Source organism: Hemitrygon akajei, chromosome 27, assembly GCF_048418815.1.
Source record: "Hemitrygon akajei chromosome 27, sHemAka1.3, whole genome shotgun sequence".
Taxonomy (NCBI): Eukaryota; Metazoa; Chordata; class Chondrichthyes; order Myliobatiformes; family Dasyatidae; genus Hemitrygon; species Hemitrygon akajei.
In genome coordinates this window covers 40,012,360-40,259,361 of record NC_133150.1, presented here as the reverse complement: position 1 = coordinate 40,259,361, position 247,002 = coordinate 40,012,360, and the positions used below count along the sequence as shown (strand labels likewise).

Below are 247,002 nucleotides of genomic sequence, written 5' to 3'. Positions count from 1 at the left end.
GGACTAGAACCCCAAGAACTCTCCTGAAATCAATTCAAAAGGGATCCAGATATTAAATTCCAGGTGATGTAAAACTCCCCAATGCACGAGGAGCATTTGATGCCTCTGGGCCTCTACTGGCAGGAGCTTAGAAGAATGAGCACGGAAAATCTACTGGTTGTGGAGAGGATGTTTCCTATACTGTGGACCACTAGGACCAGAGGGCACAGACTCAGAAACAAAGAGAGATGAGGAGGAATTTATTTTGCCAGAGACTGGTGAATCTGTGGAATTCATTGCCACAGGCATTGGTGGAGGCCAAATTGTTGGGAATATTTAAAGCAGAACTCGACAGTTTTCTAGGATAACCACCAATGCTGTCTTTGCGAGTCAGGCTGTTGGGTGCCATTTAAACTGCCACCTTGCTGCTGAGAGAGATTGTAACTCTGATTTTCACGCAGATACATACTCAGTGTCATTACTGCTGTCCTGATCTGGAGACCTGCTGTGTTCAGGGATAATGGCAGACAAGGCAATTCAGTCAGATACAAGGATGCAGAGACACAGAGAGGTAGATGAGCTGCTGAGATTCCAGATGTGTGGGTCCTGGTTCAGATACAGAACTGCTGAAATTTTTAGTGTGTTTGATGTTCGTCTGTTTTTTGGTTGTTTTCCACAGAACCCGTGTCTGTTCCGTTACTTCGATTTTCACCACTGACAAGAGACTCAAGTTGTGGGAACTATGTGTCAGTGTTCTGTGAGCCTGTCCATGGATCCCTTCCCATTCAGTACTTATGGTACGAAAAGACTCCATCTGGGGCTTCAAAGATCTCTGATAACAAAAAAATGGATCTACATTGTCAATCCTTAAAATACAATAACTATCTGTATTATTGCAATGTCTCAAATGGTAATGGAACAAAGTCCAGTGAAATGATCAGAGTGTCCACCTCCAACAATGTCAGGAACTGCAGATATGTGATTGAAGTCAACAGAATGGGTAAGTAGTGCAGAGGTTGATTCGTTATGATGGTCAAATGAGTACAACTGAATGACTGATGTGTACTGGATATTGTATTGTTGGAACACAATATCCAATAAACATGGCTTAGATGGTAAGGTGTTCTTGCTGATTTGATACACTCCTGTGCCTGGGACTCGCTGCCTTGATTTGGCCCATACCTGTCCTTTCCATTCTGGCCAGAAGCTTCAATCAGTCAGACAAGCTCTTCTTCCTCCCTCTCATGCTACCAACAGTTTTGGTCTGATGAAAGATGTTCTTGTTATGGAAGGAAGCTAGCAAAGGATCAGCAGACTGATTTCTGGGATGCCATGAGTGACACAGAACAGAGAACCGGTTGATTAGGTTTTTATTTGCTGGTGTTCAGCAGGCTGAAAGGTGATCTCAGAAAAACCTGCAATATTTTACCAGGCTGATACAAATGCAGTTAGGACACTTCCAGTACCAGGGAATTCTGGATAGTCAAGAGAATCTCAGCTCCAAGAGGATCACAAGCTTCTTCTTAGATTTGGAGTCTTGCATGCCTCAATAACCTGTAAATGTATGTTGGCTGGAGTGAAGGCTTTATGCATTGGCTCTTTGTAGGGTCACCCATGCCTAAATAGGTCAAAGTGTAGAGGCCAGACTCAGAGTGATCCACCACTCCTCCAGGTTCGGGGGTTTCGCTCGGGACTAATAAACCTGAGTGGTAAAACAAAACGGTTATGGAAACAGGAATGAAGAATCCTTCTACTTGAGTGATTTATGGTATTGCTCCGTCTCGAATCGGGACTTGCATGACTGTCAGCAGTGAAGACCAAGAGGAATCTACTGACATGATGAAGGAAGCCCTGAACACCGCCAGAGATGGAAAACCTGCATTGCTGCCCTAATGGCTAGTGGTGTAATGGGCAGTAAGTAAGTAAGCATGGACGATTAGAAATTATCTGAATGGTGAGACACTTAAGACAGGGATTAGGAAACATTTCTTCTCCCAGAATGTATTGAACTGGTATTCAAGAAAGATAGAGTTATTTTTCTCAGAGGTAGACGGATCAAGAGATATGGGAAACAAAAGACTTGCCTTTTCATTGAAAATGTCTCCTGCATTATCCTGTTGGACAAAAAGTGTACTTGAACCATTATCTCCCTGAATACTCAAGTACAGCTATGACCACCTCTGCAGAGAGTGTTGGGGACCTAGAAGGAGATTTCCCGATGCTGGCTGAGGCCATCTCCCTGACTGGACCTTTCCCTAATTAGACAGAATTACAGTCTCCTCATTCCAAGACCTTTAACTTCTCCAGATGCATCTCCACACCATCAGTTTCTGAGTATGGGAAAGAATCTAAGGCGTCAGTAAATGTAATTGGGTGCACAGTAGACTAGCAATTAGTGATCAGTGATCAGGGCCCAATTCCAGCCACTGTCTGCAAGATGTTTGTAAGTTCTCCCAGTGACTGCAGGTGTTTTCTCCGGGTGCCGTGCTTTCCTCCAGCATTACAGAGACGCACAGGTTAGCTTTGGTAAGTCATAGGCAAGCTGTTATTGCACTGGAAGCATGGAACACTTGCAGGCTGCCCCCCAGCACTTATTCTGTGATGGTCATTGTAAATGATGAATTTCACTGAGTGATCTGATGTACATATAACGAAAAAAGTTTATCTTTAATATTTTAGTGTGCAGTAAGTATTGATCACCTTTGGTCCACCATGCTCAGGTACCTATCGGTCTAACAATTGTGCTCTTTTGTTCCTCTAAATACAAAGAAGACAAAATTGAATTTTATTTTCTTTTAACAGGGAAAATTCATTTCTGTGAAAACACTGTGACAGAATCGATGACAACTGCTCAAAGGGAAAAAACTACTTCACCTCAAATGTAAAGTATAAGATTCTCTCTACAGGTGGTTTCAATGTTACTGCTTGAAAATAGAGCCAGCTGGGAGAGAAATATATTTCTCTTTAACTGGTGTTAAACATATTTGACAGGATTAACGTTGATGAAATGATGTATTGGAAACTGAGTATTCCTGATGTTCTTGCATATGCATCAAGCCTGAGATCAAAGATAAATTTCTTTTTCCAAATATTTAAAAATTTAAACATCGCAGTTGAAGCTCATGTTCTGAGTCATAAAGTGCTTGTTATAGGTTAGAACAACTGGCCCATCAGCCTGACACATCCAAGTCAACCAAGATGTTCATCTAGTTCAGCACATTTAATTTTATTTATTACATACTCTCCTCTGCCAGGGATTCCCAACCTAGGATCAAGTTGAGTCGAGTGAAGTCAAGTTTATTGTCATATAACTATAGATTGCATACCATCAAATGAGACAATGTTTCTCCAAACAAAGGTGTAACACACATAGCACATAGTAACATATGAAAGTAAGGATGAAATCTACAATTGGATTACACATAAATAAACTAACAAAGGTGCATAAATTAAGTATTAAAAGGAACAGGACAGATTAACCAGTGACACTGACTTTATGGACTCCTTAGTTGCACATGGCATAAAAAGTTTGTAGACCCCTGTTCTAAGCCTTTCCTGCTCATGTATCTGTCAAAATGTCTTTTGAATGTTGTAAATGTATCCCCTTCTATGGATTGCTATGGCAGATTGTTGTATACACCTGAGATCCTTTGTGTATAACATTGCTCCTTAGGTACTTTCCCCACTAAACGGAAGCCTGCACCTGCTTGCTTTACCGTACCCTCCCCGTGTAAAAAGACAGTGATCATTCACCTTATCGATGCCCCTCATGATTTTATATACCTCTGTTAAATGTCCTGTCAACATTCTAAGCTCCAGGGCAAAAATCACTGTCAATCCAGCCCTCCATTATGACTCTAGCCCTCCATCTCAGGAATGTCTTCATGATTTTTCGGCTCCACACATTCCAGTCTCATGATATCTTTCCAGTAATCAGAAGACCACAACTGCACATGCTATTTGAAGTTTGGTCTCACTAACAGCTTGTACAGCCATAACATAGCATAACAATCTTGTACAGAGTGCGCAAACATAATAAATGTACCAAATGGCTTCTTCATCATCCTGTCTACCTGTTTCATCACTTTCCGGTAACAATGTACCTGGAGGACTAGATCACTTTTTTGCAACATTCTCCATAGCTTCCTCTTACTATTCACTGTACATGTCTTGCACTGTTTTAACTTGCCAAAATGCAAAACCTCCAATTTGAAAAACCCCACGGCAATCCACTAACTCATCCCACCAAGTCAATGTTACATTCAATTTCTTTGCTCAGCCTGAACATCTGTGTCATTATCAAAGGCCTTGCTAAGGTTCAGATAGACAACATCCACTGCCCTTTCCTCATGAATCTGCTCTGTCTGTAATGAGCTCATGTGATTGTCAAACTGCTTGCCCTGGGGCGTTCACTGCAGGACTTATTCTGGGTCTGTTGAAGATGTTCCACAGTCCAGATGAGAAAAAAATTTGACATGACATTAGCAACAGTGCAACAATCAATGTGGAAACCGGTGTGGGATTTGGAGGGAGTTGACTTTTGTAGGAGAGCTGGTTTTAAGCAGATGTAGTGTTTCCTTTATTAGATCCTTCAATGGTGAGTGCAGTGAGATCTGTAGATATTTCCTCAGCTTCTCCCCATATCCTGATTGGTACACACAAGTGTTCATACATACATAATTATACTTTTTGGATCTTTTTAATTATTTATATTTTTTATTGATTTTAATGCCTTTCAGTGACTTGGTAAAGCACCCAATCTAACTGAAGACCCAACTTTCACTGACATGCTTTCTTTCTCTGCCCTCCTATTGGGCAGAAATTACAAAAGTCTGAAAGCATGTACTACAAACTTCAAGGACAGCTTCTTTCTCACTGTTATAAAACTATCTGATTGTCTCCCAGTTTAATAAAATGGGCTCTTGATCTTCTAATCAACCTGAGCATGCACCTTACAAGAACATCCTTTCTTTTTATTTATTTAAAGATTTGGCCCAGAATAGGCCATCCTGGACCTTCAAGCCACACTGCTCCTTTAAAATCATGTTGACTATCCAAAATCAGATCTTGCCTTTGCAAATTCAGGTAGACCCTGTCTCAGAGAATTGCTTCTGGTCATTTACCCACCACAGATCTTTTGCTCACCAGCCTGGAATGGGACTGGATCTGTACTCTGTTGACTCAGAATTGTGGAAACACACTGAGACATCACTGGGCAGGGATAATGATGACTCCAGTCAAATAAAAATCATTATTTGTGAAGAGCTCTGAGGACATGATGAGGGACGATGCTGTTCTCTTTCCAGTCAATGTGGAATTCAATTACATCAATTGACATTGTGGTAGATTCCTTAGAACACATTATTATTGCCTTCTTTATCATGTGTTTTTATCTGTTCTGCTTCAGATCTTCAGGAACAATGATTTTGTTCTCCTTTACAATTGTATACAGGAAATGACATTAAGTAATCTTGAATCTGCTTGTGTAAATTTGATTTTACCTGTCCATTTTCAGATCAATTTCTTCCTCAGTTTCGGGTGATTTATGGGCAGAAGATAAAGTAAGAGGAGTTGTGGGAAGAGCGGTCACAATCGATTGTCACTATGCACCAATGTACCGTTCACACACAAAGTATTTCTGCCACATGCGGGGTCACCAGTGCACATCGTTAGTGAATACAAATGGGCAAACTGAGCAGTCTGGAAGAATGACAATCAGAGATAAGACATCCCAAGGAATATTTACTGTTACAATGGAGAATCTTGTCTTTCAAGATACAGGAGTTTACAGATGTGGAATTGCAACATCTGGCAAGTCTCTGGTGTTTGATGTGCAGCTACAAGTATCTGACGGTAGGTTTCTCATTGATTACCTTTATGTCTCCAGTGAAAAGTCTGATGCATATTTGTTCCAGGAAGTGTCAGGGAAGCATGGATATCCTGAGGCTCCTCAGCAGTGCAGACGCTGTGGGAAGTGGGCAGGGGTTGGGAAACCCCACATGTTGTCCGTGCACTGACTGGCCAACAATTTCCACTGGAAGGCTCAGCACACTTTCCTGCCATCTTATAGCACGTGGTCCACATCCCTCAAATCCCTCATTTTCATATCCCCGTCCAAAAGCTTCTTAAATATAGTTATGATATCCCGTTCTACCAGCTCGTCTGACTGTGTGTTCCATGCAGTCAGCACCATCAGTGTAAATAAAACTCATCTTGCAAACATTCTTTAAACATTCCCCCTATTGCCTTCAAACTATGCTCACTATTATGTGATATTTCAACCCCGGGAATAGATTCTGACCATCTTCCCTACTGTGACTTCTGTAACTTTATAAACCTCCATCAGGCCTCTCCTCAGCCAACTATACTGCAGCAAAAACAATCCAAGTTTGTCAAACTTCTCCCCGTAGCTACAATCCGGGTAACATTTATTCATTTATACATTTATTTATTTATTTCATTTATTCCTTGATTAAGATACAGCGTGGAATAGAGATATCAAGCCCTTAGAGCTGTGCCACCTAGTAATCCCCCAGATTTAACCCCAGCCTAAACCTCAGACAATCTGCAATGTCCAATTAACCTACCAACTTCTCGGTCTTTGGACTGTGGAAGGAAACTGGAGCACCTGAAAGAAACCCACTCAAACATAGGGAGAACATAGAAACTCCTTACAGACAGAAGCAGGAATTAGCATGGTAAAGCCTTCTGCTAACCATTATACTACAATGCCACCCTTGTGACATTCTGATGACATCTTTACCATCACTCTTTACCCTCACCTCCACATCTTTCCTATAGTGTTGCAATCAGAATTACAAATTACTGTGTTTCGCAAAAGTGCCCTAACCAGGGTCTTTTGAGTCTACAAAATGCTTTTTCAGCTTTAGTTTCCAGTATGTAAGATGAAGAAGGAGAATGTGCTGAATGCTTTCATTACCATTATATCCACGAGGTGGCACTTTCAGTGAGCAATGGACTAGAACCCCAAGAACTCTCCTGAAATCAATTCAGAAGGGATCCAGATATTAAATTCCAGGTGATGTAAAACTCCCCAATGCACGAGGAGCATTTGATGCCTCTGGGCCTCTACTGGCAGGAGCTTAGAAGAATGAGCACGGAAAAGCTACTGGTTGTGGAGAGGATGTTTCCTATACTGTGGACCACTAGGACCAGAGGGCACAGACTCAGAAACAAAGAGAGATGAGGAGGAATTTATTTTGCCAGAGACTGGTGAATCTGTGGAATTCATTGCCACAGGCATCTGTGGAGGCCAAATTGTTGGGAATATTTAAAGCAGAACTCGACAGTTTTCTAGGATAACCACCAATGCTGTCTTTGCGAGTCAGGCTGTTGGGTGCCATTTAAACTGCCTCCATGCTGCTGAGAGAGATTGGAACTCTGATTTTCACGCAGATACATACTCAGAGTCATTACTGCTGTCCTGATCTGGAGACCTGCTGTGTTCAGGGATAATGGCAGACAAGGCAATTCAGTCAGATACAAGGAGGCAGAGACACAGAGAGGTAGATGAGCTGCTGAGATTCCAGATGTGTGGGTCCTGGTTCAGATACAGAACTGCTGAAATTTTTAGTGTGTTTGATTTTCGTATGTTTTTTGGTTGTTTTCCACAGAACCCGTGTCTGTTCCGTTACTTCGATTTTCACCACTGACAAGAGGCTCAAGTTGTGGGAACTATGTGTCAGTGTTCTGTGAGCCTGTCCATGGATCCCTTCCCATTCAGTACTCATGGTACGAAAAGACCCCATCTGGGGATTCAAAGATCTCTGATAACAAAAAAATGGATCTACATTGTCAATCCTTAAAATACAATAACTATCTGTATTATTGCAATGTCTCAAATGGTAATGGAACAAAGTCCAGTGAAATGATCAGAGTGTCCACCTCCAACAATGTCAGGAACTGCAGATATGTGATTGAAGTCAACAGAATGGGTAAGTAGTGCAGAGGTTGATTCGTTATGATGGTCAAATGAGTACAACTGAATGACTGATGTGTATTGGATATTGTATTGTTGGAACACAATATCCAATAAACATGGCTTAGATGGTAAGGTGTTCTTGCTGATTCGATACACTCCTGTGCCTGGGACTCGCTGCCTTGATTTGGCCCATACCTGTCCTTTCCATTCTGCCCAGAAGCTTCAATCAGTCAGACAAGCTCTTCTTCCTCTCTCTCATGCTACCAACAGTTTTGGTCTGATGAAAGATGTTCTTGTTATGGAAGGAAGCTTGCAAAGGATCAGCAGACTGATTTCTGGGATGCCATGAGTGACACAGAACAGAGAACCGGTTGATTAGGTTTTTATTTGCTGGTGTTCAGCAGGCTTAAAGGTGATCTCAGAGAAACCTGCAATATTTTACCAGGCTGATACAAATGCAGTTAGGACACTTCCAGTACCAGGGAATTCTGGATAGTCAAGAGAATCTCAGCTCCAAGAGGATCACAAGCTTCTTCTTAGATTTGGAGTCTTGCATGCCTCAATAACCTGTAAATGTATGTTGGCTGGAGTGAGGGCTTTATGCATTGGCTCTTTGTAGGGTCACCCATGCCTAAATAGGTCAAAGTATAGAGGCCAGATTCAGAGTGATCCACCACTCCTCCAGGTTCGGGGGTTTCGCTCGGGACTAATAAACCTGAGTGGTAAAACAAACGGTTATGGAAACAGGAATGAAGAATCCTTCTACTTGAGTGATTTATGGTATTGCTCCGTCTCGAATCGGGACGTGCATGACTGTCAGCAGTGAAGACCAAGAGGAATCTACTGACATGATGAAGGAAGCCCTGAACACCGCCAGAGATAGAAAACCTGCACTGCTGCCCTAAAGGCCAGTGGTGTAATGGGCAGTAAGTAAGTAAGCATGGAGGATTAGAAATTATCTGAATGGTGAGCCACTTAAGACAGGGATTAGGAAACATTTCTTCTCCCAGAATGTGTTGAACCTGTATTCAAGAAAGATAGAGTAATTTTTCTCAGAGGTAGACGGATCAAGAGATATGGGAAACAAAAGACTTGCCTTTTCATTGAAAATGTCTCCTGCAATATCCTGTTGGACAAAAAGTGTACTTGAACCATTATCTCCCTGAATACTCAAGTACAGCTCTGACCACCTCTGCAGAGAGTGTTGGGGACCTAGAAGGAGATTTCCCGATGCTGGCTGAGGCCATCTCCCTGACTGGACCTTTCCCTAATTAGACAGAATTACAGTCTCCTCATTCCAAGACCTTTAACTTCTCCAGATGCATCTCCACACCATCAGTTTCTGAGTATGGGGAAGAATCTAAGGCGTCAGTAAATGTAATTGGGTGCACAGTAGACTAGCAATTAGTGATCAGTGATCAGGGCACAATTCCAGCCACTGTCTGCAAGATGTTTGTAAGTTCTCCCAGTGACTGCAGGTGTTTTCTCCAGGTGCCGTGCTTTCCTCCAGCATTACAGAGACGCACAGGTTAGCTTTGGTAAGTCATAGGCAAGCTGTTATTGCACTGGAAGCATGGAACACTTGCAGGCTGCCCCCCAGCACTTATTCTGTGATGGTCATTGTAAATGATGAATTTCACTGAGTGATCTGATGTACATATAACAAAAAAAGGTTATCTTTAATATTTTTAATGTGCAGTAAGTATTGATCACCTTTGGTCCACCATGCTCAGGTACCTATCGGTCTAACAATTGTGCTCTTTTGTTCCTCTAAATACAAAGAAGACAAAATTGAATTTTATTTTCTTTTAACAGGGAAAATTCATTTCTGTGAAAACACTGTGACAGAATCGATGACAACTGCTCAAAGGGAAAAAACTACTTCACCTCAAATGTAAAGTATAAGATTCTCTCTACAGGTGGTTTCAATGTTACTGCTTGAAAATAGAGCCAGCTGGGAGAGAAATATATTTCTCTTTAACTGGTGTTAAACATATTTGACAGGATTAACGTTGATGAAATGATGTATTGGAAACTGATTATTCCTGATGTTCTTGCATATGCATTAAGCCTGAGATCAAAGATAAATTTCTTTTTCCAAATATTTAAAAATTTAAATATCGTAGTTGAAGCTCATGTTCTGAGTCATAAAGTGTTTGTTGTGTGTTAGAACAACTGGCCCATCAGCCTGACACATCCAAGTCAACCAAGATGTTCATCTAGTTCAGCACATTTAATTTTATTTATTCCATACCCTCCTCTGCCAGGGATTCCCAACCTAGGATCAAGTTGAGTCGAGTGAAGTCAAGTTTATTGTCATATAACTATAGATTGCATACCATCAAATCAGACAATGTTTCTCCAAACAAAGGTGTAACACACATAGCACATAGTAACATATGAAAGTAAGGATGAAATCTACATTTGGATTACACATAAATAAACAAACAAAGGTGCATAAATTAAGTATTAAAAGGAACAGGACAGATTAACCAGTGACACTGACTTTATGGACTCCTTAGTTGCACATGGCATAAAAAGTTTGTAGACCCCTGTTCTAAGCCTTTCCTGCTCATGTATCTGTCAAAATGTCTTTTGAATGTTGTAAATGTATCCCCTTCTATGGATTGCTATGGCAGATTTTTGCATACACCTGAGACCCTATGTGTATAACATTGCTCCTTAGGTACTTTCCCCACTAAACGGAAGCCTGCACCTGCTTGCTTTACCGTACCCTCCCCGTGTAAAAAGACAGTGATCATTCACCTTATCGATGCCCCTCATGATTTTATATACCTCTGTTAAATGTCCTGTCAACATTCTAAGCTCCAGGGCAAAAATCACTGTCAATCCAACCCTCCATTATGACTCTAGCCCTCCATCTCAGGAATGTCCTCATGATTTTTCGGCTCCACACTTTCAGGTCTCATGGTATCTTTCCAGTAACCAGAAGACCACAACTGCACATGGTATTTGAAGAGTGGTCTCACTAACAGCTTGTACAGCCATAACATAGCATAACAATCTTGTACAGAGTGCCCAAACAAAATAAATGTACCAAATGGCTTCTTCATCATCCTGTCTACCTGTTTCATCACTTTCCGGTAACAATGTACCTGGAGGACTAGATCACTTTTTTGCAACACTCTCCATAGCTTCCTCCTACTATTTACTGTACATGTACATGTACTGTACTGTACTGGTTTAACTTGCCAAAATGCAAAACCTCCAATTTGAAAAACCCCACAGCAATCCACTAACTCATCCCACCAAGCCAATGATATATTCAATTTGTTTGCTCAGCCTGAACATTTGGGTCATTATCAAAGGCCTTGCTAAGTTTCAGATAGACAACATGCATTACCCTTTCCTCATGAATCTGCTCTGTCTGTAATGAGCTCATGTGATTGTCAAACTGCTTGCCCTGGGACGTTCACTGCAGGACTTCTTCTGGGTCTGTTGAAGATGTTCCACAGTCCAGATGAGAAAAAATGTTGACATGACATTAGCAACAGTGCAACAATCAATGTGGAAACTGGTGTGGGATTTGGAGGAAGTTGACTTTTGTAGGAGAGCTGGTTTTAAGCAGATGTAGTGTTTCCTTTATTAGATCCTTCAATGGTGAGTGCAGTGAGATCTGTAGATATTACCTCAGCTTCTCCCCATATCTTGATTGGTACACACAAGTGTTCATACATACATAATTATACTTTTTGGACCTTTTTAATAATTTATATTTTTTATTGATTTTAATGTCTTTCAGTGACTTGGTAAAGCACCCAATCTAACTGAAGACCCAACTTCCACTGACATGCTTTCTTCCTCTTCCCTCCTATTGGGCAGAAATTACAAAAGTCTGAAAGCATGTACTACAATCTTCAAGGACAGCTTCTTTCTCACTTTTATAAAACTATTGGATGGTCTCCTAGTATAATAAAATGGGCTTTTGATCTTCTAATCTACCTGGGCTTGCACATTACAAGAACATCCTTTCTTTTTATTTATTTTAACATTTGGCCCAGAATAGGCCATCCTGGCCCTTCAAGCCACACTGCCCCTTTAAAATCATGTTGACTATCCAAAATCAGATCTTGCCTTTGCAAATTCAGGTAGACCCTGTCTCAGAGAATTGCTTCTGGTCATTTATCCACCACAGATCTTTTGCTCACCAGCCTGGAATGGGACTGGATCAGTACTCTGTTGATTCAGAATTGTGGAAACACACTGAGATATCACTGGGCAGTGATAATGATGACTCCAATCAAATAAAAATCATTACTTGTGAAGAGCTCTGAGGACATGATGAGGGACGATGCTGTTCTCTTTCCAGTCAATGTCGAATTCAATTACATCAATTGACATTGTGGTAGATTCCTTAGAACACATTATTATTGCTTTCTTTATCATGTGTTTTTATCTGTTCTGCTTCAGATCTTGAAGAACAATGATTTTGTTCTGCTTTACAATTGTATACAGGAAATGACATTAAGTAATCTTGAATCTGCTTGTGTAAATTTGATTTTACCTGTCCATTTTCAGATCAATTTCTCCCTCAGTTTCGGGTGATTTATGGGCAGAAGATAAAGTAAGAGGAGTTGTGGGAAGAGCGGTCACAATCGATTGTCACTATGCACCGATGTACCGTTCACACACAAAGTATTTCTGCCACATGCGGGGTCACCAATGCACATCGTTAGTGAATACAAATGAGCAAACTGAACAGTCTGGAAGAATGACAATCAGAGATAAGACATCCCAAGGAATATTTACTGTTACAATGGAGAATCTTGTCTTTCAAGATACAGGAGTTTACAGATGTGGAATTGCAACATCTGGCAAGACTCTGGTGTTTGATGTGTATCTACAAGTATCGGACGGTAGGTTTCTCATTGATTACCTTTATGTCTCCAGTGAAATGTCTGATGCATATTTGTTCCAGGAAGTGTCAGGGAAGCATGGATATCCTGAGGCTCCTCAGCAGTGCAGATGCTGTGGGAAGTGGGCAGGGGTTGGGAAACCCCACATGTTGTCCGTGCACTGAGTGGCCAACAATTTCCACTGGAAGGCTCAGCACACTTTCCTGCCATCTTATAGCACATGGTCCATATCCCTCAAATCCCTCATTTTCATATCCCCATCCAAAAGCTTCTTAAATATAGTTATGATATCCCGTTCTACCAGCTCGTCTGATTGTGTGTTCCATGCAGTCAGCACCATCAGTGTAAATAAAACTCATCTTGCAAACATTCTTTAAGCATTCCCCCTATTGCCTTCAAACTATGCTCACTATTATTTGATATTTCAACCCTGGGAATAGATTCTGACCATCTTTCCTACTGTGACTTCTGTAACTTTATAAACCTCCATCAGGCCTCTCCTCAGCCTACTATACTGCACCAAAAACATTCCAAGTTTGTCAAACTTCTCCCTGTAGCTACAACCCGGGTAACATTTATTTATTTATTTATTTATTTATCTATCTATCTATCTATTTATTTATTTCATTTATTCTTTGATTAAGATACAGCGTGGAATAGAGATATCAAGCCCTTAGAGCTGAGCCACCCAGTAATCCCCCAGATTTAACCCCAGCCTAAACCTCAGGCAATCTGCAATGTCCAATTAACCTACCAACTTCTCGGTCTTTGGACTGTGGAAGGAAACTGGAGCACCTGAAAGAAACCCACACAAACATAGGGAGAACATAGAAACTCCTTACAGACAGAAGCAGGAATTAGCATGGTAAAGCCTTGTGCTAACCATTATATTACAATGCCACCCTTGTGACATTCTGATGACATCTTTACCATCACTCTTTACCCTCACCTCCACATCTTTCCTATAGTGTTGCAATCAGAATTACAAATTACTGTGTTTCGCAAAAGTGCCCTAACCAGGGTCTTTTGAGTCTACAAAATGCCTTTTCAGCTTTAGTTTCCAGTATGTAAGATGAAGAAGGAGAATGTGCTGAATGCTTTCATTACCATTGTATCCACGAGGTAGCACTTTCAGTGAGCAATGGACTAGAACCCCAAGAACTCTCCTGAAATCAATTCAGAAGGGATCCAGATATTAAATTCCAGGTGATGTAAAACTCCCCAATGCACGAGGAGCATTTGATGCCTCTGGGCCTCTACTGGCAGGAGCTTAGAAGAATGAGCACGGAAAATCTACTGGTTGTGGAGAGGATGTTTCCTATACTGTGGACCACTAGGACCAGAGGGCACAGACTCAGAAACAAAGAGAGATGAGGAGGAATTTATTTTGCCAGAGACTGGTGAATCTGTGGAATTCATTGCCACAGGCATTGGTGGAGGCCAAATTGTTGGGAATATTTAAAGCAGAACTCGACAGTTTTCTAGGATAACCACCAATGCTGTCTTTGCGAGTCAGGCTGTTGGGTGCCATTTAACTGCCACCTTGCTGCTGAGAGAGATTGTAACTCTGATTTTCACGCAGATACATACTCAGTGTCATTACTGCTGTCCTGATCTGGAGACCTGCTGTGTTCAGGGATAATGGCAGACAAGGCAATTCAGTCAGATACAAGGATGCAGAGACACAGAGAGGTAGATGAGCTGCTGAGATTCCAGATGTGTGGGTCCTGGTTCAGATACAGAACTGCTGAAATTCTAAGTGTGTTTGATTTTCGTATGTTTTTTGGTTGTTTTCCACAGAACCCGTGTCTGTTCCGTTACTTCGATTTTCACCACTGACAAGAGGCTCAAGTTGTGGGAACTATGTGTCAGTGTTCTGTGAGCCTGTCCATGGATCCCTTCCCATTCAGTACTTATGGTACGAAAAGACCCCATCTGGGGATTCAAAGATCTCTGATAACAAAAAAATGGATCTACATTGTCAATCCTTAAAATACAATAACTATCTGTATTATTGCAATGTCTCAAATGGTAATGGAACAAAGTCCAGTGAAATGATCAGAGTGTCCACCTCCAACAATGTCAGGAACTGCAGATATGTGATTGAAGTCAACAGAATGGGTAAGTAGTGCAGAGGTTGATTCGTTATGATGGTCAAATGAGTACAACTGAATGACTGATGTGTACTGGATATTGTATTGTTGGAACACAATATCCAATAAACCTTAGATGGTAAGGTGTTCTTGCTGATTCGATACACTCCTGTGCCTGGGACACGCTGCCTTGATTTGGCCCATACCTGTCCTTTCCATCCTGGCCCGAAGCTTAAATTAGTCAGACTATCTCTTCTTCCTCCCTCTCATGCTACCAACAGTTTTGGTCTGATGAAAGATGTTCTTGTTATGGAAGGAAGCTAGCAAAGGATCAGCAGACTGATTTCTGGGATGCCATGAGTGACACAGAACAGAGAACCGGTTGATTAGGTTTTTATTTGCTGCTGTTCAGCAGGCTTAAAGGTGATCTCAGAAAAACCTGCAATATTTTACCAGGCTGATACAAATGCAGTTAGGACACTTCCAGTACCAGGGAATTCTAGATAGTCAAGAGAATCTCAGCTCCAAGAGGATCACAAACTTCTTCTTAGATTTGGAGTCTTGCATGCCTCAATAACCTGTAAATGTATGTTGGCTGGAGTGAGGGCTTTATGCATTGGCTCTTTGTAGGGTCACCCATGCCTAAATAGGTCAAAGTGTAGAGGTCAGACTCAGAGTGATCCACCACTCCTCCAGGTTCGGGGGTTTCGCTTGGGACTAATAAACCTGAGTGGTAAAACAAAATGGTTATGGAAACAGGAATGAAGAATCCTTCTACTTCAGTGATTTATGGTATTGCTCCGTCTCGATTGTGACGTGCATGACTGTCAGCAGTGAAGACCAAGAGGAATCTACTGACATGATGAAGGAAGCCCTGAACACCGCCAGAGATAGAAAACCTGCATTGCTGCCCTAAAGGCCAGTGGTGTAATGGGCAGTAAGTAAGTAAGCATGGAGGATTAGAAATTATCTGAATGGTGAGACACTTAAGACAGGGATTAGGAAACATTTCTTCTCCCAGAATGTGTTGAACTAGTATTCAAGAAAGATAGAGTTATTTTTCTCAGAGGTAGATGGATCAAGAGATATGGGAAACAAAAGACTTGCCTTTTCATTGAAAATGTCTCCTGCATTATCCTGTTGGACAAAAAGTGTACTTGAACCATTATCTCCCTGAATACTCAAGTACAGCTATGACCACCTCTGCAGAGAGTGTTGGGGACCTAGAAGGAGATTTCCCGATGCTGGCTGAGGCCATCTCCCTGACTGGATCTTTCCCTAATTAGACAGAATTACAGTCTCCTCATTCCAAGACCTTTAACTTCTCCAGATGCATCTCCACACCATCAGTTTCTGAGTATGGGAAGAATCTAAGGTGCCAGTAAATGTAATTGGGTGCACAGTAGACTAGCAATTAGTGATCAGTGATCAGGGCCCAATTCCAGCCACTGTCTGCAAGATGTTTGTAAGTTCTCCCAGTGACTGCAGGTGTTTTCTCCAGGTGCCGTGCTTTCCTCCAGCATTACAGAGACGCACAGGTTAGCTTTGGTAAGTCATAGGCAAGCTGTTATTGCACTGGAAGCATGGAACACTTGCAGGCTGCCCCCCAGCACTTATTCTGTGATGGTCATTGTAAATGATGAATTTCACTGAGTGATCTGATGTACATATAACGAAAAAAGATTATCTTTAAAATTTTTAATGTGCAGTAAGTATTGATCACCTTTGGTCCACCATGCTCAGGTACCTATTGGTCTAACAATTGTGCTCTTTTGTTCCTCTAAATACAAAGCAGACAAAATTGAATTTTATTTTCTTTTAACAGGGAAAATTCATTTCTGTGAAAACACTGTGACAGAATCGATGACAACTGCTCAAAGGGAAAAAACTACTTCACCTCAAATGTAAAGTATAAGATTCTCTCTACAGGTGGTTTCAATGTAACTGCTTGAAAATAGAGCCAACTGGGAGAGAAATATATTTCTCTTTAACTGGTGTTAAACATATTTGACAGGATTAACGTTGATGAAATGATGTATTGGAAACTGAGTATTCCTGATGTTCTTCCATATGCATCAAGCCTGAGATCAAAGATAAATTTCTTTTTCCAAAAATTTAAAAATTTAAACATTGCAGTTGAAGCTCATGTTCTGAGTCATAAAGTGTTTGTTGTGTGTTAGAACAACTGGCCCATCAGCCTGACACATCCAAGTCAACCAAGATATTCATCTAGTTCAGCACGTTTAATTTTATTTATTCCATACCCTCCTCTGCCAGGGATTCCCAACCTAGGATCAAGTTGAGTCGAGTGAAGTCAAGTTTATTGTCATATAACTATAGAATGCATACCATCAAATCAGACAATGTTTCTCCAAACAAAGGTGTAACACACATAGCACATAGTAACATATGAAAGTAAGGATGAAATCTACAATTGGATTACACATAAATAAACTAACAAAGGTGCATAAATTAAGTATTAAAAGGAACAGGACAGATTAACAAGTGACACTGACTTTATGGACTCCTTAGTTGCACATGGCATAAAAAGTTTGTAGACCCCTGTTCTAAGCCTTTCCTGCTCATGTATCTGTCAAAATGTCTTTTGAATGTTGTAAATGTATCCCCTTCTATGGATTGCTATGGCAGATTTTTGCATACACCTGAGACCCTATGTGTATAACATTGCTCCTTAGGTACTTTCCCCACTAAACGGAAGCCTGCACCTGCTTGCTTTACCGTACCCTCCCCGTGTAAAAAGACAGTGATCATTCACCTTATCGATGCCCCTCATGATTTTATATACCTCTGTTAAATGTCCTGTCAACATTCTAAGCTCCAGGGCAAAAATCACTGTCAATCCAACCCTCCATTATGACTCTAGCCCTCCATCTCAGGAATGTCCTCATGATTTTTCGGCTCCACACTTTCAGGTCTCATGATATCTTTCCAGTAACCAGAAGACCACAACTGCACATGGTATTTGAAGAGTGGTCTCACTAACAGCTTGTACAGCCATAACATAGCATAACAATCTTGTACAGAGTGCCCAAACAAAATAAATGTACCAAATGGCTTCTTCATCATCCTGTCTACCTGTTTCATCACTTTCCGGTAACAATGTACCTGGAGGACTAGATCACTTTTTTGCAACATTCTCCATAGCTTCCTCTTACTATTTACTGTACATGTCTTGCACTGGTTTAACCTGCCAAAATGCAAAACCTCCAATTTGAAAAACCCATGGCAATCCACTAACTCATCCCACCAAGCCAATGATATATTCAATTTGTTTGCTCAGCCTGAACATCTGTGTCATTATCAAAGGCCTTGCTAAGTTTCAGATAGACAACATCCATTGCCCTTTCCTCATGAATCTGCTCTGTCTGTAATGAGCTCATGTGATTGTCAAACTGCTTGCCCTGGGGCGTTCACAGCAGGACTGATTCTGGGTCTGTTGAAGATGTTCCACACTCCAGATGAGAAAAAATGTTGACATGACATTAGCAACAGTGCAACAGTCAATGTGGAAACCGGTGTGGGATTTGGAGGGAGTTGACTTTTTTAGGAGAGCTGGTTTTAAGCAGATGTAGTGTTTCCTTTATTAGATCCTTCAATGGTGAGTGCAGTGAGATCTGTAGATATTACCTCAGCTTCTCCCCATATCTTGATTGGTACACACAAGTGTTCATACATACATAATTATACTTTTTGGACCTTTTTAATAATTTATATTTTTTATTGATTTTAATGCCTTTCAGTGATTTGGTAAAGCACCCAATCTAACTGAAGACCCAACTTCCACTGACATGCTTTCTTCCTCTTCCCTCCTATTGGGCAGAAATTACAAAAGTCTGAAAGCATGTACTACAATCTTCAAGGACAGCTTCTTTCTCACTTTTATAAAACTATTGGATGGTCTCCTAGTATAATAAAATGGGCTTTTGATCTTCTAATCTACCTGGGCTTGCACCTTACAAGAACATCCTTTCTTTTTATTTATTTTAACATTTGGCCCAGAATAGGACATCCTGGCCCTTCAAGCCACACTGCCCCTTTAAAATCATGTTGACTATCCAAAATCAGATCTTGCCTTTGCAAATTCACGTAGACCCTGTCTCAGAGAAATGCTTCTGGTAATTTACCCACCACAGATCTTTTGCTCACCAGCCTGGAATGGGACTGGATCAGTACTCTGTTGATTCAGAATTGTGGAAACACACTGAGACATCACTGGGCAGTGATAATGATGACTCCAATCAAATAAAAATTATTATTTGTGAAGAGCTCTGAGGACATGATGAGGGACGATGCTGTTCTCTTTCCAGTCAATGTGGAATTCAATTGCATCAATTGACATTGTGGTAGATTCCTTAGAACACATTATTATTGCTTTCTTTATCATGTGTTTTTATCTGTTCTGCTTCAGATCTTGAGGAACAATGATTTTGTTCTGCTTTACAATTGTATACAGGAAATGACATTAAGTAATCTTGAATCTGCTTGTGTAAATTTGATTTTACTTGTCCATTTTCAGATCAATTTCTCCCTCAGTTTCGGGTGATTTATGGTCAGAAGATAAAGTAAGAGGAGTTGTGGGAAGAGCGGTCACAATCGATTGTCACTATGCACCAGTGTACCGTTCACACACAAAGTATTTCTGCCGCATGCGGGGTCACCAGTGCACATCGTTAGTGAATACAAATGGGCAAACTGAACAGTCTGGAAGAATGACAATCAGAGATAAGACATCCCAAGGAATATTTACTGTTACAATGGAGAATCTTGTCTTTCAAGATACAGGAGTTTACAGATGTGGAATTGCAACATCTGGCAAGTCTCTGGTGTTTGATGTGCAGCTACAAGTATCTGACGGTAGGTTTCTCATTGATTACCTTTATCTCTCCAGTGAAATGTCTGATGCATATTTGTTCCAGGAAGTGTCAGGGAAGCATGGATATCCTGAGGCTCCTCAGCAGTGCAGACGCTGTGGGAAGTGGGCAGGGGTTGGGAAACCCCACATGTTGTCCGTGCACTGAGTGGCCAACAATTTCCACTGGAAGGCTCAGCACACTTTCCTGCCATCTTAGAGCATGTGGTCCACATCCCTCAAATCCCTCATTTTCATATCCTCGTCCAAAAGCTTCTTAAATATAGTTATGATATCCCGTTCTACCAGCTTGTCTGACTGTGTATTCCATGCAGTCAGCACCATCAGTGTAAATAAAACTCATCTTGCGAACATTCTTTAAGCATTCCTCCTATTGCCTTCAAACTATGCTCACTATTATTTGATATTTCAACCCTGGGAATAGATTCTGACCATCTTCCCTACTGTGACTTCTGTAACATTATAAACCTCCATCAGGCCTCTCCTCAGCCAACTATACTGCAGCAAAAACAATTCAAGTTTGTCAAACTTCTCCCCGTAGCTACAATCCGGGTAACATTTATTCATGTATTTATTTATTTATTTATTTATTTATTTATTTCATTTATTCCTTGATTAAGATACAGCGTGGAATAGAGATATCAAGCCCTTAGAGCTGTGCCACCCAGTAAACCCCCAGATTTAACCTCAGCCTAAACCTCAGACAATCTGCAATGTCCAATTAACCTACCAACTTCTCGGTCTTTTGACTGTGAAAGGAAACTGGAGCACCTGAAAGAAACCCACACAAACATAGGGAGAACATAGAAACTCCTTACACACAGAAGCAGGAATTAGCATGGTAAAGCCTTGTGCTAACCATTACACTACAATGCCACCCTTGTGACATTCTGATGACATCTTTACCATCACTCTTTACCCTCACCTCCACATCTTTCCTATAGTGTTGCAATCAGAATTACAAATTACTGTGTTTCGCAAAAGTGCCCTAACCAGGGTCTTTTGAGTCTACAAAATGCCTTTTCAGCTTTAGTTTCCAGTATGTAAGATGAAGAAGGAGAATGTACTGAATGCTTTCATTACCATTATATCCACGAGGTGGCAGTTCCAGTGAGCAATGGACTAGAACCCCAAGAACTCTCCTGAAATCAATTCAGAAGTGATCCAGATATTAAATTCCAGGTGATGTAAAACTCCCCAATGCACGAGGAGCATTTGATGCCTCTGGGCCTCTACTGGCAGGAGCTTAGAAGAATGAGCACGGAAAATCTACTGGTTGTGGAGAGGATGTTTCCTATACTGTGGACCACTAGGACCAGAGGGCACAGACTCAGAAACAAAGAGAGATGAGGAGGAATTTATTTTGCCAGAGACTGGTGAATCTGTGGAATTCATTGCCACAGGCATCTGTGGAGGCCAAATTGTTGGGAATATTTAAAGCAGAACTCGACAGTTTTCTAGGATAACCACCAATGCTGTCTTTGCGAGTCAGGCTGTTGGGTGCCATTTAAACTGCCTCCTTGCTGCTGAGAGAGATTGTAACTCTGATTTTCACGCAGATACATACTCAGAGTCATTACTGCTGTCCTGATCTGAAGACCTGCTGTGTTCAGGGATAATGGCAGACAAGGCAATTCAGTCAGATACAAGGAGGCAGAGACACAGAGAGGTAGATGAGCTGCTGAGATTCCAGATGTGTGGGTCCTGGTTCAGATACAGAACTGCTGAAATTTTTAGTGTGTTTGATATTCGTCTGTTTTTTGGTTGTTTTCCACAGAACCCGTGTCTGTTCCGTTACTTCGATTTTCACCACTGACAAGAGACTCAAGTTGTGGGAACTATGTGTCAGTGTTCTGTGAGCCTGTCCATGGATCCCTTCCCATTCAGTACTCATGGTACGAAAAGACTCCATCTGGGGCTTCAAAGATCTCTGATAACAAAAAAATGGATCTACATTGTCAATCCTTAAAATACAATAACTATCTGTATTATTGCAATGTCTCAAATGGTAATGGAACAAAGTCCAGTGAAATGATCAGAGTGTCCACCTCCAACAATGTCAGGAACTGCAGATATGTGATTGAAGTCAACAGAATGGGTAAGTAGTGCAGAGGTTGATTCGTTATGATGGTCAAATGAGTACAACTGAATGACTGATGTGTACTGGATATTGTATTGTTGGAACACAATATCCAATAAACATGGCTTAGATGGTAAGGTGTTCTTGCTGATTTGATACACTCCTGTGCCTGGGACTCGCTGCCTTGATTTGGCCCATACCTGTCCTTTCCATTCTGGCCAGAAGCTTCAATCAGTCAGACAAGCTCTTCTTCCTCCCTCTCATGCTACCAACAGTTTTGGTCTGATGAAAGATGTTCTTGTTATGGAAGGAAGCTAGCAAAGGATCAGCAGACTGATTTCTGGGATGCCATGAGTGACACAGAACAGAGAACCGGTTGATTAGGTTTTTATTTGCTGGTGTTCAGCAGGCTGAAAGGTGATCTCAGAAAAACCTGCAATATTTTACCAGGCTGATACAAATGCAGTTAGGACACTTCCAGTACCAGGGAATTCTGGATAGTCAAGAGAATCTCAGCTCCAAGAGGATCACAAGCTTCTTCTTAGATTTGGAGTCTTGCATGCCTCAATAACCTGTAAATGTATGTTGGCTGGAGTGAAGGCTTTATGCATTGGCTCTTTGTAGGGTCACCCATGCCTAAATAGGTCAAAGTGTAGAGGCCAGACTCAGAGTGATCCACCACTCCTCCAGGTTCGGGGGTTTCGCTCGGGACTAATAAACCTGAGTGGTAAAACAAAACGGTTATGGAAACAGGAATGAAGAATCCTTCTACTTGAGTGATTTATGGTATTGCTCCGTCTCGAATCGGGACTTGCATGACTGTCAGCAGTGAAGACCAAGAGGAATCTACTGACATGATGAAGGAAGCCCTGAACACCGCCAGAGATGGAAAACCTGCATTGCTGCCCTAATGGCTAGTGGTGTAATGGGCAGTAAGTAAGTAAGCATGGACGATTAGAAATTATCTGAATGGTGAGACACTTAAGACAGGGATTAGGAAACATTTCTTCTCCCAGAATGTATTGAACTGGTATTCAAGAAAGATAGAGTTATTTTTCTCAGAGGTAGACGGATCAAGAGATATGGGAAACAAAAGACTTGCCTTTTCATTGAAAATGTCTCCTGCATTATCCTGTTGGACAAAAAGTGTACTTGAACCATTATCTCCCTGAATACTCAAGTACAGCTATGACCACCTCTGCAGAGAGTGTTGGGGACCTAGAAGGAGATTTCCCGATGCTGGCTGAAGCCATCTCCCTGACTGGACCTTTCCCTAATTAGACAGAATTACAGTCTCCTCATTCCAAGACCTTTAACTTCTCCAGATGCATCTCCACACCATCAGTTTCTGAGTATGGGAAAGAATCTAAGGCGTCAGTAAATGTAATTGGGTGCACAGTAGACTAGCAATTAGTGATCAGTGATCAGGGCCCAATTCCAGCCACTGTCTGCAAGATGTTTGTAAGTTCTCCCAGTGACTGCAGGTGTTTTCTCCGGGTGCCGTGCTTTCCTCCAGCATTACAGAGACGCACAGGTTAGCTTTGGTAAGTCATAGGCAAGCTGTTATTGCACTGGAAGCATGGAACACTTGCAGGCTGCCCCCCAGCACTTATTCTGTTATGGTCATTGTAAATGATGAATTTCACTGAGTGATCTGATGTACATATAACGAAAAAAGATTATCTTTAAAATTTTTAATGTGCAGTAAGTATTGATCACCTTTGGTCCACCATGCTCAGGTACCTATTGGTCTAACAATTGTGCTCTTTTGTTCCTCTAAATACAAAGCAGACAAAATTGAATTTTATTTTCTTTTAACAGGGAAAATTCATTTCTGTGAAAACACTGTGACAGAATCGATGACAACTGCTCAAAGGGAAAAAACTACTTCACCTCAAATGTAAAGTATAAGATTCTCTCTACAGGTGGTTTCAATGTAACTGCTTGAAAATAGAGCCAACTGGGAGAGAAATATATTTCTCTTTAACTGGTGTTAAACATATTTGACAGGATTAACGTTGATGAAATGATGTATTGGAAACTGAGTATTCCTGATGTTCTTCCATATGCATCAAGCCTGAGATCAAAGATAAATTTCTTTTTCCAAAAATTTAAAAATTTAAACATTGCAGTTGAAGCTCATGTTCTGAGTCATAAAGTGTTTGTTGTGTGTTAGAACAACTGGCCCATCAGCCTGACACATCCAAGTCAACCAAGATATTCATCTAGTTCAGCACGTTTAATTTTATTTATTCCATACCCTCCTCTGCCAGGGATTCCCAACCTAGGATCAAGTTGAGTCGAGTGAAGTCAAGTTTATTGTCATATAACTATAGAATGCATACCATCAAATCAGACAATGTTTCTCCAAACAAAGGTGTAACACACATAGCACATAGTAACATATGAAAGTAAGGATGAAATCTACAATTGGATTACACATAAATAAACTAACAAAGGTGCATAAATTAAGTATTAAAAGGAACAGGACAGATTAACCAGTGACACTGACTTTATGGACTCCTTAGTTGCACATGGCATAAAAAGTTTGTAGACCCCTGTTCTAAGCCTTTCCTGCTCATGTATCTGTCAAAATGTCTTTTGAATGTTGTAAATGTATCCCCTTCTATGGATTGCTATGGCAGATTTTTGCATACACCTGAGACCCTATGTGTATAACATTGCTCCTTAGGTACTTTCCCCACTAAACGGAAGCCTGCACCTGCTTGCTTTACCGTACCCTCCCCGTGTAAAAAGACAGTGATCATTCACCTTATCGATGCCCCTCATGATTTTATATACCTCTGTTAAATGTCCTGTCAACATTCTAAGCTCCAGGGCAAAAATCACTGTCAATCCAACCCTCCATTATGACTCTAGCCCTCCATCTCAGGAATGTCCTCATGATTTTTCGGCTCCACACTTTCAGGTCTCATGATATCTTTCCAGTAACCAGAAGACCACAACTGCACATGGTATTTGAAGAGTGGTCTCACTAACAGCTTGTACAGCCATAACATAGCATAACAATCTTGTACAGAGTGCCCAAACAAAATAAATGTACCAAATGGCTTCTTCATCATCCTGTCTACCTGTTTCATCACTTTCCGGTAACAATGTACCTGGAGGACTAGATCACTTTTTTACAACATTCTCCATAGCTTCCTCTTACTATTTACTGTACATGTCTTGCACTGGTTTAACCTGCCAAAATGCAAAACCTCCAATTTGAAAAACCCCATGGCAATCCACTAACTCATCCCACCAAGCCAATGATATATTCAATTTGTTTGCTCAGCCTGAACATCTGTGTCATTATCAAAGGCCTTGCTAAGTTTCAGATAGACAACATCCATTGCCCTTTCCTCATGAATCTGCTCTGTCTGTAATGAGCTCATGTGATTGTCAAACTGCTTGCCCTGGGGCGTTCACAGCAGGACTGATTCTGGGTCTGTTGAAGATGTTCCACACTCCAGATGAGAAAAAATGTTGACATGACATTAGCAACAGTGCAACAGTCAATGTGGAAACCGGTGTGGGATTTGGAGGGAGTTGACTTTTTTAGGAGAGCTGGTTTTAAGCAGATGTAGTGTTTCCTTTATTAGATCCTTCAATGGTGAGTGCAGTGAGATCTGTAGATATTACCTCAGCTTCTCCCCATATCTTGATTGGTACACACAAGTGTTCATACATACATAATTATACTTTTTGGACCTTTTTAATAATTTATATTTTTTATTGATTTTAATGCCTTTCAGTGATTTGGTAAAGCACCCAATCTAACTGAAGACCCAACTTCCACTGACATGCTTTCTTCCTCTTCCCTCCTATTGGGCAGAAATTACAAAAGTCTGAAAGCATGTACTACAATCTTCAAGGACAGCTTCTTTCTCACTTTTATAAAACTATTGGATGGTCTCCTAGTATAATAAAATGGGCTTTTGATCTTCTAATCTACCTGGGCTTGCACCTTACAAGAACATCCTTTCTTTTTATTTATTTTAACATTTGGCCCAGAATAGGACATCCTGGCCCTTCAAGCCACACTGCCCCTTTAAAATCATGTTGACTATCCAAAATCAGATCTTGCCTTTGCAAATTCACGTAGACCCTGTCTCAGAGAAATGCTTCTGGTAATTTACCCACCACAGATCTTTTGCTCACCAGCCTGGAATGGGACTGGATCAGTACTCTGTTGATTCAGAATTGTGGAAACACACTGAGACATCACTGGGCAGTGATAATGATGACTCCAATCAAATAAAAATTATTATTTGTGAAGAGCTCTGAGGACATGATGAGGGACGATGCTGTTCTCTTTCCAGTCAATGTGGAATTCAATTGCATCAATTGACATTGTGGTAGATTCCTTAGAACACATTATTATTGCTTTCTTTATCATGTGTTTTTATCTGTTCTGCTTCAGATCTTGAGGAACAATGATTTTGTTCTGCTTTACAATTGTATACAGGAAATGACATTAAGTAATCTTGAATCTGCTTGTGTAAATTTGATTTTACTTGTCCATTTTCAGATCAATTTCTCCCTCAGTTTCGGGTGATTTATGGTCAGAAGATAAAGTAAGAGGAGTTGTGGGAAGAGCGGTCACAATCGATTGTCACTATGCACCAGTGTACCGTTCACACACAAAGTATTTCTGCCGCATGCGGGGTCACCAGTGCACATCGTTAGTGAATACAAATGGGCAAACTGAACAGTCTGGAAGAATGACAATCAGAGATAAGACATCCCAAGGAATATTTACTGTTACAATGGAGAATCTTGTCTTTCAAGATACAGGAGTTTACAGACGTGGAATTGCAACATCTGGCAAGTCTCTGGTGTTTGATGTGCAGCTACAAGTATCTGACGGTAGGTTTCTCATTGATTACCTTTATCTCTCCAGTGAAATGTCTGATGCATATTTGTTCCAGGAAGTGTCAGGGAAGCATGGATATCCTGAGGCTCCTCAGCAGTGCAGACGCTGTGGGAAGTGGGCAGGGGTTGGGAAACCCCACATGTTGTCCGTGCACTGAGTGGCCAACAATTTCCACTGGAAGGCTCAGCACACTTTCCTGCCATCTTAGAGCATGTGGTCCACATCCCTCAAATCCCTCATTTTCATATCCTCGTCCAAAAGCTTCTTAAATATAGTTATGATATCCCGTTCTACCAGCTTGTCTGACTGTGTATTCCATGCAGTCAGCACCATCAGTGTAAATAAAACTCATCTTGCGAACATTCTTTAAGCATTCCTCCTATTGCCTTCAAACTATGCTCACTATTATTTGATATTTCAACCCTGGGAATAGATTCTGACCATCTTCCCTACTGTGACTTCTGTAACATTATAAACCTCCATCAGGCCTCTCCTCAGCCAACTATACTGCAGCAAAAACAATTCAAGTTTGTCAAACTTCTCCCCGTAGCTACAATCCGTGTAACATTTATTCATGTATTCATTTATTTATTTATTTATTTATTTCATTTATTCCTTGATTAAGATACAGCGTGGAATAGAGATATCAAGCCCTTAGAGCTGTGCCACCCAGTAAACCCCCAGATTTAACCTCAGCCTAAACCTCAGACAATCTGCAATGTCCAATTAACCTACCAACTTCTCGGTCTTTTGACTGTGAAAGGAAACTGGAGCACCTGAAAGAAACCCACACAAACATAGGGAGAACATAGAAACTCCTTACACACAGAAGCAGGAATTAGCATGGTAAAGCCTTGTGCTAACCATTACACTACAATGCCACCCTTGTGACATTCTGATGACATCTTTACCATCACTCTTTACCCTCACCTCCACATCTTTCCTATAGTGTTGCAATCAGAATTACAAATTACTGTGTTTCGCAAAAGTGCCCTAACCAGGGTCTTTTGAGTCTACAAAATGCCTTTTCAGCTTTAGTTTCCAGTATGTAAGATGAAGAAGGAGAATGTACTGAATGCTTTCATTACCATTATATCCACGAGGTGGCAGTTCCAGTGAACAATGGACTAGAACCCCAAGAACTCTCCTGAAATCAATTCAGAAGTGATCCAGATATTAAATTCCAGGTGATGTAAAACTCCCCAATGCACGAGGAGCATTTGATGCCTCTGGGCCTCTACTGGCAGGAGCTTAGAAGAATGAGCACGGAAAATCTACTGGTTGTGGAGAGGATGTTTCCTATACTGTGGACCACTAGGACCAGAGGGCACAGACTCAGAAACAAAGAGAGATGAGGAGGAATTTATTTTGCCAGAGACTGGTGAATCTGTGGAATTCATTGCCACAGGCATCTGTGGAGGCCAAATTGTTGGGAATATTTAAAGCAGAACTCGACAGTTTTCTAGGATAACCACCAATGCTGTCTTTGCGAGTCAGGCTGTTGGGTGCCATTTAAACTGCCTCCTTGCTGCTGAGAGAGATTGTAACTCTGATTTTCACGCAGATACATACTCAGAGTCATTACTGCTGTCCTGATCTGAAGACCTGCTGTGTTCAGGGATAATGGCAGACAAGGCAATTCAGTCAGATACAAGGAGGCAGAGACACAGAGAGGTAGATGAGCTGCTGAGATTCCAGATGTGTGGGTCCTGGTTCAGATACAGAACTGCTGAAATTTTTAGTGTGTTTGATATTCGTCTGTTTTTTGGTTGTTTTCCACAGAACCCGTGTCTGTTCCGTTACTTCGATTTTCACCACTGACAAGAGACTCAAGTTGTGGGAACTATGTGTCAGTGTTCTGTGAGCCTGTCCATGGATCCCTTCCCATTCAGTACTCATGGTACGAAAAGACTCCATCTGGGGCTTCAAAGATCTCTGATAACAAAAAAATGGATCTACATTGTCAATCCTTAAAATACAATAACTATCTGTATTATTGCAATGTCTCAAATGGTAATGGAACAAAGTCCAGTGAAATGATCAGAGTGTCCACCTCCAACAATGTCAGGAACTGCAGATATGTGATTGAAGTCAACAGAATGGGTAAGTAGTGCAGAGGTTGATTCGTTATGATGGTCAAATGAGTACAACTGAATGACTGATGTGTACTGGATATTGTATTGTTGGAACACAATATCCAATAAACATGGCTTAGATGGTAAGGTGTTCTTGCTGATTTGATACACTCCTGTGCCTGGGACTCGCTGCCTTGATTTGGCCCATACCTGTCCTTTCCATTCTGGCCAGAAGCTTCAATCAGTCAGAAAAGCTCTTCTTCCTCCCTCTCATGCTACCAACAGTTTTGGTCTGATGAAAGATGTTCTTGTTATGGAAGGAAGCTAGCAAAGGATCAGCAGACTGATTTCTGGGATGCCATGAGTGACACAGAACAGAGAACCGGTTGATTAGGTTTTTATTTGCTGGTGTTCAGCAGGCTGAAAGGTGATCTCAGAAAAACCTGCAATATTTTACCAGGCTGATACAAATGCAGTTAGGACACTTCCAGTACCAGGGAATTCTGGATAGTCAAGAGAATCTCAGCTCCAAGAGGATCACAAGCTTCTTCTTAGATTTGGAGTCTTGCATGCCTCAATAACCTGTAAATGTATGTTGGCTGGAGTGAAGGCTTTATGCATTGGCTCTTTGTAGGGTCACCCATGCCTAAATAGGTCAAAGTGTAGAGGCCAGACTCAGAGTGATCCACCACTCCTCCAGGTTCGGGGGTTTCGCTCGGGACTAATAAACCTGAGTGGTAAAACAAAACGGTTATGGAAACAGGAATGAAGAATCCTTCTACTTGAGTGATTTATGGTATTGCTCCGTCTCGAATCGGGACTTGCATGACTGTCAGCAGTGAAGACCAAGAGGAATCTACTGACATGATGAAGGAAGCCCTGAACACCGCCAGAGATGGAAAACCTGCATTGCTGCCCTAATGGCTAGTGGTGTAATGGGCAGTAAGTAAGTAAGCATGGACGATTAGAAATTATCTGAATGGTGAGACACTTAAGACAGGGATTAGGAAACATTTCTTCTCCCAGAATGTATTGAACTGGTATTCAAGAAAGATAGAGTTATTTTTCTCAGAGGTAGATGGATCAAGAGATATGGGAAACAAAAGACTTGCCTTTTCATTGAAAATGTCTCCTGCATTATCCTGTTGGACAAAAAGTGTACTTGAACCATTATCTCCCTGAATACTCAAGTACAGCTATGACCACCTCTGCAGAGAGTGTTGGGGACCTAGAAGGAGATTTCCCGATGCTGGCTGAGGCCATCTCCCTGACTGGACCTTTCCCTAATTAGACAGAATTACAGTCTCCTCATTCCAAGACCTTTAACTTCTCCAGATGCATCTCCACACCATCAGTTTCTGAGTATGGGAAAGAATCTAAGGCGTCAGTAAATGTAATTGGGTGCACAGTAGACTAGGAATTAGTGATCAGTGATCAGGGCACAATTCCAACCACTGTCTGCAAGATGTTTGTAAGTTCTCCCAGTGACTGCAGGTGTTTTCTCCAGGTGCCGTGCTTTCCTCCAGCATTACAGAGACGCACAGGTTAGCTTTGGTAAGTCATAGGCAAGCTGTTATTGCACTGGAAGCATGGAACACTTGCAGGCTGCCCCCCAGCACTTATTCTGTGATGGTCATTGTAAATGATGAATTTCACTGAGTGATCTGATGTACATATAACGAAAAAAGGTTATCTTTAATATTTTAGTGTGCAGTAAGTATGGATCACCTTTGGTCCACCATGCTCAGGTACCTATTGGTCTAACAATTGTGCTCTTTTGTTCCTCTAAATACAAAGCAGACAAAATTGAATTTTATTTTCTTTTAACAGGGAAAATTCATTTCTGTGAAAACACTGTGACAGGATCGATGACAACTGCTCAAAGGGAAAAAACTACTTCACCTCAAATGTAAAGTATAAGATTCTCTCTACAGGTGGTTTCAATGTTACTGCTTGAAAATAGAGCCAGCTGGGAGAGAAATATATTTCTCTTTAACTGGTGTTAAACATATTTGACAGGATTAACGTTGATGAAATGATGTATTGGAAACTGAGTATTCCTGATGTTCTTGCATATGCATTAAGCCTGAGATCAAAGATAAATTTCTTTTTCCAAATATTTAAAAATCTAAATATCGTAGTTGAAGCTCATGTTCTGAGTCATAAAGTGTTTGTTGTGTGTTAGAACAACTGGCCCATCAGCCTGACACATCCAAGTCAACCAAGATGTTCATCTAGTTCAGCACATTTAATTTTATTTATTCCATACCCTCCTCTGCCAGGGATTCCCAACCTAGGATCAAGTTGAGTCGAGTGAAGTCAAGTTTATTGTCATATAACTATAGATTGCATACCATCAAATCAGACAATGTTTCTCCAAACAAAGGTGTAACACACATAGCACATAGTAACATATGAAAGTAAGGATGAAATCTACATTTGGATTACACATAAATAAACAAACAAAGGTGCATAAATTAAGTATTAAAAGGAACAGGACAGATTAACCAGTGACACTGACTTTATGGACTCCTTAGTTGCACATGGCATAAAAAGTTTGTAGACCCCTGTTCTAAGCCTTTCCTGCTCATGTATCTGTCAAAATGTCTTTTGAATGTTGTAAATGTATCCCCTTCTATGGATTGCTATGGCAGATTTTTGCATACACCTGAGACCCTATGTGTATAACATTGCTCCTTAGGTACTTTCCCCACTAAACGGAAGCCTGCACCTGCTTGCTTTACCGTACCCTCCCCGTGTAAAAAGACAGTGATCATTCACCTTATCGATGCCCCTCATGATTTTATATACCTCTGTTAAATGTCCTGTCAACATTCTAAGCTCCAGGGCAAAAATCACTGTCAATCCAACCCTCCATTATGACTCTAGCCCTCCATCTCAGGAATGTCCTCATGATTTTTCGGCTCCACACTTTCAGGTCTCATGGTATCTTTCCAGTAACCAGAAGACCACAACTGCACATGGTATTTGAAGAGTGGTCTCACTAACAGCTTGTACAGCCATAACATAGCATAACAATCTTGTACAGAGTGCCCAAACAAAATAAATGTACCAAATGGCTTCTTCATCATCCTGTCTACCTGTTTCATCACTTTCCGGTAACAATGTACCTGGAGGACTAGATCACTTTTTTGCAACACTCTCCATAGCTTCCTCCTACTATTTACTGTACATGTACATGTACTGTACTGTACTGGTTTAACTTGCCAAAATGCAAAACCTCCAATTTGAAAAACCCCACAGCAATCCACTAACTCATCCCACCAAGCCAATGATATATTCAATTTGTTTGCTCAGCCTGAACATTTGGGTCGTTATCAAAGGCCTTGCTAAGTTTCAGATAGACAACATCCATTACCCTTTCCTCATGAATCTGCTCTGTCTGTAATGAGCTCATGTGATTGTCAAACTGCTTGCCCTGGGACGTTCACTGCAGGACTTCTTCTGGGTCTGTTGAAGATGTTCCACAGTCCAGATGAGAAAAAATGTTGACATGACATTAGCATCAGTGCAACAATCAATGTGGAAACTGGTGTGGGATTTGGAGGAAGTTGACTTTTGTAGGAGAGCTGGTTTTAAGCAGATGTAGTGTTTCCTTTATTAGATCCTTCAATGGTGAGTGCAGTGAGATCTGTAGATATTACCTCAGCTTCTCCCCATATCTTGATTGGTACACACAAGTGTTCATACATACATAATTATACTTTTTGGACCTTTTTAATAATTTATATTTTTTATTGATTTTAATGCCTTTCAGTGATTTGGTAAAGCACCCAGTCTAACTGAAGACCCAACTTCCACTGACATGCTTTCTTCCTCTTCCCTCCTATTGGGCAGAAATTACAAAAGTCTGAAAGCATGTACTACAATCTTCAAGGACAGCTTCTTTCTCACTTTTATAAAACTATTGGATGGTCTCCTAGTATAATAAAATGGGCTTTTGATCTTCTAATCTACCTGGGCTTGCACATTACAAGAACATCCTTTCTTTTTATTTATTTTAACATTTGGCCCAGAATAGGACATCCTGGCCCTTCAAGCCACACTGCCCCTTTAAAATCATGTTGACTATCCAAAATCAGATCTTGCCTTTGCAAATTCAGGTAGACCCTGTCTCAGAGAATTGCTTCTGGTCATTTATCCACCACAGATCTTTTGCTCACCAGCCTGGAATGGGACTGGATCAGTACTCTGTTGATTCAGAATTGTGGAAACACACTGAGATATCACTGGGTAGTGATAATGATGACTCCAATCAAATAAAAATCATTACTTGTGAAGAGCTCTGAGGACATGATGAGGGACGATGCTGTTCTCTTTCCAGTCAATGTCGAATTCAATTACATCAATTGACATTGTGGTAGATTCCTTAGAACACATTATTATTGCTTTCTTTATCATGTGTTTTTATCTGTTCTGCTTCAGATCTTGAAGAACAATGATTTTGTTCTGCTTTACAATTGTATACAGGAAATGACATTAAGTAATCTTGAATCTGCTTGTGTAAATTTGATTTTACCTGTCCATTTTCAGATCAATTTCTCCCTCAGTTTCGGGTGATTTATGGGCAGAAGATAAAGTAAGAGGAGTTGTGGGAAGAGCGGTCACAATCGATTGTCACTATGCACCGATGTACCGTTCACACACAAAGTATTTCTGCCACATGCGGGGTCACCAATGCACATCGTTAGTGAATACAAATGAGCAAACTGAACAGTCTGGAAGAATGACAATCAGAGATAAGACATCCCAAGGAATATTTACTGTTACAATGGAGAATCTTGTCTTTCAAGATACAGGAGTTTACAGATGTGGAATTGCAACATCTGGCAAGACTCTGGTGTTTGATGTGTATCTACAAGTATCGGACGGTAGGTTTCTCATTGATTACCTTTATGTCTCCAGTGAAATGTCTGATGCATATTTGTTCCAGGAAGTGTCAGGGAAGCATGGATATCCTGAGGCTCCTCAGCAGTGCAGATGCTGTGGGAAGTGTGCAGGGGTTGGGAAACCCCACATGTTGTCCGTGCACAGAGTGGCCAACAATTTCCACTGGAAGGCTCAGCACACTTTCCTGCCATCTTATAGCACATGGTCCATATCCCTCAAATCCCTCATTTTCATTTCCCCATCCAAAAGCTTCTTAAATATAGTTATGATATCCCGTTCTACCAGCTCGTCTGATTGTGTGTTCCATGCAGTCAGCACCATCAGTGTAAATAAAACTCATCTTGCAAACATTCTTTAAGCATTCCCCCTATTGCCTTCAAACTATGCTCACTATTATTTGATATTTCAACCCTGGGAATAGATTCTGACCATCTTTCCTACTGTGACTTCTGTAACTTTATAAACCTCCATCAGGCCTCTCCTCAGCCTACTATACTGCACCAAAAACATTCCAAGTTTGTCAAACTTCTCCCTGTAGCTACAACCCGGGTAACATTTATTCATTTATTTATTTATTTATCTATCTATCTATCTATTTATTTATTTCATTTATTCTTTGATTAAGATACAGCGTGGAATAGAGATATCAAGCCCTTAGAGCTGAGCCACCCAGTAATCCCCCAGATTTAACCCCAGCCTAAACCTCAGGCAATCTGCAATGTCCAATTAACCTACCAACTTCTCGGTCTTTGGACTGTGGAAGGAAACTGGAGCACCTGAAAGAAACCCACACAAACATAGGGAGAACATAGAAACTCCTTACAGACAGAAGCAGGAATTAGCATGGTAAAGCCTTGTGCTAACCATTATATTACAATGCCACCCTTGTGACATTCTGATGACATCTTTACCATCACTCTTTACCCTCACCTCCACATCTTTCCTATAGTGTTGCAATCAGAATTACAAATTACTGTGTTTCGCAAAAGTGCCCTAACCAGGGTCTTTTGAGTCTACAAAATGCCTTTTCAGCTTTAGTTTCCAGTATGTAAGATGAAGAAGGAGAATGTGCTGAATGCTTTCATTACCATTGTATCCACAAGGTAGCACTTTCAGTGAGCAATGGACTAGAACCCCAAGAACTCTCCTGAAATCAATTCAAAAGGGATCCAGATATTAAATTCCAGGTGATGTAAAACTCCCCAATGCACGAGGAGCATTTGATGCCTCTGGGCCTCTACTGGCAGGAGCTTAGAAGAATGAGCACGGAAAATCTACTGGTTGTGGAGAGGATGTTTCCTATACTGTGGACCACTAGGACCAGAGGGCACAGACTCAGAAACAAAGAGAGATGAGGAGGAATTTATTTTGCCAGAGACTGGTGAATCTGTGGAATTCATTGCCACAGGCATTGGTGGAGGCCAAATTGTTGGGAATATTTAAAGCAGAACTCGACAGTTTTCTAGGATAACCACCAATGCTGTCTTTGCGAGTCAGGCTGTTGGGTGCCATTTAAACTGCCACCTTGCTGCTGAGAGAGATTGTAACTCTGATTTTCACGCAGATACATACTCAGTGTCATTACTGCTGTCCTGATCTGGAGACCTGCTGTGTTCAGGGATAATGGCAGACAAGGCAATTCAGTCAGATACAAGGATGCAGAGACACAGAGAGGTAGATGAGCTGCTGAGATTCCAGATGTGTGGGTCCTGGTTCAGATACAGAACTGCTGAAATTCTAAGTGTGTTTGATTTTCGTATGTTTTTTGGTTGTTTTCCACAGAACCCGTGTCTGTTCCGTTACTTCGATTTTCACCACTGACAAGAGGCTCAAGTTGTGGGAACTATGTGTCAGTGTTCTGTGAGCCTGTCCATGGATCCCTTCCCATTCAGTACTCATGGTACGAAAAGACTCCATCTGGGGCTTCAAAGATCTCTGATAACAAAAAAATGGATCTACATTGTCAATCCTTAAAATACAATAACTATCTGTATTATTGCAATGTCTCAAATGGTAATGGAACAAAGTCCAGTGAAATGATCAGAGTGTCCACCTCCAACAATGTCAGGAACTGCAGATATGTGATTGAAGTCAACAGAATGGGTAAGTAGTGCAGAGGTTGATTCGTTATGATGGTCAAATGAGTACAACTGAATGACTGATGTGTACTGGATATTGTATTGTTGGAACACAATATCCAATAAACCTTAGATGGTAAGGTGTTCTTGCTGATTCGATACACTCCTGTGCCTGGGACACGCTGCCTTGATTTGGCCCATACCTGTCCTTTCCATCCTGGCCCGAAGCTTAAATTAGTCAGACTATCTCTTCTTCCTCCCTCTCATGCTACCAACAGTTTTGGTCTGATGAAAGATGTTCTTGTTATGGAAGGAAGCTAGCAAAGGATCAGCAGACTGATTTCTGGGATGCCATGAGTGACACAGAACAGAGAACCGGTTGATTAGGTTTTTATTTGCTGCTGTTCAGCAGGCTTAAAGGTGATCTCAGAAAAACCTGCAATATTTTACCAGGCTGATACAAATGCAGTTAGGACACTTCCAGTACCAGGGAATTCTAGATAGTCAAGAGAATCTCAGCTCCAAGAGGATCACAAACTTCTTCTTAGATTTGGAGTCTTGCATGCCTCAATAACCTGTAAATGTATGTTGGCTGGAGTGAGGGCTTTATGCATTGGCTCTTTGTAGGGTCACCCATGCCTAAATAGGTCAAAGTGTAGAGGTCAGACTCAGAGTGATCCACCACTCCTCCAGGTTCGGGGGTTTCGCTTGGGACTAATAAACCTGAGTGGTAAAACAAAATGGTTATGGAAACAGGAATGAAGAATCCTTCTACTTCAGTGATTTATGGTATTGCTCCGTCTCGATCGTGACGTGCATGACTGTCAGCAGTGAAGACCAAGAGGAATCTACTGACATGATGAAGGAAGCCCTGAACACCGCCAGAGATAGAAAACCTGCATTGCTGCCCTAAAGGCCAGTGGTGTAATGGGCAGTAAGTAAGTAAGCATGGAGGATTAGAAATTATCTGAATGGTGAGACACTTAAGACAGGGATTAGGAAACATTTCTTCTCCCAGAATGTGTTGAACTAGTATTCAAGAAAGATAGAGTTATTTTTCTCAGAGGTAGATGGATCAAGAGATATGGGAAACAAAAGACTTGCCTTTTCATTGAAAATGTCTCCTGCATTATCCTGTTGGACAAAAAGTGTACTTGAACCATTATCTCCCTGAATACTCAAGTACAGCTATGACCACCTCTGCAGAGAGTGTTGGGGACCTAGAAGGAGATTTCCCGATGCTGGCTGAGGCCATCTCCCTGACTGGATCTTTCCCTAATTAGACAGAATTACAGTCTCCTCATTCCAAGACCTTTAACTTCTCCAGATGCATCTCCACACCATCAGTTAGTGAGTATGGGAAGAATCTAAGGCGCCAGTAAATGTAATTGGGTGCACAGTAGACTAGCAATTAGTGATCAGTGATCAGGGCCCAATTCCAGCCACTGTCTGCAAGATGTTTGTAAGTTCTCCCAGTGACTGCAGGTGTTTTCTCCAGGTGCCGTGCTTTCCTCCAGCATTACAGAGACGCACAGGTTAGCTTTGGTAAGTCATAGGCAAGCTGTTATTGCACTGGAAGCATGGAACACTTGCAGGCTGCCCCCCAGCACTTATTCTGTTATGGTCATTGTAAATGATGAATTTCACTGAGTGATCTGATGTACATATAACGAAAAAAGATTATCTTTAAAATTTTTAATGTGCAGTAAGTATTGATCACCTTTGGTCCACCATGCTCAGGTACCTATTGGTCTAACAATTGTGCTCTTTTGTTCCTCTAAATACAAAGCAGACAAAATTGAATTTTATTTTCTTTTAACAGGGAAAATTCATTTCTGTGAAAACACTGTGACAGAATCGATGACAACTGCTCAAAGGGAAAAAACTACTTCACCTCAAATGTAAAGTATAAGATTCTCTCTACAGGTGGTTTCAATGTAACTGCTTGAAAATAGAGCCAACTGGGAGAGAAATATATTTCTCTTTAACTGGTGTTAAACATATTTGACAGGATTAACGTTGATGAAATGATGTATTGGAAACTGAGTATTCCTGATGTTCTTCCATATGCATCAAGCCTGAGATCAAAGATAAATTTCTTTTTCCAAAAATTTAAAAATTTAAACATTGCAGTTGAAGCTCATGTTCTGAGTCATAAAGTGTTTGTTGTGTGTTAGAACAACTGGCCCATCAGCCTGACACATCCAAGTCAACCAAGATATTCATCTAGTTCAGCACGTTTAATTTTATTTATTCCATACCCTCCTCTGCCAGGGATTCCCAACCTAGGATCAAGTTGAGTCGAGTGAAGTCAAGTTTATTGTCATATAACTATAGAATGCATACCATCAAATCAGACAATGTCTCTCCAAACAAAGGTGTAACACACATAGCACATAGTAACATATGAAAGTAAGGATGAAATCTACAATTGGATTACACATAAATAAACTAACAAAGGTGCATAAATTAAGTATTAAAAGGAACAGGACAGATTAACCAGTGACACTGACTTTATGGACTCCTTAGTTGCACATGGCATAAAAAGTTTGTAGACCCCTGTTCTAAGCCTTTCCTGCTCATGTATCTGTCAAAATGTCTTTTGAATGTTGTAAATGTATCCCCTTCTATGGATTGCTATGGCAGATTTTTGCATACACCTGAGACCCTATGTGTATAACATTGCTCCTTAGGTACTTTCCCCACTAAACGGAAGCCTGCACCTGCTTGCTTTACCGTACCCTCCCCGTGTAAAAAGACAGTGATCATTCACCTTATCGATGCCCCTCATGATTTTATATACCTCTGTTAAATGTCCTGTCAACATTCTAAGCTCCAGGGCAAAAATCACTGTCAATCCAACCCTCCATTATGACTCTAGCCCTCCATCTCAGGAATGTCCTCATGATTTTTCGGCTCCACACTTTCAGGTCTCATGATATCTTTCCAGTAACCAGAAGACCACAACTGCACATGGTATTTGAAGAGTGGTCTCACTAACAGCTTGTACAGCCATAACATAGCATAACAATCTTGTACAGAGTGCCCAAACAAAATAAATGTACCAAATGGCTTCTTCATCATCCTGTCTACCTGTTTCATCACTTTCCGGTAACAATGTACCTGGAGGACTAGATCACTTTTTTGCAACATTCTCCATAGCTTCCTCTTACTATTTACTGTACATGTCTTGCACTGGTTTAACCTGCCAAAATGCAAAACCTCCAATTTGAAAAACCCCATGGCAATCCACTAACTCATCCCACCAAGCCAATGATATATTCAATTTGTTTGCTCAGCCTGAACATCTGTGTCATTATCAAAGGCCTTGCTAAGTTTCAGATAGACAACATCCATTGCCCTTTCCTCATGAATCTGCTCTGTCTGTAATGAGCTCATGTGATTGTCAAACTGCTTGCCCTGGGGCGTTCACAGCAGGACTGATTCTGGGTCTGTTGAAGATGTTCCACACTCCAGATGAGAAAAAATGTTGACATGACATTAGCAACAGTGCAACAGTCAATGTGGAAACCGGTGTGGGATTTGGAGGGAGTTGACTTTTTTAGGAGAGCTGGTTTTAAGCAGATGTAGTGTTTCCTTTATTAGATCCTTCAATGGTGAGTGCAGTGAGATCTGTAGATATTACCTCAGCTTCTCCCCATATCTTGATTGGTACACACAAGTGTTCATACATACATAATTATACTTTTTGGACCTTTTTAATAATTTATATTTTTTATTGATTTTAATGCCTTTCAGTGATTTGGTAAAGCACCCAATCTAACTGAAGACCCAACTTCCACTGACATGCTTTCTTCCTCTTCCCTCCTATTGGGCAGAAATTACAAAAGTCTGAAAGCATGTACTACAATCTTCAAGGACAGCTTCTTTCTCACTTTTATAAAACTATTGGATGGTCTCCTAGTATAATAAAATGGGCTTTTGATCTTCTAATCTACCTGGGCTTGCACCTTACAAGAACATCCTTTCTTTTTATTTATTTTAACATTTGGCCCAGAATAGGACATCCTGGCCCTTCAAGCCACACTGCCCCTTTAAAATCATGTTGACTATCCAAAATCAGATCTTGCCTTTGCAAATTCACGTAGACCCTGTCTCAGAGAAATGCTTCTGGTAATTTACCCACCACAGATCTTTTGCTCACCAGCCTGGAATGGGACTGGATCAGTACTCTGTTGATTCAGAATTGTGGAAACACACTGAGACATCACTGGGCAGTGATAATGATGACTCCAATCAAATAAAAATTATTATTTGTGAAGAGCTCTGAGGACATGATGAGGGACGATGCTGTTCTCTTTCCAGTCAATGTGGAATTCAATTGCATCAATTGACATTGTGGTAGATTCCTTAGAACACATTATTATTGCTTTCTTTATCATGTGTTTTTATCTGTTCTGCTTCAGATCTTGAGGAACAATGATTTTGTTCTGCTTTACAATTGTATACAGGAAATGACATTAAGTAATCTTGAATCTGCTTGTGTAAATTTGATTTTACTTGTCCATTTTCAGATCAATTTCTCCCTCAGTTTCGGGTGATTTATGGTCAGAAGATAAAGTAAGAGGAGTTGTGGGAAGAGCGGTCACAATCGATTGTCACTATGCACCAGTGTACCGTTCACACACAAAGTATTTCTGCCGCATGCGGGGTCACCAGTGCACATCGTTAGTGAATACAAATGGGCAAACTGAACAGTCTGGAAGAATGACAATCAGAGATAAGACATCCCAAGGAATATTTACTGTTACAATGGAGAATCTTGTCTTTCAAGATACAGGAGTTTACAGATGTGGAATTGCAACATCTGGCAAGTCTCTGGTGTTTGATGTGCAGCTACAAGTATCTGACGGTAGGTTTCTCATTGATTACCTTTATCTCTCCAGTGAAATGTCTGATGCATATTTGTTCCAGGAAGTGTCAGGGAAGCATGGATATCCTGAGGCTCCTCAGCAGTGCAGACGCTGTGGGAAGTGGGCAGGGGTTGGGAAACCCCACATGTTGTCCGTGCACTGAGTGGCCAACAATTTCCACTGGAAGGCTCAGCACACTTTCCTGCCATCTTAGAGCATGTGGTCCACATCCCTCAAATCCCTCATTTTCATATCCTCGTCCAAAAGCTTCTTAAATATAGTTATGATATCCCGTTCTACCAGCTTGTCTGACTGTGTATTCCATGCAGTCAGCACCATCAGTGTAAATAAAACTCATCTTGCGAACATTCTTTAAGCATTCCTCCTATTGCCTTCAAACTATGCTCACTATTATTTGATATTTCAACCCTGGGAATAGATTCTGACCATCTTCCCTACTGTGACTTCTGTAACATTATAAACCTCCATCAGGCCTCTCCTCAGCCAACTATACTGCAGCAAAAACAATTCAAGTTTGTCAAACTTCTCCCCGTAGCTACAATCCGTGTAACATTTATTCATGTATTCATTTATTTATTTATTTATTTATTTCATTTATTCCTTGATTAAGATACAGCGTGGAATAGAGATATCAAGCCCTTAGAGCTGTGCCACCCAGTAAACCCCCAGATTTAACCTCAGCCTAAACCTCAGACAATCTGCAATGTCCAATTAACCTACCAACTTCTCGGTCTTTTGACTGTGAAAGGAAACTGGAGCACCTGAAAGAAACCCACACAAACATAGGGAGAACATAGAAACTCCTTACACACAGAAGCAGGAATTAGCATGGTAAAGCCTTGTGCTAACCATTACACTACAATGCCACCCTTGTGACATTCTGATGACATCTTTACCATCACTCTTTACCCTCACCTCCACATCTTTCCTATAGTGTTGCAATCAGAATTACAAATTACTGTGTTTCGCAAAAGTGCCCTAACCAGGGTCTTTTGAGTCTACAAAATGCCTTTTCAGCTTTAGTTTCCAGTATGTAAGATGAAGAAGGAGAATGTACTGAATGCTTTCATTACCATTATATCCACGAGGTGGCAGTTCCAGTGAGCAATGGACTAGAACCCCAAGAACTCTCCTGAAATCAATTCAGAAGTGATCCAGATATTAAATTCCAGGTGATGTAAAACTCCCCAATGCACGAGGAGCATTTGATGCCTCTGGGCCTCTACTGGCAGGAGCTTAGAAGAATGAGCACGGAAAATCTACTGGTTGTGGAGAGGATGTTTCCTATACTGTGGACCACTAGGACCAGAGGGCACAGACTCAGAAACAAAGAGAGATGAGGAGGAATTTATTTTGCCAGAGACTGGTGAATCTGTGGAATTCATTGCCACAGGCATCTGTGGAGGCCAAATTGTTGGGAATATTTAAAGCAGAACTCGACAGTTTTCTAGGATAACCACCAATGCTGTCTTTGCGAGTCAGGCTGTTGGGTGCCATTTAAACTGCCTCCTTGCTGCTGAGAGAGATTGTAACTCTGATTTTCACGCAGATACATACTCAGAGTCATTACTGCTGTCCTGATCTGAAGACCTGCTGTGTTCAGGGATAATGGCAGACAAGGCAATTCAGTCAGATACAAGGAGGCAGAGACACAGAGAGGTAGATGAGCTGCTGAGATTCCAGATGTGTGGGTCCTGGTTCAGATACAGAACTGCTGAAATTTTTAGTGTGTTTGATGTTCGTCTGTTTTTTGGTTGTTTTCCACAGAACCCGTGTCTGTTCCGTTACTTCGATTTTCACCACTGACAAGAGACTCAAGTTGTGGGAACTATGTGTCAGTGTTCTGTGAGCCTGTCCATGGATCCCTTCCCATTCAGTACTCATGGTACGAAAAGACTCCATCTGGGGCTTCAAAGATCTCTGATAACAAAAAAATGGATCTACATTGTCAATCCTTAACATACAATAACTATCTGTATTATTGCAATGTCTCAAATGGTAATGGAACAAAGTCCAGTGAAATGATCAGAGTGTCCACCTCCAACAATGTCAGGAACTGCAGATATGTGATTGAAGTCAACAGAATGGGTAAGTAGTGCAGAGGTTGATTCGTTATGATGGTCAAATGAGTACAACTGAATGACTGATGTGTACTGGATATTGTATTGTTGGAACACAATATCCAATAAACATGGCTTAGATGGTAAGGTGTTCTTGCTGATTTGATACACTCCTGTGCCTGGGACTCGCTGCCTTGATTTGGCCCATACCTGTCCTTTCCATTCTGGCCAGAAGCTTCAATCAGTCAGACAAGCTCTTCTTCCTCCCTCTCATGCTACCAACAGTTTTGGTCTGATGAAAGATGTTCTTGTTATGGAAGGAAGCTAGCAAAGGATCAGCAGACTGATTTCTGGGATGCCATGAGTGACACAGAACAGAGAACCGGTTGATTAGGTTTTTATTTGCTGGTGTTCAGCAGGCTGAAAGGTGATCTCAGAAAAACCTGCAATATTTTACCAGGCTGATACAAATGCAGTTAGGACACTTCCAGTACCAGGGAATTCTGGATAGTCAAGAGAATCTCAGCTCCAAGAGGATCACAAGCTTCTTCTTAGATTTGGAGTCTTGCATGCCTCAATAACCTGTAAATGTATGTTGGCTGGAGTGAAGGCTTTATGCATTGGCTCTTTGTAGGGTCACCCATGCCTAAATAGGTCAAAGTGTAGAGGCCAGACTCAGAGTGATCCACCACTCCTCCAGGTTCGGGGGTTTCGCTCGGGACTAATAAACCTGAGTGGTAAAACAAAACGGTTATGGAAACAGGAATGAAGAATCCTTCTACTTGAGTGATTTATGGTATTGCTCCGTCTCGAATCGGGACTTGCATGACTGTCAGCAGTGAAGACCAAGAGGAATCTACTGACATGATGAAGGAAGCCCTGAACACCGCCAGAGATGGAAAACCTGCATTGCTGCCCTAATGGCTAGTGGTGTAATGGGCAGTAAGTAAGTAAGCATGGAGGATTAGAAATTATCTGAATGGTGAGACACTTAAGACAGGGATTAGGAAACATTTCTTCTCCCAGAATGTATTGAACTGGTATTCAAGAAAGATAGAGTTATTTTTCTCAGAGGTAGACGGATCAAGAGATATGGGAAACAAAAGACTTGCCTTTTCATTGAAAATGTCTCCTGCATTATCCTGTTGGACAAAAAGTGTACTTGAACCATTATCTCCCTGAATACTCAAGTACAGCTATGACCACCTCTGCAGAGAGTGTTGGGGACCTAGAAGGAGTTTTCCCGATGCTGGCTGAGGCCATCTCCCTGACTGGACCTTTCCCTAATTAGACAGAATTACAGTCTCCTCATTCCAAGACCTTTAACTTCTCCAGATGCATCTCCACACCATCAGTTTCTGAGTATGGGAAAGAATCTAAGGCATCAGTAAATGTAATTGGGTGCACAGTAGACTAGGAATTAGTGATCAGTGATCAGGGCACAATTCCAACCACTGTCTGCAAGATGTTTGTAAGTTCTCCCAGTGACTGCAGGTGTTTTCTCCGGGTGCCGTGCTTTCCTCCAGCATTACAGAGACGCACAGTTTAGCTTTGGTAAGTCATAGGCAAGCTGTTATTGCACTGGAAGCATGGAACACTTGCAGGCTGCCCCCAGCACTTATTCTGTGATGGTCATTGTAAATGATGAATTTCACTGAGTGATCTGATGTACATATAACGAAAAAAGGTTATCTTTAATATTTTAGTGTGCAGTAAGTATGGATCACCTTTGGTCCACCATGCTCAGGTACCTATTGGTCTAACAATTGTGCTCTTTTGTTCCTCTAAATACAAAGCAGACAAAATTGAATTTTATTTTCTTTTAACAGGGAAAATTCATTTCTGTGAAAACACTGTGACAGAATCGATGACAACTGCTCAAAGGGAAAAAACTACTTCACCTCAAATGTAAAGTATAAGATTCTCTCTACAGGTGGTTTCAATGTTACTGCTTGAAAATAGAGCCAGCTGGGAGAGAAATATGTTTCTCTTTAACTGGTGTTAGACATATTTGACAGGATTAACGTTGATGAAATGATGTATTGGAAACTGAGTATTCCTGATGTTCTTGCATATGCATCAAGCCTGAGATCAAAGATAAATTTCTTTTTCCAAATATTTAAAAATGTAAACATCGCAGTTGAAGCTCATGTTCTGAGTCATAAAGTGCTTGTTATAGGTTAGAACAACTGGCCCATCAGCCTGACACATCCAAGTCAACCAAGATGTTCATCTAGTTCAGCACATTTAATTTTATTTATTCCATACTCTCCTCTGCCAGGGATTCCCAACCTAGGATCAAGTTGAGTCGAGTGAAGTCAAGTTTATTGTCATATAACTATAGATTGCATACCATCAAATGAGACAATGTTTCTCCAAACAAAGGTGTAACACACATAGCACATAGTAACATATGAAAGTAAGGATGAAATCTACAATTGGATTACACATAAATAAACTAACAAAGGTGCATAAATTAAGTATTAAAAGGAACAGGACAGATTAACCAGTGACACTGACTTTATGGACTCCTTAGTTGCACATGGCATAAAAAGTTTGTAGACCCCTGTTCTAAGCCTTTCCTGCTCATGTATCTGTCAAAATGTCTTTTGAATGTTGTAAATGTATCCCCTTCTATGGATTGCTATGGCAGATTGTTGTATACACCTGAGATCCTTTGTGTATAACATTGCTCCTTAGGTACTTTCCCCACTAAACGGAAGCCTGCACCTGCTTGCTTTACCGTACCCTCCCCGTGTAAAAAGACAGTGATCATTCACCTTATCGATGCCCCTCATGATTTTATATACCTCTGTTAAATGTCCTGTCAACATTCTAAGCTCCAAGGCAAAAATCACTGTCAATCCAGCCCTCCATTATGACTCTAGCCCTCCATCTCAGGAATGTGCTCATGATTTTTCGGCTCCACACATTCCAGTCTCATGATATCTTTCCAGTAATCTGAAGACCACAACTGCACATGCTATTTGAAGTTTGGTCTCACTAACAGCTTGTACAGCCATAACATAGCATAACAATCTTGTACAGAGTGCCCAAACAAAATAAATGTACCAAATGGCTTCTTCATCATCCTGTCTACCTGTTTCATCACTTTCCGGTAACAATGTACCTGGAGGACTAGATCACTTTTTTGCAACATTCTCCATAGCTTCCTCTTACTATTCACTGTACATGTCTTGCACTGTTTTAACTTGCCAAAATGCAAAACCTCCAATTTGAAAAACCCCACGGCAATCCACTAACTCATCCCACCAAGCCAATGTTACATTCAATTTCTTTGCTCAGCCTGAACATCTGTGTCATTATCAAAGGCCTTGCTAAGGTTCAGATAGACAACATCCACTGCCCTTTCCTCATGAATCTGCTCTGTCTGTAATGAGCTCATGTGATTGTCAAACTGCTTGCCCTGAGGCGTTCACTGCAGGACTTATTCTGGGTCTGTTGAAGATGTTCCACAGTCCAGATGAGAAAAAATTTTGACATGACATTAGCAACAGTGCAACAATCAATGTGGAAACCGGTGTGGGATTTGGAGGGAGTTGACTTTTGTAGGAGAGCTGGTTTTAAGCAGATGTAGTGTTTCCTTTATTAGATCCTTCAATGGTGAGTGCAGTGAGATTTGTAGATATTTCCTCAGCTTCTCCCCATATCCTGATTGGTACACACAAGTGTTCATACATACATAATTATACTTTTTGGATCTTTTTAATTATTTATATTTTTTATTGATTTTAATGCCTTTCAGTGACTTGGTAAAGCACCCAATCTAACTGAAGACCCAACTTTCACTGACATGCTTTCTTTCTCTGCCCTCCTATTGGGCAGAAATTACAAAAGTCTGAAAGCATGTACTACAAACTTCAAGGACAGCTTCTTTCTCACTGTTATAAAACTATCTGATGGTCTCCCAGTTTAATAAAATGGGCTCTTGATCTTCTAATCAACCTGAGCATGCACCTTACAAGAACATCCTTTCTTTTTATTTATTTAAAGATTTGGCCCAGAATAGGCCATCCTGGCCCTTCAAGCCACACTGCCCCTTTAAAATCATGTTGACTATCCAAAATCAGATCTTGCCTTTGCAAATTCAGGTAGACCCTGTCTCAGAGAATTGCTTCTGGTCATTTACCCACCACAGATCTTTTGCTCACCAGCCTGGAATGGGACTGGATCTGTACTCTGTTGACTCAGAATTGTGGAAACACACTGAGACATCACTGGGCAGGGATAATGATGACTCCAGTCAAATAAAAATCATTATTTGTGAAGAGCTCTGAGGACATGATGAGGGACGATGCTGTTCTCTTTCCAGTCAATGTGGAATTCAATTACATCAATTGACATTGTAGTAGATTCCTTAGAACACATTATTATTGCTTTCTTTATCATGTGTTTTTATCTGTTCTGCTTCAGATCTTGAGAAACAATGATTTTGTTCTCCTTTACAATTGTATACAGGAAATGACATTAAGTAATCTTGAATCTGCTTGTGTAAATTTGATTTTATCTGTCCATTTTCAGATCAATTTCTCCCTCAGTTTCGGGTGATTTATGGGCAGAAGATAAAGTAAGAGGAGTTGTGGGAAGAGCGGTCACAATCGATTGTCACTATGCACCAATGTACCGTTCACACACAAAGTATTTCTGCCGCATGCGGGGTCACCAGTGCACATCGTTAGTGAATACAAATGGGCAAACTGAGCAGTCTGGAAGAATGACAATCAGAGATAAGACATCCGAAGGAATATTTACTGTTACAATGGAGAATCTTGTCTTTCAAGATACAGGAGTTTACAGATGTGGAATTGCAACATCTGGCAAGTCTCTGGTGTTTGATGTGCAGCTACAAGTATCTGACGGTAGGTTTCTCATTGATTACCTTTATGTCTCCAGTGAAAAGTCTGATGCATATTTGTTCCAGGAAGTGTCAGGGAAGCATAGATATCCTGAGGCTCCTCAGCAGTGCAGACGCTGTGGGAAGTGGGCAGGGGTTGGGAAACCCCACATGTTGTCCGTGCACTGACTGGCCAACAATTTCCACTGGAAGGCTCAGCACACTTTCCTGCCATCTTATAGCACGTGGACCACATCCCTCAAATCCCTCATTTTCATATCCCCGTCCAAAAGCTTCTTAAATATAGTTATGATATCCCGTTCTACCAGCTCGTCTGATTGTGTGTTCCATGCAGTCAGCACCATCAGTGTAAATAAAACTCATCTTGCAAACATTCTTTAAACATTCCCCCTATTGCCTTCAAACTATGCTCACTATTATGTGATATTTCAACCCCGGGAATAGATTCTGACCATCTTCCCTACTGTGACTTCTGTAACATTATAAACCTCCATCAGGCCTCTCCTCAGCCAACTATACTGCAGCAAAAACAATTCAAGTTTGTCAAACTTCTCCCCGTAGCTACAATCCGGGTAACATTTATTCATTTATTCATTTATTTATTTATTTCATTTATTCCTTGATTAAGATACAGCGTGGAATAGAGATATCAAGCCCTTAGAGCTGTGCCACCTAGTAATCCCCCAGATTTAACCCCAGCCTAAACCTCAGGCAATCTGCAATGTCCAATTAACCTACCAACTTCTCGGTCTTTGGACTGTGGAAGGAAACTGGAGCACTGAAAGAAACCCACTCAAACATAGGGAGAACATAGAAACTCCTTACAGACAGAAGCAGGAATTTTCATGGTAAAGCCTTGTGCTAACCATTATACTACAATGCCACCCTTGTGACATTCTGATGACATCTTTACCATCACTCTTTACCCTCACCTCCACATCTTTCCTATAGTGTTGCAATCAGAATTACAAATTACAGTCTTTCGCAAAAGTGCCCTAACCAGGGTCTTTTGAGTCTACAAAATGCCTTTTCAGCTTTAGTTTCCAGTATGTAAGATGAAGAAGGAGAATGTGCTGAATGCTTTCATTACCATTATATCCACGAGGTGGCACTTTCAGTGAGCAATGGACTAGAAACCCAAGAACTCTCCTGAAATCAATTCAGAAGGGATCCAGATATTAAATTCCAGGTGATGTAAAACTCCCCAATGCACGAGGAGCATTTGATGCCTCTGGGCCTCTACTGGCAGGAGCTTAGAAGAATGAGCACGGAAAAGCTACTGGTTGTGGAGAGGATGTTTCCTATACTGTGGACCACTAGGACCAGAGGGCACAGACTCAGAAACAAAGAGAGATGAGGAGGAATTTATTTTGCCAGAGACTGGTGAATCTGTGGAATTCATTGCCACAGGCATTTGTGGAGGCCAAATTGTTGGGAATATTTAAAGCAGAACTCGACAGTTTTCTAGGATAACCACCAATGCTGTCTTTGCGAGTCAGGCTGTTGGGTGCCATTTAAACTGCCACCTTGCTGCTGAGAGAGATTGTAACTCTGATTTTCACGCAGATACATACTCAGTGTCATTACTGCTGTCCTGATCTGGAGACCTGCTGTGTTCAGGGATAATGGCAGACAAGGCAATTCAGTCAGATACAAGGATGCAGAGACACAGAGAGGTAGATGAGCTGCTGAGATTCCAGATGTGTGGGTCCTGGTTCAGATACAGAACTGCTGAAATTTTTAGTGTGTTTGATGTTCGTCTGTTTTTTGGTTGTTTTCCACAGAACCCGTGTCTGTTCCGTTACTTCGATTTTCACCACTGACAAGAGACTCAAGTTGTGGGAACTATGTGTCAGTGTTCTGTGAGCCTGTCCATGGATCCCTTCCCATTCAGTACTCATGGTACGAAAAGACTCCATCTGGGGCTTCAAAGATCTCTGATAACAAAAAAATGGATCTACATTGTCAATCCTTAAAATACAATAACTATCTGTATTATTGCAATGTCTCAAATGGTAATGGAACAAAGTTCAGTGAAATGATCAGAGTGTCCACCTCCAACAATGTCAGGAACTGCAGATATGTGATTGAAGTCAACAGAATGGGTAAGTAGTGCAGAGGTTGATTCGTTATGATGGTCAAATGAGTACAACTGAATGACTGATGTGTACTGGATATTGTATTGTTGGAACACAATATCCAATAAACATGGCTTAGATGGTAAGGTGTTCTTGATGATTCGATACACTCCTGTGCCTGGGACTCGCTGCCTTGATTTGGCCAATACCTGTCCTTTCCATTCTGGCCCGAAGCTTAAATTAGTCAGACTATCTCTTCTTCCACCCTCTCATGCTACCAACAGTTTTGGTCTGATGAAAGATGTTCTTGTTATGGAAGGAAGCTAGCAAAGGATCAGCAGACTGATTTCTGTGATGCCATGAGTGACACAGAACAGAGAACCGGTTGATTAGGTTTTTATTTGCTGCTGTTCAGCAGGCTGAAAGCTGATCTCAGAGAAACCTGCAATATTTTACCAGGCTGATACAAATGCAGTTAAGACACTTCCAGTACCAGGGAATTCTGGATAGTCAAGAGAATCTCAGCTCCAAGAGGATCACAAACTTGTTCTTAGATTTGGAGTCTTGCATGCCTCAATAACCTGTAAGTGTATGTTGGCTGGAGTGAGGGCTTTATGCATTGGCTCTTTGTAGGGTCACCCATGCCTAAATAGGTCAAAGTGTAGAGGCCAGACTCAGAGTGATCCACCACTCCTCCAGGTTCGGGGGTTTCGCTCGGGACTAATAAACCTGAGTGGTAAAACAAAACGGTTATGGAAACAGGAATGAAGAATCCTTCTACTTGAGTGATTTATGGTATTGCTCCGTCTCGAATCGGGACTTGCATGACTGTCAGCAGTGAAGACCAAGAGGAATCTACTGACATGATGAAGGAAGCCCTGAACACCGCCAGAGATGGAAAACCTGCACTGCTGCCCTAATGGCTAGTGGTGTAATGGGCAGTAAGTAAGTAAGCATGGAGGATTAGAAATTATCTGAATGGTGAGACACTTAAGACAGGGATTAGGAAACATTTCTTCTCCCAGAATGTATTGAACTGGTATTCAAGAAAGATAGAGTTATTTTTCTCAGAGGTAGACGGATCAAGAGATATGGGAAACAAAAGACTTGCCTTTTCATTGAAAATGTCTCCTGCATTATCCTGTTGGACAAAAAGTGTACTTGAACCATTATCTCCCTGAATACTCAAGTACAGCTATGACCACCTCTGCAGAGAGTGTTGGGGATCTAGAAGGAGATTTCCCGATGCTGGCTGAGGCCATCTCCCTGACTGGACCTTTCCCTAATTAGACAGAATTACAGTCTCCTCATTCCAAGACCTTTAACTTCTCCAGATGCATCTCCACACCATCAGTTTCTGAGTATGGGGAAGAATCTAATGCGCCAGTAAATGTAATTGGGTGCACAGTAGACTAGCAATTAGTGATCAGTGATCAGGGCACAATTCCAACCACTGTCTGCAAGATGTTTGTAAGTTCTCCCAGTGACTGCAGGTGTTTTCTCCGGGTGCCGTGCTTTCCTCCAGCATTACAGAGACGCACAGGTTAGCTTTGGTAAGTCATAGGCAAGCTGTTATTGCACTGGAAGCATGGAACACTTGCAGGCTGCCCCCAGCACTTATTCTGTGATGGTCATTGTAAATGATGAATTTCACTGAGTGATCTGATGTACATATAACGAAAAAAGGTTATCTTTAATATTTTAATGTGCAGTAAGTATTGATCACCTTTGGTCCACCATGCTCAGGTACCTATCGGTCTAACAATTGTGCTCTTTTGTTCCTCTAAATACAAAGCAGACAAAATTGAATTTTATTTTCTTTTAACAGGGAAAATTCATTTCTGTGAAAACATTGTGACAGAATCGATGACAACTGCTCAAAGGGAAAAAACTACTTCACCTCAAATGTAAAGTATAAGTTTCTCTCTACAGGTGGTTTCAATGTTACTGCTTGAAAATAGAGCCAACTGGGAGAGAAATATGTTTCTCTGTAACTGGTGTTAAACATATTTGACAGGATTAACGTTGATGAAATGATGTATTGGAAACTGAGTATTCCTGATGTTCTTCCATATGCATCAAGCCTGAGATCAAAGATAAATTTCTTTTTCCAAATATTTAAAAATTTAAACATTGCAGTTGAAGCTCATGTTCTGAGTCATAAAGTGTTTGTTGTGTGTTAGAACAACTGGCCCATCAGCCTGACACATCCAAGTCAACCAGGATGTTCATCTAGTTCAGCACATTTAATTTTATTTATTCCATACCCTCCTCTGCCAGGGATTCCCAACCTAGGATCAAGTTGAGTTGAGTGAAGTCAAGTTTATTGTCATATAACTATAGAATGCATACCATCAAATGAGACAATGTTTCTCCAAACAAAGGTGTAACACACATAGCACATAGTAACATATGAAAGTAAGGATGAAATCTACAATTGGATTACACATAAATAAACAAACAAAGGTGCATAAATTAAGTATTAAAAGGAACAGGACAGATTAACAAGTGACACTGACTTTATGGACTCCTTAGTTGCACATGGCATAAAAAGTTTGTAAACCCCTGTTCTAAGCCTTTCCTGCTCATGTATCTGTCAAAATGTCTTTTGAATGTTGTAAATGTATACCCTTCTATGGATTGCTATGGCAGATTGTTGCATACACCTGAGACCCTATGTGTATAACATTGCTCCTTAGGTACTTTCCCCACTAAACGGAAGCCTGCACCTGCTTGCTTTACCGTACCATCCCCTTGTAAAAAGACAGTGATCATTCACCTTATCGATGCCCCTCATGATTTTATATACCTCTGTTAAATGTCCCGTCAACATTCTAAGCTCCAGGGCAAAAATCACTGTCAATCCAACCCTCCATTATGACTCTAGCCCTCCATCTCAGGAATGTCTTCATGATTTTTCGGCTCCACACTTTCCAGTCTCATGATATCTTTCCAGTAACCAGAAGACCACAACTGCACATGCTATTTGAAGAGTGCTCTCACTAACAGCTTGTACAGCCATCACATAGCATAACAATCTTGTACAGAGTGCCCAAACAAAATAAATGTACCAAATGGCTTCTTCATCATCCTGTCTACCTGTTTCATCACTTTCCGGTAACAATGTACATGGAGGACTAGATCACTTTTTTGCAACATTCTCCATAGCTTCCTCTTACTATTTACTGTACATGTCTTGCACTGGTTTAACTTGCCAAAATGCAAAACCTTGAATTTGAAAAACCCCACGGCAGCCCACTAACTCATCCCACCAAGCCAATGTTATATTCAATTTGCTTGCTCAGCCTGAACATTTGGGTCGTTATCAAAGGCCTTGCTAAGTTTCAGATAGACAACATCCACTGCCCTGTCCTCATGAATCTGCTCTGTCTGTAATGAGCTCATGTGATTGTCAAACTGTTTGCCCTGGGACGTTCAGTGCAGGACTTCTTCTAGGTCTGTTGAAGATGTTCCACAGTTCAGATGAGAAAAAATTTTGACATGACATTAGCAAGAGCGCAACAGTCAATGTGGAAACCAGTGTGGGATTTGGAGGGAGTTGACTTTTGTAGGAGAGCTGGTTTTAAGCAGATGCAGTGTTTCCTTTATTAGATCCTTCAACTGCGAGTGCAGTGAGATCTGTAGATATTACCTCAGCTTCTCCCCATATCCTGATTGGTACACACAAGTGTTCATACATACATAATTATACTTTTTGGATCTTTTTAATAATTTATATTTTTTATTGATTTTAATGCCTTTCAGTGATTTGGTAAAGCACCCAATCTAACTGAAGACCCAACCTCCACTGACATGCTTTCTTCCTCTCCCCTCCTATTGGGCAGAAATTACAAAAGTCTGAAAGCATGTACTACAATCTTCAAGGACAGCTTCTTTCTCACTGTTATAAAACTATTGGATGGTCTCCTAGTATAATAAAATGGGCTTTTGATCTTCTACTCTACCTGGGCTTGCACCTTACAAGAACATCCTTTCTTTTTATTTATTTAAACATTTGGCCCAGAATAGGCCATCCTGGCCCTTCAAGCCACACTGCCCCTTTAAAATCATGTTGACTATCCAAAATCAGATCTTGCCTTTGCAAATTCTGGTAGACCCTGTCTCAGAGAATTGCTTCTGATAATTTACCCACCACAGATCTTTTGCTCACCAGCCTGGAATGGGACTGGATCAGTAATCTGTTGATTCAGAATTTTGGAAACACACTGAGACATCACTGGGCAGTGATAATGATGACTCCAATCAAATAAAAATCATTACTTGTGAAGAGCTCTGAGGACGTGATGAGGGACGATGCTGTTCTCTTTCCAGTCAATGTGGAATTCAATTGCATCAATTGACATTGTGGTAGATTCCTTAGAACACATTATTATTGCTTTCTTTATCATTTGTTTTTTTCTGTTCTGCTTCAGATCTAGAGGAACAATGATTTTGTTCTCCTTTACAATTGTATACAAGAAATGACATTAAGTAATCTTGAATCTGCTTGTGTAAATTTGATTTTACCTGTCCATTTTCAGAACAATTTCTCCCTCAGTTTCGGGTGATTTATGGGCAGAAGATAAAGTAAGAGGAGTTGTGGGAAGAGCGGTCACAATCGATTGTCACTATGCACCAATGTACCGTTCACACACAAAGTATTTCTGCCGCATGCGGGGTCACCAGTGCACATCGTTAGTGAATACAAATGGGCAAACTGAGCAGTCTGGAAGAATGACAATCAGCGATAAGACATCTGAAGGAATATTTACTGTTACAATGGAGAATCTTGTCTCTCAAGATACAGGAGTTTACAGATGTGGAATTGCAACATCTGGCAATACTCCAGTGCTTGATGTGTATCTACAAGTATCTGATGGTAGGTTTCTCATTGATTACCTTTATGTCTCCAGTGAAATGTCTGATGCATATTTGATCCAGTAAGTGTCAGGGAAGCATGGATATCCTGAGGCTCCTCAGCAGTGCAAACCCTGTGGGGAGTGGGCAAAATTCGGGAAACCCCACATGTTGTTCATCCACTGACTGGCCAACAATTTCCACTGGAAGGCTCAGCACATTTTCCTGCCATCTTATAGCACGTGGTCCACATCCCTCAAATCCCTCATTTTCATATCCTCGTCCAAAAGCTTCTTAAATATAGTTATGATATCCCGTTCTACCAGCTCGTCTGACTGTGTATTCCATGCAGTCAGCACCATCAGTGTAAATAAAACTCTTCTTGCAAACATTCTTTAAACATTCCCCCTATTGTCTTCAATCTATGCTCACTATTAGTTGATATTTCAACCCTGGGAAAATTATTCTGACCATCTTCCCTACTGTGATTTCTGTAACTTTATAAACCTCCATCAGGCCTCTCCTCAACCTCCTATACTGCAGCGAAAACAATCCAAGTTTGTCAAACTTCTCCCCATAGTTGCAATCCGGGTAACATTTATTCATTTATTCATATATTTCATTTATACTTTTATTTGATTTATTCATTGATTAAGATACTGTGTGGAATAGCTATTTCAAGCCCTGTGAGTCATGGCACCCAATAAACTCCCAGATTTAACCCCAGCCTATACCTCAGACAATCTACAATGACCAATTTCTAGGTCTTTGGACCTTGGGAGGAATCTGGAGCACCTGAAAGAAACCCACATGGACATAGGAAGAGCATACAAACTCCTTACACACAGAAGAAGGAATTAGCATGGTAAAGCCTTGTGCTAACCATTATGCTACAATGCCACCTTGGTGAAATCCTGATGACATCTTTACCCTCTCTCTTTACCCTCTCTAAAAACTCCACATCTTTTCTTTAGTGTTGCAATCAGAATTAGAAATTACTGTATGTTGCTGATGTGCCCTAACCAAAGTCTTATGAAGCTACAAAATGCCTCGTCAGCTTTAGTTTCCAGTATGGAAAATGAAGAAGGAAAATGTGCTGAATGATTTCATTACCATTATATCCACTTGTGTTGCCACTTTCAGAGAGCAATGGACTTAAACTCCAAGAACTCTCTGTACTTCAATTCTAAAGGGATCCAGATATTAAATTCCAGGTGATGTAAAACTCCCCAATGCACGAGCAACATTTGATGCCTCTGGGCCTCTACTGGCAGGAGCTTAGAAGAATGAGCACGGAAAAGCTACTGGTTGTGGAGAGGATATTTCCTATACTGTGGACCACTAGGATCAGAGGGCACAGACTCAGAAACAAAGAGAGATGAGGAGGAATTTATTTTGCCAGAGACTGGTGAATCTGTGGAATTCATTGCCACAGGCAGCTGTGGAGGCCAAATTGTTGGGTATATTTAAAGCAAACTCGACAGTTTTCTAGGATAACCACCAATGCTGTCTTTGCGAGTCAGGCTGTTGGGTGCCATTTAAACTGTCTCCTTGCTGCTGAGAGAGATTGTAACTCCGATTATCACGCAGATACATACTCAGTGTCATTACTGATGTCCTGATCTGGAGACCTGCTGTGTTCGGGGATAATAGCAGACAAGGCAGTTCAGTCAGATACAAGGATGCAGAGACACAGAGAGATAGAGGAGCTGCTGAGATTCCAGATGTGTGGGTCCTGGTTCAGATACAGAACTGCTGAAATCTTTAGTGTGTTTGATTTTTGGATGTTTTTTCGTTGTTTTCCACAGAACCCGTGTCTGTTCCGTTACTTCGATTTTCACCACTAACAAGAGGCTCAAGTTGTGGGAACTATGTGTCAGTGTTCTGTGAGCCTGTCCATGGATCCCTTCCCATTCAGTACTCATGGTACGAAAAGACCCCATCTGGGGATTCAAAGATCTCTGATAACAAAAAAATGGATCTACATTGTCAATCCTTAAAATACAATAACTATCTGTATTATTGCAATGTCTCAAATGTTAATGGAACAAAGTCCAGTGAAATGATCAGAGTGTCCACCTCCAACAATGTCAGGAACTGCAGATATGTGATTGAAGTCAACAGAATGGGTAAGTAGTTCAGAGTTTGATTCGTTATGATGGTCAAATGAGTACAACTGAATGACTGATGTGTACTGGATATTGTATTGTTGGAACACAATATCCAATACACATGGCTTAGATGGTAAGGGGTTCTTGCTGCTTCAATACGCTCCTGTGCCTGGGACTCGCTGCCTTGATTTGGCCCATACCTGTCCTTTCCATTCTGGCCCAAAGCTTAAATCAGTCAGACTATCTCTCCTTCCTCACTCTCATGTCACCAACAGTTTTGGTCTGATGAAAGATGTTCTTGTTATGGAAGGAAGCTAGCAAAGGATCAGCAGACTGATTTCTGGGATGCCATGAGTGACACAGAACAGAGAACTGGTTGATCAGGTTTTTATTTGCTGGTGTTCAGCAAGCTGACAGGTGATCTCAGAGAAACCTGCAATATTTTACCAGGTTGATACAAATGCAGTTAGGACACTTCCAGTACCAGGGAATTCTGGGTAGTCAATGGAATCTTACCTCTAAGAGGATCATAATCTTGTCGTCATATTTGGAGTCTTGCATGCTTCAATAACCTGGAAATGTATGTTGGCTGGAGTGAGGGCTTTATGCTTTGGCTCTTTGTAGGGTCAACCAACCCCAAGTAGGTCAAAGTGTAGAGGCCAGAGTTCGAGCGATCCACCAGTCCTCTAGGTTTGGGGGTTTAGCTCAGGACTAACAAACCTGAGTGGTAAATCAAAATTGTTATGGAAAAAGGATGAAGAATCCTTCTACTTCAGTGATTGATGGTATTGCTCAGTCTCCATCTGGGACTTGCATGACTGTCAGCAGTGAAAACCAAGAGGAATCTACTGACATGATGAAGGAAGCCCTGAACACCACCAGAGGTAGAAAACCCTCATTGCTGCCCAAAATGCCAGTTTTGTAATGGGCATTATGTAAGTATGCATGACTGCTTAGAAATTAGCTGAAGGGTGAGACATTTAATACTGGGTTTCGGAAACATTTCTTCTCCCAGAATGTGTTAAACTTGCATTCAAGAAAGACTGACCTACTTTTTTCAGAATTAGAGAGATCAAGAGATATGGGAAATAAAAAACCTTGCCTTTTCATTTGAAAAGCCACCTTTATTATCCTATTGGACAAAAAGTGTACTTGAACCATTATCTCCCTGTATACTCAAGTACAGCTATGACCATCTCTGCAGAGGGTGATTCGACCTGGAAAGAGATCTCCCCGTGCTGGCTGAGTCCATCTCCCTGGCTGGATCTTTCCCTAATTGGATAAAATTCCAAGTCATTTAACTTCTCCAGCTGCATCTCCACACCATCAGTTTCTGAGTATGGGAAAGAATCCAAGGTATCAGTAAATGTAATTGGGTGCACAGTAGAACAACAATTAGCGATCTGTGATTGGGGTCCAGTTCCCACCATTGTTTGCAAATTGTTTGTACGTTCTCCCAGTGACTGCATATCTTTACTCCGGTCGCCTTGCTTTCCTCCTGCATTCCAAAGACGCACAGGTTAGTATTCGTTATTCACAGGCAACCTTTTTTTGTCACTGGAAGCATGGAACACTTACAGACTGCCCCCAGCACTTATTCTGTGCTGGTCATTGTAAATAATGCATTTCACTGTTTGATCTGATGTACATGTGATGAAAAAAGTTATCTTTAATATTTCAATGTGCATTAAGTATTGATCACCTTTGGCCCACCATGCTCAGGTACCTATTGGTCTAACAATTGTGCTCTTTTATTCTTCTAAATGCAAAGCAGATGAAATTGAATTTTATTTTCTTTTAACAGGGCAAATTCATTTCTGTGAAAATACTGTGACAGAATCGACGACAACTGCACAAGGGAAAAAAGCTACTTCATCTCAAATGTAAAGTATAAGGTTCTCTCCACCAGTGGTTTCACTGTAATTACTTTCAAATAGAGCCAGCTGGGAAAGAAATGTTTCTCTTTAACTGGTGTTAAACATATTCGACATGATTAACGTTGATGAAATGATGTCTTGGAAACTGAGTATTCCTGATTTTCTTGTATATGCGTCAAGCCTGAGATCAAAGATAGATTTCTTTTTCCAAATACTTAATAATTTTTTTTATTTTAAAATCTTTTTTATTAATTATTATTGAAGATCAACAAAAAAGAGATGCATTAAGTCAATATGTCATTATGTGAAATGATGAATTAAATTAGCAAATAACTGATTAACAAAGCTAAGCAATATATCAATAATAAGAAGAAAAAATAAAGTGTTGAGAATATTTTTTGCAAGAGTAAGGAAGGGAAAAAAAGAACCCCTTCTATCTAAAAAAAACCCTACTAACTGAAAAAAATCCAAAAAAATACCATTGGGAGTACAACCTCATAGCTATACATCATACACGCTTCCATAAAAAAACCATCAATCCACCAACTCAAATCCTTTTAAATAAAAATCGGAAGGAAGCCATATTAATTAACTCAAATCAGAGGATAGTAGCGGGTGAATGAACCCCACCTTTTCCCAAAGTCAAATCAAGGATCAAAAGTTCAACTTCTGATTTTCTCCAAACCAAGACATAACATCACCTGAGAAAACCATTGTATCAAATTAGGAGCAGAAGCATTTTTCCATTTCAGCGAAATAGCCCTTCTGGCCAATAATGTAACAAATGCAATTACACATTGGTCTGATGGAGAAATACCATGAATATATTGAGGGATTATACCAAATAAAACTGTCAATTTATTAGGTTGTAAATTAAGTTTTAAAACATTAGAAATTGTAGAGAAAATAGACTTCCAAAAATGTTTCAATACAGAACAAAACATATGTGTCATTGTGGCTGTCTCGGTTTTACAGCTATCACACTGACTATCAACATTAGGAAACATTTTAGACATTCTCTCCTTTGTCAAATAGTAATGATGTACAATTTTAAATTGAATTAAAGAGTGACTGGCACAAATTGAAGAAGAGTTAACCAACTTCAAAATCCGCAACCAATCTTCTGTTATCAAGGACATGTTAAGCTCCCTCTCCCAATCTTGCTTAATCTTAAGTGAAGGGTAATTGTGCTGTTGTAACAATAAATTATAATTTTTCCCAATAAAACCCTTCACTGAAGGATTAATTTTTAAAATAATATCCAACAGGTCAGAATCCTGTATATATGGGAAATTACTCAACTATTCTTGTAAGAAGTGTCTGACCTGAAGATATTGCAGGAAATGTGAATACGAGAGACAGTATTTAGTTACTAATTTCTAAAAGTTATCAATTGGCCATCTTGGAACAGATCCGTGAAGGAATAAACTCCTTTATTCCTTCAAAGAAGAAAGGTAGGATCACTTAATGAAGGTTTAAATAAATAATTTTGATAAATCGAACTGAAAAGTTTAAATTTTTTGAGATTAAAAAAATTACGAAGCTGGAACCAAATTCATAATGACTGCTTAATCACAGGGTATAAATTTAAATTAGTAGTTTAAAGAACTACTTATTAAGCTCCTAATAATGAGGTTAAGTGAAACTGTTTCAGAGCATTCAATTCCAAATCAGCCCAAGGTGGTCATTCATTTTTATCAGCCCAATATAACCAAAAACACATATAACATATATTAACATTCTTAAATTAGGCACAGCAAGACCTCCTTTTTTTTGAATTTTTGTAAATGATATTTACCAATTCTTGGTCTTTTATTATTCCAAACAAAAGATGAAATAATAGAGTCAACCTGATTGAAAAACTTCTTAGTTAAAAAATGGGGTATTTTGAAATACAAATAAAAATTTTGGTAAAATCATCATTTTAACTGCATGAATTCAGCCGACTAACAAAAGTATAAGTGGATTCCATCTACAAAATAATTGCTTCATAAAATCCACTAAAGGAACCAAATTAGGTTTATAAATTTATTTATGATTTTTAGTAATAATAATACCTAAATATTTAAATGAGTCGGTAACTCTAAAAGGAATATCATCGGAAAGAAACAGAATCATTTAGGGGAAATAATTCACTTTTATGAAGGTTTAGTTTATATACCAAAAACTTTCCAAAGTCGTCTAATAGTTTCAATAAACTAAGAATGGATTCTTCGATAAAAACTAAGAGATCGTCAGCATAAAGGGTGATTTTATGAACAGTCCCATTTATGAGAATTCCATGAATATCTTTAGCTTCACGAAGTGCAATAGCCAAGGGTTCCAGCACTAATTTAAATAACAAAGGACCTAACGGACATCCTTGTCTCGTACCCCGTGAAAGCCAAGAAAAAGTAGATCTGCAATTATTAGCAATAACAGTAGCAACAGGGCTTTTATATATCATACTGATCCACTTATTAAAATTAATACCAAAGCAGAATTTCTCTAAAATATTAAATAAATATTTCCATTCAATTCTGTCAAATGCCTTTTCAGCATCGAGAGAGACAACACATTGGGGAGACTTAGAAAAAGATGAATATAGAACACTTAACAGTGTCCAAACATTAGAGAAGGAATTAAGGCCTTTTATAAAACCTGTTTTGTCTTGAGAGAGAATTGTAGTTAGAAAATTCTCCAGCTGATTAGCCATTATTTTTGAAAGAATTTTAGCATCCACGTTTAATAATGAAATAGGTCTATATGAAGCACAATCAGAAGGGTCTTTGTCTTTCTTAAGAATTAAAAAAATAGAAGCTACATAAAATGTGGGAGGTCACTCTCCTATCAAAAAAAGAAACTTTAAGCATTTCCAACATATATGAAGAGAGCAATTTTTCAATTTTTTAAAATAAAATCCTACAGAATAGCCATCCAGTCCAGGAGCTTTACCAGATTGCATTGAAAAAATAGCTTTCTGAATTTCATTTTCAGTAATAGGAGCATCAAGAGTTTGTTGATCTTCAACAGAACTTCAAGGAAAATCGACCTTTTGTGAAAAGGCATTCATTTTAGAAGAATCAACTGGAAACTGAGATTTATAAAGTTCAATATAAAATTCTTGAAGATTTTTATTAATATCTTCATAATTACATGTTAAACTACCATCCCCCTTATGAATTTTTAAAACTTGTCTTTTAACTCTAGTTGCTTTTAATTGAGATGCTAATAGCTTATTATTTTTATCTCCAAACACATAAAATTGACTTTTCAATTTAAGCAAATTTCTTTCAATAGGATGTTAATAATAAATGATATTGTGATTGGAGTTCAACTCTTTAAATAAATCAATGTTAGGAGAGATTGCATAAATATTATCCAAGTCTTTAATTTGTTTGGAAATCTTATCTAAGTCAGTTTTTGTCTGTTTCTTAAGCTTAGCTGAATAGGAGATCATCTGACATGCAAATATGCTTTAAATGTATCCCATATAATCAATTTTGACACATCTCCAGTATTATTAAAAAGAAAATAATCTTTTATCTGTGTCTCTATAAATGTGACAAAGTCCAAACTTCACAATAAATTTTCTGGGAAACGTCAAGGCAAATTTGTAATATCGACTTCATTGAATTCAAAAGCTAAAGCACATGATCTGAGAGAGCTACAGCATCGTATTCACATTTCTGAATTTTGGACAAAAATCGGGAATCAACTATAAAGTAATCGATTCAGGAATATTTTTTGTGAACATGTGAAAAAAAAGAATAATCTCTATCATTAGGGTGTCAATGTCTCCAAATTTCAACCAGGCCAAAATCAATTAAAAAAGAGTTAATAAGTGATGCAGCACGACTCGGAAACCGCTGATTGGTTGAACTCTTGTCAATGGAAGGATTTAAACAACAGTTGAAATCACCACCCATTAACAACATATATTAATTTAAATCTGGCAATAAAGCAAATACATTTTTGAAAAAAGGATCATCTACAATAGGTCCATATAGGTTAACCAGAACAAGTTTTCTATTACAAATTTTTCCTTTAACAATTAAAAATCTACCAGTAATATCTGACACAATGTCTTCTTGGATGAATTAAGTATTAGATTTAATAAAAATAGATACTCCCTTTGTTTTATTTTGACAAGTAGCATTAAATTGAAGGCCCTTCCACATTTTAAAAAAACTATTTTGATCGCCCATTTTGATATGCGTTTCTTGAGCAAAAATTATATCGGGTTGGAATCGATTAATGATTTTAAAAGTCTTCTTTCGCTGAGTAGGATGATTCCAACCACATATGTTCAAACTTATAACGTTTATCTGTTTAGTTACCATAAAACAATTATTTTTTTAACACATAATTACACGCATACCAGCGCTAGCTAATTAAAACTGGTGGTGGTAAGTATAACCATATACAAAACATGCATGCTCCGGAACTCTTTAATGGGAAAAAAAATACAAAAAAGAAAACTAAAATTTATTTTCCAGTTAATCCCATAACTCAAAACTAACTCCAATCCTCCCACCACCCCAAAAAGCCCGAAATTTGGCAAAAAAAGCCGAAATGCGTTCCCATAGTGTAAAAAAGAGAGAGACTCCACCAGCTGCCCATTTTATAATAATGATTTTAAAAGCTTTCCTTAATTCCTCCCCAAGTTACAAAAAAAAATACGGCCCTAATATAGAAAAGCCCTGCAAAGGTAAAAAGTATTTTGCTAAATATAAAAAGCCAAACACTACAGAGCAACACACCACTATATCAAGTCATGTTAACTGTTTCTTCTGCCCACTTACAGGCCTTGCTTCTAACTGATATATATGCAATTTAAATATCAATTTACTTTGATGCCTTCCATTGCTTTATAGAGTACTATTGTGCTGGTACACTGGACACTGGTGAGGCTGAGTAATCATTAAAACATGGAACGGATTCCCAGCACAAATGGCTAATACAAGAGGGCACAATTTTACGGTGATTAGAGAAAAGTATAGGGATCTCAGAGATGTGTTCTTTTTAATAGACCAGTGTATACGTGGAAAGATCTGCCATGGGTAGTCATCGAGGCAGACACAGTAAGGACATTTAAGAGACTCCTAGATAGGCTCATAATGAAAGACAAATGCAATACTCTACAGGACGGAAGCATTAGATTAACCATGAAGTAGATTGAAAGGTCAGCAGAACCTCATGGGTCAAAGGGCCTGTACTGTGCAGTATTGCTCTACAATATCTAGCTCCTCACATTCAGCATAAAAATTCAGAGAAAAAAATGTTTATACTTAATCCTTAAAAACAAGCTGTGGAATGCAAAACAATCTCCAAAAACACCAAAACAATAAAATTAAACAAAGAGAAAAATGCCTATGTAATCCCTAATGAAGAAAAATCAGCACCATTTTCCATTTAACTTACACGCCCAATGAAAAACTGTTTTTAGAAAAAACTAAATATCTATCTACTAAGCACTCCCAACTATGTATATATAAGAAAAAGTCCTTATGAACTATGAAAACTATCACTTAATTAATGAAAAAAAGAGGATAAAAACAAATAATCAAACAATCTGTCCATTGTGTTAATTCGCTCAGTAGACCAAACAGATTTTGGAAAAGTCATTCATCATTCACATCAAAAAGTTCACATCTTCTTTAAATGGTCGAGAGATCAAAGGACATCTTAAGCAAATCAGAAATCTTCAAAGCTTAACTTCTTTCTGAAATATCAATTATTCAGCAGACCTAAAACCACTCAAACCTCAGCTACAACCGAAAGATAGTTAACATAGCCCAGTACCTCTTTGGGATCCAGAAAAACACATGGAGTCAAATCTTTTGGAAATAATTTTAATCGGGCTGGATATTGAAGTGATAGGAATAATCCCTTATCATTGGCTATCTACATGGTTGGAATGAATTTAGACCACAGGTCCATAACTTTCCATGGATAATCTTCATAAAAATGAATCTCAGAACCTTTAAATTTAAAAAATCTGTGTTTCCTTGCATATTTTATGATTTGATCTTCAACTCTGAAATGAAGGAAGCAGACCAAAACTGACCTTGGTTTATTCAGAGCCCGCGATTTCGAAGTGATAATTCTATGCGCTCTTTCGATATCGGGACATTGAGGTAAAATATCCGGAAACAGAGATTGAAACAAGTTAGCAAAATAGTTCAATAAATCTCCACTCTCAGATCCTTCATTCAGTCCAACAATTCAGATATTTTTCTGATGAGATCTTGCTTCCAAATCGATAATCTTATGTTGAGATTTTTCCAAGTGAGCTGAAATATCCACTATTTGACGCTTCGCCTCTTTAAGTTCAAAGTTCAGGGAAATAGTATTTTCCAGCACAAGTTGAAAACTCTCTCATAACGACTTCATCACAGAAGAGGTAGCATCAAGTTTTACTGTGTTGTTGTCTATTTTCTTGTCGAGAACTATCTGCCCAAGCCGGCATACCCTCTGATTTTTTCCCTTTCCATGCTGGATTCAGGAATCTGCTTTCCACTTCTTAAATATTGTGACATAGTAACATCTATTCCGCTCTAAGATCTGACAAATAAAAGTATAAAATTCAAAGTTTAAACTGGGGAAAAGGAAGAATTAATTGCAGCCACACAAAACTGTGTGTCACTCCATTAGACAGTAGGCAGAGTCTCCCTATATCAAATGAGACAATGTTTCTCAAAACCAGGATGAATATGCTTGTGTAAATTTTGTTTTACTTGTCCATTTTCAGAGGAGTTTTTCCTGCAGTTTCGCGTGCTTTATGGGCAGAAGATAAAGTAAGAGGAGTTGTGGGAAGAATGGTCACTATTGATTGTCACTATGCACCAATGTACCGTTCACACATCAAGTATTTGTGCCGCATGCGGGGTCACCAATGCGCATCATCAGTGAATACAAATGGGACAAATGAGCTTTATGGAAGAATGACAATCAGAGATAACACATCCCAAGGAATATTTACTATTACTATGGGGAATCTTGTCCCTCAAGATGCAGGAGTTTACAGATGTGGAATTGCAACATCTGGCAAGACTCTGGTGTTTGATGTGCAGCTACAAGTATCTGACGGTAGGTTTCTCATTGATTACCTTTATGTCTCCAGTGAAATGTCTGATCCATATTTGCTCTAGGAAGTGTCAGGGAAGCATGGATATCCTAAGGCTCCTCAGCAGTGCAAACCCTGTGGGGAGTGGGCAAGGGTCAGGAAACCCCACATGTTGTCCATCCACTGACTGGCCAACAATTTCCAGTGGGAGGATCAGCACATTTTCCTGCCTCTGAACTGTATGAATTGCCACCATGATTTCATGTTCTCTGGCCCCGAGCATCTTATTTTCACTATGCATGCATGTTCCCTATTTACCTCTATCCTCCACCAGAAAGGCTTCAAAGATCTCTGCTTCTGTCTGGACACCAGAGCCACCCAGTTCCCCTCCACCACCACTCTCCTCCATCTTGCAGAACTTGTCGTCACTCTCAATAATTGCTCCTTTGGCTCCTCCCATTTCCTTCAAACAAAAGCTATGGGTACTTGCATGGGTCCCAGCTATGCCTTCCCTTTTGTTGGCAGCATAGAACAATTTGCGTTCCGAGTCACATTTCCGACACTACATCAATGACTGAATTGGTGCTGCTTCCTGCACCCATGCTGAGCTAATTGACTACAACTTTAACTCCAGATTTCCAGGTCCATTTCCAACACCTCCCTCCCCTTTCTTGAACAGTCTGTCTCTATCTCTGGAGATAGTTTATCTCTGATGATTGCTACAAACCCTATGACTTATGCAGCTACCTGGACTATACCTCTTCCCACCCTGTTACTTGTAAAAATGCCAAACCCCTTCTCTTCAATTTCTCTGTCTCTACTGCATCTGCTCTCAGGATGAGGCTTTTCACTCCAGAAGTATAGAGATGTCCTCCTTCTTGAAAGAAAGCGACTTCCCTTCCTTCACTATTAAATCTGACGCAACTGCATCTCTTCCATTTCGCACACATCTGCCCTCACCCTATGCTCCCACCACCCCACCAGGGATAGGGTTCCTCTTGTCATCTCCTACTACCCCATTAAGCTCCGCGTCCAGCATATATTTCTCTGAAACTTCCACCATCTCCAATGGGATCCCATCACCAAGTACTTCTTTCCCTCCCCCTCACTTTCTGCTTTCTACAGGGATCGCTTCCTACACAACTCCCATGTTCATTCACACCTCCCCAATGACTCCCTCCTGACATTTATCCTTGCAACCGGACAATTGCTACACTTGCCTCTACACCTCCTCCCTCGTTACCATTTAGGATCCAAAACAGTCCTTCCAAGTGAAGCAACACTTCATCTGTGAGTCTGTTGGGGTCATCTATTGTATCCAGTACTCCTGGTGTTGCCTCTTGTATATCAGTGAGGCCCAGCGTAGAACGGAAGACCACTTTGCTGAGCACATACACTCCATCCCCCAGAAAAAGCAGGACCTCCCAGTGGCCACCCATTTTAGTTCCACTTTCCAAACCTATTCCAACCTGTGAGTCCCTGGCTTCTTCTATTGCTGTGATGAGGCCACACTCAGGTTGGAGGAGCTACATCCTATGTTCCATTTGTGTAGCCTTCAACCTGATGGCATGAACATTGATTTCTCAAATTTCCAGTGATGTTCTCCCCCTTCTCTATTGCCCATTCCCATTTCCCCCTCTCACACTATCTTCTTGCCTGCCCATCACTCCCCTCTGGCACTCCTCCCCCTCTTTCTTCCTCCATGGCCTTCTGTCCTCCCCTATTAGATTCTGCTTTCTCTAGCCCTGTATCTCTTTCACCAATCAACTTCCCAGCTCTTTACTTTACCTCTCCCCTCCCTCCTGGTTTCACCTCTCTCTTTATGTTTCCCCCTACTGGTTTTACCTATCACCTTGTGCTTCTCCCTCCACTCGCCCGACCTTCAAACTCTGACCACTCATCTTTGTTTCTCCTGTCCTGCTGAAGGGTCTGAGCCTGAAATGTCAACTGTATTCTTTTCCATAGGTGCTCCCTGGTCTGCAGAGTTCCTCCAGCAATTTGTCTGGGTTCCTTAGATCAATGCAGGGAGTCACCACAATCATTGTAGCAAAAGAGCTTGTCTCACAAATTTCCATTAAACTGTCCTCATCTCACCTTCGAATAATGCTTGCATTAATTTTTTTGAACACCACTGGTGACTGTGTCCTTGTAGCTGTGAGAGATTGTACCCTGATTTTCACACTGACACATCATATCCTCTTTGTCATTGCTGCTGTTCTGATCTGGACTCCTTGCTGTGGTTTGGAATAATGGCAGACGTGGCCATTCAGGCATCTGGGATTGATGTGGATTTCAGACGCCCACCTATTGATTTCAGTATGTTCACTGATTCTTTCCCACAGAACCGGTGTCTGTTCCTGTGCTTCAATATCTCCCTACTGCAAATATCGTGTGTGTTGGGGGCTCTGTGACAGTGTCCTGTGAGTCTGTCCAGGGATCCCTTCCCATTCAATACACATGGTATGAAAACATCTCATCCGTGGATTCAAAGATCACTGAAAACAGTAAACTGGATCTACGTTGTCAATCCTTCAAACACCAGCACCATCAATATTACTGTACAGCCTCAAATACTTGTGGAGCAAAGTCTAGTGAAATAGTGAATGTGTCCATCTACAACAGAGGAGACAATTGCAGTCTTGTGATTCGATTCAGTGGCACTGGTAAGTGGTGGAGGCTGTGAATCATCAGGGAGATTGATTGAGTATCATGTACTGCTTTCAAGATTCAAGATTGCTTAATGTCGTTTCCAATATGCAAGTGTAAGGAGAACAAAATAATAGTTACTTTGGATCTAATACATCCCAACAAAAATAACAATAAGATATGGAACACAATCATTAATAAACACGATACATATAAATACATAAAATTGTTTATATACATTGGTTGTATGTAAGTAAAGAGCTGCTAGGCACAATAGTGTTTCTACTTAAGGTGCCTGACATGAAATGATAAAGTAGTGGTGGTGGGGGTTGTGGAGGGGTGGATTACTGAGTGGGAGTGTTCACCTGTTATGTTCTGTAAGCTGCATTGTGACAAGTCTTGCAGGGAATAGCATGTGATGTCTGGTAGCTGAGAAGTGAGTCCCTCACCAGAGAGCTTTCTCTCTGTAGCCTGCTCTTGCTGTGCATGGTGGCTGGTGTAAATTGCTGAAGCTTCGAGTTGCTGACTGAAATTTTCACATCCTTGAGAACCAGCAAATACACAAACTCACTCCTTCTGGATTTATAATCAGTTTCCAGTAGTTTGTTTCATGGAAAATAGAGAGAATTATACAGGCTAAAGAAGCAATGGAAGTCACACACAATTGCTGTAAGAAGCGAACTCAAGAAAACAAGCAGGCTGTTTGGTGTCTCAAGACTACTGCACTATTCAATATAATCTTGGCTGATCTACACCAGGCTGTCTTTGCTCTTCTGTGTCATTTTCCTACAGTACTCCATTCCCTGATCTATATCAAAAAATATCTACTGTACTTTCTGTTTAAGTATCCCCACTGATCCAACCTCCACACCCATCCAGGTGTAGGACTGCTAGGATTGTGAATTTAAATCTAATTTTAAATTACCTGATCCTTACCTTGTTACAGTGCCTCTTCATCTGAGATACTCTAACAATTGAAATTGGTTTTCCCACAGAAGGCAGAGGGTCGCAGTAGATAGTGTATTCTGCCAGGAGACGGTGACCAGTCATATTACACAATTACCTCGCAAATGTTGATCTCAATCCTCTGATTAATGTAGGCCTGTCCTTTTCAGAGACGTCCTTATTGTGAGCATTTCTGTGCCTATTATCTAAGATAAGATGTGTTGGCATTGGAGATAGTTAAAAAGAGGTTCACAAGAACAATTCGGGAATGAAAAGATTATCATATGAGCAGCAATTGAAGGCTCAGGACTTGTACTCACTGGAATTTAGAAGAATGAGGGGAGATCTGATTGAAACTGATTGAATGTTGAAAGGCCTGGACACAGTGGATGTGAAGAGGATATTTCCATTGGTGGGGGAGTCAAAGACCAGAGGGCACAGCCTCAAAGGAGAGTGATGTCCATTTGGAACAGTGATGAGGAGGAATTTCTTTAGCCAGAGGGGTATGAGACTGGAATTTGTTGCCACAGTTGGTGGTGGAGGTCAGATCACAAGATACCTTTATGGCAGTGGTTGATAAGTTCTTGATTAGTCAGGACATGAAAGGTTATGGGGAGAAGGCAAGAAAACTAGGTTGAAAGGGAAATGGATCAGCTGTGCTAAAATGGTGGAGTAGACATGATGGGACTAGCTCAAGCTGGCTAGTGTGGATGAGTTGAGATGAAGGGCCATTTCCCATACTGTGTAACTCTATGGTGTTCAATGACATTTGTAATCCCACGATTATAACAGGAACAGAAGAGATTCTGTAGATGCTGGAGAACAAGAACAACATATACAAAATGCTGGAGGAACTCATCAGCTCAGGCAGCATCTATGCAAAGAACTAAATAGTCAACTTTTCGTGCCAAGATCCTTCAACAGAACGTTCTTGGTCTGAAACGGTGACAGTTTATTCTTTCCATAGATGCAGCCTGAACTACTGAGTTCCTCCAGCATTTTACATTATACACAGAGCTGTTTTTTCATTGAGAACAGAAGCATTATCCTGTTGTATCAACAACTGTACTTGGTCCAATATCTCCACTTTCATTCAGTGCAGAGCTGTGTATGTCTTTCTGGTGTGTGTTGTGACCCCAACAACAGATCTCCCAGAGCTGGAAGATGTCAATTGCCTGGCTGGAAATTTTATTTCTGCTTGCTTAGGATTATGGTTTGCAAACCATCCAAATCAAGCCTCATAACTTCCATAGCAACACTGGTGTTAAAGTATGCACAGGAAACAGAAATTACTCATCTCCATGTAACCAATCAGCCTTTTACTCAAACCATGAGTTTCCACCTGCCAATCGTATACTCTTGCTTGACTGCACTCGGAAAACACGCAAGACTGAATTTTTCTTTCCTTGCCTCAACAGGACGTGAATATTCATGTGAAACATTTACAACAGTATCAACGGCAAGGTAAATCACTTGATCCAGTTCTGCTGAAAGTTACTGTACAATGTTCTCATTGCTGGTGCCAGGATTGGCCCCGCTCCCATGTGAGAGATAATTCAGAGGAAAATTACAATTTTTATTTACTTGTACAAAATGCCTGTGAGAATATTGTTTTCAATTACACAACCAATGCTCGAAGACATGTTTTAATCCCAGGAGTCCAAGATAAATTAACCTCTCTAAATATTTTGCAATAAGTTCGACATGAAAGTTGATATATGTTTTTACTTTGGAAGTAGATTATTGGAATGGATAATGGAAAACCAAAGGAGATAACTTCATTCAACTTCACTTGCCCCATCATTGATTGGCGTATGCAACAAATTGACTCATTTTAAAGGACATTTCATCTTATGTACTCAATACTTTTAGCTTATTTATTTATTTATTATTATTATTATCTCTACTTTTTCTCTTTGCACAGTTTGTTGTTTTTTGCGCACTGGTTGAACACTTTAGTTGAGTGGTTTTCCTTTGATTCTGTTGTCGTTATTAATCTATAGATTTATTGAGTATGCCTACAAGAAAATGAATCTCAGGGTTGTATATGGTGACAAATATGTATTTTGATAATAAATCCACTTTGAATTTTAAGCTCAGGATTCACAACCTGCTGTTGTGTAACAGATTCATATGGTCCCAGAGTCATACAGCACAGACAAAGATCATGAGGATTTCCATTGCACATCCATCTACAGTATATTGCAAATGCCTTGGGCACCTTCAGTTCTTATATGGATTCAGATGGCATGATCTCCACAGAGTCCTGGTCACAACATCGAGGCTGTCTGGGATTGCTTGGAGAGACAGAAGACAAAGTCTGCAAAAGAAAGGTGGCAAGTTCTCCAAGACCCCTGGAAAAACCTAACAGCTGATCTTCAAATAAAATTACATGACAGGGTACCTGAAAGAATTGAAGTAGTTTTAAAGGCGAAGTGTGGTGCCACCCAATTTTGATCTGGTTTAGTTTATTACTGCTTGATGCACATTACAGTATTTTTTAATATTTAAAAATTCTTCATTTCATTACTTTTGAAAGCATCGTCACTGTACAGAATTCTTTTACATGCACCTAAGTCTTTTGCACAGTAATTTATCTAAACTCTATCTTCCAGCACAAGGTCAAAAGCCTCCTATGGAGATGTGGCTTGAGATCTCATTCAGGCACTTCACAAACACTGACTGTCTCTCTGTTTCCACCGCTCTCAGGGTGAAAACAATCCCTTCAAATCCCTTCTAAATCTATGTCATCTTGTATTATTCATCTCTGAGAATGGGCAAGTTTGCTGTCGCCTATCCAACCTGTACATCTCATGATTTTACATCCCTGGTGAAAAGGATTTTGAAGAATTACAGAGGATCATGATCAGCTGGGTATTTGGGCTGAGGAATAGCAAATGGAGTTTATTTCAGAATTGTCTGAAGTCTTGCATTTTCAAAAGTCAAATCAAGTAAGACTTTCAAAGTGATTGGTTGGGCCCTGGGAAGTATTAAAGAACAATGGGATCTTGGAATTCAGGTACTTGGCTCCTTGAAAGTGGATTCACTGTACTGAAGAAGGTTTCTGGTATTAGTCAGAGTAGAGAAGTTGGTACTCTGCTAAAAAAAGAATTGTTATTCAACTGGATGAAGTGCAGAAAAAATTTCAAAGATTGAAGTAAATTTATTATCAAGGTAAAATTATTATACAACCCTGAGATTCATTTTCCAGTGGACATACTCAGTAATTCCTACAACCATAATAGTATCAGTGAATGAATGCTTTGTAAGATGTTGCCATTGCCTCGAGAAAATTAGGTTTTATTTCAACTGATACTGTTTTTCTCCCTTCTCCAATCTGCCATTCAGTCAACATTATTTACTCCTCTGGCTCTGTTTATTGACCTCGCTCCACTCCAGTAAGCTTACAAAGGAAACAGGAGGTAAATATCTCAAACACAAAGCCATCTAATTTCTATATCTAATCAGTTCTGTTACTCTTCCCCTTTGCTCAGTTCCATGATATGGAAGGTTGGTCGTTGGCTGGTCTTTGCCCTCCTGATGATCTGCACTATTTCAGTCACATAGTTCACAAGGAAAACTAAGGTAGGCTTATGGAAAACAATAGAATTTGCATTCAAATATACTGATTATTTGAGGAAAGACATTTAAACACACTGATGTTTTCTTATCCAATGGTCAATGCAAAGCTACTTGCAGATGATATTGACACAATGTATGTGTACAGAATGCTTGATGTGAATATAATAGAATTCAAGCTCCAGCGGAGTTCCCAGTGTCGATGATTCTGATGATTTGACCGTTTCCTTTTGCAGAGACTGGATAAATCAGATCCTCCTAGACTGGTCTATAAGGTAAAGTGAAGGCTTCTGGATCACACAGATTGTGCTGGAATTTTGGATCAAGATCAAATATTCATACTACTTCAGAATTAGTGCAAATTTAACATTTGTGGAGAATTAACCTCTCTTGTCATTCATTGTCAACTTCATGAAGCTGAAGAAATAATGTTACCATTGACTTTCTTTAACCATTTCCAAAATGTCACCCCCATTGATCTAAATCATATGGCACATTTTCACAATTTTTTTTTCATTGCACAAGCAACAATTTTTAACCCTATCATGGCTGTGAGCTGCTTAAGATCATTTTACTCTATTAAATGCTGTTCTATGGACTCAAATGCCTGAGGTGGTTGTTGTATGTTTTAATAACTAATAAATAATCAGTTAATATTCTTATGAACAAATTGTTGATGTTAGATAGATAGATAGATAGATAGATAGATACTTTATTCATCCCCATGGGGAAATTCAACATTTTTTCCAATGTCCCATACACTTGTTGTAGCAAAAACTCATTACATACAATACTTAACTCAGTAATAATATGATATGCATCTAAATCACTAACTCAAAAAGCATTAATAATAGCTTTAAAAAAAGTTCTTAAGTCCTGGCAGTTGAATTGTAAAGCCTAATGGCATTGGGGAGTATTGACTTCTTCATCCTGTCTGAGGAGCATTGCATCGACAGTAACCTGTCGCTGAAACTGCTTCTCTGTCTCTGGATGGTGCTATGTAGAGGATGTTCAGGGTTTTCCATAATTGACCGTAGCCTACTCAGCGCCCTTCGCTCAGCTACCGATGATAAACTCTCCAGTACTTTGCCCACGACAGAGCCCGCCTTCCTTATCAGCTTATTAAGACGTGAGGCGTCCTTCTTCTTAATGCTTCCTCCCCAACACGCCACCACAAAGAAGAGGGCGCTCTCAACAACTGACCTATAGAACATCATCAGCATCTCACTGCAGACATTGAATGACGCCAACCTTCTAAGGAAGTACAGTCGACTCTAGTTAATTTACCCTTTGGTTTAGTTGAGAATGATATTCAAACATAATGAACAGATCACATTTAGGCTCCTGGATTTTCTTGATGGAATCAAGACCATGGGGCCATAAACACAGGACCAGGATAAAGCCATTCGGCCTGTAAAGTTTGCTTCGGCATTCTATCATAGCTGATTTATTATCCCAGTGAATCCTATTCTGCCTTCTCCCTGTAAGCTTTAATGCCCTCACTAATGAAGAACCTATCCGCCTTTGCTTTAAATATACCCAATAACTTGGTCTCCTCAGCCATCTGTGGTAATGAATTCCACAGATTCACCACCCTCTGGCGAAGGATATTCCTCCTCATTTCTGTTCTAAAGGGATGTCCCTTCGTTCTGATACTGTCCTTTTGCCCTTGGCTCCCCTACTAGTGTTTCAGTAGTGTTAATATTTCAGTTCTATTTGAGTAAATGTGTGTGTGTGTGTGTGTGTGTGTACAAATTATAAAAATAATATATAATGGGTTACTGGTATAAATATGAGGTAGAATGAAGATGTATTTAATTCACACGATACATGCATGCCTCACTTGAAGTGAAGAATGAGGTGAAAACTTACCCCGACTCCCGTATTTTCTTTAGATTTAGTTTGATGTTTTGAAGTTACAAAACATAGCACAGGCAATGGTGTAGCTTTAAAATGAATGTTAGATAGCTGTGAACCTACTGAAACGCAGCAAAAGGTTTGACTAAAAAAAGCACTCCAAGTTTAAAAAATCATAGCCGAGTACATGAAGAGATAGACCATAGGCAACAGGTTCAGAAGTAGACCATTCGGCCTTTCGAGTCTGCACCGCCATTCTGAGATCATGCCTGATCATCTACTATCAATACCTGGCTCCTGCCTTGTCCCCATATCCCTTGATTCCCCTATCCATAAGATACCTATCTAGCTCCTTCTTGAAAGCATCCAGAGAGCTGGCCTCCACTGCCTTCTGAGGCAGTGCATTACACACCCCCACAACTCTCTGGGAGAAGAAGTTTTTCCTTAACTCTGTCCTAAATTACCTACCCCTTATTCTTAAACCATGCCCTCCGGTATTGGACTCTCCCAGCATCTGGAACATATTTCCTGCCTCTATCTTGTCCAATCCCTTAATAGTCTTATATGTTGCAATCAGATCCCCTCTCAATCTCCTTAATTCCAGCGTGTACAAGCCCAGTCTCTCTAGCCTCTCTGCGTAAGACAGTACAGACATCGCAGGAATTAACCTCGTGAATCTACGCTGCACTTCCTCTACAGCCAGGATGTCCTTCCTTAACCCTGGAGACCAAAACTGTACACAATACTCCAGGTGTGGTCTCACCAGGGCCCTGTACAAATGCAAAAGGATTTCCTTGCTCATGTACTCAATTCCCTTTGTAATAAAGGCCAACATTCCATTAGCCTTCTTCACTGCCTGCTGCACTTGCTCATTCACCTTCAGTGACTGATGAACAAGGTGTCAGGGTCTGGTCCGGTCCGGAATCCACGTTCCGGGTCTCGATCCGGTCTGAGGGCTCCGGACTCCGGGTCCTGCAGTTGTTTCTCCCATCACCCGTGATCTAGTTAGGGCCCTCCTAGCTCAAGGAAGCACACCTGTGACTCACTGAGCTGCAAGTGTTTATAAGGGGCCTTGGGACTGGGATGAGGTGGGTGGTTGTTTTGTTCTGTTTCCTGTTCTCTGCTGGCTCTGGACTCTTCTCTGTATTCTGTTATCCTGCCTGGGCTCAGATCTACTCCTCATTGTGCTTCTGTGCCCTGTACCAGTACTGCCAGGTTGGTCCTCTCCCCCACCTTTCTTCCCATGCGCTGGTCCCACTTCTCTGCTTGTTTGTGTTGTTTGCATGGTTGTGCTGTCTGCCGGCCTTTCCCGATTTTCCTGTTATCATGGCTGTTGTGTTGGTCACCCTAGACCTATGCCCGTTCCTATCCCTTGCCTCCGTCGGGCAGGTCCGGCCGACCTGCTGCTGCCCGGCGGTGGTTCTGCCCATTCCTATCCCTTGCCTCTGTTGGGCAGGCCTGGCTGGTCTGCTGCTGCCCTGCAGGAGTTCTGCATGTCCTCCTCTTCTGCCTGAACCCTGGGATTGTGCCCCGCACCCGCCTAGTGGTCCACGTCGTGCCCAGGCTTCCGGTGTTTCCGCCTGGGAGGCGACCCTACCAAGGACATATGCGGCCCGCCCAGGGAGGGCTCTCCTCTGCCCCGTCCTCCTTTTCCGCCCGAACCCTGAGATTGTGCCCCACACCTGCCTAGGGGTCCGCGTCGTGCCCAGGCTTCTGGTGTTTCTGCCTGGGAGGTGGCCCTACCTGGGATATATGACACCCATCCAAAGTATGTACATATGTTTACACATGACACAAAGGTTGTCGGTGTGTTGGATTGTAGAGAAGGTTATTGTCAGTCACAAGAGGACATAGAAAGGTTGAAGCTCTGAGGGGTGAAATGGTAGATGGAGTTTAACTCTTAAAAAATGTGAAGAGATCCACTTTGGGTGATCAAGCTTGGACGCAGATTACAAGTTTAATGCAGAAATCTTAACAATGTTGAGGTCCAGAGTGATATTCAATTCCAAGTCCGTAAATTCCCCAAAGTTGCTGTACAATTTGACGGGGTGTTAAAAAGGTATAGAATGTGCTTGACCTCAGCAGATTAGGGGAATGAGTTCAAGAACCACGAGCTAATGTTACAGCTTGGTAAAACACTGGTTTGGTCATTGTATTCTGGAGTATAGGGCATAGATTCAGTGAACAGCCAGCACCTCTTTCTCATGGTGACAATGACCAGTACCAGAGGACATCCATTTTAGGTGAGCGGAAGGAAGTTTCAGGGAGATGTAAGAGGTAAGGTTTTTTTTACAGTGTTTGATGGGTCCCTGGAACACACTGCAGAAATTGTGGTAGAGGCGGATACAACAGGGACATTTAGAGACTTTTAGAAACTTACAGTACCTGTACAGAGCCTATGAAAAGTGTTCTCCCCCCTTGGAAGTTTTCATGTTTTAACATTTTACAAAATTGAATAACAGTGGATTTAATTTGGCTTTTTGACACTGATCAATAGAAAAAGAACTTTTCATGTCAAAGTGAAAACAGATCCCTACTAAGTGTTTTAAATTAATTAAAGATAGAAAACACAAAATAATTGATTGGAGCAGCTTGTCCATAAGCCCACTGGGGATCAGCTGTTTTGGATTGCTTGCTGTGTAATGAGCCTGAGGTGATTCGGGAGCTAGAGGTAATGGAACCCCTTGGAAGTAGTGATCATAATATGATCGAGTTCAGTTTCAAATTTGAAAAGGAGAAGCTGGTATCAGGTGTATTAATATTTCAGTGGAACAAAGGAAATTGCAGTGGTATGAGAGAGGAACTGGCCCAAGTTGATTGGAGAAGTAAGCTAAATGGAGGGACAGTGGAGAAGAATTGGATGAAATTCCTACAAGAAATAAGGAAAGTGCAGGAGAAATTTTCTTTTTTCCAAGAAAAAAGAAAGTCATAAAAGGAAAAATGACACAAATTTGTCTAATGAGAGAAGTTCAGGCTAAAATAAAAGCAAAAGAGGCAGCGTACAAGGAAGCAAAAATTAGTGGGAAAACTGAGGACTGGATGAATTTTAAAAATTTACAGAAGGAAACTAAGAAAGTCATTAGGAAAGAAAAGATGAATTATGAAAGGAAATTGGCAATGAACATGAAAAGGACACTAAGAGCTTAATAAAAAATATATGAATAAAAAAATAGTGACACGGGTAGATATAGGACCTACTGAAAAGGATGCTGGAGAAATTATAATAGGTAACAAAGAGATGGCAGAGGAACTAAATGAGTATTTTGCATCAGTCTTTACAGTGGAAAACATTAGCAACTTACCTGATAGCCAGAGGTCTCAGGGAATAGAATTAGGTACAGTCAAGATCACTAGAGAAAAAGTGCTCGAGAAGCTAAATGGTTGCCAGTTAATAGTGGTGTTCCGCAGGGATCGGTGTTGGGCCTCTTTTTACACTGTATATCAATGATTTAGATTATGGATTAAATGGTTTTGTGGCTAAGTTTGTGGATGACACCAAGATAGGTGGAGGAGCAGGAAGTGTTGAGGAAATGGAAAGGTTGCAGAGAGAATTGGTCAGTTTAGGAGAGTGGACAAGAAATGGCAGATGAGATACAAGGTTGAGAAATGTATGGTTGTACATTTTGGAAGAAGAAACAATCAGGTAGATTATTATTTAGATGGGGAGAAAATTCAAAAATCGGAAGTGCAAAGGGACTTGGGGGTCCTAGTGCAGGATACCCTAAAGGTTAACCACCAGGTTGGATCGGCAGTAGGGAAAGCGAATGCTATGTTGGTATTCATTTCAAGAGGAATAGTGTATAAGAGTAAGGAGGTGTTGATGAGGCTCTAATGGGCACTGGTGAGACCCCATTTGGAATACTGTGTGCAGTTTTGGGCCCCCTATCTTAGAAAGGATGTGCTGATGTTGGAGAGAGTTCAGAGAAGATTCATGAGGATGATTCCTGGAATGCAGGGACTAACATATGGGGAACGTTTGTTGGCTCTTGGATTGTATTCATTAGAGTATAGAAAAATGAGAGGAGATCCTATAGAAACAGTTCGAATGTTGAAAAGGTTGGATAGAGTAGATGTGGAAAGGCTGTTTCCCTTGGTGGGTGAATCCAGGACAAGAGGTCACAGTCTTAGAATTAGAGGGTACCCATTTAAAATAGAGATTAGGAGAAATATTTTTAGCCAGAGGTTCATGGATTTATGGAATTTGTTGCCACATCTGTGGAGGCCCAATCATTGAGGGTTTTTAAGGAGGAGATTGACGGGTATCTAGTTAGTCAGGGTATCAAGGGATATAGGAAAAAAGCCGGAAATTGGAATTAGACAGGAGAATAGTTTAGCTCATGGTGGAGTGGCAGAGCAGACTCGATGGGCCAAATGGCCTGCTTCTGCTCCTTTGTCTTGTGATCTTGTGATGGCCTTTGGTCCTATTTATTCTCTTTCTCATCTACTGTGTGGAAATAACTTATGCTATACCACATCATTATCTGATTACAAAGAATCTTCTAATATTTTGCACTTTGTTATCATGCAGTGATGATTTTGACATTTGCAAACAGCTCCCTTCATGAGGCACATCCATTGGTTCCAGTTACATGTCATTCTGAGAAAAGTAGCACCTTCCATTTGCAGATTCACATCCCACTGACCTTTACAAGCTGCATCAAGCTGCAAACACTCATTTTGTTCATCGTCCAGCTTTTAATTCCATTGTTCATTCTTAATCTTTAAGTCCTTTGAATATTCACTGGAAATGTACCCAATCTCAATCATGTTTAATGTTATGTTGATGAAATGATCGGTGAAATTATCCACTCTGGTTCAGAAGCCCGATGGTTAGGGGGTAATATCTGTTCCTGATCCTGGTGGTGTGGGACATGAGGCTCCTGTCCTTGCTTCCTGACAGCAACAGGAATAAGAGAGCATGGCCTGGTTGATGATGGATGCTGTTTTTAGTGTGACAATGTGCTCCACAGTGAGGAGGGATTAATCTGTGATCAACTGGACTTTATCCACTACCTTTTATAGGTTTATCCATTCAAGGACATTAGTGTTTCCATACCATGCCATGATGCAACCAATAAGAATACTCTCCACTGTGCATCTATAGAACTTTGTCGGTTTTATGTGACAGTCTGATATTTGCAAACTTTTAAGTAAATAACGAGGTGCTGTCCTTGCTTTGTATTGACAATTGCAAGGTGGACCCAGGACAGATCCTCTAAAATGATAACGCCAAGGAATTTAAAGTTACTGACCCTTTCCACCTCTGAATCCCTGCTGAGTGCTGGCTCATGGACCTCTGGATTCCTCCTAATGCAGTCTTTGATTTTGCTGATGTTGAGTGAGAGGTACAGGTGTCCCCCCTTTTACGAAGGTAGAGAGTTCCTATAAACCTTTTTTAAGCTGAAATGGCATAAAGTGAAGAACCATTAATTTATATGGGAAAAATTTTCGTAAAAGCAAAAATCCTCTTTGTAATGCGAAACCAGGTTACTAATGTAGGTCTTTCGTAAAAGTGGCGTAAAGTGAACCTTTGTAAAGCGGGGTGCGCCTGTAGTTCTGACACCATTCGGCCAGATTTTCAACCTCATTCCTAAATGCTGATTGAACAGACACAAGTGCAGAAGGAACTCAGCAGATCAGGCAGCATCTACAGAAAGGAATAAGCAATTCATGTTTTGGGCCAAGTCCCTTCATTGAACCCAGTTTCAAATCAGGGACCCCCTCCTCAGATCTGGACTAAAAATGGACGACTGTCAGTTTAGGAAGCAGATCTGGTCAGAGGAAAGATGTGTAAGATAAAAGACGAAACAGTTCAGTCCCAGGTTATGAACTCCTGATTTATGGACACTTCTACATCTGAAGAAGCCTCTATAATGTTACTTATTTCAGAAGTCCAAAGTATGTACATATGTTTACACATGACACAAAGGTTGTCGGTGTGTTGGATTGTAGAGAAGGTTATTGTCAGTTACAAGAGGACATAGAAAGGTTGAAGCTCTGTGGGGTGAAATGGTAGATGGAGTTTAACTCTAAAAAATGAAAAGTGATAAACTTTGGGTGATCAAGCTTGGACGCAGATTACAAGTTTAATGCAGAATTCTTAATAATGTTGAAGTCCAGAGTGATATTCAATTCCAAGTCCGTAAATTCCCCAAAGTTGCTGTACAATTTGACAGGGTGTTAAAAAGGTATAGAATGTGCTTGACCTCAGCAGATTAGAGGAATTAGTTCAAGAACCACGAGCTAATGTTACAGCTTGGTAAAACACTGGTTTGGTCATTGTATTGTGGAGTATAGGGCATAGATTCAGTGAACAGCCAGCACCTCTTTCTCATGGTGACAATGACCAATACCAGAGGACATCCATTTTAGGTGAGCGGAAGAAAGTTTCAGGCAGATGTAAGAGGTAAGTTGTTTTTTTTTTAACAGTGTTTGATGGGTCCCTGGAACACACTGCAGACATTGTGGTAGAGGTGGATACAACAGGGACATTTAGAGACTTTTAGAAACTTACAGTACCTGTACAGAGCCTATGAAAAGTGTTCTCCCCCTTTGGAAGTTTTCATGTTTTAACATTTTACAACATTAATAACAGTGGATTTAATTTGGCTTTTTGACACTGATCAATAGAAAAAGAACTTTTCATGTCAAAGTGAAAACTGATCCCTACTAAGTGTTTTAAATTAATGAAAGATAGAAAACACAAACTAATTGATTGGAGCAGCTTGTCCATAAGCCCACTGGGGATCAGCTGTTTTGGATTGCTTGCTGTGTAATGAGCCTGAGGTGATTCGGGAGCTAGAGGTAATGGAACCCCTTGGAAGTAGTGATCATAATATGATCGAGTTCAGTTTCAAATTTGAAAAGGAGAAGCTGGTATCAGGTGTATCAATAGTTCAGTGGAACAAAGGAAATTACAGTGGTATGAGAGAGGAACTGGCCCAAGTTGATTGGAAAAGTAAGCTAAATGGAGGGACAGTGGAGAAGAATTGGATGAAATTCCAACAAGAAATAAGGAAAGTGCAGGAAGAATATATTCCAAGAAAAAAGAAAGTCATAAAAGGAAAAATGACACAAATGTGGCTAACGAGAGAAGTTAAGGCTAAAATAAAAGCAAAAGAGGCAGCGTAAAGGAAGCAAAAATTAGTGGGAAAACTGAGGACTGGACGAATTTTAAAAATTTACAGAAGGATACTAAGAAAGTCATTAGGAAAGAAAAAATGAATTATGAAAGGAAATTGGCAATGAACATAAAAAGGACACTAAGAGCTTTTTAAAAAATATATGAATAATAAAAGAGTGACACGGGTAGATATAGGACCTATTGAAAAGGATGCTGGAGAAATTATAATGGGTAACAAAGAGATGGCAGAGGAACTAAATGAGTATTTTGCATCAGTCTTTACAGTGGAAGACATTAACAACATACCTGATAGCCAGAGGTCTCGGGAATAGAATTAGGTACAGTCAAGATCACTACAGAGAAAGTGCTCGAGAAGCTAAATGGACTAAGAATAGATAAGTCTCCCAGACCAGATGAAGTGCGTCCATGGGTTCTGAAGGAGGTGGCTTTGGAGATTGTGGAGGCATTGGAAATAATCTTCCAGGAATCAGTAGACTCTGGCACGGTTCCGGAGAACTGGAAGGTTGCAAATGTAGTTCAGTTGTTTAAGAAAGGGGGGAGGCTGCAAAAAAGAAAATTACAGACCTATTAGTCTGACATCGGTAGTTGGAAAATTACTGGATTCGATCCTCAAGGATGAGGTTATGAATTACCTTAAGGTGCATGACAAAATAGGCCCAAGCCAGCATGGTTTCATGAAGGGAAGATCCTGCCTCACCAACCTATTGGAATTTTTTGATGTAATCTCGAATAAGATTGACAAGGGGGAAGCTGTGAATGTTGTGTATTTGGATTTTCAAAAGGCCTTTGATAAGGCTGCTTAATAAGATGAGGGCCCATGGAATTACAGGAAGGATATTGGAATGGGTGGGTGGAGCATTGGCTGACAGGCAGAAAGCAAAGAGTGGGAATACAGGGATCCTATTCTGGTTGGTTGCCAGTTACTAGTGGTGTTCCGCAGGGGTCGGTGTTGGGCCTCTTCTTTTTACACTGTATATCGATGATTTAGATTATGGATAAAATGGTTTTGTGGCTAAGTTTGCGGATGACACCAAGATAGGTGGAGGAGCAGGAAGTGTTGAGGAAACGGAAAGGTTGCAGAGAGAATTGGTCAGTTTAGGAGAGTGGACAAAGAAATGGTAGATGAGATACAAGGTTGAGAAATGTATGGTTGTACATTTTGGAAGAAGAAATAATCAGGCAGATTATTATTTAGATGGGGAGAAAATTCAAAAATCGGAAGTGCAAAGGGACTTGGGGGTCCTAGTGCAGGATACCCTAAAGGTTAACCACCAGGTTGGATCGGCAGTAGGGAAAGCGAATGCTATGTTGGTATTCATTTCAAGAGGAATAGTGTATAAGAGTAAGGAGGTGTTGATGAGGCTCTAATGGGCACTGGTGAGACCCCATTTGGAATACTGTGTGCAGCTTTGGGCCCCCTATCTTAGAAAGGATGTGCTGATGTTGGAGAGAGTTCAGAGAAGATTCATGAGGATGATTCCTGGAATGCAGGGACTAACATATGGGGAACGTTTGTTGGCTCTTGGATTGTATTCATTAGAGTATAGAAAAATGAGAGGGGATCCTATAGAAACAGTTCGAATGTTGAAAGGGTTGGACAGAGTAGATGTGGAAAGGCTGTTTCCCTTGGTGGGTGAATCCAGGACAAGAGGTCACAGTCTTAGAATTAGAGGGTACCCATTTAAAATAGAGATTAGGATAAATATTTTTAGCCAGAGGTTCATGGATTTATGGAATTTGTTGCCACATCTGTGGAGGCCCAATCATTGAGGGTTTTTAAGGAGGAGATTGACGGGTATCTAGTTAGTCAGGGTATCAAGGGATATAGGAAAAAAGCCGGAAATTGGAATTAGACAGGAGAATAGTTTGGCTCATGGTGGAGTGGCAGAGCAGAGTCGATGGGCCAAATGGCCTGCTTCTGCTCCTTTGTCTTGTGATCTTGTGATGGCCTTTGGTCCTATTTATTCTCTTTCTCATCTACTGTGTGGAAATAACTTATGCTATACCACATCGTTATCTGATTACAAAGAATCTTCTAATATTTTGCACTTTGTTATCATGCAGTGCTGATTTTGACATTTGCAAACATCTCCCTTCATGAGGCACATCCATTGGTTACAGTTACATGTCATTCTGAGAAAAGTAGCAAGTGCAGAAAGAACTCAGCAGATCAGGCAGCATCTCCAGAAAGGAATAAGCAATTCATGTTTTGGGCCAAGTCCCTTCATTGAACCCAGTTTCAGATCAGGGACCTCTCCTCAGATCTGGATTAAAAATGGACGACTGTCAGTTTAGGAAGCAGATCTGGTCAGGGGAAAGATATGTAAGATAAAAGACGAAACAGTTCAGTCCCAGGTTATGAACTCCTGAATTATGGACACTTCTACATCTGAAGAAGCCTCTATAATGTTACTTAATTCAAAAGTCCAAAGTATGTACATATAACACAAAGGTTGTCGGTGTGTTGGATTGTAGAGAAGGTTATTGTCAGTTACAAGAGGACATAGAAAGGTTGAAGCACTGTGGAGTGAAATGGTAGATGGAGTTTAACTCTTTAAAAATGTGAAGTGATAAACTTTGGGTTATCAAGCTTGGACGCAGATTACAAGTTTAATGCAGAATTCTTAACAATGTTGAAGTCCAGAGTGATATTCAATTCCAAGTCCGTAAATTCCCCAAAGTTGCTGTACAATTTGACAGGGTGTTAAAAAGGTATAGAATGTGCTTGACCTCAGCAGATTAGGGGAATGAGTTCAAGAACCACGAGCTAATGTTACAGCTTGGTAAAACACTGGTTTGGTCATTGTATTCTGGAGTATAGGGCATAGATTCAGTGAACAGCCAGCACCTCTTTCTCATGGTGACAATACCGGAGGACATCCATTTTAGGTGAGCGGAAGAAAGTTTCAGGCAGATGTAAGAGGCAAGTTTTTTTTTACACAGTGTTTGATGGGTCCCTGAAATACACTGCAGACATTGTGGTAGAGGCGGATACAACAGGGACATTTAGAGAGTTTTAGACACTTACAGTACCCCTACCAAACCTATGAAAAGTGTTCTCCCCCCCTTGGAGGTTTTCATTTTTTAACGTCTTACAACCTTGAATAACAGTGGATTTAATTTGGCTTTTTGGCACTGATCAATAGAAAAAGTGAAAACAGATCTCTACTAAGTGTTTTAAATTAATTAAAGATAGCAAACACAAAGTAATTGATTGCATAAGTATTCACTCCCCCCTCCACCTTCAAGTCAGTATTTAATAGATGCACTTTTGGCAACAATTACAGCCAGGAGTCTGTGTGGCTAGGTCTCTGTCAGATTTGCTCATCTGGACACTGCTATTTTTCCCCATTTTTCTTTACAAAACTGCTCATGAATGCCTCACATAAACAAACTGCCCCATCCTCTTCCTGCATTGCCTAAGGACTTCAGACCGTAAGACAATGACACATAGGAGCAGAAGACCATTCAGCCCATTGAATCTGTTCCACCATTCTATTATGGCTAAATTATTCCCCCTCAATCCCAATTTCAGTAATTTTTGACATCCTATCTAATCAAAAACCTATCAACCTCTGCTCTAAATATATCCAAGGACTTGGTCTCCACAGTTGTCTATGATAATGAATTACTGGCCAGGGAAACGTCCTCTTCACAACACTCTATCCCACTTCTAGGCCCTTCATTATTCAAGAGGTTTCAATGAGAAACCCCACACCCCATCCCCAGTTTTCTTAACTCCAGCAATTACAGACCCAGAGTCATCAAACACTTCTCATACATTAACCCTTTCATTCCTGTGATCGCTCTCGGGAACTTCCTCTGGACCCTCTCCAATTACAGCATATCCTTTCGAAGATAAGGGGCACAAAACTGTTCACTATATTCCATCTGCAGTCTGACCAATAACTTAAAAAGCTGCAATTTTTATATTGCTTCTCAACAACAGAATGGAAAATGTTTTACAATCCCACGGTTGTATTTACAGGTTGTATGTTGTATGCACTGGCATTAGTTTTAAACACAATGGTTAAATAGCTTTTCTCTTATCTTAAAAGAATTATTATTTTTGTTCAGTGATTTAGTTGTTGAAAGAAAAATGCTTTGCTGAAGATGTGCTGAAAACAAATGTAACAACCACAAAATTACAAAAGCTCTCCATGTATCCTGATTTATTTTATCATTTATCTCTTCATATACAATGTGAAATTAATTGTTTATAAACAATTGCAAAGTCAGCAACAAAAATTCAGGAAAATATATATCAGCCACATTCATGCATCACCTGAACCTTCACACTACAATGAAATCAAAAGCAACACACAAAATACTGGAGGAACTCAGCAGATCAGGCAGAATCTATGGAAATGAATAGATAGTCGATATTTCGGATCGAGGCCATTCCTCTCCTCTTCCCACTTGTCTTTTACTTCCCCCGGGTCCCCTTTTCCTTCCATTTCTCCTTTGATTCACTTTATCCTCTTATCATATTACTTCTTTACAGCCTGTACCACCATTCCTGTCCACCTGGCTTCACCGATCATCTTCCAGATAGCCTTCCTCCTCTCCCCCATTTTTTATTCAGACAGCTTCCAACTTCCTTCTCAGACCTGAATAAGAGACCAGGCCTGAAAAGTTGACCATCTATTCATTTCCACAGAGGCTGCCTGAGCTCCTGAGTTTCCTCCAGCTTTTTCTGTGTGTTGGTTTGGATTTCCAGCATCTGCAGATTTTCTTGTGCTCACAATGAAATTAAAGTTAAACGGTTAACATTGTTCAGTTAAAATTCAGGATGACATCGGTAAGTGGTGACTCTGTGCAGAACCCCAATGGTAATCATCGAATACTCCCATTTAGGACTGCTACATTTAATTTCATGACATACAGTATGTCGGTGTTATTAAAACTGATTCTGATTCTGAATCTGTATTACTTCTCCAACATGTGTGACACGTGAGGATTGTTATCCCTTGTACTGATACTCTCCTCAGACTTCATCTGCCCCAGGGAATCGCACAGCATGAATCTGGATAGATCACTCTTCGACTGACATAGTGATGCACCATCAATAACTCTCGGAGACGTGAGACGAGATATAGGTTTTTATTGGCTGGAAGAAAGAACAAGCAGCAATTGACCACCACTTTACATCCTGGAGACTGAGACCGGGGCTCAGGCCTCAATCGCCTTTATACCAGGGTCCGTGGGAGGAGCCACAGGAGCAGTCAGCGGGGGGGGGGGGGGGGGGGCGTGTCCAGACAGGTATATGTAGTTCACCACATTCACCCCCCCCCCTTTGTTTTAAAAGAGAGTCCCTATGGGGTGAAGTTTCTTACAAGTATATTTACAGGTTAAGTCTATCAGGTGGTCGAATCTGTCGCTGCGATCTACGTAGCACCGGCTGTGATTACACAGGTGCCAGTGGTGATTGCACCAGAGACGGTGGTTGTGCTGGTTCTGGCCTGACTTGAGGTGTCAGCCCACTAGGCGTCAGTGATCCCTCATGCGTGTGCGAGATGCCCGGTATAGGAGTGTCGTGAGGAGTCTGTGTAGGGCTTGGTGTGCGCAATGTCACCTCGGGTACAGGGTTCATAGTTACCGTGGAGTGTTCGGGGTAGTGGTCTGCTGCTCCGGCGGGCGCCAGGTCGCGGATGGAGACCGTGTCCTCCCGCCCATCAGGTAAGGCCACGTAGGCATACTGGGGGTTGGCATGTAGAAGGTGAACCCTCTCGACCAGCGGGGAGTATTTATTGCTCCTCGCATGTTTCCAGAGCAGCACTGGCCCTGGGGATGTCAGCCAAGCCGGTAGGGTGGTCCCAGTGGCAGACTTCCTGGGAAAAGAAAATAGGCGCTCATGAGGGGTGGCATTGGTGGACGTACATAACAGGAAGCGGATAGAGTGGAGTGCCTTGGGGAGGACCTCCTGCCATCGAGAGACCGGCAATTTCCACACTGTGGCATTCTCCCTCTCCACCTGTCGATTTCCCTGGGGATTATAGCTCGTGGTCCTACTAGTAGTAATACCCCTAGCCAGCAGGTACTGGCACAGCTCGTCACTCATAAAGGAGGACCCTCTAACACTGTGGATATAGCAGGGATATCAGAACAGAGTGAAGAGCTGGCGCAGGGCTTTTATGACGGATGTGGCAGTGGTGTCGGGGCAGGGGATGGCAAAGGGGAACCGCGAGTACTCGTCGATAATGTTGAGGAAGTGGACATGCCTGGTCATCATCCTGATGGGGGGAAGGGGGCCCTTAAAGTCAACACTCAGTCGCTCAAAGGGGCGGGTGGCCTTGATAAGTTGCACCTTTTCAGGACGGTAGGAGTGCGGTTTGCACTCACTGCAGACTTGGCAGTCCCTGGTCATCATCCTGATGTCCTCAAGGGAGTAAGCCAGGTTCCGGGCTTTCACAAAATGGTAAAATCGGGTGACCCCCGGGTGGCAAAGATCTGCATAGAGGGCGTATAGCTGGTTGAGCTGTGCGCTGGCGCACGCTCCTCGGGATAGGGCATCAGGGGGCTCATTGAGCCTTCCAGGCCGGTACAGGATATCATAGTTGTAGGTGGAGAGTTCTATTCTCCACCACAAAATTTTATCATTTTTGATTTTGTCCCGTTGTTGGTTGCTGAACATGAACGCAATTGAGCGCTGGTCGGTCAGCAAGGTAAACCTTATGCCGGCGAGATAGTGCCTCCAGTGCCTAATAGCTTCCACTATGGCCTGGGCTTCTTTCTCCACCGCGGAGTGCCGAATTTCAGGGCCTTGAAGGGTACAAGAAAAGAATGCTACTGGCCTGCCTTCCTGATTGAGGGTAGCAGCCAGTGCGAAATCGGAGGCGTCACTCTCTACTTGGAAGGGAATGGTCTTGTCCACCGCATGCATCATTGCCTTGGCAATGTTCCCTTTAATGCAGCTGAAGGCCACGCAGGCCTCAGCAGAGAGGGGAAATGTGGTGGACTTGACCAGGGGGCGGGCCTTGTCTGCGTAATGGGGGACCCATTGGGCGTAATAGGAAAAGAAGCCCAGGTACCGTCTGAGGGCTCTGAGGATGGTGGGAAGAGGGAGTTCTAACAGGGGGCGCATACAGTCGGGATCAGGGCCAATGACCTCCATGACATACCAAAGGATAGTGAGTTGGGTGGTTCCAATCACACACTTGTCCCTGTTATAAGTAAGGTTTAGGGCTTTGGCCACTTGGAAAAATCGTTGGAGGTTGGCGTTGTGATCCGGCCAGTTGTGACCACAGATGGTGATATTATCCAGATAGGGAAATGTGGCCTTCAGTTGGCACTGGTCCACCATCCGGTCCATTTCCCTCTGGAAGACAGACACCATTTGTGACACCGAAGGGGACGCGCAGGAAGTGATAGAGCCTGCCGCCCGCCTTGAAGGCAGTGTAGGGGTGGTCCTCCGGGCGTATGGGGAGCTGGTGATAAGCGGATTTCAGATCTATTGTCGAGTACACCTTGTACTGAGCTATCTGGTTGACCATATCCGCGATGTGGGGTAGGGGGTACACGTCAAGCTGCGTGAACCTATTGATGGTCCGGCTATAGTCCACGACCATCCTATTTTTCTGCCTGGTCCTAACAACAACCACCTGGGCCCTCCAAGGACTTGTGCTTGGCTCAATGATCCCCTCCCTGAGCAGCCGCTGCACCTCTGACTGAATGAAGGCCCTGTCCCCCGCACTGTACCTCCTGCTTTTAGTTGCCGCAAGTTTACAGTCGGGGGTCAGGTTGGCGAACAGCAGTGGGGGAGGGATCTTGAGGGTGGAGAGGCTGCAAGTGGTGTCAGTAGCGCAGCTGTCGGCATGGTGCTGGGTGGGATGTGTGGGTCGGTGTGTGTGTGTGGTCAGTAGCGGGGTATATGACGAAGCCCCACAAAACTGAGGATTCCTGACAGTGAGTGGTGGGAGGGGCCCGTCATATGCCATAGTCACACTTTCGAGGTGGCTCTGGAAGTCCAGCCCCAATAGCACAGGCGCGCACAGTTGAGGCATGGCCAGAAGCGCAAAGTTCCAATATTCTGAGCCCTGCACCACCAATGTCGCTACACAACCCACCCGGATGTCTGTGGAATGCGACCCAGAAGCCATGGTGACCCTCTGGCTTACCGGCCATGTCACGAGTCCATAGCGTTGCACCGTGTCCGGGTGAATAAAACTCTCAGTGCTGCCCGTGTCAAACAGGCAGCTAGTCCTGTGCCCCTCCACCAGGATGTCCATCATTGACCTTGCAAGCTGGTGTGGGGCACTTTGGTTGAGGGTTATGGAGGCCAGAGTTGAACCGCCGTCTTGGTGCCCGGTAAGCACCGGTGGGTTGGGGGTGGGGCGAGGTGGCGTCGACAAAGATGGCCACCCCCATGCCTCACACGAGGCGGGCAGGCAAGATGGCGGCTACCAAGATGGCAGCCCCCATGCCTCACACGCAATGCTGCCTGACCTCGCTCGTGGTTCCGACTTACAGACCTTGGCCAAATGGCCCTTCTTCCCGCAGCTGGAGCAGGTAGCTTCTCGGGCCAGACAGCATTTTCGGGGGTGCTTTTCAAGTCCGCAGAAGTAACACTGCATGGACTTGCGACTGGCAGCAGCTGTGGTCGGTTTCGGGGATTTTGTGGACTCGCGACTGGCAGCGGCGGTGGTGAATTCGCTCACGGGAACCAGCAGCGGCGGGGTCTGCATTGTCCATGGAACCGGCGGGGGATCACGTGGCTGGACAGCGTCAGCGTTGTGCAGAGCAGCCTCCAGCGTGTCGGCCGTCTCGATCACCAAGCATAAGGTAAGATCGGCATTTTCCAGCAGCCGCTGGCGCACGTATACTGACCTGATCCCCGTAACAAAGGTGTCTCGTACTAGCAGCTCCACATGTTGTTCCGCTGTCAGTCCTTTGCAGTTGCAAACTCGCACGAGTTTCTGTAGGGCTCAGAGAAACTCAGCGCTCGACTCGTCAGTTCACTGTCGCTGCGTCGCTAAGCAATGTCTTGTGCAGACGGTGTTCACCGGCTGCAGGTACTGTCTTTTGAGGGCGGTCCAGTGCCCCTTGGTAGGTCGGCAGGTCCCTGATAAGGAAGTAAACTTTGGGGCTGACCCTCAAAAGGAGGATTCTGTGCATAATAGCGGGCTCAGTCACACAAACCTCCTGCAAGTATGATTGGAAACATGCAAGCCAGAGTTCAAAGGCAAGAGCTGCTTCTGGGGCTTGGGGGTCCAAATCTAATTTTTCCGGGCGTAAAATACTTTCCATGTTTTAAAACTTCCAGCCAATAAAATTGATGCACCATGAATAACTCTCGGAGACGTGAGGCGAGATATAGGCTTTTATTGGCTGGAAGAAAGAAAAAGCAGCAATTGACCACCACACTACATCCTGGAGACTGAGACCGGGGCGGTGTCTCCAATCGCCTTTATACCGGAGTCTGTGGGAGGAGCCACAGGAGCAGTCAGCGGGGGGGGCGTGTCCAGACAGGTATATGTAGTTCACCACACATAGAAAGATCTAACCTGGTGAACAGGGATACTGTGATGCTAGAGACTGAGAATCTGAGCAAAGGTATGTAGGGTTAGGGGAAAGGGAGACCGTGGAGCTGAGCTAGGTAAGATAGAAATGTCTTCTCCTTGGACAAGTGTGACCTGCCCATTTACTGTGCCCTATGATTCTATGAGAAATAGAAACTGCAGGGGGTCGTCTACCTAACACAGATAATTTCCTGTCAAAATGGAGTTGATTTGGTTTAAGAACAGATCTGACATGGATTTTATTCCATTGTGACTGTGTAATTCCATTCACTTGGTTTCCCCTCACATCAAAGTGCAATTCCATCAGAGCTCTTGAAATTGCACCAACAGATGGAACAGAATTCAGAAGAGGTGAGTTTTAAAGTTTTCTTCAAAGAGCAGACACAGCTTTCAGAGAGGAGAGGGAATGAAGTGAAGTACTGTATGCTGAGTTTGCATAAAAAGCCCCATCAACATCACACCTATTTCCTACTTTGCTCCCTCCTCAGCATCAAGTTCCCCAAAACATATTTGATTGAATTATCAAAATCAGAATGAAAATCACGGTTATTATCACCGGCAGGTGTCGTAAAATTTGTTAACTTAGCAGTTGCAGTTCAACTGAATATATAATACAGAAGAGAAATAATAATTATAAATAAATAAAACATTTACAGAAAAGATGCCATCGCAACATCTTGGGCATCTCATACTTGGACCACATCACAAACGAGCAGGTCCGCAAGTCCATCCAGCACCGCACTGGCCCCCATGAAGACCTTCTCACAACGGTGAAGAAAAGAAAGCTGAGACGGTAACAAGATCCAGTGGCCTTGCAAAGACCGTTCTACAAGGAACTGCGGAGGGGAAAAGAAGAGTCAGACTGAGGAAAAGATGGACAGACAACATTACAGAATGGACAGGGAAAACATTTGCGGTGACCCAGGCTCTGGCACACAACCGTGACAGATGGAACAGACCGATGCAAAGCTTGTCATGATGGCATCCCGACAACTCCACCAGGAGTTACGGGTGCAAGAAGAAGAAGATTCAGTATACTTTATACAGTATATGTATATTGAATAGATTAAGAATCATGTAGAAACAGAAATAATATATATTTAACAAGTGACGTAGTGTTCACGGGTTCAATGTCCATTTATGAATCAGGTAGCAGAGGGGAAGCTGCTGTTCCTGAATCACTGAGTGTGTACCTTCAGGCTTCTGTTTCTCCTAACTGATAGAAACAATGAGAAAAAGGTATGTCCCGAGTGCTGGGGGTACCAGGGCAAGATCCAGAATGATGTACAAATCTTGGAGTGTATGTCCATAACTCCCTGAAATGTGGAACAGAAAGAGATTGTAAAGTAGCTGATAAAGAGAGCTTACAGCAATGGACTAGCATTGTGCATATGAGAATTCATGTTGCAAATTTTAAAAATAAGGTTAATACGCACTTTAGGTTGGTGTGTTGTTGTGTCTGCAGCACAGCAAGAAGGATGTGGAAACATTGGAAGGACTGCAGAAGAGATTCAATAGATTTTGCCTGTAATAGCAGACCATAAGACCAAAAGACATGCGAGAAGAATTAGGCCATTTTTCCCATTGAGTCTATTCTACCGTTCCATCATGCCTGATTTATTTTCTCTTTCAACCTTATTCCCCTGCCTTCTTTCCTTAATCTTTGATGCCCTTAATATTCAAGAACTTTTCAATTTCCACTTTAAACATATCCAGTAAATAGGCCTCCACAGCAATCTGTGGCAGTGAATTTGACAGATTCACCACCCTCCAGCTAAAACAATTTTCCCTCATCTCTGTTCTAAAGGAACGTGTATGTACTCAGAAGCACTGCCCTCCAATCCTAGAACTCCCCATCACAGGGAACATCCTCTCCACAGCCACTCCCCCTTGTCCTTTCAATATTCAATAGGTTTGAATACGATTCCTCCTCTCCGCCTCGTTCTTCTAATCTCCAGTGAGTACAGGCGCAGAGCCATCAAACTTTCTACTCACTCCCATAACACTCAATATCGGCTCTTTCACTTTCCATCATTAACTTTTCACCATGAACATTTTCCCTAATGACACACCACGGCTAACATTATCAGTCAAACAGAAAATAAATTGAGCTTCAGGAGTCAAGTGGTCAACGTTTCAGATTAATTCCCTGCTTCAGGACACATCCAGTTGTTTATTTTGACTTCAGATTAGAACATTTACTGTTTTTTGTGTATAATATTTTAACCCGTCTCAGCATTTTATTCAGTCTTTGAGAATTGTTCAAATGTTCCTGTCCTGTTAAATATAACTAAGAGCTTTTCAGTTTGTCACGTACCACACACCAATTGTGTTACTATAGATTTTGATCGAACTTCCTGCTGCCTTGTGCAAGAAGGCACAGAGTCGACTGTACTTCCTTAGAAGGTTGGCGTCATTCAATGTCTGCAGTGAGATGCTGATGATGTTCTATAGGTCAGTTGTTGAGAGCGCCCTCTTCTTTGTGGTGGCGTGTTGGGGAGGAAGCATTAAGAAGAAGGACGCCTCACGTCTTAATAAGCTGATAAGGAAGGCGGGCTCTGTCGTGGGCAAAGTACTGGAGAGTTTAACATCGGTAGCTGAGCGAAGGGCGCTGAGTAGGCTACGGTCAATTATGGAAAACCCTGAACATCCTCTACATAGCACCATCCAGAGACAGAGAAGCAGTTTCAGCGACAGGTTACTGTCGATGCAATGCTCCTCAGACAGGATGAAGAGGTCAATACTCCCCAATGCCATTAGGCTTTACAATTCAACTGCCAGGACTTAAGAACTTTTTTTTTAAAGCTATTATTAATGCTTTTTGAGTTAGTGATTTAGATGCATATCATATTATTACTGAGTTAAGTATTGTATGTAAGGAGTTTTTGCTACAACAAGTGTATGGGACATTGGAAAAAATGTTGAATTTCCCCATGGGGATGAATAAAGTATCTATCTATCTATCTATCTATCTATCTATCTATCTTCTTCCTTATTTTTATTTCAGTCACTTCTCTCTGAGGACAGACAGGTCCTGGCTGTGTCTCTGTGAATAAAATGCTGTGGACATTGATTCTTCTGATTGGTTTCCTACCTGGTGAGTGACAGACTGCACTGGACATCTGCATAATCAGTGTTGGTTCGGGGTCGTACAACGTTTCCACATCAGTGCTTGAATAATTGTAGACACTAAAGATGTCGGAAACTGGAGTTCAGAGTACATTCCTGGAGGAACGCAGTGGGTCAAGCAGCATCTGTCAGGGGGAGGGGAAATGTCAAACGTTTGTGTCGAGACCTTGTGTCATGTGTGAGTGGAGAGGGAGTAGGTGTAAATAGAAGAAGGGGAGGTGTGGAACTGGGTCCTCAAGTTAGTCGGGGCTGAGGAATGGTGAAGCACAACACGTAAATGGAATGGGGTGGGAAAGGGATGGTGTTTGGAGGTGGGTGAGCGGGGGAAGCAGATAAGAATAAAAGAGGAATAGCGTAGAGCTAGGTGTGGGGAGAATACGTCCTGCTGGAGAAATCTCCTGGAACCTGTTAAGCAAGAACATCAGGTCTACCATTGCTGGAATCTGATCTCACTCTGCAGGGATCACGATGACACTCGACATTATTGTCTTGAAATCAGAGTTCTTCCTGGGCCACTTCAGTGGTGCAGTTAGCAGAGAACGTTACCAGATCTGGAGTCAAAGGTAAATCAGGATTTTAGGGATGAGAGATTTCTCTCCCTAAAAGCCTTTCCAATCCAGATAGGATTTTGACAATCTGGCAGTTCATCATTGTCATTATTGATATGTGTTTTTTTCAATTCCAAAAATAAGAAGTTACTGAAGTCACACCTGAATTTCTAGACACTAAGGTAATAATGAACTAATGAGGACTGTTGCACCACCTTCTAACCACCCACAGAAATACTTGATAGGTACAATAATTGCAATTTGCTTCAGAACCAGATGGCACAATTTCAGGCATCATGAGGGGTCCCTTTCTGTAGTTTATAAACTTGTCTGAACACACACGCACGCTCACTCACTCACTCCCATTTGGGAGCATCTTAGATGAAATAGCTGGGACCTGTGTGGACATTCTGAAGCAACTGAAATTTCAACACTTTCAACATTTTCAGGGCCTCAGAAGGCATGTATGGTATTGAATTCCATGGATTCAGCACCCTCTGGCTACACTGCCACTCTCCCTCAGTACTGCACTGGAATATCAATCCTCGGTTTCTGCTCAGGACTCTGGAGCGGGAAGTGTACTGAGACAGTGGAGAGATCACTGACAAGGCTGTCAGAGTAACAGCACTGAAAGCACCTCAAGCCAAAATCATTGGCTGTGGTGTCATTGTCCACATGCTGTGCATGACCTGCACCTGTTTTCACCGTCATGTTCAAAAATATTTGTTGCATTAAGTTGTTACTTTCTCCACAAATCGGAAAATGCCTCCCTCAGTTTCAGGTGCATTGTGGGCAGAGAAATACATAAGAGGAGTTGTGGGAAGAGCGATCACAATCGATTGTCACTATGATGCAACGTACCGCTCAGACACAAAGTATTGGTGCCATGGATGGACTATCCAATGTTCAGTTTTAGTGGAAACAAAAGGGCAACATGGACGGAGTGGACGAGTGTCAATCACAGATAACCTGGAACGGGGAATATTTACTGTTACTATGGAGGATCTTCGCTCTGGAGATACAGGATGGTACAGCTGCGGAATTAAAACAGCAGGTCTCGATACGAGATTTAATTTAGAACTAAAAGTAAATGATGGTAGGTTTCTCAGTGATTGATTTCTGCCTTTCATAAAATAAATGTCTCATGATCTTTGTCCAGACCCTGTCCATCCCTCACTATCTCTGCATTAATATCAGTGCCAAATATTTCCCTTTAAACAGCAGGTCACTGACCCCAGTCACAATTTCATTCTCTCCTGAAAGCCACTAATCATGTGAGAGATATCTGAAAAGTTGCTGCCTTTAAACAATTAGTGGCTGCTTTATTAGGCATCTCCTGTACATAATAGAGTGGCCACTGAATGTATGTTCATGGTCTTTTGATTCTGTGTCCCATCCACTTCGAGATTTGACGCGCTGCACTTTCAGATGCTCTTCAGCACACCGCTGTCGTAATGCCTGGTTATTGAATTACTGTCATATTTCTGTCAGCTTGAACCAGTCCGGACATTCTCCTCTCACATCTCTCAGTAACAAGGCACTTTTGTTCACAGAATTACTGCTCTCTGGATGTTATTTCATGTTGTTACCTCCGTTCTCTGTAAACTCTAGAGACAGTTGTGTGTGAAAATCCCAGGAGATGAATAGAACCTGAGATATTTAAATTACCCTGACTGGTCCCATCAATGATTTCATGGTCAAAGTTACTTAGATTACATTTCTTTCTCATTCTGATATTTGGACTGAACATTGACTAAATCTCTTGAATACTTCTGCATGCTTTTATGGGCTGAGGTGCTACCACATGATTGATTAATTGGATATTTGTATTAATGATCAGGTGAATATTTATACCTAATAAAGTGGCAGAAGAGTGTCTGATTTTCAGAAGTTCATTCAGTGTCTGAATGTTTAATTCTTTCCCACAGAACCTGTGTCTGCTCCTGTGGTTCGATATCTGTCACCAGCAAATGTCTCACGTCTCGCGGGCTCAGTGTCAGTTTCCTGTGAGTCCTTCCAGGGATCCCTTCCCATTCAGTACAGATGGTATGAACAAACCTCATCTGGGCATCGACAGGTATCAGGGAACAAAGAACTGACTCTACATTGTCAATCCTTCAACCACCAGCACAATCAATATTACTGCAGTGCCTCGAATTGGTTTGGAGCAAGATCCAGTGCAATGGTTAATGTGACCGTCTTCAACAACGGAGATGCCTGCAGTTATGTGACAGAAATCAATAACACCAGTAAGTCCTCCTTTCAAGGGAGGATACTCTTAAATGTTTCTTTATGTTACTCTGTTACTGCAGCTCTTATTCTGTTGGTGAGGGTAAGGAATATCTGCATTTTGTAGAAGCTAAACATTGCAGCCTCCATGGGGTAGAAATAAAGTGCAGTGAACTATTAAGTCTGTCACTTCCTCCAGGAAGATGTGGAACATCTCAAACATAGTTGGACTTGTGCATCCAGACTGATTGAGAACATTCCATTAATACTTTGAAAAGCCTAGAGTAGGTGTTGAGATGTGAGACAGTGTCATTCTCATGAAAGCAAAAGGAAGGATTTATCATATTGCAAATATTAGTGGGAATGACAGAAATTTGTCAATGTCAGAGGGCAGAAATGAGTGTGGTTGCTATTACTAGGCAGAAAGTGTGTAGTAAGCTGTGAGATCTGAAGGTAGATGAGTCATTTGGACCAGACGGACTACACCCCACTTCCTGAAAGAGTTATATAAAGAAATTGTGGAGGCATTAGTGGTGATCTTTCAAGATTCACTAGACTGGAATGTTCAAAGGACTGGAAAATTGGAAATATCAACACCACGCTTTAAGAAACGACCGAGGTAAAAAGAAGGAATTTGTTGACCAGTTAATGTGACTTCAGTGGCTGGGAAGATGTTGGAGTCCATTATTAAGAACAGGATTTTGGGATAGTTGGAGGTATATGTTCAAATATGGTTTCCTTATGGGGAAATCTTACCTGAAAAATCAACCTCGGAATGCATGGACATCCCTTTATTTTACTTGTCTTCTGACCGAGTGCAGAATAAGTCCTTCTGGCACTTTGGGCCACAACGCCGAAGGAACTCTCGACAAACCCAATTTACTGTAACCTAATCACAGGGCAATCTCAAAGACCAATTAAGTTAATCTGTATATTTTTGGACTGTAGGAAGAAACAACACCTTCCACATGGAGAATGTATGGATTCCATACATTAGAACAGAGATGAGGAGGGTTTTCTGTGGCCAGCAGGTATTGAATCTGTGGAATTCAATACGATACATGGCTCTTGAGGCCAAGTCATTGGGTTTATTTAAAACGTAACTTAATAGTTTCTTGTTTAGGAAAGGCATCAACGATTAAGAGGAGAAATCAGGAGAATGGAATTGAATGGGATAATAAATCAGCCTTGATGGAATAGTGGAGCAGACTGTATGGGTCAAATGGTCTAATTCTCCTCCTATGTCTTATGGTCTTTCTGTCTATGGTCGTCTCTAGTTTGTGACTACCTGAGCAGGTAAATTACTAGCTGCTGAAACTGAGTTTCTGGTTGTTGAATAAAAAACCTCACTCACTTTGAGACATGAGCAGGGAATCCATTACTTCAATTTAAGTTTACGTACGATATGAACAAGGCTGCTGTATTTCATGATTACAACAAGGTAACTAATCCTTGGGTTCGATTGCTATTTTTGTTTTATGGTTGCCTGGAAGGAAGTAAATCTCAAAGTTGTGTATGGTATAGGTTTTTTGATAATAAATATACTTTGAACTTTGAATTTTGAAATTGAAGTGCAATCTGATTGGCTGTGATTCCATAAGCTGTCACATCTATGCAATGAAATAGAATTCTGAATTTAACCTTTCAAAAGTGTGTTCCAGCTTGGAGAGGATGCTGCAGAGTCAGATAGTTACAGGTTATGGGTACAGGAGCTTCATCCCAAATTATCCATGCTGACCACAGTGTCTTCCTGAGCTTCTCCCATTTCCCTGCACATGGCCTTTATCCTTCTAAAAATTTCCTGTACATGAACTTGTCCAAATGTATTTTAAATAGTTTATTTTACCCATCTCTAGCACTGCCTGTTGCGATTTTTTTCCATGCACACACTGCTCTGTGTGGAAAACACTGCTGCTCCAGGATCTCTAAGAAATTCCCCTCACTCCTTGAGCCAAGAGTCTCTAGTTTTCGACTCCCCTACCCTGGAATAAAGACAGTGATTATCCACCATACCTTTGCCAACAAAATAAAGTAACACAATAGAATCCACTTAAAACCACACACGACAAAGGCTGACAAACAAACTATGTGCAAAAGATGACAAATCATGAAAATAATAAAAATACTTAAACAAATAATACATAGAACATGAGAGGCAGAGTCCCTGAAAGTGAGTTCACAGCTGCAGAGTCAGTTCAGAGCTGTGACGTGTGGAACTAATCCAGGGGCCTGATTGCTGTCGGACAACAACTGTTTACGAACCCTGTGGTGTCGGCCCCAAGACTCCGGCACCTTCCACCTGATGGTAGTACCGAGAAGAGAGGGAGATGGGTCAAATGCAAGCAGACAGGACAGGCTCAGGTGGGGGAATCTTGCTGGCACAGAGTAATGGGGCTGAACACCGGCTCATTTTCTAAGCCCCTCTGTTAACTTCAACAACTCTTTCCACTGTCCACTGCACTACAGTATCATCCACAACACAGAAATCATGCCATCTTCATTTTCATTCCAAATTATTAATACTGATGACAAATAAGAGTTATTAACAAATAACAGCACTGATCCCAATGGCACAACACTGGTCTGAAGTCTGAAGTTGTCAGAAATCCAACATTCCACTACCACAATCTGACTCCTTCCACCAAGCCTATTCAGTATCCATCCAGATAGCTTACCATGAGATCTCACATTGCAGATCAGTCTACTATACAAGGGATGGTCATAAGCCTTGCTAAACAAAACTACTAAACTCTAAGGTCCTGTCCTCATTAGTTCCTCTGATCAGCTCTCAAAGAAAACTCAGTCAAATACTTATTTTTGTAATTCAAATTTTTATTATTATTTATTCTTATTTTACAAAGCAGCACAACATATCATAGAGCAGATACAGTACAGCATATTTATACAGCCATCCCATGACAGGAAAACATTTAAAACTAAGAAACAGAAAAATTCTAATTTAAGTTTAAATTAACATACAACCAAAATTGATCCCATGTGTCTTGCTCTTTTCCCTCACTGTTAATTCTTCCCAACATGTGTTCATAAGATGAAATCTTCATCATTTCCTCAGTCCATTCCCTCACAGTGGGACAACTGTTTTTTTTTTCAGTTTTGCAATATAATTCTTGCAGCTGTGTTGAGACCCACCTTTAAAATAGTAAATATGTCATTGTTTACATTAGGTATCAGAGGACTTACCATGCACAAAATCATGTTCACTACCCAAAATCAGATCTTACCTTTGTAAATACAGGCCTCACACAATCACCTCCAGTACGTTACCCACCACTGATCTTATACTCACCTGCCTGGAATGTGACTGGATCAGTAATCTATTGACTCAGAACCATCGAACATTACAGCACAGAAACAGACCTTTTGGCTCTTCTTGGCTGTGCCGAACCATTTTCCTGCCTAGTCCCACTGACCTGCACCTGGGCCATATCCTTGCAAACCCCTCTCATCCATATACCTGTCCAAGTTTTTCTTAAATGTCAAAAGTGAGCCCGCATTCACCACTTCATCTGGCAGCTCATTCCACACTCCCACCACTCTGTGTGAAGAAGCCCCCCCCCCAATGTTCCCTTTAAACTTATCTCCCTTCGCCCTTAACCCATGACCTCTGTTTTTTTTCTCCCCTGGCCTAAGTGGAAAAAGCCTGCTTGCATTCACTCTATCTATATCCATCATAATTTTATACACCTCTATCAAATCACCCCTCATTCTACTACACTCCGGGGAATAAGAAATGTGGAAACACACTGAGACAGTAATGGGCACTGACCATAATGACTCTAATCAAATAAAAATCATTACTTGTGAAGAGCTGTGAGCATGTGATGAGGGACGATGCTGTTGTCTTCTCAGTCCATGTGGAATTCAATTATACCAATAGACAGTGTGGCAGATTCCTTCGAACACAGCGACAGCTTTAAATAAAATATCTTTATTTTTATTATTATGATTGCATTTCTTATTTTTATGTCAATCCAATGTGATAATAACTTTGTTCTCCTTTACACCTTTGTACAGTAAATGACATGAAATGATCTAGAATCTTGCATCTCCCTGTGTTGATTTGATTTTACCTGTGCAATTTCTGAGAAACTTCTCCCTCAGTTTCAGGTGCTTTATGAGCAGAAGATAAAGTAAGAGAAGTTGTGGGAAGAGCGATCACAATCGATTGTCACTATGCACCAGTGTACCGTTCACACACAAAGTATTTCTGCCGCATGCGGAGTCACCAATGCACATCGTTAGTGAATACAAATGGGCAAACTGAGCAGTCTGGAAGAATGACAATCAGCGATAAGACATCCCAGGGAATATTTACTGTTACTATGGAGAAGCTTGTCTCTAATGATAAAGGAGTTTACAGATGTGGAATTACAACATCTGGAAATCATCCAGTGTTTGATGTGCATCTACAAGTATCTGACGGTAGGTTTCTCACTGATTGACTTGATGTCTCCATTGAAGTGTCTGATTCATGTTTTCTCTGGGAAGAGTCAGGGCAGCAGGAATATCCTGAGGCTCCACAACAGTACAGAGCCCTGTGGGGAATGGACAAGTGTAAAGAAACCCCTCTCATGTTGCTCTCACCCAGTTCAGGGTCTGACCCACTGATGAGACACCAATTTCCAGTGGAAGGCTCGGCACATGTTCCTAGCTCTGAACTCCATGAAACATCACCCTATCAAAAGAGGAGGTGTTTGCCATCCTGAGGCAAATCAATGTGAATATATCCCCAGGGCCTGCTAATTAGACAGACAGACAGACATACTTTATTGATCCCGAGGGAAATTGGGTTTCATTACAGCCACACCAAGAATAGTGAAGAAATATAGCAAAATAAAACAATAAATAATTAAATAATAATAAATTAATCTTGCCAAGTGGAAATAAGTCCAGGACCAGCCTATTGGCTCAGGGTGTCTGACACTCCGAGGGAGGAGTTGTAAAGTTTGATGGCCACAGGTAGGAATGACTTCCTATGCCGCTCAGTGTTATATCTCTGTGGAATGAGTCTCTGCCTGAATGTACTCCTGTGCCTAACCAGTACATTATGGAGTGGATGGGAGTCATTGTCCAAGATGGCATGCAACTTGGACAGCATCCTCTTTTCAGACAACACCGTCAGAGAGTCCAGTTCCACCCCCACAACATCACTGGCCTTACGAATGAGTTTGTTGATTCTGTTGTTGTCTGCTACCCTCAGCCTGCTGCCACAGCACACAACAACAAACAGGATAGCATTGGCCACCACAGCCTCGTAGAACATCCTCAGCATTGTCCAGCAGATGTTAAAGGACCTCAGTCTCCTCAGGAAATAGAGATGGCTCTACCCCTTCTTGTAGACAGCCTCAGTGTTCTTTGACCAGTCCAGTTTATTGTCAATTTGTATCCCCAGATATTTGTAATCCTCCACCATGTCCACACTGACCCCTTGGATGAAAACAGGGGTCACCGGTGCCTTAGCCCTCCTCAGGTCCACCACCAGCTCCTTAGTATTTTTCACATTAATCTGCAGATGACTCTGCTCGCACCATGTGACAAAGTTTCCTACTGTAGCCCTGTACTCAGCCTCATCTCCCTTGCTGATGCATCCAACTATGGCAGAGTCATCAGAAAGCTTCTGAAGATGGCAAGACTCTGTGCAGTAGTTGAAGTCCGAGGTGTAGATGGTGAAGAGAAAGGGAGACAGGACAGTCCCCTGTGGAGCCCCAGTGCTGCTGACCACTCTGCCTGACACAGTGTTGCAAGCGCACGTACTGAGGTCTGCCAGTCAGGTCATCAATAATCCATGACACCAGGTGTTTCCTTTGGCCTTACAGGAGGCAACTGCAGAGTTTACCAGGGCCCTGGCAGACATATTTAAACCATTCTTAGTGACAGAAGAGGTACCAAAAGACTGGAGTATGGCCAATGCTGTTCTGCTGCTTAAACAAGGTTCTTAACATAAACCAGGAAGTTCTAGGGCAGTGACAATCAGATGTAGGAAAGTTATTAGAAGGTATTCTAAAAGTTAGGATGTATATAATATTTGGATAGAAATGGACTGTATAAGGATAGTCAGCACGGCTTCGTGCGTGGTAGTTTACGTCTAACCAACCTTATAAAGTTTGTGAGGATCCCAGGAAAGTGGATGAAGGCAAGACAGTGGATGTTGGTCACATAGACTTTAGCAAGGCTCTCACTGAAGACCTGCACGGGCGGTTGGTTAACAAAGTTCAATCGCTCGGCATTCAAAATGAGGTGGTAAATTGGATAGACATTGCTTTTGTGGGAGAAGCCAGAGAGTGGTATTAGAAGGTTACCTCTCTGACTTGAGGCCTGTGACTAGTGGAGTGTTGCAGGGATTGGAGCTGGGTCCATTATTGTTTGAATCTGTATCGGTGATTTGGATGATAATGTAAACAGCATCTGCAAATTTGTGGATGACACCAAGACTGGGGGTGGTGCATTGGACAATGAGGAAGGTGATCATGGCTTGTGGAGAGATCTGCAACAGATGGAAAAATGGGCTGAAAAATGGCAGATGGAATTTAATGCAGACAAGTGTGAGGTTTTGCACTTCAGTAGGACCAACCAGGGTAGGTCTTACACAGAGACTGGTAGGACACTGAGGAGTGTGGTAGACCAAAGGGAATACTGGTCAATAATTTTTGTAAGTTGTGTCACAGTAAGAAAGAATTGTAAAGAAAGCTTTGACCATCATAAATCAATGTATTGAGTACAAGAGATTGATGTTATGTTGATGTTGTATAACATGTTGGTGAAGGCAAATTTGAAGTATTGTGTGCAGTTTTGGTCACTTACCTGGAGGAGAGATGTAAACAAGGTTGAAAAAGTACAGAGAAAATTTACGAATATTTTGCCAGGTCTGAAGGACCTTATCTAGAAGGAAAGATTGACTAGGTTATGCCTGTATTACTTACAATGTAGAAGCTGGAGAGGAGATTTGATGGAGGTGCACAAAATTATGAGGGGTATAGAAAGGGCAAATGGAAGCAGGCATTTTCCACCAAGGTTGGGTGGAACAACAACCAGTGGTCATGGGTTAAAGGTAAAAAGTTTAAAGGGAACATGAGGGGAAACTTTTTCAGTCAGAGGATCTTAAGTGTGACGAATGAGCTGTCAGTGCAGGTGGTATGTGCAAGCTTAATTTCAATAAGAGAAGTTTGGATTGGTGTATGGATGTTAGGGTTTGGAGGGTAATTGTCCCAGTACAGGTGGATGTGAGTAGGCAGGTTAAATGGTTTAGCATGGATTAAATGGGCTGAAGGGCCTGTTTCTGTGCTATACTACTCCATGACTCTGTAGTATGCAGTCCACATCCCTCCAATCCCTGCCTTTTCATGTCCTTGTCCAAAAGCCTCTTAAATATAGTTCTTATCTCTGTTTCCTCCAGTTGGTCTGACAATGGGTTCCATGCATTCACCACCCTCAGGATACAAAAAAATTTGTCTCACAAATATCCTTTAAACCTTCTCCCTGTCACCTGAAAACTATGCTCACTATTATTCAATATTTTAACCTTGGAAAATATGTCTAATTATCTTCCCTATCTTTGACTTCTCTAACTTTATAAACCTCTACCAGTTCGCTCCTCAGCCTCCTGAACTCCAGTGAAAACAATCTAAGTTTGTCCAATTTCAGCCCATAGCTAACACACTCCAATCCAGGTGTCACCCCGCTGAACCTCTTCACCCTCTCCAAAAACATCCACATCCTTTCTATCGGGTTGCAAACAGAAGTACACATTATGTTCTAATTGTGCTCTAAACAAAGTTTTATGAAGCTACAAAATGCCCTGTCAGATTGAGTCTCCAACATGTAGAATGAAGAAGGCAAACGTGCTGAATGCTTTCATTACCATTATGTCCAGTTGTGTTGCCACTTTCAGGGAGCAATGGACTTGTACCCCAAGAACTCTCTGTACATCAGTTCTAAAGGGATGCATCTGTTAAATTCCAGGTGACGTCAAACTTCCTGAATATGTGAGCACCATTTGATGGCTCTGGGCCTGTACTTGCTGGAGTTTAGAAGAATGAGGGTGGATTTTATTGAAAGCTATTGAGCTTTGCCATGCCCAGTGGATGTGAAGAGAGGTTTCCAACAGTGTGGCATCTAGGACCAGAAGGCACAGACTCAGAATAGAAGGATGACCCTTTAAAAGAGTGATGAGGAGGAACTTATTCAGCCAGAGGCTGGTGAATCTGTGGAATTCATTGCGACAAGTAGCTGTGGAGGTTATGTCATTGGGTATATTTAAAATGGAATTTCATAGGTACTTGGTTGGTTAGGGCATCAAAGGATACAGAGAGAAGGCAGGAGAATGGATTTAGAGGGATAATATATCAGCCATGATAGAATCGTGGAGCAGATTCAATGGACAGAATGGCCTAATTCTGCTCCTATGTTTCATGGTATTATGGTCTATGATCTCACATGATTCCTTGTTGGCTTTATATAGTTATCAGTCCCTTGCTGCTGTAGGTCACTGAAACCAAATCACAATTACACTCTCTCTTTAAAGTCACCTTTCATTTTGTACGTATCTGACAATTTCCTGCTTTCAGATTATGGTGAGTTTTCCAGGACACACACAAATGTTGCCACTGTAAAGTCGCACTGTTAGGTCTCACTTCAGACTGTCTCCTTGCTGCTGAGAGAGACTGAAGCTCAGATTTTCACACTGACACATACTCAGTGTCATCACCGTTGTTCTGATCAGGAATCCTGTTGTTTTCTGTGATACTGACAGACATGGCAGTTCAGGCAGGTGCGAGGATGCAGAGACACAGTGGAGTAGATGAGCTGCTGAAATTCCAAACTTGTGGATTCTGGTTGAAATACAAAACTGCTGATATCTTTAGTGTGTTTGATTTTCAGATGTTCACTGATTCTTTCCCACAGAACCCATGTCTGTTCCTTTGCTTCAATTTTCACCACCAACAAGTGGCTCAAGTTGTGGGGACTCCATGTCAGTGTCCATGGATCCCTTCCCATTCAGTACTCCTGGAATGAAAAGATGCCATCTGAGGATTCAAAGATCTCTGACACCAATAAACTGGATCTACATTGTCAATCCTTAAAATACAAAAATCATCTGTATTATTGCAAAGCCACGAATGTTAATGGAGAAAAGTCCAGTGAAATGGTCAGACTGTCCAACTCCAACAGTGTCAGCACCTGCAGAAATGTGATTGAAGTCAACAGCACGGGTAAGTGGTGCAGGGTTTGATTCTTTATGATGGTCGATGGAGTACAACTGAATGACTGATGCGTGTTGGATATTGTGTTGTTGGAACTCACTCAGGGACATGGAATATATGTTGTCCCCACCTTTCAAAGAATGAAAAACCTTTCAGCACAGCAGTTCAAATGTGAGTCACTCAACACAGTGTCTCCAGCCTCTGATCTGATCTCACTGGCTGGGTGTGAATGTGACTCATCAGACAATATTTCCAGCCATTAATTAAGATAGTCCTTCTAGGATAAACCACTTCAAAGTTCAAAGTAAATTTATCATCAAAGTACATAGATGTCATCATATTCTACTCTGAGATCCATTTTCTTGCAGCCATTCACAGTAGATACAAATAAATACAATAGAATCAATGCAAAACTACATATAATCAAAGATGGACAAAAAACCAAAAGAAGAAAATCTGTGCAAATATAAAAGAAAAAAATTATTATTAATGAAATTAATAAATAAAAAATACTGAAAACGTAAGTTGCAGAGTCCTTGAAAGTGAGTCTATTGGTTGCGGAATCAGTTCAGTGTTGAAATGAGTGAAGGTATCCATGCTGGTTCAGGAGTCTGATGGTTGAAGGGTAATAACTGTTTCTGAACCTGGTGGGGTGAGACCACCTTCCCAATGGCAGCAGCGTGAAGCAAACATGGCCTGAATGGCAGCCGTCCTTGATGATAGATGCAGCTTTTTCATGGCAATGTTCCTTGTAGACTTTTATCCATATTTGCTCTGCCTGAACTTATAAGCAAATATCTGTGCAGCATTTTATGGCAAATGGGCTGAGTCATGAAATCAAAGCAGTTGTATCTTGATGAAAAGTACAGAAATCACATGGATTGTGAATGTCTGTGTCCTGAAAGTCAACATATCTTTTCACGGCAAGTGGGATTGTGAGATGTGACCTCAAATATCTATGCATCCTAGTTCACTGAGTCTCCAAGCAAAAGTGTAGAAAGAAGGAGCTCAAGTGAATTCTATGGTGAGCAGTTTCAAGGATAGAAACATTATTGAAGAGGGTAGGTTTATATTGGAACCACTGAAACACTCAACCACTGGGGCTTGGATTGCCTTATTTCCCCTATTCAGTGAATTGAAAATACTTGGGAAAAAATATTAGTATTGCTTAGACTGGCAAAAACAGGAATGTAGATAATTACCTGGAAGGCAATAGAATGGAAAAAGGGGGAATGTAATGAGTTTTGGGTGTCCTTGTACATCTTTCACTGAAGGTAAACATGCAGATGCAGCAGGACATAAAGAATGCAAATTGTATTCAGATTTTCAGAGAGAAGATCCAAGGAAAGGAACAAGCATGAAACACTACATTGAGACAGAGCCTTTATCAGTTGGTACCAAAGTTCAAAATATCATTTTTTATCGATGTATACCATATACAACCTTGAAATTTGTCTCTTTCCTGATAGCCACAACAAAAAGAAACCCAATGGAACCTATAAAAAAAAGACCATCAAATACCTAAAGTACAAAAGATAAACTAATCAATCAAACAATAATAGTAAGCAAATAACATTCAAAACTGAAGTTCATACAAGTGAGTCCCCAGCCATGAAGCCAGTCACAGCCAAACTCAGAGCCCGTTAGTTGCAGGCCACAGCCTCAGTTCAGCGCAGAGACGAGTAAACACTGTGGAGCAGTTAGCCTCACATCAGCCCGTCCCTCACGTCCAGCCCTGACACCCTGAACTTTTCAATCTGGCTCCGTGTTTAAATCAACCAATCAGAACGTTGTTCCTCACACTCACACTCAGGCCCTGTCGTTCGATGCGCTCTCATGCTCGGGACCCACTGACTCGATTCAATTTATACCCAAACGTTCTATTCTGGCCCAAAGCTTAAATCAGTGAGACATCAAATTGTTCCTCACTCTTGGCTACTAGAACTGTGTGCAGATCTGGTCCGATAAAAGATGTTCTTGTTATAGGTGAGCAGTTCGTTCCTCGCTCTCTGACACGTGGTCCTGCCACTTCGATATGCTCTCATGCCCAGAACTCAATGCCTTGATTAGGCCCATAGCAGACATTTCCAATCTGGCTCGGCACCCAAATTCATCTCAGGGAACCAGCGTTATGTGCAGTTTTGGTCCGATGACAGATGTTCTTGTTCTGGACAGAGCTGAGCAAAAGACCAGCAGACTGATTTCTGGAATGTCACAAGTGACAAAAGATCAGAGGTTTGGTTAACGAGGATTTTATTTGCTGCAGTTTAGAAGGCTGAGAGGTGATCTCATAGAAATTTGCAATATTTTAGCAGGGTGATACAGATTCCGATTAGATGCTTCCAATGCCAGGGAATACAGGATAGTCTCCAGACTCTAAGAATAATCTAAAGGTTGAGTCATTTAAGACTGAGATTAGGACAGGTTCTTTCTCCCAGAAAGTGGTGAACCTGTGTTTAAGAAAGATTGAGTTATTTTTCTCAGAGGTAGAGAGATCAAAAGATATGGGAAATAGTTAGTCTCCCAGAAATCTCCAGGTTCTATTATTCTACATCCAGAACATAAAGAATTGGCACAAGAAAGAAATAGATGCATTGCTGGCCATTTCTAATTTCAATGGATTGGGAGGAAGATAAAAACTCTATTTTTAAAAAGCGGTAGAGATAAAAGAGGAAATTATAGAGCAATTAGCCTGACATTGGTGTTAGGAAGAAGGACAAAAGGCAAAACCAATGTATTGAATTGCTCTTGGGTTTCTTTGTGCCCATTATAAACTCCCCCATCTCTGTCTGTTATTTGTTTTAATTCACAGTCTCTTCATGTACCGATTGAAGCTTTCACGTAAGTACATATAGTCCCTGCAAACCTCTCATTTTCTAAAGTTTCAATGTTTTAATCAATTGCTTTGCTTGATTTTGAATTCTGAACTTTTTCTTTGCAGCTTTTGCTAAACATGACACATTTCCTTGGATCTAATTAATTCACAAATTTCTTTTGAAAGTCATGCATGGTCATCAAAAAGCTTCTGAGGGGATCTCTTTAATAATGAAATATTCCTTGAGGGATGAATGAAGTTCATGTTGAAAGGAATGTTTCACAGGCTACAGGGTCTGGAATGGGGTCAATTCCAGGAGAATATTGATCATCATTTTGTTATTGTACTTAAGTCTATTACTCTGTGCAGTTTGAACAGATGTTTCAGAAATGAAGAGCTTTATTTAAATACCAGAGTGCTCACTGGAGGGTTAGAAACTCTCCCACCAGCAAGAAAATCAGCAGAATTATATGCACAGAAAATTGTTGCCAGGATTTTACGACTGCTTCTGAGAATGGTCGAGGTTTCTGTCACTAGTGCAAATACAGAAAGCCAGAGATATATTTTACACACACATTGTACAAATGATTGCATTTAATTGGAGTTTGTACTGAGGAGCAGCTTATTGAATACACTTTCAAATTCAAAAGCTCATTGCCCGAACAGGTGAAACCATCTCAATCTTTCTTCTACCCATCCTCTTGGTTCTCTGCCATTCCACACCTGAAGTGAAATTCCATCACTTCATTTATTCAGCAATACAGCATGGTATTGCATGGAATAGCATGGAATTGCATGGTATTCCAGCCCTTTGAGTCATGCTGCCCCAGCAAACCCGACCGAACCCAATTAACCCTAACTGAATTATGGGACAATTTACAATGACCAATTTCTTTACTCGGTCATCTTTGGATTTTGGTAAGAAACCGGAGGACCCAGAGAAAACTCACACATTCCACAGGGAGGACATACCAAGATTCCTTATAGAGCAGTGGCAGAATTGAACTCCAAGCTTTGGAATGCCCTGAACTGTAATAGCATCACTCTAACTGCTGAGCTACCATGGCACCCAGGGTACATTGACTTTCTGTTTATTGTTTTAAAAGACTTTGTCTTTTCATTGAGAACTTCCTGCATTATCCTGTTGGATAAAAAGTGTACTTGAACCATTATCTCCCTGAATACTCAAGTACAGTTATGACCATGCCCCTGCAGAGGGTGATGGGGCCCCAGAAAGAGGTCTCCCCATGGCTAGCAGAGGCCAGCTCCCTGGTTGGAACTTTCCCTTATGATTAGGATTACAGTTCCCTCAGTCCAAGTCCCCAGCAGCATCTCCACACCACCAGTGCCTGAATATGGGAAAGAATCCAAATTGTCAGTGAATGTAATTGGGTGCTCAGGAGAACAGCAATAAGCATAACACTGTTACAGCGCCAGCGATCAGCGATCGGGGCCCAATTCCCACCACTGTTGCACGTTGTTTGTGCATTCTCCCAGTGACTGTGTGGGTCTCCTCTGGGTGCTCTGATTTCCTCTCACATTCCAAAGGCACACGGGGAAGTATTAGTAATTCAAAGGCAAGCCATTTTGGTGCTGGTCACATGGAACTCTTGCAGGCTTCCCCCAGAACATATTCTGTGTTGGTTGTTATTGCTATTGATGCATTTCACTGTGTGATCTGATGTACATGTGACAAATAAATTCTCACCTTTAATCTGTATGTGTATTGAGTAACAGATCACCTTTGGTCCACCATGCTCAGGTACCCATTGGTCTAACAATTGTGCTCTCTTGTTTTTGCAAGTACAAAGCGGATAAAATTTAATTTGATTTTCTTTTAACAGGGCCAATCCATCCCTGTGAAAATACTGTGACAGAATCTACAACTACACAAGGGGAAGAATCTACATCAGATGAAATGTAAAGTATACGTTTCCCTCTAAGGGTGGTTTCACTGCTACTCCTTCCAAATAGAGCCCGTTGGGAGAGAAACTTATTATAAACATCTAACATGATTAACTGCAATGAAATGATGTGTTAGAAACTGATTTTCTTCTACAGGTGTCAAGCCTGAGATCAAAGATAATTTTCTTACCCTGGGGCAGTGTTGGATCTCCTGTTAGGGAATGAGATAGGTCAGGTGACGGACGTATGTATTGGGGAGCACTTCGGGTCCAGTGATCAAAATGCCATTAGTTTCAGTATAATTATGGATAAGGATAGGACTGGACCCAGGGTTGAGATTTTTGATTGGAAAAAGGCTAACTTTGAGGAGATGTGAAAGGATTTATAAGGAGTGGATTGGGACAATTTGTTTCATGGGAAGGATGTAATAGAGAAACGGAGGTTATTTAAAGGTGAAATTTTGAGGGTACAGAATCTTTATGTTCCTGTTAGGTTGAAAGGAAAGTTTAAAAGTTTGAGAGAGCCATGGTTTTCAAGGGATATTGGAAACTTGGTTCGGAAAAAGAGAGAGGTCACAGCACCAAACTTTGGGGTACCCCACTGGTCACAGCCTGCCATTCCGAAAGGAACCCGTTAATCGCTACTCTTTGTTTCCTGTCAGCCAGCCAATTTTCAATCTATGTCAGTACTCCGCCCCCAATACCATGTGCCCTAATTTTGCCCACTAATCTCCTATGTGGGACTTTATCAAAGGCTTTCTGAAAGTCCAGGTACACAACATCCACTGGCTCTCCCTTGTCCATTTTTATAGTTATATCCTCAAAAAATTCCAGAAGATTAATCAAGCATAATTTTCCCTTCATAAATCCATGCTGGCTTGGACTGATCCTTCTACTGCTATCCAAATGCGTCGTAATTTCCTCTTTTATAATTGACTCCAACATTTTTCCCACCACTGACGTCAGGCTAACTGGTCTATAATTCCCTGTTTTCCCTCTCCCTCCTTTCTTGAAAAGTGGGACAACATTAGCCAACCTCCAATCCATAGGATCTGTTCCTGAATCTATAGAACATTGGAAAATGATTACCAATGCATCCACGATTTCTAGAGCCACCTCCTTAAGCACCCTGGGATGCAGACCATCAGATCCCGGGGACTTATCAGCCTTAAGACCCAACAGTCTATCCAACACCATTTCTTGCCCAATATAAATTTCCTTCAGTTCATCCATTACCCTAGTTCCTTTGGCCACTATTACATCTGGGAGATCGTTGTGTCTTCCCTAGTGAAGACAGATCCAAAGTACCGGTTCAACTCATCTGCCATTTCCTTGTTCCCCATAATAAATTCACCTGTTTCTGTCTTCAATGGCCCAATTTTGGTCTTAACTAATTTTTTGGGTATATTTAAAGCAAAGGTGGATTGGTTCTTCATTAGTGAGGGCATTAAAGCTTTCAGGGAGAAGGCAGGAGAATAGGATTCACTGGGATAATAAATCAGCTAGGATAGAATGCCGAAGCAAACTTTACGGGCCAAATGACCTTATCCTGCTCCTGTGTTTATGGTCTTATGGTCTTGATTCCATCAAGAAAATCCAGGAGCCTGAATGTGATCTGTTCACCATGTTTGAATTTTCATTCTCAACTAAACCAAAAGGATAAATTAGTAAATAACATCAACAATTTGTTAATAAGCATATTAATTGATTATTTATTAGTTATTGAAACATACAACAACAACCTCAGGCATTTGATTCCATAGAACAGCATTTAATGGAGTAAAATGGTCTTATGCAGTTCACAGCCCTGATAGGGTTAAAAATTGTTGCTTGTGCAATGAAAGGAAAACATTGTGAAAATGTGCCATACGATTGAGATCAATGAGGGTGACATGTTGGAAATGGAATGCAAGAAAAAGTCAATGGTAACATTATTTTTTCACCATCATGAAGTTGATAATGAATGATGCGAGGTTAATTCTCCACAAATGTTAAATTTGCACTAATTGTGAAGAAGTATGAATATTTTGATCTTGGTGCAAAATTCCAGCACAATCTGTGTGATCCAGAAGCCTTCACTTTACCTTATAGACCAATCTAGGAGGATCCGATCTTTCCGGTCTCTGCAAAAGGAAAAAGTCAAATAATCAGACTCATCAACACTGGGAACTCCGCTGTAGAGTTGTATCTGGAGCTTGAATTCCATTTTATTCACATCAAGCATTCTGTACACATACATTGTGTCAATATCATCTGCAAATAGCTTTGCATTGACCATTGGATAAGAAAAGATCAATGTGTTTAAATGTCTTTCCTCAAATAATCAGTATATTTGAAAGCAAATTCTATTGTTTTCCATAAGCCTACCTTAGTTTTCCTTGTGAACCATGTGACTGAAATAGTGCAGATCATCAGGAGGGCGAAGAGCAGCCAACGACCAACCTTCCATATCATGGAACTGAGCAAAGGGGAAGAGTAACAGAACTGATTAGATATAGAAATTAGATGGCTTTGTGTTTGAGATATTTACCTCCTGTTTCCTTTGTAAGCTTACTGGAGTGGAGCGAGGTCAATAAACAGAGCCAGAGGAGTAAATAATGTTGACTGAACGGCAGATTGGAGAAGGGAGAAAAACATTATCAGTTGAAATAAAACCTAATTTTCTCGAGGCAATGGCAACATCTTACAAAGCATTCATTCACTGATACTATTATGGTTGTAGGAATTACTGAGTATGTCCACTGGAAAATGAATCTCAAGGTTGTATAATAATTTTACCTTGATAATAAATTTACTTCAATCTTTGATATTTTTTCTGCACTTCATCCAGTTGAATAACAATTCTTTTTTTAGCAGAGTACCAACTTCTCTACTCTGACTGATACCAGAAACCTTCTTCAGTACAGTGAATCCACTTTCAAGGAGCCATGTACCTGAATTCCAAGATCCCATTGTTCTTTAATACTTCCCAGGGCCCAACCAATCACTTTGAAAGTCTTACTTGATTTGACTTTTGAAAATGCAAGACTTCAGACAATTCTGAAATAAACTCCATTTGCTATTCCTCAGCCCAAATACCCAGCTGATCATGATCCTCTGTAATTCTTCAAAATCCTTTTCACCAGGGATGTAAAATCATGAGATGTACAGGTTGGATAGGCGACAGCAAACTTGCCCATTCTCAGAGATGAATAATACAAGATGACATAGATTTAGAAGGGATTTGAAGGGATTGTTTTCACCCAGGGAGCGGTGGAAACAGAGACACAGTCAGTGTTTGTGAAGTGCCTGAATGAGATCTCAAGCCACATCTCCATAGGAGGCTTTTGACCTTGTGCTGGAAGATAGAGTTTAGATAAATTACTGTGCAAAAGACTTAGGTGCATGTAAAAGAATTCTGTACAGTGACGATGCTTTCAAAAGTAATGAAATGAAGAATTTTTAAATATTAAAAAATACTGTAATGTGCATCAAGCAGTAATAAACTAAACCAGATCAAAATTGGGTGGCACCACACTTCGTCTTTAAAACTACTTCAATTCTTTCAGGTACACTGTCATGTAATTTTATTTGAAGATCAGCTGTTAGGTTTTTCCAGGGGTCTTGGAGAACTTGCCACCTTTCTTTTGCAGACTTTGTCTTCTGTCTCTCCAAGCAATCCCAGACAGCCTCGATGTTGTGACCAGGACTCTGTGGAGATCATGCCATCTGAATCCATATAAGAACTGAAGGTGCCCAAGGCATTTGCAATATACTGTAGATGGATGTGCAATGGAAATCCTCATGATCTTTGTCTGTGCTGTATGACTCTGGGACCATATGAATCTGTTACACAACAGCAGGTTGTGAATCCTGAGCTTAAAATTCAAAGTGGATTTATTATCAAAATACATATTTGTCACCATATACAACCCTGAGATTCATTTTCTTGTAGGCATACTCAATAAATCTATAGATTAATAACAACAACAGAATCAAAGGAAAACCACTCAACTAGAGTGTTCAACCAGTGCGCAAAAAACAACAAACTGTGCAAAGAGAAAAAGTAGAGATAATAATAAATAAATAAATAAATAAATAAATAAATAAGCTAAAAGTATCGAGTACATAAGATGAAATGTCCTTTAAAATGAGTCAATTTGTTGCATACGCCAATCAATGATGGGGCAAGTGGAGTTGAATGAAGTTATCTCCTTTGGCTTTCCATTATCCATTCCAATAATCTACTTCCAAAGTAAAAACATATATCAACTTTCATTTCGAACTTATTGCAGAATATTTAGAGAGGCTAATTTATCTTGGACTCCTGGGATTAAAACATGTCTTCGGGCATTGGTTGTGTAATTGAAAACAATATTCTCACAGGCATTCAGTACAAGTAAATAAAATTGTAATTTTCCCCTGAATTATCTCTCACATGAGAGCGGGGCCAATCCTGGCACCAGCAATGAGAACATTGTACAGTAACTTTCAGCAGAACTGGATCAAGTGGTTTACCTTGCAGTTGATGCTGTTGTAAATGTTTCACATGAATATTCACGTCCTGTTGAGGCAAGGAAAGAAAAATTCTTTCTCGCGTGTTTTCAGAGTGCAGTCAAGCAAGAGTACATGATTGGAAGGTGGAAACTCTTGGTTTGAGTAAAAAGCTGATTGGTTACATGGAGATGAGTAATTTCTGTTTCCTGTGCATATGGAAGTCCATAGCGGGGGTATTCCCTTCTGCCGCCGTCGTGGGATGGTGAGTCTGTCGGGACTCTGGGGACTTGTGGAAACTGTGTGGTGATTTCTTTTGAACTTATAGTCCTTTAACATCTTTGGATTATTTTTACTGTGCCCATGGTCTGGTTTTTTTTTAATCAATTATGCTATTGTTTGCACTGTTGTAACTATGTGGTTTTGTGCAGGCCTTGTAGCTTTAGTTTTTGGTCTTTGTTTTGTCTGATGATTTGGAGCTCCTTTCCGGGGAACGTGGTAAGATGGTAGTGCGATATTAATACGCAGCAGCCTCTCCGGACTCTGGATTGGGGATTGCCAAACGTTATGTGGATTTTCTGGTGTAGTCTGTTTTGTCATGTGCTTTTGTGATATAATTCTGGAGGAAAGTTGTCTTATTTTTTAACAGCATTGCATTTGTGGTTTCTAAATAACAATAAACTGAATCTGAATTTGAACACCAATGTTGCTGGGGAAGTTATGAGGCTTGAGTTGGAGGGTTTGCAAACCATAATCCTAAGCAAGCAGAAGTAAAGGCACAGCCAAGAAGGGCCAAAGGGCTTGTTTCTGTGCTATAATGTTCTATGGTTCTTAAAGTTCCAGCCAGGCAATTGACATCTGCCAGCTCTGGGAGATCTGTTGTTGGGGTTGCAACACGCACCAGAAAGACATACACAGCTCTGCACTGAGTGAATGTGGAGATATTAGACCAAGTATAGTTCTTGATACAACAGGATAATGCTTCTGTTCTCAATGAAAAAATAACTCCTTGTGTAACGTAAAATGCTGGAGGAACTCAACAGTTCAGTCTGCATCTATGGAAAGAATAAATAGTTGACATTTCAGTCCAAGAACTTTCTGGTGAAGGAACTTGGCACGAAAAGTTGGCTGTTTAGCTCTTTGCATAGATGCTGCCTGAGCTGATGAGTTCCTCCAACATTTTGTACATGTTGTTCTTGTTCTCCAGCATCTACAGAATCTCTTCTGTTCCTGTTATAATCGTGGAATTACAAATGCCGTTGAACACCATAGACTTATACAGTATGGGAACTCACCCTTCATCTCAACTCATCCACACTAGCCAGCTTGAACTAGTTCCATCATGTCTACTACACCATTTTAGCACAGCTGATCCATTTCCCTTTCAACCTAGTTTTCTTGCCTTCTCCCCATAACCTTTCAGGTCCTGACTAATCAAAAACTTATCAAGCACTGCCATAAAGGTATATCGTGATCTAACATCCAGCACCAACTGTGGCAACAAAGTTCAGTCTCACCACCCTCTGGCTAAAGAAATTCCTCCACATCACTGTTCCAAATGGACATCACTCTCTTTTGAGGCTGTGCCCTCTGGTCTTTGACTCTCCCACCAATGGAAACATCCTCTTCACATCCACTGTATCTAGGCCTTTCAACATTCGATCAGTTTCAATCAGATCTCCCCTCATTCTTCTAAATTACAGTCAGTACAGGTCCTGGGCCTTCAATTGCTGCTCAGATGATAATCTTTTCATTCCCAAATCATCCTTGTGAACTTCCTTTGAACTATCTCCAATGCCAACACATCTTATCTTAGATAATATGCCCAGAAATGTTCACAATACAGATGCCCCTGAAAAGGACAGACCTTTATTAATCAGAGGATTGAGATCAAAAGTTCTGAGGTAATTGTGTAATATCACTGATCACCGTCTCCTGGCAGAATACACTATCTACTGTGACCCTCTGCCTTCTGTGGGAAAACCAATTTCAATTGTTAGAGTATCTCAAATGAAGAGGCACTGTAACAAGGTAAGGATCAGGTAATTTAAAATTAGATTTACATTCACAATCCTTGCAGTCCTACACCTGGATGGGTGTGGAGGTTGGATCAGTGGGGATACTTAAACAGAAAGTACAGTAGATATTTTTTGATATAGATCAGGGAATGGAGTACTGTAGGAAAATGACACAGAAGAGCAAAGACAGCCTGGTATAGATCAGCCAAGATTGTATTGAATAGTGGAGTAGTCTTGAGACACCAAACAGCCTGCTTGTTTTCTTGAGTTCGCTTCTTACACCAATTGTGTGTGACTTCCATTGCTTCTTTAGCCTGTATAATTCTCTTTATTTTCCATGAAACAAACTACTGGAAACTGATTATAAAGCCAGAAGGAGTGAGTTTGTGTATTTGCTGGTTCTCAAGGATGTGAAAATTTCAGTCAGCAACTCGAAGCTTCAGCAATTTACACCAGCCACCATGCACAGCAAGAGCAGGCTACAGACAGAAAGCTCTCTGGTGAGGGACTCACTTCTCAGCTACCAGACATCACATGCTATTCCCTGCAAGACTTGTCACAATGCAGCTTACAGAACATAACAGGTGAACACTCCCACTCAGTAAGCCACCCCTCCACAACCCCCCACCACCACTACTTTATCATTTCATGTCAGGCACTTTAAGTAGAAACACTATTGTGCCTAGCAGTTCTTTACTTACATACAACCAATGTATATAAACAATTTTATGTATTTATATGTGTTGTGTTTATTAATGATTGTGTTCCATATCTTATTGTTTTTTTTGGGATGTATTAGATTCAAAGTAACTATTATTTTCTTCTCCTTACACTTGCATATTGGAAACAACATTAAGCAATCTTGAATCTTGAAAGCAGTACATGATACTCAATCAATCTCCCTGATGATTCACAGCCTCCACCACTTACCAGTGCCACTGAATCGAATCACAAGACTGCAATTGCCTCCTCTGTTGTAGATGGACACATTCACTATTTCACTAGACTTTGCTCCACGAGTATTCAAGGCTGTGCAGTAATATTGATGGTGCTGGTGTTTGAAGGATTGACAACGTAGATCCAGTTTACTGTTTTCAGTGATCTTTGAATCCACGGATGAGATGTTTTCATACCATGTGTATTGAATGGGAAGGGATCCCTGGACAGACTCACAGGACACTGTCACAGAGCCCCCAACACGCGTGATATTTGCAGTAGGGAGATATCGAAGCACAGGAACAGACACCGGTTCTGTGGGAAAGAATCAGTGAACATATTGGAATTAATAGGTGGGTATCTGAACTTCACAATCCCAGATGCCTGAAAGGCCACGTCTGCCATTATTCTAAACCACAGCAAGGAGTCCAGATCAGAACAGCAGTAATGACACTGGCGATATGATGTGTCAGTGTGAAAATCATGGTACAATCTCTCACAGCTACAGGGAGACAGTCACCAGTGGTACAAAAAAGCTGGATGAACTCAGCAGGTCAGGCAGCATCCGTTGAAAGGAGCAGTCAACGTTTCGGGTCGAAACAGCATCTGCAGTGCACTTTGTGTTTGTTAGTCACCAGTGGTGTTGGAAAAAATTAATGCAAGCACTGTTTGAAGGTGAGAGAAGGACAGTTTAATGGAAATTTGTGAGACAAGCTCTTTTGCTACAATGATTGTGGTGACTCCCTGCATTGATCTAAGGAACCCAGACAAATTGCTGGAGGAACTCTGCAGACCAGGGAGCACCTATGGAAAAGAATACAATCGACATTTCAGGCTCAGACCCTTCAGCAGGACAGGAGAAACAAAGATGAGTAGTCAGAGTTTGAAGGTCGGGCGAGTGGAGGGAGAAGCACAAGGTGATAGGTGAAACCAGTAGGGGGAAACATAAAGAGACAGGCGAAACTGAGAGGGAGGGGAGAGGTAAAGTAAAGAGCTGGGAAGTTGATTGGTGAAAGAGATACAGGGCTAGAGAAAGCAGAATCTAATAGGGGAGGACAGAAGGCCATGGAGGAAGAAAGAGGGGGAGGAGTGCCAGAGGGGAGTGATGGGCAGGCAAGAAGATAGTGTGAGAGGGGGAAATAGGAATGGGCAATAGAGAAGGGTGGGAACATCACTGGAAATTTGAGAAATCAATGTTCATGCCTTCAGGTTGGAGGCTACACAAATGGAACATAAGGTGTAGCTCCTCCAACCTGAGTGTGGCCTCATCGCAGCAATAGAAGAAGCCAGGGACTCACAGGTTGGAATAGGTTTGGAAAGTGGAACTAAAATGGGTGGCCACTGGGAGGTCCTGCTTTTTCTGGGGGATGGAGTGTATGTGCTCAGCAAAGTGGTCTTCCGTTCTACGCTGGGTCTCACTGATATACAAGAGGCAACACCGGGAGTACTGGATACAATAGATGACCCCAACAGACTCACAGATGAAGTGTTGCTTCACTTGGAAGGACTGTTTTGGATCCTAAATGGTAACGAGGGAGGAGGTGTAGAGGCAAGTGTAGCAATTGTCCGGTTGCAAGGATAAATGTCAGGAGGGAGTCATTGGGGAGGTGTGAATAGACATGGGAGTTGTGTAGGAAGCGATCCCTGTAGAAAGCAGAAAGTGAGGGGGAGGGAAAGAAGTACTTGGTGATGGGATCCCATTGGAGATGGTGGAAGTTTCAGAGAAATATGTGCTGGATGCGGAGCTTAATGGGGTAGTAGGAGAGGACAAGAGGAAGCCTAGCCCTGGTGGTGTGGTGGGAGCACAGGGTGAGGGCAACATATGCAAAATGGAAGAGATGCAGTTGCTGCAGATTTGATAGTGGAGGAAGGGAAGCCACTTTATTTCAAGAAGGAGGACATCTCTATACTTCTGGAGTGAAATGCCTCATCCTGAGAGCAGATGCAGTAGAGACAGAGAAATTGAGAGAAGGGGTTTGGCATTTTTACAAGTAACAGGGTGAGAAGAGGTATAGTCCAGGTAGCTGCAAAAGTCACGGGGTTTGTAGCAATCATCAGAGATAAACTGTTTCCAGAGATAGAGACAGACTGTTCAAGAAAGGGGAGGGAGGTGTCGGAAATGGACCTGGAAATCTGGAGTCAAAGTTGATGCAGTCAATTAGCTCAGCATGGGTGCAGGAAGCAGCACCAATGCAGTCAATGCAGTCTTCAACGTAGCGTAGGAAATGTGACCAGTGTAGGCTCGGAACACAAATTGTTCCATGCTGCCAACAAAAGGGCAGGCATAGCTGGGACCCATGCAAATACCCATAGCTTTTCTTTGAAGGAAATGGGAGGAGCCAAAGGAAAAATTATTGAGAGTGATGTCAAGTTCCACAAGATGGAGGAGAGTGGTGGTGGAGAGGAACTGGGTGGCTCTGGTGTCCAGACAGAAGCAGAGATCTTTGAAGCCTTTCTGGTGGAGGATAGAGGTAAATAGGGAACATGCATGCATAGTGAAAATAAGATGTTCCGAGCCAGAGAACATGAAATCATGCTCTAATTTGTCATGTTCTGATTTCTGGTGGCAATTCATACAGTTCAGAGGCAGGAAAATGTGCTGATCCTCCCACTGAAAGTTGTTGGCCAGTCAGTGGACGGACAACATGTGGTGTTTCCCGACCCTTGCCCACTCCCCACAGGGCTCTGCACTGCTGAGGAGCATCCATGCTTCCCTGACACTTCCTACAGCAAATATGGATCAGACATTTCATTGGAGACATAAAGGTAATCAATGAGAAACCTACCGTCAGATACTTGTAGCTGCACATCAAACACTGGAGTATTGCCAGATGTTGCAATTCCACATCTGTAAACTCCTGTATCTTGAGAGACGAGATTCTCCATAGTAACAGTAAATATTCCTTGGGATGTGTTATCTCTGATTGTCATTCTTCCTGACTGTTCAGTTTGCCCATTTGTATTCACTAACGATGTGCACTGGTGACCCCGCATGCAGCAGAAATACTTTGTGTGTGAACGGTACATTGGTGCATAGTGACAATCGATTGTGACCACTCTTCCCACAACTCCTCTTAAAGCACGCGGAACTGTGGGAAAAGCTCTTCTGAAAATGGACAAGTAAAATAAAATTTACACAAGCAGATTAACCCTGGTTTGGAGAAATATTGTCTCATTTGATGGTATACATTTATATAGTTATATGACAATAAACTTGACTTGACTCGACTCAACTTGACCCTCGGTTGGGAATCCCTGGCAGAGAAGGATATGGGATAAATAAATTTAAATGTGCTGAACCTAGATGAACATCTTGGTTGACTTTGACGAGTCAGGCTGATGGGGCAGCTGTTCTAACATATTACAAACACTTTATGACTCAGAACATGAACTTCAACTACGATGCTTAAATTATTAAATATTTGGAAAAAGAAATTTATTTTTTTAATCTCAGGCTTGACGCACATACAAGAAAATCAGGAATACTCAGTTTCCAATACATCATTTCATTGACATTAATCCAGTCAAATATGTTTAACACCAGTTAAAGAGAAAACATATTTCTCTCCCAGCTGGCTCTATTTGAAAGCAGTTACAGTGAAACCACCTGCAGAGGGAATCTTATACTTTACATTTGAGGTGAAGTAGTTTTCTTCCTTTGTGCAGTATTTTCACAGAAAGGAACTGGCCCTGTTAAAAGAAAATAAAATTTAATTTCATCTGCTTTGTATTTAGAACAACAAAAGAGCACAATTGTTAGACCAATAGGTACCTGAGCATGGTGGACCAAAGGTGATCAATACTTAATACACATTAAAATATTAAAGATGACTTTTTGTACATTAGATCACACAGTGAAATGCATCGTTTACAATGACAATCACAGAATAAGTGCTGGGGGGCAGCCTGCAAGTGTTCCATGCTTCCAGTGCAATAACAGCTTGCCTATGACTTACCAAAGCTAACCTGTGCGTCTCTGTAATGCTGGAGGAAAGCACGGCACCCGGAGAAAACACCTGCAGTCACTGGGAGAACTTACAAACATCTTGCAGACAGTGGCTGGAATTGTGCCCTGATCACTGATCACTAATTGCTAGTCTACTGTGCGCCCAATTACATTTACTGACGCCTTAGATTATTTCCCATACTCAGAAACTGATGATGTGGAAATGCATCTGGAGAAGTTAAAGGACCTGGAATGAGGAGACTGTAATTCTATCCAATTTTGGAAAGGTGCAGCAAAGGAGGTGGCCTCAGCCAGCACGGGGAGATCTCTTTCCAGGGCCCTATCATCCTCTGCAGAGGTGGTCATAGCTGTACTTGAGTATACAGGAGATGGTTCAAGTACACTTTTTGTCCAACAGGATAATGCAGGAGGCTTTTTCAATGAAAAGGCAAGTCTTTTGTTTCCCATATCTCTTGATCCATCTACCTCTGAGAAAAATAACTCAATCTTTCTTGAATACAGGTTCAACACATTCTGGCAGAAGAGATGTTTCCTAATCCCAGACTTAAGTGACTCACCCTTCAGATAATTTCTAATCCTTCATGCTTACTTACTTACTGCCCATTACACCACTGGCCATTAGGGCAGCAGTGCAGGTTTTCCATCTCTGGTGGTGCTCAGGGCTTCCTTCATCATGTCAGTAGATTCCTCGTGGTCTTCCCTGCTGACAGTCATGCAAGTCCCAAATCTCTGATGTAGAATGATTCTTCATTCCTGTTTCCATAACCATTTTGTTTTACCACTCAGGTTTATTAGTCCCGAGCTAAACCCCCGAACCTGGAGGAGTGGTGGATCACTCCGAGTCTGACCTCTACACTTTGACCTATTTAGGCATGGGTGACCCTACAAAGAGCCAAAGCATAAAGCCCTCACTCCAGCCAACATACACTTACAGGTTATTGAGGCATGCAAGACTCCAAATCTAAGAACAAATTTGTGATCCTCTTGGAGGTGAGATTCTCTTGACTATCCAGAATTCCCTGGTATTGGAAGTGTCCTAACTGCATTTGTATCAGCCTGGTAAAATATTGCAGGTTTCTCTGATCACCTTTTAGCCTGCTGAACAGCAGCAAATAAAAACCTGATCACCCAGTTCTCTGTTCTGTGTCACTCATGGCATCCCATGCTGATCAGTCTGCTGATCCTTTGCTAGCTTCCTTCCATAACAATAATACCTTTCATCAGACTAAAATTGTTGGTGGCATGAGAGTGAGGAAGAAGAGATTGTCAGACTGACTTAAGATTTGGGCCAGAAGGGAAAGGTTGGATATGGCCCAAATTGAGTCACCAGGAGACGCTCATGGAGTGAGTACTGTTTTAGATTTGCTCCATAACCTTTACTTTTTTAACCTATGATCGATCACCCTTATTTAACTTATCTTTACCTACACCAGAAGATTTTTGTTACTTTTTTGGACTTACCTTTAAGAGTGTACTGTGAATTTTGAAGAAATGAATACAGAAATGGCTTTAAGATCTAAAGGGCGAGACCCTGGGATTGATTCTAACGGCAATGGAAAGAAAAAAAAGACTGATCCTAAGCGTACTGAATTGACTTATGATACATTATTGGAGCTCTTAAGTGAAAAATCTGAAGAACAACGACAAACTTTCAAAGAAGATTTAAAGGCTTTCCAGGATTCTCTGGATAAGATTGAGCATGAAGTTAAACAGCATCAAACTCTAATCGCAACTCTGCAAGAGGACGCTCGGAAGCGAGAGTTGAAAATCGAGAAACTGGAGCAGAAATCATCTTGGGCGATTAAACAGTTGGACATACTTAAAGCCAGGAGTGTCAATTTTTAAAATCGATCTAGAAGACAGAACTTACGCATACTTGGTCTCCTGGAAGGTTTCGAACAAGGGGACCCCTCGAAGTATTTCGCTCAACTTTTAAAGGATGCATTCCCTTCTGTATTCCCAGATAGTCCTCCATTACTTGATCGTGCCCATGAGCCGATCACCAAGTTTTTCATCTAAACCACCTGTTGTAATTGTTCAATTTCATTATGTGCATGTTAAAGAGCACCTTATTCGTTTGGCTCGGCATTTAGGGATGGTTAAATTGAGAGAATTCCAATTCCTGCTTGTGGAGGATTTTAGCCCAGAAGTGATGAAGGCGCAGCTCACTTTTGAACCTTTGATGTCCGAATGTTATGAGAAAAACCTAAAACCAGCGCTTTTATACCCTGTGAAACTTAGAATCTCGCCTTCGAATGCACCACGGCGTGTTTTTCTCTCTACATCTGATGCTCGAAGATTTCTGGATGAGAATTATCTTACTGCTTCGGATTCTCGTCTCTAATAAATGTGTGGTTTTGATCATTACAAGATAATTTTTGTTTCCAAAACCAGGTTCTGTTTCTGGCTATTGGTGGAGGTTTATTTTACATTTTATATTCCAATTAAAGTTTTTCTTTATTGACATACTAATCTTTTTTAATTTACTTACTTTAACCATTGTATTTTATTTTTGGTCATTATTATTAATCCTTTGAAGGTGAATTTTTTTAACATTTTGATAGATATCTTTTTCATTTTTTGTGTAACTAAGATGGCGGTTTCTTTTCTAAAATATTTCTTGCTTTTTTTTTGATTTTGCCATTTTTTTGTCATCTTCTTCCTATAATGCCTTTCTTATCACATCCTAACTTTTATTTGTCTGGGTTTTAACCCGATTTATAAGTTACCAGTCTTCATATTCTTTCTGTTTTCTTTTTACTAGCAATTATATTAAGAAGTCTGTTTTAGCATAGTGTTAATTACTTTTTCGGATTTTGGGTGGATTTTTTTTTTCCTCCTTTATATATTTGGAGTCGCCTTCTGGAGACACAGGGGTAGATGTAGTGTCATACTTTTTTCTGGCCTCCTTTAGGCGCAGTAGGGTCTCTTTTTCATGGGTGGTGGGCGGAGGGTTCCTTTCTAATTCTTTTGGTCTTTTTATTAGGTTTTCTAGTTTTTTCATTTGGGCTGATTTCAAACTACTAAAATGTCTGCTGTGTTGTCATTTCCGGGTCCTCCCCTTACTTTTGTTCCTCTTCCGGGTGCATGAGTTCATACTTTGGTTAACTCTTTATATACCAAAGGGTTGATTCTAGAAATATGGCTCAGACCATTAATTTTGTCTCTTGGAATACTAATGGCTTAAACCATCGGATTAAACGGAAAAAGATTTTTAAAGTATTCCAAAGACTGAACACGCATATTATTTTTGCACAAGAAGCTCATGTGAGGAAAGAGGACAATCAACATATTTTAGGTTTTGGAGGGATCAACAGTATCGTTCGAATTCGAAAGCCAAAGTAAAAGGAGTTTCAATTTTTATTGACTACTCTATTACATTTGTTCAACACGATATTATTTCAGATCCGAGTGGTAGATTTTTGTTAATTACTGGGCTACTTTTTAATAAGAAGGTTGCTATGGTTAATGTTTATGCTCCAAATGTGGATTATCCTGATTTCTTTAAATCTTTATTTACTTCTCTACCTAATCTAAATGAATATATGTTAATAACGGGTGGTGACTTCAACTGCTGTTTAAATCCTTTGCTGGATAGATCTATATCCATTCCGAGTTTACCAAATAAGTCGGCCACTTACATTAATTCTTTTTTGACTGATAATGGAATTTTTGATATTTGGAGATTTCTGCATCCTAAGGACAAAGAGTTTTCATTTTTCTCACATGTTTATCATTCTTACTCGAGAATTGACTATGTTTTCATTGACTCTCATTTTATTCCATCTATAATTGGTTGTAATTATGACATTATAGCCATCTCTGATCATGCTCCAATAAAACCTTCTATTAAATTAATGGACACAGCTTCTAGTACTAAGCAATGGCGATTTGATTCTACCTTATTGCTAGATCCAGATTTCATTAAATTTATGAAGGAACAGATTGATTTCTTCTTTTCAACTAATTCCACAAATGAAATTTCCTGTGGAACACTTTGGGACACTTTTAAAGCATATATATGTGGACAGATTATCTCCTATTTTGTTAGTTTGAGAAAACGTATTAAGAAGGAAACTCTTTTATTGGTTGATAAGATTAAAGAAATTGACAAGAAATATTCGATTGCTCCTAGTAAGGAGCTTTACAAACAAAGGGTTGAGCTTCAAATGGAACACACTTTATTACTTACATCTTCGATTGAAAATCAATTAATGAAAACCAGAAGAGATTTTTATATACATAATGATAAATCGGGTAAACTCTTAGCTAATCAATTGAAGAATGCTTTGGTTAAACGTCAAATTATTAAGATTCGTCAACAGAATGGTGAACTGACAGTTAATCATGATGAGATAAACAAATCTTTTCAAGATTTTTATACCTCCCTGTATCATTCTGAATTTCCTCATGATCATAATACCATGCATGATTTTTTTGGGAAATTGAATTTTCCAAAATTATCATCAGAAAATCTTTTAATATTAGAAACTCCTATTACGGATGCAGAAATTAAAGGTGTTATTTCCTCTATGAATTTGGGTAAAGCACCAGGTCCAGATGGGTATACAGTTGAATTTTTAAAGTTTTTTTCCTCTACTCTTTCTCCTTGGTTATGCAGGGTTTTTGAGGAATCAATTAGACTAGGTAAATTACCACAATCTTTTTATAGAGCTTCCATTTCTTTAATATTGAAAAAAGATAAAGACCCTACTGACTGTGCATCCTATAGACCAATATTCTTATTGAATGTAGATTCCAAGATCTTTTCCAAGTTACTGGCGACCAGGCTGGAGAAGGTATTACCTCAAATTATCTCAGAGGATCAAACTGGTTTTATTAAAAATCGCTATTCTTTTTTCAATATTAGGAGATTATTGAATATTGTTTATACTCCTTCACGCAGCGCCTCAGAATGTGTCATTTCATTAGATGCGGAGAAAGCATTTGATAGAGTTGAATGGCCATATTTATTTACTGCGCTTGAGAAGTTTAATTTTAGTCCAACATTTATATCGTGGATTAAATTGATATATCATACATACACCAGTAGCCTCGGTTTTTACTAACAATCAAAGATCTCCCTTTTTCCGTTTATTTCGGGGTACCAGGCAAGGCTGTCCTCTTAGTCCATTATTATTTGATATTGCTTTAGAACCTTTGGCAATTGCTATTAGAGAATCACCTAACATTTTTGGCATTACTCGCGGGATGGATATACACAAGTTATCATTATACGCAGATGACTTGTTATTATACATTTCTGATCCTGAGAAATCCATTCCTGCAGTTATATCATTGTTGGCTCAGTTTAGTAATTTTTCTGGGTATAAATTAAATCTTAATAAGAGTGAATTGTTCCCCTTAAATAGACAGGTTCCAATTTATGGAAATTTACCTTTTAAATTAGTTAATGACTTTTTTTATACACTTAAGGATTAAAATCACAAAAAGCACAAGGAGTTATTCAAAGTTAATCTTTTTACCCTTAATTGATCAGATTAAATGTCTGTTCACTAAATGGTCACCACTGTCTTTATCTCTGATAGGTCGGATTAATGCTATTAAGATCATTATTTTACCCAAGTTCTTGTATATATTTCAAGTGGTACCAATTTTTATTTCAAGATCCTTTTTTGACAATGTTGATTCAAAAATCTCCTCATATATATGACAGAATAAAAATCCTAGATTTAGTAAAAGATATTTACAGAAGTCAAGGAAGGAAGGTAGATTGGCATTGCCTAATTTTAGATTTTATTATTGGGCAATAAATATTCATCATTTGAAATGTTGTTTAAAGGATTGGGATTTATCTTCTAGCCCTCATTGGGTAAATCTGGAAACTAAATCTGTACAAGAATTTTCATTGGGTTCTATTTTAGGGACTTCTCTTCCCTTTGCTCCTTCTAAATTGCATAAACGACTTGACAATCTGATATTTAAACACACATTACATATATGGTTTCAATTTCGGAATTTTTTTGGGTTGAATCAATTTGTTTTAACTATTCCTATTGTATCCAATTTCTTTTTTCATCCCTCTATTATGGACCAAGCTTATTCAGCTTGGAAGACTAAAGGTATACTATGATTTTCTGATTTATTTTTGGATAATTTTTTTATGTCTTTTGAACACTTATCTAATAAATATAATTTGCCTAGTTCTCATTTTTTTAGATATTTACAGATTAGGAATTTTTTAAACACTGTACTTCCTACCTTTCCAAATCTTGATTCTTCAGGTATTTGGGAAATTGTTAGAATTAAATCCTTTTCAGAAAGGTGTAATATCAAATGTTTACAATATAATTATAAAAATACATTCAGAGGCCTTTTATAAGATTAAAAATGATTGGGAAAGAGAATTTAACCTTACTATCCCTATTGAAAATTGGGATAAAATTCTTCAATTAGTTTATTTATCCTCTATATGTGCTAAACATTCATTGATACAGTTTAAAGTTGTGCACAGGGCTCATATGTCCAAGGATAAATTGGCTCGTTTTTATTCCCATATAAATCCTATATGTGACAGATGTCATTCTGAGATAGCTTCTTTAACACATATGTTTTGGTCATGTTCACTTTTGAAAAAATATTGGAAAGATATTTTTGATATTATTTCCAGGGTATTGAACATTGATTTACAACCTCATCCTATTACTGCAATCTTTGGTTTACCAATGATGGAGTCAATTCATTTATCATCTTCTGCTTGTTGGATGACTGCATTTCTTACATTAATGGCTAGAAGATCTATTTTGTTGAATTGGAAAGAAATTAATCCCCCTACCATATTTCATTGGTTTTCTCAAACTATGTTATGTCTAAATTTGGAAAACATTAGAAGTGTTGTATATAACCCTTCTATTAAATTTGAAAAGATTTGGAGGCCATTTATTCAATATTTTCACATGATGTAATTTGACCCTGTTCCAATCCTATTTGTTTTTCCGGTTTTGATTATATATATATATGAGAGGATTGGAGTTGGGGACACTGATGATTTTGATTCTTTTATAGATATTATAAACAGCCAATTTTTTTTTCTTCTTTTTCTGTTCCTTTTTTTATCTTTATTAGTTAGTGATTGGTTTGTTAGATTAGTTTTAAATAGGGTAATAATTTTTTTTCTCCTCTTTTCTGTTTTTTCTCAACATGATATAACTAGGTTTTTTTTGTTTCGTTTATATGATATTTGTATCATTCATGATTTGGGAAGACTTAACTATATTGTACTTATTGCTTGTGTATCCTTTTATGTTCATTTTAATTTTGTAAGTTTGTAATCCCACTATCTATGTATTAATCTTATCATGTTGATATTAATAAAAAGATTGAAAAAGAAAGGGTATGGACCAAATTGAGGATAAAGTTGTCAAATTTTATAATGTGATCTGGAAAATGAACCAGTGTTCAGCCGCATTACACTGTACCAGCACAATCCTTCCACTTGAGTCCATCCCGTTTGCCTGAATTTGAAACATCTACCTCTTTTCTCGCTACCACCATTGGGTAGGATGTACAGGGGTCCTGGACCCGTTTCACTCGCCTCAGCGCTGAACTGACTCCGCAGCTGTGGACTCACTTTTGGGGACTCTGCGACTCATGTTCCATGTATCATTTGCTTACATATTTTTATTATTTGCATCATTCATCATCTTTTGCACATTGGATGCTTGTTACTTTTCTTGTGTGTGGTTTGTTGTGGATTCTGTTGTGTTTCTTTGTTTTGTGGGTATCTGTAAGAAGATGAATCTCTAGATTTTTTTATGGTATACATAGATTGGTAATAAATTTACTTTGAACTTTGAACTAGGGAAGTGGCCAAGGTGATGGAATTGAACTCAGGCACTGTGAAGTGATACATTTTGGGAAATTAAACAAACACAACTTACACAATAGGGAACGAGGTGTGCAACTACATTGGTCCCTGAAAGTGGCAACACAGTTGGACGAAGTGGTGACCAAGGCAAATGCCATGCTTGCCTTCATTGAATGGGGCATTAAGTACTGTTGGGATGGCATGCTAGAGCTGTAAAGGACATTGACAAGACTTCACCTTGTCCAGAGGAAGAGTGTGATTAAATTAGAGAAGGTACAGAAAACATCCACAAAGACGTTGCTGGGACTGGAAGGTTTGGGTCATGAGTAGGCTGGGACTGTTTTCCCTGAAGTGAACTCTGCTGAGGGGTGACCTCAATTTAAAAATTAAGAGGAACAAAGGTATGGTGGATAATCACAGTCTTTATTGCAGAGCAGGGCCTTCAAAGTATGGACAAGTTCATGTACAGGAAAGCTTTAGAAGAATGTGGACCAAATGTAGGGAAATGGGTGAAGCTCAGGAAGACACTGCAGTCAGTATGGACGATTTGGGCCAAAACACCTGTACCCATAACCTGTAACTCTCTGACTCTGCAGCATCCTCTCTAAACTGGATCACACTTCTGAAATTTTAAATTCAGAATTCTATTTCATTGCAAATGTGTGACAGCTTATGGACTCAGTCAATCAGATTACACTTCAATTTCAAAGTTCAAAATTGAAAGTACATTGATTATCGAAGTATGTATGCTACATACAAACTCGAGACTCATTTTCCTACAGACAGCCAAAAACAAAAAAATACCAAATAGAACCCATTTAGAAAAAAACTGTCAAAACGTGCAAACCATAAAAGTAAGCAAATTGCATTCAGAACTGAAATTCATGAAAATGAGTCACAGACACAAAGCCACTCATCACTGCAGCCGATTTAGGAGCCAATTAATTGAAGGCCACAGACTCAGTTCAGGACAGAGATATATCAGCCTTGCAGAGCAGAAGTTGAACACTGGTGTTTCCCTCACCCTATGACAGGCATAATTGGAGTGTTTTACAAGAGTTTTGAATGTTTATTATCCTGTTCAGAATCATGAAATGCAGCAGCCTTGTTCGTATCTGTAAATTCACTCTTTCTAGTCCTTTCACTATTCGATAGGATTCAATGAGATAACTCTCCATCAAAGTCAAAGTAAAAATTTGTTATCAGGGTGCATACTTCTCACCACATATAACCCTGAGATTCTTTTTCTGCGGGCATACTTAGCAAATCTACAGAACAGTAACTGGAAACAGGATCAATGGAAAACAAACCATGCAAACTTTGACTTTGACATTACTGTCCCCAAACTTGGCCTCAAAGCCATCAATACTGTCATCCAAATCATTGACATGAAATGTGAAAAGAAGTGGTTCCAACACAGACCACTTTGGAAAATCTTGAGTCATTGACATCCAAACAAAAAGGCAGCATTTTGTTCACCCTGTTTGCCTCCTGCCAGTCATCCAATCTTCTAACCATTCTTGAATCTTTCCAGTACCACAGTGGCTTCTTCTTTAGCAGCCTCCAGTGTGGCATCTCATCAAAGGCCTTCTAGAATTCCAAGTAAACAGTATCCACTGACTCCTTTGTCTATCCTGCCTGTAATCTCCTCAAAGAATCTTAACTGACTTTTCAGGCAAGATTTTCCCTGTATGAAACCATTATTTAAGCATGTGCCTTAAAGTAACCCAAAACCTCATCCTTGATAATGGACTCCAACATCTTCACAACCACTGAAGTCAGGCTAACTAGTCTACAGTTCCCTTTCATTTGTCTTCCTCTATTGTTAAAGAGTGGAGGAACATTCCCAATTTTCCAGTCCTAGAAAACCATTCCAGAATCTAGTTATTCTTTAAAAAACACTTCTTATGCCTCCACAATCTCTTAAACTGCCTCTTTCAGAACCCTGGGGTGCATTCTATCTGGTCCAGGCAACCAATTGACCTTCAGACCTTTCAGCTTCCCAAGCACCTTCTCCTTAGTAGCAACTGCACTCACTTCAGCCCCCTGACATTCTCAAATTTCTTTCATACTGTTTGTGTCTTCTTCAGTATCCTTCCTTTTGTTTATATGATAGTGTCACTGTCTCACAACACGACACCCATTCTCACATCTTCAATTCAGAAGTCACAAGTGCAACTATGTTTGAGATGCTCCACATCTTCCAGAAGGAAGTGCCAGACTTAACTGTTCTCTGCACTTTATTTCTACCCCATGGAGGCTGCAATGTGTAGCTTCTACAAATGCAAAGATATTCCTTACCCTCACTAGAAGTATAAGAGCAGCAGTAACAAAGTAACAAAAAGAAATATTTAAATAAATCTTCCCTTGAAATTAGAACTTACTGGTGCCATTGATTTCTGTCACATAACTGCAGATCTCTCCGTTGTTGAAGACTGTCACGTTAACTATTCCACTGGATCTTGCTCCAAGCCGATTCGAGGCTCTGCAGTAATATTGATGGTGCTGGTGGTTGAAGGATTGACAATGCAGAGCCAGTTCTTTGCTGTCTGAGATCTTTGGATGCCCAGATGAGCTTTGTTCATACCATCTGTACTGAATGGGAAGGGATCCCTGGAAGGACTCACAGGAAACTGACACTGAGCCCCCGAGACATGAGACACTTGCTGATGACAGATATCGAACCACAGGAACAGACACAGGTTCTGTGGGAAGGAATTCAACAATCAGACACTGAATGAACATCTGAAAATCAAACTCTTCTTCTATCACTTTATTAGCTACACCTGTTCACCTAGTCATTAATGCAAATATCTAATTAGTCAATTATGTGGCAGCAACACAGTCCATAAAAGCATGCAGACATAGGCAAGACATTCAGTTGTTGTTTCAGCAAAACATCAGAATGGGGAGGAAATGTGATCCTAGTGACTTTGACAATGGAATAATAGTTGGTGCCAGATGAGGAGGTTTCAGTATCTCAGAAACTGTTGATCTCCTCAGATGTTCATGCACAACAGTCTCCAGAGTTTACACAGAATGGTGCAAAAACAAAATGTGAGCAGCAATTCTGTGAGCAAAAATGCCCTCTTAATGAGAGAGGTCAGAGGAGAATGGCCAGACTGGTTCAAGCTGACAGAAAGATGACAGGAATTCAAATAACCATGCGTTATGACAATGGTGTGCAAAAGAGCATCTGAACCTTGAAGTGAGTGGGTCACAGTAGCAGAAGACCAGGAATATACACTCAGTGGCCTATTTAATAGTTATGGGAGATACCTAGTAAAGTGGCCACTGAGTGCTTAAAGGCAGCAACTTGTGAGATACCCGTCACATGTTCAGTGGTTTTCATGAAAAAAAAATGACTTGCCGTAGAGAGAGAAACTTTTGGCACTGATATTAATGCAAAGGTAGTGAGGGATGGACAGGGTCTGGACAAAGATCTTGGAAACTGTGCTGAGGCTGAGCAGGAGGAGGAGTTTGTTGTTCTTCAGACACATCCACGAGATGGGCTTTTCTCCATTCTACAAGCTTAACCCTGGGATCGGCAGGTCGTCACTTCCCAGGACATCTAATGCTCTGACCCTTCCCAGAGGAAACATGGATGAGACATTTATTTCACTGAAGGCTCAAAGTCAATCACTGAGAAACCTACCTTCAGATACTTGTAGATGTAAATTAAATCTCGTATCAAAACCTGATTCTGAAATTCCACAGCTGTACCATCCTGTATCTCCAGAGTGAAGATCCTCCATAGTAACAGTAAATATTCTCCATTCCGTGTTATCTGTGATTGACATTCGTCCACTCCGTCCGCGTTGTCCATTTGTTTCCACTAAAACTGAACATAGTGGAGTCCATCCTTTGCACCAATACTTTGTGTATGAGCTGTACGTGGCTTTATAGTGACAACTGATTGTGAACGCTCTTCCCACAACTCCTCTTACATATTTCTCTGCCCACAATGCACCTGAAACTGAGGGAGGCATTTTCAGATTTGAGGGGAAAGAAACAATTAATGCAAACTAATATTTTTGAACATGACGATAAAAACCCGTCCAGGTCACATCCAGCATGTGTTGCCATGGCCAATGACTTTAGTGTGAAGTGCTGACAGTGCTCTTACTGTGTCAGCTGTGTCAGTGCCCTCTCCCCTGTGTCAGTACATTGTGGGTTCACTTCCCACTCCAGAGTCCTGAGCAGAAACCCAGGGCTGACCTTCCACTGCAGTACTGAGGGAGAGCGGCAATATTAAACTTCCAATGACCTCCTATCACCCTTTCAAATGTACACAAAGTTCCCAACGAATTAACTTGGGATGCTCCCAGATTTTTGTGTGTGTGTCTCAGATTCCAGGAAATTGGAACTGGAGGCGGAGCCTAACAGCAACTCCTTTGCTTGCATCTTCGGAAACAGCTCTATTTCTATCTTTGATAGCTCTTTTTTTCCCTCTCAAGATTCTTTTGAAGTCCCTGACCTGAAGTTACACGCTCAATTCGGTTCTCGGCGGAAATGGGACCCGCTTTCGGGGCCTCATGACTAGTCGCTTTTCGATATGCCAAGGATGCAGGCCTGGGAGACCAGTGCACCTTCAAGGTGCCGGATATTCATAACTCTGGCGGGCGGATTCAAGGCTGGTGTGTCAAGATCGTATGTGGCGAACTGACTGCAGCCTTTGTGCCCAGGGGCCCAACTTCTTTGGGCACAGGGCTTGGAAAATGCAACACAACAGACTTTTAACACCATAAATCAGCGATTCATATAACCATATAACTATATAACAATTACAGCATGGAAACAGGCCATCTCGGCTCTTCTAGTCCATGCCGAACGCTTACTCCCACCTAGTCCCACCGATTTGCACTCAGCCTAGAACCCTCCATTCCTTTCCTGTCCATATACCTATCCATTCACTTTGTTATGTCTCCCTTCTACCTGTGAAATGGGGACACCTCTTTTCCCTTATTAGGGAGAGAGAGGGCCTGTGATATGTCAAATTACCGGTAACGAATAGTCTTTGGGGAACTTCAAGTCTGTGTCTTTATTGATGCTTTGCTGCACGCTTGAGTTCTCAGTGGGGGTTGGTGATGCTTTTTTGTTGGTGGTGGGGTCATTGCTTTACTGCTGTTTATGAGTGGGGGGAGTTGGGGGGGGTCCTTGGGGTTCTAACATTTAATTGTCATTCGTTCTTTGAGACACTCCTCTGTTTTTGTGGATGTTTGCTCAGGAAAAGTATTTCAGGATGTACATGGTATACATTTCTTTGATATTAAATGTACCTATTGAAACCTACTGAGATGGGGTGGGTAAAATCATTTGAGATCATGTTGCAATTCTTGCCATTAGGCCGGTGTCCTGATTTACTCCTCATTAAGTCTAAAACTGGACCCTCTGATTCTGATGGAAGTTTTATATTTTGTACCTATCAAGTATTTCTCTGTGTAATTAGTAGGTGGTGCAACAATGGTCATTAGTACTTTAGTGTCTAGAAATCCAGGTGCAATTTCAATTTCTGTAAGACTACATTGAAAGTTTATATAGATAATTTATTAATTATTTCTGAATTAAAAACACACATAATGATAATGATCAACTACCAGACTGTCAAAATCCCATCTGGATTGGAAAGGCCTTTCAGGATAGAAATCTCTCATCCCTACCCATCCTGGTTTACCGTTGACTCCAGTTCTAGTAATGTTCTTTACTAATTGCCCCACTGAAATGGCCCAGGAATGACAGTGATTTCAAGACAATAACGTCAATTGTCATACTGATCCCTGCAGAGTGAGAACAGTTTCCAGAAATGGGAGACCTGATGTTCTTGCTTAACAGCCACCAGGAGATTTCTCCACCTGGACATATTCTCCCCCGACTGACTTCACACTATTCTCCTTTTCTCCTCATCTGCTTCCACCTCTCACCCACTCAAAACTCCATCCCCTTCCCTCTCCATTCTATTTGCCCACTGTGCTTCAGCCCTCCTCAATCCCTGACCACCTAGTGGACCCAGTCTCACACCTCCCCCTCTCCTATTTACATGATCTCCCTCTCCACTTACACTTGATGCAGAGTCTCGAACCGAACCATTGATGTTTCCCCTCCCTCTGACACAAGCTGCTTGACCTATTGAGTTCCTCCAAGAGTGAACTATGAACTCCAGTTTCTGACAGCTTTAGTGCCTACAGGTATTCAAGTACTGTTCTGAAAATGGTCCACGACTTCCAAACCAAAACCGATTGTACGAATGTCCAGTGCAGTTTGTTACTCACCAGGTAGGAAACCAATCAGAAGAAATGAGGTCCACATCATTTTATTCGCGGAGACCCAGCCAGGACCTATTTGTCCTCAGAGAGAAACAAAAATGGGGAAGAAAGCAACAGGGAGTTTGATCAAAAACCACAACTGGAGTGTGGGAAGTGACAATCTGCAAAGCTTTTAGCTATATTTAGCAAGAGAGAAACATTTAAACAATTCCCAGAGATTAAATTAAATGGTGAGAAGAGCTAAAATATTCGGATCAGAAAATATATCAACAGGATGAGCTGCAACGTAAAAAGCAGACAAAATTGAAAAGGGTGAATACAGGACTGAAGGTGTTATATCTGAATGTATGCAGTATATCAAATTAGGTAGATGATCTTGCAGCACAGTTGCAGATTGGTAGGTGTGATGTTGTAGGCTTCACCGAATCATGCTGAGAAAAGATTTTAGCTGGCAGTTGAATGTCCAAGGATACACATTGTATCAAAAGGACAGGCAGGAAGGAAGATAGGGTGGGGTGGCTTTATTGGTAAAACATGAAATCAAATCATTAGAAATAGGTGACATATGGTTGGACAGTCCTGAATCAATTGTGGATACAGTTAAGGAACTGCAAAGGCAAAAAGACCCTGATGGGAGTTGTATACAGACCCCCAAACAGTAGTAAGGATGTGGTCTGCAAGTTACAACAGGAGATAGAAAATGCATGTCAAAAGAGCTGGAGGAACTGAGCAGGCCAGGCAGCATCAGTGGGCTCAAAATATTGACTGCACTTTTTTCCATAGATGCTGCCTGGTCTGTTGAGTTCTTCCAGTGTTTTGGGCGTGTTGCTCAGATTTTCAGCATCTACAAATTTTCTCGTGAATGTTACACCAGTCATGGGAGACTTCAATGTGCAGGTAGATTGGGAAAATCAGATTAGTGCTGGATTCCAGGATAGGGAATTTCTAGAGTGCCTATGAGATGTCTTTTTAGAGCAGCTTGTGGCTAAGCTTATTAGGGGATCAGCTATTCTGGATTGGGTGTCGTGCAATGAATTAGGATTTATTTGAGAGCTGAAGGTAAAAGAACCCTAAGAAAAACTGATCATAATATTGTGACACTGCCCCTGAATTTCTGATGACCAGCACTATTGATTGCTCTTGTTTTAAAATGTTTTTATGTGATTATGGTGGGAAGTTCCAGTTCATTTATTGTTACATTTTAGCTTGGATTATACAGTTATTTGCTTGTGTATTTGTGGGTCACCCTAACTGTAACGGGGGTGTGTGATGGTTACCTCCCCTGTCTGTATGAGACTGGTTGGGTTCACTTTCCAGATCATGGCTATTTTGTGGTTATCAAAATATAATGGTAATTGAGTTCAATGAGTTTCCTCGCCTGTCATTGTGGACCAAACGTTCGCCACATTGGTGTCAGGAGTGGGATGCAAAATTGACGACAAGATTGAAGAGCTACGATATTGTATAGAGTGCCTTAAGACATGGGTAATATGTCCAGGACCGAGCAGTATGCCTGCTCCATACCGGGCTCATGAGACGAGACCCGAAGGAGGACCTGGGAACTGAGGTTCATGCCTTCCCAGGGAGCCCCGATGGAGAGAGCGTACCAGGATCTCCAACCCGGGGGACACGGCGGAGTGCATCACCCACCTCTGTCATGATCCGCACCAGGGAATGCAAGACGTCGTAGCTACGGGAGGATGGGCATGATGGCAGATGCTGCCGGAGCGAGAGGAAGACCAAAGGGCATCAACCATTCACGCCACAAGATCAACCCTGGAGCTCCCAGACACAACAGTCCAGCCGCCTGGAGCAAGTCAAACTTGCCACATGGTACAACAGGTAGAGCCCACCGAGATGGCGGTGCACCTTGCCCTGGCTCTGGAGGGGTTGTCCCTGTAAGCCCTCATCGACCTAACACTGGCTGAGCAGCGTGACTACCGGGTCCTTGTATCAGTGCTGGAGCGCCGTTTCGAGTAATGAGGGAAGAACTGTGCTGCAGACAGCGCCGTGTTGGAGAAAGCTTGGGGGCCCTTGCAGCAGATCACTGCCACTCTACTGGGCAAGGCTACCGCCAGTTCCCTCCTGCAGCCCAGGAAGAGCTTGCCTTCTTCACTTCTGTAAACGTGCGGACGTCAGAGCGCCTTCAGCAGCATGTTCGCCCAACATCGGCAGCGTCGCTGGCCGGGGCAGAGAGGGCAGAAGCAATTTTAGACATCCCTTTTGAATAGAGATGAGGAAGTAGGAAGTAGGTGGGATGTAGAAGGAGCTTTTCATGCAAACTCAGCACACAGTACTCCACTTCATTCCCTCTCTGAAGGCTGTGCCCACTCTTTGAAGTAACTTTTAGAGCTCACCTCTTCTGAATTATTTTCCCTCCGTTGGTGCAATTTCAAGAGCTCTGATGGGATTTCACTTTGCTTTAGTTAGATGTGAGGGGAAAACCTACTGAATGGAATTACCCATTCACAATGGGTAAAAGCCACATTGGATCTGATCTTAAACCAACTCAACTCCATTTTGATAGGAAATGGTCTGTGTAAGTAGAGAACCTCTGTTGTTTCTATTTCTCATAGAATTATAGGGCATAGTAAACAGACAGGTCACACTTGTCTAAGGAGAAGACATTTTTATCTTACCTATCTCACCTCCATACCCTAACTCGGCATAACTTTGCATAGATTCTCAGTTGCTTGCTTCGCAATATCCCTGTTCAACTGGTTAGATCTTTCAACGTTACTCAAAGAGTGATCTATCCAGAGTCATGCTGTGCGATTCCCTGGGCCAGATGAAGTCTGAGAGAGCTTCAGTACAAAGGATAACAATTCTCACAGGTCACACTTGTTGGAGAAATAATACAGAATCAGGTTTAATATCACTGGCATATTGTATGTCCTGAAATTATTTGTATCGGCACCATCTAAAGTTTAATTAAACAATGTTAATTGTTCAACTGCCTGAACTGCTGAGATCCCCCAGCATTTTGTGTGTGTTGTTTTATTGTTCAGCCTTGATTTCATTGTAGTGTGAGGGCTGAGGTGATCCAAGAATGTGGCTGATTTATATATTTATATTGTCCTGAATTATTGTTGCTGACTTTGCAATTATCTATAAACACTTAATTTCACATTGTATAGAAATGGATAAATGATAAAATAATTCAGTACAGACAGAGAGCTTTTGTTACTTTGGGTTTGTTACATTTGTTTTAGGGGAAAACAGTGCAGTATATTAGCTGTGAATGTATATCTGCTTAAACTCTGTACTTTGTAGAGTATGAGTGCTGTCACTGCTGTCATCTGTGTAATGTTTATCCTCAGCGAAGGATGTGGTCAGAATTTCTGTCTTTATTTATCTGACCAAACAGAATATAGAGAAGTACCAATAGATGCTATATGTAAACAAATTGTTCCACCCTCTTCCTGTATTGCCCCAACACTCCTTGGAAAGCTTCTCAACAACCATGGGTCAATATGCTGATGAGAACAAGTGCAGAGATGCAATAAATCTTCAGATAAGCATTTCTGTTTCAGCAAGATCTCTGAACAACAATAACAATTCAATGAAGAAAAGATTTTTGGACCTTTGTGTTTAAAATTAATCCCAATCCTGTGCACAGCTGTAAATGTGATCATAAAACGTTTTCCTGTAGGTTGTTGGGAAGACATCCAAGAACTGAGGCTTTAGAAGGTATTAGTCAGACTGCACTTGCAATGTATTGAACAGTTTAGGAATCCCTATCTACGAAAGGATGTGCTGTATTTGGAGGAGATTCATGGGAATGATCCCAGGAATGAAAAATATTGAGTTTAGAAGTATGAGGGGGAAATTTCATTGAAACCTCTTGAATAGTGAAAGGCCTGGATGGAGTGTATGAGGAGACGACATTTCCTATCGTGGAGGAGTTTCGGACAAGAGGGCACAGCGTCATACGATAACCCTTTTGAACAGAGATGAGGAGGAATTTGTTTGGTCAGAGAGTGATGAACCTGTGGAATTCATTGAAAAAGACGGCTGTGGAGGCTACATCATTGTGAATATTTGAAGTGGATGTTGCTGATTCTCGATTGGTAAGGGTGTCGAAATCTATGCGGAGAATGGGGCTGAGGTGGATAATAAATCAGCCATTATAGAATGGTGGCACAGATTGATGGGCTGAATGGTCATTATGTTCTTGGATTATCGTCTTCTGGTCTTAAGTGATGAAATAATACAGGAAGAGGATGGAACAATTTGTTTACATCAGACATCCATTGGCACCTCCTTAAAGTCTGATTTATAAGTCAAGTAAAGAGCACAGAAGTTCTAAGCATATCCACTGAGAATTTCTTTGGGATGTCCTTAGAAAAGGAATGGGCCTCTTTCAGAATCAGAATCAGGTTTGTTTTCACTGTCTTCTGATGTGAAATTTGCTGTTTTGCCACAGAAAAAAAAAACGAGCAAGTTCTTTCCCTCAGACTAGTAATGAGCTTGGGTTTATCAAGTCCAGATTCACAAGTGGGACCACTGTAACTGGAATTATCTCGGGCTAATCAACAGCCAGACCTAACCTGTAGAAGTCAAGAGCTCCAAACAGCCTCTTTTTGCTTCACATCCTCACACAGCAGGTGAGGGATATCGTGCCATATTCCTCCTTGTCAGTGAGGCACTTCAAAGTTCAAAATCAAATTAAATTTATTATCAAAAGACTTGTATGTCACTATATACCGTGCTACCACGACTGTAGTTACAATAATGCAGTTCACCTGTTTTACTTCCAAGACATTTTATTCTATGTATGTACATTTATGGGTTACAGGCACATGTTAGTACTGAGAAAAGTTACACTGTCTGTTACAGGTTTACAAACTGATAACCAATGTAAACTACAATAATTTGCAGCTCACTCATTTTAATCAGCACTCAACTTTTATTTCTCTTGTTTATTCTCCTTTAGGATATTTGTGCATTGATTGGGAATCATCATGCTTGTGTCTCTTTCTCTATTTATTCACTATGCATTATGATAGGTCAGTAAACTTGCACCTTATCAAAGTTCAAAAAGTTTATGATAAATTTATTATCAATGTACATATATGTTACTATATCCTACACTGAGATTCATTTTCTTGCAGATATTCACAGTAGAACAAAGAAATATAATAGAGTCAATGAAAAACTACACAAAGAATTACAACCAATGTGCAAAAGAAGACAAATTGCAAATAAAAATAATAATTTTAGGAAATGAATAAGACTGATAACATGAGTTATAGAGACCTTGAAATTGTGTCTGCAGGTTGTCTAGTCAGTTGAGGTGACTGATTCGGGAGCATGATGGTTTAAGGTTGATAAATGTACCTGATGATGTGATGTGGGACCAAAGGCTCCTTTACTTCCTTCCTGATGGCAACAGTGAGAAGAAAACATAGCCTAGATGGTGGAGTAGTTTTTACCTGAAGCTGCACCAGCAAATGATGAGGAACTATTGCGTACTTGCTCTTGTGGAAACGTAGCTCGGGACAACATCCCCTGCACCATCAGACTTCCGACCATGCCACCCAGGGATTTGGACAAATATTATTATTAATTACGTTTCTGAATGTATGTGCTATCTTAACCATATGTGCCATGTGGTGTGCTGTGTGTTACTGTGTTCTGAAGCTCAGGACATCCAAGGTGGTAATCTCCGGATTACACCCGGTGCCACGGACTACTGAAAGTCAGAACAGGAAGATAGCACAAGGGGTTTAGGTGGGGTGGAGTTTGTTAGGTGTATTCAGGAAGTTTTCCTGATGCCATACATAGATAAGTCAACTAGAGGAGAGGCTGTACTTGAACTGGTATTGGGAAATGAACCTGGTCAGGTGTCAGATCTCTCAGTGGAAGAGCATTTTGGAGGTAGTGATGGCAACTCTTTCTCCTTTACCTTAGCACTAGAAAGGGATAGGAGCAGACTGTTTAGGAAAACATTTAATTGGGGTAGGGGAGAATATGCTTCTTTTAGGCAGGAATTTGTTGGGAACAAATGTTCTCAGGAAAATGCATGGTAGATGTCCATGGGGTTGTTCCACTCAGGAAAGGATGGTAGGGTAAAATAACCATGTCGTATAAAAGATGCAGAAAATCTAGTTAAGAAAAGAAACACTTACAAAAGGTTCAAGAAACTAGATACTTTTAGAGCTCTAGGAAATTAGAAGGGTGCCAGGAAGGAGTAGAAGAATGAACTAGAAAGAAAGAGCTAGAAGAAGACATGAGAAGGCTTTGGTGAGTAGGATTAAGGAAAACCTCAAGGCATTCTACAAGTATGTGAAGAGCAAGTGGATGAGTCATGTGAGAATAGGACCAATTAGGAGCGATAGTGGAATCATGTGCATGGAGCTGATGGAAATAGCAGAGGAACTTAATGAATACTTTGCTTCAGTATTCACCAGTGAAATGGTTCTTAGCAATTGTGGGGATTACTTTCACTGGACTGAAATGCTTGAGTGTATAGACATTAAAAAAGAGGATGTGCTGGAGCTTTTGATTGTATTGAGTTCAATAAGTCACTGGGACCGAACGAGAAATACCCCAGGCTACAGTGGGAAGCAAGGGAGGAGATTGCTGAGCCTCTGGAATCATCAACATGGACGGGAAAATTACCAGAGGATTGGAAGGTTGCAAACATTGTGCCCTTGTTCAAGAAAGGGAGTAGAGATAACCCAGGAAGTTATAGATCAGTGAGTCTTACTTCAATGGTGGGCAAGTTGTTGGGGAAGATCCTGAAGGGCAGTATTTAGGAACATTTGGAAAGACAATCTGATTAGAGATAGTCAGCATGCCTTTGTCAAGGGCAAGTCAGAACTAACGAACCTGATTGAATTCTTTGAGGATGTAACAAACATATTGATGAAGATAGAGTTGTGGATGTAGTGTATATGGATTTCAGTAAGGCACTTGATAAGGTTCCCCATGCAAGGCTTATTCAGAAAGTATTGAGGTATGGGATCTAAGGAGACCTTGCTTTGTGGATCCAGAACTGGCTTGCTCACAGATGGCAAAGGGTGGTTGTAGATGGTTCTTATTCTGCATGGAGGATGGTGACCAGTGGTGTTCCACAAGGATCTGTTCTGGGACCCCGCCTCTTCGTGTTTTTTCATAAATGACCAGGATGAGGAAGTAGAAGGGTAGGTTAGTAAGTTTGCTGAAGACTGAAAAGTTGGGGGAGCTGTGGATAGTCTGGAGGGTTGTCAAAGGTTAGAGCGCAACATTGATTGGATGCAGAACTGGGCTGAGGAGTGGCAGATGGAATTCAGCCCAGAAAAGTGTGAAGTGATTTATTTCGGAAGATCAAATTTGAAAACAGAAATTAATATTAATGGTAAGACTCTTGCCAGTGTGGAGGATCAGTGAGGTCTTGGAGTCCATGTCCATAGGACATTCAAAGCAGCTGCGCAGGTTGACAGTGTTGTCAAGAAGGTGTATGGTGTGTTGGCCTTCATCAACTGTAGGGTTGAGTTCCAGAGCCATGAGGTAATGTTACAGTTAGACCCAGTTTGGAATACTGTGTTCAGCTCTGGTCACCTCACTACAGGAAGGATGTGGATACTATGGAGAGAGTGCAGAGGAGATTTATGAGGATGTTGTCTGGATTGGGGAGCATGCCTTTTGAGAATAGGTTGAGTGAACTTGGCCTTTTCTCCTTGTAGTGATGGAGGATGAGAGGTGGACTGATGGAGGTGTAGAAGATGATGAAAGTCATTGATCATGTGGATAGCCAGAGGCATTTTCCCAGGGCTGAAATGGCTAACACAAGAGAGCATAGTTTTGAGGTGCTTTGAAGTGGGGACAAGCGAGATGTCAGGGGTAAGATTTTTTACACAGAGGGTGGTGGGTGCATGGAATGCACCGCCAGTGACAGTGGTGCAAGTGGATCCAATCGGGTCTTTTAAGAGGGTCAGATAGGTACATGGAGCTTAAAAAAAATAGAGGGCTATGTGGTAGAGAAAGTCTAGGCAGTTTCTAGAGTAGGTTACATGGTCGGCACAACTTTCTGGGCCAAAGGGCCTGTAAGGTGCTGTAGGTAACTAGTTCTGTTATTTGTAGAAACACACACAAAATGCTGGAAGAACTCAGTAGGCCAACCAACATCAATGGAAAAGAGTATATTCGACATTTCATATAGAACAGTATAGCACAGTATGGACCTTTGGCACACAATATTGAAACAATCTATATTCCATGATCAATCTATTCCTTCCTTTCTGCATAGCCTGTAACACTCTATTCTTCATACATATATGTGTGCCTATCAGTGAGCCTCTTAAATATCCCTATGATATCAGCCTCTACTCCAATGCCGGCAGAGCATTCCAGGGATGCATCACTCTGCGTAAAAAGAACTTACCTCTTATATCCCCCTAAACTTCCTTCCACTCACTTTAAATGGGTGTCATTTGATATTGGTCATTGTCACCATGGGAAAGAGGTGCTGGCTGTCCACTCAATCTATGCCTTATACTCCACAATACTCCAAGAGTGATCGAACCAGAGTTTCATCGAGTTTTAACATTACCTCACAGCTCTTGAACTCAATCCCTTTGACCAGAGAAGTTCAGCACATCATAACCTTCTTTGATGCCCTTTCAACTTGTGTGGAAACTTTTAGGAATCTACATACTTGGACCCCAATATCCCTCTGTACCTCTACATTGCTCAGAGTTCTGCCATTAACCTTGTAATCTGCCTTCACGTTTGATCATCCAAGGTATATTGCTTCACCTTGTTCTGTATTAAACTCCATCTACCACTTCTACATCCCGCAGAACATCCTGTCTATTTCCTACAGCAACTTATGATAACCTTCTATACCATGAACAACACTGACAATCTTCATGTCATATGAAAACATATGCACATACAGGACTGTGTAAAAGTTATAGGCATATGTAAAAATATTCTGTAATGTGAAGATGCTTTCAAAAGTAATGAAGTATTAAGTTTCTAAATATCAATTATTTACTATCAGTAAAGATCAATAAAGAGTAAAAAACTAAATCAAATCAATATTTGCTTTGACCACACTTTGCCTTTAAAACTGCATCAATTCAGTTCAGTACACAGTTGTGCAGCTTTATAAGAAAATCAGCTTGTTGGTTGTTCCAAGCAACTTGGGGAACTTGCCATAGTTCTGCAGAATTTAGCTGTCTCATTTGTTTCTGACTCTCCAGGTAATCCCAGATATCCTCAATGATGTTGAGATCAGGGCTTGGTAGAGGCCATACCATCTGAAATCATAAAAACCTAGGGTGCCTAAGGCTTCCGTACAGTACTGTACATCGGACTTTTGAATTAAGTGACATTACAGAGGCTTGTTTGGATGTAGACATGTCCATAAGTCAGGTGTTCATAACCTGGGAATGACCTGGGCAGTCTTTTATCTTGCATGGGGAAAATCAAGCTGGTGCTGGATTCCAGGAGGGAAAATTTCTACAGTGCCTTCCAGATGGCTATTTCCCTTTGCTTGTGATTGAGCCTCTAGGGGATCAGCTTTTAGGGACTGGGTGCTGTGCAATGAACCAGAATTGATTAGAGACCTTAAGGTCAAAGAGCCCTCAGGAGGAAGTGATCATAATATGGTCAAATTCATCATGAAATTTAAAAAAAAGGAGAAGCTAAAGTCAGTTGTAGCAGTATTACAGTGGAGTAAAGGAAATTAGAGAGGCATGTGTGAAGAGTTGGCCAGAATTGATTGGAAAAGAACACTGGCAGGGATGACAGCAGAGGAGCAATGGAATTCAGAAGGCACAGGATATATACATCCCAAAGTCGAAGAGTATTCTTAAAGAAAGTTAACATAACAGTAACTAATAAGAGAAGATGAAGCCTACATAAAAAGTCAAAAAGGAGGCATAGAATATAGCAAAACATAGTGGGAAGGTGGAGGGTTGGAAAGCTTTTAAAAACCAACAGAAGGCAACTGAAAAGCCATTAAGAAAGTAAGGATGGAATACCAAATTTATCTGGCCAAAAGAGGATACCAAAAGTTTTTTCAGATACATAAAGTGTAAATAAGAGGCAGGAGTGGATATTGGACCACAGGAAAATGAAACTGAAAAGGTAGGAATGGGTGACAAGGAAATGGCAGATGAACTGAATAGGTGTTTTGGACCAGTCTTCACTGTGGAAGACACCAGCAGTATGGTGGAATTTCCAGGTGTCAGGGGTCATGAAGGGTGTGAAGTTACCATAACAAGAAAGACGGTTCTTGGGTAACTGAAAGGTCTGAAGTTATATAAGTCACCTGGCCCCAGGTATTAAAAGAGCTGGCAGAAGCGATTGTGGAGGCATTAGTAAAGATCTTTCAAGAATCACTAGATTCTGGAATGTTTTCCGAAGACTGGAAATTTCTAAATTTCACTCCAATCTTCAAGAAGGCAGGGGGGCAGAAAGGAAACTATTGTTACAATTTCATAATGTACCAGCAGCAAGAGATTATTCACTGAGTCAGGATTTAACGTTAAAACCATTATCTTTACTAGTATCTAATCCAAATATAAAAGATTATACTGAATAAACAGAAGTTAACAGTGTTATATGTGTGTGTAGTTCCCAAACTGTCAAGCTCAGGAATAATTCTTAAAATCTTAAGATGGTAAAGTAGATAAGTTCAAAAATCCATGGAATAATTAAGTGAGAGGGGAGAGATTTGTTAATCCACACAAAAATGTAGAGGGAAGACAATTACGAAAAAGTCTCTGAAGACAGCTTGGAGAAGGTTCTATGATCTGATGAAACCAAAATTGAACTTTCTGGCCATCAGACTAAACACTATGTTTCGTGTAAGCCAAGCACTGCACATAATCACAAACACATAATCTCACTTACCTTGATGTCATAGTAACAAGGAATTATTAGTGTCTTTTGGAGAAAATTTCACAGATTTGTTAAATCATACAAAACAGAGCCTAGCACAGTGGTCACCCTGTCCATGTCCCTGATAGGCCAAATTAATGTTTCAAAATGAACATCCTTCCTAAATTTTTATACCTTTTCAATCCATACTAATTTTCATTCCTAAAGTCTTCTTTGACTCATTAGACTCAGTCATATCATCCTACTTACGGAAGGGCAAGCATCCCCGACTGAATAAAAGTGATGGGGGCGTGGCTGTGCCCAATTTCCGCTTACGTTACTCGGCAGCTAACATATGCTATCTCATCTTTTGGTCTCATTGCCACAACCAATCTGACTGCCCAATATGGGTGGCAATGGAGCTGAACTCAATTAAGAATTTCTCTATTTCCACACTTCTTGAATCTGCACTCCCTGTTCTTACGCCTAAACCAATTGCTAATCCTGTTATCAGGCACACCCTGAGAGTATGGGTTCAGCTCAGAAAGTATAGTGGTCTCAAAGGCTTCTCTCTTTTAAGTCCTATTCTACATAATCACCTCCTCCAGCCTTCTATACATGATCCAACATTTCAAAACTGGTATAGAAAGGGCATCAGGCACTTTAAAGATCTTCTTATAGACAACTGCTTTGCATTATTTGAACAATTGCAAAGTTTAACTTAACCAATACTCATTTCTTCAGATACTTGCAAATTAGACATTTTATCAGCCCTTTGTTATCAAACTTCCCGAGGCACCCGACACAAACGTTGTTGATATGTTTCTCTGCATGAACCCATTGCGCAAAGGTCTAATATCTGCTACTTGTGACAAGCTAACTGTTCTGAGGTGAGTCCTCCCTTGACAAAATTAAAACTGCCTGGGAGCAAGATTTAATTTTTTCACTGTCAGACAATGTATGGGATTCAGTTCTCAAGATAGTTAACTCAACCTCTTTATGTGCCTGCCACTGCCTGTTACATTTCAGGGTCGTACACAGGTCCACTATGTCTAAAACTAAATTATCTCGCATTTACCCAGATGTTGGCCCCTGCAGGGACAAATGCAAAAGGGGTGAGGCTTCCCTTATTCACATGTACTGGACATGCCCTAGCTTGGAAAAATACTGTTGAGATGTTTTCCAAACCCTATCCCAAATACTTCATTACAATGTGGAACCTAACCCTTTGATTGCTCTTTTCGGCACCTCCGGAGAGGGGGACACGCACCTAAGTCCGACCAAACGTTGCATACTGTCTTTTGCCTCTCTTTTGGCCAGGCACGCAGTCTTGTTCAGGTGGAGGGCTGCTGCCCTGCCCACCCATGCTCAGTGGTTTAGTGACATCATGTCCAGTCTATACCATGAGAAGATCCATTATTCAATTCTCAATGCGAACATAAACTTCCAAAAGGTGTGGGGACCCTTTCTTGAATACTTTCAGAATTCCCAGCCAAACTAAAGGTTCATCCCTTCTTTCTCTCCTCTGCACATAACTCCCTGACTTTCAGCATTCTCCGGTAAAATTCTATGAACTCAGACGTGTAAAAGCACAACAGTTTATGTGTTAGAAAAGTAAACCTTCTCTATACCAATGCAGCTCTGTGGGGATAAGGGTTCTGTTTAACCCTTTTTTGCTAATGCAATGATGGCTTGGAGATGGGAATTAGGAGGGGTAGGTCAGGGCAGCGAGGCAACCAAAGCATGATTGTACTACGGGTGCATCTTTTTCTTAGATGTGAATTGTACATTTGTTACGTACTACACAAACCTCCTTTGTACTATGTATAAAAAAACCAATAAAATATTGCTGAGATAAAAAACACTTAATCTCTACTATGAAGCATGGTGGTGGCTGCATCATGCTGTGGGGATGCTTCACTGCAGCAGGCCCTGGTAAGCTTGTGAAGGTAGAGGGTAAAATGAATGCAGCAAAATACAGGAAATTCCTGATGCAGTCTGCAACCGAACTGTTACTTAGGAGAAGATTTGTTTCTCCAGCAAGACAATGACCCAAAGCATAAAGCCAAAGCTACACAGGAATGGTTTAACAACAGTGGCCAAGTCAGAATCCAGACCTCAATCCAATTGAGAATCTGTAGCTGGACATGAAAAGGTCTGTTCACTCACAATCCCCATCCAATCTGTCAGAGCTTGAGCAAATTGCAGTGTCCAGATGTGCAAAGCTGATAGAGATCTATCCACACAGACTCAAGGTAGTAATTGTTGCCAAATGTGCATCTACTAAGTACTGAGTTGAAGGGGGTGAATACTTAAGCAATTAATTATCAAACACGAGGAAATCTGCAGATGCTGCAAATTGAAGGAACACACACAAAATGCTGGTGGAACGCAGCAGGCCAGGCAGCATCTATAGGAAGAAGCACTGTCGACGTTTTGGGCCGAGACCCTTCGTCAGGACTAACCGAACAGAAAGATAGTAAGAGATTTGAAAGTAGGAGGGGGAGGGAGAAATGCGAAATGATAGGAGAAGACCGGAAGGAGTGGGGTGAAGCTGAGAGCTGGAAAGGTGATTGACGAAAGTGATACAGAGCTGGAGAAGGGAAAGGATCATGGGACGGGAGGCCGAGGGAGAAAGAAAGGGGGAGGGGAGCACCAGAGGGAGATGGAGAATGGGCAGAGTGATGGGCAGAGAGAGAGAAAAAAAACAGGGGGGGAAAAATTAAATATATCAGAGATGGGGTAAGAAGGGGAGGAGGGGTATCAAAGGAAGTTAGAGAAGTCAATGTTCATGCCATCAGGTTGGAGGCTACCCAGCCGGTATATAAGGTGTTGTTCCTCCAACCTGAGTGTGGCTTCATCTTGACAGTAGAGGAGGCCATGGATAGACATATCAGAATGGGAATGGGACGTGGAATTAAAATGTGTGGCCACTGGGAGATCCTGCTTTCTCAGGCAGACCGAGCGTATGTGTTCAGCAAAACGGTCTCCCAGTCTGTGTCAGGTCTCACCAATATATAAAAGGCCACACCGGGAGCACCGGACACAGTATACCACACCAGCCGACTCACAGGTGAAGTGTCGCCTCACCTGGAAGGACTGTCTGGGGCCCTGAATGGTGGTGAGGGAGGAAGTGTAAGGGCAGGTGTAGCACTTGTTCCGCTTAGAAGGATAAGTGCCAGGAGGGAGATCGGTGGGTAGGGATCGGGGGGACGAATGGACAAGGGAGTCGCGTAGGGAGTGATCCCTGTGGAAAGCAGAAAGAGGTGGGGAGGGAAAGATGTGATTGATAGTGGGATCCTGTTGGAGGTGGTGGAAGTTATGGAGAATTATACGTTGGACCTGGAGACAGGTGTGGTGGTAGGTGAGGACAAGGGGAACCCTATCCCGAGTGGGGTGGCAGGCGAATGAGGTGAGGGCAGATGTGTGGGAAATAGGAGAGATGTGTTTGAGAGCAGAGTTGATGGTGGAAGAAAGGAAGCCCCTTTGTTTAAAAAAGGAAGACATCTCCTTCGTCCTGGAATGAAAAGCCTCATCCTGAGAGCAGATGTGGCAGAGACGGAGGAACTGCGAGAAGGGGATAGCATTTTTGCAAGAGAGAGGGTGGGAAGAGGAATAGTCCAGGTAGCTGTGAGAGTCTGCAGGCTTATAGTAGATATCAGTAGATAAGCTGTCTCCAGAGATGGAGACAGAAAAATCAAGAAAGGGGAGGGAGGTTTCGGAAATGGACCAAGTAAATTTGAGGGGAGGGTGAAAGTTGGAGGTGAAGTTAATGAAGTCAACGAGCTCAGCATGCGTGCAAGAGGGGAACGGATACCCGTATAGGCTTGGAACATGGACTGTTCCACAAAGCCAACAAAAAGGCAGGCATAGCTGGGACCTATGCGGGTGCCCATGACTACACCTTTGGTTTGGAGGAAGTGGGAGGAGCCAAAGGAGAAATTATTGAGACTAAGAACTAATTCCGCTAGACAGAGGAGAGTGGTGGTAGAGGGGAATTGGTTAGGTCTGGAATTCCCTCCTCCCCTTCTTACTCCATCCCTGATATATTTAGTTTTTCTCCCCCTCCTCTTTTTTTCTCTCTCTCTGTCCATCACTCTGCCCATTCCCCCTCCCCCTTTCTTTCTCCCTATGCCTCCCGTCCCATGATCCTTTCCCTTCTCCAGCTCTGTATCCCTTTTGCCAATCACTTTTCCAGCACACAGCTCACCCCACCCCCTCCAGTCTTCTCCTATTATTTCGCATTTCCCCCTCTTACTTCCAAATCTCTTACTATATTTCTTTTCAGTTAGTTCTGACGAAAGGTCACGGCCCGAAACTTTGACAGTGCTACTTCCTATAGATGCTGCCTGGCCTGCTGCTGTGTTCCACCAGCATTTTGTGTGTGTTGCAATTAATTATTTTGTGTTTTATATTTTAAATAATTTATATCACTTTGTAGAGATCTGCTTTCACTTTGACATGTAAGATTATTCTTCTGTTGATCAGTGTCAAAAACAGCCAAGTTAAATCCACTGTGATTCCATGTTGTAGAACAATAAAACATGAAAAGTTACAAGGGGGAAGAATACATTTTACAGGGACAGTACATGTACTGTATGTACGTATCTAAGATCCTCTAAACGTCCCTGTTGTATTAGCCTCTACAACCATGCCCGCAGTGCATTCCAAGGACCGGTGAAACAAAATTAAATCTTACATTGCCCCTAAACTTTCTTCTTCTCATGTTAGATGGATGTCCTCTGGTGCTGGTCATTCCCACCATGAGAAAGGGATGATGGCTGTTCACTAAAGCTATGCCTTATACTCCACAATACTGCACAGGTTTTATCAAACTGTAACATTACCTTGTAGCTCTTGAAATCAATCCCTTCGACTACTGAAGTCCAGCACATCCTACAGCTTCTTTAACACCCTTTCAAATTGTACAGCAAATTTGGGGAATTTATGGACTTGGATCCCAATATCCCTCTGGACCTCCGCATTGTGAAGAACTCTGCATTAATCTTGTAATCTGCCTTCAAGTTTGATCACGCAAAGTGTATCACTTCACATTTTTCAGAGTTAAACTCCACCCAGCACTGCAACCTGTCTATCTCCTCTTGTAACTTACAATAACCTATACAACCCAAAACACGACAATTTTCGTGTCATGTGTCAACATATATACATGCGTCATACTTTTGAATTAAGCAACACTACAGAGGCTTGTTCATATGCAGAAGTGTCCATAAATCAGGAGTTCATAACCTGGGACTGAACTGTATTGTATTTTATCTTACACATCTTTCCTCTGAGCAGATCTGCTTGCTAAACTGACCGTCTTCCACTTCTTATGCAGATCTGAGGAGGGTTCCCTGATCTGAAACTGGATTCAATGCAGGGTCTTGGCCCAAAACATCCACTGCTAATTCCTTTGCACAGATGCTGCTGATCTGCTGAGTTCCTCCAACATTTGTGTGTGTTCAATCAGTATATCAGAGGATGTTTGAAAATCTGGCTGAATGGTGTCACGACAACAATATCCCATTCAACATCATCAAAACCAAAGAGCTAATTATTGATACAGTATGAGGTATCCAGAAGTGCACGAGCCAGTAATCAACAGGAAATCAGAGGTGGAAAGAGTCAGTAACTTTTAATTCCTTGGCATTATTATTTTAGAGGTTCTGTCCTGGGTCCAGTACCCAACTGCCATTAAAAAGAAAGGACAGCAGCGCATTATTTACTGAAAAGTTTGCAAAGATCAAACTGCCATCTAAAACTTTGACAAAGTTCTATAGATGCACAGTGGAGAGTATTCTTACTGGTTGCATCATGGCATGGTATGGAAACACTAATGTCCTTGAATGGATAAACCTATAAAAGGTAGTGGATGAAGTCCAGTTGATCACAGATAAACCCCTCCTCACTGTGGAGCACATTGTCACACTAAAAACAACATCCGTCATCAACCAGGCCATGCTCTCTTCTTCCTGTTGCTGTTAGGAAGCAGGTACAGGAGCCTCATGTCCCACACCACCAGGATCAGGAACAGATATTACCCCTTAGCCATCGGGCTCCTGAACCAGAGTGGATAATTTCACCTATCACTGAACTGATTCCACAACCTCTGGACTCACTTTCAAGGGTTCTACAACTCATGTTCTCAAATATTACTTAGAACTTGTTTACCTATTATTATTATTATTATTATTATTATTATTATTATTATTATTATTATTATTATTATTATTATTATTATTATTATGCTTTTCTTTTAGTATTTCCATTTTTTTTACTCATTGGTTATGTGTCTGTCTTTGTGTGTAGTTTTCATTGATTCTATTGTGTTTCTCTGTATTTATGCTGAATGCCTGAAAGGAAATGAAATTGTCTATGGTGACATATAGAGTATGTCCTTTAATAATAAGTTTAATTTTCTTTTCTGAGAATCATGCAATCATTTGATTAGTATAAAATAAGTTCATTGAAATTGGGTATATTTCCAGTCAATATTCAAGGGTATTAAAGACTAATGAACAAATAAATTAAAAGTTGGGCATTGAACAAAACGAGTGATTGCAGCTTTATGCTGCTTGCAATGGTCAGTAGGGTGTGAATCTGCAAATACAAGTTGCTCCTTTTCTCAGAGTTGACATGTAACTGTAACCCGTGGATGTACAGTTAGCCTCGGAGCTGCTACATGAAGGGAGCTGTTTGCAAATGTGAGAATCAACACTGCATGATAACGAAGTGCGCAATATTAGAAGATTCTTTGTAATCAGATAACGATGTGGTATAGCATAAGTTTTTTTTCACACAGTGGATCAGAAAGAGAATAAATAAGACCAAAAGCCATCATTACATTGAAAACTGAGGCAGGTCACTATAATGCAGCAAGTTTCAACATGGATTAAAACTGCTATATACACACCAATTTTAAGCTTATTTTAGTTGTATATCTTGCTGACTACAGCCCATTTTACCATATCTATTATAGTTAAATAGCAGGATACTTGGTAATGTGGAGGAGCAGAGGGATCTGGGGATACATGTCCGCAGATACCTGAGAGTTGCCTCACAGGTAGATCAGGTAGTTAAGAAAGCTTATGAGGTGTTAGCTTTCATAAGTCAAATGATAGAGTTTAAGAGTCACGAGGTAATGATGCATTTCTATAAAACTCTGGTTAGGTCACACTTGGAGTATTGTGTCCAGTTCTAGTCTCCTCACTATAGGAAGGATGTGGAAGCTTTGGAAAGGGACAGAGGAGATATACCAGGATGCTGCCTGGTTTAGAGAGTATGCATTATGATCAGAGATTAAGGGAGCTAGGGCTGTACTCTTTGGAGAGGAGGAGGATGAGAGGAGACGTGATAGAGGTATACAAGATATTAAGAGGAATCGATAGAGTGGACAGCCAAAGCCTCTTCCCCAGGGCACCACTTTTCAATACAAGAGGACATGGCTTTAAGGTAAGAGGTGGGAAGTTCAAGGGGGATATTAGAGGAAGGTTTTTTTACTCAGAGACTGGTTGGTGCGTGGAATGCACTGCCTGAGTCAGTGGTGGAGGCAGATACACTAGTGAAATTTAAGAGACTACTAGACAGGTATATGGAGGAATTTAAGGTGGGAGTAAAATGGGAGGCAGGGTTTAAGGGTCAGCATAACATTGTGGGCTGAAAGGCCTGTGCTGTGCTGTACTATTCTATGTTCTATGTTCTATCTCCAAGTACTCTGAAACCTCATTCTTAATACTAGATTCTAACATCTTACCAACCACTGAAGACAGACTAATCATCCTATAACTTCCTGCCTTTTGTCTCCCTCTCTTCTTAAAGAGATGAATGACATTTGTAATTTTCCAGTCCTCTGGAACCATACTTGAAAAATTATTACTCATGGCTCCACAGTCTCTTCAGCTACCTCGTTCAAAACCCTGGGGGGCAGTCCAGGTAACTAATCCTATTTCACAATGTCCTCTCTCCTGTTTACACTATCTTCCCTCTCCACACAGATTCAATGCAGGCTCTTGACCCAAACCATTGACAATCCCTTCCCCCGATTGATGTTGCTCGACCTGTTGAGTTCCTCCAGGAGTTTTCTCTGAACTCCAGATTCTGACATCTTTACTGTCTACATGTATTCAACCATTATTCTGGAAACGATGCATGACCCACAAACCAATACTGATTATAAAAATGTCCCATGCTGGTTCTCACTCACCGGTTAGGAAACTAATCAGATGAATCAAAATCCACATTGTTATAGTCACTGAGACCCAGTCAGCACTTGTCTGTTCACAGAGTGAAATTACTGTCAAATAAAAATAAGGAAATAGAGGGCAGGAAGTCCGATTGCGAAACCACAGCAAGCCAACTGAAGCTTGATATGAGATCATATGAAAAGCTGGAAGAGGAGGAGTGATGGGCTCATGAGGTAATTGGAAGGGACAAATGAAAGGACAGGTAACTGAACAGGAGTGGCCAGTGGTGTGAGTGGCTCAGGGTAGGAGTGGAGATTTGAGGCTTTGGCTCGAGAGGCTTCGGCGTGCAGAGGCTGAGGACGAGTTTGCTCCAAGTGAGGTAAGGCCAGGTAAGTTCCTCTAATTAATTTAATTAACTTAGGAGTAGGTAATGGAGGCAGCATTTAGGGCAGTCGAGTGCTCCATATGCAGGATGTGGGAAGTCAGGGACAACACAATTGTCCCTGATGACTACACCTGCAAAAGGTGCATCCTACTGCAGCTCCTGACAAACCAAGTTAGGGAACTGGAGCTGGAGCTGGATGAACTTTGGATCATTCGAGAGGCAGAGGCAGAAACAGAAAGATAGTCACCCCTAAGAGTCAGGAGACAGGTAGTTGGGTGACTGTCAGGAGAGGGAAGGGGAATAGACAGGAAGAGCAGAGCACCCCTGTGGCCATTCCCATTAACAATAAGTATACCGTTTTGGATACTGTTGGTGGGGATAACCTACCAGGGACAAGTTGTAGTGGTCCTGTCTCTGGCACCGAGACTGGACCCTCAGCTCAGAAAGGAAGGTGGGAAAAGACAAGAGCAGTAGTGATAGGGGATTCAATAGTTGGAGGACAGATAAGGGGTTCTGTGGAATAGATCGAGAATCTCAGATGGTCTGTTGCCTCCCTGATATCTCGGATCGAGTTGTCAGTATTCTCAGGATGGACCAATAACATGGCTAGGTAGAAGGAGGGGGTCCTGCAAAGAGAGCTTAGGGAGTTAGGTGCAAAGTTGAAGGACAGGACCTCCAGGGTTGTAATTTCAGGATTGTTCCCTGTACCACGTGCTGGTGAGGCTAGAGATAGGAAGATAATGCAGCTAAATAGGTGGCTAAGGAGATGGTGAAGCAGGGAGGCCTTCATGTTTCTGGACAATTGGGCTTTGTTCCAGGGAAGGTGGGACCTGTTTCATTGGGCGGATGGAAACTGAACTGGAAGGGGACTAACATCCTTGCGGGTAGGTTAGCTAGTGCTGCTCCGGAGGTGGGGGGGGGGGGGGGGGAGGGGTTAAACTAGATTTGCAGGGGGAGGGGAACCAGAGTGTTAGAGCAGATGATGAGGTGGGGGAGGATAAAGGTCATGCAAGGACTGCTTGTGTGTCCAGTGCTGTCTGTCACTCACCAGGTAGGAAACTAATCAGAAGAATCAATGTCCACAGCATTTTATTCACGGAGATGCAGCCAGGACCTGTCTGTCCTCAGAGGGAAATGCCTGGAATAAAAATAAGAAGGCAGCAGGAAGTTTGATCAAAAGTAAACTACAGTAACACAATTGGTGCTTGGTACATGACAATCTGAAAAGCTTTTAGTTATATTTAGCAGGACAGGAACATTTAAATGATTCTCAAAGATTGAATGAAATGCTGAGATGTGTTAAAATATTAGACACCAGCAACAGTAAATGTTCTCATTTGAAATAAAAATAAATAACTGGAGCAGGGCATTAATCTGAAATATTGACCATCTGACTCCGAACTTGCGTCAATAGGGAAAGTGTTCATGGTGAAAAGTTAATGATGGAAAGAGAAAGAGCCTATGTTGAGTGTTGTGCAAGTGAGTAGAAAGTTTGATGGCTCTGGGCCTGTATTCACTGGAGATTAGAAGAATGAGGGGCAAGCTCATTGAAACCTATTAAATATTGAAAGGACAAGAGAGAGTGGATGTGGAGAGGATGTTCCCTGTGCTGGGGAGTTCTAGGATCAGAGGGCACAGTCTCTAAATATAAGCACATTCCTTTAGAACAGAGATGAGGACGAATTTATTGAACTAGAGAATGGTGACTCTGTGGAATTCAATGCCACAGATGGCTGTGGAGGCCAATTCACTGGGTATATTTGAAGTGGAGATTGATAAGTTCTTGAATAGTAAGGGAATCAAAGATTCTTGGGAGAAGGCAGGGGAATAAGGTTGAACGAGAAAATAAATCAGCCATGATGGAATGGTGGAATAGACTCAATAGGAAGAATGACCTAATTCTTCTCCTTTGTCTTCTATGTCTTATGGTCTTCTAATACAGGTAATAATCTGCTGGACCTCTTCTGGAATCCTTCCAAAGTTTCTACATCCTTCTTGCTATGCTGCAAACACAACTACACACCAACCTCAAGTGTTTCCTAACCATATTTTCATACCATTTACAACATGAATTCTCATATGCAGAATGCGGGTCCATTGCCATAAACTCTCTATCAGCTACCTTACCATCTCCTTCTGTTCTAAATTTCAGAGTAATGGACTTACACTCCAATATTTGTACATCAGAAGGCACAGTTTTAAGGTGCTTGGAAATAGGTACAGAGGAGATGTCAGGGGTAAGTTTTTTATGCAGAGAGTGGTGAGTGCATGGAATGGGCTGCCGGCAACGGTGGTGGAGGCGGATACGATGGGGTCTTTTAGGAGATACCTGGATAGGTAAATGGAGCTTAGAAAAATAGAGGGCTTTGGGTAACCCTCGGTAATTTCTATAGTAAGGACGTGTTTTGCACAGCTTTGTGGGCCGAAGGGCCTGTATTGTGCTGTAGGCTTTCTATGATTCTGAATCTTGCTTTGGTGCCCCTAGCACCCAGGGCACACCCTTTTCTCATTGTTACCATCAGCTAGGAGATACAAAAGTCTAAAGGCACACACTCAGCGATTCAGGAACAGCTGCTTCTCCTCTGCCATCCGATTCCTAAATGGACATTGAATGCATGAGGGCCATCTCACTTTTTAAATATATATTATTTCTGTTTTTGTGCAATTTTTCATCTACTCAGTACATGTATACTGTAATTTATTTATTTAATTACAGTATACATATACAGAAGGGTCAGAGCCGACTCTATTTCCTGAGGAGACTGAGGTCCTTTAACATCTGCCAGACGATGCTGAGGATGTTCTACGAGTCTGTGGTAGCCAGTGCTATCATGTTTGCTGGTGTGTGCTGGGGCAGCAGGCTGAGGGTAGCACACACCAACAGAATCAACAAACTCATTCGTAAGGCCAGTGATGTTGTGGGGATGGAACTGGACTCTCTAAAGGTGGTGTCTGAAAAGAGGATACTGTCCAAGTTGCATGCCATCTTGGACAATGACTCCCATCCACTCCATAATGTACTGGTTAGGCACAGGAGTATATTCAGCCAGAGACTCATTCCACCGAGATTTAACACTGAGCGTCATAGGAAGTCATTCCTGCCTGTGGCCATCAAACTTTACAACTCCTCCCTCATAGTGTCAGACACCCTGAGCTAATAGGCTGGTCCTGGACTTATTTCCACTTGGCATGATTAACTTATTATTATTTAATTATTTATGGTTTTATATTGCTTTATTTCTTCATTATTCTTGGTTGGGGCGGCTGTAATGAAACCCAATTTCCCTCAGGATCAATAAATTATGTCTGTCTGTTTGTTATTATTATTTTGTCTCTTTTGCCATATTATGTATTGCATTGAACTGCTGCTGCTAAGTCAACAAATTTCAGGACACATGCGGTGATAATAAACCTGATTCTGATTCTAGTTCTGATTTTGATTCTGATAGTTCGATCTTTGTTCAAGGAGCGAAGTAGGAAATAGGTGTGATGTATAAAGGCTTTTCATGCAAACTCAGCATACGGTACTTCACTTCATTCCCTCTCCTCTCTGAAGGCTGTGTCTGCTCTTTGAAGGAAACTTTAAAGATCACCTTTTCTGAATTCTTTTCCATCTTTTGGTGCAATTTCAAGAGCCCTGACGTAATTTCACTTTGCTACGGTTAGATGTGAGGGGAAAACAACTGAATGGAATTGTACATTCAAAATGGGTAAAATTAACATCAAATCTGTTTCAAAATTAAATCAGTTCCATTTTGACAGCAAATGATCTGTGTTGAGTAGACAACCCCTCTAGTCTCTATTTCTCATCGAACCATAGGGCACAATAAAAGGGCAGGTCACACTTGTCTAAGGAGAAGACATTTCCTTCTTACCTATTTCAATTCCATGGTCTCCCTTTCCTCTAACCCTGTATACCTTTGCTCAGATTCTCAGTCGCTAGCATTGCAGTTCCCTGTTCACCAGGATAGATCTTTCTATGTCACTCAAAGTGTGATATATCCAGATTCATGCTGTGCGATTCCCTGGGGCAGATGAAGGCAGAGGAGAGCTTCAGTACAAGTGATAACAATTCTCACTTGTCACACATATTGGAGAAGTCATACAGAATCAGAATCAGTTTTAATATCACCAACATACTGAATGTCGTGAAATTAAATGTAGCAGTCCTAAACGGGAATATTTGATAATTACCATTGGAGTTCCACACAGAGTCACCACTTCTCGGAGTGATCTTGAATTTTAACTGAACAATGTTAAATCTTCAACCTTGGTTTCATTGTAAGCACAAGAAAATCTGCAGATGCTGGAAATCCAAAGCAACACACAGAAAATGCTGGAGGGAACTCAGCAAGTCAGGAAGCATCTGTGGAAGTGAATAGATAGTCGACATTTCAGGCCGAGGCTCTTATTCAGGTCTGAGAAGAAAGTGAAAAGTTGTCTGAATCAAAAGATGGGGGAGGAGAGGAAGTCTATCTGGAAAGTGATCGGTGATGCCAGCTGGATGGAAACAGTTGTAAAGGCTGTAAAAGGAGAAAGTTGACAGGAGAAGGAAGTGGACCATAGGAGTAAAAGGAGGAGGGGCTCAGGGAGAAGTATCAGGCTGGTGAGAACTGGTTAAAGAAGGGCGTCGGACTGAAACCTTGACTATCTATTCATTTAAAGTAATTCTAAGTAAAACTAAATTCATAATATTTGGAAACCACATACCAAACTCATATCGTAATCTTAGAATAAATGATGTTGGAATTGATAAGGTATCTGAAACAAATTTTTTTAGGAGTGGTAATAGATAGTAAATTAAGCTGGAAACCACAAATAAATTATGTCAAAGCAAAAATGTCAAAATCTATTGCAATACTGTACAAATTGCACAATTTCATAATCAGGAATTTACTAGAATACAAATCAGAATACATTATAGTCTTCGCTTATCATCTCATTCATGACTTACTGTGTAGAGATATGAGGAAGTTCAAACAAAACAAGTACAAATTCTATTTTTCTATTCCAAAAGAAAGTTATACAAATTGTAAATAAGACAAGTTATTACGAGCCAGTCAATCCACTAATTATTCAACTAAACACTTTAAAATTCAGACATTTCATAGATTTTAAAATAATACAAATTATGTATAAAGTAAAAAATGGACAGCTGCCACAAAGTATCCAAAGGTTGTTTAAAATGAGAGAAAGTCAACATGATTTGAGGGGAACATGTATATTTCAAAAACAAAGGATAAGAACAAATGTAAAAAATCATTTTATTTCAGTCAGAGGGATGAATATATGGAACAGTTGTAGTAAGAATTCAAAACCATGCACTACACTTAACAGATTTAAAATTATTTAATGAACAAACATAAAATACATGATTTAAAATGAATCGGAGTAATTTAAATGAATGATATTTGGAATTGGATTTTGTGTTAAGAGATTATGAATTTTTGTTTTAGATGTGATGATTGGTGCCAAATATGTTGTTGTATAAGTAAGAGGGGTAGGCGTAATAATCTGTAGCTTCAGCCTACACCCTTTCGGTCTGTTTTAAAGAATATCTATGTTTTTTGCTGTAATTTTGTCCTATGAAATCATCGTTGTAAATGATGCTTTTTGTTATATTTGTACTGACTGAAATAAATTAATTTAAATTCATTAATAAATTAATTAATTCATTCATTCATTCAAAAAATTCATTCCCATAGCTTCTGACTGACCTGCTGAGTCCCTCCAGTATTTTGTTGTGTTGCTTTTGATTTCATTGTAGTTCGAGGGTTGAGGTGATCCCAGAAGATAGTTCATTTATATTTTCCTGAACTTTTTTTGCTGACTTTATAATTTCACATTGTATATAAAAAGATATATAATAAAATAGATCAGTATACTGGGAGAGCTTTTGTTACTTTACATTTGTTACATTTATTTTAGGGGAAAGCAGTGCAGTATATTAGCTGTGAATGTATATCAGCTTAAATTTTGAACATTGTACAGTATGAGTGCTGACTCTGTTGCATCAGTCACTGCTGTCATCTGTGTAATGTTCACCCTCAGAGAAGAATGAGGTCAGAACTTCTGTTTCTTAAATTTGTCTTACCAAACAGAATGTAGAGAAGTAACAACAGATGCTAAACATTGATCTATTGCTCCGGTCTCTTCCTGCATTGCCCCATCACTTCCTGGAAAACTTCTCAAAAACCATGGTTCAATATGCTGTCATCTGTGTGAAGTTCACCCTTAGCAAAGGATGTCATCAGAACTTCAAGTCAAGTCACTTTTATTGTCATTTCGACCATAACTGCTGGTACAGTACACAGTAAAAACAAGACAACATTTTTCAGGACCATGGTGCTACATGAAACAGTACAAAAACTACACTGAACCATGTGAAAACAACACAGAAAGAAACTACACTGGACTACAGACCTACCCAGGACTGCATAAAGTGCACAAAACAGTGCAGGCATTACAATAAATAATAAACAAGACAATAGGGCAGTAAGGTGTCAGTCCAGGCTGTGGGTATTGAGGAGTCTGATAGCTTGGGGGAAGAAACTGTTACATAGTCTGGTTGTGAGAGCCCGAATGCTTCGGTGCCTTTTCCCAGATGGCAGGAAGGAGAAGAGTTTGTATGAGGGGTGCGTGGGGTCCTTCATAATGCTGTTTGCTTTGCGGATGCAGCATGTAGTGTAAATGTCCGTAATGGTGGGAAGAGAGACCCCGATGATCTTCTTAGCTGACCTCACTATCAGCTACAGGGTCTTGCAATCCGAGATGGTGCAATTTCCAAACCAGGCAGTGATGCAGCTGCTCAGGATACTCTCAATACAACCCCTGTAGAATGTGATGAGGATGGGGCGTGGGAGATTGACTCTCCTCAGCCTTTGCAGAAAGTAGAGACGCGGCTGGGCTTTCTTTGCTATTGAGTTGGTGTTGAGGGACCAGGTGAGATTCTCCGCCAGGTGAACACCAAGAAATTTGGTGCTCTTAACAATCTCTACCGAGGAGCCGTCGATGTTCAATGGGGAATGGTCACTCTTTGCCCTCCTGAAATCAACAACCATCTCTTTTGTTTTGTTCACATTCAGAGACAGGTTGTTGGTTCTGCACAAGTCCGTTAGCCGCTGCACCTCCTCTCTGTAAGCTGTTGTTCTTGCTGATGAGACCCACCACAGTCGTGTCATCGGCAAACTTGATGATATGGTTCGAGCTGTGCAGCAGAGTGAACAGCAGTGGACTGAGCACACAGCCCTGGGGGCCCCATGCTCAGTGTGATGGTGTAGGAGATGCTGCACCCGATCCAGGCTGACTGAGGTCTCCCAGTCAGGAAGTCTAGGATCCGGTTGCAGAGGGAGGTGGTCAGGCCCAGTAGGCTCAGCTTTCCAATCAGTTTCTGAGGGATGATTGTGTTGAATGCTGAACTGAAGTCTATGAACAGCATTCAAACGTACGTGTCTTTTTTGTTCAGATGGGTTAGGGCCAGGTGGAGGGTGGTGGCAATGGCGTCATCTGTTGAGTGGTTGGGATGGTACGCAAACTGCAGGGGGTCCAGTGAGGGGGGCAGCTGGGTCTTGATGTGCCTCATGATGAGCCTCTCGAAACACTTCATGATAATCGATGTAAGTGTAACGGGATGGTAGTCATTTAGGCAGGACACTGAAGACTTCTTAGGCACAGTTACGATGGTGGCGGCCTTGAAGGATGTTGGAATGGTGGCACTGCTCAGGGAGATGTTGAAGATGTCAGTGAGAACATCTGCTAGCTGGTCTGCACATCCTCTGAGCACTCTACCAGGAATGTTGTCTGGTCCAGCAGCCTTCTGTGAGTTGACCCTGCACAGGGTTCTTCTCACAACGGCCACAGTGAGACACAGCACCTGGTCATTTGTAGGAGGGGTGCACTTCCTCGCCGCCATGTCAATTTCCACCTGAAAGTGAGCGTAGAAGTTATTCAGTGCATCTGGGAGGGAGGCATCACCCACACAGTCAGGTAATGTTGTCCTGTAGTTGGTGATGTCCTGAATGCACTTCCATAGCGCCACGTGTCGCCACTGTCCTGGAAGTGGCTGTGGATTCACTGGGTCTGTGCACGCTTTGCCCTTCTGATGGACCAGGACAGTTTGGCCTTTGCTGTTGTTAGGGCTGCCTTGTCGCCTGCTCTGAAGGCGGAGTCACAGGTCCTCAGCAGTGCACACACCTCCACGGTCATCCATGGCTTCTGGTTAGCGCGTGCAGTGATGGACTTGGACAGAGTAACATCATCAATGATGTAGCTGGTCACTGATGCTGTGTACTCCTCTAAGTTGGTAGAGTCACCATCGGTTGCCACCACCCTGAACATGTGCCAGTCGGTGTGCTCAAAGCAGTCTTGAAGAGCAAAGATGGCTCCTGCTGGCCAGGTTTTCATCTGCTTCTGAACTGGTCTGGAGCGCCTGATGAGCGGTCTGTATGCTGGGATTAGCAAAAAAGCGATGTGGTCTGAGTAACCGAGGTGGGAACTTCTGTCTTCTTTACTTGTTTTACCAAACAGAACATGGAGAAGTAACAACAGATGCTACATATTGACAGATTGTTCTGGCCTCTTCCTGCATTGCCCCATCACTTCTTGGATATCTTCTCAAAGGTCATTTTTATAAATGTCCTGGATAAGGAAGTGGAGGGATGGGTTAGTAAGTTTGATGATGACAAAAGTTGGGGGTGTTGTGGATAGTGTAGTGGGCTGTCAGAGATTACAGCGAAACATTGATAGGATGCAAAACTGGGCTGAGAAGTGGCAGATGGAGTTCAACCCAGGTAAGTGTGAAGTGGTTTATTTTGGTAGGTCAAATATGATGGCAGGATATAGTCTTAATGGTAAGACTCTTGGCAGTGTGAAGGATCAGAGGGATCTTGGGGTCTGAGTCCATAGAACACTCAAAGTTGCTGCGCAACTTGACTCTGTGGTTAAGAAGGCATTCAGTGTATTGGCCTTCATCAATCGTGTGATTGAGTTTAGGAGCCGAGGGGTAATATTGCAGTAATATAGACCCCTGTTCAGACTCCACTTGGAGTACTGTGCTCAGTTCTGGTCGCCTCACTACTGGAAGGATGTGGAAACCATAGAAAGGGTGCAGAGGAGATTTACAAGGATGTTGCCTGGATTGGGGAGCATGCCTTACGAGAATGGGTTGAGTGAACTAGGTCTCTTCTCCTTGGAGCGACGGAGGATGAGAGGTGTCCTGATAGAGGTGTATAAGACGATGAGAGGCATTGATCGTGTGGATAGTCAGAGACTTTTTCCCAGGACTGAAATGGCTAGTATGAGAGGGTACAGTTTTAAGGTGCTTGGAAGTAGGTACAGGGGAGATATCAGGAGAAAGTTTTTAACGTAGAGAGTGGTGAGTGCGTGGAATGGACTGCCAGTGATTGTGATGGAAGAGGATACGATAGGATCTTTTAAGAGACTCCTGGATAAGTACATGGAGCTTAGAAAAGTAGAGGGCTATGGGTAACTATAGATAATTTCTAAGGTATGGACATAGCTTGTGGGCCGAAGGGCCAGTATTGTGCTGTAGGTTTTCTACGTTTCTAACTATGGTTCAATATGCTGATGAGAACAGGTGCAGAGATCAAAACATCTTCCACAAAGCATTTTTGTTTCAGCAACTTGATCACTGAACAGCAATAACAATTTGATGAAGAAAAGTAAAGCCTTCTTCTGCCATTATGAGGCCATCATCTTATGATCTGAAATGATTGGGCAATGCAGGGAAAGGTTGCAACAGTTTGTTTACTGAGGCATCCATTGGTACTTAACTATATTCTGGTTTTATGAGACAAGTAAAGAGCACAGAAGTCTGAACAGAGACTCAAGGCGGCAATTGTTGCCAAAAGTGCTTCTACTAAGTATTAAGTTGAAGGGGTGAATACTTTTGCATTAATTATTTTGTGTTTTATATTTCAAATAATTTACATCATTTTGTAGAGATCTGCTTTCAGATGCAGAAGTGTCCATAAATCAGGGCTTCATAACCTGGGGCGGAACTGTATCGTCTTTTATCTTACACATTATTCATCTGAGCAGATCTGCTTTCTAAACTGACAGTCTTCCACCTTTTGGAGGAGGGGTACCTGACCTGAAACTGGATTCAATGAAAGGTCTTGGCCCAAAACATCCACTGCTAATTCCTTTATATAGATGCTGCTGAGTTCATCCAACACTTGTGAGTGTTCAATCAGTATATAGGGGGACGTTTGAAAATCTGGCTGAATGGGGTCACAACAACTATCTCTCACTCAACATCAGCAAAATCAAAGACTGCATTAGGAGGTATTCAGAGGTCCATGAGCCAGCACTCAGCAGGGGATCAGAGTTGGAAAGGGTCAGGAACTTTAAATTCCTTGGCATTATTATTTTAGAGGATCTGTCCTGGGTCCAGCTTGTTACCTGCCATTACATAGAAAGCACAGCAGTGCATTATTTACTGAAAAATAATTCATTAGTGACAGTCTGAGAGGGGAAAGCGAAGGAGAGTAGACAGGTAGTGCAGAGCACCCCTGTAGCCATTCCCCTGAATAATAAGTTTACTGTCCTGGATGCTGTTGGTGAGGACGCCTAACCAGGTATGAGCCATGGTGGCAGGGCCTCTGGCACTGAGTCTGACCCTGTGGTGCAGAAGGATGGGACGGAGAAGAGGAGAGCTGTCGTCATTCGAGACTCTATAGTCAGGGGAGCAGACAGGAGATTTTGTGGATGTGAGAAGGACACCCACATGGTTTGTTGCCTCCCGGGTGCCAGGGTCCGGGATGTCTCTGACTGGGCGCATGACACTGGGTACGAGAACAAAAGCAACCAGAAGTCGTGATACATGTTGGTACCAATGACATAGGCAGGAAGAGGGATGAGGTCCTGAAGTGTGAGTTTCGGGAACTAGGCGGAAGGCTGAAGAACAGGACCTCAAGGGTGGCGTTCTCAGGATTGCTGCCAGTGCTACGTGATAGTGATGGTAAGAATTAGAGGAGATGACAGTTGAATGCATGGCTGAGGAGTTGGTGCAGGGCACAGGGTTTTAGATTTTTGGATCTTTGGGATTTCTTCTGGGGAAGGTGGAACCTGTACAAATTGGATGGGTTGCACCTGAACTCGAGGGGGAACAATATCCTTGCAGGTAGGTTTGCTGGCATGGTTCGGGAGGGTTTAAACTAATTTGCAAGGGGGATGGGACCCGGAGCGACAGAGCAGTGAAAGAAGTGCATGGAGTAAAGCCAGATGTAACATATAGAGAGGCTTTGAGGAAAGAGAAGCAGAATAAAGGGTGTAAAGGTAGTAAGGTAGAAGAGCTAAAGTATGTGTGCTTCAAATGCAAGAAGCATCAGGAACAAAGGTGATGAACTGAGAGCTTGGATACATACATGGAATTATGATGTAGTGGCCATTACGGAGACTTGGCTGGCACCAGGGCAGAAATGGATTCTCAATATTCCTGGATTTCAGTGCTTTAAAAGGGATAGAGAGGGGGGAAAGGGGAGGAGGGGTGGCATTACTGGTCAGGAATTCTATTACAGCTGCAGAAAGGGTGGGTAAGGTAGCAGGATTCTCTTTTGAGTCAGTATGGGTGGAGGTCAGGAACAGGAAGGGAGCAGTTACTCTACTGGGGGTATTCTCTAGACCCCCTGGTAGCAGCAGAGATACCGAGGAGCAGATTGGGAGGCAGATTTTGGAAAGGTGCAAAAATAACAGGGTTATCATGGGTGACTTTAACTTCCCTAATATTGATTGGCACTTGATTAGTTCCAAGGGTTTAGATGGGGCAGAGTTTGTTATGTGTGTCCAGGATGGATTCCTGTCACAGTATGTTGACAGGCCAACTAGGGGGAATGCCATACTAGATCTAATATTAGGTAACGAACAGGGTCAGGTCACAGATCTCTCAGTGAGTGAGCACCTGGGGGACAGTGACCACCATTCTCTGGCCTTTAGCATTATCATGGAAAAGGATAGAATCAGAGAGGACAGGAACATTTTTAATTGGAGAAGGGCAAATTATGAGGCTATAAGGCTAAAACTTGCAGGTGTGAATTGGGATGATGTTTTTGCAGGGAAATGTATTATGGACATGTGGTCAATGTTTAAGGATCTTTTGCAGGATGTTAGGGATAAATTTGTCCCGGTGAGGAAGATAAAGAATGGTAGGATGAAGGAACCATGGGTGACAAGTGAAGTGGAAAATCTAGTCAGGTGGAAGAAGACAGCATACATGAGGTTTAGGAAGCAAGGATCAGATGGGTCTATTGAGGAATATTGGGTAGCAAGAAAGGAGCTTAAGGGCTGGGAAGAGCAAGAAGGGGGCATGAGAAGGCCTTGGTGAGTAGGGTAAAGGAAAACCACAAGGCATTCTTCAATTATGTGAAGAACAGGAGTGAAGGTAGGACGGATTAGAGATAAAAGTGGGAAGATGTGCCTGGAGGCTGTGGAAGTGAGCAAGGTCCTCAATGAATACTTCTTTTCGGTATTCACCACTGAGAGGGAACTTGATGACGGTGAGGACAATATGAGTGGGGTTGATGTTCTGGAGCATGTTGATATTAAGGGAGAGGAGGTGTTGGAGTTGTTAAAATACATTAGGATGCATAAGTCCCCGGGGCCTGACGGAATATTCCCCAGGCTGCTCCACGAGGCGAGGGAAGAGATTTCTGAGCCTCTGGTAATAGGATCTTTATGTCCTCGTTGGCCACTGGAATGGTACTGGAGAATTGGAGGGAGGCGAATGTTGTCCCCTTGTTCAAAAAAGGTAGTAGTGATAGTCCAGGTAATTATAGACCAGTGCACCTTACGTCTGTGGTGGGAAAGCTGTTGGAAAAGATTCTTAGAGATAGGATCTATGGGCATTTAGAGAATCATAGTCTGATCAGGGACAGTCAGCATGGCTTTGTAAAGGGCAGATAATGCCTAACAAGCCTGATAAACAATAGACAATAGACAATAGGTGCAGAAGTAGACCATTCAGCCCTTCGAGCCCGCACCGCCATTTTGAGATCATGGCTGATCAATTGCTATCAATACTCGGTTCCTGCCTTGTCCCCATATCCCTTGATTCCCCTATCCATAAGATACCTATCTAGCTCCTTCTTGAAAGCATCCAGAGAATTGGCCTCCACTACCTTCTGAGGCAGTGCATTCCAGACCCCCACAACTCTCTGGGAGAAGAAGTTTTTCCTTAACTCTGTCCTAAATGACCTACCCCTTATTCTCAAACCATGCCCTCTGATACTGGACTCTCCCAGCATCTGGAACATATTTCCTGCCTCTATCTTGTCCAATCCCTTAATAATCTTATATGTTTCAATCAGATCCCCTCTCAATCTCCTTAATTCCAGCGTGTAGAAGCCCAGTCTCTCTAACCTCTCTGCGTAAGACAGTCCAGACATTCCAGGAATTAACCTTGTGAATCTACGCTGCACTTCCTCTACAGCCAGGATGTCCTTCCTTAACCCTGGAGACCAAAACTGTACACAATACTCCAGGTGTGGTCTCACCAGGGTTCTGTACAAATGCAAGAGGATTTCCTTGCTCTTGTACTCAATTCCCTTTGTAATAAAGGCCAACATTCCATTAGCCTTCTTTACTGCCTGCTGCACTTGCTCATTCACCTTCAGTGACTGATGAACAAGGGCTCCGAGATCACTTTGTATTTCTCCCTTACCCAACTCTACACCATTCAGATAATACCCTGCCTTCCTGTTCTTACTCCCAAAGTGGATAACCTCACACTTATTCACATTAAACGTCATCTGCCAAGTATCTGCCCATTCACCCAGCCTATCCAAGTCACCCTGAATTCTCCTAACATCCTCATCACATGTCACACTGCCACCCAGCTTAGTATCATCAGCAAATTTGCTGATGTTATTTTCTATGCCTTCATCCAAATCGTTAACATAAATGGTAAACAGCTGTGGTCCCAATACCGAGCCCTGTGGCACCCCACTAGTCACCACCTGCCATTCCGAGAAACACCCATTCACCGCTACCCTTTGCTTTCTATCTGCCAACCAGTTTTCTATCCATGTCGATGCCTTCCCCCCGATGCCCTGAGCTTTGATTTTACCCACCACTCTTCTATGTGGGACCTTATCAAATGCCTTCTGAAAATAGAGTTCTTTGAGGAGGTGACCAGGCATATAGATGAGGGTAGTGCAGTGGATGGGATCTACATGGATTTTAGTAAGACATTTAACGAGGTTCCACATGGTAGGCTTATACAGAAAGTCAGAAGGCATGGGATCCAGGGAAGTTTGGCCAGGTGGATTCAGAATTGGCTTGCCTGCAGAAGGCAGAGGGTTGTGGTGGAGGGAGTACATTCATATTGGAGGGTTGTGTCCCACAAGGATCTGTTCTGGGACCTCTACTTATCGTGATTTTTATTAAGAACCTGGATGTGGGGGTAGAAGGGTGGGATGGCAAGTTTGCAGATGACACAAAGGTTGGTGATGTTGTAGATAGTGTAGAGGATTGTCGAAGATTGCAGAGAGACATTGATAGGATGCAGAAGTGGGCTGAGAAGGGGCAGATGGAGTTCAACTTGGAGAAGTGTGAGGTGGTACACTTTGGAAGGACAAACTCCAAGGCAGAGTACAAAGTAAGTGGCAGGATACAATCTCATCCTCACCGCAGAAATCCACACCAGGCTTACTTCCCTCACAGGAAAATAGCCACTCACAGGAGACCTTGCCCACGCCCAGGATTACGGCTGCACAGGTGGAAGGTCAACTGAGGAAGATCTGTACCAGCAAGGCGGCTGGACCGGATGGAGTTTCCCCACGATTACTGAGGGCCTGTGCGACTGAGCTGGGAGAACCACTACAGCGCATCTTCAACATGAGCCTGGAGCAGAGAAGAGTACCCAGACAGTGGAAAACATCCTGTATTGTCCCGGTACCGAAGAAACCACAACCAAAGGAGTTGAATGACTTCAGACCTGTTGCCTTGACATCGCACGTGATGAAGACCATGGAGCGGCTGATAATACAGAATCTGAGGCCACAAACCAGGCACGCCCAGGATCCTCTTCAGTTTGCGTATAAGGAGAAGGTGGGAGTGGAGGATGCTATCACGTATTTGCTGCACAAATCACTCTCTCACCTGTGAGGATTACATTCCTTGACTTCTCCAGTGCCTTTAACACCATCCAGCCCAAGATCTTAAGGCACAAACTAACGGAGATGGGAGTAGACTCTCACATGGTGGATTGGATAGTGGACTACTTGACAGATAGACCTCAGTATGTGCGGTTGGGAGACTGTAGGTCTGACACGGTGGTCAGCAGCACAGGAGCGCCGCAGGGAACCGTACTCTCTCCGGTCCTGTTCACCCTGTACACATCAGACTTCCAATATAACTCAGAGTCCTGCCATGTGCAGAAGTTCGCTGATAACACGGCCATAGTGGGGTGTGTCAGGAATGGACAGGAGGAGGAGTATAGGAAACTGATACAGGACTTTGTGATATGGTGCAACTCAAACTACCTGCGTCTCAATATCACCAAGACCAAGGAGATGGTGGTGGACTTTAGGAGATCTAGGCCTCATATGGAGCCAGTGATCATTAATGGAGAATGTGTGGAGCAGGTTAAGACCTACAAGTATCTGGGAGTACAGTTAGACGAGAAGCTAGACTGGACTGCCAACACAGATGCCTTGTGCAGGAAGGCACAGAGTCGACTGTACTTCCTAAGAAGGTTGGCGTCATTCAATGTCTGTAGTGAGATGCTGAAGATGTTCTAAAGGTCAGTTGTGGAGAGCGCCCTCTTCTTTGTGGTGGCGTGTTGGGGAGGAAGCATTAAGAAGAGGGACGCCTCACGTCTTAATAAGCTGGTAAGGAAGGCGGGCTCTGTCGTGGGCAAAGTACTGGAGAGTTTAACATCGGTAGCTGAGCGAAGGGCGCTGAGTAGGCTACGGTCAATTATGGATAACTCTGAACATCCTCTACATAGCACCATCCAGAGACAGAGAAGCAGTTTCAGCGACAGGTTACTATCGATGCAATGCTCCTCAGACAGGATGAAGAGGTCAATACTCCCCAATGCCATTAGGCTTTACAATTCTACCGCCAGGACTTAAGAACTTTTTAAAAGCTATTATTAATGCTTTTTGAGATGGTGATTTAGATGCATATCATATTTTTTTTTTACTGAGTTAAGTATTGTATGTAATTAGTTCTGCTACAACAAGTGTATGGGACATTGGAAAAAAAGTTGAATTTCCCCATGGGGATGAATAAAGTATCTATCTATCTATCTATCTATCTATCTAGTGTGGAGGAGCAGAGGGATCTGGAGATACATGTCCACAGATCCCTGAAATTTGCCTCACAGGTAGATAGGGTAGTTAAGAAAGCTTATGGGGTGTTAGCTTTCAAAAGTCAAGGGATAGAGTTTAAGAGACGCAATGTAATGATACAGCTCTATAAAACTCTAGTTAGGCCACACTTGGAGTATTGTGTCCAGTTCTGGTCGCCTCACTATAGGAAGGATGTGGAAGCATTGGAAAGGGTACAGAGGAGATTTGCCAGGATGCTGCCTGGTTTAGAGAGTATGCATTATGATCAGAGATTAAGGGAACTAGGGCTTTACTCTTTGGAGAGAAGGAGGATGAGAGGAGACATGATAGAGGTGTACAAGATATTAAGAGGAATAGACAGAGTGGACAGCCAGTGCCTCTTCCCCAGGGCATCACTGCTCAGTACAAGAGGACATGGTTTTAAGGTAAGGGGAGGGAAGATCAAGGGGGATATTAGAGGAAGGTTTTTCACTCAGGGAGTGGTTGGTGCGTGGAATGCACTGCCTGAGTCAGTGGTGGAGGCAGATACACTAGTGAATTTTAAGAGACTACTAGATAGGTATATGGAGGAATTTAAGGTGGCGGTTTATATGGGAGGCAGGGTTTGAGGGTTAGCACAACATTGTGGGCCGAAGGGCCTGTAATGTGCTGTACTATTCTATGTTCTTTGTTAAACTGTCATCTGAAGCTTTGACGAAGTTCTATAGATGCACAGTGGAGTGTAGTCTTACTGGTTGCATCATGGCATGGTATGGAAACACTAATGTCCTTGAATGGATAAACCTATAAAAGGTAGTGGATAAAGTCCAGTTGATCACAGATAAACCCCTCCTCACTGTGGAGCACATTGACACACTAAAAACAGCATCCATCATCAACTAGGCCATGCTCTCTTCTTCCTGTTGTTGTTAGGAGGCAGGTACAGGAGCCTCATGTCCCACACCACCAGGATCAGGAACAGATATTACCCCTTAACCATCAGGCCTCGGAACCAGAGTGGATAATTTCACTTATCACTGAACTGATTCCACAACCTCTGGACTCACATTCAAGGATTCTACAGCTCATAAACAGAAAATACTCAGCAGATGCTGGGGTCAGAGCAACACGTTATGCATTCTATAATTCACGTTCTCAAATATTATTATGTTTTTCTTTTAGTATTTCCACATTTTCTTTCTTTTACTCATTGGTTATTTGTTTGTTTTTGTTTGTGTGCAGTTTTCATTGATTCTACTGTTTCTCTGTATTTACGCTGAATGCCTGAAAGGAAATGAAATCGTATATGGTGACATATAGAGTATGTCCTTTAATAATAAGTTTAGTTTCCTTTCTGAGAATGATACAATCAGTTGATCAACATATTATTAAAAATGATTGAAATTGGATGCATTTCCAGTCAAGATTCAAAGGTCTTAAAGATGAATGAACAATGGAATTAAATTTGGGCATTGACCAAAATGAGTGGTTACAGCTTGATGCAGCTTGCAATGGTCAATGGGGTGTGAATCTGCAAATGGAAGGTGCTACTTTTCTCAGAAAAACATGTAAATGTAACCAATGGATGTACAAATAGCCTGAAAGCTGTGACATGAAGGGAGCTGTTTGCAAATGTAAACATGATCTCTGCATGATAACAAAGTGCAAAATATTGAAGGATTCTTTGTAATCAGATAATGATGTGGTTTTTTTTCACACAGTGGATCAGAAAGAGAATAAATAAGACCAAAGGCCATCATTACATTGAAAACTGAGGCAGGTCACTATAATGCAGCAAGTTTCAACATGGATTAAAACTGCTATCTACACAGCAGTTTTGAGTTTAGTTTAGTTGTACATCTTTCAACTTTGATCAAGATGATGTCATTTTCTTTGATTAATAAGACAGAGGATTACATGTTAATCTGTCATGTTTCAGTAACAGACAGACTGTAGCTTCAAGATCAGGCAGCTGAATCAGCATGGATAACTTCACTCTCCTCAACACTGAACTGATCATTAAACACAATGGGCTCACTTTCAAGGACTTTCCTCCACTCATGTCCTCAGTATTTCCTTCCTGTCCATGTAGCCCATTTGTTTCCACTGAAACTGAATTTGGTGACCACAGCACCAACACATTGTGTGACTGACTTACTGCTGTAGAGGAGCAATCAATTGTGATCACCTTTCTTACAACTCCTGTTACCCCATCTCTCCATCTCCAGAATTCCATCTCTCTGTAACCAAAAGTAAACTGAAATTGAAAGCAAAATTCTTGAGGATCTGAAGACAATTCACAATTGGAATGAATGAGGGTGAGAGACAACATGATAGAGCTGTATAAGATGATCAGAGGCATAGATTGAGCAGATATCCAGAGAATATCTCAGGGCAGAAATGGCTAATGTGTGGGGGAATAATTTCAAAGTGATTGGAGGAAAGGATTGAGAGGGTGTCAGAGGTATGTTCTTGACACAGAGAGGTGGGTGCACGGAAAGCCTTGCCAGGAGTGATGGTAGAGGCAGATACTTTTAAAAAAACTCTTAGATAGGCTTATGGATGATAGGGGAGCTTTAGAAGGGAAGGATTAGATTGATCTTATAGTAACACACAATTAATGGAAAAACTTAGCAGGCCAGGCAGCATGTATAGAAACAGGTACTGTCTACGTTTCAGGCTCCTCTCCCCTCCAATTCAGCATCCACTCCCCAATTTTCAGGAACAGTAATTACCCTTCAACCATCAGACTCCTGAACCGATGTGGAACACTTCAGCTCTGAATTGAGTCTGAACCCATGGAATCAGTCTCACTTTCAGGGATTCTGCAGCTCACACTCTCAGAATAAAAATAATGTATTATCATGTGTATTTTCATTTGCACTATTTGTCTTCTTTTAAGCAGCTTGGTTGTTTGTCTGACTTCTTTTAAGTAGGTTTACACAAATTCTATCACATTGGTTTATTTTTCTCTAAATGCCTGAAATGAAATGAATCTCACGGTAGTAAACAGTGACATAAACGTACTTTGACAGTAAATTTACTTTGACTAGTGCAGCACTTTGTCAAAGGCCTTCTGAAAATCTAAGTAAACAACATCCACTGATGGACAAAGTCTTCTTTCTCTATGCAGCCTGTTAATTCCTTAAGGAATTCCAAGAAATTTGTCAGGGTAGATTTCTCCTTAAGCAAATTATGCTGACTTCAGCCTATTTTACCATCTATCTACAAGTACTCAGATTCTAACATCTTACCAACCAATGCAGTCAGGTTAATTGGCCTGTAATTTCCTGCTTTTTGTCTCTCTCCCTTCTTAAATAGAGGACTGTAATTTTCCGGTCCTCTGGAACCATACTTGAAAATACATTACTCATGCCTCCACAATCTTTTCAGTTACCTCAATCAGAACCCTTGGGTATAGACCAGGTAACTGACCCTGTTTCACAATGCCCTCTCTCTTATTTACACTATCTTGCTCTCTCCACTCAGATTCAATGCAGAATTTTGACCCAAACCATCAACAACTCCTTTCCGTCTGACAGATGCTGCTTGGCCTGCTGAGTTCCACCAGGGCTTTTCTCTGAAATCCAGAATCTGACATCTTTAGTGCTACACATTTGCAAGTACTGTTCTGGAAATGATGCAAGACCCGCAAACCTGTACTGATTATAAAAATGTCCCATGCTGGTTGTCACTCACCGGGTAGGAAACTTATCAGAAGAATCAAAATCCACATCACGGAGTCCTGGTCAGCACTTGTCTGTTTACAGAGTGAAATTACTGTTGAATAAAAATGAGGCGGAAGGAGGCAGGAAGTCTGATCATGAAACCACACTGAGCCAACTTTGGCTGACATGTGATCATATGCAAAGCAACACACAAAATTCTGGAGGAACTCAGCAGGTCAGGCAGCACCTATGGAAATGAACATACAGTCAATGTTTCAGACTGAGATCCTTTATCAGGTCTGAAAAGGAAAGGGGAAGGCACCAGGATGAAAAGATGGAGTGAAGGGATGCAGGCTAGCTGGAAAGTGATAAGTGAAGTCAAGTGGGAGGGTAAGGTAAAGGACTGGAGAGGAAGGAATCTCGTAGGAGAGCACAGTGGAACATAGAAAAAACAGTAGGAGTGTACCCAGGAGTTCGTTTTAGGAAGGTGGGATGATGTAAATGGCCAGAATATCAAAAGCTAGTAATTAAAATTAAACAAAATAAAAGACAATTCACACCGACTGATAGAAATGATGAGAAAAGTTGAATTGTTAGACACCAGCAACAGTAGACGTTATAATCTGGAGAAAAATATATACTGCTGGAGGTGTCAGGAAGCAGGGTTTGAAACTGAAGTGTTGACCATTCTGCATCTGCTGATGCTGTCTGACTCCCTAGGTTCCTCAGGGAGTGTGTTTTCTTGTGAGTTAAAATGTCAGCCGTGATGAGTCATCGAGTAAAGGGTTCACGACAAAAAGTTGACTGAGGAAGAGAAAAGAAGGAGAGAAAGAGTAAAGTTATGGTCGAGAGGTTCAGTTGTAGAACGAATGTCAGATTGGGTAGAAATGTGGTCTAGGTGTCTTTATTGTGGAATGATTGTAGGTGCCAGAAGGGGTAGTGTGAATATCTCAGTAACTGCTGATCTCCTGGGATTTGCACACACTACAGTCTCTAAAGTTCACAGAACGTGGTGCAAAATGGAAAAAAGAAACCTTGCGAGTGGCAGTTCTGTGGGTGAAAATGCCCCGTTAGCACGAAAACCAGAGGAGAATGGTCAGACTGGTTCATGTTGACAGGAAGGGTCAGTAACTCAAACAAACATGCATTTACCACAGTGGTGAGCAGAAGAGCATCTTTGAATGCATAATATGCTGAACCTTGAAGTGGATGGGCTCAGCAGTTGAAGACCACTGACATACACACAGTGGCACTTTATCGAGTACCTCCTGTTGAGTTTATGTTGAGTGTTATTTTGTGCGTGAGTGGAATAGTCTGCCCCCCATACCCCTCCCCCTTCCATTTTTAATAACACCGGGAATTTAAATAAACCCACAGCTGTAGCAGTTGATGCAGATTTTGTTCACAGAGGCAGAGGGAAATGTTTGAGTGTCTCTGAGCCTGTAACATTGAACAATCATGTTCGCAATGATAAATTAGTACAATGTTTAAATTTAGAAGAATAAGAATGTGTTCACATTTAAGGCAAGTTAAGCTTTTTAACAAATATATATAAATCAAATAAATAGCTCCAATTACCTCCCCCATGCAGTTTGTTTCTCCTGTGGACCCCTCTATCCTTGTACTGGCAATGGATTCCCATCAAAAATGAGGAGGCCTTTGATCATTGGGGATCCGCATGAGTGGTCACATGGTAAACAACAATTCTGCTTCTGCACACTGACCTAAAACTTGTATATTGAATGTCAGTAACATTCTCCCCTTGCTGCTAATCAACATGAAGGGGATTAGAACTCAAAACAGACTCTGGTCGTATTGCATCACTTCCTCACATATCAGGTGAAGGATGTTATGTCACCTGATCACTTGTACTCGATCAATAATCTATGTTTTCTAGCTTCATGGTTACAACAATGGAGTTACCTTCTGTTATTTTCAAAGAAGATAATTTATTGTACAATCATGGGTTACAGTCACAGATCGGCTTCGAGATACACAACATCTCCATTTTGGAATTTCACAGCCCGTTGACCGATACAAGCTCCAACAAGTTGTGATTCACTCATTTTATTCAGCTCCCTGTATTACTTTCTATTGTTCTTTGTCCTTTCACACCTTTCTACAGTGGCATAATTGTACCTGTATTGAATAATTCATCACAGCAATCATTGTGTAGCAATATTTCTGAACACACAAGCAAAATAAGATGGTGGCGTGTTGGATTGTAGCGGCTTCTATAACCTCAATCACATGTATTATTGTCCTTTTTAAATGTATTTTTTTGCAAGCACGTGACCCCACAGGACATTAAGAACTTAAAGTATCGCAGGTCTACCCCGTCAGTGAGTTTCTCGTCGGTGGTGAAAGAGAAGGAACTGGACTTGGTGCGGCCTGTGATGTTGCATGGGACAGAGAGGTTTCGGTGCACGAAGATGCTGTGCAATTTCACAGCAAGTGATCATCTTAGTCGATTTCCTTGCGATCACACAGACTTGTGGAAATTTTGAATTTGGAATTCTGCAAGTCTGATTCGCTGATTTATTGGCGGGTGGCGGGGGAGCTGCTTGGCCTCGGTCACAGTGAGCACTGGGCCTCAAGCCACAGCATTACCTGTTTACAACCCCCAGAGTCGCTGCGCTCCACCGGAGGCAGTGTGGTGTGCGTTAAAACTGGAGTCAGTGCTGCCCCCCAGTGTTCACTTGGCAGATTGTATTAAATTGTAAATTGTTGCAGCATTCATTGAATCATGATCTTGGACTATATTTTTTCTTATGTGACTGTATTTTTCTAATATCTTATAGTGCTTGCTGTCTTATTTGTATTATATGTGCTTTGTGCTGTGTCTGACTGTTAGTACTGTGTTTTGCACCTTGGCCCTAGAGTAATGCTGCTTTTTTTGTCTGTATTCATGTAAGGATGAATGACAATTAAACTTGAACTATGAACTATAAATACGTGCCTGTCTGAAATGAAATTGGCGAATAATACATATACCCAGAAGATCAGACAGCTTCTGAAGAGATCAAAGTCAAGCTAATACTTAATAAATTTGTTCTGATGGAATGTCAGAATGAGTGATTAACTGGTTCCCTTACCTGAAGATTCACAACTGTTGACAACAAAGGGAAGTCCAGGAGCCTGAATGTGATCTATTTCCCATGAATGCATTTCAGTTCGAAGCAAAACCCCTTATTGATAACATCAATTTATGAAGAGGCATCTAAATTGATTATCATTCCTTGGCTATTAGAAAAAACAACATCTGCAGGCATTTGAATGCATAGAACGAAGTTTAACAGTGTAAACTTTGTGATATGGTGCAACTCTAACTACCTGCGTCTCAATATCACCAAGACCAAGGAGATGGTGGTGGACTTTAGGAGATCTAGGCCTCATATGGAGCCAGTGATCATTAATGGAGAATGTGTGGAGCAGGTTAAGACCTACAAGTATCTGGGAGTACAGTTAGATGAGAAGCTAGACTGGACTGCCAACACAGATGCCTTGTGCAGGAAGGCACAGAGTTGACTGTACTTCCTAAGAAGGTTGGCGTCATTCAATGTCTGTAGTGAGATGCTGAAGATGTTCTATAGGTCAGTTGTGGAGAGCGCCCTCTTCTTTGTGGTGGCGTGTTGGGGAGGAAGCATTAAGAAGAGGGACGCCTCACGTCTTAATAAGCTGGTAAGGAAGGCGGGCTCTGTCGTGGGCAAAGTACTGGAGAGTTTAACATCGGTAGCTGAGCGAAGGGCGCTGAGTAGGCTACGGTCAATTATGGATAACTCTGAACATCCTCTACATAGCACCATCCAGAGACAGAAAAGCAGTTTCAGCGACAGGTTACTATCGATGCAATGCTCCTCAGACAGGATGAAGAGGTCAATACTCCCCAATGCCATTAGGCTTTACAATTCTACCGCCAGGACTTAAGAACTTTTTAAAAGCTATTATTAATGCTTTTTGAGATAGTGATTTAGATGCATATCATATTTTTTACTGAGTTAAGTATTGTATGTAATTAGTTTTGCTACAACAAGTGTATGGGACATTGGAAAAAAAGTTGAATTTCCCCATGGGGATGAATAAAGTATCTATCTATCTATCTATCTATCTATCTAAAAGTGTATTAACCAGTCCAGAGGTATGTGGGGGTTAAATCTTTTTGCTGGGGTGATGAAGGAAACATTGGGATAACTGTTGTAATATTGACATCAATGAGGGTAACATCTTGGAGAAGGAATTCAAAAATAAAAGTCACTACCTTGAAGGATGACAACATTATCTTGTTTATTTTTATCTTCGTGGAGTCAACAGATTAGCTCTCAATGCACAAACTGTGCAGAAGCACAAATCGTTGATATTGATGCTAAATTCCAGCACAGTCAGTGTAATCTTGGAGACTTCACTTTACCTCCTGGACCACCAGGCTGTGAGGATGAGATTCATCACGTCTCTGCAAAAGGCAATGGTCAACTCATCAGATTCTTCGACAATGGGAACTTCGCTTTATTTCAGATGACCACTCAAAGTGGAATTTTTGTCTGAAACAAGCATTCTACACACAAGTGAGCATGTTAAAGCCAAGTCATATCATCAGACCATAAGATATCATCAGACCATAGGAGGAAAGTAGGCCGCTCAGCCCATCAAGTCTGCTCTGCCATTCAATCATGGGTTGATCCAATTCACCAGTCATCCCCACTCCCCTGCTTTCACCTCATACCCTTTGGTGCCCTGGCTAATGAAGAACCTATCTATCACTGCCTTAAGGACACACAGTGACTCAGCCTCCACAGTCGCTTGTGGCAACAAATATCAACTGCATAAAGCTTAGTTTGACCATAAGATTAGAAAGGATTCATGTATTTAAATGTTTTCTTTCAAATGATCGGTATATTTGATTCTACTGATCTCCATAAGACTACCTTAGTTTCTCTTGTAAACCACGAGACTGAACTCTGCCGATTATCAGGGGAGCGAAGAGCAGCCAACGACCCACCTTCCATATCATGAAACTGAGCAAAGGGGAAGAGATATAGAATCAGTACGAGGAAATGAAGAGGCTTTGTGTTCCCTCTGTAATCTCAGCGGAGTGGAGTGAGGTAAAACATCTGAGCCAGGGGGGTTCAGACAGTAGGCTAAACTAGTGTATATTACAAAGTTGTATTTAGTATATATTATTTAATTATTTATGGTTTTATATTGCTATATTTCTACACTATTCTTGTTTGGTGCGACTGTAATGAAACCCAGTTTCCCTCGGGATCAATAAAGTATGTCTGACAGAACGAGAGAGAGAAAAAATGTAGACTGTAAATCAGAATTTGCAAAGTGAAAATAAATTTTGGAAAGGAATAGAAGGAAATAGTGAAGGGCAGAGGTCAGAATCAGAATCAGGTTTATTATCACCGGCATGTGTCTGGAAATTTGTTAACTTAGCAACAGCATTTCAATGCAATACATAATATAGAAGAAAATAAAATAAAATAATAATAATAAATAAGTAAGTAAATCAATTGCAGTATATATATTCAATAGACTTTTAATTGTGCAAAAACAGAAAAATATATATTTTAAAAGTGAGGTAGCATTCAAGGGTTCAATGTCCATTTAGGAATTGGATAGCAGAGGGGAAGAAGCTGTTCCTGAATCACTGGGTGTGTGCCTTCAGGCTTCTGTACCTCCTACCTGATAGTAACAGTGCGAAAAGGGCATGTCCTGGGTGGTGGAGGTCCTTAGTTCATGGACACTGCCTTTCTGAGACACCACTCCTTGAAGATGTCCTGGGTACTTTGTAGGCTGGTACCCAATATGGAGCCGACTAAATTTATGACCCTATCCAGTTTCTTCCAGTCCTGTGCAGCAGCTCCCCCACACTAGACAGTGATACAGCTTGTCGGAATGCTCTCCATGGTACATCTATAGATGTGTTTGAGTGTATTTGTTGACATGCCAAATCTTTTCAATCTCCTAATGAAGTATAGTCACAGTCTTGCCTTCTTTATAACTGCATTAATATGTTGGGACCAGGCTAGGTACTCAGATATCTTGACACCCAGGGACTTGAAACCGCTCACTCTCTCCACTTCTGATCCCTCTATGAGGATTGGTGTGTGTTCCTTCATCTTACCCTTCCTGAAGTCCACAATCAGCTCTTTCGTCTTACTGATGTTGAATGCCAGGTTGTTGCTGTGACACCACTCCACTAATTGGCATATCTCACTCCTGTACGCCCTCTCATCTGAGAATCTACCAACTATGGTTGTATCATCAGCAAAATTATAGATGGTATTTGAGCTATGCCTAGCCATACAGTCAAAGGGTATAGAGAGAGTAGAGCAGTGGGCTATGCACTCATCACTGAGGTGCACCAGTGTTGATCATCAGTGAGGAGGAGATGTTATCACCAATCCACACAGACTGTGGTCTTCCAGTTAGGAAGTCAAGGATCCAATTGCAGAGGGGACTACAGGGGATCAGAGGTGGAGAGAGTCAGTAACTTTAAATTCCATGCTATTATCATTTTGGAGAACCTGTTCTGGATCCAGCACGTATCTACCATCACAAAGAAAGCATGGCAGTGCATTATTTACATAGAAGTTTGAAAAGATCAAGATTTCCGCTCTGAATGGTTGCATCATGGCATGGTATGAAACACTAATACTCTTGAATGGAAAAAAAATGCAAAAGGTAGTGGATACAGCCCAGTCCATCCCAGATAAACTCCTCCTCACTGAGGAGCACATTGCTAGACTATGAACAGCATCCGTCATCAATTAGTCATCTTCATCTTCTTCACCGTCATCTTCTTCCTGTTGCTGTCTGCAAGCAGGTTCAGGAACAGATATTACCGCCTAACCATCGGGCTTCTGAACCAGAGTGGATAATTTCACCGATCACTGAACTGATTCCACAACCTATGGACTTACTTTCAAGGACCCTACAACTCATGTTCTCAAATATTATTTAGTAATTATTTACCTATTATTATTATTATTATTTTTTAAATTTTTCTTTTGGTATTTCACTTTTTTTGTCTTTTACACATTGATTGTTTGGCTGTCTTTCTTCATGGGTAGCTTTTCATTAAATTCTACTGTGTTACTTTGTATTTACACTGATTGCCTGAAGTAAATGAATGCCAGGATAGTATAATGGCGACAAATGCAGTATGTACTTTAATAATAATTTTAAGTTTCTTTTCTGAGAATGATACAACAATTTGATCCACATAACATTAAGAATGATTGAAATTGGATACATTTCCAGCCTTAAAGATGAATGGACAATGGAATTAAAAGTTAGGCGTTGAACAAAATGAGCCGTTAAGGCTTGGTGCAGCTTGCAATGGTCAGTGGGGTGTGAATCTGTAAACAGAAGTTGCTGCTTTTCTCAGAGTTGACATGTAACTGTAACCCGTGGATGTACAACTGGCCTCGGAGCTGCTACATGAAGGGAGCTGTTTGCAAATGTGAGAATCAACACTGCATGATAGCAAAGTGCAAAATTTTAGAACATTCTTTATAATCAGATAATGATGTGGTAGAGCATAAATTTATTCACACCATGGATGAGGGAGGGAAGAAAGTGACCAAAGGCCCATTTACATGGAAAACTGTGTCAGGTCACTCTTACACAACATGGAATAAAAATAACACCAATTTTGAGCTTATTTTAGTTGTATATCTTCCACCAACCATTGATCAAGATGATGTCATTTTCTATGATAAATATGACTTAGAGGATTCACATTTTAATGTGTCAAGTTCCAGTAACCGACTGACTGTAGTTTCAAGATCGGGCACTTGAACAGCATGGATAATTTCATTCAGCTCAACATTGAACTGATCACGACACACAAACTATGGGCTCTCTTTCGAGGACTCTACAACTCATGTCCTCAGTATTTAATTATTTGGAGATACAGCACAGTACAGGCCCTTCAGGCCCAATGAGCCACGACATCCAGTAACCCACTTATTTAACCCAGCCTAATCCCAGCACAGTCTTCACCAATTTGATTTGACACAAGAAGATGCATTTTGCTGTATATTTTGATGTTTTCATGTACATGTGACAAATAAAAGGCCAATCTTCTTAATAAAACAGAATATACATGCAATATTTCCTTCTTGTCTATGTAGCCTGTTTGTTTCCAATAAAACAGAATATTGGCGAGAAATATTCCACCAATACCTTGTGTGATACTGATTTACTGTTGCATAGGGGAAATCGATTGTGATTGTTCTTCCTACAACTCCTCTTACCCCCTCTCTCCATCTACACAAATCCATCTCTTTCTAAGCAAAAGGAAGTTGAAAGTAAAAGCATAATTCTTGAGGATCTGAAGACAATTTAAAAAATGGAGCAAATGAGGGTGAGGGACAACATGATAGAGACTTACAAGATGATCAGAGGCACATATCAAGCAGATATCCAAAGACTTTCCCAGGGCAGAAATGGCTAATGTGTGGGGGAATAATTTCAATGTGATTGGAGGAAAGGATTGACAGGGTGTCAGAGGTATGTTCTTTACATAGAGTGGTGGGTGCATGAAAAGCCTTGCCAGGAGTTATTGATAATGTAAGACCATATTGACAATCGTAAGGTGTATCTCTCTCATTTTACTCAAAACCCATCTGTTTGTTTTTATTGTTAATTGATCTTTGATCTGTTTATCCAATGACTGAAAATGTGCTTAAGCTGAATAAGTATTTGTAGTTGGTTGAAAATTAGAATCTCCTCTGCATCCTCTCTAAAGCAACCACATCCTTCATGTAATGAGATGACCACAATACTCTGTTACGTACCCCATAACTGGGTCTCTTACCAGTAAAGATAGAAGTGTCCATTGGAGTCTGGTGATACTATTTTCAACAATATTTATTAGCAAAAATATACAAAATAATATCAATGCGAATATACAGAGAATATACGTTAGCAATACTAAACCTAAAAGTGCGGGTATAATAATAATCACTAATGAAACAAGCTCTATCATTGTCAAGGGGATAATGAATTGTCAGATTGAAATATAAAGTTCAGTTCAGTTCATGCAGGCTGCGGTAGTTGTTTGTCGATGTGTTGCAATTGTTGGAGAGAGAGAGAGAGAGAGCGAGAGAGAGAAAACGTGTGAACAGTAACAGCTATTATCTTGCCAACCTTCCTTTACGATTTTGATCCATCGATGCGTTGTTGTTGTGGCCATTCACGTATGACCCCTCCGTCCTTTAGCTAGACCATTCTTCCGTGGTGGACTTGTTACCCAGGCAAGGGTGGACACACACACAAGCCCCCACTGGTCTCGCTACAAAACACTGTGAGTTAAAATTTACCGACCCTTCGTTCGGTCTCCGATCTCCCACCCTGTCTCGTAGGGGGGTTCTGATGCTCAGTAGCATTTCTCCTGGTGTGTCTGAGGGGTGTTACCCCAGACCTCACTTTTATCCCCACTCACGGGGTCTCAGGTGTCAATCAGGTTGGGATGATGTAACCCATCAAACCAGCCCACTCTGGTTACCCCCTGAGGGGTTTCAATGAATAGAACAGTACCAAGTAAACAATCCTTCTCCAAAAGACAATAACAGTAATCAATGGTTTCGCTCCTCTTTTGTTAGCTGTGTCTCTCTCTCATTAACTTTCATGAGCTGTTATCAATAACAACTGCCCTGGCAGATTTCCTTTGTCTCTGTTACTTCCTTGATAACAGCATCGAAATAGTAGCGATTTGCGATTCTCCAAAAGGGAGGGGGCATGGGCGACTCTGCACCCTTCTGCCCATCAGAGTTGTTCATCCTTCGTAACACCCCCATCCTTCTAAGAATTTTCACCAAAGGGGAAAATTAACTAATACAGAGTCTTACAGAATTACAGAATCTAACACAATACAAAAGAGTTTTTAACTACAGAGTAATACAGATATACATTCAACTTAGCATCTAAACAGTTAGCGATTACATTGTCACTTCCTTTAATATCTTAATATCTTGTACCTTAATAAATTCCTGTAGCATCAGACTCCAATTTAATAACCACCTATTTTTATTCCTTTTCTTCAGCAAAAACAAAACTAAAGGGTTGTGACCTTAAGTATATATTACAAAATGTGAACCAATACATGTGTGATTATTCTGTAGTACATTACAAAAGTTTATGCAAATACTAATCTTTATTTTACTTTTAAACTTAACAGTCAATCTTCCATGGTGTTGTCTTTATTATTTACATGCTTTGTCGGAATCCCTCAAAACCAGATCCTGCTATTTAAAGTGGCATTATGTCAACCTTTGCCTCTTTTCCACTTAACTCTCACGTGGTTAGCTAGCTCACCAGTGTGGAATAGGCTTTCGCATACTCCTCTCATAGGGGTCATTTTATCAACAATGTTTTCCAGACTTAGCCCATTTTCTGAACTTCCACACAATTCTTTATTTTTAAGCAAGTCATTAATTTTATCTTCAGGACCCTTCATTCTATTAGTTTTCAGTTTAACATCTGCAAGTTGTTTACCTCTAAATTCCAAAACAAACTGTAATTGATTCACAGGCACCTTGTTAACAAGCCATTGTTCCTTCAGCCTGCTTACTGCTTCTGAAACCAATCCAGACTTTAAATTTTCTTTCTTCAATTTAGGAACTACACTTTTCCCTTCTCCTTCAATAATATTATTCACATCACCAGCTCCCATCTCCTCACTAACTTTTAACACACCTTCTAACACAAACAACTGAGAATTCTCACTTCCCACTGGTACCAAGGTTAACCCTTTCTTCACTGAACCAAGTCCATCTGACCCAAAAGGACTGCATTGCTTTTCAACTAAATCAGATACCTCAGACTTTTCCTGAGTTTCATTACTAGGTTCAGTATCATGTGCATCCACATCTTGAACACACTCAAATGGGACATCTACCTCTTCCAGGCTTTCCATACCAGTCCCTTTTTCAAATTCTAAGTTCCCCTGATCCTCCCAGTTACTCTCTGGGCAACTCCCATCCAGAGTAAACTCAACTCTGCGTGTTAAAACAATTTCATCTGCTAACCCAGCAGACTCCTTCAAGGTAACAGCATCCTTTTCATCTATGACTGCCCTTATATCATTATTGGGAACACATTTCAATTTTTCAACTTCTTCAAATAGTTCCGTCAAGCCAGACAGATCATCCATGTCCAACCCTGGACATTCTAACTGCCTTATCTGTTTCTCATCTTTACTCTGTGCCTCTATAAATTCCCTCTTGACTAAGGGTAGTTCTACCTCATCTCCTTTACTCTCTTTCACCTCCCTATTTTCCGTTTTACCATCCCCTAACCCCTCTTGGTGCAGGGTAGGTAAAAACATCTCAGCCAAATCGAATACGGACTGATTTAAACTGGTCTCTTTCTCAGCTGCCTTTCTCGACATGCTGCGAGTGATCGCACATGCAGGATAGATCTTGGAATCTATGGACGGGTCCTCAACACTTACAAGCTTGCTTGTCAGCTTCATGGCTGAACACACCTCCCCGCCTGCTAAATCATTATCAAGAAGGACGTCCACGCTGTCTCTCAGTAATTCTGACTGCACCCCTATTTCAAATGGTCCAGATACCAGGTCACAATTTATAATGATCCCATGCAAAGGTACAGCTTCTGTTCTTTTTCCTATGCCTCTCAAAACTACCTCTCCAGTCTCAGGACCAAAATCTAGGACCTTACTTAGAATCAATCACTGATCAGCCCCAGTATCTCTCCAGATCCTCACTGGAACTGGGGTTTCTCCCTCTTTCACAGATACGGTCCCTTCTGAAATAAATTTCTCACACCCCTCTCGTATTTTATCTACCTGGGCCTTTCTCGTCGATTTGCTGATCGACACAATACACCCTGTAGGGACTGTTGCGTTCCCTTTTCCTGTCTCCTTCCTCAGAGCAAAGCACTTAGATGGAATATGACCAACCTTTCCACAAAACAGGTCAAGCCAGGAACCCTCCTGCCATCTTGCCTTTCTTCCTCCTTACCTTTACCACTAGCTCCCGGCTTATTTTCTACCTCAGCCGGCGGGCTTTCTCTACCGTCCCTATGGTCTTTCTGGTAACTCTTATTCGAGGAAAACTTTGTCTTGTGGGTTAGGGCATATTCATCTGCAAACCTGGCAAATTCTGATATAGAATTCTGATTCGGCTTCTCGTTCAAATACATCCAGATATCATCCGAAACACAACCTTTAAATTCCTCAATCAGAATTAACTCTCTGAAATGCCGGAAATCCTCCTCCACCTTTTCTGCTGCACACCAGCGATCCAGGAGCACACCCTTCTCATAGGCAAACTCTGCATACGTCTGATTCCACACTTTCTTTAAATCTCTGGACTTTTCTCTATATGCTTCAGGGATTAACTCATAGGTCCGAAGGATGGCCCGCTTTATTTTCTCATAATCCGCAGACGCGTCCATGGACAATGCCGCATATGCTCGTTGAGCCTTCCCTTTTAACACACTTTGTAACAACGCCACCCACTGATCTCTGGGCCACTTCTGATTCAATGCCACCTTTTCAAAATGCAAGAAATAACTATCAACATCTGTCTCCTCGAACGGAGGTACTAACCTAAACTCCCTACTAACATTAAACTTCTCCTCTCAGTCTGCCCCTTGGACTCTTCCCTCTTGCTTTAACTTCTCCATTTCCAGCTCATGCTGCCTCTGTTTCTCCTTCTCCTCATACTCCCTCTGTTTTTCAGCTCTTTCCTTCTCCCTTTCCTCTGTTTCCAGCTGTTTTAACGTAAGTTCATACTCCCTCTGCATTTCAGCTCTTTCCTTCTCCTTTTCAGCTCTTTCCTTCTCCCTTTCAGCACTTTCCTTCTCCCTTTTCACCTCTAACTCCTTTAGCTGGAGCTCATACTCCGTTTTCTTCTGTTCCGCGTCCAGCCTCAATTTTTCCAACTCTACCTGCACCGTCCCAATAGCTGGTACCTTTTCAGGGATATGTTCCAATACCTCAGCCAAAAACACATCCTTCTCAATATAATACTGAGTTATGGCCCTCCACATCTCCCACTTTTTCACTGATGACTTCACCTCTGTGAGATTTAATCCTTTCGCAATATTAACCAAGTCCGTCTTTGTGGCATCCTCTAGCGCCTTCAAAGTCGGGTTTTGGGTAAATTTGTCCATGTCCATCTTTGCTGGTTTCCCGTCTGGTTACCCATGCAACCAGATCCAAGTCTGGACTTATAGCCCGATTCACTGGCCGCCCAATTCTGTATTGAATCCCAGACGAGCCCCCAATTTGTAACATACCCCGTAACTGGGTGACTTACCAGCAAAGATAGAAGCGTCCATTGGAGTCTGGTGATACTATTTTCAACAATATTTATTAGCCAAAATATACAAAATAATGTCAATGTGAATATACAGAGAATATACGTTAGCAACACTAAACCTAAAAGTGCAGGTATAATAATAATCACTAATGAAACAAGCTCTATCGTTGTCGAAGGGATAATGAATTGTCAGATGGAAATATAAAGTTCAGTTCAGTTCATGTAGGCTGCGGTAGTTGTTTGTCAATGTGTTGCAATTGTTGGAGAGATAGAGAGAGAGAGAGAAAAAACGTGTGAACAGCAACAGGTATTATCTTGCCAACCTTGCTTTATGATTTTGATCCATCGATGTGTTGTTGTTGTGGTCATTCACGTATAACCCCTCCGTCCTATAGCTAGACCGTTCTTCCATGGTGGACTCATCACCCAGGCAAGGGTGGGCACACACACAAGCCCCCACCGGTCTCGCTACAAAACACTGTGAGTTAAAATTTACCGACCCTTCGTTCGGTCTCTGATCTCCCTCCCTGTCTCATAGTGGGGTTCTGATGCTCAGTAGTGTTTCTCCTGGTGTGTCTGAGGGGTGTTACACCAGACCTCACTTTTATCCCCACTCACAGGGTCTCAGGTGTCAATCAGGTTGGGATGATGTAACCCATCAAACCAGCCCACTCTGGTTACCCCCTGAGGGGTTTCAATGAATAGAACAGTACCAAGTAAACAATCCATCTCCAAAAGACAATAGCAGTAATCAATGGTTCCGCTCCTCTTTTGTTAGCTGTGTCTCTCTCATTAACTTTCATGAGCTGTTATCAATAACAACTGCCCTGGCAGATTTCTTTTGTGTCTCTTACTTCCTTGATAACAGCATTGAAATAGTAGCAAGTTGCGATTCTCCAAAAGTGAGGGGGTATGGGTGACTCTGCACCCTTCTGCCCATCAGAGTTGTTCATCCTTTGTAACAACTCCAAGTCTGGTCAAACCATAGAGTTACTACACTACCGAATGGCTTTTGAATTCAATCCTCACATTAGTTAAAGACAACACAGGATATGCATTCTTTCAAGAGGTTTAACTTGTATTCAGGACTTGTAAATTGGTAAATTACTCAAATAGCAAATTGATTTATGATCATCACTTACACTGAACTACAGTGAACAACTTGCCTTGTATGCCAACCATACACATCAATTCATTACAATAGTGCATTGAGGTAGAACAGGGGAGGACAATAACTGAGTGCAGAATAAAGTGTTACAGTTTCAGAGAAGGTACAGTGCAGGGAGACAGTAAGGTAAAATTTATGGTGAGTTGTGAGGACAATAGTCCATCTTATAACAGTAGTTTTGTAACAGGAGGATAGAAGCTACCCTGAAAACTGGTAATATGTGCTTTCAGGCTTCTGTATCTTCTGCCTGATGGGAGTGGGGAGAAGAGAGAATGTCTGATGTCTGGGGTGGGTGGAGTCTTTGATTATGCTGATGGCTTCATTGAGGTAGCAAGAACTACAGACAGAGTGCATGATGTACTATTGATGTAAAGAAGAACATGTGCACCACACTCTTTCTGAAATAAATGGCTAGCTCTTTTGTTTTGCTGATATTGAGGGGAAGGTTGTTATCATAATGTCACTAGTCTCTCTTTTGCAACTGTCTAACATAGGTTTATTTTACTGTCCAGATGTTCCAGTGAAGTGTATAGCAGCAGGAAGATGGCATTGATCATTGACTTGTTTTTGCAGAGCGTGAATTACAGTGGGTTGAGAAGATCTAGGAGGCTAATGTTAATGAGTTCCGTGACCAGCCACTCAATGCACTTTGTAATGGTAGATGTCAGAGCTAATGGGTGGTTCTGGTTAAAGCAAAATACCTTGTTTTACTTTAGTGTGCGGACGACAGTGCTCGTCTTAAAGCAGATCGGAACCCCAGAGTGAGGCAGGAAGAGGTTGGAAATGTCTGCCAATGTCACCACCAACTGATCACACAGGAAATGCAAGCATTGCGAGGTCCACCATCCAAGCCAGATGCTTTCCATGGGTTCAGCCTCCAGACTTATTGGAGGTCTGCAATGGTGTTTGGAGGTTCAGGGACATTGGAGGCTGACAGGGCATGTGATAACATTCCAAACCCCTTCTGTTCAAAACATGCTTAGAATACATAAAATCCATCGGGAAGGGAGGTGCTGTGGTCAACCCCAATTCTTTGCTTTGTAGCCCATTTTAGCATTTAAGCCCTGCCAGATATGACGGCCATTCTCGGATTCTGATTTGGGCTGGTATTGTCTCCTGGCATTGCTGATTATGGCCCAGACTGTTCGAACCCATCAGCTGCTTCCCTGATGGTGACCTATCCTGACACTAGCTCTGTCATGTGTATGTTGCATGTTGGCTGCAGAGATCCCCGTGGCAGACACACACCTACCATGGACAGGGGACAGATCATAACAGGGCTAATAATGGGTGAAAACTGTAAGAATGAGCAGAACCTAGGTCATGGACAGGGATTCTCCTTGTGAGTGGAGCTTGCTCTCATTGTCCAGCTTTGTCCTGGTGGGCGGGATTTCTGAGCTTTGGATTTCAGATGGAATTTGTTCCCTTGGGCAGGTCTGGTTCAAATGGGAAGGATTTCAATGTTCAAAATAAATTTCGTATCGGAGTATATATATGTCACAATATACAACCCTGGGGTTCATTTTCTAGAAGGGATTCTGTAAGGATCACAAGTGAACTCAACTGCAGAAATCAGAGTAACTTCAGCAACTCGATCAAAACAAAAGTTGTGTTACCGAAATTAACCAGCAAAGTTAACAAAGGGCACCACTACTCAGTACAAGAGGACATGGCTTTAAGGTAAGGGGTGATAAGTTCAAGGGGGATATTAAAGGACGGTTTTTAACTCAGAGAGTGGTTGGTGCATGGAATGCACTGCCTGAGTCAGTGGTGATACACTAGTGAAGTTTAAGAGACTACTAGACAGGTATATGAAGGAATTTAAGGTGGGGGGATATATGAGAGGCAGGGGTTAAGGGTCACTAAAACATTATGGGCCGGAAGGCCTGTATTGTGCTGTACTATTCTATGTTCTATAAAGTGAGTCCATAAGTTGTGGGAATAGTTCAGTGTTGGGGTGAGAAAAAAATGAATGAAATGTTCCTCCCACTCAACTTTACTCACTGTTCATAACTGAACATGTTCCCAGTTAAGTCACAGGCTATACTTCCATTCTACACAGCACCCTGGCCTGTGTGTGAGCTTGGAGAAACCAAAGCACAACTGCCTGATGTTGCCCCAGTGGTGAGACTCAGGAAAGCCTGGTGAGGCAGAACATGTCCTGATTTTTGTACAAGCCACAGGTAGGCTCTCTGGAGTATTGCCAATTGAAACAAGCCACACCCACAATACAAGGTACCCTTCTCTGATGATTGTAATGTTGTCATGGTGACTGGCTTGTGAGTTCCTGAGATGCCAAGAGCTATACCATCTGGAGTTTATCTCCTGGTCTGTTACTTTTGGCGGTATGATCAAAAGGAACTTTCCACACCAAAAGTGATCCAACAAAGTCCTCAAAGGTAGAGCTGGCAGAACATGATGATACATCACAATGGTAGTGAAGACGGATGAAGGCTGCAGCAGTGGAGGTCCGCACATGTCTTGCACTCCATGCCAAAGGACCCTGACCCCGATCTGTTAAGGAGTGTGTCTGTGCATCAGCCTCCCCATGTTAAACAAAGTTATGCACAGACATTTCTCCATAAAGGGAATAAGGAGAACATCACACCCAACTGGAGTGATAGCAGTATTTTTGTCACAGTCACCATTAACTCCTCGGTCAGCTTTTTATTAATAGTTTTACTGACAGTAGCTATCTTTCACCATGTTGGTCAGTTAGTTAAAATTGGATTTGATTCATCTATTCAGTCAAGGGGGCCTCAGATTCTAAGGCATCAGTCTGCAGCATCTGACTCACTGCGGTTTCTCTGTCAAACTTCCTGCTGCCTTCTTCCTCATTCTTCACTTGCACTGATCTATTTTTTGTTCATTCACTTCCTCTAACTGGGAGCATTTGTTTTACTCATCAGCACCCAGTAATCCTTTCTCTTCAGCATATTTTTCCATTTTTCTAAAAAAAAAATTATGGGCGCTCTCCCTGCAGGGGCACAAGGCTGGTATTTACTGTCTTCATTTGTTTTACTGAGTAATTCCAGGCAGGCAATTTGCAGAGTTCAATGAGGCAATCTGACAAATATTTCCCTTAAAAATTCATTTCCCCTCCTTTTGAAAAACAGCCATCATAAGTAAAAGTATTTGGAAAAGGATACTTGGTAGTGTGGAGGAGCAGAGGGATCTAGGGGTACATGTCCACAGATCCCTGAAAGTTGCCTCACAGGTAGATAGGGTAGTTAAGAAAGCTTCTGGGGTGTTAGTTTTCTTAAGTTGAGGAATAGAGTTTAAGACTCATGAGGCAATGTTGCAGCTCTATAAAACTGTAGTTAGGCCACACTTGGAGTACTGTGTCCAGTTCTGGTCACCTCACTATAGGAAGGATGTTGAAGCATTGGAAAGGGTTCAGAGGAGATTTACCAGGATGCTGACTGATTTAGAGAGTAGCATTATGATCAGAAATTAAGGGAGCAAGGGCTTTACTCTTTGGAAAGAAGGAGAATGAGAGGAGACACGATAGAGGTATACAAGATATTAAGAGGAATAGATAGAGTGGACAGCCAGCGCCTCTTCCCCAGGGGACCACTGCTCAGTACAAGAGGACATGGCTTTAAGGTAAGGGGTGGGAAGTTCAAGGGGGATATTAAAGGAAGGTTTTTTACTCAGAGAGTGGTTGGTGCATGAAATGCACTGCCTGAGTCAGTGGTGGAGGCAGATACACTAGTGAAATTTAAGAGACTACTAGACAGGTATATGGAAGAATTAAGGTTGGGGGAGGGTGTTATATGGTGGGCAGGATTGAAGGTCAGCACAACATTGTGGGCTGAAGGGCCTGTACTGTGCTGTACTATTCTATGTTTTATATGATTGCTCGTGAGTTCAATGACATTCAGTACACATTGACAATGCAGACTCAAATGCCAGAGGCATGGTGAAGACACCTGCAAATGGAGTGAAATTGATCAGCTAATTGACAAGAAGGAGAAAAGCTTTTCACCCGAGGGAGATTTGGATGGTCATTGGGGCAGAAAAATTGCAAGGAGAATCAACTAGAACATAGAGCAGTACTTTAGCCCACAATATTGTGCTGAACTAATTAAATTAGTAATCAAATGGCCAACTAAGCTTATCCCTTCTGCCTGCACAATGTTGATATCCTCCTATTTTCTTCACATTTAAATTCATGTGCCAACCTAAATATCTATTAAAAATTTCTAATGTACCAGCCTGTACAGCAGCCCAAACAGCGCGTTCCTGGCACCTACCACTCTCTGTGTAACAAAAAAACTTCCCTCTCATATCTCATTTGAAATTACCCCTTCTCACCTTAAATGCATGCCCATGGGAAAAATTATACTGTCTGTCTACTCTATCTATGCCTCTCATAATCTAATAAACCTCTCTCTGAGATCTCCCCTCAGTCTCTGCCACTCCAGAGGAAACAACACAAGTTTGTCCAACCTCTCATTGTAGAACATACATTAAATCTACAGAATGAGAGGCAATGTATAAAGAAAAAAGTGTCTATATTCTTTTAACACACACAAAATGCTGGTGGAACACAGCAGGCCAGGCAGCATCTATAGATTATAGAATATTATAAATGCTGCCTGGCCTGCTGTGTTCCACCAGCATTTGTGTGTGTTGTTTGAATTTCCAGCATCTGCAGATTTCCTCGTGTTTGCTCTATATTCTTTTCTTTTTTTTTTGCTTTGTGCCGTATCTTATGATGTAGGTGATGATGGTCTTTCCATGACCACGATTGTTTTTGGAATCTACTCCTATGGACGTGATTTGTCATTGCCTTCTTCTGGACAGTGTCTTTACAAGACAAGTGACCCCAGCCATTATCAATAGACTTCAGAGATTGTCTGACAGACGTCAGTAGGTGCATAACTAGGAATTGTTATATGCACCAGCTGCTCACATGACCATCCCCCACATGCTCCCATGGCTTCATGTGACCCTGATGGGGTGGTGGGGTGGCTAAGCATGTGCTACACCTTGCCCAAGGGTGACCTACACAGGTTAGTGGAAGGTAGGATCACCTTACTTCTCCTTTGGTAGAGAGGTATCTCCGCCCCACCACCTGTGCATTAATGAATAAGTAAATGCAAGGACATTGCAGAATGTGAGGATCAGAGGGACCCTGGTGATTGTGATCACTGATCACTGAGTGTGATTGAAGAAGTAGATAAAGTGATTAGAAAGGCTGACAAAATGGCTTCCTTGATTTGCAGATTCTGAGGATATAGGAGCAGTGTGGTTATGTCCATGGCTTGAACACCGCAGTCATTTGTGTCAACCACATTACCAGAAAGACAAGAATGCATTGGAGAGACTGCAGAAGAGATTGGTGAGGGTCTGCCTGGGTCTGAGTGCTTCACTCATTGGATTGACTGGATTGGCTGGGCTTGCTTTGTCTGGAACTGAGGAGGCAAAAAGGAGACTTAATTGAGTTGTGAAAAATTATAAAGGGCATCAAAAGCATGAATGGGAAGAATTTTGATCACTTGGATGAGTTACTAAAGATAGGGCTCCTCGGTTAGAAGTTAACTGTTGTTAGGATTAGAGGGGAGATGAGGAAAACGCTTCTCTCCCAGGGAGGAGATTACTCGTAGTGTAATCACTCAACTCATGAATGACGTTCTCCTAAGGAGTTGTCTATTGGAGGGTCCTCGGATGACTGTAGAATCCACAAAATCACAATTCTGCCCCCTCACACTGCTTGCTGATCACCACCAGTTTTAATCTGGGATGTTAGGATGGAGTCCCTTGCTGGAGAACACCTGTGTATGATTGTGTTTAATGTAGGGAGGTTGATGCTTTGGCAGCCACAACCCAGTCCTTGACATATCGGAGTAAAGGTCAGGAGGCATGTACTGCAAAATGACTGGGGACCATTCACTAGTGTAGCCTTCCTCCGTCTTCACTGCTGTTGTGATGTGTCATCATCTTCCACTGGATCCACTGTTGAGGACCTGATTGGATTGCTCTTTGTCTGCAACCTCCCCCTTGATGTTACCACCATAGAAGACACAACCAGGAGCTAAGCTCCAGACGGCATCACTCTCAGATCTCAGGAACTCGCAAGCCTGTCCACCAAAACAAAGTGATGATGCATGGAGAAGTGAGACAGTGGTAGGTTTCCGAAACTTACTTCCTGAAGGGTTGGTAGAGGCAGGAACCTTCAGCACAATAAACAGAGCCTGGAAGGTGCATTTGAAAAGCCTTCACCTGCCAGGCTAAAGACCAAATGTTAGAGGGTGGACCAGAACAGAGACAGCTTTTTGACCAGTATGGAATGAAGGGCCGAACAGCCTCCTATGTTGTACATTCTATGATCCGGCACCAGGAAAACAGAAGTGGAGATTAATGTTTTATTTTTATTGACAGGAAATTCAGGATGACATATGTCAGTGTCCTTTTTTGCTAAGTTATGAAACCAGAATGTGTGAGGAAACAGGAACCTAGTGGTATTTTGGGGTTCAACGTTTTCTGCATATATAGTACTTTCACATGCCCTCAAATTTTGGGTGAATATAAATAAACTATTTTCTCAGAATACCTGAAATCTCACACTATGTTAAAATCAAGAATAATCAGCTAAACAGAATGCATTACTCCTCCAATATGAGTAAATTAATGGCAACTGTTATCCTTTGTACTGAAATATACATCAGAATTCATCTGTTGAAGAGAATCACAGCACGAACTGGATAGAGCCCACTTAGGTGAACATCTAAAGATCTAACCAGGAGAACAGCAATATTGTGGATTTATACTGTAAAAACAAACAACTTGCAGATGCCAGAAATCCAGAGCAACACAAACAAAATGCTGGAGGAATTCAGCCAGTCAGGCAGCATCTATGGAAAGGCATAAGCAGTTGACACTTCAGACCACAACCCTTTTGCAGGACTGGATTATCATGAGATATTGTGGAATATTGTGAAAAAAAACCCTCCTCTCCCTTCTTATTCTACTTCCAATCTGGCCTCTTACCTCTTCTCAGCTGACTATCACATTCCCCAGGTCTCCTCCCCTTCCCTTTCTTCTATGGGCCCTCTCTCCTCTCCTATCAGATTCCTTCCTCTCTAGCCCTTATCTCACCAACCTATCACATTCTAGATATCCTCTTTCCGTTCCCCCCACAATTTAATTCTAGCATTTCCGCCTTTCTGCCCAGTCTAAAGAAGAGTCTCGCCTTTAAATGTCAACTGCTTATTCATTTCCTCAGATGCTGCCTGACTTGCAGGGTTCCTCAAACATTTGGTGTATGATGCCTTGGGATTCCAGCATCTGCAGAATGTCTTGTGTTCATATATTGTGGAATTGGCAACTTCCATTTCCTGACAAAGTGAGTGAAGGTATGCTGGGCTAGAGGTAAGGGAGACCATAGGAGGAGATAGATACTGTACATGTGACCTGTCCAAATTCTGTCCTCTATCATCCTTTGAGAAATAGTTAAGCCACTCACACAGACAATTTCCTGACAAATGGGATTTAATTTGGTTCAAGAACAGAGCTGAGATGGATTTTACCACTGTGATACACTGGAAAGCACCTTCTACATCACCCCTCTTTCCTGCTTTGTTATTTCCTCAGTGGCAGGTTCTTCAAAACAAGTTTGACTGAATTATCACCAAGGCAGGTCCAGAATGATCTACAAATCTTGGAGTGCACATCCATATCTCCGTGAAGGTGGCTACATGGGCAGATATAATGTCAGTGGTAAAATAGTCTTCAGTCTTGACGTTAAACAAAAATGTCTGGAATATGTGTAGTGGCTGAATAAAACTTTGCTAACTCCACATTGGGAGCATACATGTAGTTCTGGTTGCTGAAAACAGGAAAGATCTGGACCCTTTAGGAGAGCTGCAGAAGAGATTCACCTGCTTTTTTTCTGAATTAGAGCATATAAGGTGGACGGAGAGGTTGAAGAAACAAGGATTGTTTTTTTCTCTAGAAACTGAAGAGACACCAGCTAGAAGTTTATGAAATTAAGTGCAGTAAAGATAGTCAAGAGTCTTTTCCCCAGGATCTAATATGAGAGGTGAGAGTGGTGACACATAAATAAATTTACCAGTGAGAATTCTACACAGAATAGTACGTGCCTGGAATGTACGGATAGGATAGATAGTGGGAGAGGATATCATAATGTCATTTAAGAGGCAATTAGTCATGTACAAGAACATGTTAGGGATGGATTGACATGGAACATATACGGACAGATGGATTAGTTTATTTGCCATTGTCAGAGCAGACCTTTTCCTGTTCTTTACTGTCTCATGTTCTATTAACTAACCATAAGCATGAAATACATTTTGTGACTACTCCAACCAATGCAAAATGAAGGCAAGTGGATGATGTTTATGAATTGTCCAAATGGAGAGTTTCTGTGCTTTCACATTCTGACTCCAGGACTCTAGTTTGCAACAAGTGAAAAGCATTGCTGAAGTTCACAATACAAGTTTTATGTAACTGTGCAGAAGCAGAATTGACGTTTACCTTGTGACCACTCATGCGGACTGCCAATGATCAAAGGCACTCCATTTTTGATGGGAATCCATTACCAGTACAAAGATAGAGGGATCAGCTGGAGAAACCGGCCACGTGGGGGAGTTAATTGCAGCTATTTATTTTATTTGATTTAGACATTCTTGTATAAAAGTTTAAATTGCCTTAAATGTGTACCCACTCTTATTCTTAACATTTTAAACATTGTCCTAATTTATCATTGCAAACATGATTGTTCAATGTTACAGGCTCAGAGACACTCAGACATTTCCCTCTGCCTCTGTGAACAAACTCTACATCAACTGCTACAACTGTGGGTTTATTTTAAGTCCCTGGTACTATTGAAAAAAGAAGGGGGAATGGAGGGTCTATTCCGATCACACCCAAAATAACACTCAGCATAAACTCAACAGGAGGTACTTGATAAAGTGTCACTGGGAGTATGTTCATGGTCTTCTGTTACTGTAGCCCATCCACTTCTAGGTTTGATGTATTCTGTGTTCAGAGATGCTCTTCTGCACACCACTATTGTAATGCATATTTTTTTGGGCTACTGTCCCTTTCTGTCAACTTAAACCAGTCTGACCATTCTGCTCTGACCTCCCATCAGCAAGGCATTTCCACCCACTGAACCACCACTCGCAAGATGTACTTTTTTTCATTCTCTGTGAACTTTAGAGACTGTAGTGTGTGCAAATCACAGGAGATCAGCAGTTTCTGAGATACTAAAACTACCCCACCTGGCATCTACAATCATTTCACAGAAAAGTCACTTAGATCACATATCTTCTCACTCTGATGTTTGTTCTGAAGAACAACTGAACCTCTTGACCATGATTTTTCTCTTCCCCTCATTCTTTTCTCTTCCTCAGTTAACTTTTTGCCATCAACCCTTCACTCAATGACTCAACATGAATGACATTTTAACTCAAGCAAGAAAAGAAAAGCTTCTGAAGGAACTTACGGAGTCTGATAGTATCTGCAGATTGAATTGAATTGAATTGACTTTACTTCTTACATCCTTCACATACATAAGGAGTAAAAATCTTTACGTTACGTCTCCGTCTGATTGTGAAATGTGCAAATTACAGTGATTTGTAATAAATAGTATGTACAGTAAGATATACAACAGGACAGTCAATATAGCATAGAAATATACTGTAATTGTGTCAGTGTGAATTAATCAGTCTGATGGTCTGGTGGAAGAAGTTGTCCCAGAGCCTGTTGGTCTTGGCTTTAATGTTGTGATACCATTTCCCAGATAGCAGCAGCTGGAACAGTTTGTGGTTGGAGTAACTTGGGTTGCCAGTATATCGTTTGGGTCCTTTTTTCGCACTTGTCACTGTTAATGTCCTGCAGAATGGTCAACATTTCAGATTAAGCTACTGCATCATGACTCCTCCAGCAATTTATTTTTTGCTGCAGGTTATAACATCTACTGTTGCTGGTGTCTAACAATTTGACTTTTCTCATCATTTCTATCTGTTATTGGGAATTGTCTTTGATTTTGACAAATATAATTAAGAGCCTTTGATATTCTGGCCTTTTACCTCATCCCATCTTCCTATCACTTCCCCCTGGGTCCCTTTCTCCTTCCCTTTATCCTATGTTCCACTGTCCTCTGCTATGAGATTCCTTCCTCTCCAGCCCTTTACCTTATCCAACCACTTGGCTTAACCTATCACCTTCCAGCTAGCCTACATCCTCTCACCTCACCATTTCTTACTGGTGTCTTCCCCTTTCCTTTTCAGTCTTGATAAAAGGTCTCAGCTCAAATCATTGACTGTATGTTCATTTACATAGTCACTGCCTGACCTGCTGAGTTCCTCCAGAATTTTGTGTTTGTTGCTTTTCATACGAACACATATCAAGCTTCAGTTGGCTTGCTGTGGTTTCACAATCGGACTTCCTGCCCTCTTCTTCCTTATTTTTATTTAACAGTAATTTCAGTCTGTGAACAGACAAGTACTGACTGGGTCTCAGTGAATATAACAATGAGGATTTCGATTCTTCTGATTAGTTTCCTAACCGGTGAGTGACAACTAGCATGGGACTTTTTTATAATCAGTATTTGTCTGTGGGTTGTGCATCATTTCCAGAACAGTGGTTGAATCCGTGTAGACAGTAAAGATGGCAGAATCTGGAGTTCAGAGAAAACTCCTGGAGGAACTCAGCAGGTTGAGCAACATCAATCAGGGGGAAGGGATTGTCAATGGTTTGGGTCAAGAGCCTGCATTGAATCTGAGTGGAGAGGGAAGATAGTGTAAACAGTAGAGCGGACATTGTAAAATAGGATTAGTTACCTGGACTTCTCTCCAGGGTTCTGAACGAGGTAGCTGAAGAGATTCTGGAGGCATGAGTAATAATCTTTCAAGTATGGTTCCAGAGGACTGGAAAATTACAAATGTCATTCATCTCTTTAAGAAGAGAGGGAGGCAAAAGGTAGGAAATTTTAGGACGATTAGTCTGACTTCAGTGGTTGGTAAGATGTTAGTATTAAGGATGAGGTTTCAGAGTACTTGGAGAAATATTGTAAAATAGGCTGAAGTCAGCATAATTTGCTTAAGGAGAAATCTACCCTGACAAATTTGTTGGAATTCCTGAAGGAATTAACAGGCTGCATAGAGAAAGAAGACTTTGACCATCAGCAGATGTTGTTTACTTGGATTTTCAGAAGGCCTTTAACAAAGTGCTGCACTAGTCAAAGTCAAAGTAAATTTATTATCAAAGTACATTCATGTCACCATATACTACTCTGAGATTCATTTTCTTTCAGGCATTTAGAGAAAAATAAAGCAATGTGATAGAATTTGTGTAAACCTACATAAATGAAGTCAGACAAACAACCAAGCTGCAAAAGAAGACAGATAGTGCAAATAAAAATATACATATTTTAATACATTATTTTTATACTGAGAGTGTGAGCTGCAGAATCCCTGAAAGTGAGACTGATTCCATGGGTTCAGAGTCAATTCAGAGCTGAAGTGTTCCACATCGGTTCAGGAGTCTGATGGTCGAAGGGTAATCACTGTTCCTGAAAATTGCGGAGTGGACGCTGAAGGGTCTGAGCTCGAAACGTGGACAGTACCCATTTCTATAGATGCTGCCACACCTGCTTCGTTTCTCCAGTAATTGTGTGTTACTATAAGATCAATCTAATCCTTCCCTTCTAATGCTCTCCTATCATCCATAAGCCTATCTAAGAGTTTTTTAAATGTATCTGCCTCTACCATCATTCCTGGCAAGGCTTTCTGTGCACCCACCTCTCTGTGTCAAGAACATACCTCTGACACCCTCTCAATCCTTTCCTCCAATCACTTTGAAATTATTCCCCCACACATTAGCCATTTCTGCCCTGAGATATTCTCTGTATATCTGCTTGATCTATGCCTCTGATCATCTTGTACATCTCTTTCGTGTTGTCTCTTACCCTCATTCACTCCAATTTTGAATTGTCTTCAGATCTTCTAGAGTTTTGCTTTCAATTTCAGCTTACTTTTGGTTAGAGAGAGATGGAGTTGTGGACATGGAGAGATGGGATAAAAGGAGTTGTGGGCAAGGCATTCACATATGAATTGCTCCTATGCAACAGTAAACCAGTCACACACAATGTATTAGTGCCATGGAATGTTGGTCACCAATATTCAGTTTCAGTGGAAACCAATGGGCTACATGGACGGGAAGGAAATATTGCATGTATATTTAGTTTTATTTTAATAATTAGCTTTCTGTTTGTCAAATTTACATGAAAACATTAAAACATACAGCAAAATCATTCTTCTTTTGTCAAATCAAATTAATGAAGACTGTGCTGGAATTAGGCTGGGTTAAATAGGTTGGTTACTGGGCGTTGTCGCTCATTGGGCCTAAAGAGCCTGTTCGGTGCTGTATCTCCAAATAAATAAATACTGAGGACATGAGTTGTAGAGTCCTTGTAAGTGAGCCTATAGGTTGTGTGCAGTAATCAGTTCGGTGTTGAGAGAGTGAAGTTATCCATGCCGGTTCAGGTGCCTGATCTTGAAACTACTGTCTGTCAGTTACTGAAACTTGATGCATTAAAATGTGAATCCTCTGTCATATTAACCAAAGAAAATCACATCATCTTGATCAATGGTGAAAGATATACAATTAAAATAAACTCAATATTGCTGTGTAGATAGCAGTTTTACTCCATGTTGAAACTTGCTGCATTATAGTGACCTGCCTCAGTTTTCAATGTAATGATGGCCTTTGGTCTTATTTATTCTCTTTCTCATCCATTGTGTGGGGAAAAAAACTTATGCTATACCACATTGTTTTCTGATTCCAAAGAATCTTCTAATATTTCACACTTTGTTATCATGCAGTGATGATTCTTACATTTGCAAACATCTCCCTTCAAGTAGCAGCTCCAAGGCTAATTGTACATCCACGGGTTACAGTTACATGTCAATTCTGAGAAAAGTAGCAACTTCCATTTGTAGATTCTCACCCCACTGACCATTGCAAGCTGCAACAAGATGCAATCACTCATTTTGTTCAATGCCCAACTTTTAATTCTATTTTTCATTCGTCTTTAAGACACTTGAATATTGACTGGAAATATACCCAATTTCAATTAACTTTTATTTTATACTGATCAAATGATTGCATGATTCTCAGAAAGGAAACTTAAACTTATTATTAAAGGACATACTGTATATGTCACCATATACTATTCCATTTCCTTTCAGGCATTCAGCATAAATACAGAGAAACACAATAGAATCAATGAAAATTGCACACAAACAAAGACAGACACATAACTAAAGAGTAAAATAAAAAAAATATGGAAATACTTAAAGAAAAACATAATAATAATAATAATAATAATAATAATAATAATAATAATAGGTAATGTGAGTCCAGAGGTTGTGGAATCAGTTCAGTGATAAGTGAAATTATCCACTCTGGTTCAGAAGCCCGATGGTTAAGGGGTAATATCTGTTCCTGATCCTGGTGGTATGGGACATGAGGCTCCTGTACCTGCTTCCTAACAGCAACAGGAATAAGAGAGCATGGCCTAGTTGATGATGGATGATGTTTTTAGTGTGACAATGTGCTCCACAGTGAGGAGTGGTTTATCTGTGATCAATTGGACTTTATCCACTACCTTTTATAGGTTTATCCATTCAAGGACATTAGTGTTTCCATACCATGCCATGATGCAACCAGTAAGAATACTCTCCACTGTGGATCTATAGAACCTTGTCAAAGTTATAGACAATAGACAATAGGTGCGGGAGTAGGCCATTCGGCCCTTTGAGCCAGCACCACTATCCAATGTGATCATGGCTGATCATCCACAATCAGTACCCCGTTCCTCCCTTCTCCCATATCCCTTGACTCCGCTATCTTTAAGAGCTCTATCTAAGTCTTTCTTGAGAGCATCCAGAGAATTGGCCTCCACTGCCTTCTGAGGCAGAGCATTCCACAGATCCACAACTCTCTGGGTGAAAAGGTTTTTCCTCAACTCCATTCTAAATGGCCTACCCCTTATTCTTAAACTGTGATCTCTGATTCTGGACTCCCCAACATCGGGAACAAAGTTTTAGATGACTGTTTTATCTTTGCAAACTTTTAAGTAAATAATGTGCTGCTGTAATGGCAGTTACATACTGGACCCAGGACAGATACTCTGAAATGATAAAGCCAAGGAATTTAAAGTTACTCTTTCCACCTTTGACTTTCTGCTGTGTACTGGCTCATAGACTTCTGGATACCCCATACTGTAGTCAATATACAGCTCTTTGGTTTTGATGATGTTGAGTGAGAAATAATTGTAACACCATTCAGCCAGATTTTCAAACATCCTCCGATATACTGATTGAACACACACAAATGTTGGGGGATCTCAGCAGATCAGCAGCATCTATGTAAAGGAATTAGCAGTGGATGTTTTGGGCCAAGCCCCTTCATTGAATCCAGTTTCAGGTCAGTGACCCCTTCTCAGATCTGCTTAAAAAGTGGAAAACTGTCAACTTAGAAAGCAGATCTGCTCAAGAGGGAAGATATGTAAGATAAAATACAGTACAGTTCACTCCCAGGTTATGAACTCCGGATTTATGGACATTTCTGCATATGAACAAGCCTCTGTAATGTTGCTTAATTCAAAAGACTGAAGTGTGTGTATATATATATATATATAGACACATGACATGAAGATTGTCGGCGTTTTGTTATTGTAAGTTACAAGAGGAGATAGACAGGTTGCAGTGCTGGGTGGAGTTTAACTCTGAAAAATGTGAAGTGATACACTTTGCATGATCAAACTTGAAGGCAGATTACAAGATTAATGCAGAATTCTTAACATTGTGGATATCCAGAGGGATATTGGAATCCAAGTTCATAAATTCCCCAAATTTGCTGTACAATTTGAAAGGGTGTTAAAGAAGCTGTAGGATATGCTGGACTTCAGTAGTTGACGAGATTGAGTTAAAGAGCTACAAGGTAATGTTACAGTTTGATAAAACCTGTGCAGTATTGTTTGAGTATAAGGCATAACTTTAGTGGACAGCCATCATCCCTTTCTCATGGTGAGGATGACCAGCACCAGAGGACATCCATTTAACGTGAGAGGAAGAAAGTTTAGGGGCAATGTAAGATGTAATTTTTTTACTAAGTGAGAGGTAGGTCCTTGGAATGCACTGCAGGCATGGTTGTAGAGGCTGATACAACAGGGACGTTTAGAGGATCTTAGATACGTACATACAGTACGTGTACTTTCCCTGTAAAAAGTATTCTTTCGCCTTGCAAGTTTTCATGTTTTATTGTTCTACAACATGGAATCACAGTGGATTTAATTTGGCTTTTTTTTTACACTGACCAACAGATAAAGAATCTTACATGTCAAAATGAAAGCAGATCTCTACAAAGTGATGTAAATTATTTAAAATATAAAACACAAAATAATTAATTGCGTAAGTATTCACCCCCTTCAAGTCAGTACTTAGTAGATGCACTTTTGGCAACATTTACTGCCTTGAGTCTGTGTGGATAGGTGTCTATCAGCTTTGCACATCTGGACACTGCAATTTTTCCCCAGTCTTCTTTACAAAACAGCTCAAGCTCAGTCAGATTGCATGGGGATTCTGAGTGAACAGCCCTTTTCAAGTCCAGCTACAAATTCTCAATTGGATTGAGGTCTGGATTCTGACTTGGTCTCTCCAGACTCTCCAGAATTCCCTTATTTTGCTGCATTCATTTTAGCCTCTATCTTCACAGGTCTTCCAGGGCCTGCTGCAGTGAAGCATCCCCACAGCATGATGCAACCACCACCATGCTTCATGGTAGAGATTATGTGTTTCTGATTATGTGCAATGCTTGGCCTACATCACAGTGTTTAGTCAGATAGCCAAAAAGTTCAATTTTGGTTTCATCAGACCTTAGAACCTTCTCCAAGCTGTCTTCAGAGTCTTCCACATGCCTGCTGGAAAACTCTAGCTGAGAGTTCATGTGAGCTTTCCCTTTGTCACTCTCCCATAAAGATGCAAATAGTGAAGCACCCGGGCAACAGTTGTTGTATGTGCAGTCTCTCCCGTCTCTGCCACTGAAGCATGTAACTCCTCCAGGGAAGTCATAAGTCACTCAGTGGCACCCTCACTAATCTTTTTCTTACATGGTCACTCAATGTTCGAGGATCATCTGCACAGGGCAGATTTACAGCTGTGCCTTATTATTTCCGTTCCTTGATGATTGACTTAACTGTATTCCAAGGGATTTTTTTCTGTATCTATCTTGTGCTTTTCTATAACCTCTTTGTGGGGTTGCTTGAAGTGTTGTTTTGTCTTCATGGTGTAGTTTTTTGACTGGATACTGACTCACCAGCAATCGGACCTTCCAGATACTGATGTATTTTTACCACAATCAATTAAAACTCCTTGACTGCACACAGGTCTCCTAAAACAGATCTTCATTTAACTAATTATGTTACTTCTAAAACCAATTGGCTGCTCCAATGAAGATTTGGTGTTTCATATTAAAGGGACTGGGTGAATACTTATGCAATGAATTATTTGTGTTTTATACTTTAAATTAAATTAGATCATTATGTAGAGATCTGTTTTCACTTTAACATGATAAAAACTTTTTTGTTGATCAGAGTCAAAAAAAATTAAATTCACAGTGATTCATTGAGGTAAAACAATAAAACATGACACAATATAGACACTGTAAGTTTGAAATTACTTGGTTATATTCTGTGTAGGAAGGAAGGGTTAGATTGATCATGGAGTATAGATTGGCACAATATTGTGTGCCAAAGGACCCGAACTGTGCTGTTCTGTTCTACAATGCTGATAAAAAGAATTCACTCCCCTTGAAAGTTTTCAAGCTTTATTGTATTACATTTTTATATGCAGTTTTATATGCTGTTAATGCATTTCATTAGAATACTATGGAGGTATGCATAACATATTGAGTGATGTTTCTGTGTTTTCTGATTTATGGCCAATATTGACTCTTCGGTATCTGTAAAAACAGACCCATTCATTACTCAGAGACAGTCTGCATGGAGGTTGGTTAAGACTGATCAATTGATAGGTAAGGTCCTCCCTTCCAAAGAGCATGTCTATGAAGGAGTGCTACCATAAGAAAGCAGGATCCATAATCGTATGAGGAGGTGAAGCAGTAACTTCAGAGTCTGTTCGGAGCACTTGACCTCTTCAGCTCAGGGTTATCTGATGAGTGTTGATTAGCTGCAAATATTTCCAGATGCAGTGGTCCCAATTTTGAATCTGGACCTGTTACACGTGAGCTCACTAATTGTCTGAGGGAAGGAACTTGCCTTCTGTTTCATTCTGCTGCAAAACAACAAATTTAACTTCAGAAGACCGTGGAAATAAACCTAATTCTGATTCTGAATGGGACCCTTTCCCTGTCCCAGGGCATCGCAAAGCATCCCTCAAAGGAGATGGCCCGAACTTCTGTGTTCTTTACTTATCTTATAAAACAGAATATAGTTAAGTACCAATGGATGCCTCACGTAAACAAACTGTTGCAGCCTCTCCCTGCCTGCTCTATTATTTCAGATCATAAGACAATGACACATAGGGGCAGAAGAAGGCCATTCAGCCCATTGACTCTGTATCACCATTCTATAATGGCTCATTTCTTGTCCACCTCAGCCCCATTCTCTCAGTAACATTTGACATCCTTACTGAACAAAAACCTATCAACCTTTGCTTTAAATATATCCAAGGACGTAGCCACCTCAGCCATCTGCGATAATAAATTCCACACAATCAGTACCTTTTGGTCAGGGACTCTTCTACCAGGGGAAACATCCTCTCCACATAAACAACACACACAAAATGCTGGTGGAACACAGCAGGCCAGGTAGCATCTATAAAGAGAATCACTGTCGACGTTTCAGGCCGAGACATAAACTCCATCCAAGGTCTAAGCCCTTCACTTTTCAAGAGGTTTCAATGAGAATTCCCCAGTTCTTTCAAACTCAAGCAAGTACAGTCCCTGAGCCATCAGGCACTCCTCATATATTTACCGTTTCATTCCAGGGATGGTACTCAGGAACATCCTCTAGACCTTCTCCAATTACAGCACATCCTTTAAAAGATAAGGAGCCAAAAACTGTTCACCATATTCCATGTGCAGTCTGACCAATTCCTCATAAAGCTGCAGTTTTTGTAGGACTTCTCAACAACCAAATGGAAAATGTTTTACAATCGCCCGTTGTATTTACAGGTATGCACATGATTGGAATTAGGTTTAAACACAATGGTTAAATGACCGCTTCACTTTTCTTCACCAAATTGTTATTGCTGTTCAGCGATCTAGTTGCTGAAACAAAAATTGCTTTGCTGAAGATGCTTTGATCTCTGCACTTGTTCTCATAAGTATATTGAACCATAGTTAGAAACATAGAAACAAAGAAAACCTACAGCACAATACAGGCCCTTCAGCCCACAAAGCTGTGCCGAACATGTACATACCTTAGAAAATACCTAGGGTTACCCATAGCACTGGTTTTCTAAGCTCCATGTACTTATCCAGGAGTCTCTTAAAAGACCCTGTCATATCCACCTCCACCAACTTCACTGGCAGCCCATTCCATGCACTCATCACTCTCTGCTTTTAAAATTATACCTGATATCTCCTCTATACCCACTTCCAAGCACCTTATAGCTTTGCCCACATGTACTAGCCATTTCAGCCCTGGGAAAAAGACTCTGACTATCCACACAATCAATGCCTCTCATCATCTTGACACCTCTATCAGCCCACCTCTCATCCTCTGTCACTCCAAGGAGAAAAGACCGAGTTCACTCAATCTATTCTCGTAAGGCATGCTCCTCAATCCAGACAACATCCTTGTAAATCTCCTCTGCACCCTTTCTAAGGTTTCCACATCCTGAGGCGACCAGAACTGAGCACAGTACTCCAAGTGGGGTCTGACCAGGGTCCTATATAGCTGCAATATTACTTTTGGCTCCTAAACTCAATCCCACAATTGATGAAGGCCAATGCACTGTATGCCTTCTTAACCATAGAGTCAACCTGCGCAGCAGTTTTGAGTGTCCTATGGACTCAGACCCCAAGATCCATCTGATCCTCCACACTGCCAGGAGTCTTACCATTAATACTATATTCTGCCATCATATTTGACCTACCAAAATGAACCACCTCACACTTATCTGGGTTGAACTCCATCTGCCACTTCTCAGTCCAGTTTTGCATCCTATCAACGTCCCGCTGTAACCTCTGACAGTCCTCCACACTATCCACAATACCCCCAATCTTTGTGTCTTCAGCAAATTTACTAACCCATCCCTCCACTTCCTCATCCAGGATATTTATAAAAATGACCTTTGAGAAGTTTTCCAGGAAGTGATGGTGCAATGCAGTAAGAGACCGGAGCAATAGGTCAATGTGTAGCATCTGTTGTTACTTCTCTATATTCAGTTTGGTAAGACAAATGAAGAAAACAGAAGTTCTGACCACATCCTTCACTGAGATGAACATTACACAGATGACAGCAGTGACTGATGCAACAGAGACTGCACTCATACTATACAATGTACAGAATTTAAGCAGCTATACATTCATAGCTAATATATATCACTCTTTTCCCCTAAAACAAATGTAACAAACCTTAAGTAACAAAAGCTCTCCCTGTATATTGAATTATTTTATCATTTATCTTTTTATATACAATATGAAATTAAGAGTTTATAAACAATTGCAAAGTCAGCAACAAAAATACAAGAAAATATAAATGACCTACATTCTTGGATCACCTCAACCCTCACACTACGGTGAAATCAAAAGCAACACACACAAAATACTGGACGAACACAGTAGGTCAGTCAGAAGCTATGGAAATGATTTTTTTTGAATGAAATTAATTTATTTCGGTCAGTAAAAACATAACAAAAAGCATCATTTACAACAGTGATTTCATTGGACAAAATTGCAACAAAAAACATAGATATTCTTTAAAACAGACGGAGAGGGTGTAAGCTGAAGCTACAGATTATTACGCCTACCACCCTTACTTACATAAATCACAGCAAGAGGCGGAGAGGGAAGAGGTAAAAGAAGCTCGGAGAGAAGCTGCTTTTTTAACCCATTGCGGCAAAGAGGCTAGACTGCGCAGGCGCGTGACGTAGTGCGCCAAAGGTTTAAAAAGAAAGACCGCCATATACAGCGGCCATTGTCGGACTGGGACGGCTTTGGCTCAATCAGGCTTCAGCTAAAACAGGCAGAGGCGAGCTTTGAATGGGACACAACTGCGCAAGTGCATGGAAGTTGGCCCGTGAGGCAGCTGGAGAATTTAAAAAGTGAGCAGAGGCTGAGTACGAGCTTCACTCCAGGTGAGGTAAGGCCGGGTAAGCTCCTTGAATTAATCTAATTAGATTAGAAGTAGGTAGTGGAGGCAGCAGTTAGGGTAGTTGAGTGCTCCGTTTGCAGGATGTGGTAAGTCAGGGCGAGCACTGTTGTCCCTGATGACTACACCTGCAAAAGGTGAATCCAGCTGCAGCTCCTGACAAACCGTGTTAGGGAACTGGAGCTGGAGCTGGATGAACTTCGGATCATTCGGGAGGCAGAGGCAGAAATAAACAGGAGTTACAGGGAGATAGTCACTCCTAAGAGTCAGGAGACAGGTAGTTGGGTGACTGTCAGGAGAGGGAAGGGGAATAGACAGGAAGAGCAGAGCACCCCTGTGGCCGTTCCCATCAGCAATAAGTATACCGTTTTGGATACTGTTGGTGGGGATGACCTACCAGGGACAAGTTGCAGTGGTTGCGTCTCTGGCACCGAGACTGGACCCTCAGCTCAGAAGGGAAGGAGGGAAAAGAGGAGAGCAGCAGTGATAGGGGATTCGATAGTTAGGAGGTTCTGGGGAAGAGATCGAGAATCCCTGATGGTCTGTTGCCTCCCTGGTGCCAGAGTCCGCGATATCTCGGATCGAGTTCTCGGTATTCTCAAGAGGGAGGGAGAGCAGCCGGATGTCGTGGTCCATGTAGGGACCAATGACGTGGGTAGGAAGAGTGAAGAAGTCCTGAAAGGTGAGTTTAGGGAGCTAGGTGCCCAGTTAAAGGACAGGACATCCAGGATAGCAATCTCAGGATTGCTACCAGTGCCACGTGCAGGTGGGTTTAGAAATAGTAAGATAATGCAGATCAACACGTGGCTGAAGACATGGTGCAGGAGGGAGGGCTTCAGATTTATAGATAATTGGGCAGTTTTCCAGGGAAGGTGGGACCTGTTCCGGCAGGATGGTTTACATCTGAACTGGAGGGGGACAAATATTCTTGCAGGTAGGTTTGCTGGAGAGGCTCCAGTGGATTTAAACTAGATATGAGGGGGGAGGGGAACCGAAGTGTCGGAACAGATGTATGGGAGAAGGAAGGAAAAGAAGTTAGTAAAATTGTTTGCACCGTTAGAGATAAACAGAGAGGAAGAGGTGGAGAATTTCTTAAATGCATTTATTAATGCTAGGAGCATTGTAAGAAAGGTGGATGAGCTTAGAGCATGGATTGATACCTGGAAATATGATGTTGTAGCTATTAGTGAAACATGGTTGCAGGAGGGGTGTGATTGGCAACTAAATATTCCTGGCTTTCGTTGCTTCAGGTGTGATAGAATCAGAGGGACAAGAGGGGGAGGTGTTGCGTTGCTTGTCAGAGAAAATATTACAGCGGTGCTCTGGCAGGATAGATTAGAGGGCTCATCTAGGGAGGCTATTTGGGTGGAATTGAGGAATGGGAAAGGTGTAGTAACACTTATAGGGGTGTATTATAGACCACCTAATGGGGAGCGAGAATTGGAGGAGCAAGCTTGTAAGGAACTAGCAGATATTTGTAGTAAATACAGGGTTGTGATTGTGGGAGATTTTAATTTTCCACACATAATCTGGGAAGCCCATACTGTAAAAGGGAAGGATGGTTTGGAGTTTGTAAAATGTGTGCAGGATAGTTTTTTGCAGCAATACATAGAGGTACCAACTAGAGAAATGGGCAGTATTTGGATCTCCTGTTAGGGAATGAGATATGTCAGGTGATGGAGGTATCTGTTGGAGAGCACTTCGGGACTAGTGATCACAATGCCAATAGTTTCAATATAATTATGGAGAAGGATAGGACTGGACCCAGGGTTGAGATTTTTGATTAGAGAAAGGCTAACTTTGAGGCGATGCGAAAGGATTTAGAAGGAGTGGAATGGGACAATTTGTTTTATGGGAAGGATGTAATAGAGAAATGGAGGTCACTTAAAAGTTTATTCCCAGGATGGCGGGACTGTTTTAAGTTGAAAGATTGGAGCGACTGGAATTTAGAAGGATGAGAGGGGATCTGATTCAAATATATAAGATTATTACGGGATTGGACACGCTAGGGGCAGGAAAAATGTTCCCGATGTTGGGGGAGTCCAGCACCAGAGGGCACAGTTTAAAAATAAGGGGTAGGCCATTTAGAACAGAGTTGAGGAAAAACTTTTTCACCCAGAGAGTTGTGGATCTATGGAATGCTCCGCCTCAGAAGGCAGTGGAGGCCAATTCTCTGGATGCTTTCAAGAAAGAGTTAGATAGAGCTCTTAAAGATAGCGGAGTCAAGGAATATGGAGGAGAAGGCAGGAACGGGGTACTGTTTGTGGATGTCAGGAACGGGGACAGGATTGGACCCAAATGCAGGACGCAGGAACTGAAGTACTAGGGGTAGGACAGGAGGGGGATGCCATGGCATGCAAGGGGTAATGCAGGCGGGGCTGGATCCGGGAGGTCTGGTGAGGCGGGAGGACCCCAGCATTCAGACGAGGCAGGAGGACCCATGGGAAACGAGGGGAGGAAAGGGTAGGAGTCCTCAGGGCAGGTGGCATGGATCCCAGGCAGGGCCATCTCCCAGGCAGAAACGCGGAGGCCTGGGCAGGTGCAGGGCACAATCCTTAGGGAGCAATGGGTGGAAAGGGCAGAACCTCAGCCAGGTAGCGGCAATCCAGCCAGACCTGCCCAACAGAGGCAAGGGATCAGAAGGAAGCTGGGTCCAGGGTGAGCAGCAGGACTACCGTGATACACCAGTAAATTGGGAAAGGCAACCGACAGCATGACAGCACAGGCAAGGCAAATAAGGCAGAACAGTGGGACTAGCACACATGAGAGAAGCAGGGGAACAAGACCAGCTGGACAGAACAGGCCAGCAACCAGGGCAGAACAGGATTCAGAGCTGACAGTCCAGGTACAGAGCAGGTTAAACCAGCTTCAGAGCAGGACAACCCCACAACTAGGCTCAGTCCCCGAACCCCTTATAAACACCTGCCCCCTAATAGGCGACAGTTGTACCACCTTGAGCCAAGATAATCCAATGGCTCCGGGTGACAGGAGGGCTGGCTGCAAGGCCCGGAGTCTGGAGTCCGCGGACCGGAGCAAGGCCCAGAAGGTGGATTCAGGACCGGACCCTAACAGTGGATGATCAGCCATGATCACATAGAATGGCGGTGCTGCACCTATTGTCTATTGTCTTATCAATTTCAACATCATTTATTCTAAGTTTACGATATAAGTTTGGTACATGGTTTCCAAATATTATGAATTTAGTTTTACTTAGAATTACTTTAAATGAATAGATAGTCAAGGTTTCAGTCTGAGGCCCTTCTTTTACCAGTTCTCACCAGCCTGGTACTTCTCCCTGGGCCCCTCCTCCTTTTACTCCTATGGTCCACTTTCCTCTCCTGTCAGCTTTCTCCTTTTACAGCCTTTACAACTGTTTCCATCCAGCTGACATCATCGATCACTTTCCAGATAGCCTTCCTCTCCTCCCCCATCTTTTGATTCAGACAGCTTCTCACTTTCTTCTCAGACCTGAATAAGAGCCTCGGCCTGAAATGTCGACTATCTATTCATTTCCACAGATGCTTCCTGACTTGCTGAGTTCCCTCCAGCATTTTCTGTGTGTTGGTTTGGATTTCCAGCATCTGCAGATTTTCTTGTGCTTACAATGAAATCAAGGTTGAAGAATTAACATAGTTCAGTTAAAATTCAAGATCACTCCAAGAAGTGGTGACTCTGTGTGGAGCTCCAATGGTAATTATCAAATATTCCCGTTTAGGACTGCTACATTTAATTTCATGACATACTGTATGTTGGAGATATTAAAACAAATTCAGATTCTGATTCTGTATATGTATGACATGTGAGAATTGTTATCACTTGTACTGAAACTCTCTTCTCCTCACATTTAACCATAGCAAAGTGCAATTCCATCAGAGCCTTTGAAATTGCACCAACAGGTGGAATAGAATTCAGAAGAGCTGAACTTTAAAGTTTCCTTCAAAGAGCAGACACAGCCTTCAGAGAGGACAGGGAATGAAGTGAAGTACCGTATGCTGAGTTTGCATGAAAAGCCTTTATACATCACACCTATTTCCTACTTTGCTCCTTGAACAAAGATCGAACTATCAGAATCAAAATCAGAATCAGGTTTATTATCACCGCATGTGTCCTGAAATTTGTTGACTTAGCAGCAGCAGTTCAATGCAATACATAATATGGAAAAAGAGAAAAAATAATTAAATAAATAACCTTCCGTTTACATCTACTGAATAGATTAAAATTTGTGCAAAAACATAAATAAAATATTTTTAAAAAGTGAGATAGTCTTCACACATTCAATGTCCATTTAGGAATCGGATGGCAGAGGGGAAGAAGCTGTTCCTGAATCACTGAGCGTGTGTCTTCAGGCTTCTGTATCTCCTAGCTGATGGTAACAATGAGAAAAGGGTGTGTCATGGGTGCAAGGGGCGCCAAAGCAAGATCCAGAATCATAGATGAGGAAATCTGCAGATGCTGGAAATTCAAACAACAACACACAAAATGCTGGTGGAACACAGAAGGCCAGGCAGCATCTATAGGGAGAAGATAAGACGGTGGGGGCCATCACCAACCTTATCAGCTCTGGGGATCTCCCATCCACTGCCACCAACCTCAGAGTTCCGACACCCCGCACTTCCTGTTTCTACCTCCTACCCAAGATCCACAAACCTACCTGTCCAGGTAGACCTATTGTCTCAGCTTGCTCCTGCCCCACTGAACTCATTTCTGCATACCTTGACACTGTCTTATCCCCACTTGTTCAATCTCTTCCCACCAATGTTCGTGACACTTCTCATTCTTTGAATTTTTTCAATGATTTTAAGTTCCCTGGCCCCCACCATCTTATTTTCACCATGGACGTCCAGTCCCTATATACCTCCATCCCCCACCAAGATGGTCTTGAAGCTCTTTGCTTTTTTTTGGATTCCAGACCTAACCAATTCCCCTCTACCACTACTCTCCTCTGTCTAGCGGAATTAGTTCTTACTCTCAATAATTTCTCCTTTGGCTCCTCCCACTTCCTCCAAACCAAGGGTGTAGCCATGGGCACCCATATGGTCCCCAATTATGTCTGCCTTTTTGTTGGCTTTGTGGAACAGTCCATGTTCCAAGTCTATTCCGGTATCCCTCCCCCTCTTTTCCTTCGCTACATCGACGGCTGCATTGACGCTGCCTCTTGCCCGCATGCTGAGCTCGTCGACTTCATTAACTTTGCCTCCAACTTTCACCCTGCCCTCAAATTTACCTGGTCCATTGCCGACACCTCCCTCCCCTTTCTTGATCTTTCTGTCTCCATCTCTGGAGATGGCCTATCTACTGATATCTACTATAAGCCTACAGACTCTCACAGCTACCTGAACTATTCCTCTTCCCACCCTGTCTCTTGCAAAAATGCTATCCCCTTCTCACAATTCCTCCGTCTCTGCTGCATCTGCTCTCAGGATGAGGCTTTTCATTCCAGGACGAAGGAGATGTCTTCCTTTTTTAAACAAAGGGGCTTCCCTTCGTCCACCATCAACTCTGCTCTCAAACGCATCTCTCCCATTTCCCACACATCTGCCCTCACCCCATCCACCCGCCACCACACTCGGGATAGGGTTCACCTTGTCCTTACCTACCACCCCACCAGCCTCCAGGTCCAACGTATAATTCTCCGTAACTTCCGCCACCTCCAACAGGATCCCACTACCAAACACATTTTTCCCTCCCCCCCTTTCTGCTTTCCGCAGGGATCGCTCCCTACCCGACTCCCTTGTCCATTCGTCCCCCCGATCCCTACCCACCGATCCTCCTGGCACTTATCATTGCAAGCGGAACAAGTGCTACACCTGCCCTTACACTTCCTCCCTCACCACCATTCAGGGCCCCAGACAGTCCTTCCAGGTGAGGCGACACTTCACCTGTGAGTCGGCTGGTGTGGTATACTGCGTCCGGTGCTCCCGGTGTGGCATTTTATATATTGGTGAGACCCGACGCAGACTGGGAGACCATTTCGCTGAACACCTATGCTCGGTCCGCCAGAAAAAGCAGGGTCTCCCAGTGGCCACACATTTTAATTCCACGTCCCATTCCCATTCTGATATGTCTATCCATGGTCTCCTCTACTGTCAAAATGAATCCAAACTCAGGTTGGAGGAACAACACCTCCAACCTGATGGCATGAACATTGACTTCTCTAACTTCCGATAATGCCCCTCCTCCCCTTCTTACCCCATCCCTGACATATTTAGTTGTTTGCCTGTTCTCCATCTCCCTCTGGTGCTTCCCCCCACCTCCTTTCTTTCTCCTGAGGCCACCGTCCCATGAGCCTTTCCCTTCTCCAGCTCTGTATCACTTTCGCCAATCACCTTTCCAGCTCTTAGCTTCATCCCACCCCCTCCGGTCTTCTCCTATCATTTCGCATTTTCCCCTCCCCCCACTACTTCCAAATTTCTTACTATCTTTCCTTTCGGTTAGTCCTGACAAAGGGTCTCGGACCGAAACGTCAACAGCGCTTCTCCCTATAAATGCTGCCTGGCCTGCTGTGTTCCACCAGCATTTTGTGTGTGTTGTTCCAGAATCATAGAAAGCCTACAGCACAATACAGGCTGTTTGGCCCACAAAGCTGTGCAGAACATTTCCTTACTATAGAAATTACCTAGGGTTACCCATAGCCCTCTATTTTTCTGAGCTCCATTTACCTATCCAGGTGTCTCTTAAAAGAAGCTATCATATCTGCCTCCACCACCATTGCTGGCAGCCCATTACATGCACTCACCACTCGCTGTGTAAAATAACTTACCCCTGACATCTCCTCTGTACCTATTTCCAAGCACCGTAAAATTGTGCCCTCTGATGTACAAATATTGGAGTGTAAGTCCATTACTCTGAAATTTGGAACAGGAGGAGATGGTAAAGTAGCTGATAAAGAGTTTATGGCAATGGACCAGCATTGTGCATATGAGAATTCATGTTGCAAATGTATAAAAATATGGTTAGGACACACTTGAGGTTGGTGTGTAGTGTTTTCAGCATAGCAAGAAGGATGTAGAAACATTAGAAGGATTCCAGAACAGGTTCAGCAGATTATTACCTGTATTAGAAGACCATAAGACATAGAAGACAAAGGAGAAGAATTATGTCATTCTTCCTATTGAGTCTATTCCACCATTCCATCGTGGCTGATTTATTTTCTCTTTCAACCTTATTCCCCTGCCTTCTCCCCATAATCTTCGATGTCCTTACTATTCAAGAACTTATCAATCTCCACTTCAAATATACTCAGTGAATTGACCTCCACAGCCATCTGTGGCAGTAAATTTGACAGATTCACCATTCTCCAGCTCAATGAATTCGTCCTCATCTCTGTTCTAAAGGAATGTGCTTATAGTCAGAGACTGTGCCCTCTGATCCTAGAACTTCCCATCACATCCTCTCCACATCCACTCTCTCTTGTCCTTTCAATATTCAATAAGTTTCAAAGAGATCCCCCTCATTCTTCTAATCTCCAGTGAGTACAGGCCCAGAGCCATCAAACTTACTACTCACTCCCACAACACTTAACATGGGCTCTTTCTCTTTCCATCATTAACTTTTCACCATGAACACTTTCCCTAATGACGCACTTCAGGAGTCAGATGGTCAATATTTCAGATTAATTCCCTGCTTCAGAACACCTCCAGTTATTTATTTGTATTTCAGATGAGAACATTTACTGTTGCTTGTGTCTAATACTTTAACACATCTCAGCATTTCATTCAGTCTTTGAGAATTGTTTAAATGTTCTTGTCCTGCTAAATATAACTAAAAGTTGTTCAGATTGTCATGTACCATGCTCCAATTGTGTTACTATAGTTTTTTTTGATCAAGCTTCCTGCTGCCTTCTTCCTTATTTTTATTTCAGACATTTCTCTCTGAGGACAAACAGGTCCTGACTGTGTCTCTGTGAATAAAATGCTGTGGCCATTGATTCTCCTGATTGGTTTCCTACCTGGTGAGTTACAGACAGCACTGGACAACCGCATAATCAGTGTTGGTTTGGGGACCATACACTGTTTCCACAACTGTGCTTAAATACCTATGGACACTAAAGGTGTCGAAAACTGGAGTTCAGAGTAACTCCTGGAGGAACTCAGTGGGTCAGAGGGAGGGGAAATGTCAATGGTTTGGGTCGAGACTCTGCATCAAGTGTGAGTGGAGAGCGAGAGGATATCAGCAGGAGAGGGGCAGGTGTGAAACTGGGTCCACAAGGTAGTTGGGGCCGAGGAGGGGTGAAGTACAACAGGCAAATTGAATAGGAATGTAAAGGGATGGAGTTTGGAGGTGGGTGAGAGGTGGGAGCAGATAAGGAGAAAAGAGGAACAGTGTGGAGCCAGGTGTGTGGGAGAATATTATTATTATTATTGATACATCTTTCTTTCTTTCTTTCTTTTTAAATCTTTTTATTAATTTTTTAAACAAACATAAATGAAACATGAATACAAAGTGTTTGAGAGTACATAATTAATAGTTTAAGTAGACATTCAAATATATAATAATCAGTATATATAGCCTCCCAAACTCAAAGTATTTATGAACAAAAGAGACAAAAAGAAAAAAAACAAAAAAAAGAGAAAGAAAAAAAAAACTAACCAACATGGGCCATTGCATAATGTTAAGTACATACAGTAGTGCCAATAACTCCGAACCTCCATCCAAATAATTAAGAATAATCAAAGTGAGGTTTAGGAAAAGACAATTTAACTCAAATGAAAATGTTGAATAAATGGTCTCCAAGTTTCTTCAAATTTAACTGAAGGATCAAAAACAACACTTCTAATTTTTTCTAAACTCAAACAAGAGATAGTTTGAGAGAACCACTGAAATATAGTTGGAGGATTAATTTCTTTCCAGTTCAATAAAATAGATCTTCTAGCCATTAATGTAACAAACGCAATCAATCGTCGAGATGAAGAGGATAAACGACTATTATCTACCATTGGTAAACCAAAAATTGCAGTAAAAGGATGCGGTTGGAAATTGATATTCAGAGCTCTTGAAATAATACTGAAAATATCTTTCCAGTAATTTTGTAAACAAGGGCAAGACCAAAACATATGGGTCAATGAAGCAACATCAGAATGACATCTGTCACAGGTTGGATTAACATAAGAGTAAAATCTAGCAAGTTTATCCTTAGACATATGAGCTCTATGTACAACCTTAAATTGTATTAGGGCATGTTTTGCACAAATAGAGGATGAATTGACTAATAGTAAAATTTTCTCCCACTGTTCAGCGGATATAAGACAATGAAGTTCTTCTTCCCATTCCTTCTTAATTTTTTCTGATGCTTCTGGCTGTATTTTCATGATCATATTATAAATAATAGCTACTAAACCCTTTTGGCAAGGGTTCAGAGCTAAAATTCTTTCGGTAATGTCCAATGGACATAATTTCGGAAAAGTCTTTAACTCATTATACAAAAAATTTCTAACTTGCAAATATCTAAAAAAATGGGTTTTAGGTAAATTATATTTATTAGATAGCTGTTCAAAGGACATAACACTATCATCTAAAAGCAAATCACGAAAACATGTTATACCTTTTTTTTTCCATAAGAGAAAAGCTTGATCCATAAAAGAGGGCCGAAAAGAATAGTTAGATATTATAGGGCATGATAAAATAAACTTATTCAAACCAAAAAATTTACGAAATTGAAACCAAATTCGCAACGTATATTTGACTATAGGATTTGTTATTTGTTTATTCAATTTAGATAAATAAAAAGGAAGCAAAGATCCTAAGATTGAAAACAATGAAAAGCCTTGTACAGATTTGCATTCCAAATTTACCCATTGTGGGCAGGCAACTGCAGTCAATTCTTGTCTCCAAAGATACATCTTTTTATAATTCCAGGTATAATACATTGGATTTAAGCGCTAAGTGTACCCTAACAGTTATTGAAATGACACATAGATTTCTAGACACTAAAGTACCAATGACCAGATCCAAAGGGCACAGTTTCAGACATCATGAGGGGTTTCTCAGTGAAGTTTATAAAATTGTCTACGCACACACACACACACACACACACACACACACACACACACACACACACACACACACACACACACACACACACACACACACACACACACACACACACACACACACACACACACACACACACACACCATTTGAAAGGCCAACATGTTTGGGGTAATTGAAAGTTCAACACTGCCGCTCTCTCTCAGTACTGCCCTGGGTTGCATTAAGTTGGTCCATTCCCCTCAAATCTAAAAATGGCTCCCTCAGTTTCAGGTGCATTGTCGGCAAAGAAAAATGTAAGAGCAGTTGTGGGAAGAGCGATCACAATCGATTGTCACTATGAAGAAAAGTACCGCTCAGACACAAAGTATTGGTGCCATGGATGGACTATCCAATGTTCAGTTTTAGTGGAAACAAAAGGGCAACACGGACGGAGTGGACGAGTGTCAATCACAGATAACCCGGAACGGGGAATATTTACTGTTACTATGGAGGATCTTCGCTCTGGAGATACAGGATGGTACAGCTGTGGAATTAAAACAGCAGATACAGATCCAAGATTTAATTTATATCTACAAGTACCTGATGGTAGGTTTCTCAGGGATTGACTTTGTGCCTTCCATAAAGTAAGTGTCTCATGATCTTTGTCCAGACTCTGTCCATCTCTCACTATCTCTGCATTCATATCAGTGCCAAATGTTTCCCTCCGTAAGGCAGGTCACTGAGCATAGTAATAACTTCAATCTCTCCTGAAAGCCACCATACTTGTGATGTACAGTATCTCACAAGTTGCTGCCTTTCAACAATTAGTGACCACTTTAATTAGGTCCCAACCTACACATAATAAAGTGGCCACTGAGTGTATGTTCATGGTCCTTTGCTTCTGTGGCCCATCCACTTTGAAGTTCGACCTGCACTTTCAGATGCTCGTCAGCACACTGCAGTCATAATGCCTGGTTATCTGAATTCCTGTCACCTATCTGTCTGCATGAACCAGTCTGTCCATTCTCCTCTCACATCTCTCATTAACAAGGCACTTTTGTTCACAGAATTGCTGCTCTCTAGATGTTTTTTCATGTTGTTCGTACCATTTCTGGTAAAATCTAGAGACCGTTGAGTATGTAAATCCCAGGAGATCAGTAGTTCTTGAGATATTTAAGCTACTCCATCTGGTGCCAGCATGGTCAAAGTCACTCAGATCACATTACCTTCTCATTCTGATGTTTGGCCTAAACAACGACGGAACCTCCTGAGCAGGTCTGCATGCTTTTATAGGCTGAGATGCTGCCACATGATTAGCACATTAGATGGAAACATAGAAAATCCTACAACACAATACATGCCCTTTGGCCCACAATGCTATGCTGAACATGTACTTACTTTAGAAATTACCTCAGCTAACCAATAACAGCTTAACTCTATTTTTCTAAGCTCCATGGACCTATCCAGGAGTCTCTTAAAAGACCCTATCATATCTGCCTCCACCAGCATTGTTGGCAGATCATTCCATGCACTCACCACTCTCTGTATAAAAAACTTAACCCTGACATCTCCTCTGTACCTCCTTCCAAGCACCTTAAGACTATGCCCTATAATGTTAGTCATTGCAGCCCTGGGAAAAAGCTTCTGTCTATCCACACAATCAATGCCTGTCATCATCTTATACACTTTTATCAGGTTGCCTCTCATTCTCTGCCAATCAAAGGAGAAAACGCCAAGTTCACTCAACCTATTCTCAGAAGGCATGCTCGCCAATCCAGGCAACATCCTTATAAATCTCCTCTGCACCCTTTCTATGGTTTCTATATCCTTCCTGTAGTGAGGTGACCAGAATGAGCACAGTACTCCCAAGTGGAGTCTGACCAGGGACCTAGATAGCTGTAACATTACCACTTGGCTCTTGAACTCAATCACATGATTGTTGAAGGCCAATACCCAATGCCTTCTTAACCACACAGCCAACCCATGAAGCAGCTTTGAGTGTCCTATGGAATCAGACCCCAAGATCCCTCTGATCCTCCACACTGCCAATAGTTTTACCATTAATACTATATTCTACCATCATATTTGACCTACCAAAATGAATCACCTCATACTAATCTGGGTTGAACTCCATCTGCCAATTCTCAGCCCAGTTTTTCAGCCTATCGATGTCCCGCTGTAACCTCTGACAGCCCTCCACACTATCCACAACACCCCCAAACTTTGTGTCATCAGCAAATTTACTAACCCATCCTTCCACTTCCTCATCCAAGTCATTTATAAAAAATCACAAAGAGGAGGGGTCCCAGAGCACATCCCTGCGGAACACCACTGGTCACCAACCTTCATTCAAAATATGACCTGTCTACAACTACTCTTTGCCTTTTGTGGGCATGCCAGTTCTGGATCCACAAAGCAATGTCCCCTTGGATCCCATGCCTCCTTACTTTCTCAATAAGCCCTGCATGGGGTAACTTGTCAGATGCCTTGCTGAAATCCATATACACTACATCTACTGCTCTATCTTCATCAATGTGTTTAGTCACATCCTCAAAAAATTCAGTCAGGCTCGTTAGGCATGACCTGCCTTTGACAAAGCCATGCTGACTATTCTTAATCATATTATGTCTCTCCAAATGTCTATTTAAGTCCTGCCTCTCAGGATCTTTAACATCAACTTACCAACCACAGAAGTAAGATTCAGAGGTCTATAATTTCCTGGGCTATCTCTACTCCCTTTCTTGAATAAGGGAACAGCATCCACAGCCCTCCAATCCTCCGGAACCTCTCCCCTCATCATCAAATGCTCAGCAATCTCCTCCCTTGCCTCACACAGTAACCTGGGGTACATCTCACTCAGTCCCAGTGGCTTATCCACCTTGATGCTTTCCAAAAGCTCCAGCACATCATCTTCATTAATATCTACATGCTGAAGGCGTTCAGTTCGCTGTAAGTCATCAGTACAATCGCCAAGATCCTTTTCCGTAGGTAATACTGAAGCAATGTATTCATTAAGTACCTCCACTACCTCCTCCGATTCCAAAAACACCTTTTCACTGTCGCACTTGATTGGTCCTCTTGCTCTTCACATACTTGCAGAATGCCTTGGTGTTTTCCTTAATCCTGCTCACCAAGGCCTTCTCATGGCCCCTTCTGGCTCTCCTAATTTCATTTCTAAACTCGTTCCTGATAGCCTTATAATTTTCCAGATCTCTATCATTACCTAGTTTTTTGAACCTTTGATAAGCATTTCTTTTTTTCTTGACTAGGTTTTCAATTGGCTTTGTACACTATGGTTCCTGTACCATACCATCCTTTCCCTGTCTCAATGAAACGTACCAGTGATATTTGCATTAATGACCAGGTGAACATTTATACCTAATAAAATGGCAGATAAGTGATTTACAGATGTTCTTTCAGTGTCTGAATTTTTAATTCTTTCCCACAGAACCTGTGTCTGTTCCTGTGCTTCGATATCTGTCACCAGCAAATGTCTCGCGTCTCGGGGGCTCAGTGTCAGTTTCCTGTGAGTCCTCCCAGGGATCCCTTCCCATTCAGTACAGTTGGTATGAACAAACCTCATCTGAGCATCCAACGATCTCGGATACCAATGAACTGACTCTACGTTGTCAATCCTTCAACCACCAGCACCATCAATATTACTGCAAAGCCTCGAATCGGCTGGGAGCAAGATCCAGTACAATGGTTAATGTGACAGTCTTCAACAACAGAGGGATCTGCAGTTATGTGACCGAAATCAATGGCACTAGTAAGTTCTAATTTCAAGGGAGGATACATTTAAATATTTATTTTTGTTTCTCTGTTACTGCTGCTCTTATACTTCTAGTGATGGTAAGGAAATTCTTTGCATTTGTATAAGCTGCACATTGCAGCCCCCATGGGGTAGAAATAAAGTGCAGTGAACAGTTAAGTCTGGTACTTCCTCCTGGAAGATGTGGAGCATCTCAAACATAGTTGGACTTGCACACCCAGAGAAATTGAAAGCATTCCATTCATACTTCTCTTTATGGTTTGGAAAGACTAGAATAAGTGTTGAGTTGTGAGACAGTGACACTCTCATAAAAGCGAAAGGAACGACTTCTAATATTGAAAATATTGGTGGGAATGACAGAATTTTGGCAATGTCCGTGGGCAGGAGTGAGTGTGGTTGCTATTACTAAGCAGAACATGCTTGGGAAGCTGAGAGATCTGTAGATAGATAAGTCACTTGGACCAGAAGGTCTACACCCCAAGGCACTGAAAAAGTTATATAAAGAAATTGTGGAGGCATTAGTGGTGACCTTTCAAGAATAACTAGAGTTTGGAATGTTCAAAGGACTGGAAAATTGTTAATATCAGCCCACTCCATAAGAAAGGAGAGAGGCAAAAGAGAGGAAATTGTCGACCAGTTTGCAAGACATCAGTGGTTGGGAAGGTATTGGAGTCCGTTATTATGAATAAGATTTTGGGATACTTGAAGGTATATGATCAAATATGGTTTCCTTATGGGGAAATCATGCCTGAAAAATCAGCCTCAGAATGCAAGGACATCCCTTTATTTAATTTCTTTCCTGATAAAGTAAAGAGTAGGTCACAACACCAAAGGAACCCTTGACAAACCCAATTAACTGTAACTTAATAACAGGGCAATCTGCAAAGACCAATTCACCTAATCAGTCTGTCTTTGGACTGTGGGAGGAAAGAGGACCACACAGGGAGACCACATACATTCCACATGGAGGATGTACAGACTCCATTCATTTAGAACAGAGATGAGGAGGAATTTCAGTAGCCAGGGTGTGATGAATCTGTGGAATTTGATACCATACATGGCTTTTGAGGCCAAGTCATTGGGTATAATTAAAGTGTAGCTTAATAGTTTATTGATTAGGAAAGGCATCAAAGATTATGGGGAGAAATCAGGAGAATGCAACTGAATGGGGTAATAAATCAGCCTTGATGGAATAATGGAGCAGACTGTATGGGCCAAATCACCAAATTCTCCTCCTATGTCTTATGGTCTCACTGTCTTGGGTTATCTCTAACTTTTGAATATCTGAGCAGCCCAAGTAAATTACTAATTGCTGAAATTGAGTTTCTGGTTGTTGAATAAGAAACCTCACTCACTTTGAGATATGAGCAGGGAATCCATTCCTTCTGTTTGAGTTTATGTACAATATGGCTGTTGTATTTCATGATTACAACAAGGAAAATAAACCTTCAAATCCCTTTTAAAACACTAAAGGAATGCCAGTCCAAGGTGAGGGATGGGCCGGTGTGCAGCTTGCTGCATCCCGAGGTTTATATTTCTTTACATTGAACTGAAGCTGCGGCTTGCAATTAACGGGCTCCTGAATTGGTTAGAATGATGACTGGCTTCTTGCCTGTGGCAATGTATGAATTTGAATTTGAATTTTATGAATTTGAATTTGAATTTGAATATTATGAATTTCAATTCCAAATGGAATTTCCTACTTTGATTTGCTCTTTTTACTGCATATTGTGTGTTTGACAGTCTTTTTTAAAAATGTGTTTGATTGTTTTTTTTTCTTCTATGGTTGCCTGGAGGGAGGTAAATCTCAAGGTTGTACATGGTATAATTTTCTTAATAACAAATGTAGCTTGAACTTTGAATTTGGAAATTGAAGTCCAATCTGATTGGCTGTGATTCCATAAGCTATCACATCTATGCAATGAAATAGAATTCTGAATTTAACCTTTCAAAAGTGTGTTCCAGTTTAGAGAGGATGCTGCAGAGTCAGAGAGTTACAGGTTATGGGTACAGGAGCTTCACCCCAAATCGTCCATGCTGACCACAGTGTCTTCCTGAGCTTCTCCCATTTCCCTGCAATTGGCCTTTATCCTTCTAAAACTTTCCTGTACATGAACTTGTCCAAATGTATTTTAAATAGTGTATTTGTACCCATCTCCAGCACTTCCTCCGGCAATTTTTCCATGCACACACTGCTCTGTGTGGAAAACACTGTCCCTCCAGGCTCTCTGAGAATTTCCCCTCACTCCTTGAGCTGAGGGTCTCTAGTTTTCGACACCCCTACCCTGGAATAAAGACAGTGATTATCCGCCATACCTTTGCCAACAAAATAAAGTAACACAATAGAATCCATGTAAAACCACACACAACAAAGAATGAAAAACAACCAATGTGCAAAAGATGACAAATCGTGCAAATAATAAAAATATGTAAACAAATATTACATATAACATCAGAGGCAGATACTGGAATCCGAGTGCGATTGGTGATACTCCGGTTGTGGTCAGCGGAGCAGAGTAGGGCCGAGCGAGCATCCCTCCAGACCTTGCGGCACCGGCGGAGATGGGCCTGAACTGAAGGCACAGCGATGTCGTCTTCGGGCAGGAGAAAGAGGGGGTTGATAGCCTAGGGAACATTCAAAAGGGGACATACCGGTGGTGGTGCTAGTCAGGGAGTTGTGGGCATACTCAATTCAAGTGAGATGTGTGCTCCAGGATGACGGGTTACTGACGGAAATGCAGCGCAGTGCTGCTTCCAATTCCTGATTGGCTAGCTCCATCTGACCATTAGTCTGTGGATGGAAACTGGAAGACATACTTACTGAAGCTCCAAGGGCTTGACAGAAGGATCTCCAGACTTGGGAGATGAATTGGGGGCTCCGGTCAGAAACGATGTCAGAGGGAATTCCATGAAGGCGGAAGACATGTTGGACAAGGAAGTCAGCAGTTTCACGGGCCGTAGGGAGTTTGGGAAGGGCTTTGGAAAAACGGTCCACCACGGTGAGTTACCACATGAAGGGGGTAGTCCTGTGACAAAATCGAGAGCTATGTGGGACCAAGGATGGCCAGGGACCGGTAGGGGACGAAGCAGCCCAGCAGGTGGCCAAAGGGATTTCCTTTCCACAGGCACACACAGTACAGGCGGAGATGGAGCGATTGTCAGCATCTATGGTGGCCACCAGAAATGTCGCTTCAAAAAGGACAGGGCTCGACCAATTCCAGGATGGCAGGCAAACCGGGAAGTATGCCCCCACTGGAGAACCTGGGGGGGGGGGGGGGGGGGGGGGGGCATTGCCTGGGTCATGTTGAGTCCATTGGGCCTCTCTAACTATGGACTCGATCTCCCATGTGAGGGCAGCCACAACCCAGGATGATGGAAGAATGGTATCAGGATTGGAAGGGTCCTCCTTGGAGACGTACTGACGAGAGAGAGGATCTGGCTTCAAGTTCTTGGAACCAGGATGGTAGGTGAGGGTGAAATTGAAGTGGATATAAAACAGTGCCCAACGGGCTTGGCGGGAATTGAGGCATTTAGCTGTCTGAATATATGCCAGGTTCTTATGATCTGTCCAAACGATGAATGGGTGTTCTGCTCCCTCCAGCCAGTGCCTCCACTCTTCCAAGGTGAATTTGACGGCCAGCAACTAACGGTTCCCAATGTCGTAGTTCCGTTCAGCGGGGGATAGACAGCGAGAGAAGAAGGCGCAGGGATGGAGCTTTTGGTCTGGGACAGAGCATTGAGAGGACCACCCCCACCCCAGTGTCAGAGGCGTCCATTTCATCTATGAATTGGTGAGGTGGGTCAGGTTGGACCTGGATGGGAGCGGAGGTGAAACACCTCTTAAGCTCTGAGAAGGCTGAGTCCACTTCGGTGTTCCAGTGGAAGAGGGTCGCAGGAGAGGTGAGATGAGTAAGGGGTGCTGCCACCCGGCTATAGTCCCTAATGAAGTGACAGTAGAAACTGGTGAATCCCAGAAATCGCTGGAGTTGTTTAAACGTCGTAGGTTTGGGATCCGCACTCACATGCCTACTCTCAATGATGTACCCCAGGAAACTGATGGAGTGGGCATGGAAATCACACTTCGCGGCCTTAACAAATAGTTTGTTATCCAAAAGCCTCTGAAGAACCTGGCAGATATGATGGGTGTGCACCTGGAAGTTACGGGAGAAGATTAAGATATTGTCCAGATAAACGAAAACAAATCGATTGATAAAGTCCCTAAGGACGTCGTTGAACAGAGCCTGGAACACCGCGGGAGCACTGGTTAGGCCAAAAGGCATCACAAGGTATTCAAAATGACCGAGGGGTTGTTAAAGGCTGTCTTCCATTCATCTCGCTAATGTATCCTGACCAGGTGATAGGCATTCCGCAAGTCTAATTTAGAGAATACTGTGGCTCCAAGAAGGGGCTCGAATGCAGAGTTGAAAAGGGGCAGGGGATACTTATTCTTTATGGTAATGTTGTTCAGGTCACTGTAGACAATGCTTGGGCATAGTGAGGCTTCTTTCTTCCCCACAAAGAAGAAACCAGCACCTACAGGGGAAGATGAGTGTCAGATGATGCCAGCCATGAGGGAGTCATTTACGTACATCTCCACAGCTGCTTATTCTGGTCTGGACAGTTTGTACAGCCAACTGGTGGGTAATGAGACTCTGGGGAGAAGGTCAATTGCGCAATCATAAGGGCAATGGGGAGGCAGAGAGAGGGCCTGTTGCTTACTAAACACCTCTCCGAGATCATGATATACTACAGGAACGGTGGACAAGTCATGGGGCTCAGAGGCGGACAAAGTCGCAGTGACCACCACTGGGGGAGGGGCTGATTGCAGGCAAGCGGAAAGGCAGAACGAGCTCCAGTTGACTATCTTCTCGGTGGACCAGTCGATGTGGGGGTTATGATGGCTTAGCCAAGGTGGCCGAGAACTAAAGGGGCTTGAGGAGAGGAAATTAAATTGAATCGTACCTGTTTCCGATGGTTTCCGGAGAGAAGGAGAAGCAGGGGTTCAGTGCAGTGCATGACTCAGTGCAGGAGTCTACCGTTCAGTGCCCGGGCATCCCGGGGCGTGCACAGAGGCTCACGAGGAATACCGGCTTGGAGGACTAGGTTTTCATCCATGAAGTTTCACTCTGCACCGGAGTCCACTAGCACCAGCAGAGGCGAGGGCTGTTGGTTGTAACACAGAGTGGCTTGAAGCTGCACCCAGGGTCTGGGAACGAAAGGGAAGATTCTCTGGCTCACCAGGGACCACCGTTACTGGTGAGCATTCCCTTTTGGCAAAAGGGTGCAGGTGGCAAGGAAGTGGCTGGACTGACCACAATATGGGCCCTCGCCCGCTCGTTCTCCGGAGACGTTCAGTGGGAGAAAGATGGATCCACCCCAGCTGCATGGGTTCCTCTCCCGGAGCAGTCAAAATGGCAAGGCTGGGAGCTTCTGGGGGTGCAGAAGGAGGAGAGAGGCTTGTTCTGCCAGGAGGCGGTAAAGAGCGTCGAGAAGTGGCCAAAGGTGGTGGATGACCAGTTCTCTCTCTATGGCGCTCTCGGAGGTGATTGTCCAACCTGGTGGCCAGGGAGATCAAGGAATCCAAGCTGTCGGAGTTGTCTCTCATCGTCAACTCGTCCTTCACCAGGACGCAGAGTCCATTCAGAAAAAACCCCCGCAGCGACTTATCGTTCTACCCCGAGTCGGCTGCTAACGTCCGGAACTCCACTGAATATTCAGCAACACTGCGGGAACCCTAGCAGAGAATGAGTAACCATATAACAATTACAGCACGGAAACAGGCCATCTTGGCCCTTCTAGTCCATGCCGAACGCTTACTCTCACCTGGTCCCACCTACTTACACTCAGCCCATAACCCTCCATTCCTTTCCTGTTGTTAAGGATCCAGCCTGAACACAGAGTTGAAGGGCCTCTGCTGATAGCCCTGGACCACGACATTCCTTAATTTCTGCCTTTCACCTGGCCATGTGGGTTTTGACCCAGCCCCTTTCCTTATTGGACTTTCACCAATTACCTACTTATCTCCTCACTAGCACCCACCTGTTTCTGTTTTCACTCATTACCCGGTCCATTTAAACCCTGCCTTGACTCACATTCTCTGCCAGTTGGTCCCAGCTCTGACCTGCCATTGTGACTGCTGCCACTGATTTTGCTGAACTCTGTGTTTCTGGATTTTTGCCTGTGCGCTCTGACTCGTCTGCCCTCGCCAGACTGCCTTTCCCGGGTAAGACCTCCGTCTGCCATTCCGGATTCGTGCCTGCCTCCTGTTTATGAAAGACTGTTGACCTTGTGCTCCCTAATAAATCCTGGTAAAGGAGTATTCGTTGGTCTGCACTTGAGTCCTACTGTAACCTGACCCCTCCTGACACCTGTCCGTATACAGATCCAATTTTACTTTAAATGACAATATCGAACCTGCTTCTACCACTTCTACTGGAAGCTCATTCCACACAGCTACCACTCTCTGAGTAAAGAAGATCCCCCTTGTATTACCCCTAAACTTTTGCCCCTTAACTCTCAACTCGTGTCCTCTTGTTTGAATCTCCTCTACTCTCAATGGAAAAAGCCTATCCACATCAACTCTATCTATCCCCCTCATCATTTTAAATACCTCTATCAAGTCCCCCCTCAACCTTCTATGCTCCAAAGAATAAAGACCTAACTTGTTCAACCTTTCCCTGTAACTTAGGTGCTGAAACCCAGGTAACATTCTAGTAAGTCTCCTCTGTACTCTCTATTTTGTTGACATCTTTCCTAGAATTCAGTGACCAGAACTGTACACAATACTCCAAATTTGGCCTCACCAATGCCTTGTACAATTTTAACATTACATCCCAACTCCAATACACAATGCTCTGATTTACAAAGGCCAGTATACCAAAAGCTTTCTTCACCACCCTATCCACATGAGATTCCACCTTCAGGAAACTATGCACCATTATTCCTAGATCACTCTGTTCTACTGCATTCCTCAATGCCCTACCATTTACCATGTATGTCCTATTTTGATTAGTCCTACCAAAATGTAGCACCTCATACTTGTCAGCATTAAACTCCATCTGCCATCTTTCTGCCCACTCTTCTAACTGGCCTAAATCTCTCTGCAAGTTTTGAAAACCTACTTCATTATCCACAACGCCACCTATCTTAGTATCAACTGCATACTTACTAATCCAACTTACCACCCCATCATCGAGATCATTAATGTATATGACAAACAACATTGGACCCAGTATAGATCCCTGAGGCACGCCACTAGTCACCGGCCTCCAACCCGACAAACAGTTATCCACCACTACTCTCTGGCATCTCCCATCCAGCCACTGTTGAATCCATTTCATTACTTTAATATTAATACCTAATGATTGAACCTTCCGAACTAACCTACCGTGTGGAACCTCATCAAAGGCCTTCCTGAAGTCCATATAGACAACATCCACTGCTTTACCCCCATCAACTTTCCTAGTTCTTTTCATTCAAAAAATTCAGTAAGATTTGTCAAACATGACCTTCCACACACAAATCCATGTTGACTGTTCCTAATCAGCCCCTGTCTATCCAGATAATTATACATACCATCTCTAAGAATACTTTCCATTAATTTACCCACCACTGACGTCAAACTTACAGGCCAATAATTGCTAGGTTTACTCTTAGGACCCTTTTTAAACAATGGAACCACATGAGCAATACACCAATCCTCCAGCACCATCCCCGTTTCTAATGACATTTCTACACTAACTTCCCTCAAGTAGACATTTGGTGGCATCTTTACCTCGCACGGGGTGATCGAAGATTACTCTCATTTCCGTGATGAAACTGGTGGAAGAGGAGCAAATATCCGGTTGGTTGTCACAAACTGCTGTTGCCCACGCTAATGTGCTCCCCTGCAGCAACCCCATGACATAAGCAATTTTAGACTTATCTGTGGAATAAGTTGACGACTGCTGTTCATATACCAGGGAGCACTGAAGGAGGAAACCCCAGCAATTCCCCAAATCTCCCACGTAGTTCTCTGGCCCTGGTACGTGAGGCTCTCGGGGTGGGGGTGTTAGTGAATTTTTGGTGGTTGCCACTACAGGCTGTCTGGGCTGGCTAGGCTGGGTTCCAGGAGTGGGTTGAGTAATATGAGTGGAGACACAGTCCACCTGGTTACCGATCTGTGTGACGTGAGCAGATGGGGATCTCCATGACCTCCGGGAGGAGTTGGTTGTGCTGTCCTAGTAGGGAACCCTGTCTGGCAAGGGTTTGTTGAATATTATTATGTCCATTGGGTCCATGGTGGCAAGATTGTGCTGTTGCGTAGAACAGCTGAACCCAAACGCAGGACATTGTCACGGAGATAGAGTTGGGATGCAGACGAGGGCACGAGCGTGACTGGAGTTGAATAGCAAACAGGAGGATGAACAGAAAGGCAGGTGGCAGGCAATGCTTCTCTTGACATGGAGAGACAGAGATAACACAGGCAAACCACTGTGCTGAAAGAAAACTTAGAATACACAATCCTAAGTGGCCAGGAACGTGAATTACCACACTGGCTGAAACAATGATCTGGTGAAGAGTAGATGAAAAGCCGGGGTATTTATGCTGCAGGTTTAGATGAGAATCGGGTGCCACAATCAAGGAGCCTGGGAGAACAGGGGGAAAAGGGAATTAGGAGAATATGAGGAATCAACAGTCAGGAACATGACATTGCATTTCTTTTGTGTCAGTTCCAATGTGATAATAATTTTGTTCTCCTTTACACTTTAGTACAGTAAATGACATGAAATAATCTAGAATCTTGTATTTCCTTGTGTTGATCTGATTTCACCTGTGCATTTTCTGAGAAACTTCTCCTTCAGTTTCAGGTGCTTTATGGGCAGAAGATAAAGTAAGAGGAGTTATGGGAAGAGCGGTCACGATCGATTGTCACTATGCACCAGTGTACCGTTCACACACCAAGTATTTCTGCCACGTGCGGGGTCGCCAATGCACATCGTTAGTGAATACAATTGAGCAGTCTGGAAGTATGACAATCCGAGATAACACATTCCAGGGAATATTTACTGTTACTATTGAGCATCTTTTCTCTAATTATAAAGGACTTTACAGATGTGGAATTACAACATCTGGCAATCATCCAGTGTTTGATGTGCATCTACAAGTATCTGACGGTAGGTTTCTCATTGATTGACTTGATGTCTCCACTGAAATGTCTGATTCATATTTTCTCTGGGAACAGTCAGTGCAGGAGGTATATCCTGAAGCTCCACAACAGTACAGAGCCCTGCAGTGAGTTGACAAGGGTAAAGAAACCCCTCTCATGTTGCTCTCACCCAGTGGAGGGTCTGACCCACTGATGGGACACCAATTTCCAGTTGAAAGCTCAGCATATTTTCCTGCCTCTGAACTCCATGAAATGTCACCCTGTCAGAGGAGGAGGCCTTTGCTATCCTGAGGCATATCAGTGTGGATCTATCCCCAGGGCCTGCTAAGCTGTTCCCTCGGACCTCATGGGAGACAGGTGCAGAAAATACCTGGGCCCTGACAAACATATTTAAGCTATTCTTAGCAACAGGAGAGGTACCAGAGGATCAGAGAGTAGCCAATGTTGTTCTGCTGTTTAAAAAAGGCTCTAAGCATAAATTAGGAAATTGTAGGGCAGTGAATCTCACATCAGTTGCAGGAAAGTTACTGGAGTGTATTCTAAGTGACCGGATAGATATATCATATTTGGATAGACATGGGCTAGTTAAGAATAGTCAGCATGGCTTCGTGTGTGGTAGTACGCGTCTAATCAAAATTACAGATTTCATCGAGGATGTTACCAGGAAAGTGGATAAAGGCAAGGCAGTGGATGTTGTTTATGTAGATTTATAGCAAGGCATTTACGCTCTCCTAAACATCCACATCCATTCATTCTAATGAAGCTCCAAACCTCATGCAATAAAGGACGGTACACCATTTGCTCTTCTTACAAACTGTCATGCAAAAACATTTTTTTTCAATTTGTTTACAAGACAACTGCATGCCTGTTTCTCGCATTTGTAATAATTTTGTTGACATCTTTCCTAGAATTCGGTGACCAGAACTGTACACAATACTCCAAATTTCGCCTCACCAATGCCTTGTACAATTTTAACATTACATCCCAACTCCAATACTCAATGCTCTGATTTACTGATAATAATAATTTAATAGTAATAATAATAGTAATAATTTTATTATACCAAAAAAATCTAAACCCACTACCAAGAAAAGCTCTTTGGTAAAGAAAGAAAAAAGCAAAAAAAATCCTTATCATATAGTAAAACATATTATTAGCCAACATCTGCACTTGAGAACAAAGCAAAGAATTTGAAAATAATTCAAAATGGTCCCTACAATGTTAGAAACTCTTGACTTGATTCAGTAATTGAACAATGAATCTTCTCTAAGTTCACATAACATTGCTTAGCCATTGAGTATGAGTAGGCAGAGCAACATCCTTCTACCTAAGCAACAGTGCCCTCCGAGCTATAAGAGAAATAAAAGCCAAAATGTGCAAATTAGGTGTCTCCAGGATAATATCTTTTCCTCCATCAATATGGAATAAGGCAATCAAAAGGTTTGGTTTAAAATTTACTTTAAAAAGTACAGAAAAAGTTTGAAATACTTCCAATATTTTTCAAGACTCGGACATCTCCAGAACAGATGAATTAATGAAACCTCTCCATTGTTACATCTGTCACAATAGGGAGATATATCCGAATAAAAACAAGACAGCTTATCTTTAGTCATGTGGGCCATATGGATCACTTCAAATTTTAGGAGGGAGTGACTGACACACAATGATGAGGTATTAACCAATTTAAAAATTTCATTCCAAGTTTTCTCAGAAATTGAAATCTGTAAATCTTGTTACCAGAGATTTTTAATTTTGTCTAAAAGAATGTTTCTCATTCCCAACAACATACCGTAAATAATAGATATTGATCCATTATGAAAAGGTTTCAAATTAAAAATTACATCTATTAAATTCTTATCAGGACTTTTAGGAAATGTATGTAATTGAAATCACAGAAAGTCTCTAATTTGTAAATATCAAAAAAAAGTGTTTTTGGTAAGCAATATTTAGTTGACAACTACTCAAATGAAAAGAGACTTCCTCCAACAAATAACTCCTGGAAGCATTTAACATCCAGTCTAACCCAATCTTTAAAAATTACATCAGTCATAGAAGATTTTTTTTAAAAAAATAGAAAAAATGGGACTTGAAAGAGAAAATCTGAAAAACCAAAATATTTTCTAAATTGTACCCAAATTCTCAAAGTATGTTTAACTACAAAACTATCAGTTAGTTTACTTAAAAAATAAAGGAATTGAGAATCCAAGAAGAGAGATGATAGAAAATGTATTAACAGAGTTAGCTTCTAAAGAAACCCAAACCAGACAATACTCCCAGTTAATATAACTAAAATGTGATGTTCCATATATTGAATGCCCAGTGATAAAATGTGAAATTTGGTAAAACTAAATCTCCATTCTTTTTAGCTTTTTGAAGATGAATTTTATTTAGTCGAGGGTGTTTATTTTTCCATATATATGAAGATATGATAGAATCAAGAGAATCAAAAAAAGATTTAGGAATAAAAACATGTAAGGCCTGAAAAAGGTATAAAAAAAATAGGGAAGATATTCGCTTTAATAGAATTAATTTGGCCAATCAATGATAATGAAAGTGGCTACCATTTTGATAGTGCCCTTTTTACATAATTCAGCAAGGTAAAAAAATGTTCTTTAAGTAAGTTTTTATACTTCTTGGTAATTGTTACACCCAGATAAGTAAATTGATTTCTTACAATTTTAAAAGCAAGGTTAGTATTAATTGATACCAAATTATTCAAAGAAAAATGTTCAATCTTATGAAAATTTAGTTTATATCCTGAAAATTGACTAAAACAGGAGAGTAAGGAAAGTATGGAAGGTAATGAAGTTTTAACATTAGAAATATAAAGCAAAAGGTCATCAGCATAAAGCAAAACTTGTGAGTAATACCTCTTTAAAATACCAGTGATATCATTATATTCTCAGAAAGCAATAGCAAAGGGTTCTAAAGCCAGATCAAACAGCAAAGGGCTCAAGGGACAACCTGGTCTAGTTCCATATTGAAGTTTAAATGTTTTGGAATTCTGAAAGTTAGTAAGAACGTGAGCAGAGGGTGATAAATAAAGTAATTTAGTCCATTAAATAAAATCAGGTCCAAAATTAAATTTTTCTGACATTTTAAATAATTCCATTCAAACCAATCAAAGGGTTTCTCAGCATCTAAGGATATTACACATTCCAATATCTCTTTAGAAACAGAATAAATAACATTTAATAAATGACAAATATTAAAATGGGAATATTGATTTTTAATAAATCCAGTCTGATAATCAGAAATAATAAATGGTAAAATACTTTTAATCCTACAAACTAGAAACTTTGGATGGGATTTTTGTGTCAACATTAAGTAAGGAGATAGGTCTATATGATGAACATTCAGTTGGGTTCTTATTCTTTTTAAGAATAAGCAAAACAGAAGCTTCATAAAAATATTGTGGCAACCTACCCAACTAAAAAGGAGTCTAAAAGGACTAAATAAAAATGAGGTATAAGCAATGAGGAAAAATCCTTGTAAAATGCTCCAGAAAAACAGTCTGGACCTGGAGCCTTCCCTGAGTGCAATGAACATACAGCCTCAGCAATTTCCTCAAAAGAAATAGGATGATCCAACTGTTTTCGGTTAACATCAGAAAGTGTAGGGATGTTTAATTGATCAAAGAAATTATTCATTACAATATTATCTTTAGGAGAATCAGAACTATACAGTTTAGAGTAAAATTCTCTAAAGGTATCATTCATTATTAAATGGTCAGTTGTCCTATCACCATTAGCTTTACAGATTTCTTTAATTTGCCATTTAACTTGAAAGGTTTATAACTAGTTAGCCAATAATTTACCTGTTTTGGCTCCATGAATATAAAATTGACTTTTATCTTTTAGGAGTTGAGTTTCAATTGGATATGTGAAAAGAAGATCATATTTAGTTTTAATTTCAACACGCATTTTATGTAAAGCAGGTTCTGGAGTCAAGACGTATTTTTGATCTAATTGTTTCAACTGATTAGTTAGTTCAATTTTCTCTTTATTAGCTTTTTTCTTAACGCTCGTAGTATAAGAAATAATTTGACCACTAATATAAACCTTGTAGGCATCCCATATAATGAGACTAGAAGTCTCTTCCAGCGTACTCTCTTCAAAAAAAAAAGAATAATTTGTATCCCCAAATTTTTTAAAATCCTTATCTGATAGCAAAGTTGGATTAAAATGCCAAAATCTGCTTATTTGAAGGAAATCAAGGAGATTTAAAGATAAAAACAGAGGGACATGGATCTGAAACAACAATCTCTTTATATTCACAGGATTGAACTAAAGGAATCAATTGACTGTCAATAAAAAATAATCAATCCTGGAAAATGTATGATGCACATGGGAAAAAAATGAGTACTCTTTATCTATTGGATGCAAGAAATGCCAGATATCAACAATATCACATTTCATTAGAAAAGATTGAATAAACAAGGCTGATTTACTAAGCATTGTTGGCTTAGAAGATGGTCGATCTAATACTGGGTCTAGTCAGCAATTAAAATCTCCACCCAAGACCAATGAGTAAATACTTCGATCAGGTAAAAGCGAAAAAAAGCTCAAAAAACCCTGGATCATCAATATTCTGGGCATACCATTAATTTATTATCTAATTTTCCTGATACTTTAACAAAATGCCCATTGTTATGAGACACTACTTTGTGTTGAACAAAAGAAACTGTATTATCTATAAAAATTGAAACACCCCTAGACTTAGCCTGAAAGGATGAATGAAAGTTGATGTTCTTTCCAATGACTGAAGAGGTGTAAATTATCACATTTATGAATGTGAGTTTCTTGTAAAAAAAAATAATTGGGACCTTAAGCTTTTTAATATAGGTAAATATCTTCTTCCGTTCCATGGAGTGGTGTAATCCTTTAACATTAAAACTATGCAAATTAATCATATTATCCATTTTTAATACTACTTAAAAGAAAGGTTAGAATAGTAACCACTGAAATGTATATTAAATCCAAACAATGAACTTTGAGATAAAGTATCCAGGCAACAAATGTGGCTGAGACCAAAGCAGCTCCCAGAAAAGAAAACACCCAACCCCCCCACCCACCTCCCAAAGTCAGAAAGTCGACCAATAGACAGTCAACAGCTGAACCTAATGACATTACTCTCCCAAAAAGAGCCTACCGGTTTAGCTCCAAATAAATTTTCAAGGTTAACTGCATTCCAACTAGACTAAATAAGAGAAAAAGCAAACTAGACCTCTTTGAAAGGAAAAAAACATCAAAAAATAAGTATAATATAAAATATTTTTAAAAAACTAAAATTCAAAAATTAATACACAAGGTATTAACTTATTAAAATCTTATTTTCTAAGTAAAGCATTAAAAAGTTCAAAAAGAGACTTGGCTACAAAGGCATATCAAAAGTAAAAGATGCAATTATTCATGTAGGAAGATATTAAACAGTCAAACTTCTACGTATAAAAATTGTTGAGCTTCCTGTGTCAAACGAAACCATTTCCAAGAACCATCCCTCAAAATAATTCTGAGCCAGGCAGGATAACAGAGAGACAGCTTAAAATCTTTGTTATACAGTTCTGACATAACTTTTTTAAACTTGAAGCGCTCATTTATCACCTCAGGTGAATAATCATCGACAATTCTGATCTTCTGACCATTGTAATCAATCATACCTCTTTGGCAATCATACCTCTTTGGCAATCATACCTCTTTGGCCATCATACCTCAGATTCACAAATTAAAAGTTCCTTTGTTTGAAAATTATGAAGACAGATTATCACTGATTGGGGTCTCTCTCCTACGGCAGGTCTGGGCACGAGCTCTTTATGAGCTCGGTTAATCTTGGGTGGAGATTTTAAAATTTTAGGGAATAATTTTGGCAAGAAGTTTGCAAAGAATTCCGTAGGCTGATTACCTTCCATTAACTCTTCAAGACCCAGAATTCGTAGATTATTTCTTCTACTTCACGAAGCATTTTCAGGTCTTCAATTTTTGTGTTCAAAATTGTCAGAGTATCTTCATTCTCCTGTAATCATTTATCATGTTTTTTGAATAGAATGAAATTTTACATCAATTCGTTTAATTTCAGAGCTGAGTTGCTGGAACTTCTGCTGGAATTCCTCAGAAAATTCTTTTTTATGTTTCCGAAGCATATCCATAATAGATTCCAACATTTCAGGAGGGTCTCCTTTTTTAGTACCTTTGGCAGCCCTCATAGTCAAACAATATTATGTTTAAAAGCAATATTTAAAAACAGGTTGGAAACAGCAAAGTAGGTAAGATAGGAGAAGCTACAAAAAGCTGTTTTTCCATCAACAACCAGTAGGCATCTTGAAAAGGTTACTTGAAAACAAACCAAAAACTCAGAGTGAAGGACTCGACGCTGTATAATGCATTTCCAAGTAATTGTGTTCCAAGTCAAAGAAAGTATTTTGATTCTTTAATATTAAAACAATAAAACAAATGACCTTGTTCAGTGATATTTGAAATTAGCGTAACCGAATCAGAGAAATTATGAAATAGTGGTCAACAAAAAAATATATTATCACCGGTTCACTCCCTCTGAACTAAACTAAACCAACTAACTAAGTCAAAGCCTGAATACCAGTTTGTCTCTACCACACCACAACCCTCGAGATAAATTACCAGAACTCATAAGAACCATACAAAATACAATAGCGTCAGAGAGAAATCTGATTCATGGTTCCTACAGTCAAATTTGTACATCTGACAATCTACTTTCTCCAAGTTATTTAAGTAAATCTTGAGGACCAAGTAGGAAACTTTTAGACAATAGACAATAGGTGCAGAAGTAGAACATTCGGCCCTTCGAGCCTGCACCGCCATTTTGAGATCATGGCTGATCAATTCCTATCAATACCCGGTTCCTGCCTTGTCCCCATATCCCTTGATTCCCCTATCCATAAGATACCTATCTAGCTCCTTCTTGAAAGCATCCAGAGAATTGGCCTCCACTACCTTCCGAGGCAGTGCATTCCAGACCCCCACAACTCTCTGGGAGAAGTTTTCCCTTAACTCTGTCCTAAATGACCTACCCCTTATTCTCAAACCATGCCCTCTGGTACTGGACTCTCTCAGCATCTGGAACATATTTCCTGCCTCTATCTTGTCCAATCCCTTAATGATCTTATATGTTTCAATCAGATCCCCTCTCAATCTCCTTAATTCCAGTGTGTACAAGCCCAATCTCTCTAACCTCTCTGCGTAAGACAGTCCAGACATCCCAGGAATTAACCTTGTGAATCTACGCTGCACTTCCTCTACAGCCAGGATGTCCTTCCTTAACCCTGGAGACCAAAACTGTACACAATACTCCAGGTGTGGTCTCACCAGGACTCTGTACAAATGCAAGAGGATTTCCTTGCTCTTGTACTCAATTCCCTTTGTAATAAAGGCCAACATTCCATTAGCCTTCTTCACTGCCTGCTGCACTTGCTCACTCACCTTCAGTGACTGATGAACAAGGACTCCGAGATCTCTTTGTATTACTCCCTTACCCAACTCTATACCATTCAGATAATAATCTGCCTTCCTGTTCTTACTCCCAAAGAGGACAACCTCACACTTATCCACATTAAATGCCATCTGCCAAGTATCTGCCCACTCACCCAGCCTATCCAAGTCATCCTGAATTTTCCTAACATCCTCATCACATGTCACACTGCCACCCAGCTTAGTATCATCATGTTATTTTCTATGCCTTCATCCAAATCGTTAACATAAATGGTAAACAGCTGTGGTCCCAATACCGAGCCCTGTGACACCCCACTAGTCACCACCTGCCATTCCGAGAAACACCCATTCACCGCTACCTTTTGCTTTCTATCTGCCAACCAATTTTCTATCCATGTCAATGCCTTCCCTCCGATGCCCTGAGCTTTGATTTTACCCACCAATCTTCTATGTGGGACCTTATCAAATGCCTTCTGAAAATTTAGGTACACTACATCCACTGGATCTCCCCCGTCTAACTTCCTGGTTACATCCTCAAAAAACTCCAACAGATTAGTCAAGCATGATTTACCCTTGGTAAATCCATGCTGGCTCGGCCCAATCCTATCACTGCTATCTAGATATGCCACTATTTCATCCTTAATAATGGACTCTAGTATCTTTCCCACCACCGATGTCAGGCTGACAGGTCGATAGTTCTCTGTTTTCTCCCTCCCTCCTTTCTTAAAAAGTGGGATACATTAGCCATTCTCCAATCCTCAGGAACTAAGAATCTAAGGAACATTGGAAAATGATTACCAATGCATCCGCAATTTCCAGGGCCACCTCCTTTAGTACCCTAGGGTGCAGACCATCTGGACCTGGAGATTTGTCAGCCTTCAGTCCCATCAGTCTTCTCATTACCGTTTCCTTCTGAATGTCAATCTGTTTCATTTCCTCTGTTACCCTATGTCCTTGGCCCATCCATACATCTGGAAGATTGCTTGTGTCTTCCTTAGTGAAAACAGATCTAAAGTACTCATTAAATTCTTCTGCCATTTCTCTGTTTCCCATAACAATTTCACCCAATTCATTCTTCAAGGGCCCAACATTGTTCTTAACTATCTTCTTTCTCTTCACATACCTAAAAAAGCTTTTGCTATCTTCCTTTATATTCCTGGCTAGCTTGCGTTCGTACCTCATTTTTTCTCCCCGTATTGTCTTTTTAGTTAAGTTCTGTTGTTCCTTAAAAACTTCCCAATCATCTGTCCTCCCACTCACCTTAGCTCTGTCATATTTCCTTTTTTTTAATGCTATGCAGTCTCTGACTTCCTTTGTCAACCACTGAGGCCCCTTTCCCCCCTTTGAATCCTTCCTTCTCTGGGGGATGAACTGATTTTGCACCTTGTGCATTATTCCCAAGAATATCTGCCATTGCTGTTCCACTGTCTTTTCTGCTAGGCTATCCATCCAGTCAACTTTGGCCAGCTCCTCCCTCATGGCTCCATAGTTTCCCCTGTTCATCTGCAACACTGACACCTCCGAGCTGCCCTTATCCTTTTCAAATTGCAGATAAAAGCTTATTATATTGTGATCTCTACCTCCTAATGGCTCCTTTACTGCGAGATCGCTTATCAAATCCTGTTCATTACATAACACTAAATCCAGAATAGTCTTGTCCCTGGTCGGCTCTCGTACAAGCTGCTCCAAGAGTGCATCCCGTAGGCACTCTACAAACTCCCCACCCTGTGGTCCAGCACCAACCTGATTCTCCCAGTTCACCTGCATGTTGAAATCCCCCATAACTACTGCAACATTACCTTTGCCACATGCCAATGTTAACTCCCTATTCAACTTGCACCCAATATCCATGCTACTGTTTGGTGGCCTGTAGACAACACCCATTTGGGTCCTTTTGCCTTTACTGTTCCTCAGTTCTATCCACACAGACTCTACTTCTCCTGACCCTATGTCCCCCCTTGCAAAGGACTGAATCTCATTCCTCACCAACAGGGCCACGCCACCCACTCTGCCCACATTTCTGTCCCTACGATAGCACGTATACCATTGTACATTCATTTCCCAGGTCTGATCTCCCTGCAGCCATGTCTCCGTTATCCCAACAACATCATAGTTACCCATTCGCACCTGGGCTTCAAGCTCATCTGCCTTATTCCTGACACTTTGTGCATTCAGATATAGAATTTTTAACCCATTTCTCCTCTCTCTGTTTGAATCGCTGCCTATTGTGCTTAACCCAGCTCCCCGAACTCCCATCGGGCTAAACGCCCCTAGAATTTTGTTGTCCTTCCTACATTTACTTATTCTTTAACACATTTAACTCCATGTTCCGTCAGACCATCCCTCTGCACACGAGTCCTCCTTATCACTTGTTCCACCCCACCTTCCTCTACTACACACTTAATATTCCGGAACCGTGTAGTCCCCACCTGTCCTTTATTCTTCCTCTCGCTATCCTCTCTCACATTCTGGATCCCCGCCCCCTGCAAATTTAGTTTAAACCCCCCCCCCCCCCCCCCCCCCAAGAAGCACTAGCAAACTTCCCTGCTAGAATGTTAGTACCGCTCCAGTTCAGGTGTAAACCGTCCCTTCGGAACAGATCCCACATTCCCTGGAACAAGGCCCAATTATCTACAAACCTGAAGCCCTCCCTCCTGCACCATCCTCTCAGCCACGTATTAATCTTCATAATCCTCCTGTTCCTTGCCTCACTCGCACGTGGCACAGGTAGCAATCCTGAGATTGTTACCCTGGAGGTCCTGCTCTTCAGCTTCGCACCTAACTCTCTGAACTCCCTATGCAGGACCCCCTCACTCATCCTACCCACGTCATTTTAAATGTGAATCCTTCAAGTAGTTCCTGATATCCATCTTCTGAGCGTGAATAAGATCCATTTATTTTGACTCTTTTTATTGATTCAATAGTTGGTTTTTAATCCATACTAACACACCTCTCCAAGTATCATGAAGGCTAATTAATGCCTCAAAGATAATTTAACCTTCCAGAAACCATTTTGACTTCATTTGGTTAGACTAAGCTGCTTTAAATCACTAAATAATTCCTTCATTGCAGACTCCAGCATTTTGCCAAGAACACATGTTAAGCTGATGGGAATCCAATACGTATTTTTGTTTTTCTGCCTTGGAGTCATGGAGTTTTACAGCACTGAGGAAGGCCTTTTGGCCCAGCTTGCTCATCAAATTGTCTACTTGAGCTATTCCTGTTGCTCTACATTTCACGTGCATGACCAGAAATCTTTCCAATCAATCTATCCATTCAAATGTTTTTAAATGTTGTGCTCTATTGCTTCTGGTACTTTATTCCATACACCACCCTCTGTGAAAAAGTTGTCGTTCAGATTCTTTTTAAATCTATTCCCTTCTACTTTAAAACTGTGTACTCTTGTTTCAGACTCCCATATATTGGGGAAAATGACTCTGATCTGGTAGTAGTCAGCTATCGATCCCAGGGCATCATGAGTTTGCCCCTCTGGTGGACTGTGTCCTCTCCATGACGCAAGCCTGGGCGGCAAGATTTGAAGAACCGGCTGTTGTCCATGCAGCGAGATCCCCCTCTCCATGTCACTGATGTAGTCAAAGGGAAGAGCAGGCGCCAATACAGCTTGGCACCAGTGTCATCGCAGAAGTTGCCTGAGTGAAGTTGTAAACAACATCAAAGTGTCATAGTAATCCCGGCTCCAGATTTTTTCCTCAGGGTTTACTCCCGAAACTTTTCCCATGGGTGGGTATGTCCACAAGGCAGTGGAGGTTTCAAATCAGTTTTCCTTGTCCTAAGCAGACTTCCAACCAAAGCTGATGAGTGCCAGCTGGCAAAGGTATCTGGTTTTGAGGCACCAGTGGTCTGCTTGTGTTCCTTCTCTTGTCAGTAGAAACAGTTCCACTGGGCCTAGTAGCTAAGCCACACTTAAAGGCCAAGAGTTGGACTTTGTTATCAGAGGCTGTTAGAGACATACGCCATTTGGAGCACATTTTAGTTAATGAGACCTTATCGCCACTTCCACCTCCATCTATGACAAGCTCAGGTTGAGCACCTTAATTACTCTGTGTAAAGACACCCCTCAACCTTGAACACTCAAAGAAGAAGGGCCCTGGCCCATCTGGTCTCTCTTTCTACATCAAAACTTTCCAGTCTCTGTAACATCCTTGTGAATCTTTTCTGCATCTTTTCCAACTTAATTACATCCTTTGCACACCAGGTCACAGAACTACACACACTATTCCAAGTGCTTTCAAACCTGTCTCTTCTAACCAGGGAATTATGCATTTGTAACACTAGGTCCCTGTGTTGTACAACATTTTCAGAGGAACCAGTCATTCACATGCAAAACTGGATAAGTGATAGGAATCAGAAAGTCGTGCTGGAGGGTTGTTTTTCATCCTGGAGGCCTGTGAGCAGTGGTGTGCTGCCGTGATCACTGCTGGGGCCACTGTTGCTTGTTATCTATGTTAGCAATTTGTATAAGAATGTAACAGTAAGTTAGTAGGTGAAATGAAAATTATGAACAAATTTATCTAATAATACAACAGCATTTTTCAACAGGAAAAGTAGGCTGGGAAATGGATGAGGAATTTAACCTGGACAATAGTGAAGTGTTACTTTTCAGAAGTTAAGCTAGGACAGGGTTACACAGTAAATGGCTGGGACTGCAGAGTGCTGTAAGAACAATGAGACCTAAGTGTTAAAAGTACAAAGCTCTTCAAAAGTGCTCTCAGAGTTAAACATGGTGGTGATAAAGCCATTTGACACACTCGCCTTAATTGTTTAGAGGATAGAGAACGAGTTAGGATATCATGTTACAGCTGTACAAGTAATTGGGGAGTCTACAATTGGAGTATTGTGTGCAGATCTGGTCTCCAAGCTGCAGGGAGGATGCCCTTGAACTGGAAAGATTACAAAAAGGTGTTACCAGGACTGGAAGTGTTGAGTTAGTAGGAGAGGCTGGATAGGCTGAGTTTTTTTTATGGAGGGTAGGATGCTGAGGGTTTGAGCTTATTGAGGTATAGAAATTCACGAGGGGAATTGATAATGTGAATGTTCACAGTATTATTTTCTATAGTGGTTTGGTCTAAAGGTAGAGGAAGAGAGGGGAAGGATATAACAAGAATCTAAGGAGAATGTTTTTCACACAGAGGGTAGTGGGTATATGGAATGAGTTGCTCAAGGAAGTGGTAGAAGTGGGTACAGTAAAAATGAATAAAAGATTTCTATACCAGCACATGTATTGAAAATGGATATGGAGAAAATGCAAGTGGGTGGGACGAGCTCAGGCTGGTCAATGTGAATGAGTTGAGCTGAAGGGCCTCTTCCCATACTGTATAACTCTCTGATGCTCAATGACATTTGTCTGACCAATATTAGAACAGGAACAGAAGAGATTCTGCAGATGCTGGACAACAAGAGCAACATGTACAAAATGGTGGAGGAAATCAGCAGGTCAGGCAGCATCTATGGAACAAAATCAACAGTTGATGTTTCAGGCAGAGACCCTCATCAGAAATGTCAACAGTTTATTCATTTCTGTAGATACTGCCAGACCTGATGAGTGTGAATTGCTTCAGATCAAAAGGACACAGTTTCAGACATGATGAGGGGTCTATTTCTGAAGTTTATCAACTTGCTTGAACACACTCACACTCACACTCACACTCTGGCTGGGACCTTTGTGGACATTTCAAAGGTGGCATAATGTGAAGTAACTGGAAGTTCAACACTGCCACTCTCCCTCAGTACTGCAGTGAAAGGTCAGCCCTGGGTTTCTGCTCAGGACTCTGGAGTGGGAAGTGAACCCACAATGTACTGACACAGAGGAGAGAGCA

General features: G+C 41.4%; 5 protein-coding genes and 1 long non-coding RNA gene across 6 annotated transcripts; 5 read left to right on the top strand and 1 right to left on the bottom strand.

Moving 5' to 3' along the window:
• The first annotated feature begins 5,732 nt into the window (after nucleotides 1-5,732).
• Nucleotides 5,733-42,624, top strand: LOC140717006 (uncharacterized). Its single transcript, XM_073030200.1, has 18 exons — nucleotides 5,733-5,832; nucleotides 7,614-7,934; nucleotides 9,737-9,815; nucleotides 12,461-12,798; nucleotides 14,599-14,919; nucleotides 16,717-16,795; nucleotides 19,429-19,766; nucleotides 21,560-21,880; nucleotides 23,684-23,762; nucleotides 26,397-26,734; nucleotides 28,524-28,844; nucleotides 30,647-30,725; nucleotides 33,371-33,708; nucleotides 35,510-35,830; nucleotides 37,628-37,706; nucleotides 40,341-40,678; nucleotides 42,468-42,521; nucleotides 42,578-42,624. Exons 1-18 carry the CDS (start codon nucleotides 5,733-5,735, stop codon nucleotides 42,622-42,624), a joined length of 3,891 nt encoding a protein of 1,296 aa, XP_072886301.1.
• Nucleotides 42,625-42,681: 57 nt separating this feature from the next.
• On the top strand, nucleotides 42,682-47,468 carry LOC140717284 (uncharacterized). Its single transcript, XR_012096508.1, has 3 exons — nucleotides 42,682-42,788; nucleotides 44,590-44,668; nucleotides 47,303-47,468. It is a non-coding gene; the product is annotated as an uncharacterized lncRNA (long non-coding RNA).
• A 27-nt stretch (nucleotides 47,469-47,495) lies between these two features.
• LOC140717005 (uncharacterized) lies at nucleotides 47,496-73,348 on the top strand. The gene is made up of 11 exons (XM_073030199.1): nucleotides 47,496-47,640; nucleotides 49,421-49,741; nucleotides 51,543-51,621; nucleotides 54,256-54,593; nucleotides 56,380-56,700; nucleotides 58,487-58,565; nucleotides 65,293-65,630; nucleotides 67,950-68,270; nucleotides 70,617-70,662; nucleotides 72,693-72,783; nucleotides 73,014-73,348. Exons 1-10 carry the CDS (start codon nucleotides 47,496-47,498, stop codon nucleotides 72,763-72,765), a joined length of 2,061 nt encoding a protein of 686 aa, XP_072886300.1. The 3' UTR covers nucleotides 72,766-72,783; nucleotides 73,014-73,348.
• Nucleotides 73,349-91,626: 18,278 nt separating this feature from the next.
• LOC140717004 (CMRF35-like molecule 8) lies at nucleotides 91,627-109,399 on the top strand. Its single transcript, XM_073030198.1, has 5 exons — nucleotides 91,627-91,647; nucleotides 94,324-94,393; nucleotides 95,749-96,069; nucleotides 96,902-97,222; nucleotides 109,365-109,399. The coding sequence occupies exons 1-5, from the start codon at nucleotides 91,627-91,629 to the stop codon at nucleotides 109,397-109,399; spliced, it is 768 nt and encodes a 255-aa protein (XP_072886299.1).
• Nucleotides 109,400-112,890: 3,491 nt separating this feature from the next.
• LOC140717283 (polymeric immunoglobulin receptor-like) lies at nucleotides 112,891-176,087 on the bottom strand. Its single transcript, XM_073030719.1, has 11 exons — nucleotides 176,005-176,087; nucleotides 157,062-157,151; nucleotides 136,634-136,699; nucleotides 134,020-134,340; nucleotides 132,749-133,069; nucleotides 122,202-122,259; nucleotides 121,356-121,675; nucleotides 118,564-118,884; nucleotides 115,640-115,685; nucleotides 113,510-113,600; nucleotides 112,891-113,265 (listed from the first exon to the last, which is right to left on the bottom strand). The coding sequence occupies exons 2-11, from the start codon at nucleotides 157,099-157,101 to the stop codon at nucleotides 113,218-113,220; spliced, it is 1,632 nt and encodes a 543-aa protein (XP_072886820.1). The 5' UTR covers nucleotides 157,102-157,151; nucleotides 176,005-176,087; the 3' UTR covers nucleotides 112,891-113,217.
• A 42,303-nt stretch (nucleotides 176,088-218,390) lies between these two features.
• LOC140717002 (uncharacterized) lies at nucleotides 218,391-230,295 on the top strand. Its single transcript, XM_073030197.1, has 7 exons — nucleotides 218,391-218,406; nucleotides 218,702-218,767; nucleotides 221,071-221,391; nucleotides 224,234-224,554; nucleotides 227,401-227,556; nucleotides 229,310-229,442; nucleotides 230,124-230,295. The coding sequence occupies exons 1-7, from the start codon at nucleotides 218,391-218,393 to the stop codon at nucleotides 230,293-230,295; spliced, it is 1,185 nt and encodes a 394-aa protein (XP_072886298.1).
• The last annotated feature ends 16,707 nt before the right edge of the window (nucleotides 230,296-247,002 follow it).

What these genes read in the sequence shown, in the direction of transcription:
- LOC140717006 (XM_073030200.1), top strand. Translation starts at nt 5,733, where the DNA reads ATGGAGAATCTTGTCTTTCAAGATACAGGAGTTTACAGATGTGGAATT. An exon ending in GATTGAAGTCAACAGAATGG is followed by an intron (nt 14,920 to 16,716) that starts GTAAGTAGTGCA and finishes TTCTTTTAACAG; the next exon opens with GGAAAATTCATTTCTGTGAA. An exon ending in GTATCTACAAGTATCGGACG is followed by an intron (nt 33,709 to 35,509) that starts GTAGGTTTCTCA and finishes TGTTTTCCACAG; the next exon opens with AACCCGTGTCTGTTCCGTTA.
- LOC140717005 (XM_073030199.1), top strand. Translation starts at nt 47,496, where the DNA reads ATGACAATCAGAGATAAGACATCCGAAGGAATATTTACTGTTACAATG. An exon ending in GTATCTACAAGTATCTGATG is followed by an intron (nt 54,594 to 56,379) that starts GTAGGTTTCTCA and finishes TGTTTTCCACAG; the next exon opens with AACCCGTGTCTGTTCCGTTA. An exon ending in GCAGCTACAAGTATCTGACG is followed by an intron (nt 65,631 to 67,949) that starts GTAGGTTTCTCA and finishes TCTTTCCCACAG; the next exon opens with AACCGGTGTCTGTTCCTGTG.
- LOC140717004 (XM_073030198.1), top strand. Translation starts at nt 91,627, where the DNA reads ATGGAACAGAATTCAGAAGAG. An exon ending in TGGAACAGAATTCAGAAGAG is followed by an intron (nt 91,648 to 94,323) that starts GTGAGTTTTAAA and finishes CTCTGAGGACAG; the next exon opens with ACAGGTCCTGGCTGTGTCTC. An exon ending in AGAACTAAAAGTAAATGATG is followed by an intron (nt 96,070 to 96,901) that starts GTAGGTTTCTCA and finishes TCTTTCCCACAG; the next exon opens with AACCTGTGTCTGCTCCTGTG.
- LOC140717283 (XM_073030719.1), bottom strand. Translation starts at nt 157,101, where the DNA reads ATGCTGTGGACATTGATTCTTCTGATTAGTTTCCTACCTG. An exon ending in GCAGCTACAAGTATCTGACG is followed by an intron (nt 118,885 to 121,355) that starts GTAGGTTTCTCA and finishes TCTTTCCCACAG; the next exon opens with AACCGGTGTCTGTTCCTGTG. An exon ending in GATTCGATTCAGTGGCACTG is followed by an intron (nt 115,686 to 118,563) that starts GTAAGTGGTGGA and finishes TTGCCTCAACAG; the next exon opens with GACGTGAATATTCATGTGAA.
- LOC140717002 (XM_073030197.1), top strand. An exon ending in CCTGATTGGTTTCCTACCTG is followed by an intron (nt 218,768 to 221,070) that starts GTGAGTTACAGA and finishes TGGCTCCCTCAG; the next exon opens with TTTCAGGTGCATTGTCGGCA. An exon ending in GACCGAAATCAATGGCACTA is followed by an intron (nt 224,555 to 227,400) that starts GTAAGTTCTAAT and finishes AGGGCTTGACAG; the next exon opens with AAGGATCTCCAGACTTGGGA.